General features: G+C 40.7%; 5 protein-coding genes and 1 pseudogene across 17 annotated transcripts; 3 read left to right on the top strand and 3 right to left on the bottom strand.

Moving 5' to 3' along the window:
* Nucleotides 1–26,881: 26,881 nt before the first annotated feature.
* On the bottom strand, nt 26,882–34,411 carry PIGBOS1 (PIGB opposite strand 1). Of its 3 annotated transcripts, XM_074394218.1 has the most exons (3): nt 34,277–34,411; nt 31,813–32,070; nt 26,882–26,969 (listed from the first exon to the last, which is right to left on the bottom strand). In XM_074394218.1, exon 2 carries the CDS (start codon nt 31,994–31,996, stop codon nt 31,832–31,834), a length of 165 nt encoding a protein of 54 aa, XP_074250319.1. In that variant the 5' UTR covers nt 31,997–32,070; nt 34,277–34,411; the 3' UTR covers nt 26,882–26,969; nt 31,813–31,831. The 3 variants fall into 3 exon arrangements, with proteins under 3 accessions (XP_074250319.1, XP_039318744.1, XP_039318745.1); XM_039462810.2 differs by lacking the exon at nt 26,882–26,969 and having other exon boundaries at nt 31,705–32,070; XM_039462811.2 differs by lacking the exons at nt 26,882–26,969; nt 34,277–34,411 and adding an exon at nt 34,098–34,270 and having other exon boundaries at nt 31,705–32,070.
* On the top strand, nt 34,404–77,991 carry PIGB (phosphatidylinositol glycan anchor biosynthesis class B). Of its 2 annotated transcripts, XM_074394211.1 has the most exons (13): nt 34,520–34,603; nt 35,128–35,228; nt 35,809–35,944; nt 36,810–36,927; nt 42,030–42,134; nt 43,727–43,857; nt 50,932–51,072; nt 61,906–61,957; nt 62,958–63,169; nt 65,015–65,079; nt 74,357–74,570; nt 77,150–77,330; nt 77,635–77,991. In XM_074394211.1, the coding sequence occupies exons 3-13, from the start codon at nt 35,934–35,936 to the stop codon at nt 77,776–77,778; spliced, it is 1,374 nt and encodes a 457-aa protein (XP_074250312.1). In that variant the 5' UTR covers nt 34,520–34,603; nt 35,128–35,228; nt 35,809–35,933; the 3' UTR covers nt 77,779–77,991. The 2 variants fall into 2 exon arrangements, with proteins under 2 accessions (XP_010344421.1, XP_074250312.1); XM_010346119.3 differs by lacking the exon at nt 35,128–35,228 and having other exon boundaries at nt 34,404–34,603.
* CCPG1 (cell cycle progression 1) lies at nt 55,715–128,663 on the bottom strand. 7 transcript variants are annotated; one of them, XR_012516423.1, is made up of 10 exons: nt 128,572–128,663; nt 110,332–110,400; nt 105,440–105,542; nt 98,588–98,664; nt 96,629–96,830; nt 91,046–91,297; nt 88,572–88,693; nt 81,888–83,287; nt 73,538–78,744; nt 55,715–61,274 (listed from the first exon to the last, which is right to left on the bottom strand). XR_012516423.1 is itself a non-coding variant. In XM_074394205.1 (10 exons), the coding sequence occupies exons 2-10, from the start codon at nt 110,389–110,391 to the stop codon at nt 78,564–78,566; spliced, it is 2,493 nt and encodes an 830-aa protein (XP_074250306.1). In that variant the 5' UTR covers nt 110,392–110,400; nt 128,572–128,663; the 3' UTR covers nt 77,591–78,563. The 7 variants fall into 7 exon arrangements, 6 of the variants coding, with proteins under 6 accessions (XP_074250310.1, XP_074250306.1, XP_074250311.1 ...); XM_074394205.1 differs by lacking the exon at nt 55,715–61,274 and adding an exon at nt 93,734–93,829 and having other exon boundaries at nt 77,591–78,744; XM_074394210.1 differs by lacking the exon at nt 55,715–61,274 and adding an exon at nt 93,734–93,829 and having other exon boundaries at nt 77,591–78,744; nt 82,137–83,287.
* Nucleotides 107,240–107,768, top strand: LOC101027583 (large ribosomal subunit protein P1 pseudogene; annotated as a pseudogene).
* A 39-nt stretch (nt 128,664–128,702) lies between the features above and the next one.
* PIERCE2 (piercer of microtubule wall 2) lies at nt 128,703–133,391 on the top strand. Its single transcript, XM_003935599.4, has 2 exons — nt 128,703–129,145; nt 132,659–133,391. Exons 1-2 carry the CDS (start codon nt 129,128–129,130, stop codon nt 133,004–133,006), a joined length of 366 nt encoding a protein of 121 aa, XP_003935648.1. The 5' UTR covers nt 128,703–129,127; the 3' UTR covers nt 133,007–133,391.
* A 37-nt stretch (nt 133,392–133,428) lies between these two features.
* On the bottom strand, nt 133,429–200,155 carry DNAAF4 (dynein axonemal assembly factor 4). Of its 4 annotated transcripts, XM_074394212.1 has the most exons (10): nt 199,983–200,155; nt 199,512–199,659; nt 192,543–192,676; nt 176,951–177,182; nt 174,877–174,996; nt 158,306–158,451; nt 155,503–155,612; nt 147,434–147,587; nt 143,421–143,526; nt 133,429–139,661 (listed from the first exon to the last, which is right to left on the bottom strand). In XM_074394212.1, exons 1-10 carry the CDS (start codon nt 200,103–200,105, stop codon nt 139,552–139,554), a joined length of 1,383 nt encoding a protein of 460 aa, XP_074250313.1. In that variant the 5' UTR covers nt 200,106–200,155; the 3' UTR covers nt 133,429–139,551. The 4 variants fall into 4 exon arrangements, with proteins under 4 accessions (XP_074250313.1, XP_039318742.2, XP_010344418.3 ...); XM_039462808.2 differs by lacking the exon at nt 174,877–174,996; XM_010346116.3 differs by lacking the exons at nt 143,421–143,526; nt 174,877–174,996.
* Nucleotides 200,156–242,331: the final 42,176 nt, after the last annotated feature.

The following is a 242,331-nucleotide window of genomic DNA, read 5'->3' as shown; positions in this document are numbered from 1 at the left end:
AGAAGACTAGTACTTCAACTCTTTCTTCCTCCCACTTACGCCATGAATCAAAAAAGTAGAACATTTGTTTTCTTGAGAAAACATTTTGAAAAGTATTGTGTTCTCAAGGCCCTTAAAGGTGATATTCACATTGTTGCTTACAAATCCAATGCCTGATCCAAACAAACAATATGGAAGATCAAATGGAAGTGGCAGGAGGGATGGGGCTAAATTACTTACCAGACCTTGCGGCTGGCCTCCAATTCCTTAAGTAAAACTGCCTACAATGGAGTCCACCCAGATATCTTGCAGGCACCTCAAATCCAACATGTCCTATACTCAACTTACCTACTTTGCTTTTCTCCATAACCTTGCTTCAAACCCACTTTTCTTCCTGTGTCTTGAATCACACAATCCCAAAACACACAGCCAGAAATCTGACGCTTCTCATTAACTCCTCCCTCTCTGCCCCTCCCACTTCCAACTGGCCAACAAGTCCTAAGGATATTCATTGCCTCGCCCTTACTCCAAGTTCGTATTATTTCTTGGATGGCTGTAATTAAACTACTTATTTGGTTTTCTGGTCCCCATGTATTCTTGCCTCTGATCTCTCCTCCATGCCACACCCAAAGTGATCTTACCAAAAGGCAAATGAGAGTCCATCACTCTCCTGTCAATGGCTTCCCTCAGTCTCCACAATAAAATCCCTACTCTTTAGGCTTCTGCTTTCAGTATCACCTGCCTCCTGCCTATAAGCTGCTAGAGTGCAGCCACCAGAACACTTCGTAATTCTCTAAGTTAAGTGGTTCTCAAACTGTGGCTCCAAGACCAGTATTATCAGCATCTTCTAGGAACTTATTAGAATTGCACATTCTTGGGCCCACCCCATTGAGTCAGAAATTCTGAATATAGGGCACAGCTGTCTCTGGTTCAACAAGCACTCCAGGTGATTCTGCTACACACTAAAGTGTGAGAGTTGCTGCTCTAAATCCACCAAGCTCTGTTCACCAAGAGACTCAGCTCCTTGACTCCTTGTGCCAGCAATGCTGAGCCAAATGCACCTTTCCTATGCTTCCTGTTTCTAGAACTGGTCACACTTGTATGCTAATTATTCACTGTATTTCTTGACCTTTATTGTTGGTATGTGACAATCTTGAAGACAGGGGTTGTATCTTGTTTTTTATTCATTCACCCCACAATCACTTATTGAGCACTTACTAATTATTAGGTAAAATATTGGACATGTAACTAATCAATCTATCACCTGCCTCTAGGAGAAGCTACACTTTCATTCTGGCAGCTCAAAGTGTGACTGAAGACTCAATCTGTTCAATCTAAAAATACCACCACCAACCTCAAGAACAGTGAGCAACTAAGAAAACCAGTCTGATACCTGTTCTCATGCTGAATAAAATGGAATTTTTGTTTCATACCTGATGAAAACTCATGAAAATGCACCCCTTTCTCTTTTATATCTCACAGCAACATCTAGAATTTTGAGAATAATTTAGTAAGAAAATGTATCAAGATTTTTAAATCCTTGATTAAAATTCATTAGACTTAACTTCCTTTAATTACAAGTTCTTATTAGCAATTCTCAACCCTTAGCATACATAGGAATCTCCTGGAGATCTTTCAAAATGCCAGTTTTGATTCAATATTCCTGTAGGGGGACCAGGAGTCTATATTTCTAGTAAGCACCCAGGTAATACTGACATTCCTAACTCTGGAACTATACTTTGAATAGCAAGGGAAATTAGGACAATACCATTTTTCATAGTCTGCTTAAAGCAACAAAACCTTTTTTGGATGCTTTTGCATTAAAAGCTTTCTAAAATGTCTTTCAGACTTCAGAATAAAGATGGCATGCTCAACATGTACATGCAGTTCTGCTGACTCCCAAAATCTCACTAATAACGAAGAATGTTTTATTTCTATTAGACATAAACTCACAAGGACAAAGATCAGGTAATGGAATCAACAAAAATGTAGAAGCTAGAAAGTAGATGGACTAGAGGTAATGGCTTAACAGACCTAGAAAGCTGACTCTTTATCTGCCAGTAGGGAAATCTAAGAAGCAACTCATCAAAGCAGCTCCAGAAAGTCTCAAGTATTCAGAACCCCAAACCTCTGGAATTTGGGGGACCAAAAAATTCCGACTCAAAACAGACTCAGTGGCGGTCATCTGCTTAAAAAGCAGCTCAGCACACCAAGAGAAGAAAAGAATGAAAGAACTACCAAACAGACAGAAAATAATGAACAAAATGGCATGGTCTCTATCTATCAATAATTACTTTAAATGTAAATGTATTAAATTCTTCAATTAAAAGACATAGAGGCTGGGCACAGTGGCTCACACATGTAATCCTGGCACTTTGGGAAGCCAAGGCAGTCAATCACTTGAGGTCAGGCCTAGCCAACACGGTGAAGCCCCGTCTCTACTAAAAATACAAAAAAAATTAGATGTGCAAGGTGGCAGGCACCTGTAACCACACCTACTCAGGAGGCTGAAGCATGAGAATTGCTTGAACCCCGGAGGCGGAGGTTGCAGTGAGCCGAGATGGCGCCACTGTACTCCAGCCTGGGTGACAGAGCAAGACTCCGTCTAAAAAATAAATATAAATAAAAGGCATATAATGACAGAATCTATATTAAAAAAATAAGATACAATTATTTGCTGCCTGAAAGAGAGTCACTTTAGATTTAAGGACAGACAGACTGGAAGTGAAGGGATGGAAAAAAATATTTCACGCAAACGTAAACCAAAAGAGAGCAGGGATGATTATACTTCTATCAGAATAGGCTTCCAGTAAAAAACAGTCACAAGAGACCAAGAAGGTAGCTGTGTGGTGACAAGGGAGTGAATTCATCAATGATGATGTAACAGTTGTAAACATGTAGGCACCCAACATCAAAGTACCTAAATACATAAAGCAAATATTAACCAAACTGAAAGATGAAATAGATAACCATACAATAATAGTAGGGGATTTGAATACCCTGATTTCAACAATGAACAGATCATCCAGACAAAAAATCAATAAGGAAGCAGCAGTCTGAACAATATTAGAGAACAAATGGATTTAACAGACATATATAGAACTTTCTATCCAACTATAGGAGAATATACATTCTTCTCAAGTGCACATGGAGTATTCTTCAGGGTAGAACATACAGTAGGCCACAAAACAAGCCTCAACAAATTTAAGAGACTGAAATTATATTAAATAGCTTTTCTGACCACAATGATATGCAACTGGAAATCAATAACGAGAGGAGAATTAAAAATTTCACAAATATGTGGAAATTCAGTAACACACTCCCGAACAGCCAATGGGCTAAATAAAATCAAAAGAAACTTTTTAAAATCTCGAGATACATGACAATAGAATACAACACATTAAAATTTCATATTCAGCAAAAGTAGTTTTAAGAGAGAATTTTATAGTGATAAATGCCTACATTAAGAAAAAAGAAAGCTCTCAAGTAAACAACCTAAGTTTATACAGCAACAAACTAGAAAAAAGGGAACAAACTAAGCCCAAAGTTAAAAGAAGGAATGAAATAATAAAGATCAAAATGAAATAGAGACTTAAAAAAATAGAAAAGATCAATAAAACTGAGACTGTTTCTTGAAAAATTAAAACAAAATTGACAAAACTGGCTGAGCATGGTGGCTCACACCTGTAATTCCAGCGCTTTGGGAGGCCGAGGCATGTGGATCACCTGAGGTCAGAAGTTCGAGACCAGACTGACCAACATGACAAAACCCTGTCTCTACTCAAAATACAAAAATTAGCCAGGCATGGTGGTAGGCACCTGTAATCCCAGCTACTCAGGAGGCTGAGGCATGAGAATCACTTGAGCCCAGAGGCAGAGGCTACAGTGAGCAAAAGTCATGCCACTGAACTCCAGCCAGGTGACAGAGTGACACCCCACCTCAAAAAAAAAAAAAATAGAAAAGAAAAGGCAACCTATAGTAGGGGGAAAAAAATGTACATCTGATAAGGGGTTAATATCCAAAATATACAAGAAACTCATACAACTAAATACCAAAAAAATACCCCCCAAAAGAAAAAAAAATGTTAATGGGCAAAAGACCTGAATAGATATTTTTTCAAAGAAGACATAAAGTATGGCCAAGTAAGTGAAAAAGTGCTCAATATTACTAATCATCAGAGAAATGCAAATCAAAACCACATTGATTTTGATTACTTCACATTTGCTAAAATGGCTTTTTTTTTTTTTTTTTTTTTTGACATTGAGTCTTGCTCTGTCTCCCAGGCTGGAGTGCAGTGGCATGATCTCAGCTCATTGCAACCTCCACCTCCCAGCTTCAAGCAACTCTCCTGCCTCAGCCTCCCAAGTAGTTGGGATTTCATTTTGATCTTTATTGTTTCATTCCTTCTTCTAAAATGTCAAACTCTCCAAGCATGCTGGCTGCTCCCATAGCCCCAACTACTCAAGAGGATGAGGTGCAACAATTGCTTGACCCCAGGATTTCAATGCTGCAGTGAGCTATGATCATGTCACTACACTCCAGCCTGGGCAGCAGAGCAAGATCTTGTTTCTTAAAAAAAAAAAAAAAAAAAAAAAAAAAAAAAAAAAAAAAAATCTTTTTTTAATTAAAAAAAAGTACTCAAAGTTACAGAAGCAGAGAGCAGAATGATGGCTGCCAGGGACTGGGAGGAGGGGGATGGGAAGGTGATAGGAAAACAAGTTTCAGTTATGCAAAAATAAACAAGTTTTGAAAAACTATTATACAGCATAGTGTCTATAGCTAATAATACTGTATTATAAACTGAAAATCTGTTAAGAAGCTATATCCCATGTTAATTGTTCTTACCATACACAAAAAAAATCCAGTAATAATAAAGGAGGCAAGAGAAAACTTTGGGGGTGATGGATACGTTTATGACCTTATGGTTTTAGGGGTGAATAATTATCCCCTAATTCGTTGTGTATATTAAATATGTACAGCCTTTTATATGTCAATAATACCTCCATAAAGTAGTTTTTTTAAAATAAATTATTAAGTAGGGGGAGGAAGGAATGAACGAAAAAACAAAGGAACAAATGAACGTACTCAGCACCTAGATCCCAATCCCCACCCTTGCCAGCCTCGTGACTTCTCCATCTCTGCCTGAAGTCAAAAGTTTATCCTCTGAAGAGGACAAAACCCTCAGAGGGTCTCTGAGGCACACCAGCTTCGGTGGAGACGGGGTTGGCAGTGAGACATCATGTAGTAAATACCAAGACACCCCACTACCCTCAACTCACCAGCATAACCGGACTCCCAAAATGCAGGCATACTCCACAGGCAGGTGGCTAAAGTGGTCTTCTCTGAGGATTCAGTCCAACCCATGAGGGAAGGCTTAAGAATAAAAATGATGAGCCCATGACATACTCTTTTATTTTTTTGAGAAGGAGTCTTGCTCTGTCACCCAGGCTGGAGTGCAGTGGCACAATCTCAGCTCACTGCAACCTCTGGCCCCTGGTTCAAGTGATTCTCCTGCCTCAGCCTCGCCTGGGATTACAGGCACCCACTAACACACTCAGCTAATTTTTGTGTTTTTAGTGGAGACAGGGTTTCACCTTGTTGGCCAGGCTGGTCTTGAACTCCTGACCTCATGTGATCTGCTCCCTTCGGCCTCCCAAAGTGCTGGGATTACAGGCGTGAGCCACCACGCCCAGCCCCATGACATATTGATCTAACTAAAATTATAATTATTTGGGGAGAAAGAGGAGATGAAAATGGTACACTTGTGTCAGGGGTAGATGGAGGAATAAGCTTACTTCTCTTCTTCTGTAATAAAGTATCAATAGAAAATGCACTAAAAAATTACTGAAAAATTGACCATAGAAATATAAATATGTCATTTAAACACTAGGTGTGTAAACTATTGGCAAAGTCAGCTAACTGCAAGAGTTCAGTGGTTAACTCTGGGGAGCAGGAAATGGGCTGTGGGAGAGGAGTCTACTGGGTTTTTGCAACAGGCTTTGTAGAACAATGTCCACATATAACCTTGTTAAATTTGGCTGGGCGCAGTGGCTCATACCTGTAATCCCAGCACTTTGGGAGGCCGAAGTGGGCAGATTGCTTGAGGCCAGGAGTTTGAGACCAGTCTGGTCAACCGGGTAAAAACCCGTCTCTACTAAAAATACAAAATAATTAGCTGGGCATAGTGGTGGGTGCTTATAATCCCAGCTACTCGGGACGCTGAGGCAGGAGAATCGCTTGAACCCGGGAGGCGGAGGATGCAGTGAGCTGAGATCACACCATTGCACTCCAACCCGGGCAATAAGAGTGAAACTCCATCTCAAAAAAAAAAAAATATCGTTTTGTATGGATTGAACTATGTATACCTATAAAGTACCTAAAACTGTGTTTGACACAACGAAAATTTTCAATAATAGCTATTCCTTTTAAGGTATATTTGCCCCCATAATAAATGGCTCCTGACAACTGTATTGATTTCACGTCTTCTGTTAATTTGTATTTCCTTCTTCCCCGCCTCACCTTTGCTATCAGTCAGGCAGCTACCCTTCACCATAGTAATACCTTCCTGGGACAACCCCTAGCCTTTCTGATGTGCTATTTTTAATTGACAAGGCACCTGGAAACCAAATAACCAAGGTGATTAGAACTGCGTGTAAAATGAAAGAAAATTGGCACCAAAAAATGTTCTGAAAGTTGCCTTGTAAGGAACGTTGGCAATTTTCAATATACTAACCATCTGTCTCAACCAGAACCCTTTGGCCTTACTATCGATTGTGGATCAGAAGGCTGGGTGACAGTGCGACCAACCATTCTCGTTTAGTGGGGACTGTCTGAGTTGTAGCACTGAAAGTCCTGCATCCCTGGAGACCACATCCCAGCATCGGGCAAATTACTTAATCCTCTTGAACCTGTTTCATCACCTGTAAAATGAAGGGTAATATCGGCTTTGAAAGACTGTTGAGGATTAAATGAGAAAACGTTTGTGTGATTCTTGAAATATATGGCAGCTGTAGCTATTACACTCACTTGCATATTGTTATTATCAACTCTAATATCAGGTAGAGAAAGAAAAGTAGTCTTAGAAACATAACCTGTAATTTGCTTTATATATAGTGGACTTCAGGAAGCTGCAATGTTTGCTTTTGTGAATTTCCTTCCCATGTTGCAATACACATTTTGTTTCAGGGACTAAGACATATTGAAGAAATTTAATAGTTCAGCATTCCTGAGTTCTCTACTGGACAAAAGCCTGGCAGGTTTCCACTATCTTCTCACAGACATGACTCTTCTACACTGTGGGAGTGGCCACTTCTAAACCTGTGGGCAGAAATCAGCCTGTCACCTCACAAAGAAGGACATCAGTCATTATATCTGAAATTTGAGTTTAATTTTCATTTCACTGTTTCCCTTCATAATGGCACCAAACTATTCAGTCTTCTGATTCACTTTTAAATATGTCAATTCTATCTCCGAAAAATAAGGCTTTTTATCACCAAACAGATGAAATACCATTTCTGACCTCAAAACCTGAAGCAACTCACTACTCCACAGTTACTAATTACAGCCTGAAGGAAATTGTTTACATCTATGCACCCCACAGACACAAGGGCAAAGTTGCTATAAGAACAGTTACAAACTTTGGGATAGATAATGAAAAGGATCACAAGTTACACAAAGCCAAAATATGGCCTAGGAACTCTCTAAGAGGCAGTAGAGAGAGCAGAAAGAGCCAGGCAGGTAAGACTCTTAATGAAGGCTCCCAAAGCCGCTCCTCCCATACTCAAATTTCTTCTCCATTCAGTGTCCAAGGCCTGTGAGCACAAAACACAGGAGAACACAGAACCTCAGAGAAGCCTTGAGGGGCAACTGGTCAACCAATTAGGGCAAGTGAAAATGGACCCAGGACTGGCAGCAGAATCACCTAGGGTATTTGATGAGAATCCAAAATTTTGGGTTCCATCCCGGCCTCTGAATTAGGATCTCTGCGAGGGAGGCCTAGGGAATTTGCATTTGTAACAAGCTTCCCAGGGGTTATCTGGTTATATGCAATAAAGTTTGTAAGTCCCTGTTCTAGAGAGACAAACAGATGGCAAAAATGTACAACTATAGTTACGCAAATAACCTGCAGGTCAAGATCACATTAACCTCTACCGGCCTCAGATACCAAATCTGTAAAATAGGGATAATAACACTGATGACCTAGCAATATGGTTGTGAGAATTAAATGAAATAAATAGCAGCCTCACACACAGTGCCTCACATACAGCAGGTGCTCAATAAATACTAGTCCATTCCCTCACTTCTGTATGGCATTCTAATGAAGACTTACAACAATCGTTTCTGTTTTGAATAAATATCTCCAAGGAAAGCAGATGGCTAGCTTAAGTTAAGGCCTCAATGCTAATGACTCATCAGCTACAAAGGCCAAGGTCAGCAGCTTTAACCAGTGGTTGAGTGACGAAACGTAGCTGTAGACAGTGGTTCTCAAGATTCAGTGTGCATCAGAGTCACCTAGATGGCTTTAAAACACAGACTCTAGGCCCCACCAGAGTTTCAGATTCAGTAGGTCTGGAGTGGGGCTGAAAATCTGCATTTCTAAGTTCCCAGATGGTGCTAATGTTACTGGTCCTAATCTGACACTTGGTAATTTAGAAAAAACTGTGCTGTGTATATTTCCTGTTTGACACCAGACTGGTTAGTTACATGTAAATAGAGAAAAACTAAGAAACCAGCGATTTCCGAGGCTGTGCTGCCTCTGTCCCTGAGAATCTTAATATGTTTTTTGAACAATGTATAGAGAGGACAGGGACCTCTGAGTTCCATCTTCCCACTCACTTGCTGTGCGACTCTGCATAAGACATATGATCTCTCTGAGCCTGAGTATACTCAGGCTGGGAGTAAAGGTGAGCTAGGCACTGGTTCCCAAACCAGGTTGTCCACCATCAATCACTAGGGCAGTATTCTAAAGAAAACGGATTCCTCAGCTCTAGCCACAAACCTAATAAATTAGAATCTCCAAAGGAGAGACTAAAAAACGTGTTGTTGTTTTTGTGGGTATGTTTTAAACAAAAGCTCCCTGTGCGATTTTCATGTACAGTCAGTTTTGAGGCACCATTATCATGGTAATCTTTCTCCAGTATTGAAGTTCTTGTGTCTTTTTGATTTCCAGCTCACTGGGTTCCGAGTCTATGCTTACCAAGTAACCTTCTTCTTTTACATTTGCTCACCTGGATATTCTCCCTACAGGAAGCAAACATTTTCGTCAAAGAAAATTCTGCTTAGCAGTTCCATTTCTCATATACCAATGAACCTGCATTCTGGTTTCATTTAAAAGACAAAGTCCAGGATGGGTGTCGTGGCTCATGCCTGTAATCCCAACACTTGGGAAAGCCAAGGCAGGCAGATCACTAGAGGTCAGGAGTTTGAGACCAGCCTGGCCAACATAGTAAAACCCCATCTCTACTAAAAATACAAAATTTAGCCCAGCATAATGACACGCTTCTGTGGTCCTAGTTACTTGGTAGGCTGAAGTGGGGGGATCCAACTGAGCCCAGGATGTTGAGGCTGCAGTGAGCCGCATGACAAAGACAAGAAAGAACGGAAGGGAAGGAAGAAGAGAAAGCAAGGAAAGGAAAGGCGAAGGGAAGGGGGAGCAGAAGGGAGAAGGGAAGGCAGGAAAGGAAGAGAAAAGGAAAAAAAAAAAGAAAGAAAAGAAACTAGAGGCCCTTACAGACCACAGCTACATATTTGGATCTTATACCTACTACAATGAAAGCAACTAGGGGATTTTAAGCAGAAGGATACGACTTGAATTCCTTTAATTTTTTAAAAATTAGGCTGTGTATGGTGGCTCATGCCTATAATCCCAGCACTTTGGGAGGCCGAGGCAAGCAGATCACGAGGTCAGGAAATCAAGAACATCCTGGCCAACATGGTGAAACCCTCTCTCCAGTAAATTCAAAAAGTTAGCCAGGTGTGGTGATGCATGCCCGTAGTCGCAGCTACTTGGGAGGCTGAGGCTGGGAAATCGCTTGAACTCAGGAGGCAGAGGTTGCAGTGAGCCGAGATCGCACCACTGCACTCCAGGCTGGTGACCGAGCAAGATTCCATCTCAAAAAAAAAAAAAAATTTCAGCTCCCTCAAGAGTGTGAATTCCTTTTTTTGGACATCACTGGCTTTGTGTGAAGAATGGGCTATGGCAGGGAGGGGCAAGAATTGGAACAGAAACGCAGCAGTACAGGCCTTTAACTAGCAGCTGGCACAGGGCAGGCACCTGGGTATTTCTGCACCGCTTTAATAGGGAAATCTTAATACACTTGTTTCACCTCCTATCCTATTTCAGAAGAGTTCAAGGAAGAGACCCTGGGTGTTAGCAAAGTTCTATCTAGAAGTCACTTCCTTTGAACAACACACACAATTTTGGACCGTCACAGTACAACTGACTCCAATCAAGAAGTATTAAAGTAAGAGCATAAAAAGAACACACCAGGAAGCCAGCAGATCAGGCTTCTGGAACCATCCCTGCCATCAATTGTGACCTGAGGCACAGCTCTGGACTTCTGGGAGGGGAGCCTGGGCTATAATTTCCAAGTTCCCTAATAGCTCTTAAATTATGCAATTCTGTAAGTGTAACAAATGTGGTGGCAAAATGGGCTGATGACTCAGGGTGAGGTTTTTTTGTTATTGATTTTCAATCTCTCAAAGCTCTAGTTAAGCTAGAATCAGGGTGTTAATAAAGAAACTGTCCAGTTTTATTATCTCCTTTCCAGGGTATGGTGGTCAGCTGGAAATCTGGGAAGCAGACATTCCTAGCAGCTGAGAGCTTATTGTGCAGAGGCTGAGAGCCCAAATCCCTGTGTAACCCTTCAGGTACATGTTCTCTGTGGTCCCCTGCTCACGTGGATTCTGCTTGTGTGGAAGCACACAATAGACAGGCACTGAAGACCAGCCTCTCACTTCCTCCTGCTCACAGGCTGTTCCCACAGGGTCCACTCCTCTCCTATGGCCAACCTGGCACCTCCATGAGAACCGCATTTCGCATGAGCCCTGGGGGCAGTGGTTCTCAGCCTCAACTGCAACTGCCGATCAGAATCCCTTGTGGGGACAATCAATCAATAACAGCCTGAATCCTTCCCCACATTTACTGACTTAGAATTGGGGTAAGGGAGAGGTTAGCAAGACAGCAGTGATAGAGTTAGGCTTACTTAGCTTTATACAATGGAGAGAATGTGTAGCTTGGGAAACTGCAAGAGAAAGTTGTTCAGAGTTGTCTAATGCAGGGTTTCTTGGCATCGGCCACTGTTGACATTTTAGGCAGGATAATCCTTTGTTGGGGGCAGTCCTATGAACTGAGAATGTTTTGTGGCATCCCTGGCCTCTACCCACTAAATGCCAGTAGGAACTCCCCAGTTGTGACAGTCAAAAATGTCTCCAGGCCTTGCTAAATGTCCCATGTGGGGTGGGGCAGGGGAGAAAATTACCCCCAACTGAGAGCCACTGGTGTGATATCACATAGTTAATAATCAGCAGTATGGAGACTAAAAACCAGCCTACTGATTCCTGACTGTGTTGATTCTTTCACATTCAAGCAGGAACTCTGGAACACAGGAATGAGCCACTCACTGCCTGAGGAAATACCACAACCCACTTCACTACACAGCCCTCTGTGCCTAGAGCAGAGGTGGGGCCTGGGAGAGCTGACCTTGTCCCTAATGAGAAAAGCCACATTAGGTCTTCAGTATTTGACTGTGAGGACAATACCTTATCTTTTCAAGGGCTGCTAGACGTCTTTACTCATTGTTGGAGTGGTTTCCTTGTAATGATGAGATTCGTTATGAAAATCACTACATTCATAATGATTTCTTAGCAACAAATAAAGAAATCCTGACCACAATCATGGGTAATATTTTAAAATTCTTTGCTATTGCAAATAAACAATTTAAGTCATGACCCATTTCTGTATGTTTCATTTCCCCCTTTATTAGGGCTGGTACAGCAAGGAAAAAAAGTACCCTATTATCATGTTTAATTTGCTGATTGGGACCTTGTCTTTGCTTTTAATGACACAAATACACAGGAGATTAGCATTCAGCCATACCCTGATAGGACGTGACCAGCCACACATATGGTGGGATCAGGCCGAGGTAGATAAACTCTAGCAAATAAGAGTGAACAGATTTTTCAGTCTCTTGGCAACTAATTGTATTATTATGCTTTTACCTGGCAGCTGGGAAGACTTTATATGAATTAACCAATGAAGCTACGAATAAACAAGATTAGTGGTTCTGAAATATGGTATTCAACTAGCAGTTAGAGGAAGCATGTTCATTTTCAAGGCTGCTTTCTTAAATAGGGACAAATTATTGTAAAAGAATAATAATGAAATCCTGTTTAAAAAGATATCTAATGAACAAGTCACATATACCTGTCTGTCTGCCTTGCTCCTTGTCATATGTATATCTTCCATATTTATTCTACCAAAATACAAAGGGGTGAGGAGTTTGTGGGAATAGGTCACTCGAAGCAAGCAGGCTTTCCATAAGATAACACTTAGTTGCTGTGGAATTATACTTATTAAGACCACCTTAAAGCACCTTAAAATAAGTACTCACGAAGGTCAAAAGTGTCAACAAAACCACAAAAGGAATAAACTACAGACTTTCTGGCATAACAGCTGGGAAGAGACCCATATGGGGCTTTCAACAGTCCTGGGGCTCTCAGAGAAAAGTCAAGGTGTCTCATGACGATGGCTTTGGCTGCCACATGTTGGATTTGGGGACTGAAGGACAGAATGATAACAAGGTGATCCTGAGTGGATGACTAGAAATGTGATTAAAGGTCAACATGAGAACATAAGCAACTTTTTCATGACCTCTTAAGGGAAGGGATTATGCAGCAGAACAATCACTGGTCCCCGAGTCCCACTTCCAGCTCTGCCACTAATTCTATGTGACTTTGACAAAGTGACTTACCTCTCTGGAGTAAATTCTCTTAACTATAAAAGACTAGAGCAAAATGAAATGTTCTCTAACTTCCTTCTAATTCTAATACTCCTTGGGTTTACAAATCTTCTCTTTCTTTTAGATGGGCACGTGCACAGTCACCAAAATGAGCCACAGCTCAACGATTCTTTGAACATTTTCATGATCGATGCATTTCCTATGCATAAACATAATCTCCAACTAGGGCAGCCAGATACAAAACAAGACATCCAGTTTGCATTTTGGATAAACAACAATTTTTTAGTAAAAGCATGTCCCAAATAATGCATAAGATATAGGGAAAAAATTAGTCAGTGTTTATCTGAAATACAAATTTAACTTTTTTTGAGTTTGCTAAATCTGGCACCCCACCTCCATCCCCACATTAAAATCAAAAGTCTCACTCCACACATATGGGAGGTTGGCTGACTAAACCACTAAACGGTAAACCTGTTTAAGGACAGCATATACAGAGGAGAGGAAAAAAACAACAGGAAAGGAGGAACGAAACTTTCAGCATTCCTCCTAAGAGAGGCATCTGATCTTACTTGGCAGTAAATAAAATACGAGTGTTACCAGACCTCAATCATGCAAGTACCTGCACAGAGAGTCCAAAAGGAGCTGAATGCTCTCTACTCCACACACCTTACCCTACCAGCATAAGTAAATTACAAACCCTTTATCTCTCCCTCCAGTTCAGTGCTCATGTCTGCACCCAAGGTAATCAGCTTAAGGCAAACCAAATCATAAACTCAAACTTCCTGTCCAAGAGGCAGACGAACAAATACGGTCCAAGCAAAAATCTGCATGTGGCATAAAAAGTGAAGGCTATAGAAGGGAAAAATTGCTTCAAGAACTAATCTCATTTTAGTAATGGCAAGACAATTTTGCTTCTTGGGGGCCTGGTCAACATGGTGAAACCCCGTTTCTATTAAATAAATGAATCATTAAATAAATAAGAAATGAACTTCCATTTTCTTAAATTTCCAAGACACCTCACTTTTGCTAAATCAGCACAAGAGGCCAACACCCTGGAGAGAGGCGCTGAGTGGTCCTGCCCAGTTTGCCCAGGATACAGAGCAGAGGGCTCCCATCTGCCACTGTGAGAAGGACCAGAAGCCTCACATTTCTACTTATTTGACCTTTCCCTTTTTAAGGAAGATAAGACTATCACCTTTGGGAAAGTAGGACAGGAGAGGAGAGACTCAGGAGATGTTGGTATATCTGTAGACATTGCTTCTCTTAAGAAAAAATGGATGAAATTGTGGGAAAGAAATAGCAGAACGGTCTACACCCATACCATCCTGAACGCGTCTGATCCCCTCTGATCTTCGAAGCTAAGCAGAGTTGGGCCAGGTTAGTACTTGGATGGGAGAAATAGCAGAATGGTCCCTATTGCTGCGTCTTCCATTCCCTTTTTCACTAGTTCAACATGTATTTTTTTGAGTGCTTTTTTTTTTTTTTTTTTTTGAGATGGAGTTTCGCTCTTGTTACCCAGGCTGGAGTGCAATGGTGCGATCTGGGCTCACCACAATCTCCGCCTCCTGGGTTCAGGCAATTCTCCTGCCTCAGCCTCCTGAGTAGCTGGGATTACAGGCATGCGCCACCATGCCCAGCTAATTTTTTGTATTTTTAGTAGAGATGGGGTTTCACCATGTTGACCAGGATGGTCTCGAACTCTTGACCTTGTGATCCACCCGCCTCGGCCTCCCAGAGTGCTGGGATTACAGGCTTGAGCCACCGCGCCTGGCCTTGAGTGCTTAATATATGACAGAAACCATTCTATGTACTATGGACATCGCAGTGAACAAGGCAGATTCCTGGCCATCATGGAGCTTTTCTTCTACCAGTAAAAGACAAATATTTGTGTGTGTGTGTGTGTGTGTGTGTGTGTGTGTGTGTGTGTGTGTGTATGACAGTTCTATAAATACTCTAAAGAAAATAAGGCAAGGTAACAGGGCAGAAAATGATGGGATGGATGAGGGGCAATATTTTAGGTGAGGTGATCAAAGACGGCCTCTCTAGAAAAATGACTTTCCACCTGAATGAAATAAATTAAAAAGCCATGCAGACATCTGAGGGGAAGAGCATTCTAGGCAGAGAAACAAGTGCAAAGGTCCTGAGGTATGGCTGGAGCAGAGTCAGCAAAGGAAAGAGTGATAGCAGATGAAGCCACACACCATGCAAGGGCGCTACAGATCATGGTGAGGACTCTATCTCTTCTTCTGACATAAAAAGCCATTGGAGAGTTTCAAGCAGAGTGACATAATAGATTCCGGCTGCTGTGTTAAGAATAGAGTGTGGAGCAGTGAATGTGAACGCAGGGAAGCCCTTTAGGAGGTTTTTGCAGTAATCCAGATGACAGAGATGATAGGAACTTGGGGGGAGCAGCAAAAGTGGTGAGAAATGGTTATCATCCTAGATGGTATTCTCTCTCTCTCTCTCTATATATATATATATATGTAAAAGCTACTCCTGAGTAGCTGGGATTACAGGTACCCACCACCACGCTCAGCTAATTTCTGCATTTTTAGTAGAGATGGGGTTTCACCATGTTGGCCAGGCTGGTCTTGAACTCCTGACCTCAGGTGATCCACCTGCCTCTGCCTCCCAAAGTGCTGGGATTATAGGCATGAGCCACCGCACCCAGCCAGGTGTATTCTTAAAGTAGAATCAGTGAGATTTGCTGAGGATTTTTTTTTTTTTCTTTTTTAAACAGTGTCTCACTTTGTTGCCCAGGCTAGAGTGCAGGTGTGCAATCTTGGCTCACTGCAACCTCCACCTCCTGGGTTCAAGCGATTCTCCTGCCTCAGCCTCCTGACCAGCCTGGCCAACATAGTGAAACCTTCTACTAAAAATACAAAATCCAGCATCCCAAGTAGCTGAAACTACAGACATGTGCCACCATGCCTGGCTAATTTTTTGTATTTTTAGTAGAGACGGGGTTTCACTGTGTTGGCCAGCATGATCTCGATCTCCTGACCTCCTGATCCACCCACCTCAGCCTCCCAAAGTGCTGGGATTACAGGCATGAGCCACCACGCCTGGCCTGCTAAGGAATTTAATGTGGGGCATAAGAGAAAGAATCAAGGTTGATTTCAGGATATCTGGTGTGAACATCTGGAAGAGAGAAGTTGCCATTCACTAAGAAGGAGAAGACTAGGGAAAGCAACTTTGGGAGAGAAAATTCAAAAGTCTGGTTCCTAGAGATTGTTGCCCACTTCAAAACCCTCATATCTATTCTAGAACCAAAGCAACAGAAATTGAGAAGCTGACTTTAAATTTCATATGGAAATTCAAGAGGCTTGGAGAGTCAAAACGATCTCAAAAAAGAACACAACTGGAGGACTCACATATCCTGATTTCGAAACTTACCATGTAGCTATGATAATCAAGGTAGTAATACGATACTATCCTCAGAAGAGACATATTGATCAATGAAATAGAATTGAGAGTCCAGAAACAAAACTTTACATTCTGGTCAATTTATTTCAACAGAAGTGCTAAAACCACTAAAAAGGGAGCAGTCTTTTCAACAAACGGTGCTAAAAGAACTGGACATCCACATGCAAAAGGTTGAAGTTGGATCTCCCATCTCACATCATATTTTAAAATTAACTTTAAATGAATCAAAAGAATGAAATGTAAGAGCAAAAACTATAAAACTTTTAGAAGAAAACATAAGTGCGCCGGGCGCGGTGGCTCAAGCCTGTAATCCCAGCACTTTGGGAGGCCGAGGCGGGTGGATCACGAGGTCAAGAGATCGAGACCATCCTGGTCAACATGGTGAAACCCCGTCTCTACTAAAAATACAAAAAAAAAAAGTAGCGGGGCATGGTGGCACATGCCTGTAATCCGAGCTACTCAGTAGGCTGAGGCAGGAGAATTGCCTGAACCCAGGAGGCGGAGGTTGCGGTGAGCCAAAATCGCGCCATTGCACTCCAGCCTGGGCAACAAGAGTGAAACTCCATCTCAAAAAAAAAAAAAAGAAAGAAAGAAAACACAAGTATAAATCTTCATAATCTTGAACTCCGCAATGTTTTCTTAAATTTGACATCAAAAGCACAAACAACAAAAGGAAAAATGAGCTGGGTTCCATGGCTCAAGTCTGTAATCCCAGCACTTTGGGAGGCCAAGGCTGGTGGATCACTTGAGCTCAGGAGTTCAAGACCAGCCTGGCCAACATAGCAAAACCCTGTCTCTACTAAAAATACAAAAATTAGCCAAGTATGGTGGCTCATGCCTGTAATTCCAGCTACTCTGGAGGCTGAAGCAAAAGAATCACTTGAACCCGGGAAGCGGAGGTTGCAGTGAGCCGAGATCATGTCACTGCAACAGAGTGGACTCAGTCTCAAAAAAAAAAAAAAGGAAAAATAGATTAAATATACTTCAATAAAATTTTAAAAATCAAGGCAGGTCATGAAAATTAAGAAAGGAAGGAAAAACAGGAAGAAGGAAGGGAGGAAGAGAGAAGGGCAGAAAAGAGAAAAAAAGTAGGAATGAAAACTTAACGTAAACTAACATAAAATACAGAAACGAAATGATCCTCAGTCAAGGTCTTTTGAGTGTTACATTAACCTTCCTTCACTTCTAACCATCTGCAGAAACGGCTTTCCAGATTATTTTTTCCCTCTAAAGCTTTTGGAAGACCAAAGGAAAAAAAAAGAACAAGAACAGTGGAGAATCGACAAATTTAATCAGCAATGATTACAGAAAACTTAACAGCACAACTCTACAATCCCTCTATCCCCAACCCCAACATCCGACTGATCAACCAACCATACAAAGTGAGAAGTCATCGAGAAGGAAAGAACAGCTGTTAGCTGTAGGGGTAAGGAAGAGGACCCTGCGGCAGAAGCCGCCGAGGCCATGTGTGCCCAGGTGTCCAGCAGGAGCAAAAAGGCTGTGAAGGCTCCTCAGTTCAGGGCTCGCAAGATTCCCTTCACTTCAGGCCTGACTTTGATGAACTGGTGATCTACTGGGACAGAAACAGGCTCTGACAATAGTTAACAAAGCCTGTCATCACGTCAGCCCCAGCACCAGTCCCGACCGGAGGGCCTGGCTGCCAGGTAGAGCTTTCTGTCTGACCGACAGAAGGGAGAGCCCCTCCCTCGCGGCTGGTCTGCAGCCCCGACCCTCACCAACCGCAGGCAACCCGGTTAAATAGTTAAACTGAAGGCAAAAGAGGGAGGAATGAACTGGGGGGCGTGAGGGAGGTCGGCGCCCTTTCTCCTCTCCCTCCAGGGACGTGTCCTACCCCTGATGGGCACCCTCGCACCTGGATGCCAGCCCGAGGCGACCTGAGACCCTGGCAGAACCTGGGACCGCACCTGACCAGCACTGGGAGGTTGTCGTCCATGGGGTCTGCGCTGAGGTACTGGGAGAGAAGCCACTTTTCCGGCGGGCCGGGGCGCCAGGAGGAGGAGAGGAAGGGCGTCGCAGCCCGCGACCCCAGCCCCGGGGCGGCCCCGCGGGGACCCCTCGCTCGGCGCCCCCCGGAGGGACCGGACCCGCCGCGCCTCCCGCTCCTCGGGCCCCTCACCTGGCTCGCCCCGCCGTCCTGTCCCCGCCCGGCTCGGGTCCCCGCGCGCCGCGTCCACCCGCCGCCGGCCTTTTTGGGTCGTTGGCGGGTATTTTCCGTCTGGCCCCACATCACTTCCCGTAAAGGAGAGCGAGGTGGGGCGGGACCTTCTCTCCTCCACCTCCCGCCTCCTCCTGTCACCTCGCGAGCGGCCCCCGCCCGGCTGGCGTGGGAGAGGGGCTGTCGCGCGCCCCCCGGTGGCCGCGCCTCCGAGGGACCCTCCTGTGAACCCCGAAAAGTCCTCGCTCCCCGCTTTTGTCGCAAAACTAGTCTCCACCGCCCCGTTCTGAAAGGCGCGAGACGATAAAGGAGTGTTTTCGTTTTGAGACGCAGGAGGGACGTTTACAAACTGCTCCAAGGACCGGTGCACGGCGAAGGGTCGTTTGGGGACTCTCCCCAGTTCTTCTCCCTAAAAAGCCCTGTTCTAAACTTGTTTTCCAGGTTATAAGATCGCGGTCGCCACCGTAGCAGCTGCAGGTGCCGGGCGCCTGCACGACTGCCCAGCCCGGGGTTCCCGAAGTCGCTCGGCTCCTGAAGCTGCGCCCCCCACCCGGCCGTGCCCCGCCCCGCCCCCGGCTTCCCGCCCCTGCGGCTCCGGGCTCAGGTCTGCCTGGGCACGGCCTTTGCGGGCCAGAGAAAGTTCGGGATTCCTGGAAATGACAAGGGAGAAAAATAAGTGCAAATTATCTCAGGAAAAAAAAAAAAATCCGTGTAATTCTGGGAGGATATGACAAACGGAGTCTCTGTTCACACTGTCTGGTTCGCAATATAAAAACCACTGTAAATTTCTAAGAGTGTGAGAACAATTAGTTTAGAAAGAAGAAAACTACAGCATGTTAAGGAACCGCCTCTGTCGGGAGAAACCTGCGCGCCTTTGCTGCCACCCAGTGGCTCTCTCCTCCCAGCGCCGACGGCGTCGCTGGGGCCTGCGGGGCCCTGAGCCTGGGACTGCATAGTGGTTTAGGCCTCCTGGTTCCCACTCAGAGGCAGCCAAGTTCATCCACCTCAGTGGCCTGGAGGTGTGAACAGCAGCCCTTAGGGCTGTCCCTGTGGACTCTAAGGCAAAGGCCCTCTGAACCAAATATTTCCACGTCTAAGCAGAGCAAAACGTTCAGAAGCCTTAGTCCGGCTTCTCTTCTGCCATCTAACCCACTGTCCCAGGCCCACCTGGCCAACTGCATTGTCTTTCCAGTCTGTAGCTACTCACAGTTTGCATTACCGTACAGTTAGCTTCTCAGATGGGTTCAACTTACAAAATCACATAGAGGATGAACCATATGAAATCACCAATAGTTGGCAATTTCATACATTTGATACAACACTTCCAGGCAGACATAACACAGTAAACTCAGGTTTAGAGACAAAAGATTAAAAAAAGAAAAAGAAAAAAGAAAAAAACAAAAGATGTCATGACCAGCTGATAATTTCAAGAGCTGTTCCCGTGTGAGAGAGAGGTCATTAGACTGCTGGGGAGGTTAGGAGAGAAAAAGTAGTTCATGTCTAGAGGAATAGTCCTGGGAATCACTGACCAGCTAAAATCTGGGAAACCAATAATGCAATAATTGCTAATGGCTGGTATGGTACAGGCAAAGCACTCCTTCAGCTTTCCCCACTCCTGTGGCCAGGCACGGCTGTCACCAGGAGTATACTAGACAGGAGATCAGAAAACCCAGGTGGCACTATGGTCCATTCATCACCCATTCATTCACTCATTATCGAGTCAGGCACTGACTCGATAAACCAAGGTAAATTGGTCCCTGACCTCAGGACTTACCTGAGAAACCAATGAATAAGTGGGCAACTCTGATAGTGAGATAAGAGCCTCAATAAAGAAAGTTACAGAGTGTTATTGGAGCACAGATAAATGACACCAAATCAAGAGAAAATGGATACATTTAGAATGAATGAAGGCAAAGGGCAAGGGAGAAGAGAATTCCAGGAAAAGGGAGCAGAGGGAAGGCCTGGAAGCAAAAGATAGCAATTGACACTGGAGCAACAGGAAGAGGTTCAGAAAAGCTGAAGGACTGAAAGCAACCAGAAAAAAAACTGGAGAAATAACAGAGGCTGTGTGGTGAATAACCCTACAGTGATGATCATGATAACAGCTAACATTTCTTGATCATTTACTGCGAGTCAGCCAATATGCTAATAGTTTTGACTACATCACCTCATATGTGTCTTGCAACTACTTTATGAAGTAGGTACTATTCTTACCTCTGTATTATAGATGAGGAAACTGAGTCCTAAAGTGATTAAGCAATCTGACCAAGATCATATAGCTAATAACTGGCACAGCCAGTTCTAAAACTTAGAACTCAACTTTTTAAGGGTTCTAAGACTAAGAATGGGTTTGAGAGGTCAGTTAGTATGCTGTAATCCAAGTAAGGGATAACAGTGATCTGGTTAAGGCAGTGGCCATAGGATGGAGATCAATGGACATATTTGAGACATTTAGGAGAGTAAATCAAGAGGACATGGATGTAGGGGTGTGAAAGAGAGGCAGGAGTCCATGGAGACGCCCAGTTTCTGGTTTAGGCAACAAGGACCCATTGAGCAACAGGAAGAAAACCTACTTGCAACCAGGAGGAAGGGTGAAATAGTGATGAGTTCAGGACATTTCCATTTTGATACACCAGCACCAACAGAACATCCAAGTGAAGCTGTTTAGTATGTACTCAAATAGGCCTATCTGAAGCAAGAAAACATCTGCTGTAGCTATTACCCAGAAGGTTCTGTAAGGCATTAGAATCAACGAGTTAATCTAGAAAGTGAACTGAGAGGGCAATAGGCTTATTACAGAACCCAGATGAACACCCAGCATTTAAGGATTGAGCAAAGGAAGTTCAAAAAAGAATCCAAAAAAGAGTATCCAGAGAAGTAGGAAGAAAACAAGGAGAGTGTTATTACAGAAACTAAGTAAACTAAACACATCCTGTGTGCCAGTTCAAAGTCATCTCTATGCCACTTCTTACTCCAACCACAGAAATGACCACAGTATACCTCTTGCATCCTACCCTGGGGCTTTTCTGACACTGCTACTTGCAACATGCAGAGTTCTACCTCCAGTGTTCCTAATAGAATTGAAATTGGAGGAATCAGTAAGAATTCATGGATTTTAATATATAAAAATAGATATATGTATGTGTGTATGTATGTATCCTCTAGCTCTGTCTGCTAAGAGGCCCTAGAAGCAATTATATCGAAGCAGCTATGAGTACACTTAGCATTTGGATCTTGATTTCCTAATGTCCCTTTCCAATAAAACAAACCAATTATATGATATTATATCTAGAAAATCCTAAATAGGAAAAAAACTATTAGCGCTAATAAGTGAAATAAGCAAAGATGCAAGATACTAGATCAACACATAAAAATTAGTTGCATTTCAACATAGTAGAAATGAACAATTGAAAAGGAAACTTTAAAAATTCCATTTACAATAATATCAAAAAGAATAAAATACTTAGGCATAAATTTAACCAAGAAAATGCAGGATTTATATAATGAAAACCACAAACCACTACTGAAAAAAATTAAACAAAATCTAAATAAATGAGAAGACATTGAATGCTTACAGATTCAAACACATAATATTGTGAAGATGTCTATATTCCCCCAGATACAGCTACAGATTCAACATTTTTGAAGAAATGGAATAGTATATGCTAAAACACATAAGAAATTTCAAAGGACTCAAAAATTTAAAAAGCTCATGCTTCCTGATTTCAAAACTTACTATACAGTAATTTAAAAATTACTATAAAATAACAAAAAAAAAGTGTGGCACTGATATGAAGATAAGACATGTAGATGAGTAGAATAGACTTGAGAGTCTATAAATGAAATTATGCATCTAGAGTCAAGATCATTCAGTGGAGAAAGACGTTTCCTCAGCAAACAGTACTGGAAGAACTGGATTATCTACATGCAAAAGAATGAACCTGAGGCCTGGTGCAGTAGCTCATGCCTACAATCTCAACACTTGGGGAGGTCAACGTGGGTGGATCACTTGAACTCAGGAATTCCAGACCCACCTGGGCAACATAGTGAAACCCTGTTTCTACTAAAAACAGAAAAATTAGCCAGACATGGCAGCTTACGTCTGTAGTCCCAACTACTCGGGAAGCTGAGGTGACAGGATTACTTGAACCCAGGAGGTTGCAGTGAGCTGAGATCAGGCCACTACACTCCAGCCTGGGTTTTGGAGACAGAGCAAGACCCTGTCTCCAAAAAAGAAAAAAGAAAACGAAAAAGCAAAGAAATTGGACTCTTACCAATACCATATACAAAATTATATCATAGACAAAAATGAACTCAAAAAGAATCAAATAGCTGAATATAAGAAGTAAAACTCTAAAACTTTTAGATGAAAAAAAAAACATAGGCATAAATCTTTATGACCTGGATTTGGCAATGATATTTTTTTGATTCGACACAATTCTTGTTGCACAAGCAACAGAATAAAAAAGTATATTAATCAGACTTCACCAAATTTTTTGCAAATGGTACACAAAAGCATAGATCAACAGAATGAAAACACAACCTACACAATGAGAGAAAATATTTGCAAACCATATATATCTGACAAAATTATAGCATCAGAATATATAAAGAGTTGTAACTACTTAACAACAAAAAAAGACAACCCAATCAAAGAGTAGGCATATGAATACAATGGAATATACATTTCTCCAAAGAAGACATAAAAATGGCCAAGAAGAAACGAAAAGATGTTCAATGTTATTAGTCATTAAGAAAATGTGAATCAAAACCACAATGAGCTGCCACTTCACACTCACTAGGTTGGAAGGAAAGAAAGAGCAAGAGAAAGAGAGAGAGGGAAGAAGAAGGGAAGGCAGGGAGGAAAGATAAGGGTGATTTGGCAAAGACCTGGGGAAACTGGGAATGTAGAATAGCACTGTCCCTTTGGAAAACAGTTTGATGAGTCTTCAAAAAGTTAAACAGATAACCTAGCAAGCTCATTCCTAGAACTATGCCTCAAAGAATTGAAAACACACATCCAAACATATTTACTACTTGTACACAAGTGTTCATAGCAGCATTATTTACAATAGCCCAGAATTGGAGACAAATGGCCATCAAGGAACGAATGAACAAAATATGGCATATCCATACAATGGCATTTGATTCAGCCATAAAAAGGAATAAAGTATTGACACATGTTACAACATGGATGAACTTCAAAAATAAAAAAAAAATACACTAAGTGAAAGAAGCCAAACACAAAAGGTCACATATCGTGTAATTCCACCTATATGAAACATCCAGAGTGGGTAAATTGTGAGAGACAGAAAGTGGACTAGTGGTTGCCAGAGGCTGAGGAGAGGGAGAAATGAGGTGTTGACTGCTTATTGCACACGAGGTTTCATTTGAGTTAATGAATATGTCCTGGGACTAAAGAGAAGGGGTTACTGAATCTATGAAATGTTACAGAATTAACTGTATATTTTTAAATGGTCAAGGTTGATTTTTTGTGATACGAATTTTGCTTCAAATTTTTTTTTTTTTTAAAAAGAACCAATACTTGTTTTTTTTGTTTTGTTTTTGTTTTTTTTTTGAGATGGAATTGCGCTCTTTTGCCGAGACTATAGTGTAGTGACACAATCTTGGCTCACTGCAACTGCCACCTCCCGGTTTCAAGCAATTCTCCTGCCTCAGCCTCCCAAGTAGCTGGGATTACAGGCACATGCCACCACGCCCAGCGGATTTCTGATTTTAGTAGAGACAGGATTCTACCATGTTGGCCAGGCTGGTCTTGAACTCCTGACCTCGTCTCAGCCTATGAAAGTGCTAGGATTACAGGTGCGGGCCACAGCACCTGGCCCCAAAACTTCTTGATTCAAAACTTGATCAGGGGCCCAGCACAGTTCCTCACACATGCAAACCCTGCACTTTAGGAGGCCAAGGCAGGAGGGTCAGGAGTTCCAGACCAGCCTGGCCAACATGGTGAAAATCTGTCTCTACTAAAAATACAAAAATCAGCAGGGCGTGGTGACACATGCCTGTGGTCTCAGCTACTCGGGAGGCTGAGGCATGAGAATCGCTTGGACCGGGGAGGCGGAGGTCGCAGTTAGCTGAGATGGCAAGATCGTGCCACTGCACTCCAGCTTGGGCAATAGAGTGAGACTGCGTCACAAAAACAAAGAAAAAAAAATTAGCCTAGGAAGGAAGAAGATGAGCCAGAAAGTAAAAGAGTGCTCAGAAAATGACAGTGACATGCAAAAGAAACAGCATCTCCTGAGGGAGCACTGTTCCTCAGTTAAAGACTTACGTATTTTAAATGAGACTACAGTTTTGCTTTTAAGCTACATTAGCAAAATTTGTTTTTCAAAAATACCCACTGTGAATGTCAAAGTATATTAGTAAGCATTTTATACCTAATTGTAAACTTTTTTTCAAAAGTCTTGCTTTACATTTGCTGAAGTGAACACAACTTTTGGATAATGTTTAAACATTTCTTTCTATACTTGCAAGAAACATTTTTTTTAAAAACCTTAAACAAAAAAAACAGCTTGAAAGGGTTCCCACTAGCCAAATCTGGGACAATTTGAACATCAAAACGAATATTGTTTTTCAGGGCTGGCTTTGTGGGCCTGCAATCAGTAGAGTCACACAGGACTTGGCACTCAGAATTTTAACACTGTACAGTCACTACCTTAAAAACCTTAATCATTTTATCTTTGAATTTGTGGTTTCTAAGTGAAGTCTGATGGCACAACAGAGCATTGCTGAGAGTGTGGAGCCTCTGATTACACATGCATCTGAGACCTGCCGCCACCCACTCCCTACCCCCGGTTCTGTAGTCCCTGCCCAGCTTTGCATTCACTGGCTTGCTTCAAAGCACTGACTGGGTCACCTTGGCTGGGGGAGGCCCATGTTTGGTCATCACCAGGAAGGGAGGAAGGAAGGAAAGGAGGGAGGGAGGAAGGAAGGAAAGAAGGGAGGGAGGGAGAGAATTGTAGACATTAATGCCACCTTAAAAGATTTGAAGATCTAGAGATGGAGTCACTCTATCCCCATTCAATTCCCTCCGCTTTCTACAACAACCAGATAGAAAAAGTCTGGGGATGAATGGTGGTGATAATTGCATTAACAGTGTAAAAGTACTTAATGTTACTGAACTGCACACTTTAAAAAGGTAAATTTTATATATGACAATTTAAAAAATAGATGGATTGTAGACTACCACAAGAGCAAAAACCACTGGACTTCAACTGTAGCTGCTAGTTTGGATGCTGTATTTTATTTTAATGATAGCTTTGAGATATAATTCACAAACAATAAAGTTCATCCCTTAAAAGTGTGAACTTTAAGAGTGTACAATTCAGTGATTTGCACTCAGTATCTTTATGACAGCTTTGAGCTATACTGTGTGAAAACAATGAAGTTCATCCTTTAAAAGTGTACAATTCAGTGGTTTTTAACATATTCACAAAGTTATACACTGATCACCACTATCTAGTTCTAGAACATTTTCATCACCCTATGAATTTCTTTTTTTTTTTTTTGAGGTGGAGTCTCACTCTGTTTCCCAGGCTGGAGTGCAATGACCCGATCTTGGCTCATTGCAACCTCTGCCCCCTGGGTTCAAGCGATTCTCCTTCCTCAGCTTCCTGAGTAGATAGGACTACAGGTGTGTGCCACTATGCCTGGCTAATTTTTGTATTTTTAGTAGAGATAGGGTTTCACCATGTTGGCCAAGCTAGTTTCAAACTCCGGACCTCAAGCGATCTACCCACCTCAGCCTCCCAAAGCGCTGGGATTATAAGTGTGAGCCACCATGCCTGGCTCATCACTTTAAAAATCAACTCCACTAGTAATCATTCTCCATCCTGCCTTCATCAACCCCTGGCAGCCACTAATCTATTTTCTGTCTCTAGACATTTACCCGTTCTGAACATGTCATACAAATGGAAACACCAACAGGTGGTGCCTCATGCATGGCTTATTTCATAATATATTCTAATTTTGTCCATATTATAGGATATACTTCATTTATCTTTTTGGCTGAATAATATTCCATTAAACAGACAGACAACTTATTTACCCATTCATCAGTTAATGGACATTTGGGTTGTTTTCACTTTTTGGCTATTATTAATAATGCTACAAACATTGATTTACCAGCTTTAGTGTGAATACATATTTTCAATTATCTTGGGCATATGCCTATAAGGGGAATTGCTAGGCCATATGGTAACTCTATGTTTAACCATTTGAAGAACTGCCAAACTCTCCCCAAGGGACTATACCATTCTGCTTTCCCATCAGTAGTGGATGAAGGTTCCAGTTGTTCCACATCCTCACCAGTACTTGTCATTTTCCATCTTTTTGACTGCAGTCATCCTAGTGAACATGAAATGGTAACTCCTTGTGGTTTATGATTTCAACAAATGCGGTATCTTTACTGGAAAAAAAAAAAAAAAAACTCAGCCTCCGGCACTTGGTATATGACAATTAAACTGGCATCCTTTTCAAAAGGAGGATCAAAAGCAGTCTAACTTGATATGTTAGGATTATTCCTTGAATGTAGTAACATTATATATTCCTGTCATATGATGTGACCGTGTATCCTGTGGGAAGAGACCATTCATGTCCCTTGCCTTGATAACTTTGGGCTTTGGCATGTGACATGCTCTAAGGTAAAATACGAGAAGATGTGATAATTTGCCACAACTGAGCAGAAGCTTACAAGTGCTGACAATCTCTCTCTGTCCTACATTGTGTCATTCCCCCTGACAGAGGCTGCTTCTTGAGCCTCCATCCCAGAATGAGAAAACACAAAGAACAGAATCCCAGTCTAGAGCCAAGCAAATCCAAACCTGTTACCCAGCAGACACTTGGTAATTAAATTAAAATTTCTAGAACTATTTTTAGGTGCGTAGGGAAAAGTCTTACCAAGTGCAGTGGCTGACACCTAGAATCCTAGAGCTTTGGGAAGCCAAGACAGGAAGATCACTTGAGTCCAAGGGTTTGAGACCAGAATAGGCAAGAGACCCCATTTCTACAAAAATTTGTTTTAAAGAAGCCAGACGTGGTTGTGCACAACTGTAGTCCTAGCTACTCTAGAAAATGAGGTAGGAGGAATCACTTGAGCTTAAGAGTTGAAGGTTATAGCAAGCAATGACCATGACACTACACTCAAGCCTGGGTGACAGAGCAAGACCATGTCTCCTTAAAACAAAAAACAAAACCAAAACCTCATAAGCTCACACTAAATTGTTAAAGGTAATGAATAAATTGATGTGTACATCAATAATTTTCACTTTGTTCATTTTGTATTGTTATGTTTTAAGGAACATGTACTACTTTTGTGATTTCTTCATTTTCTTTTATTAAAAATTACCCATGCTAAGCTGGGCAAAGTGGCTCACACTTGTAATCCCAACACTTTGGAGGCCGAGGCAGGCGGATCACCTCAGGTCAGGAGTTCAAGACCAGCCTGGCCAATACGGTGAACCCGTCTCTACTAAAAATACAAAAATTAGCCGATGTGGCGGCAGGCACCTGTAATCCCAGCTGCTTGGGAGACTGAGGCAGGAGAACTGCTTGAACCCGGGCGAGCCAGGGTTGCAGTGAGCCGTCACACTCCAGCCTTCCTGCTTGAACCCGGGCGAGCCAGGGTTGCAGTGAGCCGTCACACTCCAGCCTTCCTGCTTGAACCCGGGCGAGCCAGGGTTGCAGTGAGCCGTCACACTCCAGCCTCGGTGTCACACAAACAAACAAACAAACAAAAAGAAAACCTATGCTGGTCTCCACTTAACATAGCTGATATTAAGTTACAATAAATTTTAAGAAAAAGAACATCAATAATAAAAACATGCCGATTTAGATAGAGAACTTTCTACATATGTGATTACATTTATAAATCTCATTGAAAATATAAGCTTAATGGAAGCATTCCCTTTAAAAATTAGCATTTTTTGCCGGGCGCGGTGGCTCAAGCCTGTAATCCCAGCACTTTGGGAGGCTGAGGAGGGTGGATCACGAGGTCAAGAGATTGAGTCCATCCTGGTCAACATGGTGAAACCTCGTCTCTACTAAAAATACAAAAAAATTAGCTGGGCATGGTGGCGCGTGCCTGTAATCCCAGCTACTCAGGAGGCTGAGGCAGGAGAATTGCCTGAGCCCCGGAGGCGGAGGTTGCGGTGAGCCAAGATCGCGCCATTGCACTCCAGCCTGGGTAACAAGAGCGAAACTCCGTCTAAAAAAAAAAAAATTAGCACTTTTTCACCACTTTCACCACTTGCCCTCTTTCACCACTTATATTCAACATAGTATTGGAAGTACTGGCCAGGGCGGTCAGGCAAGAGAAAGAAATAAAGAGTATTCAAATAGGTAGAGAGGAAGTCAAATTGTCTGTTTACAAATAACATGATTCTATATTTAGAAAACTCCATCATCTCACCCCAAAAACTCCTGACACTAATAAGTCACTTCAGCAAAGTCCCAAGATACAAAATCAATGTGCAAAAATCAAAAGGATTCCTATACACCAATAATAGACAAAGAGAGAACCAAATCATGTGTGAACTCCCATTCACAATTGCTACAAAGAGAATAAAACACTTAGGGATACAACTTACAAGGCACATGAAGGACCTCTTCAAGGAGAGTAACAAACCACTGCTCAAGGACATAAAAGAGGACATAAACAAATGGGAAAACATTCCACATTCATGGATAGGGAGAATCAATCATGAAAATGGCCATACTGCCCAAGGTAATTTATAGATTCAATGCTATTACCATCAAGCTACCATTGACTTTCTTCACAGAATTAGAAAAAAACTACTTTAAATTTCATATGGAACCAAAAAAGAGTCCAGATAGCCAAGACAATCCTAAGTGAAAAGAACAAATCTGGAGGCATCATGCTATCCGACTTCAAACTACACTAGAAAGCCATGGTAACCAAAACAGCATGGTACTTGTACCAAAACATATACACAGACCAATGGAACAGAACAGAGGCCTCAGAAATAACACCACACATCTACAGCCCTCTCATCTTCAACAAACCTCATAAAAACAAGCAATGGGGAAAAGATTCCCTGTTTAATATGTGGTGCTGGGAAAACCAGCTAGCCACATGCAGAAAACTGAAACTGTACCCCTTCCTTATACCTTATACAAAAATTAACTCAAGATGGATTAAAGACTTAAATATAAACCCTAAAACCCTAAAAACCCTAGAAAAAAACCTGGGCAATCCCATTCAGGACATAGGCATGAGCAAAGACTTCATGACTAGACCACCAACTGCAATAAAAGCCAAAATCGACAAACGGGATCTAATTAAACTAAAGAGCTTCTGCACAGCAAAAGAAACTCATCAGAGTCAACAGGCAACCTACAGAATGGGAGAAAATTTTTGCAATCTATCCATCTGACAGAGGTCTAATATCCAGAATCTACAAGGAATTTAAACAAATTTGTAAGAAAAAAACAACCCCATCAAAAAGTGGGCAAAGGCTATGAGCAGACACTTCTCAAAACATTTGTCAAAAGAAGACATTTATGTGGCCAAGAAACATATAAAAAAAAGCTCATCAGCCGGGCGCGGTGGCTCAAGCCTGTAATGCCAGCACTTTGGGAGGCCGAGGCGGGTGGATCACCAGGTCAACAGATCGAGACCATCCTGGTCAACATGGTGAAACCCCGTCTCTACTAAAAATACGAAAAAATTAGCTGGGCATGGTGGTGCGTGCCTGTAATCCCAGCTATTCAGGAGGCTGAGGCAGGAGAATTGCCTGAACCCAGGAGGCGGAGGTTGCGGTGAGCCGAGATCGCGCCATTGCACTCCAGCCTGGGTAACAAGAGTGAAACTCCGTCTTATAAAGAAAAGAAAAAAAGCTCATCATCACTGGTCATTAGAGAAATATAAATCAAAACCATAATGAGATACCATCTCACACCAGTTACAATGGCAATCACTGAAAAGTCAGGAAACAATAGATGCTGGCAAGGCTGTGGAGAAATAGGAAAATTTTACACTGTTGGTGCGAGTGTAAATTAGTCTGGTGATTCCTCAAGGATTCAGAACCAGAAATACCATTTGACCCAGCAATCTTATTACTGGGTATATACCCAAAGGATTATAAATCATTCTACTATGAAGATACATGCACACATATGTTTATTGCAGCACTACTCATAATAGCCAAAACTTTGAACCAATCCAAATGCCTATCAATGATAAGACTGGATAAAGAAAATGTGGCACATATATACCATGGAATACCATGCAATCATAAAAAATGAGTTCATGTCCTTTGTAGAGACATGGATGAAGCTGGAAGCCTTCATTCTCAGCAAACTAACACAGAAACAGAAAACGAAACATCACATGTTCTCACTCATAAGTGGGAGTTGAACAATGAGAACACATGGACACAGGGAGGGGAACATGACACATGAGGGCCTGTCGGGAGGTGGGGGCAAGGTGAGAGAGAGCATTAGGACATATACATAATGCATGAGGGTGTAAAACCTAGATGACAGGTTGATAGGTGCAGCAAACCACCATGGTAGGTACATCTACGTAACAAACCTGCATGTTCAGCACATGTATCCCAGAACTTAAATTAAAAAAAAAAAAAGAAGAAAATACAATCTTAAGATTAGGGTAAAAAGTAATACCGATTCTTAGCAACTTTAAAAAATTTTTAACTGTATGAATAATAGCTTCGTAATAAACTTCTTCCATAACATTATTAATGCAAATTTGCTTAGTGGATTAAACAAACATCTGCATTACATCTGCCATCCTCTCAAACAACATCTACCTTCTCTAAAACCTCTATCTGATCTGAGCCATCCCAATTCTCAACTACATATCCACTCTGCCTGAGATGAAAAAGGGCTGGGACTGAATGACTGCCTAAATATATTAAACCAATCTAATCGCAGAGTAACTGAGGGGCTTTCTGCCTGAGGTAGTTTATCTTGGTTCACTTACCTACAAACACTACTGTAAACACTCTTCCCAATTATTTTATACACACTGAGACTGGCACCCCATGATATTGACCTCAAGTAGAAAATATTCCTAAAATACTCATTTTCGTTTAAAAGGAAATTACTTCTCTCTCCTGGTAAAAAGACGTAAAATGACAAAAATACAATAAACATTAACAGTGTCAGGTTAAAAAATCATTATCCATGATTTATTTATATTAAAATACATCTATGTTTTTTGCTAGATTTTCAGTTAACATAATTACAATGGAACTTAAAGCAATTATTACAGTTCAACTCCGTGTAGTATTAACTTTTCTTCTCTTCTGATTCTTGTACCAATTGCAACTTTTCTTTCAATTCCTTCTGCTCTTTGGCCAACTGTTCAAATATTGGTTGATAAATATATACTCCTCCAGCAATTCCAAGGACAGTAGCAAAAACCAGTTGTGGAAGAGTCAATCTCTTAAACATTGTTGCAACAAATACACAAGGAAAAGGTGGTTTTGGAAAAAGTCACACTCCACGTCCAGGAAATCTCTTCAAATCTGTATACAAAAATGGAAAGCAAAGCCATCACTTCATACAATGTCCTTTTAAAAGATTTTATGTCGTTACTTTGCACTGCAGTGAACAATATTTTTTATAACATATTACTGATTAAAACAAGAATATCAATACATAAGGAGTACAGAAATGAATTAGGGAAGGGTGTAAGACAAAGCTAAATCTCTTCTATTACAGAATGTTCTCAATGGTTTTAAATGTATAATTTTTAAAATGGCAAAAGAAGGGGAAGAAAAGCTATACTCTTTATGCCTTTAATGTCATACCATAAAACTAAGTTCTAGAAGAAAGAGCCAAAAAAAAAATAAAAAGTGACTGCCCTTTATTTGTTTTGGGGTGCGTGTGTTTGTGTGTATTGTGAGACGGGGAGTCTCCCTCCGTAGCCCATGCTGGAGTCCAGTGGCCTGATCTAGGCTCACTGCAACCTCCGATTCCAGGGTTCAAACGATTCTCCTGTCTTAGCCTCCCGAATAGCTGGGATCATAGGCGCACACTAACACATATGGCTAATTCTTTTTATTTTTAGTAGAGACGGGGGGATCACCGTGTTGGCCAGGCTGGTCTCCTAACTCCTGATGTGATCGCCTGCCTCAGCCTCCCAAAGTGCTGGGATTAGAGGCATAAGACACCACGCCCTGCCGGTTGGTTTTACGAGTGGGCTGGGCACAGTGGCTCACACCTGTAATCCCAGCACTTTGGGAGGCCAAGGTGGGCTAATAATGAGGTCAGGAGTTTGAGACCAGTCTGACCAACAAGGTGAAACCCCATCTTTACAAAGAAATACAAAAATTAGCCCGGCATAGTAGCCAGTGCACTTGTAGTCCCCGCTGCTCTGGAGGCTGAGGTAGGAGAATAACTAGAACCTGGAAGCGGAGGCTGCAGTGCGCCGAGATCGAACCGTCTCAGAAAAAAAAAGAAAGAAAAAAAGCGAGAAGCCTAGTACTTTCCGAAAATTAGTATTGCTTGCCAAATACCTTAGTCTCTGGAGAAACTCGATAGATGTGTGAAAGAAAAGCAAAGTAAAAGATATACATTTTTTTTGGGTTTTGGTTTTTTTTTTTTTTTTTTTTGAGACGGAATGTCACTCTGTCGCCCAGACTGGAGTCTAGTGGCGCAACATCGTCTCACTGCAACCTCCGCCTCCCAGGTTCAAGTGATTCTCCTTCCCCAGCCTCCTGAGCAGCTGGGACTACAGGCAAGCACCACCGTGCCCAACTAATTTTTGTATTTTTAGTAGAGATGAGTTTCACCATGTTGGTCAGGTTGGTCTCGAACTCATGACCTCGTGATCCGCCACCCTCGGCCTCCCAAAGCGCTGGGATTACACCGCGCCAGCCGTACCTCTTTTCTTTACAACACTTTATGTCCTCCTAAACTAGCCCCTGAGATAATAAAAATTATTAGTGGCAGAACCACTACTAGAAATTAGCTTGCTCTGGTATTCCTGGAATGCAATTTAAACTAATCTGGGAAAGAAAGACCTGCTTCCTCCTGGGCCCTGTGGTTGACTAGATCACAACTTCACCAACCTTTCTGCTAGGTATTAAAAAAAGAAAAGAAAAAAGGAACCACGGGGCCTGTTTGTACATCTGTACAACAAACAGGCTAAATCATCCCTACCCTGCCTGCTTCGTTCAGCAGGCGTTTTTTGTGAGAGCACCGAAACTTAAATGTTACACCAACACTGAGGCTTCTAATTATCATTACCGGTTTTTTTTTTTTTTTTTTTTTTTTGAGGCGGAGTTTCGCTCTTGTTACCCAGGCTGGAGTGCAATGGCGCGATCTCGGCTCACCGCAACCTCCGCCTCCTGGGTTCAGGCAATTCTCCTGCCTCAGCCTCCTGAGTAGCTGGGATTACAGGCACGCGCCACCATGCCCAGCTAATTTTTTGTATTTTTAGTAGAGACGGGGTTTCACCATGTTGACCAGGATGGTCTGGATCTCTCGACCTCGTGATCCACCCGCCTCGGCCTCCCAAAGTGCTGGGATTACAGGCCCACTCAGGCACCTCCGACTGTTCTTCGCCTGCTCTCCGTCGGTAACTCGCCACCGCCCGCTCCCCGCCAGAGATGAGAACGGGCTCGTTCCGGCAGTCTTCCGACCCCGGAGAAAAAAGACCGCCAAACCAACGGCGAGCAGCAATCCCCCGGCTTGGAAATGCCGAAAGGAAAGCTCCGACCAGCTTACCGCAACGCGACGAAGCGCCCTGAGGGGTTGGAGCGAGGAAGCCGCCCTTTCCCGGTTGCTGCCGCGCTTGTGGGCGACGGCGGCTCGCGAAGGCCAAACTTAATGCAGGGACGAGCAGCGCGCTGCTGCGTCTCTCTTCCGCCTCAGGAAGATCGTGGGCGGGGATCAGCAGGCCTCTAAAGCAGTGCGGAATGGACCGGGAGCGGGGCGATAGCAGCCTCACTTTGCGTGGTCTCCGGAACTGCTCCCACGAGAAGATAAAGCTGCGAAAGAGAAAGTCTACCTTGTACTTCAGCACCCAGGAGAAGAGCGCCAGGCGCCCGGGGGGTGAGTGAGGGGCGCTGCCTGGAACGCTTCTGCCCCATCTGAAAGAAGCACCTTCTATTTCACTACCAGCCAGCTGCTAGTTGGCTCTGTGTCGCCAGAGCTTAACGAGTTTTGAAATGCTGGAAATACAGATTTTAATTTAAATTCTGATTTTTAAAGGCCGGGCGCGGTGGCTCACGCCTGTAATCCCAGCACTTTGGGAGGCCGAGGCGGGTGGATCACGAGGTCAAGAGATCGAGACCAACGTGGTCAACATGGTGAAACCCCGTCTCTACTAAAAATACAAAAAATTAGCTGGGCATGGTGGCGCGTGCCTGTAATCCCAGCTACTCAGGAGGCTGAGGCAGGAGAATTGCCTGAACCCGGGAGGCGGAGGTTGCGGTGAGCCGAGATCGCGCCATTGCACTCCAGCCTGGGCAACAAGAGCGAAACTCCGTCTCAAAAAAAAAAAAATCAAATTCTGATTTTTAAATGTTAGCAACTAAATTCAGATTTTTAAAAAATACTTTTTATTTGGCCGACAGGTAGGCTGTCCGTTTGTGGTTTAGAGCAAGACTTCGGAGACAGCAGACAGATCCGGGTTTGAATCCTGATGAGTAATTTACAGCTTTATTTGGACAACAAGGTCGTTTAATTTCTGAGCCTCAATTTGCTGGTCTGTAAAATGGGGCTAGTAATACCTATCTCGTAATATTGTTTTGAGGATTAACTGAGATGCATGCAAAGGAATTAACAGAGTGCCTGGCATATATGATAGTAAACATCAATATATTTTAAAATGTACAGAGGACCATTTTATATTGCACATATACAAAGGGTTGCTTCTCAAATTAATAATTTATTAGCTGGTTTATTTCATTAGGTACACACTTAATATGACCTAATTAATTAGCCTAAGGCCTTAGTTAACCCAGTCTTTTTTATTTATTTATTTATTTTAGTATTTATTTTAATATTATCTTTATACAGTAAGTTGCAAGAAAAGTGGGTTAAACTAAAAGAGTGGTAGTGGCCCAGTGTTGAGGCTGTGGTCCTTGTATAACCTTCCCCAGGCTGGCTTTGAGAATGGTGAGGAGAGGCCGGAGTTCACTACTGTGCCTTGGCAGAGCCTGAGCAAGAGGCAACCAGAGCAGCAGATTTTAAGTTCTGCAAGTGAAACTGCCTGACTTTTGTGCCACAATTACCTGTTTTGTTCTGTTTTTCAGATCTTCTTGGAGAAAACATTTATCTGCTGTTGTTTACCATAGCTTTACGAATATTAAACTGCTTTTTAGTGCAGACAAGTTTTGTTCCAGATGAATACTGGCAGTCTCTTGAAGTTGCACATCACATGGTTTTCAAATATCCTTTGTGGTTTCTCTTCCAGATGAGTATTCATCTTAGCAACTGTGTTCAGTTTCTTTTAAAAGAGTAGTCCCCCCTGCTCCCTCATCTTCAGGAGAGTTTCCAAGATCCCTAATGGATGCCTGAAACTGTAGACAGTACCAAACTCTATACATGTTGTTTTTATATATAAAAAATATATACACATACTTATGATAAAGTTTATATAAATTAGATACAATAAGAGATTAACAACAGTATTAAAATAAAACAAGTATAACACAATACTATAATAAAAGTTAGGTGAACATGGCCTCTGTCTCTCTCTCAAAATATCCTCATATTTTCCGACAGTGGCTGAATCGACTATGGGCAACTGAAACCATGGAAAGTGAAACCACAGATAAGAGGGGACTACTGTACATGTTTTCAGTTTTCCATATTTTCCCCAAATAATCTTAACTCATCAAAGTACACTATTATTTTATACTAATATTTCTCCTGTCTTTCTTCTTTGTTAATATACTTGACACAGTCATTAGTATACATTCCCATAGTGCTTAGCACTTGGAGGGTACAGAGAAAGTAAAGAACACATTACTGCCTTGAAGAAGTTAAGAGTTTAGTTGGCCAGTTGTATTTTTAATGCAAATATCCAGTATAAAATACTGTCTTAAGACTTTGCCAAAAAGTAAAATATTGTTTTATAAGTGGAAATGAAAATATATTTTGCCTAGTGAAGTGGTGTGCACCTGTAGAGGCAAGAGGACCACTTGAGCCCGAGTTTGAGACTGGACTGGGCAAGAGTGAGACCCCATCTTAAAAAAAAAAAAAAGGAAATAGGTTTCAATTTTATTTGACATTTAATCCTTAATGTTACTAATTATGGTTATTTGACTTGGGAATGGACAGAGAGATTGAGGGGTTACACTTACCCCTTAATCTTTGCAAGCATTTACAAAATTCTTCATCTTTTAGGGAAAGATACTGTTCAGTTGCTGGTAAGTTTAAATCAAAGTCACCAAAATATTTACTAAAAGTAGATTTATTGCACCGTTTTCAAAGCTTAATGTATATTAACTAAATGATAATGGTACCTTGGAGTTTGTTTTTAAAAGACTACTGTTAGTCAAGTCCAGACATATCTGGGAAGCCCACCATACTGCAGACACACTGTGATGTGTAACTCTTTAGTATGTGCTAAAATACAAGACTGAGCATGAAAATGTCCTGCTGTGAGGAATTCTGTTAGGATGTGCAGATTTTCAAAATGACTATATTATGTATTATTTGGACATTAGAAGTATACTTCTTTCTTAAAAGTATCACTTGAGAGCAGTGTTGTATTTTGTGTTTTTTAACTTGTAGGTTGAAAACCATGTTGTATGAGTTTATGAGGACTAATTACATATAAAGCCACTCAGGATTTAGGGTTGAAATTAAAACTTTTAAAAATTTAATTTGACAAAAATATAATGATATGCATAATCATTGTGCTATGTAGTAACTAGGCATCAACAGTAAGTAATTCCTAGGTCATTAATTGCTAGGGTCAATTGCCAGGAGATGCTACAAGGGTGGGACTAATGGGGCAAAAGTTTCTCTAGTCTCACTCCCAAAATCGTTTAAGCTATCTTCAGATGAGACTCAGAGTTTGGGCTCTCCCTGATTTCTGACAGTGGGGTTAATGGCTCAGCATTCCAAAGGGAATCCAAATCCTGAGGTGTTTTGTGTAACTTAGAAAGACACAGGTTCCGGGGTATTTATTTTAAGGTAGGGTTGTACTCTCCCCATTACAGTATTTGCTTCCCCATTATTGAGAAATTAGATTAAACCACTGAAAGTGATGCTTCAAATGTGAAGATGAAGGGGAAGGAGAATTCAGAGCAGTAGCAGAGTATCTTCCATTAACACAGGTAGAATTTAGGAGCTGCAACCTGACTTTTCTCCTCTTACAGTTATCTACTAATTTATAGATTATGCAAGGTATCCATAATGTCTGGAATCACAAGAAAGTATACATAATCTCATCAATGACATTTTATATCCCAAGAAGTAGGTCAGATTACGAATGAAGAGGTCTTCAGGATAGAAAAATTTCCTACTCCTCCAAGACCTATCCACTGCCCTCAATCTATAGCTGACTCACCAGGTCAATATGTGATTTAAAGGAAACTTCCCCTGACCCACTCCAACCCCCCTAAAAGGAACCCATTGTCATATCTAGAACTTGACCATGTAGAGATTTATTAGGATATGATCAGTCATTCATACTCTCATATTGATTATTTTGAGTAAATTATATATCTGATTTTGAAGCTAGAAGAAGTCAGAGAAGTGAAGTAAATAGACCAAGGTTCACAGCATGTTAAAAGCAGAACTAGAACTAAATCCTAGGTCTACTTACTCACAGCCTAGTGCTGTTCCCAGATAGCTCCTCTACAAACTAGATAAGGTGTGTGCACACCTGGGCATGGTCGCTCACGTTTATAATCTCAACATTTTGGGAGACTGAGGTGGGAGGATTGCTTGAGCCCAGGAGTTTGAGGCCAGCCTGGGCAACATAGCAAAACTCTGTTTCTACAAAAAATTTTTTAAAAGGAGAGATGGCTTAGAGCTGCACAGTCCACTATGGTAGTCACTAGCTACATGTGGCTGTTGAAGACTTCAGATGTGTCTAGTTCAATTTGAGAAGTGCTGGAAGTTTAAAAATACTGAATGTCAAAGGCCTAGTACAAAAAATATATTTTTTTAATAATTTTTTTATTGATTAAATGTTCAAATGATAATGCCTTAGATACACTGGGTTAGAAAAGATGAAATTAATTTTACCTGTTTTGGGTTTTTTCTGTTTTTACTTTTTCGTTTGCCTGCTATAGAATTTCACATTATACATGTGGCACGTATTATATGTCTATTGGTCTGTGATGGCTTAGAACATGTGAAAGGAAAGAGGAGAGGAGGGGAAACCTGAATGAGGAATTACAGTAAGGTTTGTTGTTTTTGTTTTTGTTTTTGTTTTTGAGACAGTCTCATTCTGTTGCCCAGGCTGGAGTGCAGTGGCATGATCTTGGCTCAGCTGTAACTGCCACCTCCCAGGTTCAAGTGATTCTCCTGCCTCAGCCTCCTGAGTAGCTGGGATTACAGGTGCCTGCCACCACACGTGGCTAATTTTTGTATTTTTTAGTAGATACTGGGTTTCATCATGGCCAGGCTGGACTCAAATGATCCACCTGCCTCCACCTCCCAAAGTGTTGGGATTAAAGGCGTGAGCCACCAAGCCTGGCCAACAGTTAGGTCTCTCTGAATAGTCACAAAACAGCAAAAAAGTATCTGGCTCCTGTAGCTTAGGGGAGGACTTAGGAGCTTGAAGAACAAAAGTGTGGAATGGGGAGCTGCCAACACAGGCCTGGTGCTCGAGTTACACCTGGGATATTCCTTCTCTTTACCTCACTCCACTGCTTTAATCTTTAGTATGTCTTTACTGTAACCTGGAAAATTATGGTATCAAAAAGCTAATGACTGACAGTTCAGAATGCCACTTATTTTTATGCTAAAGTCTACTTTCTTTTAAATTCAAGATTTCTACTTGACCACCCTTGGAAAAACTTCTCTTTATTCGGGTAAACATCTCTAGCTCTTAACCTCATAAACAGAGATAGTATCCTCTAGACACTTTGTAATTCATTAATATCCATCTTAAAATGTGGGTCTCCAAACTGGTACAATATTGAAGGGAGAGTAACTAGTTCAGAATATGGTGGGTCCATTAACTTATATTTCTGAGAACACAGGAATTCTTTTAGCTTTTTAATAGCTACCTCACACTGTTGGCTCATATTAAGTTTGTAGCCAAATTGACTTTTCATATGAACTGACTTTCAGGGGGCGTAAGAAGTGAGGATGAAGCTTATAGCTGCCTATGCAGAGTAAACAGAAAGTATGTGCATGGCTGCCTTTTCCTGTATTTTACAAGGCACACTTTATGTGGCGTTTACTACCATGTATCTTTAACTTTCCAATTTAAGCATTTATTTACACATCATGGACAAAAAGAATATAAAACTAAAATGCTAAAATCCATTGACAACTAAAAGTAAAGCAGCTCCTGTAATGTGGAGTTAATGAAGTTTGATTCAACAAAAATATGAATTCATGGCTGGCACGAGAATCCCAGCACTTTGGGAGGCCGAGGCAGGTGGATCACCTGAGGTCAGGAGTTCAAGATTAGCTGGCCAACATGGTGAAACTCCATCCCTACTAAAAATACCAAAATTAGCCAGATGTGGTGGTGGGCACCTGTAATCCCAGGTACTCGGGAGGCTAAGGCAGAAGAATCGCTTGAACTCAGGAGGTAGAGACTGCCGTGAGCCAAGATCACGCCACTGCACTCCAGCCTGGGTGACAGAGACTCTGTCTCAAAAAAAAAAAAAAAAGTACAAATTCACATACAAATTTTTAGAAACACACCAAGATTAAATTGTGTTCTACCAGCAAGCGTTATTTTGTTAGTGTTAACTATGACACATTTTTTCAACTGAGAGATGCTAGTGCATAGCATTAGCATTTCTAACTACTATTTACTTCTAATACATTTAATCTTTATTTCAGTTTTACTCTTAAATTTACTCTTCAATGTCATCTGAATACCATGTTCCTATAATTACAGAATATTTGTGCTTTTTTTTTTTTTTTTTTTGAGACGGAGTTTCGCTCTTGTTACCCAGGCTGGAGTGCAATGGCGCGATCTCGGCTCACCGCAACCTCTGCCTCCTGGGTTCAGGCAATTCTCCTGCCTCAGCCTCCTTATTTGTGCTTTTTAAAAAAGTAATTTGTTATAGCTGGCATGGTGGCTCACGCCTGTAACCCTAGCACTTTGGGAAGCTAAGGTGGGTGGATTGCCTGAGCTCAGGAGTTTGAGACCAGCCTCAGCAGCACGGTGAAACCCTGTCTCTACTAAAATACAAAAAATTAGCCAGGTGTGGTGGCATGTGCCTGTAATCCCAGCTACTTGGGAGGCTGAGGCAGGAGAATTGCTTGAACCCTGGAGGTGGAGGTTGCAGTAAACTGAGATCACACCACTGCACTCCAGCCTGGGCGACAGAGCAAGACTCTGTCTCAAAAAAAAAAAGTAATTTGTTATTATCTGTATTGCAGGATAGAGAAGCAGTGTAACTTAGGAATTAAAAGCCAGGTTTTACTGTCAGGCAAACCTGGCTTTATAATCTTGCATTTCATAATAACTAGCTGTGCAACCTTGTGAAAATTACTTAACCTCTCTGTACACCTCAGTTTCCTCTTCTATAAAACAGCCCCTGACTCAGAAGACTGTTAGGACTGAATGAGTTTATAAAGTACTTAGCATCATACCTAGTACACAGTGCTGCAAATGTTTGATTTTTAAAAAACCTGTTGTTGCTAATGAATATAATATACTTTTAAATAGAAACTTAACGCAATGAAATGATTGGCTAACTATTAATAGTTACATTAAAATTAGGGCCAGTCACAATGGCTCACACCTGTAATCCCAACACTTTTGAAGGCTAAGGTGGGAGTATCACTTGAGGTGAGATTAGCTGAGTGTGGCAGTACATGCCTAAAGTCCTAGCTACTCAGTAGACCAAGGCACGAAGATTGCTTCACCCCTGGATTCAAGATTGCAGCCTGGGCAACAGAGTGACACCCTGTCAATCAATCAACAAAATAAAATAAAAAATATATTTATATATAATATATATATATGTGTGTATGTATTTGATATGAGATACGGTGTGTATATACCATATATATATATACCTATATATGTATATGTATATTCTGTGTGTGTGTGTGTGTGTATATATATATATATACACACACAGAGATGCAGAGAGTATGAGACTGGTAAAATTTAAAACTATATTGATTATTTTAATGAGAAATTAATATAATTTTTGTAGAAAAAGGTATATAGCTTTGCAGAAGGAGAAAATATAGTGTCTATTTTTGTACTAACAATGCTCTCTATAGATAGTTGGATCAGATTGTTGATTGTTATCATAATTCATTGTGAACCAACAGATGTTTTTAACATCCTGTTCTTCTTTTTTAACTGATGAAGATTTGGATTCCTAGACTTGCCCAAGCACTTCTGTCTGCTGTAGCAGATGTGAGACTTTACTCATTAATGAAGCAACTAGAAAATCAGGAAATGGCAAGATGGGTGGTAAGTTCTAAACACTTGAGAAGCTGTATGCCAGTTACTTCATTCCTGTGGGTATAAAGCACATGGAAACACTGATTGCCAAAACAACTTTAGAAGATAATTCATACAACTTTACAGAGGTATTTCCATAATTAAGAACAGTAACATGTAGTGGCACCTGCCGTATCTCCTTCTGATTAAGCCCTGGACAGTGGCAGCCACTGATGCCCTCAAACCCTATGAGAGTCTAAACCTGGGAAACAAACAGCCTCTGGAAACCTCTTTACTCCTCAAAATGCCTGTCTTTCCATAGCATGGAGTAGAGATAGTTCTAAATTACCAGCTACTTCACACAGCACCTTAGCTACTTACAACCCTTGTTCTGTTCCTCTAGCAAGCCTGTATGTGAGGTGCAGCCTAAGAAATCCCTTTGCATTGAAACTCTTTCACCTTTGAATGGGATGTCTGAAGTATTAGGTTGGTGCAAAAGTAATTGTGGTTTTTGCCACAACAGTATTAGGTTGGTACAATTACGGGACTCATGTAAGGGAGAGAGTATGGTATAGAAAACGATATCTTTTGTCATTTGACTTATTTCAAGGTGAGATGATAGATTCCCGACATGTCCCACTCAAATCTTGGATGAATGAATTTTTCCCATTTACACAATATCCTAATGAGGGATTGGATCCTGTAGTACTATTGTTAATTCATTTGGCTCTTTGTAAAGTTAATAAGCTTATATGAGCCTGCTTGAAAGTCTTAGCCTCATTATTTTCTACTTATATTCTATGTACATTGCTGAAAGCTCAACATAAAATGGTTGGCAAAAGTCATGATGGCTTTGAAGTCCTTCCTCCAGAGATACAGCACTAGGTTCTTCTAGTTGAGGAAAAACCTTTACTTTCATGAAAATTGGGAACATTTTTAAAGGCTATATTTGGAGAGATGGGAAGCTAGTGCCACATACTTAACAACTGCCTCCACTAACAAGTTTCTTTTAGCACATTTGTTTTGTAGACTTAATGTGCTCTGTGTGCATGTTCTTCCAAAAACTGATTCAATTTAGTCAATTTCCAAATTAAAATTTAATAATGTCTCCTGGCTTTTTTTTTTCCTCTTTCCTTTTTTATCTTAATTTTTCATCAGCATTCCAAAACAAGGAAACATTTCAAACAAGGCTAATATTCCAAACAAGGTCAATAAAAAACAGTCATAAAATTTGTGTCAGTACTATAAGACAGTTTGAGAAATACTGATTGGAAGAATCTAGGTATGAATTTCAATCCTCTGTAAACTCTACCATCAAAGAATCCGTTTGTTTTATGTGTTCATTAATGAAAAATGGGATTTTAAATCAAATGCACTGCCATGAAAATGCACCTGAAAATATAAATTTCTTAACATGAACAAATATAGATCAGCTATTCTCATAAACCTGTGTTTGATATAACTTTCTAAAAATAACATTTGGGCATGCCTACTTACTTTAACATCATCTACCTTTTGATGTCCTTTTCACAGTATTTAGACTTCCTTGCTATTTAGAAGATAGTAGTACTAAGATTTTCCATTTCCTACCTCATAGATGTTTGCTCTATACTTGTTCTTAGTTTTTTTGCCAGTTGTGCTCCTGGTTCACATGGTATTGCTGTACCAGAACCCTTACAAACACCATGGAAACTGTTCTCACTATAATTGCTCTTTTCTACTATCCTTTGGAAGGCTCAAAGTCTATGAACAGGTAAGAAAAATTACTGTTATTAATTATGTACAAAACTCTACTTTTGAAAAATCTTAAATATCAACATATTGGCCGGGCGCGGTGGCTCAAGCCTGTAATCCCAGCACTTTGGGAGGCCAAGGTGGGTGGATCACAAGGTCAAGAGATCGAGACCATCCTGGTCAACATGGTGAAACCCCGTCTCTACTAAAAATACAAAAAATTAGCTGGGCATGGTGGCGCGTGCCTGTAATCCCAGCTACTCAGGAGGCTAAGGCAGGAGAATTGCCTGAACCCAGGAGGCAGAGGTTGCGGTGAGCCGAGATCGCGCCATTGCACTCCAGCCTGGGTAACAAGAGCGAAACCCTGTCTCAAAAAAAAAAAAAAAAAAAAATCAACATATTGTAATGTCTAGTAGACCCCCTAATTTTCATGAGTCATGAGAACCACAAAGTTTCAGTTGATATATTATAGCAGAAAACAGATAATACTCAAACCAGATAATTAAGGAGAGTTTAACAAAAGGAATATTTACAAAGGTGTAGACAATATTTGGGAAAGCCAATAAGGAAACACCATAGTACTCCCAGCCTAGTTATAGTAGGAAGTCTGTATTACCTCTAGGCTTCAAGAAGCAAGAAGAAATGGTTACTGGAATCTATAAAGAGCTATAATTATAAGAGAGAGGCTCAACAGGGGACGGGCACAGCCATCCTTTAGCAATAATGAGGAGACAGCCAGGGGAGTAAATAATCCTGACCCAACTCTTCTGCCTCTCAATTAGCCCAAACTTGTCAGAAGCCAGAAAGCAAGATAGCTACGGATGTTGTCCATTCGGGTCAGCTTTCCCACATGTACAATGCTGGAGAAGAAGCCATCTGGAAGGGCAAATAGGAAAAAGTTAGACTTGATATGGCTTCCTTTAAACTGGGGAAACAAATACCATGCAGTGGGAACATGAGTGAAGGCACAGACCTGTAAATGGGCTTCATTTACAGTTACAGTTATAGTTACAGTGTATTCAGGGCAGACTGCGGAGTAGTTAACAGAGTGTGGTAGGATGCATGGAAGAAGAGAATAAGGGATGAGGCAGGAACGGGGACTTTGAGTTTGGATTTTATTCTGTAGGTAACGGAACCATTTGAGATGTTTGAGGAGCATGACATCATCAAATCTGATTTGGAAAACCTTCTTTTGTAATAGCAGTATTTAGGATATACTAAAAGGAAAAGCCACAATTTGAGATCTAGTTAAAATTCTAGTATCCATTTTTCTTCTACACAAAAAGGTCGTTGGGAGGATCAAATAAAATAAGATCATTTCTACCTTAGACTCTTGACTACAAGAAAAAGCATTCACTCAAGTTACATATATGATGCGGAGTTTCTTATAAGGCTAAAAGGGAAAATGGGCATCGCAAGCCTTGTGGCCAGGACTGGAAGAAAACTGTAGAATATCTCAGCCACAGAGATGAATAAAGGTTATGCAGAATCCAAGGCAGTTTTGGGGAATGAGCTGTTTTTTTGTGCATTTATATCCCAAATAGCCAGTGAATCCTGCTTTAGCCTTTCATTATTTAGGGGCTTAGCCAGATTCTGTCCACTTCTCATTTTGCTAGCAATTACCAGATTTCTCTGTATCTCACATTCAGTGTGAGAGAATATAATTAGGTCTATTAAATGCTACTGTCTGTATCTGGACATAATTTTATTTCACACTGGCCAGCCTTAGATTGGCTACTTGGGCTCAGGTGCCCTCCCCTAATTCAGTCAGGAAGCGCAAGGGTCACGTGGTACAAAAGGAGTGCTATATAACCATTTTTCCTTGTATAAGCATGACCGTTAGTATTCTAGAGCTGACAATAAAATGACATTTTGCATCCTCTTTTTAAAACTGCAAGTATTGGCCAGACACAGTGGCTCACACCTGTGATCCCAGCACTCTGGGAGGCAGAGGCGGGTGGATCACTTGAGGCCAGGAGTTCAAGACCAGCCTGGCTCACATGGTGAAACCCCGTCCCTACTAAAAATACAAAAATTAACTAGTCATGTTGGCACATGCCTGTAATCCCAGCTACTAGGGAGGCTGAGGCAGCAGAATTGCTTGAACCAGGGAGACGGAGGTTGCAGTGAGCTAAGATAACGCCATTGCACTCCAACCTAGGCAAAGAAGCGAGACTCCATCTCAAAAAAAAAAAAAAAAATGCAAGTATTATAAATGACAGATTCCTTTAAGGATTATATGAGACATATAAGCATTGATTTCTATAAAATGAGAACAAAACTGTTTTCATGATAATTAAATGAGAATCTATGTGAAGTGTAAAACATAGGGCCTATTACAAAATAAGTGTTCAGTATTGATGACAATGATGTTGTTGTTAAATAAAGGAATTTTTCTGCCAGGCGCGGTGGCTCACGCCTGCAATCCCAGCACTGTGGTAGGCTGAGACGGGAGGATCACAAGGTCAGGAGTTCGAGACCAGCCTGGCCAACATAGTGAAACCCCGTGTCTACTAAAAATACAAAAATTAGCTGGGCGTGGTGGCACATGCCTGTAGTCCCAGCTACTTGGGAGGCTGAGGCAGGAGAATTGCTTGAACCCAGGAGGTAGAGTTTGCAGTGAGCCAAGACTGAGCCATTGCACTCCAACCTGGGCTACAGAGTGACACTTTGTCTCAAAAAAAAAAAAAAAGGAATATTTCTAGGCCTGGTGCAGTGGCACACACCTGTAATCCCAACACCTTGGGAGGCAGAGATGGGAGGATTGCTTGAGCCCAGGGGTTTGACGTCAGCCTGGGCAACAAAGTAAGACCCATCTCTACAAAAAGTAGACTGTAGTCCCAGCTACTTGGGAGGCTGAGGAGGGAGGATTATTTGAGCCTGGGAGATGGAGGCTGCAGTGAGCCATGATCATGTCACTGCATTCCAAAAAGTATTTCTGGGCAATGCAAAAAAAAACAAAACAAAAACCATGATGAAAAGGTTCCAGTTTGCTAAGTGTCAGAACTTAATGTAAAATGACGACAGTAGAAGTAGGAATGAAACAAAAGTGGACAAGTGGGATGAAAAGTGCTGTTTAAGGTATCTCCAAAGTTTTAAGACTAGGAAACTGAACGTGGCCAGGTGTGATAGTTCACACCTGTAATCCCAACACTTTGGGAGGCTGAGGTGGGAGGATTACTTGAGCCAAGGAGTTCAAGACCAGCCTGGGCAACACAGTGAAACTGCATCTCTATAAAACATTTAAAAGTTAAAGAGTCATGGTGCATAGTCCCAGCTACTAAGAAGGCTGAGGAGCTTGGAATGTCAAGGCTGCAGTGAGCTGTGATTGCACCACTGTGCTCCAGCCTGGGCAAGACCCTGACTCAAAAACAAAAAAGAAACAAAGGAACTGCAACGTGGGTGGACCTGGAGGCCATTATCCTATGCAAACTAACACAGGAACAGAAAACCAAATACCACATGTTCTCACATACGAGAACTAAACAAGAACACATGGATACTAGGAGGGAAACAACAGATACGGGGGGCCTACTTGAAGGTGGAAGGTGTGAGAAGGGAGAGGATCAAAAAAAAAAAAATACCTATAGGGTACTATGTTTATTAACCAGTTGACAAAATTATCTGTACACCAAACCTCCATGACATGAAGTTTACCTATATAGCAAACCTGCACTTGTACCCCTGAACCTAAAATAAAAGTTAAAAGAAAAAAATTACATGGAAAAAATTAAAATAAAAGAAGGAAACTAAATACTATTAACTTACATAGTGTACACTGAAGAGTTCTGAGGAAAAGTTGTGGGGTTTATGTCACATAGCTCTGAGTGCCAATATATGATCTATATAAAAGTAGCAGAAATCCCAAAGTGCTGGGATTACAGGTGTGAGCCACAGCTATATAAAAACTGGCCAAGGCAGGTGGATTACTTGATGTTAGGAGTTCAAGACCAACATGGCCAACATGGTGAAACCCCATCTCTACTAAAAATACAAAAATTAGCCAGGCATGGTGGCGTGCACCAGTAGTCCCACTGACTCAGGAGGCTGAAGTGGGAGAATCACTTGGACCCAGGAGGTGGAAGCTACAGTAAGCCGAGATCGTGCCACTGGCTTCCAGCCTGGGTGATAGAGTGAGATCCTGTCTTTAAAAAAAAAAAAAAAAGACAAATGAAGGAGTAAGAAATATACATCTGAAAATCTGGAGTAAGTCAGGACTAGAAATACAGACTTGGCAGTCCACTATGTAATTTCACTATAGCAGAAGTTGTATGTAGGCAGTCTGTGAGTCAAATGCTACTTGGCTAAATTTTTTTAAGAGTTTTTTTTGTTTTTTTTTCCTGTTTAAAGCATCTCTGTTTCCCAGGCTGGAGTGCAGTGATATGATCTCAGCTCACTGCAGCCTTGACCACCTAGGCTGAAGCAATCCTCCTGCCCCAGCCACTCAAGTAGATAGGACCACAGGCTTGCATCACCATGCCCCACTAATTAAAAAAAAAAAAAATGTGTAGCAGGGTGCAATGACTAATGCCTGTAATCCCAGCATTTTGGGAGGCTAACACAGGTGGATCACCTGAGGTCAGGAGTTCAAGACCAGCCTCACCAACATGGTAAAACCTTGTCTCTACTAAAAATACAAAATCCAGATATGGTGGTGCATACCTGTAATCCCTGCTACTCAGGAGGCTAAGACAGGAGAATCGCTTGAACCAAAAAGGCGGGGGTTGCAGTGAGTCCAGATCATGCCATTGCACTCCAGCCTGGGCAACAAAAGCAAAAGCCATCTCAAAAAAAAAAAAAAAATTGCTGAGCAGCTGTGGCTCACACCTGTAATTCCAGCGCTATGGGAGGCCGAGGCAGGCGATCACAAGATCAGGAGATCAAGACCGTCCTGGCTAACACAGTGAAACCCTGACTCTACTAAAAATACAAAAATTAGCTGGGCATGGTGGCATATGCCTATAGTCCCAGCTACTCAGGAGACTGAGGCAGGAGAAACGCTTGAATCTGCGAGGCAGAGGTTGCAGTGAGCCAAGATTGTGCCACTGTACTGCAGCCTGGGTGACTGAGCAAGACTCTGTTTAAAAAAAAAAAAAAAAAGAAAGAAAATAAAAAATTTTGTGTGTGGAGGTGGGGTCTCCTTCAATTGCCCAGCTGGTCTTGAACTTCTGGGATCAAGTGATCCTCCTGCCATGGTCTCCTGAAGTGTTGGGATTACAGGCATAAGCCACCAAACCCAGCCTAAATTTCAAGCTCATATATCAAAATCTGGATTTCTGGTTTTTCTTGAAAAATTGTAAGTTCTAGTAGCATTTTGAGCTAGGATAACTTCATGACAGTACCATGGTTCAAACCTAGTCTACAAGTCTCTTATTTATTTATTTATTTAGACAGAGTTTCGCTCTGTCACCTAGGCTGGACCGCCGTGGGGTGATCTTGGCTCAATGCAACCTCTGCCTCCTGGGTTCAGGCAATTCTCCTGCCTCAGCCTCCTGAGTTGCTGGAACTACAGGCATGCACTACCATACCCAGCTAATTTTTGTATTTTTAGTAGAGACAGGGTTTCACCATTTTGTCCAGGCTAGTCTTGAACTCCTGACCTTGTGATCCACCTGCCTTGGCCTCCAAAAGTGCTAGGATTGCAGGCGTGAACCACCACACCTGGCCCATTTCTCATTTTTATAGTTTAGCAGGTCTCTGTAAGCGTTTGAATTTGTTATCCCTGAACTTATATCCTCATCAACATTATAGATTTCTTTTTTCTTTTTTGAGATGGAATTTCATTCTTGTTGCCCAGGCTAGAGTGCAATGGTATCAACTTGGCTCACTGCAACCTCCACCTTCCAGGTTCAAACAACTTTCCTGCCTTAGACTCCCAAGTAGCTGGGATTACAGGTACCTGCCATGACGCCTGACTAATTTTTTGTATCTTTAGTAGAGACAAAAGTTTCACGATGTTGGCCATGCTGATCATGAATTCCTGACCTCAGGTGATCCACCCATCTTGGCCTCTCAAAGTGCTGGGATTGCAGGCGTGAGCCACATATTTGGCCTATAGATTTCTTTATAGTTATTTTTATTAATTAATAGGTATATAATGGTAATATAGGTTGTCTTATTTTGCTGTCTTTTAATTTTTACAGGGCTATTTTTCCATGTAATAATATACTATCCATGGTCCTCATCACTAAATTATCATCTCTCTCAACCATTAGTTGAGAGAAGTCTTACTAGTAAAATCTATATTTTTATCCATGATCATATAGTTTATACAGTAGACCTTTAACAGTTGTATGTGTATATATATATTTCAATTGGCTAAAATTAACTTACTTTCAAAACAAAATTTTATGTACTCAGAGCCCACCACTGCCTAAATAATCCTGTTTCTTTAAATGCCCATGCTTTTTCTTAGAGAAAGGCTCTCTGTATGACTTTCTTATAGCTCCTTATGAGAAGCCTGATTTTAATCAAGAAATTAATTGGCAGAGTTTTGAGGTAAAAAGTATACTTTTTGTAGCACACAAGACTGGCATTAAAACATATACTCGAAACTTCTTACTTGAAAATACTAGAATTAGAAAATGAGCACTGAAAACAGCTTTAAATACTATCTTTTTTAAAAGATAAGAAAACCTAAGACCCAGAAAGTATAAGTAACCTGCAAAAGTTAATATAGCTATTTAGGCTGAGCACGGTGACTGACACCTGTAATCCCAGCACTTTAGGAGGCCGAGGCAGGCGGATCACCTGAGGTCAGGGTTCGAGACCAGCCTGGCCAACATGGTGAAACCCTGTCTCTACTAAAAATATTAAAAATTAGTCGGGCATGGTGGTATACACCTGTAATCCCAGCTACTCAGGATCCTGAGGCAAGAGAATTGCTTGCACCCTGGAGGCAGAAGTTGCATTGAGCCAACATCATGCCACTGCACTCCAGCCTGAGTGACAGAGTGAGACTCTGTCTCAAAAAAAAAAAAAAAAGTTCATATAGCCATTTATAACAAAAGGAAGATGTCAAATCACAGTGTAAATGATAGATAACTTCAAAGTTAATTTCCCACTTGACTTATCACACATTTTCCTCTTATAGTGTCAAGTACTCATCCCTAGTGGCACTTGCCTTCATAATTCGTCCCACAGCTGTCATTCCATGGACACCTTTGCTCTTCAGACATTTCTGTCAAGAACCAAGAAAGCTTGATCTTATTCTACATCATTTTTTACCTGTAGGGTAAGTGTGGTAACAATCCATCCCTTAATTTTAGTAATCTATAAATCACAGATTATGAACAAAATGTTACATCTTTCAGCTAATTATTATATCTTCTAATGTCAATGAGAACTCTTAGTCCAAGGAAATAGAATATTGCAAAACTTATGTATTATATTTTTATATTTATGATCCTGACTATAACTATTTTAATTTGCTTAACTGAGTACTTTTGTCTTAGAACTGTCCGATGTTTTATTTCCTAAATATTTCTCAAATATATTTTAGGGATATTTGATTCTTTTACATTTGTGTAGGGCTTTATCATTCATAACATGTTTTTACATATTACCTCTTAATTTTCATAATAATTCAATCTAGGCAGTAGATGTTTTTATTTTGTAGTAGAGAAAACAGGAGGCTGGAATAAATTTAAAATGTGTTAGCCAAAGCCACTGGGCTGGTTGCTATACTGGTATTGAAACTCAGGTCTTCTAACTACACTATGAGCTCCTAGGATCGGACATATCCCAAGTATCTAGTAGACTACCCCAAATACTATCCCAAATAATTATTTATTAAAGGGATGACTGCATTCTGACTCTTAGAACAGTGATCTTTTTAATATACAATCATGTACCATATAGTGACATTTTGGATAGCACTGGACTGCATTTATGACAGTGATCCCATTAGATTATATTAGTGTATTTTACTGTACTTTAGTTTCTGTGTTTTGCTATGTATATTCATTTATTTGAGATGGAATTTTGCTCTGTCACCCAGGCTGGAGTGCAGTGGTGCAATCTCAGCTCACTGCAACCTCTGCGTCTCTCCCAGGTTCAAGTGATTCTCCTGCCTCAGCCTCCCAACTAGCAGGTATTACAAGCGCCCGCCATCACACCCAGCTAATTTTTGTATATTTAGTAGAGATGGGGTTTTACCATGTTACCCAGCTAGTCTCGAATTCCTGACCTCAGGTGATCTGCCCACCTTGGCCTCCCAAAGTGAGCCACTGTGCCCAGCCTGTTTTGCCATAGTTAGATACACAGATACTTAGCATTGTGTTATGGTTGCTTACAATATTCAGTATAGTACCATGCTATATAGTTTTGCAGCCCAGGAGCAGTAAGCTATATACCATATAGCCAAGATATGTATAAGCTATATTATTTAAGCTTGTGTAAATGCACTCTATGATATTTGCACAATGATGAAATTGCCTAATGATGCAGTTCTTAGAATGTATCCCCACTGTTAAGTAGTACATGACTGTACTAGTATTCGTTAGTCACAAGTATTTTTTGGGTAGCAATCTGAAAGGACTAAATTATCTTGCGTCTCAGTTGCTACTTTGTCATTTCCTAGATGTATTACTAACATTACATTAAGTGTGTTCATTCATTCAGGAAGTATTTAATCCTACTATGTGCAAGGCAGTGTTCCAGATGTAGGAGATGCATCAGTTTAACCAAAAAAAGTTCCAGCCTTCATAAAGTTTACATCCCAGTAGGGAAAGAGAGACAGCTCAAATATAAGAGTAAATATGTATTTGTCAAGTGATGGTGATACAGGGAAAAATAATTGTGGGATAAGGAGGAGAGAATGCTAGTGCTTGGGGTAGTTGGGGAGCTGTTATTTTTAAATAGGGTAGTTGGGAAAAATCACCATAATAAGGTGACACTGGAACCAAAACTTAAAGGAATTGGGGGAATGAACGACGTAGTTACTTGTTGAGAGAATATTCCAGGCAAAGGAACCAGCCAAGTACTAAGTATGTTGGACATATTTAAGGAACAGCAAGACGACTGATGTGGCTAAAAGAGAATGAGCTTGGAAGAATGTAACAATGAGGTCAGAGAGATAGCATGGGCTCAGTTCATATAGGCTTTGACACTGAGGGAGATAGCCTCTTTAATCTCATCGGCAGCATGATAATGTATTCATTTAAGAAGCATTTAACCTACTTTATATCCAGCATTTGATAATTCAGAAGTGAGTAAGATACAGTGTCTGCTCTCAAAGTCTGTAGGGGAAAAAAGATACAACAATACAGATGCTCCTTTACTCAGGGTTACATCCTGATAAACTCACTGCAAGTTGAACATATGGTAACTCAGGCAAGGCACAGTGGCTCACACCTGTAATCCTAGTGCTTTGGGAGGCTAGGAATTCAAGACCAGCCTGACAAATATAATGAGACCCTGTCTCAACAAAAAAATTTAAAAATTAGCCACGTATGGTGGCAATAGGTATGCCTGCAGTCCTAGCTACTTGGGAGGCTGAGGCAGGAGGATCCCTTCAGGACAGGAGTTCAAGGTTCCAGTGAGCTATGATCATTCCACTGCACTCCAGCCTGGAAAACAGAATGATATCCTGTCTCCAAACAAAATAAATAAAAAGAAAATATTCTAATAAAAAATGCACTTAATACATCTGATGTACTGAACATCATAGCTTAGCCTACCATAAATATGCTCAGAATACTTACATTAGCCTATAGTTGGGCAAAATCATCTTACACAAAGCCTATTTCATAATAAAATGTTTGAATATCTTTGGCTGGGGGTGGTGGCTCATACCTGTAATCCCGGCACTTTGGGAGGCTGAGGTAGGTGGATCACCTGAGGTCAGGAGTTCAAGACCAGCCTATTCAACCTGGTGAAACCCCATCTCTACTAAAAATGCAAAAATTAGTTGGGCGTGGTAGCGGGCATCTGTAATCCCAGCTACTCAGAAGGCTGAGACAGGGGAATCACTTGAATTCGGGAGGCGGAGATTGCAGTGAGCTGAGATCTTGCCATTGCACTCCAGCCTAGGGAACAAGAGTGAAACTCCATCTCAAAAAAAAAAATTTTTTTTTTTAATATCTCATGTAATTAATTGACTGAATTTCACTGAAAGTGAAAAACAGAATGGCTTTATGGGTACCATTTCAAAATTGAAAAATCGTAAGTTGAACCATCATTATTTAGGGATTATAATTCTTACCCAGTGATTTAAAGTGTTCTAGTGGTCGGGTGCAGTGGCTCACACCTGTAATCCCAGTACTTTGGAAGGCCGAGGCGGGCAGATCACCTGAGGTCAGGAGTTCAAGACCAGCCTGGCCAACATGGCAAAACCTCATCTCTACTAAAAATACAAAAAAAATTAGCCGGGCACTGTGCAATATGCCTGTAATCCCAACTACTTGGGAGACTGAGACAAGATAATTCCTTGAACCCCGGAGGCAGGGGTTGCAGTGAACCGAGATTGCACCACTGCACTCCAGCCTGGGTAACACAGCGAGCCCATCTCAAAAAATAAAAATAAAAAATAAAGTGTTCTAAGCTAGGTATAACAAAATGCTGAAGAAGAACTGAAAGGAATCTAATTCTGCTTTGAGAGGGAACATTGGTAAAAGCCTTATAAAGTGGGTGGTGTTTCAAGTAACATTAGGGTGAATATGAATTTGCCAGGCACAGAAAACAAACATGCTTAATGCTGAAAAAGCCTAAAGGAACCTATTCACATAGATCAGATGCTTGCTTAGTTTATTTTGAAGGGAAATACAGAAAAGAACAAATGAGATAATGCATGTGAAAATACTCTGAAATTGTGCAGTGTTGAATAAATGTCAATCGTAGTCTTAATTAGCCTTATATTCAAGTCCTTGATGCATAGAGTTGGCCCTAGACTTGAATGATGTAACAACCTTTTACATATTTAGCACCCTTTAAAAATAGTCAGTTGCATATCCAAATACTAATAGTGTCTATAAATATAGAGAAAAATATTAAATTAGTCTTAGGAAAAATTCTAATATATGTGGACCCATTTTGTTTACTTTTTACATGACCTTGAGAATTTGGGATATCATTTTGTCATTTTGTAAAATTAAAAATACTTCAGTTGCCTTCCATCTGCCACACTGATTCACCAATAATTAGCAAGACTGGACTGAATAGGTCTTACCAGCATTCCCATAATTAAGAAGATATTATAAACAACTTTTCACTAATAAACTTGACAAATGAAATTAACCAATTTCTTTATTTCATTATGTATGTGTGTGTGTATGTGTGTGTATTTTATATATATATAATTTTTTTTTTTTTAAACGAGGTTTCACTGTTTTGGTCAGGCTGGTCTAGAATTCCTGACCTTGTGATCCACCCACCTCGGCCTCCCAAAGTGCTGAGATTACAGGCGTAAGCCACCATGCCCGGCCAAAATGAACAAATTTGTAGAAAAATGCAACTTACTGGCTGGGCTGAGTGGCTGATGCTGGTAATCCCAGCGCTTTGGGAGACTGAGGCGGGTGGATCACCTGAGGTCAGGAGTTCAAGACCAGCCTGGCCAACATGGTGAAACCTCGTCCCTACTAAAAACACAAAAATTAGCCAGGGGTAGTGGCAGGTGCTTGTAATCCCAGCTACCTGGGAGGCTGAGGCAGGAGGATTGCTTGAACCCAGGAGGCAGAAGTTGCAGTGAGCCACGATTGTGCTGTGGACTCCAGTTTGGGCAACAAATCGAGACTCCATCTCAAAAAAAAAAAAAAAAGCAACTTACCATAACTGACAGAAGAAATAGAAAATCTGAACAGTACTATATATATTAAAGAAATTTAATTTGTAATTAAGATCTTCAAAGAAAGATGCATCAGGTTCAAATGGCCTCACCAGCAGATTATTCCATATATTTAATAAAGAAGAAACATCAATTCACATGAACTATTCCACAGAACAGAAAAAGAAAAACATTTCCCAATTCCTTTCATGACAATAGCATATTCTTGATACGAAAAATCTAACAAGGACATTACAAGAAAGGTCAATTATAAACCAGTATTTCTCATAATGATCAATGCAAAAATCCTCAAGACACATTAGCAAACTGAATCCATAAAATATTTAAAAGAACACATGACATCAAATATTGGGTTTGTTCCAGGAATGTAAAGTAGGTTTAATATTTGAAAATCAGTCAGTGTGATTAATGACATCAAGAGAATAAAGGAGAAAAATAATATGGCTTCCTTATTAGACACAGAGAAAGCATACGATGAAACTAAAGTCCCAATCATGACTGTGGGTGGGGGGAAAGGCAACCCTTAGAAAACAAACTGTGGAAGGGACTCATTCATATGACAATTTCTATAAAAACTTTACAGAAAAATCATCCTTAGTGTGAACATATTGAAATCCTTTTTCTTGAGATTGAGAAAGATACAAGGATGGTTATTATCTTTGCTCCTGTTCAACAGTATGCATCCTAGCTAGTGCAGTAGGACAAGAAAAGCAAGTCAGTGGTAGAAAGCGGCCAGGTGCTGTGGTTCATGCCTGTAATCCCAGCACTTGGACAGGCCAAGGTGGGTGGATCACCTGAGGTTGGGAGTTCAAGACCAGCCTGACCAACATGGAGAAACCCCGTCTCTACTAAAAATACAAAAAATTAGTCAGGCATGGTGATGGGTGCCTGTAATCCCAGCTACTCAGGGAAGCTGAGGCAGGAGAATCATTTGAACCAGAGAGGTGAAGGTTGCGGTGAGCCGAGATCGTACCACTGCACTCCAGCCTCAGCAACAACAGTGAAACTCCATCTCAAAAAATGGTAGGAAGAAAGAAATAAAACTATATGACTTTGTATTATGATTGTATGTGTAGAAAATTCAAAAGAATCTAGAGATAGGGCCGGGCGCGGTGGCTCAAGCCTGTAATCCCAGCACTTTGGGAGGCCGAGGCGGGTGGATCACGAGGTCAGGAGATCGAGACCAACGTGGTCAACATAGTGAAACCCCGTCTCTACGAAAAATACAAAAAAAAAAAAAAATTAGCTGGGCATGGTGGCACGTGCCTGTAATCCCAGCTACTCAGGAGGCTGAGGCAGGAGAATTGCCTGAACCCAGGAGGCGGAGGTTGCGGTGAGCCGAGATCGCACCATTGCACTCCAGCCTGGGTAACAAGAGCGAAACTCCATCTCAAAAAAAAAAAAAAAAAAGAATCTAGAGATAAACTATTAGATAATCATGTTCACTAGATACAAGGTCCATATAGAAATATTAATTGCACCTGGATATTAAACAATTGGGTAAAAGTTTGAAGAATAATTACATAGTTCCAAAGTATTTTCCACAAGAGACCTACTAATTACAAAGTATAAAATGATAACTTTATAGTGGAAAAACTTGGCAGACATACCTTAACTAGGTGACTGAAGTTAACATTGCCAGTAATAGGACAAATCAGTATGATGAGACGCTTGATCTGAAGCACTGAGAAAAAAAATCCCATCATTTTGGTGGTGTTACTGCCAAAATGCATAACCTGAATCTAATATTGATAGAACATCAGACAAACCCAAATTAAGGTATATTCTACAAAATAGCCAAATTCCTCAAGATGCTGCAGTCATAAAAGATAAAGATTAAGGAACTAGCATTCCAAATTAAAGAGACTAAAGAAACATTAAAAACCAAATACAACAAATGATTGGGGCTGGGCGTGGTGGTGGCTCACACCTGTAATCCCAGTACTTTGGGAGGCCAAGGCGGGCGGTTCACCTGAGGTCAGGAGTTCAAGACTAGCCTGGCCAACATGGTGAAACCCTGTCTCTACCTGAAATACAAAAAATTAGTGTGGTGGCATGCACCAGTAGTTCCAGCTACTCAGGAGGCGGAAGCAGGAGAATCACTTGAACCTGGGAGGTGAAGACTGCAGTGAGCCAAGATCAGGTTCACCCTCTGCCTACTGTGTTCCAGTAATTCTCCTGCCTCAGCCTGAGCACTCCAACCTGGGTGACAAGAGTGAAACTCCATCTCAAAAAACAACAACAAATGATGGGATTTATGTTTTCTTTACTACAGTGGTCATTATTAGGACAATAGGCAAAATTTGAATAAGGTCTGTAAATTAGCCAGACCTTATTCAAAATTCAAACGATAGTAAAGATTTAATGTTAATTTCCTGATTCTGTGATGTGTGGTTTATGTAGGAGAAATTCTTTTTAGGAAATATCCACTGACATATTTAGAGATAAGGTTGACTGTGTGCAACTCAATCTTAAACAGTTGAGGAAAAATATGTATATTTAAAGAGATAGTGAAAAAAATGGATAAAACAAATTAGTAAAATGTTAACGTGTGGGGAATCTAGGTGAAGAAAACTTAAAATATTCATGGTATCAAAAAATATCAGCAAATTATGAATACATTAATATAAGGTGTTCAAGATGTAAGGTGTTCAAGATCTCTACACAGAAAGCTGTAAAACATGACTAGGAAAAATTAATGAAGGCCTGAATAAATGGAGGAATATTCCATGTTCATGGATGAGGGACTCAATTTTTTTTTTTTTTTTTTTTTGAGATGGAGTCTCGCTCTGTTGCTCAGGCTGGAGTGCAGTGGTACGATCTCAGTTCACTGCAGCCTCCACCTCCTGGGTTCCAGTGATTCTCCTGCCTCAGCCTCCTAGGTAGCTGGGAACACAGACACATGCCACTGTGCCCAGCTAATTTTTGTATTTTTAGTAGAGACATGTTAGCCAGGATGGTTTTGAACTCCTGATCTCAGGTGATCTGCCCATTTCAGCCTCCCAAAGTGCTAAGATTACAGGTGTGAGCTACTGCATCTGGCCAGACTGTCTTTTAAAGTAATCAGTTGTCTCCAAATTGATCTGGATATTCATTGCAATTCCAATTAAAATTCCAGTACAATGAGTGCAGGTATCTACGAATTGATATGCTGACTTTAACCTTTTAAGTCAAATGCAAAAGTCCAAGAATAGCTAAGATTCCTTGAGGGAAAAAAAATGTTGGAGGACTTGCACTACTAGATTTTTATTTATTTATTTATTTATTTATTTTTTGAGGTGGGGTCTCACTCTGTCACCCAGGCGGGGGTGCAATGGCACAATCTTGGCTCACTGCAACCTCCACCACCCAGGTTCAAGTGATTCTCATCCCTCAGCCTCCTGAGTAGCTGGGATTACAGGTGCCCACCACCATGCCCTGCTAATTTTTTGTATTTTTAGTAGAGACAGGGTTTCGCCATGTTGGCCAGGCTGGTCTTGAACTCCTGACCTCAGGTGATCCACCTGCCTTGGTGTCCCAACGTGCTGGGATTACAGGCATGAGTCACTGCACCTGACCTACACTACTAGATAGTAAGACTTATTACAAAGTTACAGTAATTAAGACAACTTAGAATTAGTGCAACGTAAAACAGATCAGTGGAACAGAATATGGTCCAGCAGCAGATTCAAACATACATAGTCACTTTATAAGGAAGGTGATACTGTAGTCTTTTCAATAAACACATAGTTGGCTATCAATATGGAAAAAAAAAAATCTGGACCCCTGCCTTCCCAGCATATGCAAAAACAAAAACTCCAAGGGAATTATAGATCTTGACATAAAGGTCAAACAGTGGTGCTTGTGCAAGACATGACAGAAGATCCTCATGATCGGGAGGCAGGCAAAAATTTCTTCAACTTACAAAGAAAAAGACAGATACATTTGAATACATTAAAGACCTTTGTTCATCAGATTCGCCATTAAGAGTGAAAAAGCAAGCTACAGATCAGAAGAGGATACTATAATACATATAACCAACTAAACCCTTACATCCAGATTATATAGAAAACTTGTAAAAATCTATAAGAAACAGATCACTCATAGGAAAATGATCAAAAAGACTTCATCAGGTACTTCAAAAATATTTAAATGGCCATTAAGTATAAAGATACTCATCTCATTTGTCATCAAGGAAATACAAAGTAAAACCACCATGAAATACTACTATACATCCAATCCACCCAAATGTCTAAAACAATGTGGAACTCGTACATTCCTGTGGGAATGGAAACTAACACAGTATTTTGGAAAACTTTAAGTATTTACAAAAGCTAAATAAACACATAGTTGCACTTATACCTTAGGGCCGGGGTCCCCAGTCCCCAGGCTGTGGACTGGTAGATTAGGAACTGGACTGTTAGGAACTGGGCTGCATGGCATGGGGTGAGCAAGCAAGCATTACTGCCTGAGCTCCACCTCCTGTCAGATTCTTACAGCATCGTGAACCCTTTTGTGAACTGCACATGCAAGGGCTCTAGCTTGCGCTCCTTATGGGAATCTAATGCCCAATGATCAAGGTGGAACAATTTCATCCAGAAACCATGCCCCACTCCCACCCCTGCAACCTGTTTGTGAAGAAATTATCTTTCATGAAACCAGTCCGTGGTGCCGAAAAGGTTAGGGACCGCTACCTTAGGGCCCACCAATTCCAATCCTAGGTATATGTCTAACAGAAATGCATATATATGAATAACAAAAGATGTGTAAAAGAATGTTCATCGCAGCGGTATTCACAATAGCTGAAAATGGAAGCACAATGTCCATCAACCGAATGAATAAATACAGTGTGATATACATAGTTACAATCCACAGTATTATAAATGAACTATAGCATGCAAAAAAACTTGGTTCCATCTCAAAAGCATAGTGACTAAAGGAATTTGGACATGAGTATATATGATATGATTCTATTCTTATAAAATTCAGGAAAAGGGAAAACTCATCTATGCTATCAGAAATTAGGATAGTGGTTACCTTTGGGAAGGGGAAAGGCTACCTCTGGGTTACTTTTGTGAAGAGGGTAGGGATTGGATGGACGAGGGTGTGCTGTTAATACTCTTTATCCTGCTCTGTATGGCAGTTACACAGCTGTGTTCATATAGTGATGATTCATAGAGCTTTATCCTCATAGCACATTTTTCTGTATATGTATTTGTGGTAAGCAGTCTCTGAGATGGCCTCCAATGATCCCATCCTCCTGCTATTTATGTCTTTGTATAATCCTCTCCCCTTGAACATGGGTTAGATTTGTTGACTCAATTCAAATGAATATAATACAGCAGAAGAGATGGGATATCACTTACAAGACTGGGTTATGAAAAGACTATGGTGGCTGAGCACAGTGGCTTACATCTGTAATCCCAGCACTTTGGGAAGCCAAGGTGTAAGTATTTCTTGAGCCTGGGAGTTTGAGACCAGCTGGGCAATATAGTGAGACCCCACCTCTACAGAAAATCCAAAAATTAGCCAGTCATGGTGGCACACACCTGTAGTCCTAGTTACTTGGGAGTCTGAAGTAAGAGGATCACTTGAGTCCAAGAGGTCAAGGCTGCAGTGAACCAGGATCACACACTACTGCACTCCAGCCTGGGTGATAGAGCAAGATGCTGTCTCTAAAACAAGAAAAGAATAAATAAATTAAAAGACTGCAGCTTCCATCCTTGGTGCCTGTCTCACTGACTCTTGGCTGATTCGCCCTGGGTTAAGCCAGTCATTGTGTCATGAGGCAGTCTTAAGGAGACGGCCACATGTTGAACTTAGCACCACCAGCAGCCATGTGAGCAAGATTGGCAGCGGATCTCTCCTCTATCCATAATCAAATCTTCAGATGAAACTGTAGCCCCTGCTAACAGCTTGACTACAATTCATGAGAGACCTTGAGCCAGAGGCACCCAGCTAAGCAACATCTAGGTTCTGGATTCACAGGAACTAAGAAATGGTAAATATTCATAGTTTTAAGTTAACCAAGTTTTGGAGTAATTTGTTATACAGCAGTAGTTTTACAATAATCTTTATGTTAATATATGTTTATAGTATTAATATATTACATAATCTTAATTACATATAGTATATTGAGCTTTATCAATAGTTATCTTTCAAAATGTGTAAATCCATATTCAATTGATGAAACCGTAAAGTATTTTTATAGTGGCTTTTGATGCAAAGCACGTACAAAGCCATATGCCAATAGTGGATTTTCAGCAAGCTTCAAATGTGAGTCATTATTCTATTTTTGTTTTTCAGCTCTGTTACTTTGAGTTTGTCTCTGATGATTGATCGTATTTTTTTTGGCCAAGTAAGTAAAAGTATATTAAGCTAACAGCTATTTTTATTTTTAATCCATTAACACTTTGGAACAGAGGCAAACAATTTTTTTAATGATATGGGAAACATTACAAAAGATTTCTAGGAATATCTGAATAAGCCTTTGGTTCAATTGGTTGTGTTTTCTACATAAAAGAATTAGTATTTCTAGTTGAGATTCAGGAAAGTAATTTTAAGGCAGGGAATTATTAAGTGAGCACTTAATGTTACCTGTTGTTGCTGTTTCTGTCATTATTGTCAGCTTTGTGCTGTAATTCAAATTGTAATGTTTTCAAACCTTTATCTTAATAGGTAATATCTGACATTGTAAGGTATTACACAGTCAGAAAAATTTGTATAGCATCTTCCTTACCTCTAATTGGGTATAAAACTTGCATGGGGCTAGAGGCCATTATTCTAAGTGAAGTAACTCAGGAATGGAAAACCAAATATTATATGTTCTTACAAGTGGGGGCCAAGCTATGAGGATGCAAAGATACAGAGTGATATAGTGGACCCTGGGGACCTGGGGTGGGGAAGGGTGAGAAATAAGAGACTACATATTGGGTACAGTGTACATTGCTTGGGTGATGGGTGCATGAAAATCCCAGAAATCACCTCTAAAGAACTTACTCATGTAACCAGTAGCCATCTGTACCCCAAAAACTATTGAAATAAAAAAACAAACTGAGATTGCCAAAATACATATGAAAGTTCATTAATAATTTTTGAGATTCACTTTGAGATTCACATTCAAGGTGAATCTCAAAAATCTAGTTTTACAAATTAACAAAAAACACATTAATTCTTAAAGAAGAAAAAATAACAGTTAAGGATTTCATACAGTCAATCAAAATTATTGATGTAAACTACTGTCTGGTTTTTAGACTTCAATTCTGATTTAATGTCAAGATTATATCAGTCCCCTTAATGCCAAAGATGACTGCTTGGCACTAACACATTTCTATTTCTTTTTCCTTCAACTATGCCAGTGGACTCTGGTTCAATTTAATTTTTTGAAATTTAACGTGCTGCAGAACTTGGGAACATTTTACGGTTCTCATCCATGGCACTGGTACTTCAGTCAAGGATTTCCAGTTATCTTGGGTACTCACCTACCCTTCTTTATTCATGGCTGCTTTCTAGCACCGAAGAGATACCGGATACTGTTGGTGACTGTGCTGTGGACACTGCTTGTTTATAGGTAAGATTTTATTTGTTCAAGAGGCTAAAATTCTTTATGTTACCAGGAAATCAAATGAACTAAATTCTTCAAAAAGTAAACTGTTTATTTTTTTGGAGGTACCATTAACTTTTGTTAGTGAGGATTATCTTAGAAGATACAAGTAGTAGTAATTATGGAGGTATTCAGAGTGAATAGATATGTAGTTTGCTTAACTACATATCTAAAGGATTATACTCAATTTTTGAGAACTTGGAATAATTTTATTTGCTTAAAAAAAAAAGGCCGGGCACGGTGGCTCAAGCCTGTAATCCCAGCACTTTGGGAGGCCGAGGCGGGTGGATCACAAGGTCAAGAGATCGAGACCATCTTGGTCAACATGGTGAAACCCCGTCTCTACTAAAAATACAAAAAAAATAGCTGGGCATGGTGGTACGTGCCTGTAATCCCAGCTACTTAGGAGGCTGAGGCAGGAGAATTGCCTGAACCCAGGAGGCGGAGGTTGCGGTGAGCCGAGATCGCGCCATTGCACTCCAGCCTGGGTAACAAGAGCGAAACTCCGTCTCAAAAAAAAAAAAAACCAGACCTGGGACGGGCACAGTGGCTCAAGCCTGTAATCCCAGCACTTTGGGAGGCCGAGGCGGGTGGATCACGAGGTCAAGAGATCGAGACCATCCTGGTCAACATGGTGAAACCCCGTCTCTACTAAAAATACAAAAAATTAGCTGGGCATAGTGGCGCGTGCCTGTAATCCCAGCTTCTAAGGAGGCTGAGGCAGGAGAATTGCCTGAACCCAGGAGGCGGAGGTTGCGGTGAGCCGAGATCGCGCCATTGCACTCCAGCCTGGGTAACAAGAGCAAAACTCCGTCTCAAAAAAAAAAAAAAAAAAACCAGACCAGGCACAGTTGCTCATGCCTGTAATCTCAATACTTTGGGAGGCCAAGATGGGAGGATTGCTTGAAGCCACGAGTTCATGACCAGCCTGAACAACATAGCAAGACCCTCTCTCTGAAAACAATTTAAAATTATGAAGGCATGTTGTCATGTGCCTGCAGTCCTAGCTTTTGAGAAACTGAGGCAGAAGGACTGCTTGAGCTCAGGACATTGCAGTGAGTGCAGTGAGCTATGATTGTGCTACTGCACTCCAGCCTGGGTGACAAAACAAGACCCTGTCTCAATCAGTCAATCAATCAGTCAGTCAATACCACCAAAATTTTAAATTGAAAGACCACAGAAATACATTCTAAAATAAAAATGTATGTATCCATATTCCAATTTTGACTAATTTTATGTACTTTGATTAGAAATAGAAATCCCATTTTTAGAATGTAACCATACTTTGTAATTTCAAATTGACATCATATTTTATCATTAGTTTTACCATATCATAATCACCTTATAACTAAAAAATGAGACTAATTCCTGAAGGAAGAAAGGAAGAAATTCAGCCTGAATACTTAGAAAATAAATAGATCCAGGCCGGGTGCGGTGGCTCATGCCTATAATCCCAGCACTTTGGGAGGCCGAGGCGGGCAGATCACAAGGTCAAGAGATCGAGACCATCATGGCCCATATGGTGAAACCCCATCTCTACTAAAAATGCAAAAATTAGCTGGGCATGGTGGCGTGCACCTGTAGTCCCAGCTACTCAGGAGGCTGAGGCAGGAGAATAGCTTGAACCCGGAAGGCGGAGGTTGCAGTGAGCCAAAATTTTCTTGCTCTGTCACCACTGTACTCCAGCCTGGTGACAGAGCAAGACTCTGTCTCAAAAAATAAATAAATAGATCATGTTAATTATATTTTACATTAAATATATTAATTTCTCTATCATATAATTCTTTCTTATAATATCTCTTTTTATTATAGCATGTTGAGCCACAAAGAATTCAGGTTTATTTATCCAGTTTTACCATTCTGTATGGTGTTCTGTGGTAAGTGCTTTTGTTTGATATAGAATATTATATAGAAATAGTTCAAAGACAACACATCCTCATTAAACTCTATTTATATTTTCAACTAGCTTAATAATTACTTCTTAATTACAAATTATTTTATTGCAATATTCCCTTTTTGTAGTCCAAATATGTTTTTTCCTGTATCCTCTAAAGTGAGATAAAAACATAAAGATCCTAGCCCATTGCAGTGGTGTGCACTTACAGTCCCAGCTACTCAGAAGCCTGAGACAGGAGGATCACCTGAGCCCAGGAGTTTGAGACCACTGTGGGTAATACAGCAAGTCCTTCTCTCAAAAAACAAACAAAAAACTCACATAAATATCCAAAACCCAAAGCAGTTTTTGGTGGTGGTGTTTCTCTTTGGTGGTGGTGTTTCTCACTAAAAAGTAAAATAACGTATCTGTTTTAGATTAGCTATTTTAAGTTTATGGTTAAAGTGTAAGGGTCTTCATTTTCACAAAGGAAAATGTATTTATTGCTGTTGAAACTAGTTTTTAATGCTTTTACACACAAAACATTTACCCTTTTAAAACTCTCTCTCAGGTATACACCATTTTTTAAGTAATTAACTCCTGATTTTATTTCAGGCCTTTTGTCCATTTTTCCACAGTCTTAACATGTACTTTTTTGTCACTTACAAAAATATGACTCAGTTCAGGAAAACTTGGATTTTTACATTGGTTGGTTTGGAAAAATTATGAATTGAAACTTTATTAACTTCAAGTTTAATTTGGAATAAATAACTGTTGGCTTCCTTCAATTACTAATACCTTTAAAAAAAAATCACTGCGTTGAGAGAGAAGAAATAACTAGCCAAGTGGAACTGGAGTCTGGAAAAAACCTAGGGAGTTACTGTTCTCAAACTTATTTTTACTTAGAAAGAAAAAAATTTTGAGTTAGGCATCGTTTGACCAAGTATACACCAACTCCTACAGATCTGAGATGTATATTCTCTTCAATTTAAGAAGAGAAACATACAAATATAAAATCAAATATAACAATCTGTATATTTGACACATCTGAAAGTTCTGAAACCAAAGCCTCAATCTGTCATTACTTTATAGTCTTAACCACATACAAATGCAGGCACATACAAAAATATAGACATCTAACAGTTATTTGGCAAGCCGTAAGAACAGCTGGCCCCATTTGCCAGAGGAAATCTGTTCATAAGTCACTGTTCAGAAGTTAAAGTGGTTTCTGTTTTGTTGTTGTTGTTGTTTACAGCCACTTGAGTGTATATTATAATTAAATCAAACATTGCCAGAGTACAGAGACAAATGTTTTTGTGTGCCTGGAGGGGACAGGGAGGTTTGTTAATTGAGTAACATGTTTCGATTTCTGTTTTCATAAACCAGATTTTTCTAGCATTATTCTTCTGTGTCCTGTTTCTTTACCAAGTATTTACATGTAGATTTGAGTTGTCAGAATCCTCATTCCAAGTCTAAAAGATTGCATCTTTAAGTAGCAAGATCCCTGTAACCAGGGCCTTTTCCCAGTTTATTGAGATAAAATGCTGATAAAGTATGAAGAGATCCCCTTCTAATAGGTGAGAATCACCCCTTCTCCCATCCCCTATCTACGTAGAAAGATCCCTAAAAGACAGCAGCCTAGAAAAGCCCTTCATTTCCTCACAGGATGGATTTTTTTCCTTCACACTCTACCTAAGGTTCTAGAGTAGGTCAAAAAAATCTGATTGCTAGGAGATTTGTACTTCTACTAAGAGTCAGAGCTCTTTAATGCCAAGAGGTTCCAACAGTAGGATCAATTCTGTCTACATGTCTCACCAAGACAGAAATCTTTGGACATGTAGAACAATTCTTTTTGGAGCTCTTCATGTTTTAGTGACCCAGTTTCAATCTTTCCTAACTATGTGAAATCTTGATTTATACCACAAATTTTAGCCTTATTCTACTTTTGTGTGACTTGGTTTAACCTCAAAACTGTAGTGGCTTAAAACTCCATTTATTATTATTTACAGGTCTACATTTCAACTGGACAGTTCTCATCTCTACTGAGCTCACTTACACAAATGTGATCAGCTGCAGATTGGGTAGATAGTTCTATTGATCTAGGTTGGGCTCTTACCTCTAGGGTTCAACTAGCTATGGGCCAAGTCTTCTCAGCTCTTCTTCCTTTCCTTTTCCTCCAACAGGCTAGCTAGGGCTTGTTCACTTGGTGTAGGCCAGGTTTCAGGAGAGGGAGCAAATATGCAAGGCCCTTTGAGATAAAGGCTTGGCATCTGCACGCTGTCACTTCCACCACATTCTTTTCATCAAAGCAAGTCACTGGGCCATGCCAGATTCAAGAGGTTGGGAAATAAGTGCCAGCCTCATAGTAGGAAGGGACAAAGAAAGAAAAATAATTGCATTTGTTTTTTCAATCTACAGTAACTTCTCTTGCCTAATTTGAATTTCCCTTAGTCCTATAAAATAGGACTCAACTCTAGAAAACGTATTTTGTGACTGGCTCAGCTCTTTAGTGAATTGTTTAACAATGTTTCTCAGTTTCCTTACCTATAAAAGAAATGTGATATTTTAGCAACACTAATTCAGTTCTTAGATTGACTCTCTCATTTGTACTAATAGAGTTCAGCACCCACTACTGATTCTGAGTTGTCTGCTTAGTCTGTTTGTTTTTACCACAGTGGCCACTATAGATTTCTCTCTTACTGGGCCACTTTGTTTTTCCATATTTTAATCTTGTTATTCTTTTTTTTTTTTTTTTTTTTAGACAGAGTCTCTCTGTTGCTCAGGCTGGAGTGCAGTGGCACCATCTTGGCTCACTGCAACCTCTTATCTCCTGGGTTCAAGAGATTCTCCTGCCTCAACCTCCAGAGTAGCTGGAATTACAGGCCTGCGCCACCACAGCCAGCTAATTTTTGTATTTTCAGCAGAGACACGGTTTTACTATGTTGGCCAGGCTGGTGTCGAACCCCTAACCCCAAGTAATCCACCTGCCTCGGCCTCCCAAAGTGCTGGGATTACAGGCGTGAGCCACTGTGCCTGGCTCCATATTCTAATTGTTTTATCAAAATTGCATATGTACATTATTTCAGTAGTCATTCCAGAAGGAGTTTTTGAAAACAGTGGTTCCCCTGCTCTCCGTTCTATTTCTCTCCCCAAAAGCAACCACTTAAATATTATTTCAGCTGGTTATTTTGGTATTTATCTCAATATCTCTAAAATGCTTATAATACCACTTAATGTCTGAATAGTTTTAGGCATTAACTACTTCGGCATTAAAACTATTTAGGCATTAACTACTGAATTCTATGGAAGATGAAAATATGGCTTTAATTCCTTAACAAAATAGCAACATAAAATTCTTCCTGGCTAGGCATGGTGGCTCATGCCTGTAATCCCAGCACTTTGGGAGGCTGAGGTCAGGAGTTCAAGACCAGTCTGGCCAACATGGTGAAACCCCAACCCTACTAAAAATACAAAAATTAGCCAGGTGTGGTGGTGTGCACCTATAATCCCAGCTACTCAGGAGGCTGAGGCAGGAGAACCACCTGAACCCAGGAGATGGAGGTTGCAGTGAACTAAGATCACACCACTGCACTGCAGCCTGGGTGACAGAGCCAGACTCGGTATCCAAAAAAAAAAAAAAAAAAAAATTCTTCCTGATACCTTCATCTGTGCCCAGTACCCTCATTATGGTTAATAGTTCAAAGTCTCTCTTTTCCAGCCCCATTCTTCTATATCATGTCCCATTCCAGAACTGAACCACCTTTTGTGGTTGTCATCTAAACACTGAAACTAAGCTTTCTCAAAGAGTATCTAAAAATAAAAACAGTAACTCAAGATATATCTCTAATTGGTAGAATGAGGTAGGGATTTTTTTTCTTGGGGTTTCCTGATAATTCTTGCCAAAACCAGGATAGAATCAGTAATGTTCAGCCTCAGATATTCCCATCCCCTCTATTACTGTGAACCTTACCTTGGTAAGAAGGAGCTTATTAGTCATATCTGGAAAATACAGAGTGCCACACTACATATCCAAAAATTTAAAAGTGTATATATCAAGCTAAATAATATGTGATGATTAAGAGAAATGGCTTTGCCGGGCGCGGTGGCTCAAGCCTGTAATCCCAGCACTTTGGGAGGCCGAGGCGGGTGGATCACGAGGTCAGGAGATCGAGACCATACTGGTCAACATGGTGAAACCCCGTCTCTACTAAAAATACAAAAAATTAGCTGGGCATAGTGGCACATGCCTGTAATCCCAGCTACTCAGGAGGCTGAGGCAGGAGAATCGCTTGAACCCAGGAGGCGGAGGTTGCGGTGAGCCGAGATCGCGCCATTGCACTCCAGCCTGGGTAACAAGAGTGAAACTCCGTCTCCAAAAAAAAAAAAAAAAAAAAAAAAAGAGAAATGGCTTTATAAGGGAGCCACCTCATGAAGTGTTTTCTTGTATACTCAGGTTTTTAGATTTTAAATACTTTTTTAACAGTAATCTGATGAACGTGATCTGATAGGCGCCCAATGTATTTTTTTTAATTATAAAAATAAATGCTGATGGTACAAAAATAAATACATTAGTGTGTCATCATCAAGTCATCTAGCCCCATTCCCCAGAGGTAACTATTATCACTTTCTTAAGCAGTTCTTCCAGAAATTTTCTTTATACCCACTTTCAGGTATCTTTTTGTAGGCCCAAATAACAAGAGCAAATTAAGTATTTAGGGATGATGTTTAGCATCCAGTTAGCTATGAGTTCAGTTACTATGTGAAAGGACGGAATCTATACTTTAGTCACTGGGGTTCATGCAGTCTTAAATCTTCAGTGACTGGGGAAGTTTCAAATGTTAAGTAACACATCACTTACATGGTGGGATGATGACTTTCTGAAGCTAGGTCACTTAAGGGTGGATTATTTCAGTGAGAACTGCATCTCCAAATTTGTGCGTGCCATTAAATAGACTTACTGAATGTCACCTACTGGAATCTTGTTCATTGTATCTTTTAAATATTGATGAAACAATACTACTTGCCTGTAAGAAAACCATGGACCTTAGGCTTCTCTTGTGGTTCACTCAGTTCTAGCATTGGAACTGGAAAGTATCTTCCCAATCCTTCCTTTAGCAACTCATCTCTGAAATCCCTTTTGGAAGATTTCAGTGCCAGGTCGTCAAAACAAAAACCCCTTCAGAGACTTTAAATTCAAGACTCTTGACTTATACTCCAAAGTCGGGTTCTTTTCCAACATGTGCACAAATCATTTTGTAACTGAAATTATACTTCATCTCTATATGTCAAATGCTAATGCTCATAGGACACTAAACATTTATGTAAATAAAGGCAGTTCTGGGTGGGCGCTGTGGCTCACGTGTGTAATCCTAGCACTTTGGGAGGCTGCAGTGGGCAGATCACCTGAGTTTGAGACCAGCCTGGCCAACATGGTGCAACGCCATCTCTACTGAAAATACAATTAGCCACACATGGCAGCAGGCACCTGTAATCCCATCTACCCAGGAGGCTGAGGCAGGAGAATTGCTTGAACCGAAAGGTGGAGGTTGCAGTGAGCCAAGATCATGCCACTGCACTCCAGCCTGGGCAACTGAGTGAGACTCCATCTCAAAAATTAATGCCGCCGGGCGCGGTGGCTCAAGCCTGTAATCCCAGCACTTTGGGAGGCCGAGGCGGGTGGATCACGAGGTCAAGAGATCGAGACCATCCTGGTCAACATGGTGAAACCCCGTCTCTACTAAAAATACAAAAAAATTAGCTGGGCATGGTGGCACGTGCCTGTAATCCCAGCTACTCAGGAGGCTGAGGCAGGAGAATTGCCTGAACCCAGGAGGCGGAGGTTGCGGTGAGCCGAGATCGCGCCATTGCACTCCAGCCTGGGTAACAAGAGCGAAACTCCGTCTCAAAAAAAAAAAAATAATAATAATAATAATAATGCCAACTGTTACAATATCCACTGTCCCCCAGAAAACTATCACCTGACTCTCCTTGGCAGTGTTCAGCTATTCCTTCTCTTCCCAGCATTTTCTTCATATTACTTCTCTAAGTAATATGGAGATTCAGTTCTCACTAAAACGATCCATCAAAAAATGAGCTAAGCTCAGAGTTAAAATCACCATCATATAAGACAAACATTACCTAATTTAAGAGACGCCCTGTCTCACCAGTACTAAAGATGCTGGAAACACAAGCATATTATCTTCCAGCATTTTACACAGAGTGCTATTTTCACAGTCTTTATCACCAAGAATTCCCATTTTGTATCACCCACCTATACTATTGTATTCCTAGTGCCATAGTTTATTTTGAGTCTCACTGTGTCGCCAGGCTAGAGTGCAGTGGCTCAATCTCGGCTTGCGCAACCTCCATCTCCCAGGTTCAACCAATTGTCCTGCCTCAGCCTCTGGAGTAGCTGGGACAACAGGTGCGCACCACCATGCCCAGCTAATTTTTGTATTTTTAGTAGAGACAGGGTTTCACCATGTCGGCCAGGATGGTCTTGATCTCTTGACCTTGTGATCTGCCCACCTCAGCCTCCCAAAGTGCTGGGATTACAGGTGTGAGCCACTGTACCTGGCCCAATGCCATAGTTTCTAATAAAATTTTCAATTAACATTTAATAAACAAATTATTAAGTAAATCACTTTACATATGCTCACCTTCTAAGTATCTTCAAATAATTGAGAACAAGCTGTATCTTCGAAGGCCTTGCTGTAGGACAGGCTTGCTGTAGTTTGGACGTTTTTGGGCAAATCCTTCACGAAGAGCTTGGTACCATCCTGGGGTACTGAGCTCCCCTGTGTGCTGGCTGTTAAAAAAGAGCCGGGCACCTTCCCCCACTTTCTTGCTTCTACTCTCTCACCATGTGATCTCTGCACACACTGGCTTCCCTTCACCTTCCGCCATGAGTGGAAGCAGCCTGAAGCCCTCACCAGTAGATGCTGGTATCATGCTTCTTCTACAGCCTGCAGGACCATGTGCCAAGTAAACATCTTTTCTTTTTTTTCTTTTTGAGATGGAGTTTTGCCCTTGTTGCCCAGGCTGGAGGGCAATGGTGCAATCTCAGCTCACAGCAACCTCTGCCTCTTGGGTTCGATTCTCCTGCCTCAGTCTTCCGAGTAGCTGAGATTACAGGTATGCACCACCATGCCCAGCTAATTTTCTAACTTTAGTAGAGACAGGGTTTCTCCATGTTGGTCAGGCTGGTCTTGAACTCCCGACCTCAGGTGATCCGCCCATCTTGGCCCCCTAAAGCGCTCGGATTACAGGCATGAGCCACTTTGCCCGGCCCAACATCGTTTCTTTATAAATTAACCAGCTTCGGGTATTCCATTATAGCAATACAAAGACAAGGCCTTAATGTAGCTTCTTGTAATCCTACTAAAGTGGATTTGTTTTAGCCTACCAACCCAAGTGCTTCAATTTATATTTGAGGATCTGCTGTATCTGTGCTTGGAGTTATTACAGATAGTTGAACTTTTAGAATCCTGTTTTATTCTTTTATTTATTTAGAGACAGTCTCGCTGTGTTGCCCAGGCTGGAGTGCAGTGGCGTGATCTTGGCTTACTGCAACCTCCGCTTCCCGTGTTCAAGTGATTCTCCTGCCTCAGCCTCCTGGGATTACAGCTGTGTGCCACCACACCCAGCTAATTTTTGTATTTTTAGTAGAGATGGGGTTTCACCATGTTTGCCAGGCTAGTCTTGAGCTCCTGACCTCAAGTGATCCACCCGCTTCAGCCTCCCAGACTGCTGTGATTACAGGTGTAAGCTACTGCACCTGGCCCTATTTCATTTTTATCTTCAGAGACAGGGTTTTACTCTGTCACCCAGGCTGGAGTGCACTGGCACAGTCATAGCTCACTGTCCCCTCAAACTCATGGGCACAGGTAAACCTCCTGCCTCAGCCTTCCCAGTAGCTAGAACTACAGTTACGCACTACCATGCCTGGCTAATTTTGCTCTATTTTTGGTAGAGATGGAGTGTCACTATATTGCCCAGGTTGGTCTTGGACTCCTGGCCTCAAGCAATCCTCCCATCTCAGCTATTTTATTTCAAATAAAGCCAATTCTAATTCTCAACCCTTTTAGTAGGTTCCTCATTTTACCATTTCAAACATCTTATAAATGTAGATTTAAGTGATAGGCTTAGTTTTCTTGATCTTGCTACATTCTTCATTACACTACTTTTCAGATTATTCTTTGATCAATCAAAACTATTTGAAGTAGCTTAAAAAGTACTGGGTGAAATGGATATGTGACATTCCTGCTCATGAATCGTATGAACTGTGGTTATTAACATCACAGAGGAGGAACTAAAGTTAAAACACTGCCTTGACCCCACTGGGTATTAGTACTAACATTTTGGGCAAACCAAGGTTTGGATGAAGAATGCCCAAGTAAAGAACTATTATCTAGTTCTATATAAAGAGTGTATGTAAATTATGAACAAAATGTCACACTTACTAATAAGCTCATTCATTTCCAGTGGCAAAGCCTGTTCTTGGTATTCTCAGAGATCCTAATGTGTCCATTAACAGTGGCTGTTGTTGGAGAAAAGAAGGGGAGAGAGACTTTTACTTATCCTTTTATACCCTTCTATTCATTCTACTTGGTTTTCTTCTTTGGTTTTTTGTTTTGTTTTGCCTCACAGAATAATCACTTTCATAAATCAAAAAAGGAAAAGTGTTTAGCATCTCCAAATTCTGACATTCTAGTGGGAAAAAAAAAAAAAGACATAGCACCTTTTCTTCCACTCATATACTTAAAGAAAACCTCCCAGGTGCCCAATGGCTTATTTTCCTAAGCCTTCCTAAGAGGACACATTACTGAAACTTGTATTACACACAAAAATACCAATTACTAGTTTTAGGAAGATTAAAGAGGTAGGTAAATGGAATAATCAAAGGTCCTATTTATTTAGCAACTACTATGTACCAGGACAGGCACTGGACATTTTTTCTAATACTTGAAAAAGGTACTATTGTCCCAATGATGAGCAAAGTAAAACAACTTGTGCTAGAACTAGAATTCAGATCTGGACCTGTTGGACTCCATAACTATCATCTTTCAACTATATCTCAATACTTTTTACCAGAAAAAGTCAAGACCTAGATGACAACAGTAGTGTATGGTCAGAGAGATTATTAATTATTGCTTGTTCCTTGTCTATTACAATATTACAGTTTGTGCTATTTCCATTAAAAATTACAGATGTATTTGCAGTTAACATAAGAAAACAAAAGGCTGTCGGTGTTAAGGTTCAATATGTCTGTCTTCATATAGGATACTCACTAACCCACCTGAAAACATGGAAGAAACCAGCTCTAAGTTTCCTGTTTTTATCAAATTTGTTCCTCGCCCTTTATACTGGTTTAGTTCATCAACGAGGTACTCTTGATGTCATGAGTCATATTCAAAAAGTTTGTTACAACAATCCCAGTAAACCTTCAGCTTCAGTATTTGTAATGATGCCTTGCCACTCTACTCCTTATTACAGGTAATAAAAGATATTCCACTATATGCTGTTAAGAAACTGAAACTGACTACTTTAAAATTCCCTTTCAGATTCCTGGATTTGAATTAATTGGTCATTGATCAAATGATAAATTATTTATTCACTGGTGGATTTTTAAAACCACTTGAATTGTATCAATGAAAACCTTTTAAATAAACTTTATTATTCTTAAAAAACAATTTACTTACACTTAATTCTGATTTAAAACAATCTGTAGGTATTTGATAGTCTTCCTAGTAAAGAAACTCATGTATGACTTACCTTACTACACATCTCTGAAACATCTTTATACAATTTGAATTAATCTTAAAACATGGATTTCAGTCCAGATTTACTACTGGACTATTGCCCTCCTTTTAAACTAGATTTTTAATCTCTTTGGACATCAGTTTTCTCACCTGTAAAATTTAAGGAATGCGACAAGATTATATTCTAAAGCTTAAATTAAGTGTTTCTGGGAAATATACTAAAATTGCCTCAACTATGTATGGCATTTAAAAAGACATCCATTTGGTCCTATGCTTGTATTTCATAAAGCTGTGTTACCAATTACCCAGTAATGGTACAGGGGCAAAGCAGCCAGATTTCCTATAGAAAATTCTATACCAGGCCGAACGCAGTGGCTCATGGCAGTAATCCTAGCACTTTGGGAGGCTGAGGCAGGCGGATCACCTAAGCTCAGGAATTTGAGACTAGCCTGGGCAACATAGTGAAACCCCATCTCTACTAAAATACAAAAAAATTAGCTGGGTGTTGTGGTGTGTTCCTATAGTCCCAGCTACTAGGGAGGTTGAGGCAGGAGAATCACTTGAATAGAGGAGGTGGAGGTTGCAGTAAGCTGAGATTGTACCCTGCACTCTGGCCTGGGTGACAGAGCAAGACTCTGCCTCAAAAAAAAAAAAAGAAAAAGAAAAAGAAAAAAAAGAAAATCCTCTGTCTATTTAACTCAGTCTGGCTTTAAACGATCTTTAATGTCTCATATGCACATTCAATTAATTTAATCACTGTGGTTATCATTTTAGGGGAATTTAACACCTGGAATACTCCTACTTAACTGATCATGAATGCCAATCATTAATACACAATTTATAAAAATTGAGATCCTAGCAAAAACCAGTCTAAGTGGAAGGCATCAAGTATCCTTTCAACTTGAGGATTCCCTACTATATGTATTTGTATGTCTGAGAAAGGGACATTCACTCTCCGTGCTCACATTAGGGGTAATACTGTGGAGGGCAGGAATCCTAGAGGTACCAAGATATTCTTTACACATAGTTGTAGTTAGTGGATGTCTTAGGCTTTGTATAGTTAACCAAGTTCTCAACACCTTTTCAAAGCACACAAATAGAGGAAAATCTCTGATGTCTATTTTACAATATAAAGCAGTTTTTTCCTCAGGAATTTCTACTTCCCCTTGAAACAAGACCTTCATTTCCAGTAAGTAAGTCCCTATTAGGTCTTCTGTGCATTTAATTTGTATGCACTTCACAAATAAACCTCCTGCATAACTATTAACTTGATTTCTAATTGGAAATTTTAAATGTTTCTATCAGTGAGATTTAACTTTTCCCAAGGCATTATAAACATGACTTTCTGCATGACCTAAGTAACTGGCTTAAGTTGTCATGACTAGTATTAGAAATGAATCCATCTTTTTTATACTCTAATCTTTTTTTTTTTTTTGAAACATGTTCTTGCTCTGTAGCCCAGGCTGGAATGCAGTGGTATGTGATCTCAGTGCTCACTACAACCTCTGTCTTCTGAGTTCAAGAAATTCTCCTGCCTCAGCCCCCAGAGTAGCTGGGACTACAGGCACACATCACCATGCCTGGCTAATTTTTCTATTTTTAGTAGAGACAGGGTTTCACCATGTTGGCCAGGCTGGTCTCGAAGTCCTGACCTCTGGGGATCCATCTACCTTGGCCTCTCAAAGTTCTGGGATTACAGGCACGAGCCACTGCCCCTAGTGGGCAGTCTATCTTTCTATGCCACAATAAAACCATTACTTATTTGGATGTTAATCAATGGACATGTGTTGCTCTCTACTTCTAAATCTTAAAGATATAAGGAAAAAACATACTTAAAACTTGCCATGTAAAGATGTGATCCATCCTCTATTAGAGCAGAAAGGGAAGAAAGAATCTTTTCTGGTTAGGACCACAGTTTCCTACTTTACAAAAAAAGCCTATGGAGAATTACTCTCTTATTAACAAGTTAACTTACCTGGTCCTGAAGACCATTTATGTTTCTGGAACAGAATACGAATGTTACAGAATGTTGCATCCCCCAACTGACCTACTTCCCTCCTTGAAATGGAGTTTTATGCATTAGTTTGGGCTTATAGGTTATGCTGCTGCTGCTGCACAGTTTACATGGTATGAGAATCACATATTTATATTTTATCTTTGAGAAAATGAGTTAAAGGCTTGCTTCTTCACTTAACTGCAACACAGTTATAGATTCCGATTTCACATTTTGCTATGTATAAATGAGGTATCTTAAGCCTAATGAAAACTTTCAGTTTTTACTTGTGTTTGTTCTGGTAACTTTTCTTTTCATAGTCATGTTCACTGCCCACTTCCAATGAGATTTCTCCAATGCCCCCCAGACCTGACTGGAAAAAGTCAGTATCTTGATGAAGCTGATATATTTTACCTAAATCCCTTAAACTGGTTACAAAGAGAGTTTCATGACGATGCATCATTACCTACTCACTTGATCATCTTCAGCATTTTGGAGGAGGTAAGTAAACATGAAAAAGAAAACTCAGTATTTTTATTTTACCCCAGGTTTAGGAAACCCTCAGGTAAATAGACAATATAACCTTTTTTATGGTCTGTTTCATCCCACATTTCATGATGAGTCTTTTCTCCAGTCAAAATAAGCCCCAGTTCTATAATTATAAGGTATTTTACTTCCTGTAAGTTAATTCTTTTATTAAGCATAAAGTTGTAGAGAGCAATTAGAATAAGCAATTCTAAAATTCACTGAAACAGTATTCAGCAAAACATAGCCTTTATTTACTTAAACATTTATTTGCTTCTAGGAAATAAGTGCTTTCCTAACATCAAGCAGTTATAACAGAACTGCTGTTTTCTTCCACACTCACTTGCCGGAGGGTCGAATTGGAAGTCATGTATATGTCTATGAACGGAAGTTAAAAGGGAAATTCAACAAGATGAAATTCTGAACTTTCTGAGATAAACTAACATTGCTGGGTGGAAATACTCAGATGCTGCTTAAATATTTCAGTAAACACTGGGTAAGATTCATGGAACTTATGAAAAACTATATGAACTGCTTTACCAAATATCACTACTGAGGAAATGTATAAAATACCATGTAGTAGAAAATCACGTTAATACAATGCCAGATTTTAAATAAAGACCTTCAGTTTTCCTCATGGTGTAGTTTTATTGTTTCTTCCACAATATTCAGATGTTCAAAAAATTTCACAAAACAAGTCAGCAAGCTCTTAAGAGGGCAGCAAATTCTTCATAAGTCATTGGGCTCTTGAACCCACGTAAAGACAAGAAGCAAGTGTAAGATTATAAAATGTTCAAGATGAAATTCCAGCACAATGTACTTTTCTCAAGCTCTACTGCAAATTTAACACCACAGACATCAGTGTTAATTACACTTTGTCATGTATGATTTGAGCTTGCTTTAAGCTCTTACACTGAAAGGAAGTCTCATTTCATGCACAAAATCTGTTGCATGCCTGGCTTCCTTAGTAAAACTACTGTTAAACATTTCCAGTGTCAAAAAAGAATCCAACAAAGCTAAACTATAGGAAAATGCAGGTTAGTAGGCTTTTAACTAATGCTTCTAAGTAATAATATAAAGTTATCAAACTGAGACTTAAAAAACAAAAAAAGACATTGTCATCTTGATAATTTCGTTAGTTCCAATACCAAACATTGTACAAAGCATACGTGTTTCTCTTACAGTTGTCTAGCTTAACTCAATCGTGAATCAGTATTTAGGATCAAAAGGTAATTCTACTTCAAGATTTGCCATTTGTCTTCCATTAGTGCGACCATATTTATGCCATTTACCTTCCCTTTTATAAGGCTGTGGCTGAAGGTGCTTCTGCTCTTGTTTTCGATGCCTGGAGTTTTCAATATTTACCATACGTTGCTTTTTATCAGGTCGACTGAAAGCAGTAAACACATTTTTCATCTATGTTAGAGTTCAATGTATTTAAATTTAAAACAATTTTAACTGTTTTTCTCCATTTATCTATTACCTGAACACTCTGAAAAAAGATATTAAATATCTGAATTATAATCCTAGTATATCCATATAAAAAATAAAGGAGTCCATATTATAGTTTTTGTCCTATACAAAGAAAAAAATAGTAACTCTACTGGCAAAAAAGGGAAACACTCAACAGATAACAAAGAAAAGAAATGTGACAATAAAATAATGAGATGTTTCCTTTTTTTTTTTTTTTTTTCTTTCCTGGAGAAATCAATCCCTCCCCATTGGCTTTATCACTCAGCAGAAATACAAACACGTCTCACAAACAAAGCAAAACAAAAGTCTCAACTTTCTCCCTCTTACAGCAAAAGTTCACAAGACCTACACCTACTTTCCTCAATGTCTATGATCAGGCTTCTGTCACTACTTCACTGGAAGTCCATACTGCCATCCCCTGGCTGCCCAATTTCCAAGCCAAGAAACATTTTTCACACATCGACTTTTTAAAAAGCATGACACATTTAAATATTCCTTTTACTTGAGACAGTCTTTAGATTTTCATGAGGCTACTCCCCACTTAGCCTTCCCTACAACCTCATAGATGTTGGTGTTCTCCCAGGAGTCTAATAAATATACAGTCTTGGCAAAAGAGATGACCATAGCACTACCTACCAACTAACCCTCCTCACTTGAATGTCAGTAGTTACTTGCAAACACAATTCTCATCTCCAATTGCCCTTAGCCCAAACCTTGAATTCCCTATCACTGTGATACTACTATCCAACAGATGACCCAACTCAGAAATCTGGAAGTCACTGTTACTTTGTACTTGTCTTTCACAAGAAATACCAGTTACTATCTATTCTCCAAATGTTTTCTCCTTTCCTCCCCTACTACCATTGTCCCAGTTTAGATGCTCATCTAAACAGCTCATGTCTGTAGTATATTGACCACCTTCTAGCTTCACACCTTTCTTGTCAATTCTGTAAGCTGTTGTCAATACAGTAGTCCTGCCTTATCCACGGCTTCACTTTCTGGGATTCAGGTTTCAGTTACCTGTGGTCACCTGTGGTTTGAAAATGTTAAATAGAAAATTTCATAAATAATTCTTAAGTTTTAGGCAACAGGCAGTGTCTCACCCCTGTAACCCCAGTACTTTGGGAGGCTGAGATGGGCAGATCACTTAGGTTAGGAGTTAGAGACCAGCCTGGCCAACATGGTGAAACCCCATCGCTACTAAAATATAAAAATTAGCCAGATGTGGTGGCTCGCACCTGTAGTCCTAGCTGCTCAGGAGGCCAAGGCAGGAGAATCACTTGAACTTGGGAGAGAGAGGTTGCAGTGAGCTGAGATGATGCCACTGCACTCCAGCCTGGGTGACAAAGCAAGACTCCGTCTCAAAAAATAAAAATAAAAATAAAGAAATAATGCATAAGTATTAAGATTTATGCCTGTTCTGAGTAATGTGATGAAATAAGGCAGTTCTGCTCCATCACACATGGGATATGAATAATCCCATTGTCCAGTATCCATGCTACCCACCCCTTAATCACCTAGTAGCAGTCTGTTGATCAGATACACTGTTATCATTCCACAGTGCTTGTGTTCAAGTATCCCTAAGATAAGGATAATTATGATTAAGAAACTTAATAATGACCGCAAAATACAATAGTGATGCTGGCAATTTAGATATGCCAAAGAGAAGCTATAAGGCACTTCCTTTAAGTGAAAGGGTGAACATTCTCAATAAGAGAGACAAAAGTATGCTGAGGCTGGTAAGATCCATGGTAAGAACAAACCCATGTATGAGATCGTAAAGAAGGAAAAAGAAATTCATGCATATTATATATAGAATTCTGTTCTATCCCTGGTTTCAAGCACCCACTGGGGGTCTTGGAACATATATCCTGAAGATAAAGGAGGACTACTGTAATCTACAATACAATATAATCATATCCTACCAGCCTTGAAAATTCTTCAGAGGTTCTCCATGTCCTACAGGACAAAACCTTTAGCATAAAATGGGGCCCTTCATGGTCTGCATCTCTTATCCTCCAGCACTACCCTGCTTCCTTAAAGTAGTGTTCTTCATATATCCAAATGACCTTCCTTTTAAGTAAAATCCCCTTCCCTGTCTGCATAGTAAATTATCATTTCTCTTGCAAAAGCTAGTTTAAAAACTAGTCCACAGCTCAAAGGCCATCTCACTCAAGAAGCCTTTCCAAACATCTACAGACAGCCTGAGGCCACCATGCCCCCATACCTTAATTTTATTTATATACTTAGCTTGTGAGCTCCTTTAAAGCAAAAATTTTTCACTTGTCTCCTGAAGGCAGCCTCACCTTTCTTCATTATACGACTAGATACCTGCTTAATGTCTAAAGACACCAGAATCAGTCTCATTATTTTATAGACACATTGTATTTATTCAGAAAGGTAAGTATTTCAAAGATAAAAAGTGAAACTAACATTTGAAGATCAGGCAAGTTTCATGTTACAGAATATAAAGATGAAAATGGATAAAAAATTGGTACACATATTAGAATCTGACTTGCTCACTTTCCCTCTTTGTGCTTCTACCTTTATCAAGGATAATTATATGATTAAGTATTAAGTATCATAACTAAGCTGGTACATGGAATGGACAAGTGAATATAGGTAGGACATTAGAAACATCACATATGAGCTCCTCTGACCAGAGTAAAATTTGTGTTGTTCACTCCTAGCTTCCCAAAGTATAAATACATAAAAGATTAAAGGAAAATAATTTCACTTAAGGCGATCTTTTCATATAAACTATACTGAAAAGAAACAAATTTGGCCAAAATAGGATTCTATATATTCTTAACTGATTTTTAAGATAAAAATTAAATCATTTGCTCAGGTCAAAGTGATTACGTTATAATGAAATTTTCCATTTGTAACAGCTATAATTTTTAGACTCTATTTTTCAATTTACTCTGAATTCTCTCAGTGGCAATAAAGCATGACTCTTAGAAACAGTAACCCTCCAAGAAACTCATCAAATCATAAAAATGCTATCCAATCTACAAATGTTACAAACTACTGTAATGACATGGTTTTATGTAAACCGACCTGGGTCCATATGGAGGGGAAAGAGTGTGACCAAAGAAGTGTCTATATATATATTCATCCAACTTCTCAAATACTCCATCATTATCTACTTGATATTCCTTCATGTTTCTAAGATAATCTTTAACATCATTAACAAAGTCAGTGAAGAGCTTCTGATCATGTATAAAGACACCATTTAGGAAAAACTTATTGATGAACTGATCAAATTCTTGCCAGTGATAAAAAGTATCCAGTTCTTTTAACATGTACCTTTGAATTATCTGTCTAAATTCATCTATCCTTATAGGATTCACCACTGTGTTAAAAAGGCTCATGGATTCCTGTCGCGCACAATCAAATACACCAGAACAAGTCTTTCTGAAAGAATGAGAATTTTCTCTACAATCATGCCCACGACTGCATTTCTGTGAATTTGTATTTTTTCTGAATTCTTCGAAGTGAACTGGCTTTTCTTTCCTTCCATCATTTTGCATAGTACGGCCTCTATTCCGGTTTTCTGTAGGTGCCTTATACTGTGGATGTAAATAGTCACTAAAAACTGTTCTCGGTTTTTCGGATGCTTCTGTAGCACCACATCTTTTATTACCCTTTTCATCGAAGATGATCTTGGTGGTATCTTTAAAATGTCTGAAAGTAGATTTAACTGAATCTGAGAATTTTTTCAGATTTTCCTTCACAGCTTCTTTAGCCTGCTTAATTTTCTCTTTATGATGCCTCACAAACTCCTTGGTAGAATTCTTCATGGCATCAAATGTGTCCTTAACTGAACCCAAAAATGTTTCCTTTGACTTATTTTTAGCCCTGTGGTTTCCTCTGCTCCCTTTCTTTTTTCCGTCAGTTTCTTGTTTTCCATTTTGATCTTTTGCCTCAACATACAATCTTTCCCACAAATCAGAACGCTGCTGTTCGAAGGTTAGCTTCCATTCCAGCTCAGTGAGTCTTTGCCGTAAGACTGCCATTTCCTTTTTTTCAGTAAATACATTGGGAGAATCTGACTTGCCATGTAACTGAATATCACTTAGCTGATGGAGTTCCCCTCTTAAAGCTGTAGTTAATAGTCGTTCTCTCTCCAGTTCTCTCTTTAGCATCTTTGCTTCTGCCAACAGAGTCTTTCTTTGACTAAGAAAGCTGTATTTTTTCTGCTTTTCTTCTTCCAAATGCTGCTTAAGTTTCTGATTTTCTTTAACTAATTCAGTACTTGTCCCTTTATCTTCCAGTATTCTAATCTGTTCTCTTAGTTTGTTTAACTCTTCCTGTAATGAAGACAAGGCCTTTTCTTCCTTCTCCAGAGATATTCTTAAATACTGATTTTCTGTAGCAAGGTTAGTTTTCTGAGTTTCAAAGGACACCTTCTCTGCTTCCGTAAGGGTCCAACACCTTGCAAGGTTTTCTTTCAATGACTACATTTTTTTGAAAGAGAAGAAATAACATGTCAAGTGCTTTAAAAGCTGAATTTAAATCTTTAAGATATATAACACCCCATAAGCTTTTGTGTCTTTACTTCTAGAGATACTATACCCCGGGTAGAATTTGCAATAGTATAAACACTGGGAAATAACAAGGTTCACATGCAAGAAAACTCAGAGCAGAGAGCTACATCAAATTGAGAAGAACAGCATGGTAGAAGAATTTATTTTTTATTTTATTTTTTGAGATGGAGTCTCACTCTGTCGCCAGACTGCAGTGGCACCATCTCGGCTCACCACCACCTCTCCCTCCCAAGTTCAAACAATTCTCCTGCCTCAGCCCCGCCAATAGTGGGGATTAGAGGCACCTGCCACCGTGCCCAGCTGGAAGAATTTAGAAAGTTGGCTAGGGCTAATAGGACTAAAGCCTTTTCTGAATCTTAGGACGACAGATTATCTTTATAAAAAGTAAAATTACATCAAGAGCTGACTTATGGCTTCAAAAAAATTGTACTCACTGTACCCTTCGAAATAAGAAATTCTAATAATCTTAGTCCCATTTGAAACATTTTAGTCCTATGCAATTAACATTGCTAGGTAAGTACAGATAACCTATAAATTCTATGAGCATTTTAGAGGACAGACTGAATCTTAGTAACATTTATAACTAACTTATCCAATTATATGCAAACTTACAAAGTGCCGTCACTCAGATTACAGCAGTTCTGTAATCTGTATAGATTAATATAACACTGAAGATTAATCTATAGATTGCTATAACTCTGAAAGGCAATACCCATGATAGAAATGGTTCTCAATTAGGCTTACAGAATTTTACTGCTTCAGTAAGGGTATCCTTGATTGATTTGAATTTTCTTTCAAACATATGTGTAAGTAACAAATTTTAACCAAAAATAGTCAAAAATTAAACAATATGCTTCAACAAGTTCTTACAGCATTGTCTATTCAGTTAAAAATATCTTATGTATAAATCTGCAAAATGATACTTAAATTTGGTGTAACTGACCACACACGTTATGGTTACCCCATTTGAGTAAGACCAGCCAATTACCTGGATTCAGAAACAAGCCAAAAAAAAAAAGCGGGGGGGGGGGGGGGGGAGGACGGACAAGTCCTTTAAGAGAATGACACTATTTTACACTTGAATAATAACTCTCTAAAATGATTGCTTCACTTTCTAGCTCATTAATCTTCAGAGAACAAATAAAGATGTAAAATTTAATCACAGTCATTACATCTGCTCTGCCTATACGAGAGAAGTTTCTTCTACCCAACAGCAGTGGACTGTGGAGTAGGAGACTGATGCACTGGTGTACCATAATCTTGAAATGCACAAGCAAAGGCAGCCACAGAATGAAAGAACACAGCATTCCTCATGCAGTAAATATGATGTTGACAGAAGTGACTGATAAGCAGATCCTGACCAGGTCTTCCAAAGAGCTTCAACATCTATCCGATCCATATTTAACAGCTAGAAACAACACATCTGCAAAAACTGACTCTAACCAGGCACAGTGGCTTAAGCCTTTAATCCCAGCACTTTTAGGCCAAGGCAGGAGGATCGCTTGAACCCAGAAGTTCCAGAAAAACCTGGGCAACATAGTGAGAACCCATCTCTATGAAAAATTTAAAAACAAAGTTAGCTAGACATGGTAGCGTGTGCCTGTGGTCCCAGCTACTTGAAAGGCTAAGCCAGAGGGATTGATTGAGGCCAGGAAGTTAAGGCAGCAATGAACCATTATTACACCACTGCACTCCAGCATGGACAACAAGAATGGGACCTTCTTAAAACAAAACAAAAGAAAAAAAAAAAAAGAAAACAGGCCAGGCACAGTGGCTCACGCCTGTAATTCCAGCACTTTGGAAGGCCGAGACAAGTGGATCACCTGAGGTCAGGAGTTCGAGACCAGGCTGACCAACACAGTGAAACTCCATCTCTACAAAAAATACAAAAAAAATAGCCAAGAATGGTGGAGGAAGCCTGTAATCCAAGCTAGTTGGGAGGCTGAGGCAGGAGAATCGCTTGAACCCAAGAGGCAGAGGTTGCAGTGAGCTGAGATCACCCCCCATGCACTCTAGCCTGGGCAACAAAGCGAGACTGCATCTCAAAAAAAAAAAAAAAAAAAAAAAAAAAAAAAAAAAACCCAAACCCAAACCTGAAATACAAACTCTTTGTAAAGATTTATGTATAGTGAATCTTCCAAAAGACAGTGTTATCCTATGGAGCCAGAAACCATTGTAGTGAAGAAGAAAATGGCATATTCTAATAGGTAGGAAAAACTGCACTATTTGTAATTAACTTTGGAAGTACTTCCCTGTGTCTACAGCCATACCACCCTGAATGCGCCCAATATCCTCTGATCACAGAAGCTAAGCAGGGTCAGGTCTGGTTAATACCTGGAGGGGAGAAATACCTCCCTAAAAGATACAACTTAGTTATAAAGTATTATTTTTGTCTTTTCAAGAAATATAACCTGTAAGGGAAGCCTACATAAATTAAGTGTGAGATTTGGGGGTGGAAAAAACAATAGCTTACTTTTCTTTCCTTTTTTTTTTTGAGATAGAGTCGGTGGGTGGTGGGTGACCAAAAAAAAAAAAAAAAGAAAAGAAAAGAAAAGAAAGAAAAAAAAAGAGTGTCTTTCTCTGTGGCCCAGGCTGAAATACAACAGTGTGATAATCAATTCACTGCAACCTCTACCTCTGAGGTTCAAGGAATCTTGTGCCTAAGCCTCCTGAGAAGCTGGGATTATAGGTGTACACCACCACAGTTGGCTAATTTTTGTATTTTTAGTAGAGACAAGGTTTCACTGTGTTGGCCAGGCTGGTGTTGAACTCCTGGCCTCAAGCAATCCACCTACATTGGTGTCCCAAAGTTGCCACCTTTGGGAATTTGGGAGGCCACCACCTCACCCAGACACAGCTTACTTTTCTACCCTGAGTTTATCTCTACACCATTCCTAGGAAAAAACTAGATAGGGGACCAACTATTTAGCTGATCCTCATAAACCCACAAAGGTGTTAGGTAACAACAGAATGGACAGTACTGTCCTGTGAGATGAGATCTAGGTTTGTTATAGACAGAAAAACATGTTCTCCCTTCCATCAGAAAAAAAAAAAAAAAAAAACAATGAAAGGGAATGGCTATGTCCCTAATCAAAAGAAGATCTTAGAGAAACTATAAAACCACAACTCTCGGGGCTGGGTGTGGTGGCTCACACCTGTAATCCCAGCACTTTGAAAGGCCAAGGCAGGTGGATGATGAGGTTAGGACAATTGAGACCATCCTGGCCAACACTGCAAAACCTCATTTCTACTAAAATACAAAAAATTAGCCAGCATAGTGGCAAACATCTGCAGTCTCAGCTACTCAGGAGGCTGCACTCCAGCCTGTTGACAAGAGTAAGATTCACTCTCAAAAAAAAAACAAAAACAAACAAAAAAAAAAACCCACAACTCCCTGGGCGCGGTAGCTCACCCCTGTAATCCCAGCACTTTGGGGGACTGAGGCGGGTAGATCACCTGAGGTCAGGAGTTCGAGACTAGCCTGGCCAACATGGTGAAACCCCGTCTCTACTAAAAATACAAAAATTAGCCTTGTGTGGTGCCGTGTGTCTGTAGTCCCAGGTACTCAGGAGGCTGAGGCAGGAGAATCGCTTGAACCCAGGAGGCAGAGGTTGCAGTGTGCCGAGATTGTGCCATTGCACTCAGCCTGGGCGACACAGCGAGACTCTGTCTCAAAAAAAACAAAACAAAAACCCACAACTCTCCTTTTTTCCGCTTGCCAACTGAAAATGCCTGCTTCCCTCTGTAAAAGTAATGTTAACAAAAATGTCTATATACACATATAAAATGTCAATTTTAAATGATGTTAACTATAAAACAGCAACTAGGAATAAAATTTCTTTTTTTTTTTCTTTTTGAGATGGAGTTTCGCTCTTGTTACCCAGGCTGGAGTGCAATGGCGTGATCTCGGCTCACCGCAACCTCCGCCTCCTGGGTTCAGGCAATTCTCCTGCCTCAGCCTCCTGAGTAGCTGGGATTATAGGCACGCACCACCATGCCCAGCTAATTTTTTGTATTTTTAGTAGAGACGGGATTTCACCATGTTGACCAGGTTGGTCTCGATCTCTCGACCTCGTGATCCACCCACCTCGGCCTCCCAAAGTGCTGGGATTACAGGCTTGAGCCACCGCGCCCGGCCGGAATAAAATTTCTTAAGTCAAATCCTTGGAATCAAATTAGCTCTGCAAACAAAACGAAACAAAACAAAAGGCCAGGGCCAGGTGTGGTGGCTCACACTTGTAATCCCAGCACTTTAGGAGGCTGAGGTGTATTTTCAATAGTATAAACATTGGGAAATACAAGGTTCATATGCAAGAAAACACAGAGCAGAGAGCTACAACAAACTGAGAACAACAGCACAGTAGAAGAATATTTTTTTTTTGAGATGGAATCTTGCTCTGTTGACCAGGGTAGAGTGCAGAGGCGTGATCTTGGCTCGCTGCAACCTCCATGTCCTGGGTTCGGGAGTTCAAAGTCAGGAGTCAGAGATCAGACTGGCCAACATGGTGAAACCATGTCTCTACTAAAAATACAAAAAAATTAGCCCAGCATACTGGTGCACACTGTAATCCCAACTACTTCAGAGGTTGAGGCACGAGAATCACTTGAACCCAGGAGGTGAAAGCTGCAGTAAGCCGAGGTTGCGCCACTGCACTCCAGCCTGGGCAACAGAGCAAGACTCCATCTCCAATAAACAAACAAACAAAAAACAAATTAGTTCTGCCAGTTGCTACCTTGGGAAAGTCACTTAACCTTTCTAAACCTCTTCCTACCTATAAAAGTTAATCCTTGCTTAATTCCATGTTGTAAGAGTAAGAGAAATACTCTGTATCAGGCGTCCCCAAACTTTTTACACAGGGAGCCAGTTCACTGTCCCTCAGACCACTGGAGGGCCGCCACATACTGTGCTCCTCTCACTGACCACCAGTGAAAGAGATGCCCCTTCCTGAAGTGCGGCCGGGGGCCGGATAAATGGCCGCGGGGGCCGCATGCGGCCCGCGGGCTGTAGTCTGGGGACACCTGCTCTATATGGTGCACTCATAACAATGACTAGGACACAGTAAGCACCTGTACTCAATTCAATGATCAGCATTATTACTGATTTACTCATCTGCACTAATAAGCACAATAAGCACTAACTAATATGCACAATAATTACTAACAATTATTTTAAATATTTATTAGTGGTACATACCTTATAATCTATGAAAGGTTCTCGTTCCTGCTGACACTGGGAAAGAGAATCCTTCATATCATGCAGTTCATCTTCATGTATCTTTCTGACTAACTGTTGACGCTTCAGAATCTGAATTGTGCCTAAAATAAAGATTTTTATTGAGGGTATGTAACATAAATATTATGACTAAATGTTTTATATATTTTTAAATTTTGGTAATCTGCATATAACCTATGAAATCTTTTTTTTGTTTTGTTTTGTTTTGTTTTGTTTTGTTTTGTTTTTTTGAGAGAGAACGTCTCAGTCTGTCACCCAAGCAGGTGTGATCTCAGCTCATTGCAACCTCTGCCTCCCGCATTCAAGCGATTCTCATGCCTCAGTTTCACAACTAGCTGGTACTACAGGCAAGTAACACCACGCCTGGCTAAATTTTGCAGAGACTGGGTTTCACCATGTTGGCCAGGCTGGTCTCGAACTCCTGGCCTCAAGTGATCCACCCACCTCAGCTTCTCAAAGTGCTAGGATTACATGTGTGAGCCACTGTGCCTGGCCATAACCTATGTAATCTTGACAATCATTTTATTCAAAGTATCAGCATTTCACAGTTCTTTAAAAATTCTTAAGCCAGGCATGGTGGCTCACACCTGTAATCCCAGCACTTTGGGAGGCCAAGGTGGTTAGATCACCTGAGGTCAGGAGTTCGAGACCAGCCTGGCCAACATGGTGAAACCTTGTCTCTACTAAAAATACAAAAATTTATCTGGGCATGGTGGTGCATGCCTGTAATTACAGCTACCGGGGAGGCTGAGGCCAGAGAACTGCTTGAACCTGGAGGCGGAGGTTGCAGTGAGCTGAGATCACACCATTGCATCCCAGCCTGGGCAACAAGAGTAAAACTCCATCTTAAAGAAAAAAAAAAAAAGGGAAAAAGAAAAAATAAATTCCTATTAGATAAATAAAGAAAAAGTAAGTGAGCTCGGTGGATCACGCCTGTAATTCCAACACCTTGGAAGGCTGAGGCAGGTGGATCACCTGAGGTCAAGAGTTCCAGACCACCCTGGCCAACATGGTGAAACCTCGTCTCTATTACAAATACAAAAAAATTAGCTGGGCATGGTGGCGGGTGCCTGTAATCCCAACTACTTGAGAGGCTGAGGTAGGAGAATTGCTAGAACCCTGGGAGCAGAGGTTGCAGTGTGCCAAGATCGTACCACTGCACTCCAGCCTGGGCAACAGGGCAAGACCCCATCTCAAAAAAAAGAAAGTGGGGGAGATTCAATGGTAAGGCTTCTAAATGAGAAAGTAACACCAATGAAATATCTTCCTCTTCTCATCCAAAGGCTTTGAATTGATAAGATAATCAACATACATAAACACTATCAACCACAATAAAGAGCAAAGTATAAGGATAAAGATGAAAAACTCTCAATTCATGTGAATCACAGAAGCAACAATGAATGTTACAAAGTATGATACACTAATTATTCCCACATTTCAAATAATTCAATAATCTGCCTTAATAAAGCCACACTTCAACTTAGTTTAACTATGATTCTAAATATAAATGATTTGCCTCAAGATGAGCATTTCTGATTTTTAATCTTTCAATCCTTTAACTTTTAAAAAAGTCACTAAAATATGTGGTTATTATCCTTACATTTGTTAATAACAACTACTACCCCACCCCACCCCAACTTTTTTTTTTGAGATTGGAGTCTTGCTCTGTCGCCAGGCTGGAGTGCAGTGGCACAATCTCAGCTCACTGCAACCTCCGCCTCCTGGGTTCAAGCGATTCTTCCACCTCAGCCTCCCAAGTAGCTGGGACCACAGGCCACGGCCAACTAATTTTTTTTTTTTTTTTTTTTTTTAGTAGAGATGGAGTTTCTCCATACTGGTCAGGTTGGTCAAGTGATCCACCCACCCTGGCCTCTGAAAATGCTGGGATTACAGGCGTGAGCCACTGCACCCTGCCATTACTATCTTATTTAAATAAAAAGTTTTGTGAGACAGGCAGCACCCACTTCTAGAATGAGAAAACTGAGGTTCAAAAAGGCTTCAAGTTTTCAAGGCCATACACTTAATAATGGCACTGAAAACAGAGCCAAGGATTCACCCTCGCCCCGACTTTTATTTATTTATTTATTTTTTTGAGACAGTTTCACTCTGTCGCCCAGGCTAGAGTGTAATGCGATCTCAGCTCACTGCAACCTCTGCCTTCCAAGTTCAAGCAATTCTCCTACCTGAGCCTCCAGAGAAGTTGGGATTACAGGCGTGCACCACCACACCAGGCTAACTTTTGTATTTTTAGTACAGACGGGGTTGGCCAGGCTGGTCTCCAACTCTTAACCTCACTCAAGTGATTTGCCCGTCTCAGCCTCCCAAAGAGCTGAGATTACAGGTATGCACCACCACACCCTGCCCAGGATTCCTCACTCTTAAGTGCCTCTACACTATCCCATCAGGTTATGTATAACACATTTTCAAATACTTACCATAGAAATGTCCAAATCCCATGCTGATTGCAATCACCAAAGCAAGTATAACACACTTATTGAGACCACTACTGAACTGACGTTTACTCAACTCCTTAGAAGGTTCGGTTTCTTGTTCAGCAAGCGGCCGTTCTTCAGATTCTGAAGTAGAAGCAGTCTTCTTCCTAGCACGGCGTCGTCTAAAGGCAGGACTCGGCTGATTACTGGTTTCATCACTACTTGATTCATCGTCACTAGGCTGAGATGAAAATACTATTAAGAAAAAAGTTGACATTTAGCTATTCAAATCTTGGAAAAGCGTTCCCAGTAAAAACGATTTAGAATAATCAATGCCATCCCCTACATGCCTTTTTACATGAGATAGCCAAAGCAAAAACCAAACAACAAACAAAAACACGGGTTTTCAACTTATCAACATAAAGCCAAAACATAAAGCATTTCAAATGTGATACACTAGTATCTGTTGATCGTATTATTCTGCGCTTTGAGGGCCCATCTCTTTCTGTTTTCTTTTTTTTTAACCCGCCTCACTTTATGGTCTACTCTATTAGAACAATCCTTCAATCTTATTGTCCTCAAGTTTCACTGCTGGCCAGGAATGGTGGCTCACGCCTTTAATTCCAGCACTTTGGGAGGCCAAGGCAGGTGGATCACCTGAGCTCAGGAGTTTGAAACCAGGCTGGCCAAAATGGCGAAACCGCATCTCTACTAAAAACAGAAAAATTAGCCAGGCGTGGTGGTCCACCTATAGTCCCAGCTACTTGGGAGGCTGAGACAGGAGAGTCACTTGAACCCAGGAGGTGCCACACTGAGGGTTCCAGTGCGCCAAGATCCTGCCACTGTACTCAAGCCTGGGCAACAGAGCAAGACTGTCTCAAACAAAAAAATTTCTTTGCTATTAGAGTTATACACAAGTACTATTTCTGGAAAGAAAATAACTACTCTGTCTCTTCATTCAATTTCAAAGAGGTAATTTAACTGCAACTGTTTAAGAAACACAGGAAAGTACACAAGCATTTCCTGTGACTTACAAAGTACAGTAACTACCAAAAGCTTCCTTGGGTATATCTGTTCCTCTAGTTTCATTTCCAATCTAATTATCCCATGATCAAGGTTCAAAGCACTCTATTTCAACACAGGATTCCAGAAGTCAGATGAGCCCTTCCCTTCGACTGCCACTCTTACTAGAAGGTTATTAATTTTACCCTCTAGTAAATATGTCAGCATGAGGAAGTGACACAACAGCTATCTCCAATATAAAGGACTATTCTGGTGCTGCTCCTTTGTGAAAAGAATAGTAGAGAAAAAATAAATTGGTGGGGAAAATTTGAACAAGAAATCCCAAGTCCAGGAAATATATTCCCTGGAAAAAAATCACCTTTTTTTTCCAAGTGCATAACTTCTTAACACTATTCCATATATCAACAAACTATATGTTGACAAAGAAGCTTTGATAACTCAGAAATAATTTCCATGAGCCACTTAGAGGAAAAGCACTCAAAGTAAAGATAAAATATGAACTTGAATATAAAGAGCTCTAAAACAACAAATATTCATGCTCCAGAAAAGCAAAAACAGTTCTTCAGAAGACAGGATATCCATGCCACAGGAAAGCTGGTGATTTAGGTTAGGCAGTATTTTTCAGAGAGGGATCGTAACAGTTCACTTTCACGCTTACAACAATAAACACAAACACAGAAGGCACTACTGAAAATGAATGAATATTCCTAATATTTAGGGATACAGATGCCACTGAGAGATCTTTTTGGTCATGACCCTTATGCCCATCATGTTTATCTGGTTATTCTTGATCACTAGTGTTTCAAAGACGCCGTCGCCTCAGGTGTGAGGTTACATTTCTTGGACAAAGAGAAAGAAAGGAAGACTTAAAGCATTCATTACATAATACAAGGGCATTCATGATCATGATTAGAGTATTTAAGTCAGGCTTTCTGACATAAAAGTAAGACAGGTAAATATGAAAACAAATCATTTATAAAACTTCTTTAAATAAATGTTCAATTCTACATTAGCATACTGTCTTCATTACATATTCTGACAAAGCAGCCTAACCCATATTAATATATTCACATCTTTATCTAATGCTTCCATCTTTTTTTTTTTTTTTTTTTTTTTTTTTTTTGAGACGGAATTTCGCTCTTATTACCCAGGCTGGAGCGCAATGGTGCGATCTCGGCTCACCGCAACCTCCGCCTCCGGGGTTCAGGCAATTCTTCTGCCTCAGCCTCCTGAGTAACTGGGATTACAGGCACGCGCCACCATGCCCAGCTAATTTTTTGTATTTTTAGTAGAGACGGGGTTTCACCTTGTTGACCAGGATGGTCTCGATCTCTCGACCTCGTGATCCACCCGTCTCGGCCTCCCAAAGTGCTGGGATTACAGGCTTGAGCCACCGCGCCCGGCCTAATGCTTCCATCTTTTTAACCCACATATATAATAACTGAAATATTTTGATTTTTAATTTCTTTTTAAAAAGCTTAATTTGGCCCATAGATGCAAGCAATGCAAAGGCATGCAATAAGCTTGGCCAGCTCCTTTGCCAGAGACTCTGAACACCTGTCTAGAGTATTGCAGATGACAACAGGTATCTTTAAAGCACTCAGTAAATAGTAAATGTGACTAGGCACACTCAGCTCTAGAGAAGCTGGTCCAATTTAGTCACACGACCTTGGAAAGCGAGCTGGCTGGGAACATGGTGTTTCAGCTGATCATCCCATCCCCATATGCATTCAGGAATCTTCCACAGCTTCTCCCACCACCTTTCTTTTGTGAATAAACAGGAAAAAAAGATGTATAAAGCTTTATTATAAAGACTAAAAAGGAAAAAAAGAATTAAAAATAATTTTCACTTAACATTGTTATCTGTACTAAATTAAAATGTAATAACCATGCCTTCTTAAAAACATACACAATACAAACTTCTCTACACTACCAACTCTGCTTTTTGTCAGGGAAGAGAGTTCACACAGAGGAAGTGGGGAATGTTCTTAAACCAACAAAACGTACACTGCCACAAGAATATAAGTTAGTAAAAGAAAAATTTTAAGTTGAAATCCTTAAGGATGAAGAAAAAAGGGAAAGGAAAAAACAAATAACTAAGCAACGGCTAGCACAAAATTAACAAATCTAAAGGGAAAAACAAAAACTCTTTTTTTTTTTAAAGACGGAGTCTCACTCTGTCACTTAGGCTGGAGTACAGTGATGCAATCTTGGCTCACTGCAACCTCCGCCTCCTGGGTTCAAGAGTTTCTCCTGCCTCAGCCTCCAGAGCAGCTGGAATTACAGGCCCACACCACTACAGCCAGCTAATCCAGCACCTGGCTAACATGGGTTTTGCCATGTTTGTCAGGCTGGTCTCCAGCTCCTGATCACAGGTTATCCACCCACCTTTGCCTCCCAAACTGCTGGGATTATAGGCATAAGCCAATGTGCCTGGCTCAAAAACAAAAACTCTTAGCAACTGGTTTATATGTAGTGTTTTCGGTGTAGCCCAAAATTTCAGTGTTTTAAAAAAATTTTTTTAGAGATGGGGTTTCACCATTTGGTCAAGCTGGTCTTGAACTCCTGACCTTGTGATCCGCCCACCTCAGCCTCCCAAAGTGCTGAGATTACAGGCGTGAGCCACCACACCCAGCCTGAAACAGTATCTTTAGGAGAAATAACAATGAGTAAAAACAAACTTAATCAAATATTCCTCTTAACCCAGTCTACAAAATTCCCAAGAAGTCAGAATTCAGAAAGGAGATAAATATTAGAAGAATGAGCTTAGAAGTATGCAACTTCCTGAAAAAAAGTTAACAACATGTAATTTATTTATTTCTTTTTTTGAGATGGTACTGGGATTATAAGTGTGAGCCAACAAGCCTGGCAACAATAAGTAATTTCATTTATGTCTACGTCAGTTTCTTAAATATCTGACCATTCTGCAATACTCCGGCTTAAATTTGACTTTTCTGGACCATTAATATTCTCAAATTAAACCAGAGGTAAGAAAGGAAGGGAGGGAAAAAAAGAAAGACTATCTGAATCCAACACAAATCCTAGAGTTTAAAAAAATAATAAACTTTGACAAGCAACAATGATTCTAAAATCAGTTATAATACCCCTCCATAAATAATTATACCATGAATACTATTCTAAAAAAGGCTGAAGTTTTCCTCTGACTACCAAGAATATCAGATGAATATTTAAATAGCTGGACAAAGTGTTTTCAAGTTCATGTTTATAGGCAAACTACTGATACACTAACTGAAAATAACTTCTCATTAAATGAGACAGCCAAGAATCTCTGTTTTTTTGTATTTTTGAGCCAGGGTCTTGCTCTGTCGCCCAGGCTGGAGTGGAGTGGCACAATCTCAGCTTCACTCTTAGCCTCAACCTCCTCCCACCTCAGCCTCCCAAGTGGCTGGGACCACAGGTGCACGCCATCACGCCTGGCTTTTTTTATTATTTGTAGAGATCAGGTCTTGCTATATGCTGCCCAGACTGGTCTCGAACTCCTGGGTTTTGGTAATCCACCTGCCTCGGCCTCACAAAGTGCTAGAATTACTGGCGTGACCCACCACGCCCAGCCAAGAATCTCTACTTCACATTTTATTAAACTGGAATGACAAAATTTTATCGTCCGATTCTGGTTGAGAAATGTAAGTATTAAAGAATAGTAAAACCAAAGAAAATTATCTAAAATAGAGTCTACATGTTTCCTGTTTTTCTGTCAGATTAGGATCATTAAAATAAATTTTTAGAATCACTAGCACTGTTCCAAGTTGTCTCTGCTATAACTATTGATAATTATTAGTTATAATTCTGGGTCAATAACAGTGAATTACAGGTCTGTGTCTCATAGAATTTGCCGGGAACTTTTTATCTACGTATTTTATGACATTGAAAGAAGTTATACACACTGCTAAAACTGAATGAAGCATAGTAGAAAGAAAATAAGTAACTCTCACTTTAATCTCTGAATGATTCTGTCAATAGGCATTGATTGCATTAAAAATGTGACTTATAATAGTGGCATTTTCATAACAGAATTGAAAACAAAAGCTCTGAAGGTCAGCAGCTTCGGGAGACTAGCTGTTTGGACAGCACCTTGAACTCTTGTTGGCATATGGTAGGTACTCAATAAATGACTGTTGCACAATTAATACTGAATGTATCTGAAGAGACTTTAATAAGAATTTTCTTTCACTATTTCTATAATATAAAACGTATACTACTGCAAGCAAAAATATTAATATCTCCAATCTCCCACTGTTAAAGATCTAAAAAGCACCAAAAGAATTGTGGAGCATTTGTGATTTTAACGAATCTCACTGAAGAAATTTTGTCTTCTATTCAATAGCAAAAGATGGTTACTGTTTGAGCAAAAGATTGCTACACTCCAGAACAGTCTAGGAAAACACTAGGTATTAATAGATTTCACACACAAAAAATAGTCTTGTCTTGCATTTTACCTAAACATGTTCAAAACTAGAGACTAAATTATTAGAGGTAAAAAACAACCCCTTATATAAAATGTGGTCATACACGTATTTAAGTCTCTTATGGGTGCATTCTTACCAGTTTCTGGCTGACAGAATGCATACTGGCTGCTAGAGGAAGAGCCCATGTTAAAGTCTTCTGAACTCTGTGCTTCTTCAACAGTGATAACTTCTTGACTTCCAATTTCTTCTAACTTAGGTGGCTCAAGGGTAACAATATCAGAATCATCACTGGCAGTCCCAATATAGATACTGTCTTCAGCTATCTTTTCTTCCTCTGCCTAAAGGAATCATGATTTTAGAGACAGTAAATTCAACAATTATTTAAGGACCTTGTATTTTCTTAGAATACAACAGTACTAAGTATTACAGTAATTTGAGGTTAAAATAAAAGATATTATTCCTACCATTTAAAGAATTATGCAATAGTAGGCTCATCATAGAGCTTGAAAACACCATCAGATCCCTTGACAACTCTCAGAATTAGACCAGACCACTGCCTTTTGGGCTGCAGAAGTTAAGCCCACCTTTGCTCTTCAATAACCACAGAAAGGCCGGGTGCGGTGGCTCACGCCTGTAATCCCAGCACTTTGGGAGGCCGAGGCGGGTGGATCACAAGGTCAAGAGATCGAGACCATCCTGTCAACATGGTGAAACCCCGTCTCTACTAAAAATACAAAAAATTAGCTGGGCATGGTGGTGCGTGCCTGTAATCCCAGCTACTCAGGAGGCTGAGGCAGGAGAATTGCATGAGCCCAGGAGGTGGAGGGTGCAGTGAGCTGAGATCGTGCCATTGCACTCCGGCCTGGGTAACAAGAGCAAAACTCCATCTCAAAAAAAAAAAAAATAATAAAAAAAATAACCACAGAAAGAAGAGTTTATTTCTCTCATGAGTTCCATGGGTCTATTCAAGCACAACTCTGTAGTGTGGGAGCCCAAAATAGACTCATTAAACTTTTCTAGTTATGTATATAATAAACTTCAACACTGTAACTTGTACTGAAGGTGTCCTCAAAAGTTCTTATGTTGAAAGGTAATGGCCAATGTGATAGTACTAAGTAGGTGGGACCTTTAAGAGGTGACTGAGTCATAAGGGATCCTCCCCTGGGAATACGATAAAGGTCTTTATAAAACAGGCTTCCTGCAGCATCCAGCCTTTTTCACTTATTCCCTCTTAAGAATGTAGCAACAAGATGCCATTTGCAAACAAGAAACCAGGCCATCAGCAGACACTGAACTTGTCCACACTTTGTTCTTAGACTTACTTCCCAGCCTCTAACTATGAGAAATAATTTCTGGGTTTTTTTTGTTTGTTTGTTTTGAGATGGAGTCTTACTCTGTCACCCAGGCTCGAATGCAGTGGTACAATCTTGGCCCATTGCAACCTCTGCTTCCTGGGTTCAAGCAATTCTCCTTGCCTCAGCCTCCCAAATAGCTGGGACTACAGGTGCACAACACTCTGCCCAGCTAATTTTTTTGTTTTTATTTTTTAGAGACAGGGTTTCACCATGTTGGTCAGGCTGGTTTCAAACTCCTGACCTCGTGGTCCACCCGCCTTGGCCTCCCAAAGTGCTGGGATTACAGGCGTGAGTCCCCGCGCTTAGCCCTGTTCTTTGTAAATCACCCAGTCTCCGGTATGTTGTCATAGCAGTACAAATACATTAAGACACCATGTAAAAAGATCTAGCTATCTAGTTTTATACAGAAGTCAAGTAAAAGTCCAAAGGACAAGTCTTAGGTTGTCAAGTAATTTTAAAACAAACCACCATTTTAGACGTGAAACCTAAGGTTAATATTTTAATACAATTCAAGAATGCAATCTACTTCCAAAGAAAATTGTATTAGAGGTGAAAAGATAGATTTTTAACACAATACCAAGAAATTACTTAGATGTCTTCTAAGACATCTAACTTAATCAGAAGTTAAAGCTGCTTACAATTCAAAACAGGAATAGAATGCATAAACAGAATTAGAAGCTTTATTTAGTATTCTAAGAATACTATTTGACAAATATCTACAGAGTAAAATACACGTTTACCTCAACTGTTGAGCTGGTTTCCTCCAAAGCTGGATAAGCAGTTTCTTCCATAAACACTGTGCCATTTTGGCTGCTTTCTGATATAAAGCAAAGATCAATATAATTATTTCTTCATTTAAAACTCTCTGTTGACTTTCTGTAGCCAACATATAATCTGGGTAGATAAAAATCTATTCCTAATATGTTAAAATAGATTTAATGAAATATCATATACTCCACTGTTATATATAGAAAAGTCACTCCACTGTTTCTAAAATAAATTTCATTTATTTGAAAATTGTCAGAGGATAATTTTAGATATGAAAATGAAAGCATTCAAGGTTTTTGGTTTTTTTTTGGAGATGGAGTCTTGCTCTGTAATCCAGGTTGGAGTGCAGTGGTACTATCTCGGCTCACTGCAACCTCTGCCTCCTGGATTCAAGCAATTCTCTTGCTTCAGGCTTCCAAGTAACTGGGATTACAGGCATATGCTACAGCTAATTGTTTTTATTTTTAGCAGAGATGGGGTTTCGCCATTTTGCCCAATCTGGTCTCGAACTCCTGACCTCAAGTGATCCACCTTGGCCCCCCAAAGTGATAGGATTACAGGCATGAGCCACCGTGCCTAGCCACAAGCTTTATTAAGAACTCAAATTAAAGCTACCTTGACTAGGTAAATAAAATCTCTACCTAACATTACCAAATTACTTGATCCAGTGTGTTTGTTAATACCCAATAATAATAAAAAATCTATCATCAGATACCTAGTGATATATTTCCTAAATTCTTTTTTTTTAATTAATTAATTAATTATTTTTATAGAGACAGGGTTTCACCATGTTGGCCAGACTGGTCTCAAATTTCTGACCTCAGGTGATCCGCCCACCTCGGCCCCCCAAAGTGCTGGGATTACAGGCGTGAGCCACCGTGCCCAGCCGAATTCTTTTTTTTTTTTTTTTTTTTTAAGTCAGAAGGAGTCTCACTCCATCACCCAGGCTGGGGTACAGAGGCATGATCTCAGCTCACTGCAACTTCTGCTCCTGGGTTTAAGCAATTCTCCCACCTCAGCTTCCCAACCATCTGGGATTACAGGTGCCCACCACCACACCAGCCTAATTTATTTTTGTACTTTGTAAAGATGGGGTTTCGCCATGTTGGCCAAGCTGGTCTTGACTCCCGACCTCAAGTGATCCTCCTGCCTCTGCCTCCCAAAGTGCTGGGATTACAGGCATTAGCCACCATGCCCAGCCTTATTTTCCTGAATTCTTTTTTTTTTTTTTTTTTTTGAGATGGAGTTTCGCTCTTGTTACCCAGGCTGGAGTGCAATGGCGCGATCTCGGCTCACCGCAACCTCCGCCTCCTGGGCTCAGGCAATTCTCCTGCCTCAGCCTCCTGAGTAGCTGGGATTACAGGCACGCGCCACCACGCCCAGCTAGTTTTTTGTATTTTTAGTAGAGACGGGGTTTCACCATGTTGACCAGGATGGTCTCGATCTCTCAACCTCGTGATCCACCCGCCTCGGCCTCCCAAAGTGCTGGGATTACAGGCTTGAGCCACCGCGCCCGGCCTTCCTGAATTCTTAGAAGTTCATTCAAAGTTCCTAAAGACCATTCTAATGGCTGTCAATGCCTGGTACCATAAGAATAAAAACTATGGCTTCAAACTATGATTTATAAAAATATATATGTACATATATGTGTGTGTTTGTGTGTGTAAGTGCTTTACAAGAAAACAAACTATAAAAAATAAGGACTCAGCCTGGGTGCAGTGACTCACACTTGTAACCCTAGCACTTTTGGGAGGCCAATGCTGGAGGATTGCTTGAGTCTACAAGTTCAAGACCAGCCCGGGCAGTATAGCAAGACCCTGTCTCTACAAAAATAAAAATTAAAAAATTATTTGGGTATGGTGGTATATGCCTAGAGTCTCAGCTACTCAGAAGGCTGAGGCAGGAGGATTACTAGGAGTTGAGGCTGTAGTGAGCCATGTACACGCCACTGTACTCCAGCCTGGGCAAGAGAGTGTGACCATGTCTCAACAAAAAGTTGGAGAGACGAAGTCCGGGCACAGTGGCTCATGCTCAAAGTCCCAGCACTTTGGTAGGCCATTGTGGTAAAGTCACTTAAGGCCAGGAGTTCAAGACCAACCTGGGCAACACAGTGAGACCATTTCTGCCAATTTTTTTTTTTTTTTTTTAAAGAAAGAACTCAAAACACAGAAAAACTAAATGTCACTATGGGAGATATAAGAATCTCCTCAAAGAAAATGTGTACAAACAAAATGATGAATTCACAATATATTTTTAATTAAAAAGAGCATAAAATATTAAGTTAAAAAATTAAATATAAATTTATGAGCAAAGTATACCAAATATCAAGAGACGTTATTTCTAGATAAAAAAAATTACAGGCCATTTTAAATTGATTTTGCTTACTATTATTTTTTTCCCTATCATGAACATGCATTTCTTACATAATTTAACTCCCGCAAAGAACAAGCGGAAAAAAAAAACACTTTTCAATGTTAAATAGCTCCTAATAGAAAAGTAATTTAATTTAGAGTTATGATTGCTCCACAGCACTTGGCTCGTGTCCAAGGACTCTCAAAGAAGCATAGAAACTGTTCTTCAACATATGCAAATAAATGCATATCTTGGAAGAAATTGTCCATGGCTTTCAGATTCTCAAAAGGATTTCTGACACAAAAAAGATGAGAATCACCTTTTTATTTTTTAACATCTCTTCCTTGAATTTTTTTTTCCTTTTTTTTTTTAAGAAAATTACTTTTCAAATTAGAGTAGTAATCAATACATATGCTCAAAAAAGTTAACAGGTACAATCTCTTCTATTTCTTGCCCTGACACATCCACTTTATTCTCCTGAGGGGTAAATATTCTATATGCATTTTACTGCAATTTTTTTTAAAAAAGTAAATGAAATCAAATCCCATGGGAAGTATACATAACACAGATGCAATACAGTAGTCAAATTCCATTTTACCAAACTGGAACAAGAATACATGCGTATCTGAGAGATATTCCAAGTTCCATTCCAAACCAATACAGTAAAGCAAGTCACACAAATTTTTTGGTCTCCCTGTGCATGTAAAAGTTATGTTTATACTATACTATAATCTATTAAATGTGTAAAATTATGTCTAAAAAACCATACATATATTAATTTAAAAATACATTATTGCTAAAAAGTGCTAACAATCATCTGAGCCTTCAGTGAATTGCAGTATTTTTGTCAAAGGTGATGGCTGCTGACTGACCACTGTGATAGCTGCTAAAGGCTGGAGTAGCTGGGGCAATTTCTTAAAGACAACACTGAAATTTCCCACATGGATTGACTCTTCTTTCATGAAAGATTTCTCTGTAGCATGCAGTGCTGTTTGATAGCACTTTGCCCACCCAGAACAACTTTCAAAACCAGTCAGTCTTCTCAAACCCTGCCACTGCTTTATCAGCTAAGTTTTATGTAATATTCTAAATCCTTTGTTGTCATTTCAACAATATTCACAGCATCTTTACCAAGAGTAGATTACATCTCAAGAAACTACTTTCTCTGCTCATCCATAAGAAGCAACTCCTCATCTGTTCAAGTTTATCATGATATTACAGCAACTGGATCACATTTTCAGGCTCCACTTCTAATTCCAATTCTCTTGCTGCTTCTAAGACATCTGCAGTTCCTTCCTCCATTAAAGTCTTGAACCACTCAAAGTTATGAGGGTTGAAATCAACTTCTTCCCGACTCCTGTTAATGCTGCTATTTTGATCTTTTCCCACAAATCACAATTGTTCTTAATGGCATCTAGAATGGTGAATCCTTTCCTGAAGGTTTTCAACTTACACACATTGCCCAGATCCATCAGAGCAATCACTATCTATAGCAGCTACAGCCTTACAAAATTTACTTATGAAATAATACAACCTGAAAGTCAAAATTATTCTTTGACCCTTGGGCTACAGACTGGATGTTGTGTTAGCAGGAAACAAAGCAAGATGAACCTCCTTGTAAATCTCCATCAGAGCCCGTGGGTGGCTGACCAGGTGTACTTGGTAGTATTTTGAAATACTTTTATTCTGAACAGCAGGTCACAACAATGAGCTTAAAATATTCAGTAAACCATATTGTAAACACATGGCTATCACCTAGGCTTTGTTATTCCATTTACAGAGCACAGGCAGAGTTGATAAAACATGTTTTTTAAGGGCTCTAGGATTTCTTAAGGCAGGGTAAGTGAACACGGGCTTCAACTTAAAGTCACCAGCTACATTTGCCTCTACCAAGAAAGTGAGCTTGTTCTTTGAAGCCTAGAAGCCAGATGTTGACTTCTCTCAAGTTAGGAATGTCTTAGATGGCATCTTCTTCCAAGAAAAGGCTGTTTCACCTACATTGAAAATCTGCTGTTCAGTGTAGCCATCTTCATCCATGATCTCAGGTAGGTATCCTAAATAACTTGGTGCACCTTCTCCATTAGCACTTGCTGCTTCACCTTGCACTTTTATGTTATGGACATAGCTGCTTTCCTTAAATCTCATGAACCAATCTCAGCTAGCTTCAGCCTTTTTTCCTACAGCTTCTTAACCACTCTCAGCCTTCATAGACCTGAATAGAGTTAGGAAGGACTTTGTTCTGGATTAGGCTGTAGCTTAAGGGAATTTTATGGCGAGTTCCATCTTCTACCAAGACCATTAAACTTTCTCCATGTCAACAATAAGACTATATGGCTTCCTTATCGTTCATGTGTTCACTAAGAAGTACTTAATTTCTTACAGAACTTTTCCTTTGCAATCACAACTTGGCTAACTCTCTGGCCCAAGACACACAGCTTTCAACTTAGCTTTTGACATGCCTTCCTCAAATAAGCTTAATCATTTGTAGCTTTTGATTTGAAGTGAGAGACATGCAACTCTTCCTTTCACCTGAACACTTAGAGGTAACTGTAGGGTTATTAATTGGCCTGATTTCAATATTGCTGTGTTTCCAGGAACAGGGAGGCCCAATAAGAGGGAGAGGGAGTAGAGCAGTCAGAACACACACATTTAAGAAGTTCACTGTCTTTCACAGGCATGGTTCATGGTGTCAATGGAATTACAAGAGTAACATCAAAAATCACTGATTACAGATCATGGTAACAGAAATAATAATAATGAAAAAGTTTGACAATTACAGACAGGCAGAGTAGTTCATGCCTGTAATTCCAGCACTTTGGGAGGCCAACGCAGGTGGATTACTTGAGGTCAGAAGTTTGAGACCAGCCTGACCCATCTGGTGAAACCCCGTCTCTACTAAAAATACAATATTAGCTGGGTGCATTATGCATTCCTGTAATGCCAGCTACTTGGGATGCTGAGGCAGGAGAATCGCCTGAACCTGGGAGGTGGAGGTTGCAGTGAGTCAAGATCATGCCACTGCACTCCAGCCTGAACAACAAGAGCAAAACTCCATCAATTCAATAAAATAGGCCGGGCGCAGTGGCTCACGCCTGTAAACTCAGCACTTTGGGAGGTCCAGGCGGGTAGATTATCTGAGATGAGGAGTTCAAGACCAGCCCGACCAACACGGTAAAACCCCATCTCTAATTTAAAAATAATAATAAAAAAAAATAAAAAAATAAAATAAAAATAAATGAAATATTACAATTAACGAAAATGGGACAGAGACATGAAACGAGCACACGCTGTTGCAAAAATGGCATCAATAGACTTGCTAAAACACAGGGTTGCCACAAACTTTCAATTTGTAAAAAATTTCGCAGTATCTGTGAAGTACAATAAAGCAAAGCAGAATAAAATGAGAGAGGTATGTCTGCAACTCTGTAACATGATAATAACTGGAGAAGAGATTAGTAAATCTCTTGTGATAAAAGAGTTTTTTTTCCTTAACTTTAATAATGACAAGTAAATACAAACTACCAAACAAATGACAAGTTAATAGAAACTAACAAACAAATTCACATTAAATCACAAAACACTTATTTTGTCACTAGTACATCTGTAGCAATAAAGTGTATCTGAAAGCCCAAAAATATATTACAGCCGCAAATAAACAAACCCCTAAGGTAGGCTGGTGACTCTGGGTTCTATGGGCCTTCACTAAATCCACACTGAAGTTTTGTTTTTTGTTTTGTTTTTTTTTGAAATGGAGTCTTGCTTTGTCACCCAGGCTGGAGGGCAGTGGCACGATCTTGACTCACTGCAACCCACCTCCCAGGTTCAATCGATTCTCCTGCCTCAGCCTCCTCGAGTAGCTGGGATTACAGGTACCTGCCACCACACCCAGCTAATTTTTTGTATTTTTAGCAGAGATGTGTTTCACCATGTTGGCCAGGCTGATCCTGAACTCCTGACCTCAAAAGATCTGCCCATTTCGGCCTCCCAAAGTACTGGACTACAGGCATGAGCCACTGTACCCATCCCACACTGAAATTTAATCCTTCAATGACCACTTAGATTAGCCAGAAAGAGGCCAGGCGCAGTGGCTTGCAACTGCAATCCCAACTCTTTGGGAGGCCAAGATGGGTGGATCACTTTAGGTCGGGAGTTCAAGACCAGCCTGACAAACATGGAGAAACCCCATCTTTACTAAAAAGACAAAATTAGCTGGGCACGGTGGCACATGCCTGTAATTCCAGCTAATCAGGAGGCTGAGGCAGGAGCATCACCTGAACTGGGAGGCAGAGGGTGTGGTGAGCCAAGATCATGCCATTGCACTCTAGCCTGGGCAACAAGACCGAAAGTCGGTCTCAACCAATCAATCAATAAAAGATTAGCCAGAAAGGCCACCCACCTGGAAAGAAGGCAAGTTCATAGTATCATTCATATATCCTTTTTTTTTTTTTAATCAGAATTTGTGAAATACTTACCTCCCTGCTCCCTCTGCTCCTCTTGCTCTAAAGATGAACATTCTTGGGTGGGCTCACAGCTGTCAGTGGCTGTCACAGAATTTACCATTTCTATATCGGACCCCTAGGGAAAAGCGACAATTTTTCAGTTATTTGCCTGTTAGCTACTCAAAGCTAGTTTTGACTATGTGTAAATGCTTCTTCCATTATTAAAAGTCTCAGATGCAGCCAGGTGCACTGGTTCACACCTGTAATCTCAGGACTTTTGGAGGCCAAGGCAGGTGGATCACGAGGTCAGGAGTTCGAGACCAGACTGGCCAACACGGTGAAACCTTGTCTTTACAAAAAATAAAGAAACTAGCTGAGAGTAGTGGCGGGTGCCTGTAATCCCAGCTACTCGGGAGGCTGAGGCGGGAGAATTGCTTGAACTCAGGAGGCAGAGGTTGCAGTGAGCTGAGACCACATCATTGCACTCCAGCCTAGGCAACAGAGTAAGACTCCAACTCAAAAAACAAATAAATAAATAAGACAAGTCTCAGATGCTGCTATACTCCAAAAGAACAGTCTGACAAACTTTATTCCACAAGGGGCTACAGCAGTAAAATTGCAGAATGGAGTCTCCGTTTAAATTCTAAGTCAAGTCAGCCCAAAAGTGAAATGCTGTATTTTATGAGCTCAAGCAGTAAATTTGAATCCTAGAGAAAAAGGGTCTAAATATAGTTACTTCCATAACCATTTGTTTCTACTTAACATTTATGGAACTACTCTAGACAAGGCACTTTACTAGGTGTTGTGGAGTATAAAAAATTCAAATTCATAGCTGGGCATGGTGACAGGCACCTGTAATCCCAGCTACTCAGGAAGCTGAGGTCAGAGAATCACTTGAACTTGGGAGGTGGAGTTTGCAGTAAGAGTATACTACTGCACTCTAGCCTGGGCGACAAGAGCAAAACTTTGTCTCAAAAAAAAAAAAAAAAAAAAAAAAACTAATCTAAAATTCAAATTTACAACATATTCAGAGAAGAGCCATGTGCAAATAACTACGTATTATGGCAATATAAACTAAAATGTTTAAAGCTTTAATAGCACGGATTAAATAAACCTATTAGGTTAATGAATACACTCCTTATACAATTTTAGACTACCTTTTTATTCTGAGATTATCTTTCCTACTTTGATGTCAGACTATCTTTTCATTAATAATAGTGGATCATACAATTTTTCTTTGCGTCATAATTAGCAAAACAAAGTTAACCACTAAGGTGATTCTGTCTCTCCCTATGTCCCCACTATAGTCTGCTGACACAATCGAAAGGTCTGCATTCTCTTGATACACATAACTCAAAACAGCCAAAAATTAAAGAATTCATGAAAAAAGTATCATTTAAGATGAGCCCTAAAGAGAATTCTGAATGTAAGACTCTGAGGCTGTCTATAGTGACAGTATAATGGCAGAAGCTAAAGCAAGGTTAGAGTTGGATTAGGAATTGCTGGGAAAGCCAATTCTGGCCCAAATCAGAATGGTGGTAATGGGAAAGGAAAAGGAGACACATGTAAGAGACAATAGCAAGAAAGAGAAGAACCTGGAAAGCAGATATAAAAAAAGAGAGAGAAAAGTAAAAATATGATTTACTCTGGGACATAATGTCTAATATAGAACACCAGAGGGGTCTGCTGTCATATTCCACCCTGCAGACTCACAGGTAAGACTCCCATAGCTGCCTTGGTCCTCTATTGTTAATTATCCTTGAAGGAGAAGTTGCTATGGGAGTTGATCTAACCTTTGAAGAAAACGAGTTAAAAATAGAAGAGTCGCCCTTTCCTCAGCTGCCGCCAGGGTGCTCGGTCCTTCCGAGGAAGCTAAGGCCGCGTTGGGGTGAGGCCCTCACTTCATCCAGCGACTAGCACTGTGTCCGGCAGCGCTAGCCCCACACTCACCCGCACCATGGCCTCCGTCTCCAAGCTCGCCTGCATCTACTCGGCCCTCATTCTGCATGACGATGAGGTGACCGTCACGGAGGATAAGATCAATGCCCTCATTAAAGCAGCCGGTGTAAATGTTGAACCTTTTTGGCCTGGCTTGTTTGCGAAGGCCCTGGCCAATGTCAACATTGGGAGCCTCATCTGCAATGTAGGGGCTGGTGGGCCTGCTCCAGCAGCTAGTGCTGCACCAGCAGGAGGTCCTGCCCCCTCCACTGCTGCTGCTCCAGCTGAGGAGAAGAAAGTAGAAGCAAAGAAAGAAGAATCCAAGGAGTCTGATGATAATATGGGCTTTGGTCTTTTTGACTAAACCTCTTTTATAATGTGTTCAATAAAAAGCTGAACTTTCACTGCAAAAAACAAACAAACAAACAAACAAACAAACAAAAATAGAAGAGTCAGGCCGGGTGTGGTGGCTCAAGCCTGTAACCCCAGCACTTTGGGAGGCCGAGGTGGGTGGATCACAAGGTCAAGAGATCGAGACCATCCTGGTCAACATGGTGAAATCCGTCTCTACTAAAAAATACAAAAAATTAGCTGGGCGTGGTGGTGCGTGCCTGTAATCCCAGCTACTCAGGAGGCTGAGACAGGAGAATTGCCTGAACCCAGGAGGCGGAGGCTGCGGTGAGCCGAGATCACGCCATTGCACTCCAGCCTGGGTAACAAGAGCAAAATTCCATCTCAAATAAAAAAAAAAAAAATAGAAGAGTCACTGAAGATTTTAAAAAGAAGAATCATCTCAATCTCAAATGATATAGCTGCTTTTAAATTTTGAAACTTCAATGCAGAAAAGGCAATCTTCTTTTTTTCTGTTAAAGTTTTCTAAACAACATAACTACCTGAACCTTAACTAATCAATGTAATAGTTTTAAAAAAAAAAAATTTTTTTTTCTTAATGTACTTTAGGTTCTGGGGTACATGTGCAGATCCTGCAGGATTGTTGCATAGGTACATACATGGCAAGGTGGTTTGCTGCCTCCATCCCCCTGTCACCTATATCTGGCATTTTCTCCTGTGTTAAAAATTTTAATTTTTGTTAAGAAAACAAGTGCGGTTCATGGGATAATCGCTGAAATAAGAAAAAAAGAAAAGAAAAGAAAAAAATATCAAGTGAGGTTTACAATATCCTAAAAACAAATGGGAAAACTATAGATAAGTCCATTAAAAACTAGAATAAGTATATTTCTGTTTATCAGTATACTGTCATTTTTCTTTTTCTTTTTTTTTTTTTTTTTTGAGACGGAGTTTCTGCTCTTGTTACCCAGGCTGGAGTGCAATGGCGCGATCTCGGCTCACCGCAACCTCCACCTCCTGGGTTCAGGCAATTCTCCTGCCTCAGCCTCCTGAGTAGCTGGGATTACAGGCACGCGCCACCATGCCCAGCTAATTTTTGTATTTTTAGTAGAGACGGGGTTTCACCATGTTGACCAGGATGGTCTCAATCTCTTGACCTTGTGATCCACCCGCCTCGGCCTCCCAAAGTGCTGGGATTACAGGCTTGAGCCACCGCGCCCGGCCTTACTGTCATTTTTCTATAGTGAACATATATTACTGGTGTGAGAAAATAAAACGTACAAGTTAGGTACACTTGTTATGCCTATGTCAATCTTTTATTATAAAATTCATTTTGTTTTAGAGTTCTGGCCTTTTTCATGTCAAGTTCTGCTAATGTAAATGGAACACATGCTCTCCATTCTCCTTTCTGATCTCTTCAAATCCAAAATCTATTTTCTAGCTGCATAATCATGGCCAAATTACTTAACCTCTCTAAGCTTTAATTTTCTCAACTACAAAATGAGAATAAAAACAACCTATGCCACAGTAAAACGTTTAAAATTATATAAGAACAGGGTGTGGTGGCATGTGCCTATAGTCCCAGCTACTTGGGAGGCTGAGGTGGGAGGACTGCTTGAGCCCAAGGAGTTAAAGACTACACTGCACCATGACTGCACACATGAACAGCCACTGCACTCCAGCCTGGGCAATACAGCAAGATCCCGTCCCTTTAAAAAAAAAAGAAAAAAAAAAAGGCAAAATTGGCTGTGCACAGTGGCTCACGCCTGTAATCTCAGCACTTAGGGAGGTTGAGGTGGGCAGATCATTTCAGGTCAAGGAGTTCAAGACTAGACTGGCCAACACAATGAAACCCCATCTCTTAGTAAAACTACAAAAAATTAGTTGGGTGTGGTGGCACATACCTGTAATTTCAGCTACTTGGGGAGACTGAGGCAGCTTGAACCCAGGGGGCAGAGGTTGTAGTGAGCCAAGATCACACCACTATACTCCAGCCTGGGCAACAGAGTGAGACTCTGTCTCCAAAAAAAAAAAAAAAGACAAAATTATATGAATATGAAAGTTAAGGCTGGGTACAGTAGCTTACACCTGTAATCCTAGCACTTTGGGAGGCCGAGGCACGTGGATCACAAGGTCAGGAGATCAAGACCATCCTGGCTAACACCTGGCTAACCCTGTCTCTTCTAAAAATAAAAAAATTAGCCAGGGGCGGTGGCACACGCCTGTATGTAGTCCCAGCTACTAGGAAGGCCGAGGCAGGAGAAGCACTTGAATTTGGAAGGTGGAGGTTGCAGTGAGCCAAGATCATGTCACTGCACTCCAGCCTGGGCAACATAGAGAGACACCATCTCAAAAACAAAAACAAAAAAAAAGAAAGAAAGTAAAGCACGAGGTCTGATCATTAATAAACCCTCAATAAATACTTCCCTAATGTCTCAAAGCTATGTACAATAATGTAGAAGATGCTGGCTCATGAAGAGTTCTCAGCAGTGAAGTTTAACATAACTGGGAAAATGTCCACTGGAATCCACTGGAACTTCGTGCTTAAATGTAGAAGACTGGTCTTCAAAGAACACAGTTTATACCACAGGTAATATTAATTTTACAAATTACTTTATATAAACTATTAAGTATCATACCTCATGATTGATGACTGTCCAACCACAAGATGAATCACTGTCACTGGAATTTTCAGACATTTTTCAGGTCTACAAATACAAAAACATATTGACTTGTGGGACAGATTTTTTAAAATTCTAGACAAAACATTGTATGTGACACTAAGTTTGAAAAGTGGTTTACTGTCTTCCAGGTGAAACAGAGACAAGCCACCCACAAATTTACCACACAGAACATGACAGGACTGTATACCCGTATGAACAGATATAAGCAAACCTCTAAGACAAGGAGATCCTCCTGGACTACAACAGTCTAGAGCAGGCGTCTCTGAGATAAAAAGAGAGGCAAGCTCTAGATCAGGCGTCCCCAAACTTTTTACACAGGGGGCCAGTTCACTGTCCCTCAGACCACTGGAGGGCCGCCACATACTGTGCTCCTCTCACTGACCACCAATGAAAGAGATGCCCTTCCTGAAGTGCGGCGGGGGGGGTGGGGGGGGGGCGGATAAATGGACTGTAGTTTGGGGACACCTGGTCTAGACGGTCATATTGTTGGAATGAAAAAGAAAGTTAGGTCTGAAAGAAAACACAGCATCACAGCATTTGGCCAGACAGAGCAGAAGGAAAAGGAGCATCTAATTTGACCATGTGAGGAGAATGGTGAATGGGGAGCAGGCAGCAATAGTAAAGGACTCTATTTTCATAGAACAGTAAGGTGTGAAAACATGGCTGCAGAAACTAAGAGGCAGAGGGATACTGAAGAACTCCGATGCCAAGCAAAATGAAGTCTGTATGTTGGCAACATGAAGCAATTCACATTTTTCAAACAGAGAAGAAATACGATCAAACTGTTTTTATGAAAACAACTGTGTGAGCAATACTTCAGTTGCATTAAAGTGGGGCGGGGAAGGCCAGAGGTTGGTTACAAACACCTGGTCACAGCCTAGACTTGAGCCCTAAACCAGCAAAGGAGGTCACTCTACCTGGTTTTTTCTTTTTCTATCTGAAACGCCTTTAAACTTCAAAACCCAGCTTATTAAAGCAAATAGTATTCCTACTGATTTATTCTACATATATCTTATACTTCTTATTACTGGACACATACTATGAACACATTAGATCCAAGTTCTAATAGAACTCTACCGCAGACAACATGGAACCAGTGCTTAAATGAGAACAGGGCAAAAATACAGATTTAAATAATGTTTTGTTTGTTTGTTTGTTTGTATTTTTAGTAGTGATGAGGTTTTACCATATTGGCCAGGCTGGTCTCAAACTCCTGGCCTCAAGTCAGATCCATATAATCTGTTTATTATTCTGGAAACTCTTTTTTTTTTATTTATTTTTAATTTTTTTTTTTTTTTTTTTTGAGACGGAGTTTCACTCTTGTTACCCAGGCTGGAGTGCAATGGCACGATCTCGGCTCACCACAACCTCCGCCTCCTGGATTCAGGCAATTCTCCTGCCTCAGCCTCCTGAGTAGCTGGGATTACAGGCACGTGCCACCATGCCCAGCTAATTTTTTTTTTTGTATTTTTAGTAGAGACGGGGTTTCACCATGTTGACCAGGACAGTCTCGATCTCCTGACCTCGTGATCCACCCGCCTCGGCCTCCCAAAATGCTGGGATTACAGGCTTGAGCCACCGCGCCCGGCCTATTCTGGAAACTCTTGTACATTAATATTTCAAAAAAAAGATAATACAAAGAGGTTGGCCACTAACAGTATAAAAATTAGCATGTTTCAAATGAATTACTCAAAATCTGACATAAGACATCAATTGTGTAACTTTTAATGTCATGATAGAGTATTTTGTAACAGGCTTACCTGAGGTCATCTAACTGATTTCTAATTTCAATTGATTAAGGCCCAGGCAGTTTATAAATTTAAAGGTAAACTTACAGAAAACTATGAGGGTAAAATAATTTTTTTCTGTCCAGTACAGATTATCTAAAAAGCTAGTTTAAAACCCCCGTAGGGTATTAACCATGGAAATACATAAAGAATGAGCAATTAGGGCCGGGCGCAGTGGCTCACGCCTATAATCCGAGCACTTTGGGAGGCTGAGGCGGGTGAATCACGAGGTCAAGAGATCGAGACCATTCTGGTCAACATGGTGAAACCCTGTCTCTACTAAAAATACAAAAATTAGCCAGGCATGGTGGTGCACGCCTGTAGTCCCAGCTACTCGGGAGGCTGAGGCAGAAGAATTGCTTGAACCCAGGAGGCAGAGGTTGCGGTGAGCTGAGATCGCGCCATTGCATTCTAGCCTGGGTAACAAGAGCGAAACTCCATCTCAAAAAAAAAAAAAAAAAAAAAAAGAATGAGCAATTAAATTTGCAGGGGGAAAGAATAATGATCAAAGAAGCCTCTATAAATGACTTTGCAAATTTGATAGCATTTTTTAAACTAAATTAACAGTTGCCAAAATTAAAAAATTGAGATATTACATTAAAATGAAGATTTCTGGAGCCAGAAGCAGTGGAGAATGCCTATTAATCCCAGCTACTTGGGAGACTCAGGAAGGCCAGGAGTTCAAGGCTGTTATAAGCCATAATGATCATGCCTGTGAATAGCCACTGCACTCCAGATTGAGCAACATGGAGAGACTGACTCTTTTAAAAAAAAAGGCTGAGTGTGGTATCTGCAACCCCAACACTGAGAGGCCAAGGTGGGAGGACTGCTTAAGTTGAGGAGTTCAAGATCAGTCTGGGCAACATCACAAAAAAAAAAAAAAAAAAAAGATTCCTGATTCCTCATTTAAAAAAAAAAATCGAAAAATCTTAAGACAATGGAAAGAATCTCAGTAAAAAAGGAAAAAGAATTATGCAGCAAAAACAAAGGCAGAAAAACGTAGAAGAATATTAAAGTTTTTTATAAAGGCAATTTATCTGGCGTGAACGTAGTTTAAAACATCAGATTTCATTTTTTTTGAGATAAGATCTCACTTTGTCACCCAGGCTGGAGTACAGTGACTTGAACATGGCTCACTGCAGCCTTGACTGACCTCCCATTCTCAAGCCTCCCACTTCAGCCTCCTGAGTAGCTGCAACTACAGGTGTGTACCATCATGCCTTATTTTTTTATTTTTTGTAAAGATAGGATTTTGCCATGTTGCCCAGGCTGGTTTTACACTCCTGAGCTCAACTGATCCACCTCCCGTGGCCTCTCAAAGTGCTGGGACAAAAGGCATTAAGCGGCTGTATCAGGCCAAATTTGATTAAAAGATCATATATTGGGCCGGGTGCAGTGGTGCATGTCTGTAATCCCAGCACTTTGGGAGACCGAGGCGGGCAGGTCATGAGGTCAGAAGGTTGAGACCAGCCTGGCCAACATAGTGAAACCCCATTTCTACTAAAAATGAAAAAAAAATAAAAAAAATAAAATAAATTAGCCAGGTGTTGTGACACGAGCTTGTAGTCCCAGTTCCTCAGGAGGCTGAGGCGGGAGAATCGCTTGAACCTGGGAGGCAGGGTCAAGAATGGCAGCTTGCACCTGTAACAGTACTTTGGGAGGCTGAGGTGGGAGGATCACTTGAGGCCAGGCATTCAAGACCAGCCTGTGCAACATAGTGAGATGCCCCATCCCTACCACAAAAAAATTTTATGTCAGTGGGACAAGGTAGCACAAACCGGTAGTCCTAACTACTTGGGAGGCTGAGGCAGGAGGATCACTGAAGCCCAGGAGTTCAAGGCTGAAGTGAGCTATGATTGCTTGACTGTACTCCAGCCTGGGTAACAGAGCAAGACGCTGTTTCAAAAAAAATTTTTTTTTAAAGGTGGGGAAGCAACTAAACAACCCTAGACCTATGGGATGCAAGGAAGCAATATAAGATTCCATTAAAAAGGTGAGCATCTAAACTTAACCAGCGTTGATGAGGGAAAGGGTTTAGAAGATGGTGGGTGTGCGACCTGCGGAGACCCTTCCCAAAATAATTCAGTCCGAGGAGCCGTTGGGCCGAGTCCAAGTTTATTGGAATCTGCGGGCAACTCGAGCGGGAGAGGGAAGAGCTGCACCCAGCAGCTGGCGGAGAGTTTTTATAGGGAGGGTGGCGCGCGTAGGTGGGGGTGTCGTGGAGTGATTGGTGGAGGTTGGACATGGGCGGAGTGGGAATATCGTGGTGTGCAAGGGTTGGCTTAGCTTTGGCGGGCTAAAGTGAGGAGATGATTGGTGGAGGCTAAACAAAGAAGAGGGAAGAGCCCTGTGGCTAGGTTTTGGCGGGCTGCTGTCGGGTAGTGTACCGGTTTTGGCGGGCTGACACGGGAAAGCGATTGGCTAGTCCTGTTGCTGGGCAGACCAACCTCCAGAGGCAGCCTGCTGGATGTGGGCCTCGGATATGGGGGATGGGCTATTTCTACCCAACAGTGGGAAAGGGTTTAGAAGAGATCTGAGAAGACATAAAAGATTATTATTTTTATCATTATTTGGATGCAAGGTCTCATTCTGTCACTCAGGCTGGAGTACAGTGACAGAGTAATGTACCCTGCCTCCAGACCCTATTTTCTTGTCACACTTCATAGCTGAAGTGTGAATACAGAGAGGATGTTTCCTGTCATAGCTGAAGGGTGAATTGGCCTTATGTTCTCTGCCTCCAGACCCTGTTTTCTTGTGACAGGGTCTGGAGGCAGGGAATAAGGCCAATTTACACTTCAGCTATGACAGGAAATATCCTCTGCATACCGAGTAAAGGACTTCGTACCTTTAATTCATCCTCTCCATTTACATAGGGTATATACCAAGTAACCAATGGAAACCTCTAGAGCAGGCGTCCCCAAACTTCTTACACGGGGCCAGTTCACTGTCCCTCAGACCGCTGGAGGGCTGCCACATACTGTGCTCCTCTCACTGACCACCAATGAAAGAGGTGCCCCTTCCTCAAGTGTGGTGGGGGGGGTGCCGGATAAATGGCCTCAGGGGGCCGCATGCGGGCCCGCAGGCCGTAGTTTGGGGACGCCTACTCTAGAGGGTATTTAAACTCCCACAAATTCTGTAATGATGCCCTTGAGCTCCTATGCTAGGGCTACTCCCACACTGTGTAGTGTACTTTCATTTACAATAAATCTCTGACTTCATTCTTTCCTTGCTTTGTGCATTTTGTCTAACTCTTTGTTCAAGATGCCAAGAACCTGGACACCCGCCACCAGTAACACAGCCTCAAACTGCCAGGCTCAAGCAGATGCTCCCATCTCAACCTCCTGAGTAGCTACGACTACAGGTATACACCACCCTACCCAGCTCATTTTTTTTTTTTTTAACAGAGTCGGGGTCTTGCTAAGTTGGTAGGCTGGTCTCTAACTCCTGGGCTCAAGTGATCCAACTGCCTCCGCCTCCCAAAGTGCTGGGATTACAGGCATGAGCCACTGTACCCAGCCAAAAGATTATTTTATTAAAGGACTAAATAACCAACTATAAAAGGGAGAAAGTGTAGGATAGCTCCCAGGTTTCTGGTTTAAGTGACTGGGTAAATGGAAAAGTCATTCTATATGAAACAAGAAGTAGGTGAGGGCTTTGTGATAAGAAAACTAGATGAAGCCTAAAAAGCATTCTTTCTCTACTGTGACAAAGTTCTTCTCCTTCCATTTACCTGTTCCCATCTTCTAATAGACAAGATTTCTAAAAAAAAAAAAAAAAGTAAAACACATTACTGACTTGGGACAACTTACCATCCTTGAATTTCTCAAATCAATAAGCACACTTTAATCAGATCCCAGTTTAATGCTCTGTTTACTTCCTTGAGGGAAGGATAACATTGAAACCAGCCAATTATCCTGCAGAACTGATTATTTATGGTTTCTTTGAATAAATACAGAAATTAATCCTCCCAGTCTTAAAACTTGAGAAATCTCAGTTCCTTTCTTAGGAAACAAACCATCAGGCCTCTAGATGATAACAAGAAGCTGAAACTTACTTAACAGATCACTGCAATTGGACAATGAGAATCCAGACCCCTCACCCATCATGATTGCTTAACTGACCACATGCTGCCTGTTGATCAACTTCTCTTCCTCAACCCTCCCTAATTCCTGTTTGCCCACACACGGTTGCATTTCTTCTCTTCTATACAGACCTCTAATTTTAGTCAGTGAGAGCAGTCAGTCAGAGAGATGTGTAACACTGATCTCCCACCTCCTTGGCTGCACCACCCAATTAAAGCCTTCTTCCCTGGCAATGTCTCAGTGATTGGCTTTCTGTGCAGCAAGCAGCAGGACCTAGACCAAATCCCTGGTATATTGGTAACAGCATCCAGCCCAAATGAGAAAAAAAGATGTCCCACTGGCCCTAACTCCACCATGACAATTTGGTGGAGTTAGCAAAACTAAAGAATCCTATTAATTCCTCTCTTCTCAAAATGCTGGATGCAACACTACAATCAAAGCAAAAAGGAACTTTTTGAGCCCTGTCCTAGACACAGTGAATATAAAAGCCCCCCTGGCAGTTTGAACCTCCCTATTATACCTAAAGATCTTCTTAAAATGATAATCTCATTATGTCATTCCTTTAAAATGTTAAGATTTCCTTCAAGATAATGCCCCAAAGCTAGTCTTTTATCTCTAGCTCTCATCTCTTTCAGTTAATTCCCTCTTTGCCCAACCTTCTCAATTCCTTTCAAAATGCTTACTTTGCATATTCAGATCAGCTGCCCATCCCTTACTGCCACCCAAACTCAAGTGCTCACCTCAATTCACTTTCTTTGTGAACCATACCTTGACCCCTTCCCTAAGATTCTAGTATTTTCCTCATCTAGCACTTAACATAGAATACTGTGCTGTAATTGCTTGTTTATCAGCCTATTATGTAAGGCTGGAGTGCAGTGGTGTAATTTCAGCTCACTGCAACCTCCACCTCCCGGGTTCAAATGATTCTCCTGCCTCAGCCTCTTTTCGAGTAGCTGGGACTACAGGCATGCACCACCACACTGGGCTAATTTTTGGTATTTTAGTGAAGATGGGGGTTTCACCATGTTGGGCAGGACAGTCTCAATCTTCTGACCTCATGATCCGCCATACTCGGCCTCCCAAAGTGCTGGGATTATAGGCGTGAGCCACCACGCCCGGCCACCTTTATATATTTTTACTGTATTTCCTCTTACTACAGTAGCCTGAAAAAAAAAAACTGCCCTGTGCATTTCATCATTCATACTGGAAATATTCAATAAACAACATGAGCAGGTAAAATATATATTTGTTAGGCTATTTCCTGCCATGGAGAAAACACAATAAAGGGGAATGAAAAATGCTGGCATAGAGGAGCTTAATTATAAAAAAGGATGGTCAGGGCGAGCCTCATTGCTAATGTATATGTGAGCAAAGATTTGAGATTTGAATGAGTAAGGTACCATTACAGACAGTTAACTGAAGGATGAGAATTTAAGACCAAATGAATAGTAAGTATAAAGTTGAGAGCAAACCTCTACCTTTGAGAAATAGCAAAGAGCCTGTGTGGGTGGAATGGCCTAGCAGGAAAGAGGAGGAAGAGATTAAACACAAGATAATGCGGGGTAGCAGGGGTTGGACAGACTGAGTGGGGCTTACAGATCCAAAGACTCCCTTTAAAGTGTTTTAGCTTTTTACTCTGAGTCAGTAATTTTATAAGTAATAAAACAGCACTCTGGGTACCTATTGAGACAGCATTGTAGGGAAGCAAAGGCAAGCAAGAAGTTCATTTGCTGTTTCGGCAAGGCTACAAAAAAAAAAGTTCATTTGCATAGCTACTATGATAATCCAGTTGAGAGCCGATGGAGGTATGAACTAGGATGGTGACAGTGAAGACAGCGAGATATGGACAGATTATACATGTATTTCAAGGACAGAGCCAACAGGACTTTCTGATGTATTGAATATGGGGCATAAAAGATGACTCCTGGCCTCGAGAAGTACCAGAATGGAAGAGCCACTGAGGCAGGAAGGCGCAGGTTTGACTTCAAAAGGCACAGGTTATGAGAAGAAAATCAGTAAACTGGACCAGGTGTGGGTCACACCTGTAATTCCAGCACTTTGGGAAGCCAAGGCAGGAGGATCACTTGAGGTCAGGAGTTCGAGACCAGCCTAACCAACATGGAGAAACCCAGTCAGTGTCTACAAAAAATACAAAATTAGCCAGGTATGGTGGTGGAAGCCTGTGGTCCCAGCTACTCAGGTGGCTGAGGCCGGAGACTCTCCTGAACCCGGGAGGCGGCGGTTGCAGTGAGCTGAGACCCCAACAGTGCCCTGGCCCTCCAGCCTGGGAAACAAAGCAAGATTCCATCTAAAAAAAAAAAAAAGAATAATAATAAGAAGAAGAAAAGCAAATGAGTCAATTGGTCTGGAGCATTTTAAATCTGAGACAGTTACTATCACATCCAAGAGGAAACATTAAATAAGTGTCTCAAGACTGAATTCAGGGTAGAGTTATTGGCTAAATAAGTCATTTTAAAACACTGGTGAAGGCTGTCAAAATCTGTAAGAATAACACAAAAACAGTATTAATCTTACCTCATAAAAAAATATAACTGGAATGAATATTACCTGATGATGGTGCCCTTCATCATTCCTGAGTAGCTACATTTTACTATGAAAAAGGTGAGGTTTCTATCACCATATCTTCTAGAATTAGACAAGATGGAGAAGAATGTGAGCATTATTCTCCCACACGTCTACAATTCCGAAGTAAGGCAACCAGTAGGCTACGGCAAAGGCCCCAAAGTGCAGCTGTATTGTCATGTGACCAAAGACAATCAGTCTGGAGCACTTTCAAAAACATATTTCTAAAATGCTTTTAAAAGGTCTAGGTCTTTAACCTCCCCCAAAGGATATGAAAATGTCTGCTTTAAAACACATCACCTGAGAAAGGGGAGAGGATACATGATACCAACTAATGAAAACTTATCTACTTTTTGTCTAATAGCAAACCTATGGAAATATTTTAAATGAGCCTATCCTGATCTGTAGCATGAAACTGCATTCATTCATTCAACACATACTTACTGAGTACCTACTATGTGTCATGAACTCGTCTCAAGTGCTGAAGATACAACACTGAAAACAAGAAAACAAAAATCTCCCAGAAGAAAAGTACTCTTTGAGGCAAAATAAAAAAGGACTTTTTTTTTTTTTTTTTTTTTTTTAGACAGAGTTTTGCTGTTGTTACCCAGGCTGGAGTGCAATGGCACGATCTTGGCTTACCGCAACTTCCGCCTCCTGAGTTCAAGCAATTCTCCTGCCTCAGCCTCCTGAGTAGCTGGGACTACAGGTGTGCACCACCATGCCCGGCTAATTTTTGTATTTTTAGTAGAGACGGGGTTTCACCTTGCTGACCAAGATGGTCTCAATCTCTTGACCTTGTGATCCACCCTCCTCGGCCTCCCAAAGTGCTGGGATTATAGGCGTGAACCACTGTGCCCGGCCCAAAAAAGGACTTTTTTTTAGCCAGCTGGTGCCCAGTGCCATGGAGAAAAAAGTGAGGGAAGAGTAGGGGTAGGGATGGTGCAAGAACTGGAATTTGCAATAGAGTGGTTAAGGAAGGCCTCCTTGAGGTACTGAAACCAATTGCGAAGAATGAATGCCAGAGTAGTTTTCCATCTTTTTTGTGCCTGAACACACATCAAATTTAGATATATGCAATAAAACACCTAGAGATAAGCTAAACATTAAAAAGACCAACCATCAGGCCCAGGATGGTGGCTCATGCCTCGAATTCCAGCACTTTGGGAGGCCAAGGCAGGTGGATCACTTGAGGTCAGGACTTTGACATCACCCTGACTAACATGGTAAAACCCTGTCTCTATTAAGCACCAAAAAATTAGCCGGAAGTGGTGGTGCGCACCTGTAATCCCAGCTACTTGGGAGGCTGAGGCAGGAGAATTGCTTGAACTTGGGAGGCGGAGGTTGCAGTGGGCAAAGATTGCACCATTGCACTCCAGCCTGGGCAGCAACAGCGAGACACTCCATCTAAAAAAAAAAAAAAAAAAGGGCCAGGCATGGTAGCGCATGCCTGTAATCCCAGCACTTTGGGAGGCTGAGGCGGGTGGATCACCTGAGATCAGGAGTTCAACACCAGCCTAGCCAACATGGTGAAACCCCATCACTACTAAAAACACAAAAATTGCCGGGCGCGGTGGCTCACGCCTGTAATCTCAGCACTTTGGGAGGCCGAGGAGGGTGGATCATGAGGTCGAGAGATCGAGACCATCCTGGTCAACATGGTGAAACCCCGTCTCTACTAAAAATACAAAACATTAGCTGGGCATGGTGGCACGTGCCTGTAATCCCAGCTACTCAGGAGGCTGAGGCAGGAGAATTGCCTGAACCCAGGAGGTGGAGGTTGCGGTGAGCCGAGATTGTGCCATTGCACTCCAGCCTGGGTAACAAGAGCGAAAACTGTCTCAAAAAAAAAAAAAACACACACACACAAAAATTAGCCAGGCAAGGTGGTGCACACCTGTAGTCCCAGCTACTTGGGAAGCTGAGGCAGGAGAATTGCTTGAACCCGGGAGGTGGAGGTTGCAGTACGCTGATAATCACACCACTGGACTCCAGCCTGAGGGCCAAAAGCGAAACTCTGTCTAAAAAACCCAAAAAACAAAAAACTATAGATATTGCTAAATTACATTCTCCAAGGTAGTACAAAGTTGCTCCCAGCAACAACATATGCAAGCACCTATTTCTCCACAGTCCCACCAACAGAGTAACAACCATCTTTAATTTCTGCTTGTCTCATGAGCAAAATAATGAACTTCTTTTTTTTTTTTTTGAGACAGAGTTTCGCTCTTGTTACCCAGGCTGGAGTGCAATGGCGCGATCTCGGCTCACCACAACCTCCGCCTCCTGGGTTCAAGCAATTCTTCTGCCTCAGCCTCCCGAGCTGGGACTACAGGCATGCGCCACCACGCCCAGCTAATTTTTGTATTTTTAGTAGAGACGGGGTTTCACCATGTTGACCAGGATGGTCTCGATCTCTTGACCTCGTGATCCGCCCGCCTCGGCCTTCCAAAGTGCTGGGATTACAGGCCTGAGCCACCATGCCCGGCCAATAATGAACTTCTTTTTTTTTTTTTTTTTGAGACGGAGTTTCGCTCTTGTTAACCCAGGCTGGAGTGCAATGGCACGATCTCGGCTCACCGCAACCTCCGCCTCCTGGGTTCAGGCAATTCTCCTGCCTCAGCCTCCTGAGTAGCTGGGATTACAGGCACACGCCACCATGCCCAGCTAATTTTTTGTATTTTTAGTAGAGACAGGGTTTCACCATGTTGACCAGGCTGGTCTCGATCTCTTGACCTCATGATCCACCCGCCTCGGCCTCCCAAAGTGCTGGGATTACAGGCTTGAGCCACCGCGCCCGGCCAATAATGAACTTCTTAATCTGCACTTCCCAGATGACTTTAGTGGGGCTGTGCATCTTGTGTTTATTGATTATCCTCATCTCCTTTTCTATGAAGCATCTATAATCCTTTCCTATTGCATTGTCTTTACTGATTTGCAGTTCCTTAAACATTGGGTCATGAATTAATCTTCTAGTATGCTTCAATTTTTTTAAAGTATCTTCTACTATGTTTCAAGAAGGTGGAAAACAGGATATCCTTTACAGTATTGAGATTTTTTATCTTGTTTTAGAAAGTTTTTCCTGCTCCCAAGATTATAAAATTATTCCCCTACATTTTCTACTAATACTCTTTCAGAGATTTTGTCTTTTACATTAAGCTGTTTAATTCATACATCTGGATTTTTTTCTTTTGTTGTGAAATAGAAATTAAACCAAATATTGAATATTAAACCAAATATTGAATATTCCATATTTTTTCTATAATTTGTCATATAAAGTCCCACACATTTATTAATCCATTTCTGTGATCTCTATTCTGTTCCACTGATAGAGTATTTTCTATTCCTGAACCACTACAATGCTGTTTTAATTACTATGGTACTCACAGCTTTCTATATAGTGCCATTTTTCAATGCTTTCCCTGTCCCTCCCTAAAACACACTACTGCTGGGCGCAGTGGCTAATGCCTGTAAGCACAGCACTTTGGGAGACCGAGGCAGGCGGATCAGTTTAGGTCAGGAGTTCCAGACCAGCCTAGCAAACAGGGCAAAACCCCATCTCTACTAAAAATATAAAAATTAGCTGGGCATGGTGGCAGGCACCTGTAATCTCAACTACTTGGGAGCCTGAGGCAGGAGAATCGCTTAAACCAGGAGGTGGAGGTTGCAGTGGGCGGAAATCGTGCCATTGCACTCCAGCCTAGGCAACAAGAGTGAAACTCCATCTCAACAAGACAAAACACAAAAAACACTACTACCCTATAAACATGGAGGCAAAGATGAAAGACACTGGAGGTTACATACACTTACACCCAGTGCTAAAAACGTATTTTCTTTCCACTCAAAGACTCTCCTCAACCTTACGAATAACTATTCTGTACAATAAAGACACACTTCTTAGTGTGACGCTGAAAAGCTTCCATTATCTGGTTGTAACCTAACTTGCAATTAATCTGATTAGCTTTCCTCCTCATCTGACCAAGTAATTTACTTGCTGTCTTCTGAACACAAAATGGACAACCCTAAATCCAGGTCTTCACTTCCTGAAATGCTTTTCTTTCTTTTCTCTGATTTCTGTATTTAAAGCTGTCTTCTCTCACGAAGTTTTTTCCCCCTAGATTACTGTTTCTGACATCCACTGATTTTATTTTCCCCTGAATTTATAGCATTTACTATACTTAGCATAACTTGCCCTGATGGTAACTTATACTACGTAATTTTTTCCTTGTGTTACTTTATTAATTAGTATAATTTCCAAGTTTTGATAAACAGTTCCAATTATATTTTTTAATGTTTTTAGTATCGGTTTTTTTGGTTTTGTTTTGATAGGATCTTACTCCGTCACCAACTGAGGCAGGAGTTACCTCAAACCCCTTGACTCAAGTGATCCTCCCACCTCAGCCTTCTGGGTAGTCGGGACTACAGACACACACCACCAAGCTAGGCTAATTTTTATATTTTTAGCAGAGATGGGGTTTCACCATGTTGGCCATGCTGGTCTCAAACTCCTGACCACAGATGATCCGCTTACCTTCGCCTCCCTAAGTGCTGGGATTACAGAATGAACCACCACACCCAGCCAGTATGTATTTGTTTCTAAAAGACTTTTTCTTCTTCATAAATGTTCTATGTATCAACCTAACCTGAAGTTCATCTAAAAGGTCAGATCCTCTAATAGCCAGGGATAGCTTCCCCAGAAGGAGAATGTAAACTCCATTATTTCTTTGGCTCAAAGACCAATGCTTACACATGAAATGCATCTCTCAGAGGACCTGAGATTTCATATTCAATGTAGTAGCATTGCTCATGAAATCAACGTAAAGATCCATTTGAGAATATTAACAATACCACTTCATATCGTTCAGACTGATCACCTTTCTGACACTTATAGGAGATTAAAACAAATAAAAACCAAAATTAAAAGCTCAACCACAGAAGTGCACTGCAGTTTCAGGACATTTAATGCAACAGAGTGCAAAGTCACAGTCAGGAGAGGAGCCAGGTTTCCTTCTCTGGAAAAAGCCACTAAGTTCTACCAAGAAATCAAATTAATACCCCATTTGACTTTTTTTCTTCATCAAACTTCCCAGTCAAAAAGTGTTTATTACATCAAGTCATTACACTTAGAATACATAAGTGCTTTATGTAAATGGCACTTATGCAGTACAGTAATACTTCACGAGTAGATTTTTTTTTTTCATCTTTCAGGTGTATTAAGGCAGGGAAAATGTTTGAGAACTGGTAGTTAGAGAAGTAGAAGCTGCCATAGGTTTAAGAGTTGCATGAACACAGCTTTTTCATTTTCATTTGGAAATGAAAATTATAAATTTGGAAACAGAAAATTACAAATAATTACTTGCTCAACATCATTAAAAATCCTCTGATTCCCAATCCAATGTTCTTTTTACATTTCAACATGCTGGCAATATGAACCAGAATTAAGATTTTAAAAGAACAGTGATTTAGAGAAGTACTAAAAAAAAAAAAAATTCTGGCTTCCTGTGATGACAGAAAAAAATATTTAACTCACACTTCTTATTTGCTAATACTTCCTCAGGTAATTCTACAGGCCCTTAAAGAGCTTTCCACACATTAAATACCCTTTGGGGGGGGGGGTCAATTCCTTTATTTATCATTTAATTGCAATCTTTCCCATATTATAAGGTTGAATTTCATGTTAGAACTCAAGTTGAAAGAAAATGTGGCCAAGATTATCTGGTGCAATACACTCCAAATCACCTTTGAAACCAAGTGGTTTAGTTTAGTCAAAATTACAGAACTGTCAGGTAAGAACCTGGTGAAAATGTAATCCTGTATCACTTAGAATACTGCAACTTCCTCATCTTCACCACACAGAAACACAAAAATAATTCAGCCTCTAGCAGTTCTGCATTGTTAGATGAGTCTGCATTTTTTGTTTAAAGTACCCTGGGCTTCACAGGCCTTGCTGCTATGTTCACGTTCTTAAGATGTTCAAAAACTCCTACTTCCACGATTTTAGTAGTTCATATGCACCTAATTTTTTAAAACCTTTATTCAACTTGAGTAAGAATACAATTACACAACCCATACAACAACATTGTGGATGGAGTTAGTAAATCAGATATGTTAATCAATTATGAATTTTCCTTATGCCCTGTGAATGGACCAAAGCCTAGTAACATATTGAGCCAACACGGCACACAGAATATACAAAATTATAAAGTAAAAAGTATTGAAAAGAAATTGACATTTGGAGAAGGCAAACTCCAAAGAAGGCAATCTAAGAAAATAAAGTGTGAACGCTACAAACTGAAAAACAACAAAGTGTAAGTGCCTTTTCTAAAACACTTTAGAACAGATATTTTATCAAAAGTTCAGGGACACTTGGTGTTAACGTAAACCTCCTTAATTTTTAAGGGATGACAGTAGCAAAAAAAAAAAAAAAAGTACTGTGTGTTACTATGAAAGAACAATGTAGCCATTTACGACAGAAAACAAATGTGGGCTAACCAAGGATTATGCTACTAACCAGTCCATATCCAACATAACCGCATCAAAAAATAAAACAAAAATTGACATAAGCCAAAATATCAGACATATAAAACATGGTATTCAAAGTGATTCAATTGTCCAGCCTTAAGTGAAGAAAAGCTAAGCACTTTTGCCTCTGATTTCACTATGCAAGGTGGAAAGAAACCAGATCAAAAGATGGGATGCATAGGCCAGGCATGGAGCTCTCATGCCTGGATCCAGCACTCTGGGAGGCTAAGGCAGGAAAATCACTTGAGCCCAGGACTTCATAGAGACCAGCCTAAGCAACATAGCAAGACCTCGTCTCTACATAAAATTTAAAAATTAGGGCCAGGTGCGGTGGCTCACACCTGTAATTCCAGCACTTTCGGAGGTCAAGGAGAGTGGATCACGAGGTCAGGAGATCAAGATCATCCTGGCCATCATGGTGAAACCCCATCTCTATTAAAAATACAAAAATCAGCCAGGCATAGTGGTGTGTGCCTATAATCCCAGCTACTCAGGAGGATGAGGCAGGAGAATCACTTGAACCCGGGAGGTGGAGGATGCAGTGAGCTGAGACTGCGCCACTGCACTCCAGCCTGGGCTACACGGCAAGACTCAGTCTCAAAAAAAAAAAAAAAAAAAAAAAAATTCAAGTTAGGCCGAGTGCAGTGGTTCACACCTGTAATACCAGCACTTTGGGTAATCCCAGCACTTGAGGAGGCCGAGGCGGATGAATCACTTGAAGCCGGAAGTTCAAGACCAGCGTGGCCAATGTGGCAAAACCCAATCTCTACTAAAAATACAAAAATTAGCCTGGCATGGTGGCACATGTCTGTAATCCCAGCTACCCGGAGGCTGAGGCAGAATAATGCTTGAACCTGGGAGGCAGAGGTTGCAGTGAGCCAAGACTGTGCCACCATACTCCAGCCAGGATAACAGAGCGAGACTCTGTCTAAAAAAAAAAAAAAAAAAAAAAATCAGCGAGGCCTGGTGGCATGTGTCTGTGGCCCCAGCTACTTAGAAGGCTGGGTTGGGAGGATCACTAGAGCCCAGGAGGTCAAGGCTGCAGTGAGTCATGATCACACACTACTGCACTCCAGCCTGGGTGATAGAGCCAGACATCATCTACAGAAAATAAAATGCAATGTACAAATGCTACAAATTGTCAAATTTGGTTTTTTTTCCAGTCCAACTAATTCATTTCTTGTCCCTATTCTTCAAATAATTTACACTTTCAAACAGTCTGCAGATGCAACAACAGGGACTCCGTGTTTTTTACTGTTGTTGATTGTTTTTTTTCTTTTCTTTTTTTTTTTTTTGAGACAGTCTTATTTTGTCACCTAGGCTGGAGTGCAGTGGTGCGATCTCAGCTCACTGCAACTTCTGCCTTAGCTTCCCAAATAGCCGGGATTACAGGCGCCTACCACCATACCCGGCTAATTTTTCTATTTTTAGTACAGACAGGGTTGTGCCATGTTGGCCAGGTTGGTCTCCAACTTCTGACCTCAGGTGATCCGCCCACCTCGGCCTCCCAAAGTATTGGGATTACAGGCGCGAGCCACCACACTAGGCCCTTACCTTATTTTCTTTTTAAAGTAATATGCATCGCATTCATAACTGGAATTGCTGCATTTTTCTTTTGCATAGGGGTGGGGAACTTTCCACTAGAAAGTGAAAAAAAAGGGTATACAAACTCTCAAAATGCTGTAGTGACTAATCGCATTTATAACTATGACTATCCTTTCCTTTCTTTCTTTCTTTCTTTTTTTTTTTTTAAGACAGATTCTTCCTCTGTCTTCCAGGCTGGAGTACAGTGGCAGAATCTTGGCTCCCTGTAAACTCCGCCTCCCCAGTTCAAGTAATTCTCCTGCCTTAGCCTTCGGAATAGCTGGAATTACAGGCGCACACCACCACGCACGCCCAACCAATTTTTGTATTTTTAGTGGAGACAGGGTTTCACCATGTTGGCTAGGCTGGTCTCAAACTCCTCACCTCAGGTGATCCACCCGCATGGGCCTCCAAAATGCTAGCATTACAGGCGTGAGCCACAGGGCCTGGCCCTTTAAGTCATTTCTAATAGACGTATACAGAGGTATGTTCACTTTTTGTTCCATAGTTTACTTTCAAAACTGCAATTACACTATTTTCCAACCTGTTTTCATTTAAGAACGTGTACTTCTATACCTTTAAATTGTATTTGGGCTGATTTTTTATAGCTTTTTTGAATGAAATTCCATCCTTAGTGTAAAAGGGTTTAAAATTATGAATTAAAACAATACTCCCAACATCTCCGTCTCTTCCTCTATACTACCTGAGCTCAGAAAAAAAACAGTAAACCATCCACACTGGATGTGTGTGATAAATATCCCGAGACATGTAGCGCCTAATATGATTCTCATCTTAAGCCAAAGACATGATGTGTTTACAGTGATATTTCAAGCACTATCCTGCAGATTGGAGGAGACAAATATAAAATTCGTAGTACTATAGTCAGCTATTCTTGCTACAAGAAAGCCCCTCTGTGTTTTTCAATAAAAGTAGAACAGAATAGTGCAAATTTCACCACTCAACAAAATACCTTACCTGGTGCTCTCAACAGCGCTAAACATAAACAAGTAACGCATACAAGGCACCGCATGGGACAGCTGCTACTGAGGACAAATCGATCAGGAAGACCAAAGCTTAAAGTGGAGCGAGAGAAGGGTATGGAGGGGTATTTCATCATCGTCAAGCTGGCGTGCGAACAGAAGTCTCCGGGCATTATTTAGTATTTCGCCTTTCTATTCCTGACATCACCAAACGTCACCAAAAGACAGGCTGGCATTAACCCGGCAGGGTGACGCACATAACGTCTTACCATATGGATTTTCATCAGCCCAGACCGACGAACACTCTCAAGCCTGCCCGGTGAAGGCAGGCGGGTGCTCCAGGCCGTTAGCTCTCCCAACCGCGGCGCGCAACGAGGTGCTGCACACAGGGTTTGGAGGCTGCAAGACCACCGGACCAGACGCCCTCAGGGCCAGCGCGGGCCTCCGGGGCTGTGGACTCGCGCGCAGCCCGAGGAGGTCGCCCGTGCGGCCGCGGTCGCCAGGCGTCAAGTCCCCGCCCGAGCAGCCCCCGCCCGAGCAGCCCCCGCCTAGGAGGCGGACCCCGCCACGGCTCCTCGCCTGGACCGAGGGTATCCGCCAGGGACGCCGACAGTCGGCGCAAACCCCCTCTCAGGGGTCGAAGCCCGCACAGCACCGTACCTGAAGGGGCAGCGCCACCTCCGCCGGATCGCGCAGGCTTCCCCACCGGCGGCAGTCGCAGCTCGGACGCCAATGACGCCTCTTATAAAAACAACAACCTGCTCGCAGGCGTCCGCAGCCGGTAGGCAGTGGTCGGTTGGGCGCCGCAGTGCATGCCGGGATGCGTAGTCCGGCTCGCGCCTCCCGCCGGGCAGCGCTGAGGATAAGGACTACGACTCACGAAAAGGAGCGCAGGCCGCCGCCGGGCGGCTGCGGGAAGCGCAGCCAGGCAGCCTCGGATCCCCACAACATCCGGGAGCCGGTGACCGCGGCCAGTTGCTATGGATACGAGTTGCAACCTCCAGAAAGGATTCGTGGTTTCACCGGGGAAAACGGCTCTCCGTATTAAACGGATAGGTTTACACATCCTGATCCACCCAGCTATTCATCTTCTATTTGCTGCTTTCATTGGGTGCAGTTAAAAGACCACGTCCCTGGGCGTTCACCGGCTTTTTTTTGCCGTCTGCTGCATGAAAACTGTTTTTTGCCGAAAACATTAACAAAGAAGATAGCGAAAATGACAGACCACGACTGGGTAAGTTTAGACAGAGGGCTAGATGTTTCGGAATGTTGGTATTCGTTTATATAAATTGAGGCACCCCTTACTCCTACCACCCCCAAACCCCGAAAAGCACCTTAAAAGGCAACTACTGAGCTTTTACATTTACACCTGTAAATGCACATTTCATTAAATCCAAATAGCTTCTGAAGGTGTAAAGACCATCGGGATTGTCATGCACTCATACCCTACTGCAAACTGTCCAGTGATGGTTTTGAACAAGAAAAACGTACTTTGTTAATTGTACACTTATTTAAATTGTACTCTGTCAAAGAAGGGAGTTTTTTTGAAAAGTGATATGGTGGCCGGGCTTGAGGGCTCACACCTGTAATCCCAGCACTTCGGGAGGCCAAGGCAGGCGGATCACCTGAGGTCAGAAGTTGGAGACCAACCTGACCTACCTGGTGAAACTACTAAATACCAACAATTAGCCGAGAGTGGTGGCATGCCCCTGTAATCCCAGCTACCTGGGAGGCTGACGCAGGAGAATTGGTTGAACCTGGGAGGCTGAGGTTACGGTGAGCCAAGATCACACCATTGAACTCCAGGCTGGGCAACAACAGAGAAACTCCATCTCAAAAGAAAAAAAAAAAAAAAAGATATGATACATTTATAGTCACTGTTTTCAGAAGCAATGAAAAGCTTAGGTTTCATTTTCCGTCCCCTAACTGTGATAAAATTAAATAAATAAATAAAAAAATAAATAATAAAGGAAAACATTAACAAGGAAGATGGTGGGCCTGAGCAGACAAGAGTGCCTCAAAATTAATCTTTTTTATTTTTGCTTCTGTGTTAACTATACTTAACATCAACAGTGACATCAAAAAATCTTAATTTTATAATTACAGCTTCTGCAATGGTCATTATCAGTGGCTTGTTTTCATTTATCTTTATAAGTGTATATGTGTCTATCCCGAAGGACTTCGAAAACTCATAGTGGTCTGGCCTTCTCTAACTTTAACTGAAAATTAAATTACTAAGAAAGCTAATACCAGCTACTTGTAGATTTTTATACCTTTCAAGGCACTGTCACAGGCCAATTTTAAGATTTAATTTCTTCTGAAAAATCATTTACACTTTTAATGAAGCTTTTTTATCATTTAAGTAAATAAGAGTTGTTCACAAATGTGGCAGAGACTTTAAAATCATCCTTTTATTATTCTTTGTACTGGCTGTTTGTTTCATTCTTAACTGTAGTCAGTTTGAACTCCAATTTTACGAATATCAGGTTTGAAGAAAGTGAAACCCAAATAAGAAAACTGCAGTGGGGCTGGGCATGGTGGCTCACCCCTGTAATCCCAGCGCTTTGGGAGGCCAAGGTGAGCACATCATGAGGTCAGGAGATTGAGATTATCCTGGCCAACATGGTGAAACCCCATCTCTACTAAAAATAAAAAATTAGCCAGGCATCGTGGCACATGCCTGTAATCCCAGCTACTCCGGAGGCTGAGGCAAGAGAATCACTTGAACATGGGAAGCGGAGGTTGCAGTGAGCCAAGATCGCACCACTGCACTCCAGCCTGGGCAACAAGAGTGAAACCCTGTCTCAAAAAAAAAAAAAAAGAAAAAGAGAATCCCCAGTTTATAATTATTCTGAGATAATTATACCAGGGCTGGATGAATATTTATCTTACATCAATGTAAGGCTGAGGAAAAAACTTAACTATTTAAGAAAAGAAACTATTTTTGAGTACTTTTATTAGTATTTTTGGCATTAGCATTATAATTAAAATTAACATCCATCTAAATCAGTACACATTTCAGTTCTTTTGTAAGTAATGATGTGAATTAAAATTTTCTACAATAAAGTTTCTTATGATAGAATTCAACATCAAAATTTCAGGATTCAGTCATGACATTTTTAGAGTTTTTCATAAAGTTTGTTAATTTTTTTAAACATTGTTTTATATATATATATATACTTTTTTTTTTTTTTTTTTTGGAGACAGAGTCTTACTCTGTGGCCAAGCTGGAGTACAGTGTCTGAATCTCAGATCTCAGCTCACTGCAACCTCTACCTTCCAGGTTCAAGTGATTCTCCTGCCTCAGCCTCCCGAGTAGATGGGACTATAGGCATGTGCCACCACACCCATCTAATTTTTGTATTTTTAGTAGAGACAGGGTCTCACCGTGTTGGCTAGGGTGGCCTCCATCTCTTGACCTCATGATCCACCCGCCTCAGCCTCCCAAAGTACTAGGATTACAGGTGTGAACCACCAGCCCAGGCCTAAACATTGTTATATTAATGTATCAGGCCATCATCAATACTAAGTGCTTTTCAGTGCCAAAATTATGTTTCATCTATATAAAAAAATTACATATATGTATTTGATTTACATATTACATTGTAGTAAATGGCACCACTATCTACCCAAGTGTTTGTCCAGGAAACTGGAAGTTATCCTAGATCCCCTTTTCTTCACCATCCACCTCTAATCAGTCATGAGATCTTGTGAATTCTACTTCCAAAATACGTTTCAAATTTGCTCCATTGGCCCTTCGCCGTAGTTCACGCCTGTAATCCCAGCAGTTTGGGATGCTGAGGCAGGAGAACCTGGGAGGCAGAGGTTGCAGTGATCTGAGATCTTGCCATTGCACTCCAGCCTGGATGACAGAGCGAGACTCTCTGTCAAAAAACAAACAAGACAAAACAAAAACAAACAAATTTGCTCCATCTCCATGTTACCACCTACTGTATACTGTCATCATTACTCACATGGACTACTAAGTTCCTCACCACATTCACAAAGACCCTAACAACACCAGAGTAATTTTATTAGAATTATATTACATCATGTCACATCTCTGCTTAAAACCCTTCAATAGCTTTCCACTGCTTTTACGATACTCAAATTTTAAACACAGTCAACAAGACCCTGAGAGATCTGACCCCCTGGCTGACTATTCTGATCTCATGACATTTTCACCCTAACTTATTTGACTTTTGCCATACTTTGTCCCCACCTCTATCTTTTACTTCCTTGCCTTATAGTCAGTGTCAGATTGAATGGTTTCTCAGTGGAATGGTTTTCCCTAACCCCCAACACTAGATTAGAACTCCCATTCTGTCTCTATTAATGTTTTATTTTTTTATTCATAGCAATTATCACAATTTTAATTATTCTGTTAGCTGCATAATTAGTTGCTTAATGGCTGCCCACATACCCAGGATAACCCTGAGTGTTTATCTTGTTCCTTTCTCACTCTAAAATCAAGCTGTACTTCCTCTTCCAACTATGACTTTTACACATTTTCCCTATGATTTACAGATTTTTAAATACTCATAGTTCTAGTACAGAATGTTTAAAAAGCTACTTTATGCAAATGTGTGACAAGTTTGCTCTGTACAGGTGTATATGATTTTATGGGTGGTCTTCAATGCCCTAGAGAATAGAATTCCTGAAAAAGGGAAGGTGGGTAAGACTAGGTTTAGTTTTATTTTTTTCAGAACTTTATAATTGAGAATGATTTTGTGTGCTTATCTTTTAGGATAAGAAAAGTACTTCACATTCAAATTCAGACACAGAAATGAAATCTGAACAACTGCCTCCTTGTGTGAACCCTGGCAATCCTGTGTTTTCATGTATGTTGGATCCAAAGACACTCCAGACAGCCACCTCACTATCAAAACCTCAGATGATTATGTACAAAACCAATTCAAGTCATTATGGTGAATTTCTACCTATCCCACAGTTTTTCCCCTGCAATTATACTCCAAAGGAGCAAGTATTTTCAAGCTGTATCAGAGCAACTGGATTTTATCAAAATAACACTCTAAATACTGCACCTGACAGAACCAGAACCCTTGATTTTCCTAATTTTCAACACACTCTATGAAAATATATTCCTTTGTATATTTAAGAGAAAATATACTCAGGAAAAATGAGTTTTAAATCTAAGGGTAGAATACCTAATTAAGAAGATAAAAAGTTTTTAATCATTTTAAAAAATAAGTTAAATAAAGTATTTCAACTGATAGCTGCATGACAGTGTCTTTTTAAATAAAAATATGTTCAAAATAGCAAAATATAAGGTAGAAGGTGTTTTAGTGCATGTAGTCCAAAAGCTTCAAAAACCTTTCATATTTTATTTACTTATCAAGACAAAGGAACACAGGAGCTGTAAGAAAAAACATTGATTTAAGGAAGATTCTGACCAACAATTTCATACTTTAATTTTTTTATGTTTGGAGACAGTGTTTCATGCTGTCACCCAGGCTGGAGTAATCATGGCATGATCATGGTTCACTGCAACCTTGAACTCCTGGGCTCAAGCCATCCCCCACCTCTGAGTCTCAACTAGTTGAGACTATAGGCACGCAGCACCATGCCCCCAGCTAGTGTGTGTGTGTGTGTGTGTGTGTGTGTGTGTGTGTGTGTGTAGACAGAGTCTCACTGTGTGTTTGTGCCTGTCTTCAAGCAGTCAAGCCATCGCCCACCTCAGCCTCTTGACTAGCTGGGACTACAGGCATGCACCACTATGCCCCCAGCTAATGTGTATGTGTATGTATATGTGTTGACAGTGTCTCCCTGTGTTACCCAGACTGATCTCAAACTTCTGTCCTCAAGCCGTCAACCTGCCTCAGCCTCTCAAGTATTGGGATTACAGGAGTGAGCCATGCTGCCCGGCCAATTTCCCACTTTTTTAACATAATGTTAATTCCCACTGCTATGCTGTTGGAAGACAGAACTTGTAATTTATTGATTCATTTAGCAAATATTTTTTGGATCCTTACTGATGGCAGACTGTACTATTCAAATAGAGATAAAGAAATAAAAGACAGTGACTTTTATTGTTTTAATTAACAATATTGGCCAGGAACTGTGGCTAACTCCTGTAATCCCAGCACTCTGGGAGGCCGAGGCAGGTGGACCACCTGAAGTCAGGAGTTCAAGAACAGCCTGGCCAACATGGTGAAACCCAAAAAAATTAGCTGGGTGTAGTGGTGGGCACCTGTAATCCCAGCTACTTCAGGAGGCTGAGGCAGGAGAACCGCTTGAGCCCGGGAGATGGAGGCTGCAGTGAGCTGAGATCGCGCCATTGCACTCCAGCCTGGGTGACAAAAGAGTAAAACTCTGTCTCAAAAAAACAAACAATATTTTAGGAGAATGAGATTAGCAAATTAATGTGATAATTTATGTAATATAAAGTACGAAGTATGCACAGGCTTTTCAGATAAAGACAGAATTGCTCAAATTAAGACCAGAGAGATCAAGAGAAGCGTCCTGGAAAAGATAAAGTTAAATCAAAGGAAAGCTGTTCTGGCAGAAGAAACTACATGGATAAAAGTACAAAGATGTGAGGTAATGTGGTATATTTTCATAAATGCAATTAATTTGATATATCTTTAACACAGTGTGAGCAGTGGTAGGTGACCGGCTATACAATTTTTTAAGATCTGTGATTCCACTGTACACACAGATTTATTTCAGCTGCCATCTGTTTAAATGGTATGTTGACATTTGGGTCTGAGTATCTTTCTGGAAAAAAAAAGCAATCATTGTTACTTTCCCCTGTTGGTATCAGTTCAGGATATTACCATCAATTAGAAAAAAATAAATTTGTGAGTCATTAGGGGATTATAAAAGTTGAATCTTCTAATCATAAAAGTAGCTGGATGTAAGGAAACAGCTCAGACTCTACAGCCTCATCAGCTTCTTCCAATAACCCCCCCCCCAAACTGATATTTGGTAAAGGCACAAGCAAGAAGAAAAATTAATTTTGTTCACTTCCTCAAAACATCAAATAGGCACTACACAAGATTTCCAAGTGAATTAGGCAATAACATTTGAATTTATTCGCCTGTCCTTGTGGTATAAACCATACAAACTGTTTTTCCCCTTCACTGTAGGTGCCCAATTTGTGGCAAGTGAATTTACCTTTTTCTATGTAGCATCTAGACACTAACCTAAAATTCCTAACTACAGCAGGTGTACCATTGGGTCACTTTTGTTGTTGCTAAAATTCTCAGGATTGGCCGGGTGCAGTGGCTCACACATGTAATCCCAGCACTTTGGGAGGCCAAGGCGGGTGGATCACAAGGTCAGGAGTTCAAGGCCAGCCTGGCCAACATGGTGAAACCCCACCTCTACTAAAAATACAAAAAATTAAAAAATTAACTGGGTGTTAATGTGCCTGCAGTCCCAGCTACTTAGGAGGCTGTGGCAGGAGAATCACTTGAACCCAGGAGGTGGAGGTTGCAGTGAGTCAAGATTGCATCACTGCACTCTAGTTTTTTTTTTTCTCAAGACAGAGGCTTGCTCTTTTGCCCAGGCTAGAGTGCAGTGGCGTGATCTCGGCTCACTGCAACCTCCACCTCCCAGGTTCAAGAGATACTCCTGCCTCAGCCTCCCTAGTAGCTGGAATTACAGGTACTTGCCACCACATCCAGCTAATTTTTGCATTTTTAGTAGTGATGGGGTTGGCCAGGCTGGTCTCAAACTCCTGACCTCAGGTGCTCCGCCCACCTCAGCTTCCCAAAGTACTGGGATTACAGGAGTGAGCCACAGTGCCTGACCCAAAACTTAGTTGTTTATCTGATCTGATAAATCAGGAGATATTTGACAGCCAAATCCCCAAACAGACCCCTTTTAGCTGGCAGGATAGGGAAGTCTCCTCTGTTTTACAAGGAAAGTGATCTGAAGCAAGCAGACATCGACTAATCCACTTTTCGTATTATGCTGTCTCTTGTTTCCTGCCTGAACTACCTTAAAAATATCAACTGTTCTTTAACCACCAGGGGGTTTTGTTCCCTAGACAGAGCCCATTTATTAAGACAGGGAAATTTGCAATAGAGAGAGAGTAATTCACATAGAGCCAGCTGTGCAGGAGATGAGAATTTTACTATTACTTAAATTAGTCTCCCCAAGTAGCAGGGAAGCAGAGTTTTTAAGGAAAACTTAGTGGGTAAGGGAAAGCCGCTGGCCAGGAGTGCTGATTGGTTACAGATGAAATTACAGGGAGTCGGAGCTGGTTTTCTCAAGTTAGTTCCTGGGTGGGGGTTCACAAGATTAGATAAGTCCCTTTATTGATTTGGGTAGTGCCAGCTGATTCATTAAGTTCAGGGTCTGCAAAATATTTTAAGCACTGATCTTAGGAGCAGTTTAGGGAAAGCCAGAATTCTGTAGCCTCAAGCTGCATGACTTCTAAACCGTAACTTTTTTTTTTCTTGAGACAGAGTTTTGCTATTGTTGCCCAGGCTGGAGTGCAATGGTGAGATCTTGGTTCACTGCAACCTCCCAGGTTCTAAGATTTTCCTGCCTCAGCCTCCCCATGAGTAGCTGGGATTACAAGCATGCACCACCATGCTAATTTGTATTTTTAGTAGACACGGCATTTCACCATGGTGGCCAGGCTGGTCTTGAACTCCTGACCTCAGGTGATCCACCCACCTCGGACTCCCAAAGTGCTAGGATTACAAGTGTGAGCCACTGCTCCCTGCCTAAATCATAATTTTTAATCCGTGGCTAATGTTAGTCCTACAAAGACAATTTATTCCCCAGGCAAGAAAGAGGTCTGCTTTGCAAAAGGGCTGTTACTTTCTTTGTTTAAACTATAAAGTATGTTTTTTGTTCTCAAGACAGAGTCTTGCTCTTTCACCCAGGCTAGAGTGCAATGGCATGATCTCGGCTCACTGCAACCTCCACCTCCTAGAGTCAAGCGATTCTCCTGTCTCAGCCTCCTGAGTAGCTGGGATTACAGGTTTGTGCCACCACGCCCCGCTAATTTTTTATATTTTTAGTAGAGACAGGGTTTCACCATGTTGGCCAGGCTGGTATCAAACTTCTGACCTTCTGATCTGCCTGCCCTAGCCTCCCAAAGTGCTGGGACTACAGGCGTGAGTCACCTCACCCATTAAAGTTAGTTCAGCCCAGGCATCCCCAAACTTTTTACACAGGGGGCCAGTTCACTGACCCTCAGACCGTTGGAGGGCCGCCACATACTGTGCTCCTCTCACTGACCACCAATGAAAGAGGTGCCCCTTCCTGAAGTGCAGCGGGGCGCCGGATAAATGGCCTCAGGGGGCTACATGCAGCCCGCGGGCCATAGTTTGGGGACGCCTGGTCAACATGGAGAAACCCCATCTCTACTAAAAATACAAAATTAGCTAGGCATGGTGGCGCATACCTGTAATCCCAGCTACTCAGGAGGCTGAGGCAGGAGAATTGCTTGGACTCAGATGGCAGACATTGCAATGAACCGAGACAACACCATTGCACTCCAGCCTGGGCAACAAGCACGAGACTCCATCTCAAAAAAAAAAAGAAAAGAAAAATCAAAGGACTCACACAACAATTTGTGGCATCAGATGATCAGATACTATAAAAATTCATCCCAGCTTTGTTTCCTTTTCCTCTTTTTTTTTTTTTTTTTGAGACGGAGTCTCGTTCTGTTGCCTGGGCTGGAGTGTAGTAATGCCATGTCAGCTCACTGAAACCTCTGCATCCTGTTTCAAGCAATTCTGCCACAGCCACCCAAGCAGCTGGGACTACAGGTGTGTACCACCATGCCCAACTACATTTTGTATTTTTAATGGAAACGGTTTCACCATGTTGGCCAGGCTAGTCTCAAACTCCTGACCTCAGGTGATCTGCCCACCTTGGTTTGAAAAAAAAAAAATGGCTAGGCATGGTGGCTCACACCTGTAATCCTAGTTCTTTGGGAGGCAGAGGCAGGCAGATCATCTGAGGTCAAAAGCTCAAGACCAGCCTGACCAACATGGCAAAACCCTGTCTCTACTAAAAATACAAAAATGAGCTGGGTATGGTGGCAGGTGCCTATAATTCCAGCATCTCTGGAGGCCGAGACAGGAGAATCGCTTGAACCTGGTAGGCGGAGGTTGCAGTGAGCCAGTATCACACCACTGTATTCTAGCCTGGACAACAGAGGGAGACTCGGTTTCAAATTAAAAAAAAAAAAAAAAAGGCAGGTACAGTGGCTCACACCTGTAATCTCAGCACTTTGGGAGGCCAAGGCAGGTGAATCACTGAGGTCAGGAGTTCAAGACCAGCCTGACCAACATGGTGAAACACTGTCTTTAATAAAAATACAAAAATTAGTTGGGCTTGGTTGCAGGCGCCTATAATCTCAGCTACTAGGGAGGCTGAGGCAGGAGAACTGTTTGAACCTGGGAAGAGGAGGCTGCAGTGAGCCAGGATCCAGACATTGCATTCCAGCCTGGGCAACAGGAGACTCCATCTCCAAAAAAAAAAAAAAAAAAAAAAAAAATCATTTTAAAATCTAATCAGAGAATTACAATAACTACATGAAAAAGAGAAGCTGTGCTATTGTGCTTAATGCTTGCATAATCACAGTGATACAACACAGATGTTGGTGCAATCCAATGCCAATACCATAATATACCAGGTTAATATCTAATGCTTTGCTGTCTTTTCCCCCCTCCCTTGTCTACTTGGAGGTATTAGAAAACTATTTCACTAAAAAAATTTATCTTCACCAGACAGTGTTATGAAATATGATCAGTTTTCAGGAGCACAGCCTATAACTGAAGTTGAAGATAAGATTTTCTAAACAGTGGTTTTATACCAGTTTGAACTGATCTAATCTTGAACAACAGGTGTTAGAGAAGTATTAAAGAAAAAATAAGATTCTGTGTATACAGAAAACCTATCAATATTTATTATACCAAAGTCAACCATTCAGTCAATTAAATGGTATATTTAATATAAACAAAAATACTTTATAAACAATCTTTTATTTAAAATTCTACCTTGTTAAAAATTAATCAGTAAGTGTCCTGGCAACTATAGTAAAATATATTTTGTTACAAGAGCAAGCTTAATTCATAACACAAAAATGTGTAAGTATGTATTTTTGTGTTTTTTTTGAGACAGAGTCTTGCTCTGTCACCAGGCTGGAATGCAGTGGCAGGATCTATGCTCACTGCAAACTCCACCTCCCGGGTTCAAGAGATTCTTCTGCCTCAGCCTCCTGAATAGCTGGACCTATAGGCGTGCACCACCATGTCCAGCTAATTTCTGTATTTTTAGTAGAGATGGGGTTTTACCATGTTGGCCAAGATGGTCTCGATCTCTTGACCTCATGATCCACCCACCTCAGCCTCCCAAAGTGCTGGAATTACAGGTGTGAGCCACTGCACCCAGCCAGATAAGTATGTATTAATATGAAGAAAAAAGGAATTAAAATAGATTATTCTTATTTAGATTTACTTATTCAGGAATGATTCAACTCACAGTTTATTTTCTATAGACTTATAATATTTTGCCCTCTACAGCTCTACAGAACTAGAGTACTAAACAGAAAGCGATTCTGTACAATCGACCATGATATGTACAAAGATTCCTAATGCCTCTAGATATTTTTAAAAAACTTATAACAATACTTAGTTGCTTTAATAGTTATTAAGATTTTAGTTCTGTTCCTTGAATTACATTCCGAATCTTCTCAGCATCAATTTGTACAATTTTGTTGGATGGATCAATCTTAAGTGCCGCTTCATAATCCTGCAGGCCTATGTTTATATAGCAATGATGATGAATAAAAGAAATACTTTATTAGTACATCTCTTATCTAGACAATAGTTATTTAAAAAAAAGAAACACTAGTAGCATAGTTCAGGACAAGTACCAAGTTTTAAATTAGATTCCCATCTTTATACACATAGTAGTATCTCTATAAGACTGCAGAAATTTTTCAGTGATTTGGGGAATTACTATTTTATTAAATATTCTGTAAGCAACAGTTATTTTGAATTCAAATTCAAATAAACTAACAACTTAAACTCATTATAACATAAACGGGAGGCTGAGGCAGGAAAATTGCTTGAACCCAGGAGGTGGAGGTTGCCGTAAGCCAAGATAGCACCACTGCACTCCAGCCTGGGTGACAGAGCGAGACTCCATCTCAAATAAATAAATAAATAATTTTTGTAGACTCAAACCATACTTTATTCATAGACTAGAATGTGGTATAAGCTTTTTTCTGTACCTATAATAGGTACAGAATTCCTTTCAGAAAAAAATGGTTAAAAATGAAAGCACTGTCTACGGCTTGTTAAAAGGACATTCATTCCTGTAATTCCAGCACTTGGGAGGCTGAGGCGGGAGGATCACGAGATCAGGAGTTTGAGACCAGCCTGACCAACATGGTGAAATCCAATCTCTTTTAAAAGCATGAAAATTAGCTATGCATGGTGGCACGCACCTGTAATCCCAGCTACTCAGGAGGCTGAGGCAGGAGAATTGCTTGAACCTAGGAGGCGGAGTTTGCAGTGAGCTGAGCTCATGCCAATGCACTCCAGCCTTGGTGACAGAGCAAGACTCCATCTCAAAAAAAAAAAAAAAAAAACGTAACTGGATCTTAATCTTTACCCAAAAACGCCATGGAAAAAAATATTTCTTTCAGAGTAAGGAACCCTGAGTTCTAGTCCCTAAAATGCTGTTGATTTGCTATGCCGGGTTAGGCAATTCACTGAATTGCCTCCTGTAAGCCTCAACTATCTTGTTGCCCAGGCTGGAGTGCAATGGCGCGATCTCAGCTCACCACAACCTCTGCCTCCTGGGTTCAGGCAATTCTCCTGCCTCAGCCTCCTGAGTAGCTGGGATTACAGGCACATGCCACCATGCCCAGCTAATTTTTTGTATTTTTAGTAGAGACGGGGTTTCACCATGTTGACCAGGATGGTCTCGATCTCTTGACCTTGTGATCCACCTGCCTCAGCCTCCCAAAGTGCTGGGATTACAGGCGTGAGCCACCACGCCCAGCCCAACTATCTCATTTTTAAAAGAAAGAGTCTTTGTAGCTCAAAACAATCTATAATTCCATAATTTCTAAAGAATGTTTCATTCCTGCTTGGTCATCTTTATCCTCCTGAAACTGAATAAGACATTTAAAAAAGAATGGGGCATATAAACACAATGTGGATGCTTTGGTTAGAAAAAACTTCCTGAGGTGGAGGTTGCAGTGAGCTGAGATTGCTCCACTGCACTCCAGCCTGGGCGACAGAGCAAGACTCCATCTCAAAGAAATAATAAAAATGTATAGCTTGCCCTCCCTGGCAAGACATCATCATCAAGAGGTAGCTTTTAGGCCTTGAATGAATGGAAGCTGAACAGGCTTCTCCTTAGGGAGGTATGGGAGGAGGAACCTTGCAGATAAACTTTGGCTACTACAAAATTTTGCCTTTGGTGCAGCATGAGTAACTGCAAAAACTGCAAATAGACTATACATACATATATATATATATATATACACACACACACACATACATATACATATAATGGTTTGTTTGTTTTGTTTTTGAGACGGAGCTTTGCTCTCGTTGCCCAGGCTGGAATGCAATGGCACGATCTCAGCCTACCGCAACTTCTGCCTCCCAGGTTCAAATGATTCTCCTTCCTCAGCCTCCCAAGTAGCTGGGATTACAGGCATGTGCCACTACACTCAGCTAATTCTGTATTTTTAGTAGAGACAGGGTTTCACTATATTGGTCAGGCTGGCGAACTCCTGATCTCAGGTGACCTCCACCCACCTTGGCATCCCAAGTTCTGGAATTTCAGGTGTGAGCTACTGTACCTGGCCCCCTAAATCTATTTAAAATAAAATAAAATAAATGTTGTATGTCTTCTGCATATATGGGGCTAAATTACAGACCTTAATACAATCTAACAAATACAAGCAATGTGCATACAGTATGGTAGATCTGTTGTTTCTAAGCTTAGGTGTGTATACACACACACACACACACACACACACACACACACACACGGTATGACCAAAGAAGCTCTTTGAGATAAATTTCCAGCCGGGTGCGGTGGCTCATGCCTGTAATCCCAACACTTTGGGACACTGTGGTGGGTGGATCACGAGGTCAAGAGTTTGAGACCAGCCTGGCCAAGATGGTGAAACCCGATCTCTACTAAAAACACAAAAATTAGCCAGGCATGGTGGCAGGTACCTGTAATCCCAGCTACTCGGGAGGCTGAGGCAGGAGAATTGCTTGAACTCGGGAGGCAGAGGTTGCAGTGAGCGAAGACTGTGCCATTGCACTCCAGCCTGGGCAACAGAGCAAGACTCCATCTCAAAAAAAAACAAAAACAAAAAACAAAAACTTTCAATGATATCTCAAATAAATCATTTATATATTTTACCATGATTTTTTTTTAAGAGACAGGGTCTCACTATGTTGCCCAGGTCTCAAACTCCTGGCCTCAAGCCATCCTCCCACTTCAGCTCCCCTAGTCCCTGGGATTACAAGGGTGAAGCACCACACCCAGCATTTATCACATATCTTTCTATAAAAGAGTTGTCTGGTAATATAGCATTTTTCTAGACTGAAACTTATTGTTCACACTTGTTTTAATTCCCTTCTACAATGAATGTTTAAAATATAATTTTGAAATCATGTTTTGTCAGATATGTTGCAGACATTTCAAAGAAAAAATTTTTTTTTTTTTTTGAGACAGAGTTTCGCTCTTGTTACCCAGGCTGGAGTGCAATGGCACGATCTCGGCTCACCGCAACCTCCGCCTCCTGGGTTCAAGCAATTCTCCTGCCTCAGCCTCCTGAGTAGCTGAGACTACAGGCACGCGCCACCATGCCCAGCTAATTTTTTGTATTTTTAGTAGAGACGGGGTTTCACCACATTGACCAGGATGGTCTCGATCTCTCGACCTCGTGATCCACCCGCCTCAGCCTCCCAAAGTGCTGGGATTACAGGCTTGAGCCACCGCGCCCGGCTTCAAAGAATAAATTAAATGCTAAAAATATTTTAAAATTTAGTCCTGCCGGGCGCGGTGGCTCAAGCCTGTAATCCCAGCACTTTGGGAGGCCGAGGCGGGTGGATCACGAGGTCGAGAGTTCGAGACCATCCTGGTCGACATGGTGAAACCCCATCTCTACTAAAAATACAAAAAATCAGCTGGGCATGGTGGCGTGTGCCTGTAATCCCAGCTCCTCAGGAGGCTGAGGCAGGAGAATTGCCTGAACCCAGGAGGCGGAGGTTGCGGTGAGCCGAGATCGCACCATTGCACTCCAGCCTGGGTAACAAGAGCGAAACTCCGTCTCAAAAAATAAATAAATAAATAAAATAAAATGTAGTCCTTAAAAGTCATGATCCTTTTGACCATACCTATTCTAAAAAAAATTAATAAATAAAATATACATAAAAACAATTTTTAAAAAGAGAAAAAAAGGCATGATCTTAAATAATTCCAGTGACTTTTTTTCAGAGTATAACTTGATATTTAAACCACTTCTATCAATTTCTTACCTTCTACATACAATTCTAGTTGACAGAATGCTGTTCCACGTCGTATATGTGCCTTCATTCTTGCATTAGCATTGTCTGTAACAGGTGGCATCAATAATTCCAGTGCCTTATAAAATATATATATAATTATTAAGAGAAAGACATCATTTCTTAATTTAAACAAGCAAAGGTCGGGCACAGTGGATGACACCTGTAATCCCAGCACTTTAGGAGGCTGAGGTGGGTGGATAGCTTGAGGGTCAGGAGTTTGAGACCAGCCTGGCCAACATGGCGAAACCCTGCCTCTACTAAAAATACAAAAACTAGCCAGACATGGTGGTGCATGCTGGTAATCCCAGCTACTCAGGAGACTGAGGCAGGAGAATCACTTGAATCTGGGAGGCAGAGGTTGCAGTGAGCTGCCAAGATCACACCACTGCACTTCAGCCTGGTGACAGAATGAGACTTCATCTGGAAAAAAAAAAAAGGCCTCAAGCCCTCACCTAAATTGGCTTAGCTGGTACAAGAATTTACCAAAGACATACATATATAGATATTAGCTCAATGCAACCTCCACCTCCCAGGTTCAAGCAATCCTCCTGCCTCAGCCCCACTAGTAGCTGGGATTGCAGGCATACACCACCATGCCTGGCTAATTTTTGTATTTTTAGTAGAGATGGAGTTTCACCATATTGGCCAGGCTGGTTTCGAACTCCTGACCTCAGGTAATCCACCTGCTTCAGCCTCTCAAAGTGTTGGTATTACAGGCGTGAGCCATGGCACCCAGCCACATATATATGATTATTGTCTATATATAAATAAACTAACAACTTAAACTAATTGTGACATAAATGATAGGCTTTTATATTTAATATATATAAAATATATATTAAACATACAAATATATATTTTACATATATAAATTATATTTATATTATAAATGTAATATTTATCTATTTTAAAATATATTTAATATTCATATCTATATATTTATATACATATTTAATATGGAAATATTGTATATATACTTATGTTTATATACCTAAATATATATTTAATATATAAATATGTTTATGAATATATAAATATATATCATATATGTATATGTATACATTATATATTATATACATGTGTATATTATATATGTATATTATATACATATATATTTTAAAATATAAAATATATTTACAAATATATTTTTACTAGTAGGAATTATTAAATAGCATTTGTGGGGCTTTGGTATTCAGATTGAGTGATTCAGTTTATTCATTCATTCGATAAATATTTGCTTTGTGAGAGTCAAAGAAGAGCTGGATCATAAAAATTTTATGATATCAAAGTATGAGGACTTGTTGTGTATTCCATATCCTCAATCTCAAGGAGCTACTTAAGATTTTGCACGATATTCCCTTAAAACAAGTTATCTTGACATGGAAAAAGAAAAAGCCGTAGAAGTTCAAGACATTCACATGAAATATTAGTAATGGAAAGTAGACTATACTAAGTTACCCTGTAAATGAGAAAATGATTATAGCGATATCTGGGCTGGGCATGGTGGCTCACACCTGTAATCCCAGCACTTTGGGAAGCCAAGGCAGAATGATTACTTGAGGCCAGGAGCTTGAGGTTGCAGTGAGTCACTGCACTCTACCCTGGGCGACAGGCTGTCTTTTAAAAATTGAAAATTGAGAGCTGGGCATGGTGGCTCACACCTGTAATTCCAACACTTTGGGAGGCTGAGGCAAGTGGATCATTTGAGATAAGGAGTTCGAGACCAGCCTGGCCAACATACTCTACTAAAAATACAAAAATTAGCTGGGCATGGTGGTGGGCACCTGTAATCCCAGCTACTTGGAGGCTGAGGCAAGAGAATCACTTGAGCCCAGGAAACCGAGTTTGCAGTGAGCCGAGATCGCACCACTGCACTCCAGCCAGGGTGAAAGAATGAGACTCTGTCACACACACACAAAAAAAACTTAAAAAATTTGGCCAGTTGTGGTGGGAAGCACCTGTAATCCCAGCTACTCGGGAGGCTGAGGCAGGAGGATCTCCTGAACCTGGGAGGAGGATGTTGCAGTGAGTGGAGATCGTGCCACTGCACTCCAGCCTGGGTGACAGAGTGTGACATCATCTCAAAATAAAACTTTAAAAATCTCTTTAAAAAAGAAATATTCTCTTACTGCACATGTGGTAGAGATAACAAACGAATACCAAGTGTTACTCCTTCTACCTTGCATTGAGTCTGCAAAACTTTTTTTTTTCTTTTGAGACAGAGTCTTGCTCTATCACCTAGGCTAGGGTGCAATGGCATGATCTTAGCTCACTGCAACCTCTGCCTTTTGGGTTGTGAGTTTTTGGGTTCAAGCAGTTCTCCTGCCTCAACCTCCCAGGTAGCTGGGACTGCAGGCAGCCACCACCACACCTAGCTAATTTTTGTATTTTTAGTAGAGACAGGTTTTCATCATGTTGGCCAGGCTAGTCTCAAACTCCTGACCTCAGGTGATCTGTTGACCTTGGCCTCCCAAAGTGCTGAGATTATACGTGTTAGCCACAGCACCTGGCCAAGTCTGCAAAACTTTAATAAGAAAAAGGGTGGGCTAGATGCAGTGGTTCACACCTGTAATCCTAGTGCTTTGCAAAGCTGAGACAGGAAGATTGCTTGAGCCCAGGAATTCGAGACCAGCCTGGGCAATGTGGCCAAACCCCATCCTTATAAAAAATACAAAAATTAGCTAGGTATGGTGATGCATGCCTGTACTTCCAGCTACTTGGGAGGCTGAGGTGGGATGATCACTTGAGATTGGGAGGTCGAGGCTGCAGTGAGCTGTGATCACACCTCTGTAATCCATCCTGGGTGACAGAGTGAGATTCTGTTTCCTCTCCAAAAAAAAAGGAGGAGGAGGAAGAAAGAGAGAGAGAGAGAGAGAGAGAGAAGGAGGGAGGGAGGGATAAAGAGAGAAAGGAAAGAAGGGAAGGGGAAGGAAGGGAAAAGGAGGGAAAAGGAGGGAAAGGGAGGAGAAGGGAGGGGAGGGGAGGAGAGGGGAGGGGAAGGGAGGGGAGGGGAGGAGAGAGGAGGGGAGGGAAAGGAAGAAAAGGGAAAGGAAGGGAGGGAGAGGAGAAGAAAGAAAAAGGAAGGAAAGAAGAAAGGGGGGAGAGGGAGGGGAGAAGAAAAAAGGAAGGAAAAAAGGAGGGAGAGAGGGAAGGAGGAAGGAAGAAAGAAAAAATAAAGGGGGAAGGAAAGAGGAAAGGAAAGGAAAGGAAAGGAAAGGGTACAACTGACCACCATTTACTAATTTCCAGCAGGGTACAGTGGTTCACACCTATAATTCTAGCACTTTGAGAGACCAGGTTGTAGCATCCCTTGAAATCAGGCGTTCAAGACCAGCCTGAGAAATATAGGGAAACCTTGTCTCTACAAAAAAACAAAAACAAAAAACAAAACAAAACAAATACTTAGCTAGGTGTGGTGGTGTGTGCCTATAATCCCAGCTACTTAAGAGGCTGAGGTGGGGAGGATAGCTTGAGATTAGGAGGTCAAAGCTGTGGCAGTAAGCTGACATCTTACCACTGCATTCCAGCCTGGGTGACAAGGCAAGACCCTGTCTTATAAAAAAAAAAATACATTTACTAATTTCCTTGTGAACTTGAATTGATACATCAGGGCAATAGAGTAACAGCTGATTTTTTTTTTTTTTTTTTTTTTTTTAAAGAGATAGGATTTCTCCATGTTGGCCAGACCGGTCTCAAACTCCTGACTTTAGGTGATCCACCCACCTCAGCCTCCCAAGGTGCTGGGTTACAGGCGTGAGCCACCATGCCCAGCAAAAGCTGATTTTTAATCTAATTAACTATTCATAGAAGTCACAACAAATGCCAGTTCCTTGTCCATTAGTAAAAAATCAGTTTACAAAAACTTCAATAGGAAAAACAATTTTTAAAATCTTTATATCTCAATTATTTCAATTGAACAGAAAAAGATCATCATTTAAACCAATTAATAGAAGGATATACATATAAGAAAGAGATATCCATACCTTAGAAGAATCTTCAATAGCCTTGTGTAAATTTTTTAGTTTTAGGTGGCAGGCAGCACGGTTCAAATATAATAGTGGAATCTTACTGTTTAGTCTTATGGCTAAGTTATATGCATTAATAGCTGCCAAATAGTTTTCTGTTGCGAACAATTTGCTAATGAGACAAAAACAGAAAAGGAAAACAATTTAACAGGAAAACAGAAACACAGAAATAATATCTAATTGTATTTCACAAAGAGGATGGCCTACCTCTTTTTGCATTCTCTGTAGGGTAAACATGGCTGAATGTACTGAATCCATCTCTCTTTCACATACACCAGCCTCCCATTTAAATGGGACGGACCTCACTCCCATTTCCAAGGGAAGACATTAGTAATTTAAGCCAGTAGGCATATTTTCATTCTTTTTGTTACAGTAATTGGCTCGGGGATGGGCTTGTATGGCCTACATTGTTCTATTTACCTTTTTTTTTTTTTTTTTTTTTTTTTTTTTCCAATTTTGTGTTTTTGAGACAGAGTTTTGCTCTGTCGCCAGGCTGGAGTGCAGTGGTGCAATCTCGGCTCACTGCAACCTCCACCTCCTGGGTTCCAGTGTTTTTCCTGCCTCAGGCTCCCGAGTAGCTAGGACTACAGGAATGTGCCACCACGCCCAGCTAATTTTTGTACATTTTGTAGAGATGGGGTTTCACCATGTTGGCCAGGATGGTCCTGATCTCCTGACCGCGTTATCTGCCTGCCTGGGTCTCCCAGAACGCTGGGATTATAGGGATGAGCCACCGCACAGGGCCTAATGTTCTATTTAGAATGAAGCCTGTGGGTTGGTTTCAAAGTTGGAGAATAAAAAGTTGGGCAAACTTCTCCCCCTGCTGGATATAAATGAAGAAGTCACATAGCCCAAATTGTTACTATTTTTCAACATGGAAGAGCTGGCATTAGAATAAAGCTGATACTATGGGAATATGAAAGGAATAAAAAAGCAGAAAGAAACTGAGCCTTTAACGATACAGTTAAGCTGCTGGATCAAGCTTTACCTGAAATGCAAAACACCTTTAGCTTTTTAGTTTTATAAGACAATAAATTCCTTTCAATATAAGCCAGTTTGAACTGGGTTTTTTGGTTACTTGCAATGTATATACACTTTAAGTTCAAATGTTCCAAAATTCTCTTCAAATAAAAAGATGTACATAATTAAAAAGATTTCTTCAAAATGCAAAGTTTGTTTTTTTATGTTTAATTTCCACTTAAAAAATTTGAAAAAGTACATAAACAGGAAAACAGAAAATACTTTGCTAAAAATAAAAATGTCATATATTGGGAGGCCGAGGTGGGTGGATCACGAGGTCAAGAGATCGAGACCATCCCGGTCAACATAGTGAAACCCCGTCTCTACTAAAAATACAAAAAATTAGCTGGGCATGGTGGTGCGTGCCTGTAATCCCACCTACTCAGGAGGCTGAGGCAGGAGAATTGCCTGAACCCAGGAGGTGGAGGTTGCAGTGAGCCGAGATCGCGCCATTGCACTCCAGCCTGGGTAACAAGAGCGAAACTCCCTCTCGGAAAAAAAAAAAAAAAAAAAAAACTAAAAATGTCATATAAATATAGCTTCATATTCATGTTCATTCCATTTTACTGCATACTTTGCTGCTCTGGAATATTAAACGTGTCAAAAGTAAACCTATTAAGTACCCAGTAAACTAAGCAAAAGGTAAGATGGCACCATTGTCACACCTAATTTGAGCTAAACTCAAGCTGAACAAACTAGTACAAACTAGAAAAGCTAATTCCGTGGTTCAGTTTACATTTCTGAAATGCCTTGTATTAGCGATGTTTCTGAATGCAAGTAACAGAACCACAACTCCACTGGGCTTAAACAAGTAAGGAAATTAATTACCTCACTTTTTTGTTGTTGTTTTGTTTGAGACAGAGTTTCTCACTCTGTCACCCAGGCTACAGAGTGCAGTGGCGCAATCTCGGCTCACCATGTTGGCCAGGCTGGTCTCGAACTCCTGACCTCGTGATCCGCCTGTCTTAGCCTCCCAAAGTGCTGGGATTACAGGTGTGAGCCACTGCACCCAGCCTATCTCACATTTTAAAAGTCCATGGGATTAAGGACCCTATAAAGAAGATCAAAAAATAAAAATAGGAAATCCAGAGGAAAGAAGCTCCAAGCCCAATTAGCAGCTCAAAGATGTTATCAAGGTCCCAGGCTCCATTCTACTGTACTCAGCAGAAACCATAATTGGGCTGGTTATCCTCATGGACATATTAGCTCAAGGTGCCACATACAGGCATAATACTCATTGGAAGAAAAGGTAACAATATTTTCTGGTATATGTTTCCTACGAGAAAGAAAATCGTTCCCAGAAAACTCCCAGTTTACCTCCTTTCACATCTCATTGACCAAAAGTACATTCCCTTAAAACAAAAATAAAAACCAGTCTTTCTCTTCCTCAAACTCTCTTTTTCTCTTTTCTCTCTCTCTCCCTCAGACTCTTTCCCTTTATCCTTGCCTCCCTCCCTGCCTTCCCCTGTCCCCCACTGCCATCTCTCTCTCTCTCTCTCTCTCTCTCTCCTCTTGCCCCCACTTCCCCAATTTTACTATTCATACTATGACTACTATGTACTGCTGTTTAGAATGCTTTTAAAAATTCAAAAACATGACCATCTTTCCATGTTAGAAAACGGAGAAATACATTTTTAGAGTGTACATAATACACAGATTGTTCTTACAGTTTTTCTCATAAGCGCTAGGATTTTTGAAACCAATTTCCTCCTACTTGGGTACATTTAGGGATCTTGTTTTCCAATACTTTTGTTTTTATGAAGAACAATATAATAAGTATTTTTGTGCCTATATCTTTTTTTTTTTTTTTTTTTTAAAAAAAAAAAAAAGCAGGTATGCAACTAAAGCAATCATGATCTGTTGAAGTCAATGAGAATTTATCCCTGAATCTGGAATAGGGTCACCATCCTAAGTCACAAAGGCAAGGTCTGCACACATAAACAAAATATGGGCTCAGCCAATAAGGATAAAGGGAGAGAATAAATATTGGCTAGGTAATCTGCAGTGTCTACAACAACAAAACGTTTTTTTTTTTTTTTTTTTTTGAGATGGAGTCTCGCACTGTTGCCCAAGCTGGAGAATATTGGTGCAATCTCGGCTCACTGCAACCTATGCCTCACAGGTTCAAGCAATTCTCTTGCCTCAGCCTCCGGAGTAGCTGAGATTACACAGCCACCATGCCCGGCTAAATTTTGTATTTTGAGTAGAGACAGGGTTTCACTATGTTGATCAGGCTGGTCTTGAACTCCTGAACTCATGATTTGCCAGCCTCAGCCTCCCAAAGTGCCGGGATTACAGGCTTGAGCCACAATGCCTGGACTTTTATTTTTTAAACTGTAGTAAAATATATATAACAAAAGTTACCACTTTAAACATTTTAAAATGTAAAATTCAGTGGCATTAACTACATTTACGTTGTACAACCATCACCACCATCCATGTTTATAACTTTTTCATCTTCTAAAATTGAGACTCCATACCCATTAGAGAGTAACTCTCCGATCCTCCTCCTTTCTAGTCATTCACAACCACCATTTGATTTTCTGTCAGTTTGACCACTCTAAGTACCTCACATAAGTGAAATCATATATTTGTCCTTTTGTGATTGGCCTATTTCATTTAGTATAATGTCTTCAAGGTACATCCGTGTTGTAGCATGTGACAGGATTTCCTCCCTTTTTAAGGCTGAAATAACACTGCATTATTATGGATATGACACATTTTATTGATCTATTTATCCCTCAATGGACACTTGGGTTCCTTATATGTTTTGGATATTTTGAATGTTATTGCTATGAACCTGGGTGTACAACTATCTGTTTGTGTTCCTACTTTTAATTCTTTTGGGTATACACCCCGAAGTGGAATTACTAGATGATATAACGATTCTATTTTTGGCCATGTGTGGTGGCTCATATCTATAATCCCAGTACTTTGGAGGTCAAGATGGACAGATTACTTGAGCTCATGAGTTTGAGACCAGCCTGGGTAACATAACAAAACTCTGTCTCTACGAAAGCTACAAAAATTAGCTGGTCCCATCTACTTGGGAGGCTTAGGTGGGAAGACAGCTTACACCTGGGAGGTGGAGGTTGCAGTGAGCCAAGATCACACCACTGCACTGAAGCATGGGCTATAGGGCCAGACGTTATCTCAAAAAAAGAAAACAAAAATTCTATTTTTACTTCTTTGAGGAACAATACTGTTTTCCATAGCAGCTGTATCATTTCACACCTCTACCAAGAGTGCACAGGATTCTAATTTCTCCACATCCTCACTAACACTTGTTATTTACTGTTTCGCTTTTTTTTTTCTGAGTAGCCATCCCAAAGGGTGGGAAGTGGCATCTCATAGTGGTTTTGACAGGCATTTCCCAAATGGTTAGTGATACTAAACATTTTTTCATACTAACCATTTGTCTTCTTTGGAGAAATGCCTATTTAGGTTCTTTGGTCATTTTTATTTTTTAAAAAATTACTATTATATTTCTGAGCAGAGTCTTGATCCGTTGCCCAGGCTGGAGTTCAGTGGTGCCATCTCAACTCATTGCAACCTCTACCTCCCAGATTCAAGTGATTCTCATAGTTGAGAGAATCAGAGTAGCTGGGATTACAAGTGTGCGTCACCATGCCCTGCAAATTTTCTATTTTCAGTAGAGACAGCGTTTCACTTCATGGCCAGGCTGGTCTCGAACTCCTGGCCTCAAGTGATCTGTCCACCTTGGCCTGTCCAAAAGCTGGGACTACAGGTGTGACCAGTAGCTCTGCCCTCTTTGCTCATTTTTAAATTAGGTTGTTTTGTTGTTGAATAGTAGCTCAAATATATTCTCAATTTGCAAATATTTTCTCTATTCCATGAGTTGCTTTTTTACTCTGTTTATAGTGTCGTCAATGTACAAACGTTTTTAATTTTGATGTGGTCCAACTTAACCGTTTTTTCTTTTGTTGCCTATTGTTTTGGAGTCATATGCAGGAAACTTTACCAAATCCAAAGTAAGGAAGCACCCTGTGTCCTCTTCTAAGAATTTTACAGTTTAGTCCTTACATTTAGGTCTTTGATCCATTTTGAGTTATTTTTGTACATGGTATTATAGGTAAAGGCCCAATTCTTTCTCTTTTTCCACCCCTCCCCCCTCCACCTTTTTTTTTTTTTTTTTTTTTTGAGAAGGAGTCTGACTCTGTCGCCCAGGCTAGAATGCAGTGGCACAATCTCTGCTCACTATAACCTCCACCTCCTGGGTTCAAGCGATTCTCCTGCCTCAGCCTCCCACGTAGCTGGGATTATAGGCACCCGCCACCATGCCCAGCTAATTTTTATATATTTTTTAGTAGAGACGAGGTTTCACCATGTTGGCCAGGATGGTCTCGACCTCCTGACCTCGTGATCCACCTGCCTCTGCCTCCCAAAGTGCTGGGATTACAGGCATGAGCTACCATGCCTTTTACATCTGGCTAATTTTGTATTTTTAGTAATGAAGGGGTTTCTCCATGTTGGTCAAGCTAGTCTCACACTCCCGAACTCAGGTGATCTGCCTGCCTCTGCCTCCTAAAATGCCGGGATTACAGGCGTGACCCACCATGCCTACCCCGTATTACCTTGTTCTTATCCATGTTATTGTACTTCCCACACAGTATTTTAAGTATTTGTGATGCTTCTCTCCTCCTGATTTCTCTCATTCAGTGCCTATAGTCTGGCAAATAGCAAGCAATCAATAATTGCTTATTTAATGACTAAATAATGAGTACGAAGGAAGAAAGGAAGGAAGCAGAGAAGGAGGAGAAAAAATTATATATGGTTTTACTCTTGGGAGTTAGAAGAACCAAACTGTCAGTTCCCAGCTTCTAACCCTCAGAAAAATTGCCAACTCCAGCTAAACTCCACTAAACAATCCCTTGTGTTGTAACAGACAAGAGAAAAAAGCAAGTAAAAGTAGAAAGTAAAGAAAAACATAGACATTGTGGTAGACAGATAATGCTCCCCCAACACCGACAAAAGACGTTCACATTCTAATCCTAGAACCTATGAATGTTACCTAACGTGGCAAAGAGGACTTTGCAGATGTGATTGATTTAGAGTTTGAGATGGAGAGAGTAACCTGCATCATGTAGGTAGGACTAATGTAAACACAAGGGGCCTTACAAAAGGAAGAAGGAGGCAGGAGAGTCAGAAAAGAAGAGACCATGGAAGCAGAGGTCAGAACAATGCAATCAGTGGCTGGGGGCCACAATCCAAGGAATGCAAGCAGCTTAGAAGCTAGAAATTTAGGAAAACAGATTGCTCCCTAGAGCCTTTAAAAGGAATGCAACTGACACCTAATTTTAGCCCAGTGAAACTCATTTTGGATTTCTGGACTCCAGAACTAAAAGATAAATTTGTGTTGTTTTAAGCCACTAACTTTGTGGTAGTTTATTACAGAAGCAATAGGAAAATAAACATAGAACTGTGTATGATGAAATATAATAAATGTCTATAGCTGCCTTGAAATATGAACATAAATTTCCACTCAGAATATACCAGAAGTCACTGTTTTTGATCAGTATGTTAAAATATTCACACAGAGAGCCATATACAAATGAATAAAATGATTGCCCGAATATAATGTAATTTATGGGATAATATGGTAATCTTTTTTCTTTCTATACCACTGATCTGAAAGGCAATAATATATTAATCTTTTAAAAATGGATTTGTTTAGGTCCTGCACTAGGGCTCATGCCTGTAATGCCAGCATTTTGGGAGGCTGAGGTGTACGAATGACTAGAGATCAGGAGTTCAAGACCAGCTTGGCCAACATGGTAAAACCCTGTCTCTACTAAAAATACAAAAAAATTAGCCAGGCGTGGTGGTGGGCCCTGTAATCCCAGCTACTTGGGAGGCTAAGGCAGGAGAATTGCTTGAACCTGAGAGGTGGAGGTTGCAGTGAGCTGAGATTGCGCCACTACACTCCAGCCTGGGTGACAGAATAAGACTCTATCTCAAAACAAAAAAGAGAAAAAAAATGGATATGAATAATCAAAATAGTGCTAGCTTTCCAAAAAGCCTGATTTTATGGGAATCATCAGGAAGGACATATGTCAAATGTAAAAGGGAATTTTCTTCCTTTTTTTTTTTAATTTTTAGAGACAGGGTCTCGCTATGTTGCCCAGGCTGGAGTGCAGTGGCTATTCACAGGCACGATCCCACTACTGGTCAGCACGGGAGTTATGACCTGCTCCATTTCTGACCTCGGCCAGTTCACCCCACCTTAGGCAACCTGGTGGTCCCCTGTTCCCGAAGTCACCGTATTGCTGCGGAACTTAGTGCGGACACCCATTGGCATAGCATACTACAGCTCAGAACTCCTGGACTCAAGCAATCCTCTAGGCTTAGCCTCCCAAGTAGCTGGGACTACAGGCACGTGCTACCGCACCCAGCTGTAAAAGGGATTTTAAAAGGAATTTATTTTAATAAGCATTGCAAAAGCTGTAATTTTTTTTTCATTTTTATGACACTAAATAAAAAAAGAAAATTAGAGTCTCAATGACTTACTTGTTATCCTACTTTTTAAATATGGAAGCCCTGTCTACCTCATTTGCTTATTCAGAATATCCTTCTCCAACAACACACGCACAGACACAACATCTAGAGAATGTAGTAACTGCTTTTTTTGTTCAAAGACAGGGTCTCACTTTGTTGCCTAGACTGGAATGCAGTGGCACAATCATAGCTCACTGCAGCCTTGAACTCCTAGGCTGGAGGGATCCTCCTGCCTCAGCCTTCTGAGTAGTTGGGACGACAGGTGCTTGCCAGCACACCGGGCTAATGTTTTTTGTTTGTTTGTTTTTTGTAGAGACAAAAACTCACTTTGTTGCCCAGGCTGGTCTTGAACTTCTGGCTTCAAGTGATCATCCCACCTCAGCCTCCCCAAAGGGCTGGGATTGCAGGCATGAGCCACCATACTCATCCTGTGATAACTACTAATGTCTTCATACGTGATAAAGCTCATGGTCAGAGTTCAAACAACTTACTTTCCTTTATCCTTCAACCATTCTGGGTTCTTTTCTTCTTCTTTTAAATCACAAAGTTCAGGTATGTCAGTATTCATTGCTCTTCGAGCCTCCGCTTGTTTGTGTAGCCACTAGAATGAGAAAGAAGTTTCAGGAAAAACACGAAGGTCTCATTTTTATTATCATTTCCTTTCAGATTTTTCATTTTCCTCCAATGGATGGAAATATTTGTTATGCACTGAATGTTTGTGTCTTCCCCACCTCTCCTCCAAATTCACATATTGAAGCCTTAGCCATCAGTATGAATCAGTATTTGGAAGTGGGGCCTCTGAGAGGTAGTTAGGTTAAGGTCATGAGAGAAGAGCCCCCCAGATGAGTTTCTCATCCTTATAAGAAGAAAAAGAGATCAGAGCTCCCCACCCACTATGTGGACACAGTGAAAAAGTGGTTGTCTGCACGTTATGACGGGACCCTACCAAGAACTATGCTGGCACCCTGATCTTGGATTTCTCAGCCTCCAGAACTATGAGAAATGAATGTTTGTTGTTTAAGCCACCCAGTCTATAGTACTTTGTTTATAGCAGCCAGGGTAGATCAACATACTATTTGATGATGGCTTTTTTTTTGGTTTGTTTTTTGTTTTTTTTTTTTCCCCCAAGATGGAGTTTCCCTCTGTCACCCAGGCTGGAGTGCAGTAGCACAGTCTCAGCTCACTGCAACCTCTACCTCCCAGATTCAAGTGATTCACCTGCCTCAGCCTCCTGAGTAGCTAGAATTACAGGCGTGTGCCACCATGCCCAGCTAATTTTTGTATTTTTAGTAGAGACAGGGTTTCACTATGTTGGCCAGACTGGTCTCGAACTCCTGACCTTGTGATCTGCCTGCCTTGGCTTCCCAACATGCTGGGATTACAGGCATGAGCCACTGAGCCCAGCCTATGTGATTATTATTTTACCTTTCTTGGCTATATTATTTTTATTTTTCTATACAGAAAAATATACAGGGAGATCACTTGAGCCCAAGAGTTTAAGGCTACAGTGAGCCATGATTGCACCACCGTACTCCAGTCTGGGCAGCAGGGCAAGACTCCAACTCTTAAAAAAAAAAAAAAAAAAAAAAAAAAGGTGTGTCTGGTGTGTGTACACATACACACACAATTTTAAAATTATTATAATTGTAAAATTATAGAAATGTTAAAAATACAGCAAAATACATTGTTTAATAACATGAAATAATTAATATTTATATTATCATTGTGTCTTAAGGAGCCTGTTATTTCTACAATTTTTCAATTGAAAGACATATCAATTCAGCCTTGCAGTAAAAAAATGCAGTTCTTGGTCAAGTGCGGTGGCTCATGCCTGTAATCCCAGCACTTTGGGAGGCCGAGGCTGGTGAACTGCCTGAGGTCAGGAGTTCAAGACCAGCCTGACGAAAATGGTGAAACCCCATCTCTACTAAAAATACAAAATATCAGCCAGGTGTGGTGGCTCATACCAGTAATTCCAGCTACTAGGGAGGCTGAGGCAGGAGAATCACTTGAACCCAAGAGGCGTAGGTTACAGTGAGCTAAGACTGCACCATTGCGGTCCAGCCTGGGCAACAGAGTAGGACTTTGTCTCAAGAAAAAAAATGCAGTCCTTTTTTGGGGGTGGACAGAGTCTTTGCTCTTGTTGTCCAGGCTGGAGTGAAATGGTGCAATCTCAGCTCACTGCTACCTCCTCCTAAGTTCATTCTCCTGTTTCAGCCTCCCAAGTAGCTGGGATTACAGGCATTCACCACCACATCTGGCTAATTTTTTTGAATTTTTAGTTGAGATAGGGTTTCAAAATGTTGGTCAGGCCGGTCTCAAACTCTTGACCTCAGGCAATCCTTCCATCTCTGCCTCCCAAAGTGCTAGGATTACAGGTATGAGCTACCTCACCTGGTCAAAAAAATGCAGGTGATATAACTAAAGATACAATATTTGAAATCTAGGGCTTAGGAATTTATAAATGGATGAAAGATATTAATTCTAAAATGTCACATTAGAAATACCTGTTATTGGTAATAATTAGCTGTAATGATATATTAATAATTTCCAAGTATCTTCCTTCCGAAATACATACTGATCCAGAGTTTATAAATCTATCAACATTATAGAAAATCATGTATTTGGCTGGGCGCGGTGGCGCGTGCCTGTAGTCCCAGCTACTTGGGAGGCTGTGGTGGGAGGATCGCTCAGAGCCCAGGAGTTCTGGGCTGTATTGCGGTATGCCGATCGGGTGTCTGCACAAAGTTCAACATCAATATGGTGACCTTCTGGGAGTGGGAGACCACCAGGATGCCTAAGGAGGGGTGAATCGACCCAGGTCGGAAACGGAGCAGGTCAAAACTTCCGTGCTGATCAGTAGCGGGATCGCGCCAAGTGATCCACTCGGCCCCTCAAAGTGCTGGGATTACAGGCTGGAGCCACCGCACCCGGCCTACTGTACATATATTAAATTAGTGTTCTCTTATCACTATTCTTGAGGCAAAAAATCCCTGCAAAATATATTTTCTCATAAGGAAATTCAAAAATACATTCATGATGTTATATCTTTAGTATAATAAATATTTAAGAAATTCAGTTTTCTGATCGATGTGGTGACGTCACGCTCTCCCTGGCCGCGACCGATCTGCGGTGGGTGAGGGACGGACATTCATGGCGATTAAACAAAAAACAAACAAACAAACAAAAAACAACAACAAAAAAGAAATTCAGAACCAGTACTAGTTTCCATGGATGAAATAAAAACAAAGCATTTTAATTTGTGGTAGTTGTAACTACAGTAAGCGTATCTACCTCCTCCTCTTCTGCTACTTGTGATTCACGAAGAGCTGTTGGGAATACTCGAGGAGTAAAGTTGATTTTAATATTGCCAACAGAGCGAGGAGCAGGAATACTGTCTTCCTTTAACTTCTCAGTAAATATATTTTCTGAATTTCTCCCTTCAAAAACAATGGTAGCGAATCAGTCACTTATTTCTCATTGTCTAGTTAACAATCAACTGACATTTAAAGTAATTACATATCAAAGCTAACCCCCAAATCCTAAACAAATAATCAAAGATATTTTCTTCAAGAAAAAATGCAAAATTTAGCACTGAAAATATGGCAACTAATGAATGACCTACCTGTTCTTTATCAATGGCCCCAGCTACTTTTCTGGGGTTCTCTTTTTAAAATCACAGTACTTAATTCACATCAACTCCAAGGGAGGATACTCTAGGTAACTACATCAACTCTAGAGAAGGGAACATAGGCAAAACCAGCACTGCCAATACCACCTCTATCTCCTTAAACTCTATAGCAATCGCTCCTATATACTTTATCTCCTATATACTTTCTTCTGATAGCGTAAAAGGTTTTAGCCATCAAAGAGAACTAATGAGAACTGACAAGGATGGGTACAGTGACTCACGTCTGTACTCACAGCACTTTGGGAGGACAAGGCGGGCCAATCACCTGAGGTCAGGAGTTTAACACCAGCCTGGCCAACATGGTGAAACCCTGTCTCTACCAAAAATACAAAAATCAGCCAGGCCTGGTGGTGCACACCTGTAATCCCACCTACTCAGGAGGCTGAGGCAGGAGACTCCCTTGAACCTGGGAGGTGGAGACTGCAGTGAGCCAAGGTTGCACCACTACACTCTAGCCTGGGCAACAGAGCGAGACTCCGTCTCAAACAAACAAAGAAAACCTAGTAAAGGGCCTTCACTGGAAATTTCAAAGGAGTGGGGCAAGGAGGGGAAAAGGCCTCATAGGCTCAAAGATGAAAGCCAAATAATGTGATACAAGAGGTGATCCCATCAGCCAGGATGGCCTTATGGAACACAGTCATTGAGCACTGTTGTGTAACAAAAGTATTACCTTAAAGAGAACTAAATTTTTATCTTTATTTGGTTTGTACACTTGGATCTTTATTTTACAATGCTCAGCTTGAACCTACCTAATAAAAAGTCCCAATAATTTTATATGTGAGTATACTGTTGCTCATTCATGATGGCAAAAGCCAACACTACCTAGTCAACTTTTCTAAATACATTATTCAAGGAAATGTTCCAGAACACGGAGAAATAACATTAAGAACCCAGGAGTGGGAGACTTGAGGGCAAAAATGAAAAAGAATGGCTTTTCTAAAGCAGTGGAGAACACACTAAAAATATTGTCCCATCTCAGCCTCTCAAGTAGCTGAGACTACAGGTGCACACCACCATACCTGGCTAATTTTTGGTTTGTATCCTTGTTTTTTTGTAGAAATGAGGTCTTATTTTGTTGCCTAGGATGGTCGTGAACTCCTGGTCTCAAGCAGTCCTCCTATCTTGGCCTCTCAAAGTGCTGAGATTACAGGTGTGAGCCACAACACTAAGCCTGTAAATAATATTTTTAAATGGTAATGCAAAAGAAGGAAAATAGAGCCGGGCACTCATGCCTGTAATCCCAGCACTTTGGGAGGCTAAGGTGGGCGGATCACTTGAGATCAGGTGTTTGAGATCAGCTTGGACAATATGGTGAAACCTCATCTCTACCAAAAATACAAAAAATTAGTCAGGGGCAGTGGTGGTTGCCTGTAATCCCAGCTACTTGGGAGGCTGAGGCAGGAGAATTGTTTGAATCCAGGAGGCAGAGGTTGCAGTCAGCTGAGATCGTGCTACTGCACTCCAGCCTAGGTGACAGAGTGCAATTCCGTCTCTCTCTCTCTCTCTCTCACACACACACACAGACACACACACACACACACACACAGAGAGAATCAAAAGTAAAAATGAAGTACACTTCATTTTACTTCAGATTACTAATGATTCATATGATGTAGAACATGCAGGATATCATTGCTATTGGCCATGAGAACTAACAAAAACTATTTTGCTACAGAAAAATAAACATCTTTATGGGTTTATGAAAAATATTAAAGTGACCACTAGTGACAGTAAAAATAAGATATATAATTTTCAAACTCACATATCTAATTTACATACTCTTCTCTTAAACATAAAAAAGAAATTTGCTGTTTATAGCAACACAGGTTAAAACTTGTACTAAGTTTTACATGCAATTTTATGAACAGGTAAAATGCTATCAATACATAAAAATTCTTGATAAAAAATAAATAAATGAAAGGTTCAATATATAGTTCAGTTTCAAAAGTAAGTAAAGGCCTCATCACCGAACTTAAAGGCTGGGTCATCTCAAAAGCTGATGCAAAGCTCTTTGGAAAGATTTTACATGTAAATAGATTAATATCAAAGGCAGGAGACTGGAAATTTAATGCTGATATAGGTACAGAGGTAGGGAGGTGGAAATGAAACCAGAATCATAGAAGGGCAGCACTCCTAGTGAAAAGGATGCTATAAGATCTCTGCTCACTAGTCTTAGAAAGTAAAGTTTGGAAAAAATGTCTCTAGTGGGAAATTGAAGCTCCAGGTGTTCCTCATAAGCAAGTCTTTTGCAAATAAGAATACATGGTATTTCCTCACATGCACACACAAAGAAGTTTTTGCTGAAGATGAGTGATCAGGCAGAAAAGCACAATTCACAAAAGGCCAGGCCTGGTGGCACACACCAATAATCCCAGCTACTCAGGAGGCTGAGGCAGGAGACTCCCTTGAACCTGGGAGGCGGAGGTTGCAGTATAAGGAAAAATCAGCAGACACAACAAATAAGACGACTAGCTCCCCAAGATTCTGAAACAGCACAACAATCTGAAAGAGACTAATTATTTTACACGTATTTACTTAAAGACAGCAAAGATAGGCTAATATCCATAATGAAAACTAAGAAGCTAGTGACAAAGAACAGAGAGGTGTGAAAAAAACCCAGAACTTTCAAAATGAAAAATGTTGTCAATGAAACTAAAAACATCTTGGATAAGTTTAACATAATGTTAGTCATGGTTGAAGACAATTTATAAACTAGAAGATAGATCTGAGGATATTATACAGAACATAGCTGAGGAAGATAAAGAGAATATAAGAAAGTTGGCCAGGTGCAGTGGCTCAAGCCTGTAATCCCAGCATTTTGGGAGGCCAAGACAGGTGAATTGCTTGAGGTCAGGAGTTCACAACCAGTGTGGCCAATATGGCGAAACCCAGTGTCTACTAAAAGTACAAAAATTCACCTGGTGTGGTGATGCACACCTGTAGTCCCAGCTACTAAGGAGGGTGAGGCAGGAGAATCACTTGAACCCAGGAGGCAGTGGTTGCAATGAACTGAGATTGTGCCACTGCACTCCAGCCTGGGTGACAGAGCAAGACTCCATCTCAAAAAAAGAAGAAAAACATCTGTGTAATTTAAAAATATATACTGAAATAAAGAGAATACAAGAAGTTAATATTTTGGAGAAACATTCCATGTTCATGGTTAGGAAGAATCAACATCGTGAAAATGGCCATACTGCCTAAAGTAATTTACAAATTCAATGCTATTCCCATCAAGCTACCAATGACCTTCTTCACAGAACTGAAAAAAAAAAAAAAAAAAAAAACACCTTAAACTTCATATGGAACCAAAAGAGAGCCCACATAGCCAAGTCAATTATAAGCAAAATGAACAAAGCAGGAGGCATCACACTACCAGACTTCAAACTATACTACAAGGCTACAGTAATCAAAACAGCATGGTACTGGTACCAAAACAGAGATATAGACCAATGGAACAGAACAGAGGCCTCAGAGGAAATACAACATATCTACAACCATCTGATCTTCGACAAACCTGACAAAAACAAGCAATGGGGAAAGGATTCCCTGTTTAATAAATGGTGTTGGGAAAACTGGCTAGCCATGTGCAGAAAGCAGAAACAGGACCCCTTCCTGACACCTTACACCAAAATTAACTCCAGATAGATTAAAGACTTAAACATCAGACCTAACAGCATAAAAACCCTAGAAGAAAATCTAGGCAAAACCATTCAGGACATAGGCATAGGCAAGGACTTCATGACCAAAACGCCAAAAGCATTGGCAACAAAAGCCAAAATAGACAAATGGGACCTAATCAAACTTCACAGCTTCTGCACAGCAAAAGAAACAGTCAGTAGAGTGAATCGGCAACCAACAGGATGGGAAAAAATTTTTGCAGTCTACCCATCTGACAAGGGGCTGAATTAAAACAGATCAACAAGAAAAAAACAAGCCCATTCAAAAGTGGGTGAAGGATATGAACAGACACCTTACAAAAGAAGACGTACAGGAGGCCAACAAACATATGAAAAAATGCTCATCATCACTGGTTATTAGAGAAATGCAAATCAAAACCACATTGAGATACCATCTCACACCAGTTAGAATGGCGATCATTAAAAAATCTGGAGACAACAGATGCTGGAGAGGATATGGAGAAATAGGAACACTTTTACACTGTTGGTGGGAGTGTAAATTAATTCAACCATTGTGGAAGACAGTGTGGCGATTCCTCAAGGACCTAAAAATAGAAATCCCATTTGACCCAGCAATCCCATTACAGGGTATATATCCAAAGGATTATAAATCATTCTACTATAAGGACACATGCACACGAATGTTCATTGGAGCACTGTTTACAATAGCAAAGACCTGGAACCAACCCAAATGTTCATCGATGATAGACTGGATAGGGAAAATGTGGTACATATACACCATGGAATATTACGCAGCCATCAAAAACGATGAGTTCGTGTCCTTTGTAGGGACATGGATCAACCTGGAAACCATCATTCTCAGCAAACTGACACAAGAACAGAAAATCAAACACCGCATGTTCTCACTCATAGGCGGGTGTTGAACAATTAGAACGCATGGACACAGGGAGAGGAGCACTACACACTGGGGTCCGTTGCGGGGAAATGGGGGAGAGACAGGGGGTGGGGAGGTGGGAAGAGATAGCATGGGGAGAAATGACAGATACAGGTGAGGGGAAGGAAGGCAGCAAACCACACTGCCATGTGTGTACCTATGCAACAATCTTGCATGTTCTTCACATGTACCCCAAAACCTAAAATGCAATAATAAAAAAAAGAAGGTAATATTTGGTTGTTTTATTTTTGTTTTTGTTTTTGAGACAGTCTCACTTTGTCACCCAGGCTGAAGTGCAGTGGTGCAATCTTGGCTCACTGCAGCCTCTGCCTCCCGAGTTTAAGCAATTCTCATGCTTCAGTCTTCCAAGTAGCTGGGATTACAGCTGTGTGCCACCACAGCCAGCTAATTTTTGTATTTTTTAGTAGAGGCAGAGTTTCACCAGATTGGCCAGGCTGGTTTCAAACTCCTGTTCTCAAGTGATATGCCCCCCTTGGCCTCTAAAAGTGCTGGGATTACAGGCATGACCATCGCACCCAACCAAGAAGGAAGTATTTGAAGACAATAGCTTTGAAATTACTAGAACTCATGAATGACAAAGTTCTTTGAGTAAAAGTATGCTCCAAATTATGAAATTATGAGCTAAATAAATATAAAATTGAACTTAGACTAATGAACCTATAATATACCAAGGGGAGGAATTTTAAAACAAGCAGAGACAAAGGATAGTTTACTTTATTAAGAATCAAGTTAGGCTGGGCGCGGTGGCTTAAGCCTGTAATCCCAGCACTTTGGGAAGCTGAGGCAGGTGGATCACAAGGTCAAGAGATCGAGACCATCCTGGTTAACATGGTGAAACCCCGCCTCTACCAAAAATACAAAAAAATTAGCTAGGCATGGTGGCATGTGCCTGTAATCCCAGCTACTCGGGAGGCTGAGACAGGAGAATTGCCTGAACCCAGGCGGCAGAGGTTGCGGTGAGCCGAGATCGAGCCATTGCACTCCAGCCTGGGTAACAAGGGCGAAACTCCGTCTCAAAAAAAAAAAAAAAAGAATCAAGTTAGATCCACTGCACTCCATCCTGGGTGACAGGGTGAGACCCTGTCTCAAAAAAAAAGAATATTAGAAATTAATAAATGATATAATTATAGATAAAGTAGAGATAAGCAAATAAAAACTTTATGGCAGTAAATTTGAAAAGATAAATTGCACAATTTAGAAGACAAATTACCAAAACTGACTTTGGAAAATCTCAATAATCACTATTAGAGAAATGAAATCTTTTTTTTTTTTTTTTTTCTGGTAACGGCCTCCACCTCCTTGCCCACCACTGATAGTGAGGCCCACTAATACTGGTCATAGGGCATTCCTTTGCCCTGTGTGGTCTTAAGCCTTGCTCCCACTTTTATGAAGAGTCTTTTTATTCAACTCTGCTCAAATTATCTTAATCTGAATATGCTCTCCAATTCTTGCTGAGGCATCATTTTCCCATTTGAGCTTTAAAATAACTCCATGTGTTACGTATAATTTTCATTGAACATATGAAGCTGCTGAGGCTTAGGTGAATTAAACTAATTTCCAAAGACAATTGACTAATAAATGACCATGTCAAGACCAGAATCCAGTTCCAAAGCCCATGACCACTTTTTTTTTCCAATGCCATCCAGGTGGCTGCAAAAGCATTATTTTATTCCATTTTATTGCTAAGTAGTATTCTATGGTCTATCTATCTATCTATCTATCTATACATATATATATATATATATATATATATATATATATCACATTTTCTTCAGTCGTTGATTGATGGGCATTTGGGCTGGTTCCATATTTTTGCAATTGCAAATTATGCTGCTACAAACGTGTGTGCAGGTATCTTTTTCATATAATGACTTCGTTTCCTATGGGAAAAGAAGTTCATTTTTTTTTCTGGATGTAACTTGCATATACAAAATAACTCATTTCCTGATGTGTTTAAGTAATTGAGGTATTATTGCACACACCATTCAACATCTTGAAAATTTTAGTGTCTCTACAAGCATGAGCTTTCAAAAATAAACTCATGGCTCTACTGGGCCACAAAGAATACATTTAAAATTTACAGTGTAAGCAAAAATTACTAAGTTATTCTGCTAAATAACAATGTTGTTTTTTATTCATGCCTATAGTCACACATCAGTATGGCATGTGTTTGAGTTATTCCAATAGTGCAGATGGAGTTACTGTAATTTAGTAAGATTTTCTCAACTGCATTTTATGACCAATATGATCCTCTTGGGAGGGGCCCAGATGTGATTTAGATGAAATCTATTTTTTAAAATATCTCCAGACCTAGACCATTTTAGAGAGTTTTACTAAACTTTAAAAAAACAGATATTTCTCATATCTAATCATATTGTTTCAAATAGTAGAAAAAGAAAAATGCTCAATAATGTATGGATCTGGTATAATTTGGTATAAGGAAAAATGTGACTGAAAATATGAAGATAAATGTGACAATTGCTTATAAAATATTAGCAAATTTTAGGCCGGGCGCGGTGGCTCAAGCCTGTAATCCCAGCACTTTGGGAGGCCAAGGCGGGTGGATCACGAGGTCGAGAGATCGAGACCATCCTGGTCAACATGGTGAAACCCCGTCTCTACTAAAGGTGCAAAAAATTAGCTGGGCATGGTGGCGCGTGCCTGTAATCCCAGCTACTTAGGAGGCTGAGGCAGGAGAATTGCCTGAGCCCAGGAGGCGGAGGTTGCGGTGAGCCGAGATCGCGCCATTTCACTCCAGCCTGGGTAACAAGAGCGAAACTCCGTCTCAAAAAAAAAAATAATAAATAAAATAAAATAAAATATTAGCAAATTTTAAAAATACATATATATTCCATCTAAATGACTTCTTCTTATTATTATTATTATTATTACTGACATAGCATCTTGCTCTGTCACCCAGGCTGGAGTATAGAGGCAAAATCTTGGCAGCTCACTGCAGCCTCCACCTTCTGGGTTCAAGAGATTCTCCTGCCTCAGCCTCCTGAGTAGCTGGGATTACAGGTGCATGCAAACACACCCAGCTAAGTTTTGTACTTTTTTTTTATTTAAAAAAAATTTTTTTTTGCTTTTTGAGACAGAGTCTCACTCGATCCCAGGCTGGAATGCACTGGCATGATCTTGGCTCACTGCAACTTCTGCCTCCTGGGTTCAAGCAAGTCTCCTGCCTCAGCCTCCTGAGAATCTAGGATTACAGGCATGCAACACCATGGCCAGCTAGTTTTTGTTTGTTTGTTTGTTTTGTATTTTAGTAGAGACAGGGTTTCACCAAGTTGGTCAGGATAGTTTCAAACTCCTGAGCTCAGGCAATCTGCCTGCCTCGGCCTCCCAAAGTGTTGTTATTACAGGCGTGAGCCACTGCTCCCAGCCAATTTTGTATTTTTAGTACAGATGGGGTTTCTCCATGTTGCCCACGCTGGTCTGGAACTCTTGACATCAGGTGATCTGCCCACTTCGACCTCCCAAAGTGCTGGGATTACAGGGGTGAGCCACTGCGCCCAACCTTTAAATGACTTTTCAACATGCCACACCTCACTGTTAAAGCAGTTAAGACATATGACCTGGTAGAAATAGCATAGATTTCAGATGCAAACCAGATCTGGGTTCAAATCCCACAAGTTTACTTATTCATAGTTATTTTTTCCTCTGAACTAAGAATAGCAGCACTTATATAGTGTGACCCAAGCAATAAAATCACCTGGCACACAGCAGTCATCTAATAAATGTTAATTATTATTATTATATTTGTGATTTTACACTAAAATGTTTAATTTACAGGAATTCAATAATGACTTACTTATGTAAGGAAAATACTAAATATATCCAAAACAAAGTTTAATATTCTAAAATTAGATAAAACCAAACTCTTAGCTTTCAATATAGAATTATATTTACTGGGAGATAGGAGGAAAACAGCAGATAGAAGACAGGATTAACATGCAGCTCCCACTTGGGTATACAGAACAGCATCTGGAGACTCACATTGTGAACTTTCACTCCAAGAATCACTTCAGGAACACTGCAAGAAACACCTCAGGAAAACTGAAAGAATTCACAGACCCTTTGAAACAAGTGGCTTGCTGCTACAAATGCCACGAGACAGGTGAAAAACTGTGAGTTACCAAAGTATGAGGTGGGAAAAGATCAGCTTCTGAACATACATCCCCACTGGGGAACCTGAAAATCCAGATCACAGGAGAAGGATTTAACCTTACCTAGAGCCAAAAGAGATTTAGGGAGCTGAGCAAAATATAAAAGTAGAAGCAGCAGCAGGAAGAGCCTTGGAGGCACTTCCATTCCCCAGCTTAAGCCCAAGGAAACCATTCCCGGCCTGATTTCACAGAGGTCTTTGGAAAAGGGAAGGTAGCCAGTGGAAATGGGGCAGAATCACAGGGTGAAGGAAGCTTGTAACTAAACTATGTAATAATTTTGACTGAGCAAGAATCTTCCTAAGCAGAAATCAGTGCAAGGGTGTTGGTGGGAGGCAAATGGGAAGTACAGATGGGAGTGCAGAAGCCACAGCCAACAGTATGGGCAGGTGGGGACTGGCGAGGCCTAAGAGCCCTCTTGCTTTCTCCGTGGTAAGGCTTCTGGTCTGGGGCAAGATCTCAGCCCTGCTCACTAACTGCCTGAATATAAACTCAGTGCAGTTGGGATGGCATGGTCAGAGTGAGAATGGCCTTGGTGGCTGCCTGGGAGCTGGGTAAGGCCTGTCACTGTCAGCTTTCCACCACCTCCCTGGTGATCTGTGTAGCACAGCAGAGGTAGCATAATGCCCCTGGGAACATAACTCCCTTGGCCTGCGAATCACCCCTCCACCCATACTGTGGCTGCAGCAAGCCCCACCCAAGGAAAGTCTAAGCCCAGACCCAATTAACTCTATCCCCACCTGATGGTGGACCTAGCCAGACTCAGGACCTCTGGCTAGACAGAGTGTTACAGGAAGCGGAATTAGCTGTTGTTTTATAATCAAGATTGTATCTCTCTTCTATATTGCAGCTGGTGCTCTCTTCAAAGTGTCACCTCCTGGCTGGAGCCCAACCAACTCAAGCCACCACAGCAACTCAGAACAACCCCTGCTCCAAAGAAGGAGAAAACAACAGCTAATTCTACTTCCTGCAATACTCTGTCTAGCCACAGGTCCTGAGTCTGTCCACGTGACAACTTCACTGCTAGCATAACCAGTACCTGACATGCACTAAACGAAGGACTACAACAGAAGCCACTTCACTCGCCTGCCACCACCACTGGAACAGGTGTTATTAGTCATGGCTGGGATACCTGCAGATCACATCACAGGGCTCTCTGCAGATATTCCCCAGCACCAACCTGGAGCCTGACTGAGTGGCTAGAACCAGAAGGACAATAACAATCACAGCAGTCTGGCTCTTTGAAAGTCCCATCCCTAGTGGCAGGGGGAGGGCACCACATCAAGGGAACACCCTGTGGGACAAAAGAATCTGAACAGTAGCCCCTGAGTTCCAGATCTTTCCACTGAAACAGTCTACTCAAAAGAGGAACCAGAAAAGTCATCCTGGTAATATGACAATGCAAGTTTCAAGAATCCCCCAAAAGATCACACTAGCTCTCCGGCAATGGATTCAAACCAAGAATAAATCTGTGAATTTCCAAATAAAGAATTCAGAAGGTTGATTATGAAACTACTCAAGGAGGCACCAGAGAAAGGTGAAAATCAACTTAAAGAAATTAAGAAAACAATATAGGAGGATATGAATGAAAAAGTCTCCAGAGATATAGACATAAAGAAAAGACAACCAAAACTTCTGGAAATGAAAGATACACTTTAAGAAATGCAAAATACACTGGAAAGTTTCAACAACAGAATTGAACAAGGAGAAGAAGTAACTTCAGAGCTCAAAGACAAGGCTTTCAAATCAACCCAATCCAACAAAGACAAAGAAAAAAGAATTTCAAAAAAGGAACGAAGCCTCCAAGAAATCTGGGATTATGTAAATGACCAAACCTAAGAATAACTGGTGCTCCTGAGGAAGAAGGGAAATCTAAAAGTTGGAAAACATACTTGAGGGAATAATTGAGAAAACATCCCTGGTCTTGCTAGAGATCTAGACATCCAAATATAGAAAGCTCAAAGAACACCTGGGGAATTCATTGCAAAAAGATCATCACCTAGGCACAGAGTCATCACGTTGTCTAAAGTCAAAATAAAGCAAAGAATCTCAAGAGCTGTAAGGCAAAAGTATCAGGTAATCTATAAAGGAGAATCTATCAGATTAACAGCAGATTTCTCAGCAGAAGCCCTGCAAGCCAGAAGGGATTGGAGTCCTATCTTTAGCCTCCTTAAACAAAATAATTATCAGCTAAGAATTCTGTATCCAGTGAAATGAAGCTTCATAACCAGAGGAGAGATAAAGTCTTTTTCAAACCAACAAATACTGAATTTGCTACTACTAAGCCAGCGCTACAAGAAATGCTAAAATGAGTTCCAAATATTGAAATAAGGCCTCAAAGTATACCAAAATAGAACCTCCTTAAAACATAAATCTCATAAAACCTATAAAACAATAACACAATGAAAAAAAAAGGTATAAAGCAACAACTAGCATGATGAATACAACAGTACCTCACATCTCAATACTTTTTTTTTCTTCTTGGAAGACATTCTCAGAGAACATCTCAATACCAATGTTGAATGTAAATGGCCTAAATGCTCCACTTAAAAGACACAGAATGGCAAAATGGATAAAAATCAACCAACCAAATATCTGCTCTTTAAGAGACCTGCCTAACACATAAGGACTCATATAAACTTAAGGTAATGGGGTAGAAAATGATATTCCATGCAAATGGAAACCATAGTGAGCAGGAATAGCTATTCTTATACAAAGCAGACTTTAAAGCAACAACAGTTTAAAAAGTTTAAAAAGGACATTATATGATGATAAAAAGATTAGTTCAACAGGAAAATACCACAATCCTAAACATATATGCACCTAACACTGGAACTCCCAAATTTATAAAACAATTACTACTAGACCTAAGAAATGATATAGCACCACAATAATAGTGGGGGACTTCAGTACTCCACTGACAGCACTAGGCAAGTAATCAAGACAAAAAGTCAACAAAGAAACAATGGATTTAAACTATACCCTAGAACAAAAGGACTTAACAGGTATTTACAGAACATTCTACCCAACAACTGCAGAATATATGCATTCTTTTCATCAGCACATGGAACACTCTCCAAGATAGATCAAATGATAAACCATAAAACAAGTTTTGATAATTTCGTTTTTTGAGACAGAGTCTCACTCTGTTGTTCAGGCTGGAGTGCAGTGGCGTGATGTTGGCTCACCACAACCTCTGTTTCCTGGGTTCAAGTGATTTTCCTGCCTCAGCCTCCTGAGTAGCTGGGATTACTGGCAACCGCCACTACACCTGGCTGATTTCTGTATTTTTAGTAGAGAAAACAGGGTTTCACAATATTGGCCAGGCTCGAACTCCTGACCTCAGGTGATCTACCTGCCACGGCTTCCCAAAGTGCTGGGATTACAGGCATGAGCCACTGCACCCAGCCATCTCAATAAGTTTAAGAAAACCAAAATAGTATCAAGTACTCTCTCAAAACATAGTGGAATAAAACTGGATATTGACTTCAAAAGGAACGCTCAAAACTATACAAATAAATGGAAATTACATAACCTGCCACTGAATGATCTTTGGTTCAACAATGAAATCAAGATGGAAATTAAAAAATTCTTTGAACTGAACAATAATATAGTGACACAACCAATCAAAACCTCTGCTAAAAGCAGTGCTAAGAGGAAAGTTCACAGCACTAAATGCCTACATCAAAAGGTCTGAAAGAGTATAAATAGACAATCTAGGCTCACACCTCAAGAAGCTAGAGAAACAAGAACACATCAAACCCAAACCCAGGGCAAGAAAAGAAATAAAGATCAGAGCAAAACTAAATGAAATTGAAAGGAAAAAAAAAAAAAAAGAAAAATTAAACAAAAAGCTGGTTCTTTGAAAAGATAAACAAAATTGATAGGCCAGTAGTGAGATTAACCAAGAAAAGAAGATCCAAATAATCTCAATTAGAAATGAAATGAGAGATATTATAACCAATACCACAGATATACAAAAGATCTTTCAAACCTACTATGAACGCCGTTATGCACATAAATTAGAAAACCTAGAAGAGATAGAGAAATTCCTAAACCTAGAGGAGGGAAATAATAATCCTTCCAGATGAAGCCAGGAAGAAATAGAAATTCCAAATAGACGAATAACAAGTAACGCGATTGAATCAGTAATTTAAAAATTGCCAATTAAAAAATGTCCAGACCAGACAGATTCACAAATAAATTTTTTTTTTCTTTTTAGACAGGGTCTTGCTCTGCTGTCCCCAGGCTGAATGCAGTGGCAAGATCTCAGCTCAATGAAACTTCCGCCAATGGGTTCAAGCAATTCTCCTCCCTCAGTTTCCTGAATAGATGGGATTACAGGTGCGCACCACCACACCTTGCTAATTTTTGTACTTTTAGTTAGATGTGGTTTCACCATGTTGGCCAGGTTGGTCTCAAACTCCTGACCTCAGGTGATCCGCCTGCCTTGGCCTCCCAAAGTGCTGAGATTACAGGTGTAAGCCATGCGCCTGGCCCAACAGCCAAATTCTAATGGACATTCAAAGAGAACTGGTACCAATCCTACTAAAACTATTCCAAAAGGTAAGGAGGAAATCCTTCCTAAATCATTTTATAAAGCCAGTATTAAGGCCAAGCATGGTGGCTCATGCCTGTAATCCCAGCAATTTGGGAGGCAGAGGCAGGCAGATCACCTGAGGTCAGGAGTTCAAGACAAGCCTGCCAAACATGGTGAAACCCGTCTCTACCAAAAATACAAAAACTTAGCTGGGCATGGTGGCAGGCACTTGCAATCCCAACTACCCAAGAGGCAGGAGAACTGCTTGAACCTGAAAAGCAGAGGTTGCAGTGAGCTGAGATTGTGCCACTGCACTCTAGCCTGGGTCACAAGAGCAAAAATCCATCTCAAAAAAAAAAAAAAGAAAGAAAGAAAAAGAATGCCAGTACTACCCTAATACCAAAACCAGGAAAGAACATAACAAAAAAAAAAAACTTCAGACCAATATCCCTGATGAACATAGATGCAACAATCCTCAACCAATTATTAGCCAACCAAATGCAACAGCATATCAAAAAGGTAATACACCATGATTAAGTGGGTTTCATATCAGGGATGCAGGGCTGGTTTAACATACCCAAGTCAATAAATATAATACGCTCCATAAACAGAAGTAAAAACAAAAATCATATTATCATCTCAATAAATGCCGAAAAAGCATTTGAGGCCAGGCGTGGTGGCTCATACCTGTAACCCCAGCATTTGGGAGGCTGAGGCAGGCAGATCATTTAAGGTTAGGAGTATGAGACCAGCTGGCTAACATGGCAAAACCCAGTTTCTACTAAAAAACATACAAACTTAGCAAGGTGTAGTGATGCATGCCTGTAATCCCAGCTACTAGGGAGGCTGGGGCAGGAGAATAGCTTGAATTTGGGAGGCAGAGGTTGCAGTGAGCCAAGATCATGACCCTGCACTTCAGCCTAAGCAACAGAGTGAGACTCTGTCTCAAAAATAAAAAAATAAAAAAAGTGACGACAAAATCCAGCATCGCTTTATGATTAAAACCCTCAGCAAAATGGGCATAGAAGGGACATACCTTAATGTAATAAAAGCCATCTATGAAAAATGCACAGCCAACATTATATCGAACAGTGAAAAGCTGAAAGTGTTTCCCCTGAGAACTGGAACAAGACAAGGATGTCCACTTTTACCAACTCTATGGTCCTAGTCAGAGCAATCAGACAAGAGAAAGAAATAGAGAGTATCTAAATCAGTAAAGAAGTCAAGCTGTTACTGCTCACCAATGATACGATCCTATACCTAAAAAACAGTAAAGCCTTATCCAAAAAGCTCCTAGAACTGATAAATGAATTCAGTAAAGTTTCAGGATACAAATCAACGTACACAAATCAGTAGCACCACTAGACATCAACAACGACCAAGCTGAGAATCAAATCAAGAACTCAACCCCTTTTACAATAGCTTCAAAAAAACAAAATACTTAGGAATATACCTAACTAAAGAGGTGAAAGATCTCACAAGGAAAACTACAAAGCACTGCTGAAAGAAATCATAGAAGACACAAACAAATGGAAACATATCTCATGCTCACAGATGGGTAGAATCAGTATTGTGAAAATGACCATACTGCAAAAAGCAATCTACAAATTAAATGCAATTCCCATCAAAATATTATCATCATTCTGCACAGAACTAGAAAAACAATCCTAAATTTCATATGGAACAACAAAAAAAGAGGCCACAGAGCCAAAGGAAGATTAAGCAAAAACGACAAATCTAAAGAGATCACATTACCTGACTTCAAACTATAGTACAAGGATGTAGTTATCAAAACAGCATGGTACTAGTATAAAAACAGCACATAGATCAATGGAACAGAATAGAAAACCCAGAATTAAAGCCAGAAACTTACACCCAACCAGTCTTTGACAAAGCAAACAAAAACACAAAGTGGGGAAAGGACAACCTATTCAACAAATGGTGCTGGGATAATTGGTAAACCACATGTAGGGGAATGAAACTGGATCCTCTTCTCTCCCTTAACACAAAAATCAACTCAAGATGGATCAAAGACTTAAGCCTAAGACCTGAAACCATAAACATTCTAGAAGATAACACTGGAAAAACCCTTCTAACACTCACTTAAGCAAAGACTTCATGACCAAGAAACCAAAAGCAAATGCAACAAAAACAAAGATAAATAGATGGTACTTAATTAAACTAAAAACCTTCTCACAGCAAAAGAAATAATCAGCAAACAGACAACCCACAGAGTGGGAGAAAATCTTCACAAACTATGCATCTGACAAAGGACTAATATCCAGAATCTACAGGGAACTCAAACAAATCAACAAGAACAAAACAAACAATCCCATCAAAAAGTAAGCTAAGGACATGAATAGACAATTCTCAAAAGATAAACACATGTCCAGCCAGGCACGGTGGCTCATGCCTGTAATCCCAGCACTTTGGGAAGCCAAGGCAGACAGATCACCTGAGGTCTGGAATTTGAGACTAGCTTGACCTACACGGAGAAACCCTGTCTCTACTAAAAATACAAAATTAGCCAGGCGTGGTGGCACATACCTGTAATCCCAGCACTTTGGGAGGCTGAGGCGGGTGGATCACGAGGTCAAGAGATCGAGACCATCCTGGTCAACATGGTGAAACCCCGTCTCTACTAAAAATACAAAAAATTAGCTGGGCATGGTGGCGTGTGCCTGTAATCCCAGCTACTCAGGAGGCTGAGGCAGGAGAATTGCCTGAACCCAGGAGGCGGAGGTTGCGGTGAGCCGAGATCGCGCCATTGCACTCCAGCCTGGGTAACAAGAGCGAAACTCCGTCTCAAAAAAAAAAAAAAAGAAACCCTGTCTCTACTAAAAATACAAAATTAGCCAGGCATGGTGGCACATACCTGTAATCCCAGCTACTTGGGAAGCTGAGGCAGGAGAACAGCTTGAACCATGAGAGGCAGAGGTTGCAGTGAGCTGAGATTGCACCATTACACTCCAGCCTGAGCAACAAGAGCGAAACTCTGTCTCAGAAAAAATAAACAAACAAACATCACTAATTATTAGGGAAATGCAAATCAAAACCACAATGTAAAATCACCTTACTCTGGCCGGGCGCGGTGGCTCAAGCCTCTAATTCCAGCACTTTGAGAGGCCGAGGCGGGTGGATCACAAGGTCAAGAGATCGAGACCATCCTGGTCAACATGGTGAAACCCCGTCTCTACTAAAAATACAAAAAAAAATTAGCTGGGCATGGTGGCGTGTGCCTGTAATCCCAGCCACTCAGGAGGCTGAGGCAGGAGAATTGCCTGAACCCAGGAGGCGGAGGTTGTGGTGAGCCGAGATCGCGCCATTGCACTCCAGCCTGGGTAACAAGAGCAAAACTCCATCTCAAAAAAATAAAAAAATAAAAAAATAAATAAAATCACCTTACTCCTATGATGAACATAATTTAAAAATAAAAAAATAACAGATGTTGATGTAGATGTGGTAAAAAAGGGACACTTTTACCCTGCTGGTGGGAATGTAAACTAGTACAACCACTATGGAAAACAGTGTGGAGGTTCCTTAAAGAACTAAAAGTAGAACTACCATTTGATTTAGCAGTCCCACTACTGAGTATCTACTCAGAGGAAAAGAAGTCATTAGACACTTGCACACTCATGTTTTTAGCAGCACAACTGCAGTTGTAAAAATATGGAACTAGCCTAAATGCTCATTAACTAATCAGTAAATAAAGAAAATGTGGTGTGGTGTGTGTGTGTGTGTGTGTATATATATATAAAAGCCATGGAATACTATATATATATATACCATGGAATACTACTCAGCCATAAAAAGGAATACAATAATGGCATTTTGAACAACCTGGATGGAATTAGACATTATTATTCTATATGAAGTAACTCAGGAATGGAAAACCAAATACCATATATTCTCACTTATAAATGAGAGCTAAGCTATGAGGACACAAAGGCATAAGAATGATATAATGGACCCAGGGACTCAGGGGGAAGGGTGTGGGGTGAGGGATAAAAGACTATGCATTTGGTGCAGTGTACACTGTTTGGGTGATGGGTCCACCAGAATCTCAGAAATGACCACTAAAGAACTTATACCTGTAATCAAACACCACCTGTTCCCACACACACACACAACCAGACCTATATTTCTATCAGCCAGACATGGTGGTTCATGCCTACAAACCCAGCATTTTGGGAGGCTGAGGCAGGCAGATTGCTTGAGTTCCTGAGTTCAAGTCCAGCCTGGGCAACATGGCAAAACTTCATCTCTACAAAAAATAAAAAATAAAAAATTAGCTGGACACTGAGGCGCATGCCTGTAGTCCCAGCTACTTGAAAGGTTGAGGGAGGATGGCTTCAGCTGGGGAGGCAGAGGTTGCAGTGAACTGAGATTACACCATTGCACTCCAGCCTGGGCAACAGAGCCAGCCCTTGTCACAGTAATAATAATAATTATTATTATATTAATTTATCTATTTTTGAACACATTAAGATTAAAAGCTAGAAGCAACCCTTATTTGCTATAGAATAAGTTTGCTTATAGTATTCATTTTCCTAAGTGATGTGAAGAAAAGGTCTTTTAATGAAATTCCTAGTTTCTTATCTCTAATAGAATAAATGAATGCTTCTGACACTTCTAGTCAACTCTAAGTCTTTTTGGGCCTCAGTTAAGCACTTATTTAATAACATCTCTATAAATTTCGAGAGAAAGCACTCAAGCAAAGAAGACACTCTTCTTTTTAAAACCTTGAATGAATGCTTGCTCATTTTACTAGAAAAACTTGATTACCCCCAAAAGAAGAAATGTCTTTTACTTTAGTCTTTGTATTACATTGCTTATTCTCAATATGCCAAAATAGTAACCTAATGCTGTGAATAGATTTACAAAAAAAAAAGTGTCATATATACTTCACCAACAGAACTCACTTTTCCAGAAAATATTAATCATTTTACCTTTTGCAGCAAGATTTCTAGATGCCGAATTTCCAGTAAGACTGTTAGATTTTAATTTTTTTCTTTCTTCTTTAATTTGCTTTTCTTTTTGACATAATTTCTCTTCCCTCTGAATCTTTTTTTGCTCCTCAGCTTTTCTTTGATATTCTTTCCAGGCTTCCAATTCTTCAGTGGCTTTTATCCGTTCATTTTCTTTCATATCTTCTATTTTTTTCCTCTCTTCTTCTTCAATCTATAAAAATTGCCATTACCAAATTCTTTAAAATACATAAAAGCAACATTTCTTTTTTTTTTTTTTGAGACTGAGTTTCGCTCTTGTTACCCAGGCTGGAGTGCAATGGCACGATCTCGGCTCACCGCAACCTCCGCCTCCCGGGTTCAGGCAATTCTCCTGCCTCAGCCTCCTGAGTAGCTGGGATTACAGGCACGTGCCACCATGCCCAGCTAATTTTTTGTATTTTTAGTAGAGAGGGGTTTCACCATGTCGACCAGGTTGGTCTCGATCTCTCGACCTTGTGATCCACCCGCCTCGGCCTCCCAAAGTGCTGGGATTACAGGCTTGAGCCACCGTGCCCGGCCCAACATTTCTTTAAATGAGAAATTCATTACAATAATTAATTATTCGTACCTCTAAACTGTTGCCATTGTATCTGTAACAAAAGATAGTAGTTAATCATGAATTAAAATGGGAAAGGTAAATGATTCAGGATAATAACCATTGGTGTTGGAGTCATGGAATAAAGATTTTAGTCCCAGGTCTACCATTAGCTATATGAACTTAGGCAATCACTTTCTCCAACCTCAGTTTAATTATATGTAAAATGTGGGCAGGCATTCAATTAGATGATATCTAAGGGCTCAGAAGAAAAAATAATAAAAATTTATTATCCTAGGAGTTAAGCCACTTCTTTCAAAATCTACACACACACACCAACACATATATACAAACATTTGCTTTTCAACTCATTCCAGGCCTTACCTTGTCAACCAAAGTTGTGTCAGCCCTTCAGTCCGAAGGACTGAAGGAATGAGAGAACAGTAGAAAAGGAAGTAGGATGGATGAACAAGATGGTTGTCTCTGGTGGGTGGAAATATTGGAAGTCTTAATCCTGTTGCAAAACGGATGTTTGCACTAGCAGTTGTCTGACTTTTCAAAAAGCTAAATAGCAGATGAATTTGAAAGCAGTATCTTCTACAGGTGTGTGTGTGTAGATTTTCTCCCTTTCACAAACTTTCCTCACATGGGCAAGAAAAAAAAAAAGACTGTGAAATAGAGTACCTAGTTGGTGTACATGACTGACTCCATGTATCTGACTTTCTTATGGTAAGAAAAATTTCTTACCTCTATCCACTAAAGAAGCACTTTCTTCAATCATCAAGATGTCTGTGCTATCCAAGACAGTGGCCACTGACCACAGATGGCTAATTAAGTACTTCAAATGTGGCTACTGTGACTCAGGAACTGAATTTCTTATTTTAAGTTTCATTAATGTATATTTAAATTAATTTACATTTAAATAAGACATCTGAAGTGTTTCTAGAATACAGATATGCTAGGATGAAGGTCCCTAAAAAGCTATCTTACTTTAAAATACAGGTCTAACATTATGGGTATGAAACCTGTGCACTGAAAGGTGCTCTATTATATCTACATGACATAACATGCTCTTCTAGAAGACCGATTATTTTCCTGTGAGATGCTGACTTCAAAATAAATTTCAAAGGACATTAAATGAAAATATCCTGTAGGCCCAATTTTACCTCAGGCTTAAATTAAGCACAAAAGATGCTGATTACTACATACTCTTAAGTTCACAGAGTTGCCAGTAGCTGTCAACAGACTGAACCAGGAAGAATCTACACAGGGCAATGAAACAAAATTTAAATGCCTGACAATAAGGCATGATGAACACTCAGTGTTAGAGAGGAAGCTACAGCCTAAAATAAGATGACTTCACCCAGCTTAATAATATGTCTGCCTTTTGTCAGACACCCTCACCCATCATTACCTACGAGAAGAATGAATTTTACATGAACTTTTTAAAAACGGGTAAGACTAAGTCTTAATTACCAAAAATGAGACTGTTCTTACAACTAAAAACAATACGAAAGTTCTGATATAGCCAAGATGTAGTTAAGGGAACTGTATCTATAATTTTAATTTATAATAAGCTATATTAAAGACAGAAATAGTCCAGCTATTTAGAAAATAGTGAAGAGGAGAAACCAAGAATGGCTTCACAGAGTAGGTAACAGAAGGAACTACATGAAGAAGGAAATAACACAAAGCTTCTGATAAAAAGAAAAGAGAGACTATGTGTACCAACAAACAAACCAACCAACCAACCAGAGTGTACAGAGAAAAAAAAAACTGTTTACTCCTATACTCTCACAACACTCCATAGTCACCAAATTTGTGGGTTTTTCCTACACTGACCAATTCTCCACCACCAGTTATGTGTCCTATAATTAAATTCTCACATTATCTGCCTGGAGGTAGCATTAGATCCCACAGGTTACAGACTCAATCCCACAAGACTGTCCCCACTTAGGTGCTAATCCTAAATCCAGGCCTCCCACATTTCTGACCAATTGGCTATAAATTGGGGGTTCCTTCAACCCCCTCCTCAGGTTTGACCATTGAATGCCTCCCACAGTAATCAGATAAATACTTTACTTATATTTTCCCCGCTTTTTTTTTTGAGATGGTGTGGGGAACACTCCCGTGTGAGACCCCTAAAAGGCGTGAGTCTCACTATACGGTGAGTTTGATCCCAAACACAGTTTCCTACTGGAGGCAGTCGAGCTATCCGGAAATATAGGAACTGAAAGATGAATGATCAGTTTCTAATATCAACCACAATATCGTTTGGGCCTAAAACTATGCGTTGCTGCTACACCGAGTGACCCCCTGCCGGCAACCGGTTCCTGCTTTAAACCTTTTTATGACTCTCTCTTTAAGAATAAGTTTTAACCTTTTCTTTACTTACCTGACTGCCTAATGGTTTAACTGTCGATATTTGCAAAGCAAATGCCACCATAAGGGATGGCTTTGATTCCTGACTCAGAGATTCCTGAATGGGGAAGTTGAGTTAAGTTGAGTTAGGAGTAGACAAAGGAGAATCCGGTTAAAAGATATTCTGATGAGCAAAACCAGAAAACTTTTCACATCTCAGTTCTAAAACAAGATCAAACCGGAGATACCTGCAGCCAGGAGGAATAATGTTTGGATGTAAACAAGCTTTGTGATTACAGGAAATTCTGTTACCTTTTACAACCACTGATTGCATATCTGACTTCTCTATTGTATAGGCCATGTAAGGTATACATTTGCATTTCCTCTTGCAACCCTTGTGTATCTGATTTCTCTCTTGTATAGGCCATGTAAGGTGTACATTTGCATTTCCTCTTGCTATGACGTAAACCAGAGCCAAGAAAGTGTATTTATTCCTGGCCTTTGAAAAATAAAATTTGCTGTTTAGGCACAGCCTATCAGCCCTCCAGACGCCTCGCTTTCTCTCTCTCTGTCTTTATTAATTTTCCAGGCGCACTCCCTCTTCTAGGTATTGGGACCCTCTTGCAGGTCGAGAGACCCCCGGGCAGACATGCCTACCCATCCCGGATGGTCCACGACAAGATGGAGTTTCGCTCTTGTTGCCAGGCTGGAGTGCAATGGTGCGATCTTGGCTCACCGCAACCTCCATCTCCAGGGTTCAAGAAATTCTCCTGCTTCAGTCTCCCGAGGAGCTGGGACTACAGGCGCGCCATCATGCCCAGCTGATTTTTGTATTTTTAGCAGAGACAGGGTTTTACCATGTTGACCAGGATGGTCTCAATCTCTTGATCTCGTGATCCGCCTGCCTCGGTCTCCCAAAGTGTTGGGATTACAGGCATAAGCCTGTAATATTTACTTACTTATTTATTTATTTATTTATTTTTATTTTTATTTTTTTAAAGATGGGGTTTCACCCTGATGGCCAGGCTGGTCTTGAACTCCTGACCTCAGATGATGCACCCACCTCAGCCTCCCAAAGTGCTAGGATTACAGGCGTGAGCCACCGCGCCCGGCCTATATTTACTCATTTTTAATAAAAGGATACAACTCAGGAAGAGGCAAATGAAAGAGATGTCTAGGGAAAGATACTGGGGAAGGAGCAGAGTTTCCAGGCCTTCTCCTTCCAAGTTTTCAGCAACCCAGAAGTTCTCCAAACCTCATAGTTCCAGGAATTTTATGTAGGCTTTATCTAGTAGGCATGACTGATTTATTCATTCATTCATTCATTTAAAGACAAGGTCTTGCTCTGCCACCCAGGCTGGACTGCAATGGTGCAATCATGGCTTACTGCAGCCTCAACCTCCTGAGCTCCAATGATTCTCCAGTTCAGCTTTCCAAGTAGCTGGGACTACAGGCATGTGCCACCACACATGACTAATTTCTTTTTTATATAAAGATGGGGCTTCACCTTGTTGCCCAGGCTGGACTTAAACTCCTGGGCTCAAGTGATCCACCTGCCTCAGCCTCCCAAAGTGCTGGGATTTATAGAGGTAAGCCACTATGCCTGGTGGATTTTTTTGTTGTTGTTCTGTCACCAAGGCTGGAGAGTGCAAGGGCGCAATCTTAGCTCACTGTAGTTTCCACCACGCTTGGCCAGAAAATAAATTTTAAAACAATTTATTTTCTACTCTTTATTTAACAACCTAAGATTTTTAAAGAAGCAATTATTTTCAATGTAAAATCATAATACATATTGTTGGGATTACAACAAATATATATGCATATGTGTGTGCGTATATATATATATATATATATATATATATATATATATACACACACACACACACAGACACACAGACAGACACACACACACACACACACACACACACACACACCCCTGAATGGCACTAATAGCCCAAAGACAGGAGTAGAAAATGGAATTCTATTAGAGCAAGTTGCAGTATTTACCCTTCCAGCAACTATTGGAACTGAGTCAGTATTAACCTGAAGTAGATGGGGATCAGTTAAAGGAACATAGAATAACCACTGAAAAATAAATTTTAAAAATATTTAAAAAGATATGTGGTGCGTGTGTGCATACACACACATTTTACATATATAGGTAAAAAATCAACATAGGAACTTCAGTTTTGTCTCTGACATATAAAGAGCTTAGAAGGTGTCACTCCCAGCTGGGTGTGGTGGCTCATGCCTATAATCCCAGCACTTTTGAGAGGCTGAGGCAGGTGGATCACTTGAGGTCAGGAATTGGAGATCAGCCTGGCCAACACAGTGGAAACTCGTCTCTACTAAAAATAAAAATTTAAAAATTAGCCAGACATCATGGCAGGCGCCTGTTACCCCAGCTACTTGGGAGGCTGAAGCATGAAAATTGTTTCAGTCCAGGAGGTGGAGGCTGCAGTGAGCTAAGATTACACCACTGCACTCCAGCCTGGGCAACAGAGTAAGACTCAGTATCAAACAAACAAAAAAAAAGTTGTCACTCTTATCCTTACAGTAGGAAATAGGAAAATGTTGAAAAAACTAAAATTTACAAGTTTTCTTAGATCCATCAGAAAAATGAGGGCAGGCCAGGTGTGGTGGCTTATATTTGTAATATCAGCACTTTGGGAGGCTGAGGCAGGCAGATCACCTGAGGTCAAGAGTTTGAGACCAGCCTGGCCAACATGGTAAAACCCTGTCTCTATTAAATATACAAAAATTAGCCAGGTGTGGTAATGCTTGTCTATAATCCCAGCGACTCTGGAGGATGAGGCAGGAGAATCACTTGAACCTGGGAGGCAGAGATTGCAGTGATCCAAGATCACACCACTGCGCTCCTGGTCGACAGAGCAAGACTCTGTCTGAAGAAATCAATCAATAAATAAAGTAATATTATGAATAAGTGCATCCCCACAAATTTGTTAACAAAGATGAAATAGACCAATTCCTGGAAAGACACAAACTACCAAAACTCACATGAGGAGAAAAGGTAGCCTGAGTATCTCTACAGCTATTAAAATGATTGATAATTTAAAATCTTCCAAAAAAGAAAGCACAAAGCTAAATGGTCTTACTCATGAATTCTATCTAATAGGTACTGACCCCAGAGAAGTTAAAAGTTTTATGAGGGAATATTATGAACTTTATGCCAATAAATTAGAAAATGTAGGTGATATGAACAAATTCCTAGAAAAACACAAGCTGACGGAAGAATAAACAGAAAATCTTACCGAGGATCATCTCAACGGATGCAAAAAAGTATTTGACTAAATCTAACATCTACTCATGAAGAAAAACCCTCAAAATAAGCTAGGAATGAAAGAGAACTACTTCATGCTAATAAAAGGGTATTTATTAAGATATTGGAGCATCATATTTAATGGTGAAAGACTGAATGCTTTCTTCCAAATAGGATCAGGAAAGATCTTATTTGGAACATGACAAGAATGTCTAGTCTAACAATTTCTTTCTTTCTCTCTTCCTTTTTTTTTTTCTTTTTCTTTCTTTCTCCCTTTCTCTCTTTTTTCCTTTCAGAGAAGGTCTTGCTCTGTTGCACAAGCTGGAGTGCAGCAGCATGATCACAGCTCACTGTAACCTTGAACTCTTGGGTTCAAATGATCCTCATGCCTAAGCTACCTGAGTAGCTAGACTATAACCACACACCACCATGCCTGGCTAATTTAATTTACTTTATGTTTTGTAGAGACAGGTCTGGCTGTATTGCCCAGGCTAGTCCCAAATCCTGGCATCAAGTGATCCTCTCACCTAGGCCTCCCAAAGTGTTGGGATTACAGGCATGAGCCACCATACTGAGCCCTTGCTCTAACCATTTCTAAATGTATGCCATTTGTTAGCATGTAAGAATCACCCTGGGAAAATACTGGCTTACTAGAATTACTAAACAGAAGACATCCGAAATTCTCAAACTACTTCATAAGTATGACTTTTACAATCTTCAAGCAAATTCTGCTTATTGAGCCAAAAACGCCAGGCAAGAATATCTTAAAGTTTTATCTTCCACGTGTAGTGCTATACCATCCTAACCATGAGTTCCCTTTAAGCTAAGAAAATTAAAGCATTAATTAAGCCTAAAATTTAATAAATATATGATACTGTTTTAGAATTTCTTTTGAGCAGCTGTTAACTTCTGAACTTGAATTATTTAGTTGTTTATATTCTGTAGAAGTGAGAATCTGGTGTTTAGATTGTTATAGGTATTTGTTTCAGGCAAAGCTAAAAAGTAACAAAACTGATTTTCATTTCAATTTCTATCTCTTCTTGCTATGAACTGAATTGTGTGATTTCTACAAATTCAGCATTGAATTTCTAATTCCCCCAGTGTAGCTGTCTTTGGAGACAGGGCTTAAAAGGAAGTAATTAAGCAATCATAAGAGTGGGGCCCTGATATAACAGAATTAATGTCCGTATAAGAAGAAATGCTAGAGAGCTAATTATCTCTCTTTCCACCATATTAGGACACAGTGAGAAGAAGGCTGTCTGCAAGCCAGGAAGAGAACCCTCACCAGAAACCAAATCAGCCAGCATGTATATCCTGGACTTCACAGCCTCCAGAGCCATGAGGAAATAAATTTCTATTTTAAACCATGCATTCTCTGATATTTTGTTATGGCAGCACAAGCAGACCAAGACATTTCTCTTTTCCTTTTGTCAGATTTTCAAATAGGTAAATGGTGGCCCAAAGGTAGCAATGAGAGCTAGCTATAAGGAGAAGAAATCAGTATTAATTCATAAATTTTAAAATCAAATTCATGAATAGGTGAGAGGAATTTGTTCAACCTTTCAGCAAATTTAGACTTTGGCTATTCTGCCTTTCAGTTTCCTTAACTGATATCTGGACTTACTTTATAAAGCAGAAAATGTGTAAAATGAATTGGATACCACATATGTACACAAGGATAAGAGTAACTCTTACTACACTAGTTAGCTCCATCTCTCCTTGGACAAAAGTTACCACATGATAGAAAATAAGGCCAGGTGCAATGGCTCATGCCTGTAATCCCAGCACTTTGGGAAGTCAAGGTGGGTGGATCACCTGAGGTCAGGTGTTCAAGACGAACCTGGCCAATGTGGTGAAACCCCATCTCTACTAAAATACAAGAATTACCAGGTGTGGTGGCACACACCTGTAGTCCCAGCTACTTGGGAGGCTAAGGCAGAAAAATTGCTTGAATCTAGGAGTCAGAGGTTGCAGTCAATGGAGACTGTGCCACTGCACTCCAGCCTGGGTGACAGAGCAAGACTCCGTCTCAAAAACAACAACAACAACAACAACAGAAAATAATTATTTCAGGTTGAACATGATGTCTAGGAAAAAAAAAAGAAAATTATTTGTATACTCTGTGGTTTACACAACACTATCATGATTTGTTTGGTATCTTTTAAAGACTCATCTTCAGCTTACTGATGAAAAAAATATTTCTTAAGTTAGTAAGTTTATCACACATAGAGATACAGTACTGTTATATTTAATGTCATGTATGTTTAAAAGCTTCTATTCAATTGTTTCCAAATTCAAGGAACACAGCTGACAAACTGAAGAACAGAAAAAAACTGTTAATTTTTAGGTTTGGACTAATGAAATGAGTTAATATCATACTTTTGTGCCCCACCTATTGTGTTATCCTTGCTCTTCAGTAATAATATTATTTATCTCTAATAACAGGCTTTTGCAAGTCATTTTGTTTTTAAAGATGTTCAATTGTACTCTGCTATTGCTATCTGAAAAGACCTTGCTGTCAAGAAGACAGGAACTATCCAATGATACATGTTCCTTCAACTTGTCTCTGAAAAAAGGTATTTCTTCTCCCACATTCTTCTTCTTTTTGAGGTGAATACCCTAATACATTATAAATATATGACCCTATCACATATACATCTTTACTATATTCCTATTTTTAACTACTAACCATTCAACAGTGCTGAAGCTTAACTTTGAAAATGGTGAACATCTACTTTTACATACAGATAGTTAAAAAAAATATTACCCTAAATTATTTCCTTATGAAGCTTCACTGACTTCTCAGAATGATCATCAGGCTCTGGTTTTAGGAATCTGGGGAATGGGGAGGTAAAAGACTAATTGTCTTGTGTTTAATTTGTAACAGCTCTGTGGAATCCTGCACAAACTGTCTGGAGCCCTGTCAGGTAAAAGGGCATAAGAAATTTTCAAAGAATTTAATTATACCTCTGGGAAAGATGTAAAACTTGAAGTAAACAAAAGAGTAGACATATGTATAATTGATGAAAGTTTATTTCTACACAGGTGCTATGATCTAGGATATACTTACACAAAAAGGACAGTAGATTTTACAAAATTTATGAATTTATGTATAAGAAAGACTGTCAAAGATACTGCATTTTCTTTCTCTTTCTTTTTCTTTTTTTTTTTTTTTTTTTGAGACAGAGTCTGGCTCTGTTGCCTAGGCTGGAGTACAATGGCACATTCTCAGCTCACTGAAACCTCCACCGCCCAGGTTCAAGCAATTCTCCTACCTCAGCCTCCTGAGTAGCTGGGATTACAGGTAACCCACCACCATGCCCAGTTAATTTTTCTATTTTTAGCAGAGACAGGGTTTTGCCATGTTGGCCAGGCTGGTCTCGAACTCCTAACCCCAGGTGATCTGCCTACCTCAGCCTCCTAAAGTGCTGGGATTACCAGCGTGAGCGCCATCCCGGCCAGATACTGCCTTTTCTGATGATACCACGTTAGTGGCTACAATTAATTTCTTATCTGCTTAGAAATGTAGTGGCTTTGTACAGAAAATTACTAAATTCATATTGGAGAAAGAGGAAATTAAAAGCATGAAAAATAATCAGAGGAAGGTAAATGTTGTCCCTTTTTCTTTTTAAGTACATGAATGAATGCTTTTTGTTTTGTTTTTTGAGACAGAGCCTCGCTCTGTTGCCCAGGTTGGAATGCAGTGGTGCAGTCTTGGCTCACTGCAATCTCTGCCTCCTGGGTTCAAGCAATTCTCCTGCCTTAGCCTCCTGTGTAGCTGGGATTGCAGACACCTGGCAGCAAGCCTGATTAATTTTTTGTATTTTTAGTAGAGACAGTGTTTTACCCTGTTGGCCAAGCTGGTCTTGAACTCCTGACCTCATGATCTGCCCGCCTTGGCCTTCCTAGTGCTGCGAGGTCCTATGGCATTACCTAGACAACTTCAGAAAGGAACTCATACCTTATTTGCATGATCAGGCAAAGCTCTTTCAAACACTAAGGCTTCTGGGTTTCAACTTTAAGAAACAACAGCAGGAAAATGCACTTCAAATTTGACCTATCCAGTTTAAAAGATCAGTTGGAAAAGAGTTCCACCGTAGTGGAAAACAAAACAAAAACAAGAAATGATAAAGAAAAATTCAAGATAGAAGAGGCTAACCTACAGAACAAAATAGCGAAGAAGATAAGAAAAGTAGGCAGTAGCAGCTAAGATTACTAAAGAGGAAAAAAAGCACATTTTGGAAGATTAGTCTGGCATCAGTATTCCAAGTTTCCACTAATCACCTCACATCCCTATTCTTCCACCTCAGTCTCTCCCTTTCCCTCAATGACCCTGGCTCTTTTTCCTTTTTTTTGAGATGAAATTTTACTCTTTGTAACCCAGGCTGGAGTGCCTTGGTGCAATCTTAGCTCACTACAACCTCCGCCTCCTGGGTTCAAGCAATGCTCCTGCTTCAAACTCCAGAGTAGCTGGGATTAAAGATGCCCACCACCACAATCAGCTAATTTTTGTATTTTTAGTAAAAACAGGGTTTCACCATGTTGGCCAGGCTGGTCTCGAAATCCTGACCTCAGGGGATCCACCCTCAGCCTTCCAAAGTGCTGGGATTATAGGCATGAGCCACTGCAACTGGTCGACTCTGCCTCTTTAACCAAGCAAAGTAAAAATTCCTTTAATTATCTGTGTGCCTAAGAATTTTCCACATTCTTAGATATCAAGCCTTTGTTCCTGCTGGGCAATATGGTGAGACCCCCATCTCTACCAAAGTTACAAAAACATTAGCAGGGCATGATGGCATACACCTGTACTCCTAACTACTTGGGAAGCTGAGGCGGGAGTATCTCTTTAGTCTGGGAGGTCAATACTTCAGTTAGCTGTAATTGTACCACTGCACTCCAGCCTAAGCAACAGACCCTGCCTTAAAAAAGAAAAAATTTTTTTAATTAACAAAAAAGATAAAATATCCCCATATCACCAGAAAAGTGCTCTATCATCAGTCTTCTCTCTTCATTGTATTGTCAACCTTTCCCTCTTTACTAGCTTCCTTCTTCAACATATAAATATACTCAAAACTTCTCCATCTGAACAAAAACTGTCTCCTCCCTGCAACCTCTTTAAACTCATTAGCCAGAATGAGCTTTCTAGAATACAAATCCAACTAATTTTACATTCTTGTTGAAAATCCCATAAGAGAGTTCTCTATTACCTTTGAGAAATTTTTCAAAATCTTAGGATATTATTTCTGACCAATAAATGTTCCCTCACGTGCCTTACTTCATGCTTATCCAAACTGTAATGTCATTTTCCCATTATACCTCTGTTTACAGGAATAAGTACAGTCTATTTTTCCAATCTTTAAATATGGACTTAGCTATGTGACTTGCTGTGGCTAATGGTTCATTGGCAAATATGTCACAGCAGAGGCTTTAAAAGCACTTCTGCAATGGGGTTTTCCCTCTCTTGCTACCAGGAACCTAACTATAATTCATTCTCCAGGAATCAGCACCAACAATATTGCTTTGGATTTCTTGACCATATTCTCAGGTTGAAATACCAATCTTTTACCAGTGTTTTATTTTTCTTTTCTTCAGACAGGGCCTCTTACTCTGTCACCCAGGCTGGAATGCAGCAGTGCAATGATCTTGGCTTCCTGCAACTTCTAATTCCCAGACCCAAGTGATTGTCCCAACTCAGCCTTCCAAGTAGCTGGGACTATGGATACACGCCACCACACCTGACTAATTTTTTTGTATTTTTAGTAGAGACAGGGTTTTGCCATGTTTCCCAGACAGGTCGCAAACCAGTGTTTTCTTTTTATCCTCCAATGATCTCTTAGGCATACTTGGCATAACCTTTGATTTTTCTTGTCTGTCACCTTCTTTAGACTCTAAGTGAAAGTAAAGACTGGCTCGATTGGCTCTGTCTCAGCACCTTTCACAGTGTTCAATAATGTCTATTAGTTAATGAATGATATAGATCTGCAACAAAGAAACAGAGAAGGTGATGTAGTGAACCAAATTTAAAACAATAATGACTTGAAATAAAGATTCATGTTAAACATACATAAAACTCAGCCGGGCACGGTGGCTCATGCCTATAATCCCAGCACTTTGGGAGGCTGAGGCAGGCAGATCACCTGAGGTCAGGAGTTTCAGACCAGCATGGCTAACATGGTGAAACCCTGTCTCTACCAAAAAATGCAAAAATTAGCTGGGCATGGTGGCGCATGCCTGTAGTCCCAGATACTAGGGAGTCTGAGACAGGACAATCACTGAAACCTAAAAGGCAGAGGTTGCAGTGAGCCAAGATCGAGCCAATGCACTCTGGCCTGGGCAACAGAATGAAACCCTGTCTCAAACAAAAATAAAACAAAAGAAAAAAACAAAAATTGATGCTCATTATTAACACTGTCACACAGTATCTGAAACCATTGTTTTATGGAGCTTAAAAGAGAATCAAAATCCCAAATGGTTTATCTTCCTCTGGGCCCTGTTAAGTGCAGATGTGGATCATCTCACTATCATCATTGCAAGAATAAAGCAGGCCCCCAAAAAAGGCAGTGCTAGAGATGCTGCAGAGAGATGGGACAGAGATGTTGCAGAGATGGGACCCGAATGTTCATTTAACCACATCTGATCACTGTTCTATCTCTGAATTTGTTTTGCAAGATGAGTCAAATCCCCTTTTTTTTATTAAATCCTAATCTTTTCAATTCAAACAGAACAAAGTAAATTGTAAAACAGCCATGAACTCTTCCCATATACACCACTTTGCAATGTGACTTAATTCTTCTTTCCAAGAAGAATACGGTGTATTTTTCCAATCCTTAAATCTGGGCTTGCCTATGTGACTTGCTGTGGCTAATGGTACATCAACAAATATGACACAGCAGAAGCTTCAAAGGCACTTCTGCAATGGGGCTTTCCCTCTCCTGATCCTTAAGACCACCAAGGAAAGAAACCTGGGCTAGGCTCCGGAAAGATGAGGCTCCAGCCATCTCAGCCAAGGCCACCCTAGTACATGCAGTCACAACTGAGCCAGCCTCAGATTACAAGAATCATCTAACCAACGCAAAAAAGTTTGAGAAATAAATGTTTGTTGTTTTAAGCCAGTAACTTTTGGGTGGTTTGCTACACAGTATTAAACAAATGGATTAAACATTTGTTTCCCTCAAAAATTCCCATGTTGAAGCCCTAACCATCAGTGTGACTGTATGTGTAGATAGTCTGGCCTGTATGGAAGTAAGGTTAAATGAAGTTATTAGGCTGTGGCCCTGATCTGATGGGACTGCTGTCCTTGGAAGAAGAAACACAAAAGAGCTCCCTTGTGTGCTCTCTCTCTCCACCACATGAGAACACAGCAAGAAGGCCTGAAAAACAGAGTGTCCAACCAGAAAGAGACTCTACCAGACCTTGATCTATGAGAAAATAAATTACTGCTAAACAACACTTTGTTATGGTAGCCCAAGCAGAACAACACCTGTAAACATAGCATAGCGAATTGACAGAGCCCCGCTAATTAGTTTTTTAAAGGTTATTACTTAAAAACTACTAATTTTGGTAGATGTCCTTTAAGTTTTAAGTTAATTTATGCTAACTTAAGCTAACAACAGGTTGCCTTCGTTACTATTTGCTCTTACTGGATCATCAAAGTAGACATTTGCTACGGATACATAGTACTAGAGCAATGCATTCATATTAATTCATTCAAATGTCCGAGTATCAATTTACTTGACAATGGCTCAATAAGGATGAAACAAAATATAGTCCCAACTTTCAACACTACTGAGAGAGAGAGAAAACAGACAATTTTTAGAACAGGATACTTGCTTTTGTAGGTTCTGTACTCTTAATATAACCAGTATCTTCATATTTTATATATTAATTCCTCTAAATCACTTCCCAAATACCAAAGTCAAGCTTTTATACATTAGTATATTAGAAACTTCAAGGTACAGCATAGTGGTGCTTCCTGCCAGTGAACTGCTTTGTTATACCAATACAGCAGTATGTGTGCCATTATTTAACTGTTTTATTATTTCAGTAAATATTTATTATTGCCACAAATTTAATATTAATTTTTTAAATTCAGGAAAATGATAAAAGGCTGACAGCTGTGATCATACAGTAAAGAAAAGCTGGAATTGAGTATAGTAAAGGCAGGAATCTTTGACCAGCTGACCAGTTCAATTACTAAGTAAAAGACAAAGTATGTGGCTGGGTGTGGTGGCTCATGTCTGTAATCCCAACAATTTGAGAGGCTAAGGTGGGTGAATCACTTGACAGGAGTTCCAGACCAGTCTGACCAACATGGTGAAACCCCATCTCCACTAAAAATACAAAAAATTAGCCGGGTGTGGTGGTGCACATCTGTCATCCCAGTTAGGAGACTGAGGCATAAGAATTGCTTGAAACTGAGGGGCTGAGGTTGCTGTGATCCAAGATTGTACCACTGAGCTCCAGCCAGGGCATGAGCCAGACTCCATCTCAAAAGAAAAAAAAAAAAAGAATATAACCATAGCTATATATAAAAGTTAAGAAGTAATAAAAGAAGTGTAGAAATCTTGGGAATCATGAACTGCTGATAATAAAAAACAATCCCAGTTATGAAAATCTAAAAAAACAGTCACGAGTCCATAAAAATCTTGATAGGATAATGTGTATTATAGATTCCTTAGTCATTTCAAGATGTCAAAATGGGAATTTGAGATAAGAAATTTTTTGCATAAACTCGTCAAAATAGGTAACTCTACTGAGACAGCAAGTAGATTAGCAGTTGCCTAGGACTGGGTGTTGGGGAAAATGGGGACTGACTGCTAATGGGTATTGGTGTTTTTTGGGGGTGATGAAAATGTTCTAAAATTGACTGTAGTGATGGTTACACAACTCTGAAAGTACTAAAAACTATTTAATTGTACACTTTAAATGGGTAAACTATATGGAATGTAAATTATAGCTAAAAAATATATTGCTGATTAAAACTTTCACTTAAAACCTTAACAGTTAAAAATAAATTGTTAATAGTGTTTAAAATATGCTTTTCTGGTTTTACACGATCATGTCCATTATTTCAAGATTTAAAAAGAAGTAAAACACTTACACCATCGAAGCTTTATGATTTTCACTCCCCCAGAAATAGAACCCTCTCCCTGAAACAGCTGTCCAACTTTTATACCTTTGACTTTCATTCAGATTTTCAAGAACAAATATAAACAGCAGATAGCCTATAAAATATAGCAAGTCCTATAAACAAAGTATGAAGAAAATGCTAAGGAAGTCCAGTAGCTGAAACTCACTAGCCTCACATAGCCTACTATTATCTCTTTAGAGGACTCACCTGTCAATCTGCAACTTACCTTCATCATGACACTTAGTGCATATTTTTGATCTTCCCGCTTTGCTGCAGCTTTTGCTTCTGTAGCTTCCTTTGCTCTCTCTTGTGCTTGTAAAATAGATTTTTCTCTGATTCTTTGCATCATCTCTTTGTCAACTAAAATGTAAGGAATGTTGATGAATTAGAATTACGATAAATTTGCTTTACTTATGAGAAAATCTACTTAAATAAACTGATCCAGGATGAGATTTCTTTTGACCCAACTTCACAAGGAGCATGGAAAACATTTTTCAATACTAAACTGGCCAAGAAGCTAATATTAAAAGTAAGCAATTAACTGTCATAATAATGAATGACTAGAGAATGAAGGGAATGGAGAGGAAGAAGAAGGGAAGGTGGAGGGACACAATCAGCAGGCAATGAGAGGGAGAGGGTAAGGGTGAAAGACACATTTATCCTCTTCTTCTCTGTTGAGAGACTAGGGCTATTTGCTTATAAACCTGATCACAATAAATCAGCACTCTAAGGTCTCCTAGGAAAGATGAGTTGAGATCACCTAAAATGATCAATCACCTTCAAAAATATAAAGCAGTAACTTAACATATAATGAGAGTACAAGAACAGCCCTAGGAAAAAATATAAAGTAGCATGAAATGGTTTTTTATATACACATATATACATATATAAAACATCTTACCATTCACAGTTTGTCTGTTTGTTTATTTTTCTGAGACAAGGTCTCTGTCACCCAGGCTGGAGTGCAGTGGAGCAATCATAGCTCACTGCAATCTTAACCCCCTAGGCTCACGCAATCTTCTCACCTCAACCTCCTGAATAGCTGGGACTATAGGTGTGTGCTACCACATCTGGCTAATTTTTAAATTTTTTGTAGAGACAAAGTCTCACTATATTGCCCAGGCTGGTCTTCAACTCCTAAGCTCAAGCAATGCTCCCACTTTGGTCTCCCCAAGTGCTGGAATTATAGGCATGTGCCACTGTGCCAGGCATCACAGTTATCTTGATATTCAATGTGGCTCAATGTTTCACAAACTGCAGGCTGTGATCCATTAGTGGGTAAATTATCTTATAGAAGGAATGATCAGGGCCTGAGGGAAAAGATCTAGGTTTGAGCAGAAAAAAAGGAGAGAGGAAAAAACATGAGGGGAAGGTAAAGTGGGGGCGAGTAGATAAGGGGTGGGTAGAGGGATGAATCATACCCCAGGCATGGGTTCTTAACCTTTTTTGTGCAGCAGACCCCTTCGCAGAATAGTGAATCCTTAGAGACCCTTTCATAATGTTTTAAAATGTATGAAATAAAATATATAGGACTATAAAGAAACGGTTATATTAAAACACTTATAAAACATTAAAAAATAAAACTGTGATATACAATTTTTTAATTTTTTTTTTTTTTTTTTTTTTTTGAGACAGAGTCTCGCTCTGTCACCCAGGCTGGAGTGCAATGGCACGATCTCGGCTCACTGCAACCTCTGCCTCTCAGGTTCAAGTGATTCTCCTGCCTCAGCCTGTGAAGTAGCTGAGACTACAGGCACACATCACCCATGCCCTGCTAATTTTTGCATATTTAGTAGAGACGGGGTTTCACCATGTTGGCCAGGATGGTCTTGATTTCCTGACTTCGTGATCCACCTGCCTTGGCCTCCCAAAGTGCTGGGATTACAGGCATGAGCCACTGCACTCGCTCAAACTGTGATATATTATGTGCTTCTTTATTAATGCATTAATATATAGCAGCAAGTCTGATACTGGAATTTCAAAGTAGTAACAGGTATAAAAGAGGTATCTCTGATATGAACATATTTTTGTTTTTGTTGATACTACTTGCTATGGTCTGAATGTTTATGTCTCTCTAAAACTCATAGGTTAAAATCCCAGCCCTTAATGTGATGGCATTTGGAGGTGAGGCCTTTTGAGTGGTAGTATCCTTATAAAGAAGGCCCCAGAAAGCAGACTTGTCTCTTCCACCATGCGAAGACATAGTAAGAAGGTGCCACCTATAGGAAAGTCGGCTCTCACCGCATATCAAATCTGCCAGCAACTTGATCTGGACTTCCCAGCCTACACGACTGTGAGAAATAAATTTCTGTTGTTTGTAAGCTTCTCAGTTTATGGTATTTTGTGATAGTGCCCAAACAGACTAAGATACTACTATTGTTTATTGCCTATCTTCACAATTAAAGAGAATCTTAAATTTCAGTTAGAGGTAAGTAAAAGTCTATAATTTTATTCATCTAGGATCTTAGCTAAGAAGTAGGACTGAAAGTAGGTCTGAAGCCTCTTCTCATCCCTCCTCCTGTTTAAAAGCAGGAAGGCAGGCAGTTGAGTCAGCTTCAGGGGCAGAAGTAAATGGAAGAGCATTAACTTCCCAAATTAAATATTCTGCATCTAACAGAAATAAAGAGTGGATCAAGAAAGAACTTCTAGAAAAAATAAGGAAAATTAGAGTCTGAATAATGAGGCAGATAGTCTTGGTATATAAACTGGAGTTCCACAATATATTATGTGAAAAAAATTGTCAAATAAATAATCCCACTGAATTGCAGGTAAAACTGAGTTTGATTTCTTTTTTTTGAGACAGGGTTATGTGCTGTCACACAGACTGGAGTGCAGCAGTGTGAGCAAGGCTTACTGCTGCCTCCAATTCTTGGGCTCAAGTGATCCTCCCACCTCAGCCTCCCAAGTAGCTGAGAGAGACTATAGGCACATGCCGCCATGCCTAGCTAATTTTTTTTTTTTTTTTTTAAATAGAGGTGAAATCTCTCTACGTTGCCCAGGCTGGTCTTGAATTCCTGGGCTCAAATGATCCTCCTGCCTTGGCCTCCTAAAGTGCTGAGATTACTTTAGGCATGAGCTACTGTACCTGGGAAAACTGAATTCGATTTCTAAAGGAATCTCAAACCTGGCTTCTGAAGTAGAATCGATGTTCATTCATTGTGATTTAAATTAGTTGTTATTTGTGGGGTTTTTTTCTTTTTTTCTGAGATGGAGTCTTGCTCTGTTGCCCAGGCTGGACTACAGTAGTGAGATCTTGGCTCATAGCAACCTCTGCCTCCTGGGTTCAAGTGTTTCTCCTGCCTCAGCCTCATGAGTAGCTGGGATTAAAGGCATCTGCCACCATGTCTGACTAATTTTTGTATTTTTACTAGAGAAGGGATTTTACTAAGTTGGCCAAGCTGGTATCAAACTCCTGACCTCAGATGATCCACCTACTTTGGCCTCCAAAAGTGCTGGGATTATAGGCATGAGCCACCTCACCCAACCAGGAATCTGATTCTTTAAAACTCTTTAGATAATCTGGGACTCACTAAAAAAAAAGTTAAGTAAACTGACTATGTTAAACTACCTTAACCAGTATTCTCTGAGCTGAATACCCTATCTTAGAAAAATAAATTCTACCTTTGTCTTGGAAATTAAAAATTAAATTCCATGATAAGATACCAAGAAAGCCTTCTACCCTCAGGAGTCCATATTCAAGGCTTAATGCCAAAAGGCCCAGCCTGGCCAACATGGTGAAACCCCCTCTCTACTAAAAATACAAAAATTAGCCAGGCACAGTGGTGGGCGCCTGTAATCCCAGCTACTCTTGAGGCTGAGGCAGAATTGCTTGAATCAGGGAGGCAGAGGTTGCAGTAAGCCACCAGCCTGGGCGACACAGTGAGACCCTGTCTCAAAAACAAAAGAAAAAAAAAAGAAATTCCAGGTAGTAGGCTGGGTACAGTGGCTTATGCCTGAAATTACAGCATTTTGGGAGGCCAAAGTGGGAAGATCACTTGGGCCTAGGAATTCAAGATCAGCCTGGGCAACATAGTGAGACTCTGTCTCTACAAAAATAGAAATAATTAACTAGGTGTGGTGTTGCATACTTGTAATCCCAGCTACTCAGGAGATCAACGCAGGAGAATTGCTGGAACCTAGGAGTTTGAGGTTACAATGAGCTATGGTAACATCCCTGCAATCCAGCATTGGTGACAGAGTGAGATCTTTTTTTTTTTTTTTTTTTTTGAAACGGAGTTTCGCTCTTGTTACCCAGGCTGGAGTGCAATGGCGCGATCTCGGCTCACCGCAACCTCCGCCTCCTGGGTTCAGGCAATTCTCCTGCCTCAGCCTCCTGAGTAGCTGGGATTACAGGCACGCGCCACCACGCCCAGCTAATTTTTTGTATTTTTAGTAGAGACAGGGTTTTACCAAGTTGACCAGGATGGTCTCGATCTCTTGACCTCATGATCCACCGGTCTCGGCCTCCCAAAGTGCTGGGATTACAGGCTTGAGCCCGGCCTCAGAGTGAGATCTTATCTCTAAAAATCCCAAAATTAAAAAAATAGAAAAGAAATTCCAGGCAGTTTGCCGGGCGCGGTGGCTCAAGCCTGTAATCCCAGCACTTTGGGAGGCCGAGGCGGGTGGATCACGAGGTCGATAGATCGAGACCATCCTGGTCAACATGGTGAAACCCCGTCTCTACTAAAGATACAAAAAATTAGCTGGGCATGGTGGCGCGTGCCTGTAATCCCAGCTACTCAGGAGGCTGAGACAGGAGAATTGCCTGAACCCAGGAGGCGGAGGTTGCGGTGAGCCGAGATCGCGCCATTGCACTCCAGCCTGGGTAACAAGAGCGAAACTCCATCTCAAAAAAAAAAAAAAAAAAAAAAAAAGAAATTCCAGGCAGTAAGTGTAAAGTATTATAAAACATGACAACTAAAGATGGAAGGAGGAAAACAGGGCAAAATCAGTAGAGGGCAATTACTATCAAAGCTGATCTTGATATAAGTACAAACTACCTAGAAGTAGCTCAGTGAGACTACAGACAACTACCTTTAAAACTGGGGATTTCAGGCCAGGCACAGTGGCTCATGCCTGTAATCCCAGCACTCTGGGGGGCCAAAGTGGGCAGATCACTTGAGGTCAGGAGTTCGAGACCAGCCTGGCCAAAATAATAGTGAAACCCTGTCCCTACCAAAAATACAAAAACTGGACATGGTGGTGCGTGCCTGTAGTCCTAGCTACTTGGGAAGCTGAGCCAGAAGAATCACTTGAACCAGGGAGGCAGAGGATACAGTGAGCCAAGATTGCGCCATTGCTCTCCAGCCTGGCAAAAGAGTGAGACTCCATCTCTCAAATCACAACACAACAACAACAAAAACTGGGGATTTCAACTTTGGCTGCACATTATAATCTCTGAAAAGCTTTTTAAAAACTACCAACACCCGAGTCCTATTCCCAGAAACTGATTTGACTGGTCTAGGGTGAGTTTCCAAGGTCTGTATTATTATTATTATTATTTTTATTTTTATTTTTTTTTGAGATGAAGTCTTGCTCTGTTACCCAGATTGGAGTGCAATGGCACTATCTCGGCTCATTGAAACCGCCACCTTCCAGGTTCAAGTGATTCTCCAGCCTCAGCCTCCCAAGTAGTTGGGATGACAGGCGCCCACTACCATACCTGGCTAATTTTTCTATTTTTAGCAGAGACGGAGTTTCACCATGTTGGTCAGGCTGGTCTCAAATTCCTGACCTCAGGTGATCCTCCTGCCTCAGCCTCCCAAAGTGCTGGGATTACAGACGTGAGCCACCGCACCCAGCTGAGATCTGTATTATTTTAAAATTCTATAGTTGATTCAAATATGTAGCCAGGATTGGGAACATCTGCTCTAGAGTGAAACTGCTGAGGCTCTAATTCCAGCCTGTCAGTTACTAGCTGTATGAGTTTACCAATTACTCAAGCTTCCTGTGTGTCAGTAGCCTCCCCTGTAAAAAGAAAAAAGGGTAATAATACCTAAGTGACAGGCTGTTTCATGGAATCACAGGCATGTTAACACCTAAATGCAAGGTTAAGTACTCAATAAAGGCTTTATATCAGCAGGGCTTACCCTTAAGATATAATCCCACGTCTTCTGTTTAATGTGCTCTAACTTTGACTAATTCAGCCTTTAGGCTTATTTAAACGGCTGCTGAAGTACTGTATCACTTAAATTAGGCTTATAAGACTTTTTTTTTTTTTTTTCCTAAAAGAGCAATTTAAAGAGTTCAGGATATGCCACCCACAATATGCTGCTTTGATATATTGATCATTTTGAGTTAAAGGCACTTGAAAAACAGCAAATACAGGCAGAGGTTTCCTCTGAACTCTTATCTGCCTAAAACTGGATATTCTGAAAGGAACTCAAATGTCATAAATCCCTTCCACTGGAGTTTCATAAGCCAGGGAATATTGACTATTCTCCCAAAAGAAGAGCTTACAAGTAAACACCACACTCTGACAAATTTTGTTACAAACTGTCATATCTCCTATCTATTCTTCGAAAGGACCCATTCATCTTTCCTAAAAATAATTTACTGTTCTAAGTAGCTTATATCGCCTCTCCCTTCCCCTTTTTAGAGTCCCTAAGCTCTCAAATCTCAATGCTTTGGGGGCTATTCATTTTTTTTCCCTGTAATGCCCCCAAGCACTAATATTAAAAATTAATAAATTTTCTACACATTTTCTTCTGTCAATCCTCCTGTTGTTAGCTTATTTCATAGACCCAGCTATCAAACCTTGTAGAGTAAAAGGAAAGTCTATCCAGCCGGGTGCTGTGGCTCACACCTGTAATCCCAGGACTTTGGGAGGCTGAGGTGGGTGGATTACTTGAGGTCAGGAGTTTGAGACCAGCCTGGCCAACATGGCGAAACACTCTACTAAAAATAAAAATAAAAATAAATTAGCCAGAGAGGTGGTGGGCACCTTTAATCCCAGCTAGTTGGGAGGCTGAAGTGGGAGAATCATTTGAACCTGGTGGGCAGAGGTTGCAGTGAGCCGAGATCTTGCTACTGCACTCGTGCCTGGGTGACAGAGTGAGACTCTAAAAAAAAAAAAAAAAAAAGGTAAGTATTTTTTCCCCTACATAATAATACAGGTGTTTCAAAAGAGAATTTTTTTAAAGGTCTGAAACAAAAAAGGTACAACAAGATGAACATCTTTTAATAAAGAACTTACCACCTGTCACAGAAAGGGCCTCCCACATGGCCGCTTCTTTTTTATACAAGGTGAAGACAATGGTGTCATTCCCAATCTTTGCTTTGCTGTTCTCGTCGTCTATGGGAGCATAAAGAAATGCCTCAAATAAAAATGGAGGAGAGTTGACCTATGCAAAAGGGTGAAAACGGAAACTTAGTTGCACAAATTAATCACGCTTATTAAGAAATACGTGAAAAAGGTAAAATAACTTTCCAAAAGGCCCACCAAAGTTATTCCAGGTAGTGAAAGATTAGAAAAGGTAGTCTCTGACTGATCTGATGATGTGCCTACAGACGGTGTGTCACATGTATGGGATTCATTTTTTTCATAGGATTAAAAATTTAGGACGTTTATCTGCAAAGATGAACCTGTTGCTCGTGCCCAGCCGTGCTCTTGCAGAAACTTCGGACTACACGCCGGAAGACCAGCAAGCAAGACTTGCATTCCTACCTTCAGATAGTTTTCCGTGCAAAACACGTCCGTGTCTCTGACGCACACACCTTTGAGGGGCAGAGAGAGAAAGACCGCAGTCTTCGTCTGCTGCCAGCTATAATCGCTAACCTGAAGAGGCATCCCGGCAGCGGACGGAGCTGAGAGGTCGGCTGGTGGCTGCTTGCGCCTGCTTGGTTGCTAGGGAAGCTGGGGTTACCAGGCACCACCCCTTCCGGGGCAGACTCGCCGGGAGCCCTGCGTTCCCAGCGCGCTCCGGCGCCACCACCCCGCCCTCCTATCTAGGCGCCCAGGCCGGACTGTGATGCCAATTCTTGGGGTTACATTATTCCTTACAGTCTGAGCGAATGTGCAAAGCAGTAGGCCCATATGCTCTGCTTAAGGAAAAAAAAAAGCACTTCAAGCCTGATAATGCTAAGGCGGCCTGTGGGCTTAGGGCTCGGGAAAGCAGCCCATGAGGAGCAGGTGCAATGCCCGTCCGCCAGCGGTGCGGTGTTTTGTCACTGTGTTCTGACCGAGGCCCTTAAGAATTAGCACCAGTTGTTCTGTTATGGAAATTTCTTGGTCATACAGACTGTGAACAAACGTGAACCTGAAAGAGCCAAGCCGTCAAGATCCAGAGTGGCTAATTGGGTCTAAATTGAAAATAGAGCCACGTAGCCATTTACTGACTAGAGGTCACACATGGACTCCGCATTCCCACCAAACACACACCTCTGTTCAGTGATGGGACTTCTGGGACTTACCTGCCTCAACCAATCGGGGCTCAGCTGTATCAACCAATCAGAACTAAGTGCAGTTCAATCCTTCTTTTGTACAAGCAAACCTGATTGGGAACCTGAGCAGAAAATTTTGCTACAAAACCCAGACCCTCCCTTTGTTCTCTGGAATGCACTTTTGTTTTATACCTAAGGCTTCAACTCCCTAGTTTGCAAACTATTCACTGAAATAGTTGCTTCCTTCCAAATTCCTCTTCAGAGAACTTTTGCTCACAGCACATACTCGGAGCTTGTCTAAGCTATTGTATCCTGCAAATCCTATCAACTGTAAGGCTGTCAAAAGCACTTATGCAGGTTTTACACCAAAGTTTGAAAACTGGGGAGAAACGACCTTATGATTCATTTGACAAATGCTTTGCTACAAATCAGGAGTAGGGTAAATTGGAATTACACTGACACATTCCACAACTGCTTAAGAAGAATCTGAACTTTGACGCAGCAGAGAAACTTGAAGATTATGTAGTCTTATTCTACCTGTTTAAGGAATCTGAAACCTATACACTTAAACCATTTTCGTATAAATTAGTAGCAAACCATCATTAAAATCCTGATCTCTTAACTCCCATTCCAGTGGTTTTACTCCAGGCTGTTTTCTGTACACTCAGTTTATAAATTACTGGGATGTGATGCTAAAACAGTGAATGTATACAACATTTAGCATTTAGGTGTATACAAGTTACTTGTCACTTGGGGCTTTTTATTTTTAACTTTTTTTTTTTTTTTTTTTCTTTTTAACAGGGAAACTGGGCCTTTGGGGAAATCTGAGAGTATAATACATAATCCTGGGTTTTAAACTTATTTACTTTTGGGGCTTTTCTTTCACACAAATTTCAAAGCTCCTTGGAAATTTCTTAAGGAAAGATAAGAAGCAACAGACTTGAAGAGAAAACAATCTTTTTCCCCTACTCAGGGCACCCTCACTACTTTAGGACTTCATCGTCTCAAGCTTCTAGTAACTTTGTTTTTGGGGGATTTTTTTTGAGACAGAGTTTCACTCTTGTTGCCCAGGCTGGAGTGCGATCTTGGCTCACTGCAACCTCTGCTTCCCAGGCTGGGATTACAGGCATGTGTCACCATGCCTGGGTAATTTTTGTATTTTTACTAGAGATGAGGTTTCACCATGTTGGTCAGGCTGGTCTTGAACTCCTGACCTTGTGATCCACCCACCTCGGCCTCCCAAAGTGCTGGGATTACAGGCATAAGCCATCCTGCCCAGCTGCTTCTGGGAACTTTGAATACTGGGAGTCATCCTAGACTTCCTTTCCCTTGTCCCTTTAAGCTGTGAATCCCATGGATTTTTTTTAAATTGCTTTTGTCATCTTCCCCCTTTTGTTCTATTACCACTTTTACCATACTGTTTCCAAATCTTATATGTCTTCAAAAGACAGAGTTTATGCATTTGTTTCATATAAAATGTTGAAGTCCTGGTTCTCCCACTATACAGAAATATAAGTCAGATTATATATTAATTAAAAATAATATAAAGGATATTTTGTGCTGTTGGGGATTTCAGGAAAATCTGTTAGCAATCACCTTGCTAAACACATATACATCTCTGTAGTGAAATTATTCTCCTTACTACCATGATCTTGCTAAACTTTTGGACTTTGAATGAATTAAACCTTAAAAACTCGACGTTTTATTACAGAATCATTACATCAAGTGACACCAATTTAAAACATCATTAATTTTTATACATTGTCTCATTATTTAGGTAGTTATTTAAACAGAATTTCACAAGCCTTAACACTAACTCAATCTTAAAGTCTTAAACTGTATTTCTTACTAGATTTTTAAAAACAAAAAGCTCTAGTCTCACTCATGGATAGATGGAAATTTGATAGATGCAAAAGCGGTTCTGCATGAAGGTGAGGGAATGCAAAGAAAGAAATGGCTATACGTCGTGCTGGGAGAAATGGTTACCATATGGAAAAAATAAGATTGTATCTCAACCTGGATATGGTGTCATACACAAAAATGAAGGGGAACCAAAGACATAAAAATTGGAAACTTAAAAAACATTAGAGTAAGAAAGGATTTCTTTTTTCTTTTTTTTTTTTTTGAGACGGAGTCTCATTCTTTTGTCAGGCTGGAGTGCAGTGGCATGATGTCAGCTCGCTGCAACCTCTGCCTCCCGGGTTCAAGTGCTTCTGCTGCCTCAGCCTCCTGACTATCTGGGACTACAGGCACGCACCACAACGCCCAGCTAATTTTTGTATTTTTAGTAGAGACCGGGTTTCACCATGTTTGTCAGGCTGGTCTCGAACTCCTGACCTCATGATCTGCCTGCCTCGGCCTCCCAAAGGGCTGGGATTACAGGTATGAGCCACCACACCTGGCCTAATTTTTGTATTTTTAGTAGAGACAGGGTTTCACCATGCTGGCCAGGATGGTCTTGATCTTTTTCTTGTTGTTGATATATATATATATATTATTTTTTTATTATTATACTTTAGGTTCTGGGGTACATGTGCAGATCGTGCAGGATTGTTGAATAGGTACATACATGGAAAGGTGGTTTGCTGACTCCATCCCCCCGTCACCTATATCTGGCATTTCTCCCCGTGTTATCCCTCCCCAACCTCCCTGGTCTCAATCTTCTGATCTCATGATCCACCCACCTCAGCCTCACAAAGTGCTGGGATTACAGGCATTAGCCACTGTCCTGGCTGGATTTCTTAAATATAACACAAAAAGCACTAATCATGAAGGCAAAAATTTAAAACGCACTGAAATTAGGAAGTGATGCTCACTAGGCAAAAAAGAAAAAAAGAAAAAAGAAGTGATGCTCACCAAAAGGCATAATAAAGACTGTTAAAATCTCTGAAATGTGCCCTTCAGCCAGAGACACAGGGACATTTTTGGTTGAACAAGTTGAATTTATTGCTCACTGAGCAAGAGCAAACACACATCATGGGATGTCTCATTAAGACAGTGTTAGCATTTGGGGGAAGGTCTAAGGGAGGTTTGGTTCCCCATAGTCGGGGAGTTTTCAGAAAACAAGGGTAATTCTATTGATGGAGATTAGGACATGCTACCCCAAGCTACAGCACTTTAATTATTAAAATTTAAATATTTAGAAATTAAATATTTTAAGCTGAAGGAATTGGAGGAGTCTCTGACCTTTCCCTTCCCTGGTCCTTCTCCCATGAAACAAGTCATAAGACCCTCATGTAAAGTATTCTCCCTGTACTCAAAGGAAAGAAGCATCCTTATCTCCAAATAAAAAATCTGAACACACAAGGAGTGTGAAGGTCTCCTAGTGTACTGCACTTAGCTCATATCCTTTGTGTTATTACATTTGCCTATGACTTTTCATTCTCCATCAAACCTAGCATAAAAATGCTCAGGTTTAATTATTTTCTTTCATTCTTCATTTCCTTATGAAGGCTCCCATGTCATGTACAACTTACACTGAATACATCTGTATGCTTTTCTCTTGTTAATCTGTCTTTTCTTACAGAGCCCCTAGTCAAGAACTTAGAAGGGCAGAAGGAAAAGGTATTTTTTTTCTTCCCTACATGATGATTAGTAAAAAAGTGGCTTTTACCCATTTTATCCAGAAAAAAGAATATCTGTTAATTTATTGGTGACACAAAGACCTTGTTTTTGCCTATGCTTAGACAATATTATGAAGTGGCCTTACTTTGTCTCATTTTATTATGATCTCGGAGTACTTTTATCTCAGCTTGGTATTCTATGAGACTGAAATTGTTTATGTTCAACAGAATAATATCGTGGCCAAGCTGTGAGTGCCAGGTCAGCTTCTCAATATCAGGAGCTGCTTTTTCCCTTTTTCTCAATAATCAACAGAGAACATATAAACAAAATATAGAAAGATAAAGAAACACAACCCCACAATAAAATGGGCAAATTGGCATAATCTTATTAATGTGAATACCTGCTTATTTTATAACTAACAATTCCACTCCTGTGTATATTTCTTAGAGATTCCTAGCAAGTTTCTAGGGATGCTGATGCTTTGTGAACCACCGTCCTACAACAGGGTTTTTCGACCTTCACACTATGAACATTATAGGCTGGATACTTTGGGATCATTTAGGCTGCCTTGTGCATTTTAGGATGTTTAGCAACATCCACCCTCTTAATTCTAGTAGCACTCCTAAGATCTAATAATAGAAGTGTCTCCAGATATTGCCAAATGTCTTCTGGGTTTGGGGGGATGGAAATAGCAAAATTTCCCCCATCTGAGAATTACTGCCCTAGAAAAAGTCTTCTATACACTAGGAAACATTTATAGGTGTTCATAGCAGCTTCAGAGAAAAAACCTGCAAACAAGCCAAATGTCTTTCAGCAGGTATATACACAAAACAGAATATCATACAACAATAAAAAAGAGTGAATGATAGCTATACATTGGATGGATGAGTTAAAAAAGCAAGTCAAATGATGTTCTTAAGGAATAATGCCATTTTATAAGACTTTTTCTTTCTTTCTTTTCTTTTTTTCTTTTTTGGGATGAAGTTTCACTCTTGTGGCCCAGGCTGGCCCAGCTCACTGCAATCTCCATCTCCCAGGTTCAAGTGATTTTCCTGTCTCAGCCTCCCAGGTAGCTGGGATTATAGGCACCTGCCACCATGCCCAGCTAATTTTTGTATTTTTAATAGAGACAGGGTTTCACCATTCTGGCCAAGCTGATCTTGAATTTTTGACTTCAGGTGATCCACCCACCTCAGCTTTCCAAAGTTCTGGGATTATAGGCATGAGCCACTGCGCCTGCCTTTATAAAACTTTTCAGCAAAGGAAACTAAATCCTCTGAATAAGTTTTCCTAGGTATGTGGTAAAACTATATACGTAAACACTTCTCTACTTACAATGGGGTCACCTCCTGATAAATCCATCATAAGTTGAAAGTATCCTATGTCAAAAACACATTTAATACACCTAACCTACGAAACATCATAGCTTAGCTTACCCTACCTTAAACATGCTCCCAACACTTACGATTAGCCTACAGTTGGGCAAAATCATCTAACACGAAGCCTATTTTATAATAAAGTGTCTAATATATCTTATAATTTATTTAATACTGTACTAAAAATAAAAAATATAATGGTTCCTGCTGGGTAATTTGTGGATAAAAAGGAAAAAGGGGGAAAAAAGGGAGAAAAACCATAATGGTTGTATGGATACTCAGAGCATGGTTTTCACTGAATGCATATGGCTTTTGCATCACTGTAAAGTTAGGAAATAGAAGTGAAACCATCGCCGGGCGCGGTGGCTCAAGCCTGTAATCCCAGCACTTTGGGAGGCCGAGGCGGGTGGATCACGAGGTCGAGAGATCGAGACCATCCTGGTCAACATGGTGAAACGCCGTGTCTACTAAAAATACAAAAAACTAGCTGGGCGTGGTGGTGCGTGCCTGTAATCCCAGCTACTCAGGAGGCTGAGGCAGGAGAATTGCCTGAGCCCAGGAGGCGGAGGTTACGGTGAGCCGAGATCGCGCCATTGCACTCCAGCCTGGGCAACAAGGGCGAAACTCCGTCTCAAAAAAAAAAAAAAAAGAAGTGAAACCATCATAAGTCAGGGGTTTTTGTAAAGGTATGCACTAGAAAGGACAGTGGTTAACTCTTATGTGAAGTTCATGCAAGTGGGACTCTTTGTGGTAAACAACAGGACTGATTGCCACATAGTAACACTATATGAATTAAAATGAAGGTCCTGGATGCATATGGTGTCTCATGCCTGTAATCTCAGTACTTTGGAAGTATCACTTGAGGCCAGGAGTTCAGGTTACGGTGAACTATAATTATGCCACTCTAGCCAGGGTAACAGAGTGAGACTGTCTAAGAAAATAAAACAATAAATAAATAAATACAATTAAAATTAAATACAGAGGTTCTCACAATGCAGTCCTCCCCACACCACTAGCAATATCACCATCATCTAGGGACCTTCAGAAATGCAAATTCCAAGACCCCTTTTAGACCTATTGAACCAGAAGTTCTGGAAGTGGGGCCCAGCAATCTCTGATTTATCAAGCCTACCAGGTAATTTTATACACATCAAAGTTTGAGAACCACTAGAATAAGGGATAAGTTTTACTAGGGAAAGGGGAAACTTACAAAACCAAGAGAAAACATTGGTTCTCCCCCTCTCCCATCATCCCAAGGGGCAACATGCTGGGCCAGAGTACTCTGCTGGATCTGTGGTGTGGGTCTGCATAATAGGAGATGAATCCTATCCCCTTGTTGCTCTCCTTTTTATAGGGCACATGCTAAAAGAACCTTGTCAGTAAGGAAACCACTGGAGCACCAGGCAATCTGTTTACAGGCACTTTTTGAGAAAGCCCTCTATACAGTATTTGGAGACCACGGGTCACACAGAAAGTTGTTGGAACTTGTGTTGGAAGAAACTATCCATCCCATGAAAAGCTGAGTTCAGGTGTAGCCCCTCCCACTGTGAGCCAGAAGGTCCAGTTACCACTGGCTGGTTGTCCAGAAAAATCCAGAGAGAGTGGCCGAGCATGGTGGCTCGTACCTGTAATCCCAGCACTTTGGGAAGCTGAGGCAGGTGTATCACGAGGTCATGAGTTCAAGACCAGCTTGACCAACATGGTGAAACCCCGTTGCTACTAAAAATTAGCCAGGCATGGTGACACAGGCCTGTAATCCCAGCTACTTGGGAGGCTCAGGGAGGAGAATCGCTTGAACCAGGGAGGCAGAGTTTGCAGTGAGCAAAGATCATGCCACTGCACTCCATCCTGGGAAACAGAGTGAGACTGCATCTCAAAAAAAAAAAAAAAAAAAAAAAAGAAGAGAAAAGAAATCCATAGAGAACACCCAAGGTCGTTTTTGTTTGATTCTGTTCATTGCATTAAAGCATGGAAATTGACAGGTGTATTAGTCTGTTCTCACGCTGCTAATAAAGACATATCCAAGACTGATTAAAAGGAAAGAAGTTTGATTCACAGTCCTGCAGGGCTGGGGAGGCCTCAGGAATCTTATAATCATGGTGGAAAGGGAAGCAAACATGTCCTTCACATGACACCAGCAAGAAGTGCAGAGCAAATTAGGAGGAAGCCTCTTATAAAATCATCAGATCTTCTGAGAACTCACTATCATGAGAGCAGCATGGAGATAACTGCCCCTATGATTCAATTACCTCTTACTGGGTCCCCATGTGGGGATTATGGGGACTACAATTCAAGATGAGATTTCAGTGGCAACACAACAAAACCAGATCGCCAGGTTATTTTTTTCCTGTCTCTCTAAATTTCAGTGACAGATTTATATGTATCCTTTTCATTATTCATAATTTATGTATGTAAATATATGTTATTTTATTTGTAACAAATATTACAAGATTAAAGTAAAAATTTAAAAACAAGCTCTATAGTACACAAGCATACTTTTTTATTGCATAAACTGAGGTTCTTAGAGAGTGTAAATGAACATTATGAAGCACAAATTAAATATTATTTACTATTCATAACCTAAAATTAATTACCTATAATTTTATTTACTTTTTATGGGTAAATTTCTAAATTTTGCCATTGGAAGAGGTTACTTTCTATGTCCTTTTAACACCACTCTGAAACCTTAAAAGGCATTTAAAAGTATCCCTCATTCTGGAAGCAAGATGACTTAGGTCCACCTTAAAGGTTTTTTTTTTTGTTTTTTTTTCTCTAGGAAACGAAATTCTCCAAGAACTTTTAGTTATATTTAGTGGAGAATAGCTTTACAGACCAAAATCTAGGCAGTAGGTTTTAAATTCATTAGTTATTTTACCATTTTATATTTGGGCTTTAGGAAATGATAATATGATTTAGAATTAAATGAGAATATCTAGGTAAAGGTCACGTAGAATGGGAGGCGACCCTGCATACCTTTCCTTTTGTTTTGGGTCCTAATATCTTATATATTTATAGGGTGTGTGCTTATTTTTTCTATTAGACTTGTTTTGGCACAATACCAGTTATTTAATTTGTTTGTTTTGTTTTGTTTTGTTTTTGAGGTGGAATCTTGCTCTTTTGCCCAGACTGGAGTGCAGTGGTATGATCCCACCTCACTGCAACCTCCGCCTCCTGGGTTCAAGTGATTCTCCTGCCTAGCCTCCTTAGTAACTGGGACTACAGGTGTGCACTACCATGCCTGGCTAATTTTTTTGTATTTTTAGTAGAGACAGTGTTTCACCATGTTGGCCAGGCTGGTCTTGAATGCCTGACCTCAGGTGATCCACCACCTCAGCCTCCCAAAGTGCCGGGATTACAGGCATCAGCCACCATACCCAGCCTAGTTATCTAGTTATTTAATTTTTTTTTTTTTTTTTTTTTTTTGAGACGGAGTTTCGCTCTTGTTACCCAGGCTGGAGTGCAATGGCGCGATCTCGGCTCACCGCAACCTCCGCCTCCTGGGTTCAGGCAATTCTCCTGCCTCAGCCTCCTGAGTAGCTGGGATTACAGGCACGCGCCACCATGCCCAGCTAATTTTTTGTATTTTTAGTGGAGACGGGGTTTCACCATGTTGACCAGGATGGTCTCGATCTCTCGACCTCGTGATCCACCCGCCTCGCCTCCCAAAGTGCTGGGATTACAGGCTTGAGCCACTGCGCCCGGCGTTATTTAATATTTTTTAAAAAGTTTTAAGGGAACTCTTAAACAGCTGTTATTATTTATTTATTTGTTTGTTTGTTTATTTATTGATTGATTGCAGAGCTAGCTGAGGTTTTATTTTGGACAAAAAAAAAAAAGCAGTTGAATTGTTTTGCAGCTGGGCAAGGGTGGGGCGCCCCAGGCAGTAAACTCCCCCTCAGGTGGGCTGAGGGCCAGGGCTGAGCCTCAGGTGTGTCTCCTGTTTCCTGGGGCTCCCCTGTACAGGGGCCTCCCTCCCAGGCTCTGGGGCTGCCTCAGGAGGGGCAGGTTGGGAGGGGCTGCTACAGCTGTTCACTTGGGCAGGACGTCAGAGGACTCGAACACCAGCCTCCCATCACCGGTCTTAATCTACACAACCATGGCCCTGGTGGAGCTGGTGCAGCTGAAGGAGCTTGAGCCTGCACCAGAGCCAAAGCTGGAGCCCAGGTCGTAGCTGAGGCTAGGGCTTGTGAGGCCCTCACAGGCGGAGCTCAGAACACCCGCATAATTGCTAGTGGTCACCTCTGGATACTCATGGAGAACAGCTATTATTAAAGTAGAAATTCTGTATGCTTAATTAATCCTTAAAGAGGATTAATAAGGGGTGAATATCAACAAACATGAAGATTTTCTTTTTTTGTTTTGTCCACACATTTTTAAAATTGAGTTTAGTTTATAACTGAATAGAACTTAAAACGTTAATATTTGGTCGTTAGATAAATACAAATTTTTATTTATATTTATAACCTTTACCAAAACATTAAATTGTTGAAAAAATGTATTAAAGTATATCAATATGTTTAACTACATTAATATTGAAATACAATTAATATTATTCATGAAATATTAAACCATTACCCTGTACATACGAATCAAATGTTACAGAGTAGTTATAAATTTAACCTTATCATTATAAATTTAAAATTATCATTATTTTTTTAGACATAGGGACTCACTCTGTTACCCAGGCAATCCAGTGGTGATGTCATCATACCTCTCTGCAGTCTTGAACACCTGGGCTGAAGCCTCCCTCCCACCTCAGCCTCCCAAAGTGCTGGGATTTCAGACATGCACGGCTACACATAGCCAATTCTACTTTTATTAGCTGTATGACCGTAAGGTTCTCTCCCTTGAGCCTTAGTTTCCTTATCTGTAAAATGTAGACACTAATATCTATATGTAGGGTATTGAAAGGATTAATTATGATTTTGTGTAAAGCACTTACTATTGTTGATACTTCCTTCAGACATTTGGGCAGATCCATCATTTTTTTCTTGGACTTCATGAGAAGCATTTTTTTTTTTTTAAAGTTTTCTGTAGAGACAGGGTCTTTATATTTTGCCCAGGCTGGTTTTGAACTCTTGGCCTTAGCCAATCCTCTCACTTCAGCCTCCCAAAGTGTTGGAATTACAGTCACGAGCCACCATGCCCAATACAATTACTTTTCTGATCCACATCTTGACAGACATGAGATGGTTTCTTTTTCTATCTGAGTGAGAACAAAACTGAAGCTTTTAATATTCACAAACTGAATGCTTTTGAATTTAATAACTATACCTATTGTAGCAAACTGAACTATTATAGTTTAGTCATTTTTGCATGCTATAAATACCTGATGCTGGATAATTTATAAAGAACACATCTTTAATTGGCTCATGGTTCTGCAGGCTTTGCAAGAGGCATAGTGTTGCCATCTGCTTCTGGTGAGGCCTCAGAAATCACGGTGGAAGGCAACAGAAAGCAAGCATGTCCCATAGTGAGAGTGGGAGCAAGAGAGACAGGAGGAGGTGCCGCACACTTTTAAACAACCAGATCTTGGGTGAACTCAGAGTGAGAAAAGGGTCATCAACAAAGGGACGGTGCTAAGCTATTCACGAGGGATCCTCCCGAATGATCCAAACACCTCCCACCAGGCCCCACCTCCAACACTGAGGATTACATTTCAACATGAGATTTGGAAGGGATAAACATTCGAATCATATCATATGGGCACCACAAATCCAGTCAATCTCCAAGTCCTAAATATCTCTTAGATCCACTCACTTTTCACTGCTTCTGTCTTAATTTCTTGATGAATCAATAGCTGAGGATACCAACTCTATAGTCTTCTGCAATGCTCTATGTGTTTCCTCCTTAGTTAAAGACCCAGATTTCCCTCCCTTCCTTCCTTCCTTTCCTTCCTCTCCTTCCTTTCTTCCTTTATTCTTTTCTTTCTTTCTTTCCTTCTCTTTCTCTTTCTTTCTGTCTGCCTTTTTTTTTTTTCTTTCTCTTTCTTTTGCAAAATGGTGGTCTTGCTATGTTGACCAGACTGGTCTTGAACTCCTCGCCTCAAGCAATCCTCCCATCTTGGCCTTCCAAAGTGCTGGGAGCCACTGCACCCAGCTAAGACCCACTTTCTAACCTGTAGACTTATAGGAAAGTCTTCAGGTTTGCATGAGAGAAAAGCAGAAATAACTTGCCAATGATAATACTGAACAACTGATGCTAAATGAGAATGGAGGAGAGAAGAATTCTGTACTAGTATACTATATATAACTGTTTAATAAGGATTGGGTCAGTATTTTCCCCAAAGGAAAGAACATACTATGAATAGTGAATGCACTGAAAAATTATGTTATGCATATAATCTCTGAAATATGTTTATATTAGTGCTATTTACCTAAAAATTGAACTAGAAAAAGTTGAACTTAACTTTAGATTTGACAACTCTTTCCATGCAGTTATTACAGTACTGTTGTGATAATTCAGAACTATGAAACATATTTGGCAATTTCAATTATTTTTCCCATTCCTTTTTTAGTAATGAATAAATCTAGTGGCCGGACGTGGTGGCTCATGCCTGTAATCCCAGCACTTTGGGAGGCCGAGGTGGGCAGATCATGAGATCAGGAGATCAAGACCATCCTGAGCAACATGGCGAAACCCCATCTCTACTAAAAACACAAAAATTAGCTGGGCATGGTGGTGCACTCCTGTAGACCCAGCTACTCGGGAGGTTGAGGCAGGAGAATCACTTCAACTCGAGAGGTGGAGGTTGCAAAAAAAAACAACTTTGAAATTTCTAGTGGCCTTTTGGGAAAACTCCAACATAGTTAGGTCTAAAAGACAGCTTGAATTTTTAAAAGCATAATTTAGAGTTTGATCTTGGGAAAACATAATCAAAAAGTTATCATATGAGAATTTGTTACTTGATTAAGAAAAAAAATCATAGAACTTTGAGAACAATGAATGATTTTCACTTGACTACCTATAAATCAAGGTTGTAGTAGGAGGTGACATTGCATCTTGTGGTGCCTAGAGATAAGAAAACTACAGAGTGAAAAAACTCATAAAAATTGTGGTTTTTACAAAACACAATTGTAAGAAACTTTAGCTTTTTCAGTATAAGTACTTTGTTTTTTGTTTTTGTTTTTAAGTATTGTAATCAAGGCCATGACAAAACCAGCATGAAGCAAAGAAAACTTTTCTGGCGAAATACAAAATTTCAGGCTGGGCACAGTGGCTCACAACTATAACCCTAGCACTTTGGGAAACTGAGGCGAGCAGATCACTTGAAGCTTGAGCTCAGTAGTTGAGCAACATAGTGAGACACTGTCTCTACAAAAAAAAAAAAAAAAAAAATTACCCAGCCATGGTGGTTCACACCTGTAGTCCCAGCTACTCAGGAGGCTTAGGTGGGAGGATCGCTTGAGCCCAGGAGTTAAAGCCTGCAATAATCCATGCACCACTGCACTCCAGCCTAGGTGATAGAGCAAGACCCTGTCTCAAAAAAAAAAAAGAAAATTTCATTATCTGCATAAACTGAAGGCCAAAAAAAAAAAAAAATAGCCTACCTGTGGTTAACAACAGACTGAAGGCTGTAAGACCAATTTATTATTTTAATATAAGCTAAAAAATAAATTATAATTTTGTATTAACCTAATCTTTGGCAGTTAAAAACTTTACATTTTTACTTTATCTTAAATTTCTACTCATAAAACTCATACAAAGTGGGCAAAACTTACCAACGGTTTTAATAAATTTTGTCACTTCTTTTCAGGCTCATTATCTATAGATCAGATAAACCAAGAAAATGAAGTTCACTATTTGCATGACTTTAATTTTCCTCACCATTCAAGTTTCATCCTTTACTATCTTCTTTAACATTCTACATCAAACACTTGACTTTAAAAAATACTTTTTTTTTTTTTTTTTTTGAGACAGAGTCTCACTCCATTGCCCAGGCTGGAGTGCAATGGCACGCTCTCTTTTCACTGCAACCTCTACCTCCTGTGTTCAAGCGATTCTCCTCCAGAGTAGCTGAGATTACAGATGCCCGCCACCATGCCCAGCTAATTTTTGTATTTTTAGTAGAGATGGTGTTTCACCATCTTGGTCAGGTGGTCTAGAACTCCTGACCTCAGGTGTTCCACCCACCTATGCCTCCCAAAGTGCTGGGATTACGGGTGTGAGCCACCGCGCCTGGCGAATACTATTCTCTTCATACTTCTCTGTCACACTCCGCCTGCAATTATCTCTACCACTTGCATTATTTAGAACTGTAATCAAAGAAACTACTTTAACTTCATGAAAACTGCTGGGAAGTGGCAATTGAGAACTATTTGTTATATATAACAAGCATCTAGTAGTCCAGAAACGCTCATAAGTCACATAATGCAACCTAATACATCCACAAACATCCCTTTCACATATTAAAGTGAAAAAATCAACACGTTCATTAATAAGACTCAAAGAACCACTCTATAACTTATAAAAATAATATTCAGGCCGGACACGGTGGCTCAAGCCTGTAATCCCAGCACTTTTGGAGGCCAAAGCGGGTGGATCACGAGGTCAAGAGATCGAGACCATCCTGGTCAACATGGTGAAACCCCGTCTCTACTAAAAATACAAAAAATTAGCTGGGCATGGTGGTGCGTGCCTGTAATCCCAGCTACTCAGGAGGCTGAGGCAGGAGAATTGCCTGAAACCAGGAGGCAGAGGTTGCGGTGAGCCGAGATCGCGACATCGCACTCCAGAGCCTGGGTAACAAGAGCGAAACTCCATCTAAAAAAAAAAAAAAAAAATCCAAAAACATATGTATGAAATAACAACAAAGATTGGTCTGGGGATTCTATATTATTTAGAAATTATCGAAGCATTCAAAGATTATTCATGACTTAATTGAATATAGCTAAAAATCTTAAAGTGAATATTTAAAATGATATACCATAGAGCCTAATGTGCTCTTTTTTTTCCCTTCTTTCCAACTTTTATTTTAGGTACAAGGGGTACAGGTGCAGGTTTGCTCCATTGGTAAACTGTGTGTCATGAGGGTTTGGTATATAGATAATTTTATCACCCAGGTAACCAGCATAACACCTGACAGGTAGTTTTTTCAATCCTCACCCTTCTCCCACCCTCCACCCTCAAGTAAGCCACAGTGTCTATTATTCCCTTCTTTATGTCCACGTGTACTCAATGTTTAGCTCCCGCTTACCAGTGAGAATATGTGGCATTTGGTTTTCTGTACCTATGTTAACTTGCTTAGTATAAAGGCTTCCAACCCCACCCATGTTGCTACAAAGGACATGATTTTGTAAAATGGCTGCATAGTATTCCGTGATCTATATGCACATTTTCTTTATCTAGTCTACCACTGATGGGCATTTAGGCTGATCCATGTCTTTGTTATTGTGAATAGTACTGTAATGAACATATGCATGTATCTTTATGGCAGAATGATTTATATTCCTCTGAGTATATAGCCTGTAATGGGATTGCTGGGTCAAATGGTAGTTCTATTTTAAGTTCCTTAAGAAAGCTCTAGTCCGCTTTCCAAGTGGCTGAACTAATTTACATTCCCACCAACAGTGTGTTAAGTATTTGCTTTTCTCCACAACCTCACCAGCATCTGTTATTTTTTGACTTTTAATAGCCATTCTGACCAGTGTGAGATGGTTATCTCATTGTGGTTTTGATTTGTGTTTCTCTAATCAGTGATACTGAGCATCTATTCATATGCTTATTGGTATGTCTTCTTTTGAGAAGTATCTGTTCGTGTCATTTGCCCATTTCTTAATGGGGTCATTTGAGTTTTGCTTGTTGATCTAAGTTACTTATAGATGCTGAATATTAGGCTTTGTCAGATGCATAGTTTGCAAATATTTTCTTCCATTCTGTAGGTTGTCTGTTTACTCTGTTGACAGTTTCTTTTGTTGTGCAGAAGCTCTTTCATAAGGTCCCACTTGTTAGTTTTTGGGTTTTGTTGCAATTGCTTTTGGAATTCTCATCATGAAGTCTTTGTCAGGGCTGATGTCCAGAATAGGATTTCCCATGTTTTCTTATAAGTGTTAGGTTTTGCACTTCAGTCTCTAATCCACCCCCTGTGGTGAAACATAGGGGTCCAGTTTCAACCTTCTGCCTATGGCTAGTCAGTTATCCTAGCACCATTTATCGACTAATGAGTTCTTTCCCGACTGCTTATTAGCATCGGCTTTAACGAAAATCATATGATTGTAGATGTGTGACTTTATTTCTGGGTCCTCTAACCTGTTCCATTGGTTTTTGAGCCAGTACCATGCTATCTTAGTTATGGTAGCTTGTAGTATAGTTTGAAGTCAGGTAGTGTGATGTCTTTGGCTTTGTTCTTTTTGCTTAGAATCGCTTTGACTATTTAGGCTTTTTGATTCCAAATGAATCTTAAAATAGTTTTTTCCTAATTCTGTGGAAAATGTCAGTAGTTTGATAGGAATAGTATTAAATCTGTAAATTGCTATGGGCAGTATGGCCTTTTAACAATATTGATTCTTCCTATTTATGAGCACGGGATGTTTTTCCATTTGTTTTGTCTCTGATTTCTTTCAGCACTGCTTTGTAATTCTCATTGTAGAAATCTTTTGCTTGCCTGGTTAGATGTATTGATATGGTTTGGCTGTGTCCCCACCCAAATCTCATCTTGAATTCCCACGTGTCGTGGGAAAGACCCAGAGGGAGGTAACTGAATCATGGGGGCAGGTATTTCCTATGCTGTTCTCATGATAGTGACTAAGTTTCACAAGATCTGATGGTCCTTGGTTTCACAGGGTGTACTAACAAAGTATTTTTGATGTTAAAGTTTGGGCTGCCATCCAGTAGATGGTGCTTAACCATAGTAGCTGGTAGATAGGCTCGAACCACGTGGCTCCTCTTTCATTTCCTCACATTTGCAGCCATGCTCCCTCTTAGTACTTTGAGAATGTGGGCTCCTCTCCCACTTGAGTGCTGGCCACAGATCTCATCCTGGCACTCCTGGCCTGCATAACACAGCCTTGTGGCAAGCTTAGGCTTTTTGTTCTCTCCCGAGCTTGGGGCAGCAGGGGTAGGGACCTTGGCAGTGGCAATGGCAGAGGCCCTTTCACTTGTCTCTTGGGGCTCTGCCCCACAGAAACACAGGGCCGCTGCCAATCAGAATAATCAGCCCAAGGTGGGGAGACTGCACTGTGGGTTCAAGTCTGGGATCCCTGCTTGATGAAGAGCAGCGAGGTGGTGGGCTCGTGGGGAAGAGTCTGACCTTTTCCTTGTAGGGTGACTATGGCATGCTGGAGGTGTGAGTAAAACACTTGTGCTCTTCTTCCCTTCCCCAGCCTGACGGCAGCAAGGGAAGCTACTACTACAGTGACAGAGGGGCTGTCACTTGCCTGCAAAAGCTCCATACTAGAGAAACACAAACCTACTGCAGACTGTGCTACAGGCCCAAGCCGCGGACCCTGCCTGGGGAAAAGCAGTGGGTTCAGGGCTTATAGGGAAGAGAGACTGGGCTCCTTCACATATGGAAGCTGCCGGCAAAGCAGTTAGGCTCTTTGTTCCTTCCCCAGCCAGAGGGCAGCTAAGGTGGGTACCACTGCAGTGGCAATGGCAGACAGCCTAAGGGTGCTCTCTAGGATTTTTTCCTCAGAGAAATGCAGAGCTGCCAGCAACTGAAGTGATCAGGCTGGTCAGGGAGGCTGTCCTGGGGGCCTGGGTCTGCAGGGCAGTAATGTACTCTGGATATTAAAAAGTTTGTCAGAGGCCGGATGCAGTGGCTCACGCCTGTAATCCCAGCACTTTAGGAGGCTGAGGCGGGTGGATCACAGGGTCAAGAAATCGAGACCATCCTGGTCGACCCGGTGAAATCCCGTCTCTACTAAAAATACAAAAAATTAGCTGGGCATAGTGGTACGTGCCTGTAATCCCAGCTACTCAGGAGGCTGAGGCAGGAGAATTGCTTGAACCCAGGAGGCAGAGGTTGCGGTGAGCCGAGATCACGCCGTTGCACTCCAGCCTGGGTAACAAGAGCGAAACTCTGTCTCAAAAAAAAAAAAAAAAAAGTTTGTCAGAGGCTATGAGTAGTGGCTTATGCCTGCAATTCCAGCATTTTGGGAGGGTAAGGCCAGATAATTGCTTAAGGCCAGAAGTTTTAAGACCGGCCTGAGCATCAAAGTTAGTCTCCCATCTTTACAAAAAAATAAAATAGCCAGACATGGTGGCACGGACGTATAGTCCTAGCTGCTCAGGAGGCTGAGGTGGGAGGATCACTTACACCCAGGAGTTTGAGGTTACAGTGAGTTATGATAGCACCGCTGTGCTCCAGCCTGGGCAGCAGAGTGAGACCTGTCTCTAAAAAGAAAATAAACCAAAACAAACAAATAACAACAACAACAACAACAAATGTTTGTCAGAATTATAAATCAATTCACTTAAACAAAATTATTCACTATTTCTTATCCTAAATATTATATTGGAATGATATTAGCTTATCGGATTAAATCTACATTAGAAATGCCAGAAATTCAGAGTAACAATTCTCTTCAAAATGCAAACCAAACCCACAATGAAATAACACCTCACACCAGTCAGAATGGCTACGATTAAAAAGTCGAAAAATAATATATGCTGGCGAGGTTGCAGAGAAAAGGGAACCCTTATACACTGCTGGTAGGAATGGAACTTAGTTCAGCCATTGTGGAAAGCAGTTTGGCAATTTCTCAAAGAACACAAAGCAAAATTACCATCCAACCCAACAATACCATTATTGTGTATATACCCAAAGGAATATAAATTATTCTACCATACAGACACATGCACACGTATGTTCATCACAACACTGTTCACAATACCAAAGACATGGAATCAACCTAGATGCTCATCAATGGTGAACTGGATAAAGAAAATGTAGTACAGCCCAGGCACAGTGCCTCACGCCTGTAATTCCAGCATTTGGGGAGGCAAAGGCGGGTGGATCATGAGGTCAGGAAATTGAGACCATCCTGGCCAACATGATGAAACTCCGTCTCTACTAAAATACAAAAAATTAGCCAGGCTTGGTGGCATGCACCTGTAGTCCCAGCTACTCAGAGGCTAAGGCAGGAGAAGCCCTTGAACCCAGGAGGCAGAGGTTGTAGTGGGCTGAGATTGCGCCACTGTACTTCAGCCTGGCAACAGAGTAAGACTCTGTCTCAAAAAAAAAAAAGAAAAAGAAAAAGGAAATGTAGTACATATACATCATGGATTACTATGCAGCCATAAAAAAGAACAAGATCATCTTTTTTGCAGCAACATAGATGGAGGTGAAAGCCATTATTCTAAGTGAACTAACACAAGAACAGAAAACCAAACATCGCATGTTCTCACTTATAAGTGGAAGCTAAACAGAGTACATATGGACACAATGAAGAAAACAGACACCAGGGCCTGCTTAAGAGTGGAGGGTGGCAGGAGGGTGAGGTTTGACAAACTGCCTAGTTGGGGCTATGCTTATTACCTGAGTGATAAGATAATTTGTATACCAAACCTCTATGACACACAATTTACCTATATAGCAAACCTGCACATAGATCCCTGAACCTGAATTAAAAGTTAAAAGAAACAGGCCAGGCACAGTGGCTCAAGCCTGTAATCCCAGCACTTTGGGAGGCCAAGGCGGGTGGATAACGAGGTCAAGAGATCAAGACCATCCTGGTCAACATGGTGAAACCCCATCTCTACAAAAATACAAAACATTAGCTGGGCATGGTGGCGCATGCCCATAATCCCAGCTACTCAGGAGGCTGAGGCAGGAGAATTGCCTGAACCCAGGAGGCAGAGGTTGCGGTGAGCCAAGACCGCGCCATTGCACTCCAGCCTGGGTAACAAGAGTGAAACTCTGTCTCAAAAAAAAAAAAAAAAAGTTAAAAGAAACAACAGAATTCTCTTAATAAATAAACATTGGTACTTTTAAAAAGAGTAAAACTTGTATACTTGCATTTTTCTTCACACTGATATTATCAGAATAAGATATGGCTTTTTATTATTGTTGTTGAGATGGAGTCTCTCTTTGTTTCCTAGGTTGGAGTGCAGTGGCACAATCCTGGCTCACTGCAATCTTTGTCTCCTGGGTTCAAGCGTTTCTCGTGCTTCAGCCTCCCGAGTAGTAGCTGGGATTACAGGCATGTGCCACCACACCCAGATAATTTATTTTATTTTATTTTTAGTAGAGACGGGGTTTCACCATGTTGGCCAGGCTGGTCTTGAACTCCTGACCTCAGGGGATTTGCACACTTCAGCCTCCCAAAGTGCTGAGATTATAGGCATGAGCCACTGCACATGAACTGATATAGTTATTTTTTAAACCATAATTATCAAACAAGTTTGATTTAATTGAATGAACTTGATTTCTTTCTTTTTTTTTTTTTTGAGACAGTTTTGCTCTTGTTACCCAGGCTGGAGTGCAATGGCGCGATCTCGGCTCACCGCAACCTCCACCTCCTGGGTTCAGGCAATTCTCCTGCCTCAGCTTCCCGAGTAGCTGGGATTACAGGCACGCGCCACCATGCCCAGCTAATTTTTTTTTTTTGTATTTTTAGTAGAGACGGGGTTTCACCATGTTGACCAGGATGGTCTCGATCTCTTGACCTCGTGATCCACCCGCCTCGGCCTCCCAAAGTGCTGGGATTACAGGCTTGAGCCAACGCGCCCGGCCTCTTTTTTTTTTTTTTTTTTTTTTTATAGTGGTTTTGAGCTTGCAGCTTCTGTAAGAACTTATTTTTTTTTTTTTTTTTTTTTTAAGCAAGCCATCACATTTAAAGCATTAGACATTCAATTTCTTTATGCTGAGGGAATGTTGAGAATATGAGATTTATATAAGTGCTTTTTAGTTTCTCTAAAACAATAGTCATTTTAGACCAGATAATTGTTTTGTCATGCAGGGCAGTCCTGAGCCTTTTAAGATGTCTAGCAGCATACTAAACCTCTACCCATTAGATGCCAGAAGCACCCCCAAATTGTGACGGCCAAAAATGTCTGCAGACGTTGCCAAACATCCTAGAGGGGAGAGTGGTGACACTGCTCCAAAACAATCATAATGGTACTCTTTTAAGTGTCTTCTAATTTATGTTACTTACACCCCCCACAAAGTAGGAATAGATCTCAAATTCACCACAACCTGAGGTGAAGACTTTTTGTACTAGATGCTCAAAATCACAAGGCACTTGCAGCTTCAGCTTAGCAAATTAGCAATGGGTGCTAAGCAATCGAAGGACACAAACTCACCTGTCTGTTATCCTTTTCAGTGGACCCAAGACAGGTTTGTGCACAGAGTTAAACATGTGGAACTTTAAGTCCAATTAAAACTCTTTTTCTTCCCAGTCTTGGGTATGTCTTTATCAGCAGCATGAAAATGGACTAACACAGTTATCAAGTCTCTTCAGTTTTCTCTAATCTCAGAAAGTCCGTTAGTCTTTGAAAGATACAGACCTCACCTTTTGTAGGATAATCCTTGAGCTGGATGTTTCCTTATACAGACTCAGGTCACACATTCATGGCAGGAATATCACAGAAGTGAGACTATGCCCTTCTGAGAGTATCAGTCATAGTATGGAGCATATGCTGTTGACTGTTCTCACCTCTGGTGACAGTAACATTTATCACCACCTGCCAAGTTTCTCCACTGTAAAGTCGTAATTTTCCTCTTTGTAACTGATTAGTGTTTTGTGGGAAACAGATAATCTGTGATCACACCAATATCCTATTCTTTAATCTTCCTGCAACTATCCTTAGCCTCCATTGACATAAAGCTACTTACAGCATTTTCTACTTTATCTAAGATAATCATGTTTTTATTCCTAATATTGCTCATTTGTATAATCTCTTTCTGTCCCATCTCTCTTATTACATGTTTATTTATTAGTCTTCTGAAAGACTAGTAAAACTAACCTTCATTTTTGTTGATCTTCTCCCATTTTTCTTTTATTTCATTAATTTCTACTCTTACATTTGTTTCCATTCTTCTACTTGTTAGTCAATCTCTTGAGTTAAATATATAATGCATTTTTTAAAAATCTCCCTGGTTTCTATAGGTGCATTTAAGACTGTAAATTTACCTCCTAAATATTGCTATATCTGTATCCTAGAATTTTTAAGTCAGGCTTACTGGGGTACAATTCACATGCAATAAAATCCACTCATTTGAGATATATTGTTCTATGAGTTTTGATCAACAAATACAGCTATGTAACCTCAACCACAACCAAGATACAAAATATTTCCATCTCACCAAACTTTCCTCCTATTTCTTTGCAGTCAATTTCCTCTTCCTGTAACTGACTCAATTTCAACTGTTCACCATGAGAAGTCAAAGCACGAGAAATGATGTGTGACAAAAGGGAAACAGCTTTTATTCAAACGCTAGCAGATGGGAAATGTCGGGCGCCCTTAACAGACTATTTGAAACTTTAGGCTGGGGACAGGCATTTAGAGAGAGGAACTTGGAATGGCAGCATGCACAGGTGGTGCTGGGTGTGAGGTCTGCCTGTCTTTTTCCACTGGTTATCCCGAGTCATGGTCCACTTGGAGTGCAGGCTGGCATCACCTCAACAATGGTGGGGCTGTCGACTAACTGCCCTGAGGTAATCTCTGGAACTTTACATCTGGGTTTCCATGACTGGTTTGTCTCAAGATTAGTCCCTGCAATTTATTGGCACATTAGATAAACTAGCAATGCACAAGACTGTCTGGTGGGAAAGCAGGGAAACAAATAGTATTAAGGTATGTTTCAAGGCTAAAAGGAAGAAAAGGGGAAAAAAAAAGCATCAAAATGCATTTTGAATCTAAGCTACTCAGTTATATTCCCACTCCCTCCCAGCCCCCAGCCCTGGCAACCACTGAACTGAATTCTTTTCCTATTCTTTTGTTTTTTTCAGAATGTTGTATAAGGAAATCATATAGTATGAACCCTTCTGTTTTCTTCTTATTTAGCACAATGCTTTTGAGCTCCATCTGTGCTGTTGTGTTTCATTCTTTTGGTTGCTGAGAAGTATTATATAACATACATATACAAAAATTGATTTGTCCATTCTACAGTTGGTAGACACTTTGGTTCCTTCTAGTTTTTGGTAATTAGGAATTAAACTGCTATAAACATTCAGGAGTAAATACTTAGGAAAATAATTGCTGGTACATATGATACATATAAGTTTACTAATTTTATAAGAAACTCCTAAACTACTTCAAAAGTACAAATTTTACATTTCTACCAGCAATATATGAAAGTTTCCATTATTCTGCAGATTCACCAGGACTTGGTATCAATAGTTTTTTGGGTTTTGAAAGCATTTTATCAAATCAAATAGTTGTCTATTTGTACCTCACTACAGTTTTAATTTGCATTTGTCTGGTGATAACGATGTTAAGCATATTATCATGTGCTTACTTGTTTCACTCTTCAGTGGTATGTCTGTTAAATGTGTTTTATGTATTCTGGATACAAGACCTTTATGAGATATATGCTTCTCAAACATTTTATTTCATTGTATGGCTTGTCTTTTCATTCTTCACAATATCTTTTAAATAATAGAAGATTTAATTGTGATAAAGCTTAATTTAACAACTTTTAAAATATTTGTTCTTTTTCAGTCTTAACTGAGAAATAGATTTGTAACCTAACATACAAAGTTTTCCTGTTTTCTTCTAGAAATGTTATAGTTTTAGGTCTTAAATGTAGATCTGTGTTTCATTTTTGAGTTAAAAATTTTATATGATACCATGAAGAGGTCCAGGCTGATTTTTCCACGTATCGTTGTCCAATTGTCTCATCATTATATATTTAAAAAGAGTATAATTTATCCATTGATTTATCTTGCCAATGTTTTCAGAAATCAATAGACTATATATGTATGGGTCAAAGCAATTAAAAACAAGAAGAGGCTGGGTGCGGTGGCTCATGCCTGTAATTCCAGCACTTTGGGAGGCTGAGGTGGTGGATCACGAGGTCAAAAGATCGACACCATCCTGGCCAACATGGTGAAACCCCATCTCTACTAAAAATACAAAAATTAGCTGGGCATGGTGGCGTGCGCCTGTAGTTCCAGCCACACGGGAGGCTGAGGCAGGAGAATTGCATGAACCTGGGAGGTGGAAGTTGAAATGAGCTGAGATCGTGCCACTGCACTCCAGCCTGGCAACAGAGCAAGACTCCGTTTCAAAAAAAAAAAAAAAAAAAAAACACGAAGAAATACCTTTTATATTTACCTTCATTTTTACTACTTCCAACACTATTCATTTTTTGGTATGGATGCAACTTTCTCTGCAATATAATCTTTCTACCTGAGAAACATCCTTTTTTTTTCAGACTTCTCAAAAGCAGAGTTATTATTTCTTTTCCTGTATGTGTGTTTTTATTTTTTATTTCCATAGGTTTTTGGGGAACAGGTGGTATTCGGTTACATGAGTAAGTTCTTTAGTGGTGATTTGTGTGATGTTGGTGCACCTATCACCCAAGCAGTATACACTGAACTCAATTTGTAGTCTTTTATGCCTTACCCACTTCCCACAGTTTTCCCCAGAGTCCCCAGAGTCCACTGTGTCATTATTATGCTTTTTGCATCCTCATATTTTAACTCCCACTTATGAGTGAGAACAGATGATATGAAAACATCCTTTAATCTTTCTGGTAGCACAGGTCTGCTGCCAACAAATTCTCAGCTTTTGTTTGCTTTGGTTGAGCTGGGTTTAAGTTGTTGGTATAGTTGTCTTCAGTGCTACACAAACTTCAAATTCCTCTAGGGGTGTGGTACTAATGTTTTGTGCTTAGGGGAGAGGCACAGGACCTGCCTCTCGGTAGTGGGACTTTTTCGTTATTCTTTCCCTTCCTCTTGTGGCCACCAAACTCTGCCTTATCTTTATAATTGGTCTTGAGACAGAGTTTCCTGCCTCTTTCCAGGACTTCCTGTCATGATCTGCTTGATATTAACTAGTCATCCTTGACCCAAGAAATTCCCTGTACTTCCTACAGGTGGCGGAGTTTTTCTTTTTCCTTCCTCCAGCAGCAATGGATCTTCGCCTTTGTTTTGGTATTGGGATAGTTTCCTATCTGCTACCAAGAAGCAAACAAGCTTTTCTTCTGGCCCTCCCCTAAAAACACTAATTCTTTGCCTGTGTCCAGGGACAACAACAGAGTTTCATGATTCTCCCCAGTCTGTTAAGGCTTTTGATTTGCAGGAGACAAGGGGTTAGAAAATTGGACTTTAAGGCCGGGCGCGGTGGCTCAAGCCTGTAATCCCAGCACTTTGGGAGGCCGAGGCGGGTGGATCATGAGGACAAGAGATCGAGACCATCCTGGTCAACATGGTGAAACCCCGTCTCTACTAAAAATACAAAAAATTAGCTGGGCATGGTGGCGCATGCCTGTAATCCCAGCTACTCAGGAGACTGAGGCAGGAGAATTGCCTGAACCCAGGAGGCGGAGGTTGCGGTGAGCCGAGATCGCGCCATTGCACTCCAGCCTGGGTAACAAGAGCGAAACTCTGTCTCAAAAAAAAAAAAAAGAAAATTGGACTTTAAGCCTCTCCCCAAGAATCTACTAATAACATTAACACTTGAACCACTGGTGTGAATGGTGGGTGAGGGAGACTTCTTCAGTCTTCTCTCCTGCCCCCCAGTCATTTTCTTGAGCATCCAGGGAAGGCCTGCAAGTAAGTGCAAATTCACCCTGTGTCCGAGGCCCCCGCCTATGACAAACTGACACACGAACCCATATATGGTCTTTTACAAAATTTAGTTGATTTCTTCTTTTCCATTGAAATGATGGCCACCTCTTTCTCTTCCACTTTGTTAAATGTGAAGTAATTAATGTGCTTTCTCTCTTTGGAGAACCTAGTTTCTTTTTTCTTTTTCTTTTTCTTTTTTTTTTTTTTTGAGACGGAGTTTCGCTCTTGTTACTCAGGCTGGAGTGCAATGGCGCTATCTCGGCTCACCGCAACCTCCGCCTCCTGGGTTCAGGCAATTCTCCTGCCTCAGCCTCCTGAGTAGCTGGGATTACAGGCACGCGCCGCCATGCCCAGCTAATTTTTTTGTATTTTTAGTAGAGACGGGGTTTCACCATGTTGACCAGGATGGTCTCGATCTCTTGACCTCGTGATCCACCCGCCTCGACCTCCCAAAGTGCTGGGATAACAGGCTTGAGCCACCATGCCCGGCCTGAGAACCTAGTTTCTCTTTGCTATTCAGATTACCTGATTGCCTTTGAAATGAGCTCTATGATGTTTTTAGAAAATGTTACAGTTTTGTGGATTATCTAGCTTTTTCTCATGGTTAGAGTAGAAATGAGGTTTTTTGCAGTTTTCTATATCCTAAACCTACCCCTTTAGTTTTGATGTGTAGTATTTAAGTTGTCTTTAAGGCATAAATATTACATAACTTTCCTTCTGATGAATTAATTACTTAAGAGTTGACTTCTATTTTACAAACGCACAGGGTTTTTTTCATTATCTTTTGCTCAGACAACATAGTTGGCATACCACCCAGTCTACAGTATTCTGTTATAGCAGCCTAAGTGGACTAAAATATATATTAAAAATCATTTTTTAAAAAAATTTGATACTTAGACTGTCATCTTCTGAAACAAATTTATTTTAAATGCTTAAGCAATTGCTGCTTATTTCTCCCTGTAATTCTCTGTGATTGTATCTTCTGCTTTAGATATGTTGAGACTTTGTTGCAATCATACATGTCCATGATTATTTTATCATTTTGGTGGGTTTTAAAAATATTTATAAAATGTTCTCTTGGGCGAAAATGGGGGCAAGATGGCCAACTAGATGCAACCAGATGAAACAGCTGCCACAGAGGAACTGGGATGACTGGTATACTCCTAACAGAACTTCAGAGGGAAGACACCAGAGTGAACAAAGACACAGAAGCTAGGCTGAAGGGGGAGGAAGCTGGGAGCCCTGCGTGGGGCTACTATGCACCAGAACTCATTCCTGGCCCTCAGTGACTCTGAGGGAACCGGTAAGTTGAGCTGGTAAGGAGCAACCCACTCACGCTGCATGCCTCTGGAATCCTGACAGGAGACCCCTTGACCATCAAGAGTTGGCAGGGATAGTTACTCAGAGTTTGGTGTGGGATCATCTGTAGTGAAGCATGGCCAGGAGAGCCCATCTCTCTAGGCTCAACTTGCTCCCATAGGAGACTTTAGCCCTAGGTGAAGTGTTAAACCTGAACTCTGCTAGGTGGTTTTGCCCATCAGATAGTCCAGTCTGACATGAGCATCCCTTGGTCTGCTGGCCCCTCCTGGGGCCCAGGCCTAGTTGAACCTGCTTGCAGGACAGCCTTGGGTTTCCTGGGGGCCCACATCGTAGTTCCTGTGCTAGTGGACCATGCCTGACCATCAGAGAACTAAACAGCAGGGTGGCCCCTGCAGCCACATACCAGCCTGCCCACTCTGTCCCCACACTGCTGCTTTGCCTGGCCCACAGCAACCCCCACATTGCTTTGCTGGCATGCCCTTGCACCAACACTGCCATGGGAATGAAACTAGGCACAGAGAACAGCAGACCCTCCCCTGACTTGAGTGACCACCCTTGCCTGTGGTACACAGAGAACACATACAGACTTGTGCCTACGGGCACCCCATACTAATACTATCACCAGCCAACCACACACACAGTCACAAGCAGGGGCCACTGGAAGCTGTACTGCCTCCACCACTGCGGTGAGCACCTGCATAAAGGCAGGTACCCCAGCACCTGCTACACCCTGCTGCAGCTGACACATGTGCTCCCACCATGCTGCCACTATGCCGCCACTATGCCAGTACTGCTGCTGCTGCCACATGTGAACGAAGACGGGTCCCAGTGCTGCTGCACTACGAAATGCTTTTGTTGACACCACTCATTGGAATGACCAATGATCTGGCAGCACCTTTTGTTCCCCTCAGTGTAGTAGATTCCTAACCTCAAGGAGCAAGAGGACAAAGTCAGGGCCTGATACAAACCCCCCAGATATAGAGCACACAGTCCAGAAGTTGGGAGCCCAATGTTGGCTCCCTAAAATCTTCCAGAAATGAAGCCAGTTGGCTGAATTTACTTTGTACTACACTTAAACCCTCAAGGTCATCAAATGGATAAAAGGTGGCGGGCGTTGGGGGGGGGGGGGCGCGTGGTGGGGAACCTATCCGAAGGTCAGCAATTTCAAAGACTGAAGAAACATCAGCACACAAAGATGAGAAAGAACCAGTGCAAGAACTCTGACAACTTGAAAAACCAACATGCCTTCCTTTCTCCAAATGACCACACCACCTCTCCAGCAAGGGTTCTAAACTGGACTGAGATGGCTGAAAAGACAGAAATAAAATTCAGAAAATGGATAGGAAGAAAGATAACTGAGATGCAGGAATACATTGAAACCCAGCACCTAACAATCCAAGAATGCTAAGAATCACAATAAAATGATATTGGAGCTGACAGACATGATAGCCAATATATAGAAAAGCATGTAACCTGATAGAGCTGAAAAACACACTACAATAATTTCATAATGCAATCACAAGTATTAACAGCAGAAAAGACCAAGCTGAAGAAAGAATCTCAGAGATTGAACACTGGCTTTCTGAAATAAGATAGTCAGATAAGAATAGAAAAAGAAAAGCCGGGCGTGGTGGCTCAAGCCTGTAATCCCAGCACTTTGGGAGGCCGAGGGGGGCGGATCATGAGGTCAAGAGATCGAGACCATCCTGGCCAACACGGTGAAACCCCATCTCTACTAAAAATAAAAAAATTAGCTGGGCGTGGTGGCGTGCGCCTATAGTCCCAGCTACTTGGGAGGCTGAGGCAGAAGAATTGCCTGAACCCAGGAGGTGGAGGTTGCAATGAGCCGAGATTGTGCCACCTCACTCCAGCCTGGCGCCTGGCGACAGAGTGAGACTCTGTCTAAAAAATAATAATAATAAATAATTTAAAAAATTTAAAAAATAAAAAAATAGAAAAAAAAGAATAAAAAGAAATGAACAAAACCTCCAAGAAATATGGGATTATTTAAAAAGAACAAATCTACAAGTAACTCACTCATGTCCCTGAAAGAGATGGGGAGGATGTAAGCAATTTGGAAAACATGTCAGGATATCAATAAGAACTTCCCAAACCTAGCTAGAGTAGCCAACATTCAAATTCAGGAAACATAGAGAACCCAGTGTAAGATCTGACCATGCCATGGATGGCATGGTGACCTCCAAGACCCACACGTACACCTTGGTAGGGCCTTCGGGGATTAGAAAACTGCAGTAGCCAGGTGCGGTGGCTCAAGCCTGTAATCCCAGCACTTTGGGAGGCCAAGGCGGGTGGATCACGAGGTCAAGAGATCGAGACCATCCTGGTCAACATGGTGAAACCCCGTCTCTACTAAAAATACAAAAAAAATTAGCTGGGCATGGTGGCGCGTGCCTGTAATCCCAGCTACTCAGGAGGCTGAGGCAGGAGAATTGCCTGAACCCAGGAGGCGGAGGTTGCGGTGAGCCGAGATCGCGCCATTGCACTCCAGCCTGGGTAACAAGAACGAAACTCTGTCTCAAAAAAAAAAAAAAAGAAAAGAAAAGAAAAGAAAAAGAAAAAGAAAAAGAAAAAGAAAAAAAAGAAAACCTGAAGTAGCTGGAAGGAAGAATGATCAACCCCTGCGGTGCCTAACTAACCTGAGACATTCTTCTATTGTTTCTTATTCTGGCCTCAATTGACAAGACCACTGGACTTTGTAACCGACCTTGCTCAACCTTGTGACTCCACACCCTACAACCCCCTCCCAGCTTGTAAAAAAAACACCCTAAAGTTACTCCTGTAACTTTCCACTGTTTTACCCCAAACCTATAAAACCAACTCCTATCCCTCCACCCTTCACTGACCCTTTTCAGACTCAGTGCACCCACACCCCAGTGAACAAACAGTCATGTTGCTCATACAAAACCTGTTTGGGGGGTCTGTTCATTCAGAGCATGCATTTTATCATTTGTTGCTGAAACCCGGGATGGGGGAACTCCTATGGGAGGCCAAACCCCCTGTCCCTGTTCACCTTGTCATCCCTCCATGAAGAGACCTACCTACAACCTAGGCTCATCAGAGCAGCCCACGAATCCACTCACCATCCTCAGGTGAACTAAGCGGTTTGCTTCAACTCTCTTCTTTAGTCCTCTCGCTACCTGTCAACCTCTTTCTCCTATCAGTTTCGTTTTCCTCTCCCTTTCACGGGAGACGAGAAAGACAGGACTTTCTGTGAGGTTCATGACAGGAAAAAAATCCTACGTAGGTCACGGAATCGGGAAGACAGGCTTCCCTTGGAGACTGACCATTGTGGAGACGTCTGCTCTGGTCACTCACTCGCACTCATAAGTGATGGATCCACGCAGCGGACGGTCTCTTTGATCAATTCACCCCAGGTTCAGACCAAGGTTTAGTCTGGGGCGCATGCTAAACTGCGTCGTGCCGGATTCACTTTCCTTGTCTCCACAGCTCTTCTTAAACTATGGGCAACCTCCCGCCCTCCATTCCTCCTTCCTCTCCCTTGGCTATGTTCTGAAAAATGTCAACCCCCTCAGCTATCACCTGACCTAAAACTAAAGGAAAAAAAAATCTTTTTTCCTTTGCAACACCACTTGGCCACAATATAAATTGGACAATGGCTCTAAGTGGCCAGAAAACAGTACCTTCAATTTTTCTATCCTGCAGGATCTAGACAACTTTTGTCATAAAATAGGCAAATGGTCCGAAATTCCATATGTCCAGGCATTTTTTTTTTTTTTTTTACATTCAAATCCCTCCCTGATCTCTGTTCCTTCTCTCCCTTCCATCTGCCCCTCCTGCCTCTGCTGGTAACCCAGAATCCTCCTTGTCCATCAACTCTTCCAACCTCTCTCCTCCCCTCCTGTCCGAAGCAGGCGCTAATCCAGGACCTAACCAACCCCCAAGAGCCTTCCTCTTCTTCCCCTACCCACAACTCACCTCCTTATGTCCCTCCTGTCACCTCCCTGCCTCATACCGGGTCCTGCCTACAGTTTAGTTCTGCGGTTAACTCCGCTGCCCCTGCCCAACAACCCCCCCTTCAAGAGGTGGCTGGTTCCGAAGGTACAGTTAGGGTGCACGTTTCTTTCTCTTTATCCGACCTTTCCCAAATTGGCCAATGGTTAGGCGCCTTTTAATCAAATCCTACTAAATATACATGAGAGTTTCAACAACTTACCGCAGTCCTACAATCTCACCTGGAGTGACTTAAATGTCATCCTTACTTCTACTCTCACCCCCAAAGAACATTTATCACCCAATCAGCCCCTGACATTAAAGAAGCTACAGAAATTAAAATCTGGCCTTCAAACCCCACAACAGGAATTAATCAACCTCACCTTCAGGGTGTTCAGTACCAACGGCAGCGCATCTCAGAACTACAGATGCTTGCCTCTACCTTAAGACAAACCCCAGCCACACCACCGGCTCACGAAGACTTCAAAGTGCCCAGGCTGCAGTGTCCAGCTGCCCTTCCCGGACCGCGCTTCAAGTGTCGGAAACCTGGCCACTGGACCAAGGAATTCCCACAGCCTGGGATTCCTCCTAAGCCTTGCCCCGTCTGTGTGGGGCCCCCAAGGAAAGTCAGACTGTCTGACTCACGTCGCTGCGCCCAGAGTTCCTGGAGCTCCGACCCAAAGCTTCTGGATGGAATGCTTACCAGATTTCCTCAGCTCGGCGGCTGAAGACTGACGCTGCCTCAACGTCTCAGAGGTCCCCTGGACCATCATAGACGCCAAACTTCAGGTAACTCTCATGGTGGAGGGTAAGTCCACCCCCTTCTTAATCAACACGGGGACCTCCCACTCCACGCTGCCTTCTTTTCAAGGACCTGTCTCCTTGGCCTCCTTAACTGTTGAGGAAATTGACGGCAAGGGCTCCAGGCCTCTCAAAACTCCCCAAGTCTGATGTCAATTAGGCCGGCACGCCTTCCCACATTCTTTCCTAATTATCCCCACTTGTCCAGTTCCTCTATTAGGAGGAACTATCCTAGCAAAACTGTCTGCCTCCTTAACTATTCCCGGGCCACAGGCACACCTCATTGCTGCCCTGCTCCCCGAAACCGGACCTCCCTTTATGTCCCCCTACCTTAACTCTAGGGTGCAGGACACCACCTCCCCATCTGTTACTACAAGTCACTCACCCCTCATCACCCCTTAAAACCTAACCACCCTTACCCTGCCCAGCACCAGTACCCCATCCCACAACAGGTTTTTAAAGCCCTAAAGCCTGTTATCACCGTCTACTCCTGCAACATGGCCTTTTAATTCCTACAAACTCTCCTTACAATTCCCCTATCCTAGCTGTCCAAAAACCAGACAAATTCTACAGACTACATCAAGACCATCCACCTCATCAGTCCCATTTTACTTCCCATCCACCTGGTTGTACCAAACCCCTATAGACTCCTATCTTCATCCTCTTCCATACCCTCTTCCACAACTCACTGTTCTTTCCTTGACCTCAAAAACACGTTTTTCTAAAGTCCAAATTTCTTTCCCATCTGTTGTAATCCTTCACCAGCATACACACGCTGTTCATGCCAACTGTATCCAGTTGATTTCCCAGACCCCAACCCCATCCACTAAACAACAGCTTCTCTCCTTCCTAAGCGTTGTAGGATACTTTCACCTCTGGATACCAGGTTTTGCCCTCCTAACCAAACCACTTTAAAAACTTACAAAAGGAAACTTAGCTGAACCCACAAACTCTAAATCCTTCCCCCATTCTTCCTTTCATTTGCTAAAGAAGGCCTTAGAAACAGCCCCTACACTAGCTCTCTCCAGCTCCTCTCAATCCCTCTCTTTCTACGCAGCAGAAAAAAAAGACTGCCCTCGGAATTCTTACACAGGAGCCAGGCCCATGGCCTGTAACCTTTTTTTTTAGACAGAGTTTCACTCTTGTTACCCAGGCTGGAGTGCAATGGCGCGATCTCGGCTCACTGCAACCTCCGCCTCCTGGGTTCAGGCAATTCTCCTGCCTCAGCCTTCTGAGTAGCTGGGATTACAGGCACGCACCACCATGCCCAGCTAATTTTTTGTATTTTTAGTAGAGACGGGGTTTCACCATGTTGACCAGGATGGTCTCGATCTCTTGACCTCGTGATCCACCCGCCTCGGCCTCTCAAAGTGCTGGGATTACAGGCTTGAGCCACCGCGCCCGGCCACCTATAGCCTTTTTATCCAAACAACTTAACTTCACAGTCCTGGGTTGGCACCCTTGCCTGCGTGTGCCAGCAGCTGCCACCCTGATACTCTTAGAATCCCTCAAAATCACAGACTATGCCCCACTTACCCTATCTCTCACGACCTCCAAAGTTTAGTTTCCTCTTCACACCTCACACACTTACTTTCAGGCCCTCGCTTTCTCCAGCTTTATGAGCTCTTTATTGAAATCCCCAAAGTAACCATTGCTCTTGGACCTGACTTCAACCCAGCCTCTCACTTAATACCTGACACAAACCCTGAACCCCATGACTCTACCTCCTGCCTTGTGTTCCTTTACACTTCACCTCCAGAGCCCTGCTACTCACGTTAACCAAAAAATAGAAGCATGAACTGCGTGTTGCAGAAAAGCCCTCCCTTATTTTAGCAGCCTTCAAAACATCAATGGCAGGTTTTGTCTAGGTCAGCATTTACCCTGTCTCTCACTTTACCCTGGGCTCTTGCTCCTCAGACTCTCCTGCAGACCCCTCTTCCTGTCTGCTCATACCCAATCTTGCTAATGAAAGTGAATGACTGCTTATAGATATCACATGCTTCCTCACACACCATGAAAACAAGTGTTCTCCCTCCACACAGTTACCCTACCAAACCCCGCTGCAACCTTTAACAGCCACAGCCCTTGGTGGTTCCCTTGGCATTTGGGTCCAAAGCCCCAGCCCGCTCCAAACGCTTTCTTACCTTTTCAATGTACACTTCCAGTTCTGTCTAAGCCAAGGACTTTTCTCCCTCTGTGGTTCTTCTACTTACATCTGCCTTCCTACCACTGGACAGGCACTTGTACCCTAGTTTTTTTTATACGCCCAAAATTCAGTTGGCCAACAGAGATGAAAGCCTCTCTGTTCTCCTTCAGGTCCTGGCATGACACAAACAGGTCATTCCATTGATCTCCTTATATGTAGGGTTAGGAATTACTACTGTACGCGGCACAGGCATAGCAGGTGTTACCACTTCAATCAGCACCTTCTGTAGCCTCTCTGACACTAGCACTGCAGAATTAACTCAATCACTATCCCTTCTGCAAGCTCAAGTAAACTTCCCAGCTGCAGCTGTCCTCCAAAACCACAGAGGTCTTGATTTACTGACTGCTGAAAAAGGAGGTCTTTGCCTATTCCTAAATGAAGAATGTTGTTTTTATGTAAACCAGTCTGGCCTCATATATGATGCCACCAATAAATTAAAAGACAGAGCTCAAAAGCTTGCTTATCAAGCAAATGGTTATTTCTGGACCCGGCTGGATCGGCTGGACACTCTCTAACTGGGAGCCATGGCTTCTTCCAATCCTTAGTCCTCTAATACTATCTCCTTCTCTTATTTGAACCCTTGCTTTTCAACTAATCTCTCCATTCCTACAAAATGTATACAAGTGATAACCAATCAGTGAATAGAACAAATGCTCCTTCTAACAACCCCACAATATCACCCCTTGTCCTGCAGTCTCCCAGCACTCTAAATTCTTTCCCATTTTTAGGTTTCCATGCCACCCCCAATCCCGCTCGAAGAAGCCCTGGGAAACACTGCCCCTTAACCCCTCTGTGCCAGCCTTCCTAATATTCCACTGCCCTCTGCTCTTAATTTCTTTTCCTTTATCTTACTAATATAAAAAGACAGGAATGTACGGTCTGACTGTGCCATGGATAGCATGGTGACCCCCGTGACCTGCACGTACACCTCAGAGGGCCTTCTGGAATTAGAAAACCTGAAGTAGCTGGAATGAAGAACAATCAACCCCTGCCGTACCTAACTAAACTGAGATATTCTTCTATTGTTTCTTATTCCAGCCTCAATTGACAAGGCCATTGGACTTCGTAACTGACCTTGGTCAACCTTGTGACTCCACACCCTACGACCCCCCTCCCAGCTCCCAAACCTATGACTCCCTCCCAGCTTGCAGAAAACCATGCTAAAGTTACTTCTGTAACTTTCCACTGTTTACCCCAAACCTATAAAACCAATTCCTATCCCTACACCCTTGCTGACTCCCTTTTTGGACTCAGCCCACCCACACCTGGGTTAATAAACAGCCATGTTGCTCACCCAAAGTTTGTTTGGGGGGGGTCTCTTCATTCAGAGCAAGCATTTTAACACCCAGTAAGATGCTTCACAAGAAGATCATACCCAAGACATATAATCTTCAGATTCTCCAAGGTCAAAATGAAAGAAAACATGTTAAGGACAGCTAGAGAGAAAGATCAGGTTACCCTCAAAGGGAAGCACACCTCTCGGCAGAAATCCTACAAGCAAGAAGAGACTGGGGGCCATTATTAAAGAAAAGAAATTGCAATCCAGCATTTCATATCAGCCAAACTAAGCTACATAAGTGAAGGAGAAATAAAATCCTTTTCAGGCAAGCAAATGCTGAGGGATACCAGGTTTATCCAGTTACCACCAGAACTGCCTTACAAGGTGGCATGGTTTGGTTCTGTGTCCCCATCCAAATCTCACCATGAATTGTAATAATCCCCACATGTCAAAGGCAGGACCAGGTGGAGATAATTGAATCATAGGGCAGTTTCCCCATGATGATCTCATGACAGTGAGTTCTCATGAGATCTGTTAGTTTTATAAAGAGATTTTCTCCCTTTGCTTGGCATTTCTCCTTCCTGCCACCATGTGAAGGAAGACATGTTTCTTCTGCTTTCATCATGATTGTGTTTCCTGAGGTCTCCCCAGCCATGTGGAACTGTGAGTCAATTAAACCTCTTTATTTTATTTATTTATTTTGAGATGGAGTCTTGCTCTGTTGCAGAGGCTGGAGGGCAGTGGTGCAATCTTGGCTCACCACAACCTCTGCCTCCCAGGTTCAAGTGATTCTCCTCCCTCAGCTTCCCAAGTAGCTGGGATTACAGGCACCTGCCACTATGCCCAGCTAATTTTTCTTTTTGTATTTTTAGTAGAGATGGGGTTTCACGATGTTGGTCAGGGTGCTTTCGAACTCCTGACCTCAAGTAATCCACCCATCTCGACCTCCCAGAGTGCTGCGATTATAGGCATGAGCCACCATGCCCGGCAAAACGTCTTTTCTTAAAATTACCCAGTCTCAGGCAGTTCTTTATAGCAGCATGACAGTGGACTAATACAGAAAGGCTCCTGAAGGGAGGCTGAGGCAGGAGAATTGCCTGAACCCAGGAGGCGGAGGTTGCGGTGAGCCGAGATCGCGCCATTGTACTCCAGCATGGGTAACAAGAGGGAAACTCCGTCTCAAAAAAAAAAAAAAAAAAAAGGCTACTAAAAAGGCTACTGAAGGAAGCACTAAATATAGAAAGGAAAGACCATTACTAGCTACTAGAAAAACTCACTTAGATACATAGACCAGTGACACCATAAAGCAACCACACAAACTGGTCTGCAAAATAACCAGTTAATAGCATGAAGATGGGATCAAATCCACACATATCAATACTCACCTTGAATGTAAATGGGCTAAATGCCCCAATTAAAAGACAAAGAATGGCAAGCTGTGTAAAGAACCAAGAGCCATTGGTGTGCTATTTTCAAAAGAACCATCTTACATGCAATGACACCCACAGGCCCAAAATAAAGGGGTGGAGGAAAATCTAATAAAAGCAAATAAAAAACAGAAAAAAGCAGAAGTTGCAGTCTGAATTTCAGACAAAACAGTCTTGGTTTAAACTCTGTTTTGTCTGAAATTAGGACTACAAAAACCAAAAAGAACAAAGAAGGACATTACATTATGGTAAAGGGTTCAATTCAACAAGATCTAACTATTTTAAATATATATGCACCCAACATAGGAGCACCCAGATTCATAAAGAAAGTTCTTAGAGACCTGTAAAGAGACTTAGACTTCCACACAATAATAGTGGGAGACTTAAACACCCTATTAACAGCATTAGGTCATCAGGACAGAAAATTAACAAAGATGTTCAGGACCTGAACTCAGTGCGAGATCATATGGACCTGATAGACACCCACAGAGCTCCCCACCCAAAAGCAAAAGAATAATACATTCTTTTCACCCCTACATGGCACATACTCTGAAAATGATCACATAATCAGACACAGAACACGCCTCAGCAAATGCAAAATAACTGAAATCATAACAACCACTCTCTAGGATCACAGCACAATCAAATTAGTAATCAAGACTAAGAAATTTGCTCAAAATCATACATTTATATAGAAATTGAAAACCTGCTCCTGAATGACTTTTGAGTAAATAATGAAATTAAGGCAAAAATCAAGAAGTTCTTTGAAACCATTGAGAACAAAGATACAATATACCAGAATCTCTAGGACTCAATCAAGGAAATTGAGACATGAAAATCATTCAAAAGATGAACAAATTCAGGAGGTGGTTTTTTGAAAAAAGTAATTAAATAGGTGGACCACTGGTTAGACTAATAAAGAAGAAAAAAGAAGATCCAAATAAACACAATAAAAAACAAGAAAGGAGATATTACCACTGATTTCACAGAAATACAAACAACCATCCGAGAATATTATGAACACTTCTATGCACATAAACTGAAAAATCTAGAAGAAATGGATACATTCCTGGACACATATACCTGCCCAAGACTGATCCAGGAAGAAACTGAATTCCTGAACACACCAATAAGAAGCTACAAAATTGAATTAGTAATATACAGCCTGCCAACCAAAAAAAGTTCAGAACTAGATGATTCACAGCTGAATTCTACCAGATGCATAAAGAAAAGCTGATGCCATTTCTGCTGAAATAATTCCAAACAATTGAAAAGCAGGAACTCCTCTCTAGCTCATTCTATGAGGCCAGCGCCATCATGATACCAAAATTTAGCAGAGACACAACAAATAGTGTAAACTGCAGGACAATATCCTTGATGGCCATCGATGCAAAAATCCTCAACAAAATAGTGGTAAACCAAATCCAGCAGCACATCCAAAAGTAGGCTTTATCCCTGGAATGCAAGGTTCGATTAACTGCACAAATCAATAAATGTGATTCATCACATAAAAGAGAACTAAAGACAAAAAAGACATGATTATCATAATGGATGCAGAAAAGTTTTCAATAAAATTCAACATTCCTTTATGTTCAAAACTCTTCACTAGATATTGAAAAAATATACTTCAAAATATTAAGAGCCATATTTTTTCTGATATTAACATTGCTATATTTCTTTGATTAGTATTTTTCTGGTATACCTTTTCCTGTCTCTTTACTTTAAAAAAAAATATGTTTTCTGGTGGCTAAAGGAATATATGTTTATTGTTGATAATACAAGGAAAATAATTATCCATATTTCCATTATCCAAGGTTAACCACAGTTAACATTTTGGCAGACAATCACTCCAGACTTTTATTTATACATAGATGTATATAAATATATATTTTTTAATTGTGATAATTCTGCATATAACCTAGTTTTTATAATTTTTTACTTAATATTGTGATCAATTTAGCATTTTCACTTAATGAATATCATTGAATGCTTGATCTGACATTATCAGGTGAATTTAATCAATTTCCATTTATTGAAACCACTGGATAGATTTGGTGTTTTATGTTTTTTTGTTTATTGTCCTCATTACTTTCTTTTTCATCTCCTTTTCTGTCTTCTTTTCTGAAAAGGAGATGAAAAAGAAAGTGAGTAGGGCAAAGCTTGATAAAGTTTCCCATATTCTGTTTTTCCCTCTGCTGGTTTAGAAACTGTATTGTATGTATATTCCTTTAGTTGTGACTTAAATAGCACAGTTGTGACAAATATATATATTTTTTGAGACGGAGTTTCGCTCTTGTTACCCAGGCTGGAGTGCAATGGTGCGATCTCGGCTCACCGCAACCTCCGCCTCCTGGGTTCAAGCAATTCTCCTGCCTCAGCCTCCCGAGCAGCCAGGACTACAGGCACACGCCACCATGCCCAGCTAATTTTTTGTATTTTTAGTGGAGACGGGGTTTCACCATGTTGGCCAGGATAGTCTCGATCTCTTGACCTTGTGATCCACCTGCCTCGGCCTCCCAAAGTGCTGGGATTATAAGCGTGAGCCACCATGCCTGGCCAACAAATATTTTTAAAATTGTGACTTTTTAACTATATAAATCACTAAAATTTTTTCTAACAAAATCTGGAATTATTCAGTATTTCTACATACTTCTTGAGACAAGGAACTAGCATGTTTCAGCTACCATTTGAACATGCTATATATGATCATTAGATCATTTTTGAAAATGTTTAAATCTTAAACATCCTTAAGGATTTTCTTTTTTGGTTCTTGTTTTCTTTTCCAACAATATTTTAAAGAAAATGCAGAATTATAAATAGATGTAGTCTATATCTATTAAAATGGTAGGCCATTTCTTGCATAAACACATTATTAACACTTAAAGCAAAACTAAAATAATTCCCAATGTCATATAACTACAGTTCATAGTCAGATTTCCCCAGTTATGTTTTTACAGTTGTTTGAATCAAGGCAAAACAAGATCCACTTTTCACTCCCCTTACTGCTATAGTTTTCAAATTTCATCCTCTCTAATCTGGATTTCTAGATCACTTCCCAACTAGTTCTTCCCTAACAGAAAATGGTTCAAGTCACATCACCTCTCAACTAGATTTCTAGATAGCTTCCCAGCTAGTTCCTTCCTAAAAAAATAAGTGGTTCTCAACTGGATTTCTAGACAGCTTCCCAACTACTTGTTTTCTCAGAGATGGGATCAGAATAAAAACCAAGAACCTTACAATGACCTACAAAGTTATACATGACTTGGGTTCCTGTTAATTTTCTGATTCCATCTCATTTTATTCCTCCTCTTGTTCACTCTAGTCCAGTCACACTGGCTGGAATATTTGAAATATGCTAAACATGCTCCTGCCACAGGATCATTGTACCTACTGTTACCTTTGTTTGGAATTCTCTTCCCCAGTTACCTCCATGACTTCTCTCTTACTCTGGTAAGCCATTATTTAAATGTCTTTTCACTGAGCTATTAAAAATTATAAACTTTTTTGTACCTCCTGTACCATCAGCCCAGCACTTTTTATTCCCATTCCCTTTATTTGTTAACTACACTTACACTTTTACTGTCTGTATCATTAGAATAAAAACTTCATGAGTATGATTTTTGTCTATTTACTGCTATAGTTCTAGCATCTAGAAGAGTGCCTGAACATAGAAGATGGTAAATATTGAATGGATTAATGTCTACTTATTTGGGTTTCATCATTTCTGTTTTATTGTTTAGCTTACCTTTCAGAATCCTAAGCAAACTTGTCTTAAAGTTTCAGGTTATTCCATTATTTTCATCTTGAGTGGACTGAAATTTCAAAAGGAATTGGTTAGCTGGTTTTCCTACATCAGATCTCATGTGTTCAGAAATTTTGATTTAATGTCTTTTTTGTTTCCTTCTTTTATCTTTATTTCCTCTGTGTTCATCCTTTTCTTTCTAGCAATTTTGGGTTGCCTCAAATTTATGTCTTAGGGACCCCAATTCAGCGAGGTATTATATGCTAATTCACTGCTTCAATTCTTTCTTCATATTGTAAACCAGTTACAAACTCTGTAAATTTTTAAAACTGTATTTCTATCCCTTAGGCCTGCATCTTCCTATAAATTAGAGCCCCAGGTATCAGTTGAAGGTAGATTTTTTTAGCTTCTTTTCACAAGTGGTACAGCAGTAGAGAGAAATCCCAGCTCAGCCCCTAGCTTAAAACAGTGCTATGCTAGCCTCCATTTTCATTCCTGATATTTCTGCCTACCATTAAAAAAATGAATTTCATCCAGGCATGGTAGCTCATGCTTGTAATCCCAGCACTTTGGGAGGCTGAGGTTGGGAGTTCAAGACCATCAAGACCAGCCTAGCCAACGTAGTGAAACCCCATCTTTACTAAAAATACAAAAATTAGTCAGGCATGGCAGCATGCACCTGTAATCCCGGCTACTCGGGAGGTTGAGGCACGAGAATTATTTGACCCTGTGAAGTAAAGGTTGCAGTGAGCTGAGATAACATCACTGCACTCCAGCCTGAGTGACAGAGAAAGTCTGTCTCAAAAAAAAAAAAAAAAAAAAAATCGGTCTGATCACAGGCTCTATTTATTTATTTATTTATTTATTTTGAGACAGTGTCTTGTTCTGTTGCCCAGACCGGAGTGTAGCAGCATGATCAAGGCCGAGTGCAGCCTCAACCTCCTGGCCTCAAGCAATACTCCAACCTCAGCCTCCTGAATAGTTGAGATCACAGATGTGCACCACCATGCTTAGCTAATTAAAATTTTTTTTTGTAGAGACAGAGTCTCCCTGTGTTGCCCAGGTTGGTCTTGAACACCTGGGCTCAAGTGATCCTTCCATTTCTGTCTCCCAAAGTGTTGGGATTACAGGCGTGAGCCACCACTCCTGGCCTCACCTTTATTGTTTAAATAACTTATTTATGGTCTTATTATTCCTCTCCAGTGTTTCCTATTTTATTTCCTATTGTTTCCTTCCTTCTACTTTCTAGTTTGTTATTGGTTTCTTATTCTCTTGAGATCAATACTTAGCTCATTATATTTTGAGCTTAAAAATAATCTAAAGATATAATTTCCCCTTCAGCCGTGTTACTGCATCTCATGTTTAAAAATGTTTAGCCCTCATTACCTTGTCAGATCAGAATTTCTGACTCCAAGTTTCTGCTTGTGAACTCAGAGGCAGGCTGCTGCTTCACCATGGCTCATGGTTTCTTTCTGCACAATATTACTTGTTCTTGGATATATTTAGCATGGCTTTGTTTTGTTTTGTTTTCTTGCTCTATCACCAGGCTGGAGTGCAGTGATCTCAACTCACTGCAACCTCTGCCTCCTCAGTTCAAACAATTCTCCTGCCTCAGCCTCCCGAGTAGCTGGGATTACAAGCACCTGCCACCACGCCCCGCTAATTTTTGTATTTTTAGCAGAGACAGGGTTTCACAATGTTGGCCATGATGGTCTCTTATCTCTTGACCTTGTCATTTGCCTGCCTTGGCCTCCCAAAGTGCTGGGATTACAGACTTGAGGCACCGTGCCCAGCCTAGCACCTAGCATGGTTTTGAGCTCAGTTTTATCTTTTCATATTTATCACTGCTACATGTTTAAAATAGAGGAAGTAACTTAGAGCATCAATTAATAATGCTATTTGATAAGAATTCCATATGTATATTCTCGCTACTTCAGCAAGATACATATTTTTTTCTATTAGTTTAATTTGAAATTTCATGCTTTCAAATTTTACCTTGAGATAATTTCATCTTATTATCACCTCTTACATACAATGCCAAGCTTGCATCAGCTGACACATTATTTCATTCAGCCTCTTTTTATGTAACAGACTCAAGGCAACTGATGGTTGTTTCACACAAACTTTGGAGGTCTTAACATTCAAGCAAGTTTGTTTTCTCTCTCTCTACCCCTCCTCTCTCCCTTCCTTCCTTCCTTTTTCTTTTCTTTCCTTCCTTTTTCTTTTCCTTCCTTCCTTTTCTTTTTCTGTCTTAGCTCACTATATCATTG

Source organism: Saimiri boliviensis, chromosome 2, assembly GCF_048565385.1.
Source record: "Saimiri boliviensis isolate mSaiBol1 chromosome 2, mSaiBol1.pri, whole genome shotgun sequence".
In the NCBI taxonomy this organism is placed as follows: Eukaryota; Metazoa; Chordata; class Mammalia; order Primates; family Cebidae; genus Saimiri; species Saimiri boliviensis.
The sequence above is the reverse complement of the archived record's forward strand: the minus strand, read 5'-3'. Positions and strand labels throughout refer to the sequence as shown.

Excerpts from the sequence above, each read along its gene's own strand:
- PIGB (XM_010346119.3), top strand. The coding sequence starts at position 34,468 with ATGGACCGGGAGCGGGGCGATAGCAGCCTCACTTTGCGTGGTCTCCGG. Across the intron at positions 42,135-43,726 it reads AGGAAATGGCAAGATGGGTG|TTTTTTTGCCAGTTGTGCTC; the intron begins GTAAGTTCTAAA and ends ACTTGTTCTTAG. Across the intron at positions 51,073-61,905 it reads CATCATTTTTTACCTGTAGG|CTCTGTTACTTTGAGTTTGT; the intron begins GTAAGTGTGGTA and ends TTTGTTTTTCAG.
- DNAAF4 (XM_074394212.1), bottom strand. The coding sequence starts at position 200,105 with ATGCCTCTTCAGGTTAGCGATTATAGCTGGCAGCAGACGAAGACTGCG. Across the intron at positions 147,588-155,502 it reads TGGTTGAAGGATAAAGGAAA|CAAATTGTTCGCAACAGAAA; the intron begins GTAAGTTGTTTG and ends TTGTCTCATTAG. Across the intron at positions 143,527-147,433 it reads CTATTGAAGATTCTTCTAAG|GCACTGGAATTATTGATGCC; the intron begins GTATGGATATCT and ends ATATTTTATAAG.
- CCPG1 (XM_074394205.1), bottom strand. The coding sequence starts at position 110,391 with ATGTCTGAAAATTCCAGTGACAGTGATTCATCTTGTGGTTGGACAGTC. Across the intron at positions 98,665-105,439 it reads GGAGCAGAGGGAGCAGGGAG|AAAGCAGCCAAAATGGCACA; the intron begins GTAAGTATTTCA and ends GCTTTATATCAG. Across the intron at positions 96,831-98,587 it reads AAACCAGCTCAACAGTTGAG|GCAGAGGAAGAAAAGATAGC; the intron begins GTAAACGTGTAT and ends TGATTCCTTTAG.
- PIGBOS1 (XM_074394218.1), bottom strand. The coding sequence starts at position 31,996 with ATGTTTAAGAGATTGACTCTTCCACAACTGGTTTTTGCTACTGTCCTT.